General features: G+C 40.3%; 4 protein-coding genes and 1 long non-coding RNA gene across 12 annotated transcripts; 4 read left to right on the forward strand and 1 right to left on the reverse strand.

The window, feature by feature from the left end:
* The first annotated feature begins 21,739 nt into the window (after positions 1-21,739).
* On the forward strand, positions 21,740-173,300 carry zbtb20 (zinc finger and BTB domain containing 20). Of its 7 annotated transcripts, none has more exons than XM_088920149.1 (8): positions 21,770-21,942; positions 44,613-44,672; positions 93,377-93,449; positions 99,387-99,545; positions 137,757-137,874; positions 141,827-141,996; positions 147,845-149,464; positions 153,057-173,300. In XM_088920149.1, the coding sequence occupies exons 7-8, from the start codon at positions 147,865-147,867 to the stop codon at positions 153,620-153,622; spliced, it is 2,166 nt and encodes a 721-aa protein (XP_088776275.1). In that variant the 5' UTR covers positions 21,770-21,942; positions 44,613-44,672; positions 93,377-93,449; positions 99,387-99,545; positions 137,757-137,874; positions 141,827-141,996; positions 147,845-147,864; the 3' UTR covers positions 153,623-173,300. The 7 variants fall into 7 exon arrangements, with proteins under 7 accessions (XP_088776274.1, XP_088776275.1, XP_088776276.1 ...); XM_088920153.1 differs by having other exon boundaries at positions 21,804-21,831; XM_088920148.1 differs by lacking the exon at positions 44,613-44,672 and having other exon boundaries at positions 21,740-21,942.
* Positions 173,301-184,222: 10,922 nt separating this feature from the next.
* tex55 (testis expressed 55) lies at positions 184,223-194,687 on the forward strand. 2 transcript variants are annotated; one of them, XM_088921633.1, is made up of 4 exons: positions 184,223-184,327; positions 186,623-186,763; positions 188,266-188,328; positions 193,529-194,687. In XM_088921633.1, the coding sequence occupies exons 2-4, from the start codon at positions 186,623-186,625 to the stop codon at positions 193,592-193,594; spliced, it is 270 nt and encodes an 89-aa protein (XP_088777759.1). In that variant the 5' UTR covers positions 184,223-184,327; the 3' UTR covers positions 193,595-194,687. The 2 variants fall into 2 exon arrangements, with proteins under 2 accessions (XP_088777759.1, XP_088777758.1); XM_088921632.1 differs by lacking the exon at positions 184,223-184,327 and adding an exon at positions 185,202-185,673.
* Positions 194,688-196,617: 1,930 nt separating this feature from the next.
* LOC148830212 (uroplakin-1b-like) lies at positions 196,618-207,363 on the forward strand. Its single transcript, XM_088921095.1, has 8 exons — positions 196,618-196,765; positions 199,323-199,412; positions 203,244-203,444; positions 203,835-203,909; positions 204,274-204,408; positions 204,812-204,991; positions 205,447-205,530; positions 205,953-207,363. The coding sequence occupies exons 2-8, from the start codon at positions 199,341-199,343 to the stop codon at positions 206,001-206,003; spliced, it is 798 nt and encodes a 265-aa protein (XP_088777221.1). The 5' UTR covers positions 196,618-196,765; positions 199,323-199,340; the 3' UTR covers positions 206,004-207,363.
* Positions 207,364-223,766: 16,403 nt separating this feature from the next.
* arhgap31 (Rho GTPase activating protein 31) lies at positions 223,767-259,889 on the reverse strand. Its single transcript, XM_088922018.1, has 12 exons — positions 259,663-259,889; positions 240,940-241,042; positions 239,318-239,462; positions 236,343-236,425; positions 234,364-234,471; positions 233,845-233,990; positions 233,353-233,554; positions 232,511-232,635; positions 232,129-232,188; positions 231,270-231,944; positions 230,705-231,012; positions 223,767-230,294 (listed from the first exon to the last, which is right to left on the reverse strand). Exons 1-12 carry the CDS (start codon positions 259,760-259,762, stop codon positions 227,931-227,933), a joined length of 4,419 nt encoding a protein of 1,472 aa, XP_088778144.1. The 5' UTR covers positions 259,763-259,889; the 3' UTR covers positions 223,767-227,930.
* A 3,060-nt stretch (positions 259,890-262,949) lies between these two features.
* Positions 262,950-279,184, forward strand: LOC148830214 (uncharacterized). The gene is made up of 6 exons (XR_016091297.1): positions 262,950-262,987; positions 264,675-264,782; positions 272,408-272,490; positions 272,700-272,753; positions 276,102-276,172; positions 279,104-279,184. It is a non-coding gene; the product is annotated as an uncharacterized LOC148830214 (long non-coding RNA).
* The last annotated feature ends 9,174 nt before the right edge of the window (positions 279,185-288,358 follow it).

The raw sequence follows: 288,358 nt of genomic DNA on the forward strand, positions 1-288,358 counted from the left end.
TTTCTTGTGTAACAATGTCCGATCCAACCACAGAAGCCCCCTTTTAAATCTTCTTATTTCTTTTGTTTTTTTAATTATCGTCACAGTACAGTTCACGTTTCCAAGAAAGCTAAACCAGTAAATTTCCCTTAATACAATATGATATCCTCAGTGCCTGTCAGAGGAAATATCAGAGCTTCCCATGGTTCTACAAGTATGTTTTTAAACAGCATTTATACAGTAAAATACATTACTGGAAAAGCATCCAACTCCTGAAGACATTTCAGGGTGTATCTGTGTGGTGAACTACTGTAACTAACGACTAGGCATCAAAGCTACTGTATTCATCCTTCCTTCCATTGGTTCCTCTGATGTGGGCTATCAGATTGACTGTGATTCACATCACTGTATTCAAATTGTTTCATTCATGCCATATGCTCTCCTCAGGAGCTCTAAATGAACAGCTCAGAGCTGTGAGAGAGGGGGAAAGTGAAGAAAAAATCGACCGGCTCACATGCATAATATGAAATTCAAAGTGAAATGTGTGTGAGAGAGATTAGAACTCCATTTAGGCTTTGCAATCACAAGAACGGCCTACCAAGACACTATTAATTACTCCTATTCACACCTGAGAAAGACAATAATGCATTCATTTATTTCTCATCATGCTGGCCCTTAGCTCACCTTCTTCTCTCCCCTGGTGAGAGCAGACATTTTAAAAATTCTCAGATGAAGACCACAGAGAAAAAAAGCCTAATTATTTATCATGCCGTGCTCCTTTTTCGACAGCACAGGGCTTGGCACACCTCTCTCTTACCTGCTAAGGGGACACACTAGCAATCCACTGCTGCTCAGAGCTACATGCAAATCTAACCCCCACTTGTGTTCTCAAGTGCACCCAGCCTAACTTTTATCTCCCCAAACATTCATCTAGAAAAGTTTTGGAGTTCAAAAGGCAATAACTGCCTGCATAATACTTTGTAGGAGCCTCACTGAAAAGAAAAGGATTATTCAGATGAAACTGTTTCTCTCTCTCATTCTAGTGTTAATCCCGCATCAGCAGGGTCCGCTTGTCGGCACGCCCGTCTCCAATTGGTGGTTTGAACCAAATCTTTGAGCTGACGTTGCCATTAAATGCGACCGAGAAATACTCTAACCGGCGCGTCGCTCCGCCTGCCGTCGGAGTCGGGGGGGGGAGGAGAACAAAGTAATGTAGCCAATTCATAGAGGGGGATTATTAGGAGGCATAGGAAATTTGGCCAGGATGTTACACCCCTACTCTTTTCGAGAAACACCCTGGGATTTTTAATGACCACAGAGAGTCAGGACCTCGGTTTTACGTCTCATCCGAAAGACGGCGCTTGTTTACAATATAGTGTCATTCAGATGAAACCGTTTAACAGGTAGAATTGGAAAGGACAGACTTCCTCACCACACTCTTAGACTCCTAGATTGTCGTCCACATAAGGAAACTTGCAGGTTTTGTTCCTGACATCCAAAATGAGTGATAGCTTTATCGAAGTTGGAGAAGTAATGCAGAAATCCCTCCAGACACTGCTTGATAGAAGTCTAATGGCTGTCAGATTCTAAAACTTTGTCTTAACTTAAATTACTTTAGCCATGCAGGATGTGTTCATTCATGCAGTCCTCTGTGAGAACAAGAGATGTTGTGTTAAAAGGTGGTTTTTGATCTAAGAAGTACTTTTTGCACTTTTTTTTGAGACGCACAGGTCATAGAAATCTGAACACTAAGGCTTGTTAAAAATGTACATAATTCTTACCATCTGAAAATGTTGTGTTTGTGTCAGAATTGTAAATATTAATTAAAAACGAGCAAACAATAGAAGGGATACCTGTTTCAAATGCTGTTGAACAAAGCACATATTTTTTTAGATCAGCGTTTTTTTAGAACCTGTTTATGTGATTGTATCAACTATGAAAAAACACTGAATTTTAGTTTACAAACATTGAGTTTACCCCCCTGCATCTTATTTTGTAAGCACAGCTGGCTTAATAACATCTAATTACATCTTAAACGAGTGCACTGCTTTTACACATACTGTAAATCCTTAAAAGCAGAACATCTTCTGAAAGCATGTACTCTTTAATGAAAACTAATGGGAAATGGGAATGGGTTTGTAACATTTTTCAAATGAAGTGGGCTGCACAGAATTTGTTTTCACGTTTTCAGCTGAAGGAGGCAAGGAGGTTTTAAGAATGTGGCACTTGCGCCTAAAGTATCTAGTAGGCACTGGGGATCTGGGTAGATTGCAGGGTTTGGTGGCACAGGGGATTAGCTTCAGCTGTCTGAAGTCAAAGTTAAAGGAAAAGGTGCCTCTTGTGAGGCACATTCCGTATATAAGCCCATTTCAGTGGTCAAAGTTTGCTGTGTCACACTGATGAGAACAAATTCGAGTGGTCAGCTGGCTGCTTGCTTTGAATTTATATGTACAAAGCGGAATTAATGTCTCTTTAGATGGTTCTGCCCCCCAGCGCTAATAAATGTCAAGAGGTAATACTCATTCCCAAACCTGAAGAGACTGCATGCTCCTAACGTAAGCCATAATCCTGAGAGGTGTTTCCTGTAAGACATATACATACAGTATATCCTTCCCTTCCAGTGGTCACATATAGCTTTGTCACAGTAATGAGCTTTAATAAGAGCAAAACATCTGTCCATGGTTTTATATAAGCAAAAAGTCAAGGTTACACCCACAGTCCAAAAAATGCATGGTAAGGGAATTGGCTTCTGGGAAAATTGGCCATGGTGTCAGTGTGTGTCCTGCAATGGACTGGCATCCCGTCCAGGATGTACCCTGGGATTCTGAGTTGGATGAAGTGGTTAGAAAATGGCTGGATGTATTGTACTAATACTTTGCAAAACATCGCTTTTAACTAATTGTCTTTATACTGTGTTTTCCTTATTTATTGCTTCCCTACATTGTCTAGAAAAAGGTAAAGGGTTTGTCAACTATTAAGTAGCTTATACTTATGAAAACGACTTAGGTTTAAATGTTGACAAATCCTTTACAGTTTCCCGCAAGGTCAGATTCCCATTTCATATTTACAGTATATTTTATTCTTTTGCGACCTGCGCGCAACACTCAGCAGTCTATACTATCCTTAATACAAAATGAGATTCCACTGATCTCCCCTGTGGACGAACACCACACATAATCCTCAAGTAAAGGAAGGTACCTATTTGCAGAACTTGCTGCATTTGTTGTTAGAAAGACAAGAATTTTTAACCCTGAACTTCACCCCACCTTAGAGCTCATATGCTCCAAGTACAACGAGCATGTCCCTTTGCTATACCGTTGTGAGAAATAAAGCACTATTTCAGGAAAAGATAGACAGACGGTGTCAACTCAGATTATAGCCTTTCTGATTCAACAATCGCGCGGTCGATGAAGGTAAAATGCCCACTGAGAAGCATTCAGTGGAGCTGACGGACAGATGCCGTAGACTCAATAAAAATGACGCAAGTGAAAGTTGGTCTCCAAGGCAGAATGAGATAGGAAAAGCACTCTTTAGCCACACCCAGTCTCTACTGCTGGTAAGAATCCAGTCAGAAACAGCCTTCTGTTATATTCTGCAATCACAAACAAAAGGATAAAACGAGTTTCTAAGCGTAAGTGTAAAACTGAGACAGACAAAAAGAAATAAAAAATTGACGAGCACTGAGCAGTTACCAGCTTTCAGACAATCATTGCCAATACTATCTTTACGAATGATGTTCTAGTGCTCTGCTGGGGGGGAAAAAAAGGTATCTGCCTGCAAATTGAACGTTTCCTGCCTAAACAGTGAAAAGACTGTGTCTGTGTCCAGATTTGTTGGTACCAAGAACTTTTAAGAACAAGAAAACCAAAAAAAAAATCGAATTGTATAAACCAAAAATATGAACAGTATTTACACTGTAATGACGGGGGGCGTTTTTTTAAAGGGCAACTGCAATGCTATTTTTATATTTCGGGATTAGAAAGAATCGGCATTGATGAGTGTATTTCAAACCACAATGAAAGTAAAATGTACACTGTAACTTGCATCATAAAACAGAGGACATTTCCAGGTAGGCGCAGCGCCATATACCGCGATTCAGAACGAGGAGACAGAACTTCCGGTGACGTGAGGCAGCCCTCTGACCCCTGTAAAGAAGCGGGCTTATATATCGAATACATCGCTTTTAATCCAATAAATATATTGCTCTCGATTTCGAGGCGGTTTTGCCGACAAATTCTACTTACTTGTTAACTCTGCATGCAGATCACGTTGGAACATTTCTGCAGTGAAATGTCCGATGCACAAGCTGTACCCATGCGCCCGTACAGTAGATCGCTGCACACGAGTCATCACGGGGACTTGTGAGCATGAGGGGTCGCATCACCGCGCAGTTCATGGGAATGTGAGTTTGCGATATCGTGGCGATTTACAGCACTTTCACGCAGTTCACGATTTTGTGCTTAATTCAGAATTTGTAAAGCAAAAAAAATCTATAACGCCAGTGAATCTATTTCGTTGCAGCGAGACACCTTCGAGGTAAAGTTAGGACTGTGGCCAGCATTCATCCACACTTCTCTCACCTTCTCGAAAAAGATTGAAAACATTGCATGAGATTGCAAGTAAAATATGACATCAAACAACAGATGTTGTAAGGTGATCTTTTATTTTACCAGTCAAGTCACAACATTTTCTTTAACAACCAGAATGAAGCACTTCTGTGAAGGGTACGACAGCAATCAATCTGCTGGGAGGATGTGAACCTGCTACACGGGCTTTGTGCTTGTGCTTTGTTTGAAGTCTCTGGAATGAAAATGTTTCACTAAATGAAACTATATTGAGAACTCCTGAGGATGCTTTCAGATAGTCCTCCCACAGCTACTGACTTATCATAAATGTATATACTGCAATATAAACCACATGGCCTTGAATGTGGAGATGCTCTACTTGCCATTGTAAACTTTGATAATATGGCAGCACTAACAATTGTCAATGCACAGGAAGCCTTGAAATTCTTTCTGCTGGCAGATTAACATGTCCTTGTTACAAGACCCGTGTATCTCAAAAATGTCTGAAATTATTGCCGTTTTGACCTCATATTCAATGTCCTTTGTGCAATGCATTTAAAGCTGATATCATCACATCTTCTTATTTATTTATACAGCTCTTTTAGTTGTAAAAATGAAGAAATCAAAAACTTAGATAAAGAGAGCATGGACAAATCAATAGTTTTTCCATCTTAAAACATGAGAGGGGAAAATGAGCTGGTTACTTTTGGGGTTTTCAGACAAGAAACTGGCAGTGTGTGTATTTAGTGGTATCAATCCCCATCTTTAGAGCACTCATAAAGCTAGGATTCATTTTGTTTAGTCTAACTGGGAAATGGCAGGTGGAGCAGAGCATCATCATTGCAGTGATATTAGGCTAATACCACACACTGACTATGAGCCAGACAGTGAAATCTCCAGATGTCCTTTATAGTACCAAATAGGTACAGTACAGAGTACAGTTGCATTTTCATTTGTATGCAGTACTGTTTACAAATATGCGCGCAGATGTGTAAACACAAAAGAATTATCTTCATTAGTGCTAGAGTTCTGTAGATGAGATAACTGAGACATCTGTTGCTTTTTTCCCCATCGAAACGCAACATTGATGGGGTTTTTTTACCTCGATGGGGAAAGGTTAGTGGACTGTAAACAGATATCTCTCCCTGTGTAATTGATAAGTTCCTCCATGCAGCAGGGCTTTACCAGCTCCAGATGTGGGATTCTTTGGAGACGGGGCTCTGCAATCCCTGCAGCAGCATAGAGGAGATTCCTAATGATTTTCTGGTCTTTTGTTCCAATTACATGATTTTCAGAATGCCCTCTTCTTCACCCTTTCTTAATGACCTAGCACTGGCTTCGAGAGCAGAAACCTACTGTCTTTTACATGCCTTGGAGTTTATATCAACTTAATGAGGCTTTCACAAAGAGGGGAAAAGGGCAACGCCTTTTTGAAATAACAAGATTGCTTGCTTAACAAGAGCAGCTGAATGTAGCAGGAAGACTATGAGATTAAAATATGTTGCATATTTAAAGAAAGAAATAATAAGCACTGCTTATGATTGCTCTTTTTAAGATAAACTGTTTCCATTTATTAAACTATTTTTCACAATGTTGATAATATCAGTACTAACGTATTAGTAATTCAGTGACATTGAATTTCTCAGAGCTTCATTACATGAAATAAAAATGAATGTGTCTGCATCTTGATGATAATAGCACAGTTTGGCAGTACTCAAATGGCAAACCTGTGCCTTCAAATGCAGCAATGAAGGAGTCATCTTTATAAGCCTGTATTTCTGTCTTTTCTTATGTTTAATTTGACAGATCTGAGATAGTAAATGTTGTGGTTAAATAGGCTTGGGATCCTCTTGGGCTTTTCATGTTATGTTATAAAAGGAGATTTCCTTGGGTAGCTGTAAATTGGGATTGTTCTGTCTGTAGTAGAATGTGTTGTTACTGATGGTATTTTAACATGGCCCCAGCCAACCCAATGAAGCCTACTGCTGCCTTGTCATCTCAACATATCAGGATAACCAGCCTTTCTCTTCATCCTTTTCTGAAATAATACATCATGTCTGTAAACGAAGAGTATCATTAAGCTCCTTCAGTCTTAGACTGCAAACATTTCAAAGGCTGTCATGACAAAGACGCTGTGCGACATGAATCCCTTGCTCCTCAGTTTAACCGCTTGGAAGCTGCCTGTTCCCACTGTTCAAAGTGACTCTCTGTGAATTCTTGCATGTGAAATGACAAGCTTGTTTCTTTTTTAAAATATCAATTCATTTTTCTTACCAAAAGAACCATATTACTTACAAATGTAACATTTTCGCACAGTTATTATCACGAAAGAGATAAATTAATTTCCTGCTAAAATCATTGTGCTGATTACCTTTTGACATCAACAGGGTTTTTCAGTTTGGGATCTCCTGTTCCAGTCCCAAGCTACTGTAGGAATGTGTGTGACCACCCCTGAAAGTAATACAGCTTTCCAACAGGTTGCAGATGCTGTCTTGTGGGCTTCCTTTGTTTTCTTATAGAGCCTAGACAAGCATGTGCCTGCTCACTGGTCTCTGAGCCCATCATCTCAGCTTGTCCCACAAATGCAATGCAATTTAATGCTCAGGTTTGACAAGTAGGGCATCTACAGTATAACCACCATGTTTCCATCTCACAACACTCACAGACATTAAGGTGTTCCACACAACGCCCTGGTTCATCACGAAAGACAACATTGTTCCACTGCTAGTTTGTCCACTTCAGGTCCCGTAGTCCAATCTCTGACATACAGTATTGATATCTGTGATTTTTTTTTCTCAATTTTCCCTAGGCTTGACCTTCAACAGCTTACATCACCTCATTGCCTGAGCCCAATCAACTCACAAATGAGGTGCTTTAGTGTTTACTTAACAGGCGGAGGTGTTCAAGGGTATCACGGACAGTCATAAATGATCAATTGATCCAAATGAATTGAAAAACATTTAATCAATATCCAAAATTCACATACCTAATTTTTCAGAAAACAAGCACGCATGAATAGTGATAATTTTAATTTTGTGCTCAGTATATATTGAATAGAAAAGATAAGATCTTAAATAGCTCTTCAATTCAGCTTCATCAGTCTGATGTGAAAGCTAAACCCTATCACAGAACTTGGTCACAGGTTCTTCACATTTAATACCTGAAAAAAGGACACAAGAATAATATTTAATATGCATTAATTGTACAAACCTTTAAAAAATCACCTCATATGTTGTTAAAATGCTGAAAAATATTCAGTGGCCACAATAGTTTTGATTTCTATCACAAATCCTAAATGAAACTGAGAGAATTAGAATTCAATACATTCTTCTTTTCATTTTGGTTTTGACAAATTTTATTAAGAAAATCCACCATCTCATCTATCACTTACAGTAGTCAGTTTAAAACGTCTTTTTAAAAACCAAGACACATCGTATGTTGAATTAAACAATTCAAATGAGTAATAACGACAATCAGAATAATAAAAAATAAAAGGACATCAGATATTCTTGTTTAAAATAAGAAAAAAAGAATTTGTTGTTGTCAGACTGCAAAACGAAGCCTATTACCATCGTTGACTGAATGATAAATGACGACGCCATTTTTACTTACATGTGTGCTTTGAAAATTGAACTGAGAATGAAAAACCCAGAGCTGAAAAAGCTGTCACCACATTAAATATGGTGCAAGGTTATTTTCCCTCAACTGTTGAGAGGCTCTGTATGTTTTTCACTAAATATTCTGTGTTCAAGGCAGAAGTGAACGAAAGAAATGGCACAGAATTGCAGAAGAGCAATTTACCAGGGGTTCAAGAATCCAAACAAAGAAGAGACACTTCATAAATAAGGATTAGAATAAAACATTGCAGAATTATGGGATAATTAGATATCAAAAGACCCTTAGATTGAAGAAACTACTATTGGTAGCTTTTCAGAGTTGCAAAATCCCATTTTACAAACTCTTACAGTACATCCTGTAATTATCAACATGATCAAATTATCAATTAAACAAGCTTCAATAGCATGCCAATAACTTCATAGGAACATCTGGATGAATAAAAGCCAGCTAACAAATATCCTCACCTAAAATGTTTTAATAATACATAATACAAGACTAGTAGTCTTGGTTACTAGGTATTATTTGCCACCCCAAACACATACAGTACCAGCTGGTTCAATCGGTCTGTCACTTCCACTGCCGCCTCTCTTATAAAACATTTAAAGGGATGTGTGTGCAGACAGAGCAGTTAAGAGGAGCTACACTGGGATCTGGGTGACTCCCAGTGACAGTCTCCTGTGTGTGCAGACAGAGCAGTTAAGAGGAGCTACACTGGGATCTGGGTGACTCCCAGTGACAGTCTCCTGTGTGTGCAGACAGAGCAGTTAAGAGGAGCTACACTGGGATCTGGGTGACTCCCAGTGACAGTCTCCTGTGTGTGCAGACAGAACAGTTAAGAGGAGCTACACTGGGATCTGGGTGGCTCCCAGTGACAGTCTCCTGTGTGTGCTTTGTTTTCACAGACCTGTGCTGCTCTGATCACTCCCACTTCAATCAGGATTCTCAAGACGGGGAAAAAAGGATCAAGGGGGAAGAAGAAACGCCAGTCTCTTCCTGTTTTTTTACCATCTTTCTTTAGAGCCCCATTCATAATCTTGTTTCTTTTCCCCCCGGCAGTCACTGTTGCCACAGACTGTTGCCTTTTGTGTTTAAATAACTGCCCATGTACGCAGAGCCTCCTACAATTCTGTCATATTCACAGTGCCAAGAACTAATCACCATTTGCATTTTTATTAAATAAACTGCCGTGTGTTATTGAAATCTCTTTCCTGTAGATCAATAGGCAGCATAGCAAGTGGTAGTTTATGGTTTCACACATAAAAACGTCCATCTACCTCCCACGGGCCCAGACGCAGTTACTATGGCAACAACATTTCTTCAGAGTCACTGTGCACTAAATGGTTACCATGGTACCTGGCAACCTTCTATAGCAAGTGAACTGTCTGATCCCTCGAGTGAGGTCACTTTCCTCATTCTGTATTATTCCAATAATAATAACAGTACATTTTTCTGTTTATATAATCACAATATTTTGTCTGCTATAAATAATGTTTGTTTATTTATTAGAACAAACTGATTTTTGTTCTCCTGTGTTTTTTTTGTAAGCATGGATTAATTTAGTTTGTGATTTTTCCAAATAGATTATTCTGTTAGCATCATGTAATATCTAAAGATCACATTTAGAAAGAAATACGCCCTAGTTTTTGTTTTTTGTTTTTTTGAAAAGGCATTTACAACTGTGATAGATGGGAAAAATATTTTTTAAACATTGGGGAATAAATTTCACATGTAAAGTACTATTCTTTTTTATATTGCAATTATAAAGCAATTACAAACATAAAACGAAGCTTTATGTGTTTCTAGGAGGTTATTTGGTAAAACTTTACAATAAACTAAATTTTTAATGTAATTACATACCATATGAAGCATTGCACAATATTTTACAGTTAATATATAATGAATGTCATGATGTATTCATAGGACAGTCATGTGGCTTCCGCTATTCACTGAATTAAACATGCCATTGTAGAGCATTATGATTATTTAATTACAGTACCCCATTAATTTGTTAAAAATGAAAATAGCTTTTCTGGTGTGCCCCCATGCTAGAATATTTGTGATGAATAATTTAACAAATGCAAACTTGTATGCAACATCAGGGTGCTTGTCTTTTCATAGTCTCCAGTAAGATCTCTCCTTAATATAGATGCTTCTGGATATTAATGTGTCATTCAATAAGAATACAGAATTTTTTATCAGATTGCAATTTGATATAAGGTGGATATAAAACAGGGCAAAATATCTGAATGAAAGTAATGTTATTTTTCTTTTTTGAAAAAGAGAAATCTGGAAAATGTCATGTACTTAATGCCCATTTCAAATAGACAGAAGTAGTTTAAAACCTGACAAGAATACAACCTCTGCCCAAAAAGTGAGAGAGCAGCCCACTGTTTTTGCAAACATCCCCATGGGTGTGCCCTCTTAAATATTTTCAAAAAACACAACCCGGATTTGCTGAATGATGTGCTAACACTGCGCTCAAACACCCATAGAAAGGAGCGGTTTGAGGATAAAAGATTTCGCTGTGAGCTCTCCAGTCCACACACGGGAGTTAACATTACCTCTGCAAGCGCTTTTCAACGCCCAGCCCAGGGGAAATCTGCTCCCTTCTGAAAGTACCGGGCACACTGTCATCTGAACGAAATGCCAGGTCATGACCCACACTGGAGGAAAGATACTGTAGCACTCTTGGTGGCAGGATATCAATAAACATCTGTATAGAAAGGATTGTTATTAAGTCTTACAAATAAACAAGAATAGCTGTTCAATGCACAGGGTTACACAGGTGGCTTCATGGAGCTACTGTAATGTTTCCCAAAATTACAGAGACCAAATGAACTTTTACAGAGTCTCTTCCAGAACGTCATGACAAAGCTTATGTCTGTACAGCTGCTTATTCCAGTTGAATGTGTTCTAAAAAGCGTCTTGCCAGGATTCTATAAGAGCCAGAAATCAGCCACTGATGACTGTGCATTTATCGAGTAAAGTCATCTTTTGAGAGTTGGAATTTCTCATCTGGTGTTCTTTATCTCTTCTAGGTATGGCACCGGACCGCTGTGAACATTGCCCACTTGGTGCTGTACTGTATAACACTGCCCCAGAGCTAATTAAGGTGTGAGACCACTTGTCAGGGTGAATAATGCCGTCCTGGGGTGTGTCTTTCTGTACTCCTGCCGGCCCCTGTTTTCGTCCCAGAATTATGATGTTTTATCCGATGTGACAGGGCGACGGAGAGGCTCATTGAGGGGGGAGGCTTCATGATGACAAGTCAGTTTGTGACCTTTTCTTCTTCATTTGCAGATTACATGCAAGTAACGCGAAAGGCGGCAAAGCGAGCCTATCAACTGATACCCTGGAACACAGGTCGATCGGAATGAATCATTTTAGTACACCGCAAGCAGACACCGCTGTCGATGGGAAACATGAATCCTGTGGGCAGATAGACCGTGGCTCCTACCTGGACTGAGAATAATCACCAGCCTTTTAATAAAGCCATCCATATGCTGACCACTTTGTACACTTTGGAGCATAACATTTTGAGAAGTGCTGCCTGAGAAGGCTGCGATCAGGGGAAAAATAGATACACTTAAATATGTAGTTTTTATATATCCAATCGTGTTTTCCGTTTAGAAAAATCAAGGTCTCTGCCATTGCATCACACCTCTTTAATTAAGAAGGATTCTTTTAAGTCTTTAGTACAGTGTGTCAATAATGCTCATTTGGAATTCACACCAGTAAAACAGCAATTGCAACAGTTAGGCAATGGATCATTAAATAAATATGACTTGCCCTGGTCAAATGTGTTCAAACCCTGGCGGATTTAATTCAGGAAAACTGGATTTTGTTTAACAGGTCCTCCTTGGCTAGTGTGTAAAAAAGCCTAGATGAGGAGGAAGGGAGATATTGGCTTCCTTGTCATGTTGCAAACCCAGCAGGAACGATGGGCTGCAGAAGATCAGCAGAAAGATGGATATGAAATTTTGGTGTGGTCGCCTATGGCCACTCCTGCAATAACATTGTCAATCTGCGCCGCATAATGCAATTTGCAGGGCAGCCCTGGAGGGTGTAATGGAGTGTGTTTGTTATATGTATGTGTGCTTCACAGAAGTGAGTCATGCCTGATCTCTGGCCCACGTTATCATTTCCCATCAGCATGACAGGCTGCAGATGATGTCACCTCTCTTATAGTATTAGATCACTGTAATGCGCCTTACACAGGGGTCACTCCAGAGACCTGTTAGTCTACCGTCTTTCTAATGAGGCTCTTCTGTAAAATACTCCATTACCATTGACTACAATTACTTCGAGCCAGCTCTGCTCACTTTATTAGAAAATAAATAAGTTTGATCATAAAACACAATAATGCTTTAAAAATGCAGGACAAGGACTTTGTGTCCTCATCCATATTTGTTGTTGTCTTTATATTCTTATTCATTAAAGTGCATACGGTACAGCAGAATGAGAGGCTAATGAAAAATTAATACATTTGAAATGAAACAAGTATAATAGAATACGTTAAATCAGAGCATGTAAACAAATACAATTACATCTCCATTTGTTGTCCTATTGTCCCATATTCCTGTCTTTTGGTGTTGCTGCTGCAATTTTGTATCTTTACAGGAGCCTGTGATGTTTTATCACAGGTCTGACTTCAGATTTTTTTCACTGGTGATGCGAAGTGCTTCTGCGTTTAAACCTCCCTCTTCCCTTCCTCATTTATTCGCTGGGCACTGACAGGGCACTTCAGTCTTATCAAGAAAAGCAATACAATTTTAATGCCAGTCGCAGCTTTTAAAGAGGAATACAAACACGTTTAGCCGGCTTATAGATCTGCTGGAGTTCTAATTAATTTTTTTAACATTGTCTTTAGCCTTTTGCACTGCTGAGGTCCCACCCCAATTGCAACAGCAAAACCGGTGGACGTAGCACTGAGTGTTTTTTTCTTGCGAGCTCTCTAGAAATGATGTGAGTGCTTTTGGAGAAGGGACGTCATGAAAGGCATTTTACATCCATAAACATGCGCAGCCCTCTATTAGCAAGTAAAAATCTTAGAAGCCTGTTGATTTGCGTGCTCTGCCTAGCAACACTGAGTCTTGATGTCCTCTGTGGGAGTGACTGGGAGCTATTTCAGTCCGTTCTGTAATGTTAGCAGGTACTGTATTTGCCACTCTCAGCAGCACCTGAACTCTGACTGGAGGGCACACATCAGATGAGACATTGAGCAGCTTGTCATTTTAATCAGAAACAGAAAACGGTAGTGTAAGTGCCAAATAGAGCAACTGTCAAAACGAATCCGAGAAGCTGGAAAGAAGTTGCACTCCAATGGCTGTTCTGAAACAACTGTGAAGCTACAGGAATTGACTTTTTAAACAATACTTATATTCTAGGCTGCCTATGAACCTGAAGCAGCTCTGATGGCATTTACAGACATTCCCCTAGCTCTCAGCTTGTGCGGCCCTTTGTCTTAGAGTGCTCTGCTCTTTATTTGACAAAAGAAAACTTGGGGCATGAAAAAAACTCAGATTTATCTTTATTTTATAGATTTAGCATTTAATGAAATGCACGTTTGGTACTGAGCAATCAGTACATGTCTCTGAGCTATGCAAATATCATTAGATTTTACACAGGGCTGTCTGCCATCATTTATTTTTCTCTTTATAAGGTTCTTGATTGAAAGACTAGTTTGGGTTAAATGTCCTATACCAGACACAATTCACCTTTGCTCCAGATCTCACACTAATTAAAGTATTCATATTCCAGACCTGACCAGCAGAGTAGCTGTCTTTGTGAGAGGGTCATGTTCTCATTCTGCAGTGTCATCGCCCCCGTATAGTTAAGATTACTGTTGTTCCTAAGGAGCGACAATATAAAAATAGACACCTGAGTTACAGTATATAGGAGAAACGTCCTGCATGTGTGATGTGCAAGAGGAGGTGGCTGTTGAAAAACCTGACCTAGTTAGGAATTGTGTGCAAACTGGACCCAGGATGCCAGGCCACCACCCATGATAACACAGCACAGCCACGTCTGTGGTCCTGCACCTGCTTTCTGCTGCGTGTGTGAGGATGGAACATCTTTGCAGTCATGTATCCTGGAGGACATTAAGACTGACACGTTGCAATTTGCAGAGGAAAAAAAAGAAAAACCCAGAGTGCCTGTTACATTCATTTTCACGTCAGCAATTTCATGCTTTGTCTGAATTCCGGTCACGTAAGGAAACCTTCCAAGATTCTCAATTTCAAAAATAACTAACTAAATGAGGTCTCATGGGCCTTTTTTCAAAGGTCTGATCTTATTGTTTTAAACACTGAATGTCATGCAGGCCTTCCTATTCCAGTTCTATGTACAATTAATAAATATTAATGATGCAATGGGAATTCTTTTTACATATACAGTACAAACATAATGCAACACAGCGTTAAAAGCATTTTATAGTGGAAAAGACAGTAGATAGGACAGGTGCACTGCTGTTCACTGGTACTTTGAAATAAAACCTCATCACATTTTCTTGTAGGCGGTTATGATGCCTGAGCGGCCCTCTAGTTGTTCTCTGTAGCAGATATACTGCATTAATAAAGGGACTCGGAAGCCTATTTCTTCCACTGCCCTGCCTCTCCTCCTAGACAAAACGCCATTTAACACCTGCCCTTCGTTACCTACCCAGTTTCCTGTTCTCACTCCGAGCTCCAAATACTGTGACTCCCTTTCGAGATTAAAAATAAAGCGTGAGAAAATGGTGGTTATATTTAAATGATTTTTTTCTTCCCTCACCGAATTGTGCGGAACAGGAGTCCACTCCTCAGGTGTTGTGCTGCCCCCTGCTGTACAAAAAAGTGCCAGCGTTGATTTGTTGCTGCTGACGAAAACCTCCAAGGTTTTCGTGTTACAGGTTGGAGTTGATTAATAAAGACTGGCCAACACGTTTTCGGTCCTGACATTTTGGATTGCTGCATAACTACATTATTCATTGTATATTGATATTGATATAATGGACATCTGCTTGAAGGCCTTCACATTACCCTGTTGTTCGTTAAAGAATCCACTGCACTGTGTGAATATGACTATACAATGAAGACGTGTGCATTAAAAAAGTCTGTTTTATTTTTGTTTCATATTTGCACGACAGATTTCCCTGAATTAAATGTTCAGGATGGACTGTCTGCTTGCAGGTGTGCTATCTATAGTTGAAGACCTCTGCCGATCAGCAGAATGCTGAACATCGCACAATGCAGGGCTGAAATCAGAGGTGGAGATGCTACAGGACAAATTTAACTGTGACACCAGGCATTGTTTATTCACTGCTTTGCTCAACTCATATTTCATACAAACCTCCAAAGCAGATTTTGAAAGCGCCGGCTGAACTGAAATAAAAATTAAAGCCAGATCATTCACCCTGCATCTTGAATATCTCTCCTGTGCTGTGAATCCCTGACCTTTTCTGTCCAATGAAGGCTTCCTAGCCAGTAATAACTGTCTCCCTACCCCCACCCCTAATCCCTGTTCAAACACTTCACAATAGGGTTTTAATCTTTTCTTGTGGAATTGACACTTTTGGCTTGCAATCTCATGAGTCAGAGAGACATCGTGCACAGTGAAGTGTGAGCGGCCTTGAAGGTTAGAAAACAAGAAGGAAAGTCAGACCGAAGCTGGTGAGTGTGGTGCACTTTGCAGATTCCTCATAAATGGAAAATGGTTATTTTGGTCCTATAAAAACCATTCGGATGAGTAAGATACAGTCTGCAATTTAATGAAAACTAATTTACTAAATTTACTTTTGATTTACTAAATTAAGAATGCTGCTGCTGACATCCAAATGACTATATAAATATATGCAATGTTTTTCATATCCTACTGTCCAGATAATCGTTCGGTCTTTCTTTAGGGGGATGAAACAGCACAGTGTTGAAAGCCACTTGGGCAGACAAAGGGACTCACATAGAGATGTTGCTTTGAAATTCAGAAGCTGGTAATTTTTTTTTTATTATTTGACGTTTTCTTCTTGCTGCCTCGATCAGTTAAAAGACTCTTTTCTGGGCGTATTTGTCCAGTGCTGCCACCTATAGGGCAGAAAAGGAACTGCTGGTGCTTTCTATTCCCAGGTCGTAGAAGTCAGTACGGCAATAATACTCAACGCCATATGAAAGAGCTTAGCCCAGTGGATTTTACTGTTTTGCTTAGTTTCTTAACATCTTATTAATTGCAGACGTTGCCCGAGAAAATGGAATATGGACTATTTCAAATGTTTTAGGGGGAATAATAGCCAGATCTCCCGTTAGCATCCAGAGAGAAGATGTGTGTGTTATGATCTTCGAAATGAAGACAGACATGCAAGCTGTGGAGAACTGAAGAGACCCCTCTCTTACTGCAGTTTGCCAGCTTAGTCTTGGCAGAGCTGAATGTTTCCCCTCCATTTCCAAGTGGGATGTTTGTTTAAATGTAATTTAACTTGAATTATTTTCAGACAACCTCTGGTTTCTGTTTTTATTTGGGGTTTTTGTTTTCTTTTGATACCTCTGTATTGCCAGAACTATACAACATTTATTTTTTCAGTTGTAAAGTGCAGTTTTGTGTCCAAGTTCTGTACTTGTCATGATCCCAGAACACACTGAAATCAAAAAGCAACTATTTTGTATTGTCTTCCTCTCTCTGTGTAACAAATTGTGTAACAAATTAAAGAAAATGAACCCAAAAGACACATGGAAGTAATAAACATTTATGATAGAAACATATTTTTTCTTGCACCAGCTGAATTCTATTATTTTTTTCATATTGTACAACTGAGTGCATGATGCAAAGTACCTATTTTATTGCCTTATATAAGTGCCATAAATAATTGAAGAAAACTGATGGAAATTGAATGTAAAGGGCAGACAGGAACTGCTCTTTGAAGGCACTGTCACTGCATTTCATGAAGTACTTCTCTTTAAACAAGATGAAACGTTTTGTTTATTTTGGTGTTTTAAGTCCTAATTAAGAACGGAGCTGTTTTCAATTTAAAGTTAAATATATGTCAAGTGATAATTCAAAAGCTGACTGAATTAATATCATGCTAATGTAAGTCCCTCTGGACAGACCGTGATGGGAAGATCAATCTCTATTGTAATGCTAAAAGCTTTTTATTTCAATTTAAACACATTTTAGTGTGTTTTGGAGTACACAGGCTGCACTCAGTGGGAGACAGGAGAGGTGCAGCTCTGATTAAAACAGGCATCTCTGCAAAGAGGATAGGAAAGTTTCCTCTCCTACCACGTGGCTCTGAACAGCCAAACCTTCCATCCCACCCATTGTGAATCACGTTGGTCATCAATCATCTACTAACAGGTGATCAACTCAGCTCTCATGGTGCCACACCGATTTCTAGATCTAATTCTGGTGTACCTTCTACACAACAATAAATCTTAATGATTCATGTGGGCAGCTGCGTCAGGATGCATAGGCTGCAAAGGAACAAGTAATAGGTGTATTCCATGCTGAAAAAAAGAAGAAAGAAAACACAATGTTTCGGCCGTGTTTTCTTTCTTCTTTTTTTCAGCATGGAATACACCTGTTACTTGTTCCTAATAAATCTTAATGTTTCATTGACATGTCAAAGTGACCATTGCCCAGCTGTCTCGATTGAGGCTAAAACAATGATTCCCACCCGGCTTTCAGAGATGGGCCGAGCTCATAAGGGGGCAGGAGTGGGGAGGATGGTCCCTGCTAATCATCCTCACGCTCTGCTCCGTTGGTCAGAGAGGGTGTCCGCTGTCTCTCAGGTGCCTGTGTGGTGACAGTGGTCGATGCCAGGTTTGTGCTTCACATGTTTGAAGAGCAGATACTGCGGCACAGCTCAGTGCAGGCAGATGTACAGTATGTGCTGGACTCTCTATGAAGCATTATTGCAGAGAGAGTCCTCCACGTGCCTCACAATTCCCCCCAAAACCTGTAAACATGGCCAGGCACTGTAATTTACAGTATGACTCACCCCAAAAACCACACAAACCGTACACAATAAATGTCAATAGGAAACACTATTCTGTCATTTGCAAAGCTCAAAATATTATCTGAGTTTCACCATACTTATTATCTTAAAGAAAAATAAACTACTTTCGCACAGATTTTGCTCCGAAAACACTCTGTTTTAAACACTTAGCACAATTGTGTTTCGATGGAAACTGCCATTTACCTGCGCTTGAGTGACAGACGTTGGCAATTTTCTTCGCCCCACAGTCAAAGCAGTAGGTGGTAACGTGGCTGTTCTTTTAAATAACCAAGCGGTTAACATGTGCTTCGGGCATACTGAAATACTCTCGTGTTTTTACTGCACAGGGCTTCGCAGAAACTTCAGACACTGCTGGGCTCACCCTAGAGCAGAGCGCTCCCTACGCGAGCGAGCGGTTGTGCGACGAGACAATAAGAAAACGATGGTGGAACTTGTTGCTTAGTACAAGAAAGCGAGCCAAACGACAGTATACTGTAGGTGTGTTAAAGGAGTATGATGTAGTGAAGGTTATGTAACCTGTGGTATGCAACAGGTGTGATGGCAGTTTTGTGCTGTGTTTAGATCAAGTGGATGAACTTTCTGCTTGGTTCCAGAAACCCACTCGCTCCTGTGAGTGCAGATCCTCTGTCGGTTCCCCATGTTTTCCGGGGTGCCGTGTAACAGGATTTTGTTAGGGGCACCTCTTGTAACCCTCACGCCCAACCACACTTCTCTCTCTCTCTCTCTCGTGTAAACAAAGACTCCTTTCACTTTTACACTCGGGCTGTTTATGCCGAAAGGATTGCGAGCTGTCATCTGTGGGTGCAGCCAAACTTTTTCCGGTTAACCGTGTAAGACTGGCAGGACACAGAGAGTTTCTTCGGAGAGTGGACTTGCCTGATTCCACTGTTTCTCCTCTGCGTCTTTCTAAGTTTATTTTACTTTTTTTTTTAGTATTATACTACACTGTTTGCAAACACGTCAGCGGTACATAAACACACTCTTTTAAGCTCAGTAAAAAATCGTTGTAATAGTATTTTAAAATCAGCCTGTGTGGCATGGAAAGATTTTAAACCATAGCGTACGGGGTTTTTGTGCTGTTTTACATTAGACATGACTTTTCTATTCATTAAAACACTAAGGCACACAACAAGATGTTACTGGACGTTATGAGTGAAGATTGTTCGCTTTTTATCGCGTTCTAAGAAAATAAAAAATAGTGTTATAAAAAATATAATGAAGTTACAAGCGTGTACTGTGAATTGGACAATTTAGCTTCTTTTCATGTGTAAAAAGAGCTATCTTGAACGCATTTCAATAAAATACAGAAGATCTACAGCGATACACTAACTTTTATTTGCATGTAGAGGCAAAAAAAAGTAGTTTTTTAAACAGAATAAAAAAAACTTTCTGGCAGCGAATGCGGCTGTACTTTCGACTTCGGAGAAAAATGTGAATGTAAAAATGTTAATATACAGTACATGCTTAATTTTGAAAATGTATTATATTTTAAACCAAATGTCTGTATAATTTATCAATGTCATATTCAAAATTTAATAGATAAAAGTACAATTATGTTACAATATTGTCGACGTATTTCTAGGTTAAAAATATATTTTTTTTAAATACAAGGATTGTATTTAATTTGTGTCTGTGTCTGCACCGTGTTCTCATGACCCCGTATCTTCTGCTACGCCTCTTAACCTCTTGTGTTTCTAGTGTTTATTTTGTCATTTAATATTCTTATAACGTTTTGTTGCAACATTATTACACCTACTGTAAGGCGCTTTGAGATGCTACCTTAAAAGGTGCTATATAAAATAATAAAATTATTATGATTATTATGTGACCTAACTAATGCGTAGCAGCAGGTGGCGCCCCCTCACCAGCTATCGATAAAAAAAAAATCCCCAAACGGTCGTACATCAAACATTTCTCTCCAAGTGGAGGACATTTTAAATATTCGAGATTTAGAGAACAATTACTGCTAGACTACGACTAGAGTGAGTCCCATGAGACGGGGACTCTGCGCTGTGCATTTATGTGTCTGAACGTGTTTTTTTGTACTCAAAGCTTTTATTCCCACCCCCGCCCCCCACTTTCAAAAGCTTTTCTTTCACCTCCAGAAAAGAATCGGGTTGCGAGTGTACTGTTGTAGTTCTAATCACATTGGACACGACAGTTCGGGGAAGGAGCAACGGAATCACAGGATCAACAATAAATGCATTTTAAGCTTTTAGCTCAGATCAGCGTCCCGTATAATTAAAAATAATAATAATAATAATAATAATAATAATAATAATAATGATGCTAACAGACGCAATCGCATGCAATACTGCATTTGGGGAAGCGCATCAGAAAATGCGTTTTTATGCCATTGTGAACAATGACTGCCCTCCCGGCGCATCAGCCGGACCTCGCCAGCGCACGTCCTCCTCTGTCGTTCGCTTGGCTTTTCCCGTTACGACCTTTCCGCGCTTGGCAGGGCATGCAACCGGCTCGTTTCTTCCTGACCGGTGGCTGGACCTGCCAGTGCGCAGCCGGGATCGTGTGCGCCCTGCCCAAGGCGGAGACAGATATAGACCAGAGAGAGAAGAGGGTTTTTCAAAAGCGGGTGCGAGCGGCCCCGCAATCGCGCTCGCTGCCGCTTTAAGGCTGATCGTTTCGAGTCTAGACTTCAGACGGGCGCACACACCTGTCACCGTCTAGACAGAGGTACCGAGCGAAACAAAACTCGTAGCCCCAATTGCCCTACTTGTGTGCCAATCACCGGGCTCCCCATCGCCATTGGAGATCCTGGCAGCCCGGCGCGCCTGAGCGCCGTCTCATTGGCCGTGCGGGCTGTCAGTAGGTGTGTTTTTTTCCCTTTTTTTTTACTGTTGGCTTGCGGTCAACTAGGGTCGTTGTCTTTAAAAATAAATAAATGAGAAAATAGAAATGCGTAGAAAGTAAAAGGGGGACGGGAAGCAATCGAACTTGATGGCAAGGGAAAAGAAATGACGGACGGCGGAATCGCCCAATTCTCGTCAGAGCATCACCCCCGACAGCTTTACGGACAACTCGCTTACCCAATCTGAAGTCACACGACATGATAGACGTGAATAATTATCAATGAACGGTCTCCTAGTAAAATGGTTCACTGGCGCTTATTGGGAGTTTTTTTTTTGCTACCATCACTCTGATCTCGAATAAAAACTATTTGCAACTTCGGACTTGCGTTCAAAAGAAAAGACAACTGTAGTACAAATGCAAAAGTATCCATTTACTAAAGATAATGCGGGATCGACGCAGTGCTTTTTGTCCGCTGGGTAGTGTGCTTAAGGTTTGTACAGTAGTGATGGTGAAGAAACTGTGCGCCTTGGGTGTTCATTTTGGCTCCAATTTCCCGTTCTGTTTCAGGGAAATCGGTTTCGGGGGAGGAGCCCTAATGGCGCTAGTTTCAACCTTCCACAACTCTATAAACAGTGGGTGTGCGATGTTGTGATTGGCGCGCTTGGATGTTGAGTGACGTAAAACGCAGCCTTCCGCCGCCTGGATAGGAATTTCTCTGCCAATGACCGCTGGGGGGGCGTGACCCTCCCGCACCTCCAGCCAATAGGAAAAGGGAGGCGGGCACGGTGGGACGGGCTGGTGTCCTTGCAAAGGTAGGCTGCAGCGCGTGTGTTTATTGATGAGATGAAAGAAGATGGAAGTGAGAAATGAAACAAAGTAAGGAAAAATATTAAAAACACGCGAAAAAACACCCGCCGGGGCGAGAAATCGGGGAAGCTTTAAAAACGCAGGCGCCGCCGCTTCTTGAAAGCGATCTGGGAGCAGAAGGTAAGAAACGGTGAAGGAAGGGGAGGGGGTGGGTGTTGATAAAGTGTCCGTTTTATTTATAAGAACAGAAATTTCTTGTTATCCACACAAATTTTGGGGAAAAAACTTTTTTTTTAACAAGTACGTGAATTCACCAAAATACAGGGACGGGGAACCGAGTTACAGTCACCTCAAGGTGTTCTTCGGGACTAAACATCAAGAAATAATCGCAGAGAAACATATTAATAACTATTTCCTATTTCGCCACGGATAGTTTTGACATTATTTAGATTAAGTTGGATTAAGCATTGTGTGTTGCAAGTATCACTGACTTCATTTGCGCGGTGATGCAAGTAGCTGTTGAACGCGTGACAGAGCGGAGAAAGATGATGGGAATGACAGTTTTCAAATGCTCGGGAATATGCGTAGCGTTTTTTTTTAAGTGGGCACACAGATTTTGGCTGCTATAATAATTCAAAATTGGTTGAAGTACGCGGAGAGGGTCTTCGTATCGCAGGATCCGCTGTTCAGTAATTACATTGTTTGTGATGTGCGATTAAAGCCGACAGCTGAAGTGCGTTTATTTTTGCCGTGGGTGCTTGAAAAAAAGTAGAGAAAAATTGGAAAAAGCAAATATTTTACAATAAGGTGGTCAACTAAAGGGAAGCTTTTCCGAGAGAGAAGGAATAAGTAAATAAATAAACGACAGTTTAGATAAAGAGATAAAAGGTGGGAGGGGATGTTTATTAACTATTTGTAGCCTCAACATTAAGTAGCGTTTTCTAATTTTGCCCGTGGTGTGTTTTCTCAAACCAGCGTTTGTGAGAACTTTCTTACCATTTGTAAGTGAGGGATACATTTACGGATTCCCCTTTCTTCGCCTCGGTGAAGGTAGGAATGATAAGACTGGTTTCTTTTTAGCGGTTTTGATTATCAATTTTGTATCAAACTCCAAATTCTTGATCTGCCTTTTTTTTCAATGGGGGTACGAGCTCTTCTTTACCGAATTACGGGCAAACCCCTCTCTCTGTCTGTCTTCTCATGAAATACCTGCCTTCTGTAAAAAACAAATCATACAAAAAAAGCTGAAAGCCCGTCTTTAATTCTCTCCAAAGCTGATACTCGGGTTTTTAAAATTGTGTAGCGGTCACGTCTGTGTTGCAAACTCTTCAGCTGGTGTACACGGATATATTTTTTTTCGGTGATGAAAGAAAAGCTTCGCTCCTAGCACCCAACATTTTGGTGCCATGTTTTACAAAATGAATGCCCTCTTTTTATCACAGGCGAAGTGTTGTGAAATGCCAGTTTTGCCAACGCAAATGTTATTTTATATTCGCAAGCGGGGGCTCCGCTTAACATATTGCACAGCCGGGCCAACGAAACGGAAAGGGGGACAAAACGACTTTCAAGAAAAACAAAGATGAGATACTGTTCGCGTTTTGGGAGTGGGGAATATGGCAGGGTCAGGTCCTTCGGGTGATTATCCACCGGTCCTAGTGTAATACGCTCTCAAGGTGAGCCAAAATGTAGATTCATTCTCCCCGATATTTGTCCAAATAAATACATTTACTGGAAGCAGACATGGGAGCACCCCTGGCAGGAACTTACCGGCATTTTTATATATTATTTTAAGAAGCAGAAACAAGCTAAATCATGACGCGCCCTCCCTCCCTCCTCTTTTTTTTGGCAGCGATGCTCCAGATTATCACTACTCTTCATTGTTTTAACGTGGAAACGTTATTTTAACGTGTAGCTTTCACAGATACTACGTTGGTCATTAAAAAGCAAATATGTGAACTGGATACACGAATAAAGATAAAGATTATAACTGAAGCACAAGAAAGCCAAACTTTTTGTTATTATTGGTATTTTCATATTTATTATTATTATAATATTACAAGGACAGGGATTCCTATGAGGAGCGCAGTTATTTATATGAAGTTGCGACGTGGACAGCTCAATGGCTGCACTCTCTGTGAAACAGGTGTCTTTGACCTTGAAGGTATAGTGCAATACTTTATTGGAAAGGTGGTAGCGACACACGCATTCTTGCACGGCATCATAGCCATAAGGCTGTTTAACCATTTAAAGCTCTGGGTGTAAATGTGATTTTTTTTAAAAAAAAAGCCCCGGTTTCAGAGCTATGTTTACTGCTGAGTACCCTAAGCAAACGACTTATTTATTTTTAACTTTTGGAGTGTTGCATATTCAATGAAAAATAAAAATCTCGATTTTACTCTATATAACGCAGGCATTGGATATATTAAGACAACTTTCTGCCAGTCTGAAACTCTCTGGAACTGTGTGGCTCTCTCTATTTACACGCAGAGCTTGTCTACCTGTTCGTTTCTGAAGAGACGAGAACTCTTCATTGTTATCCGTCTGCGGAGCAGGTGACATCTGCGTATAGGATGTTATAATTGCACCGCCTCGTTTGGACAAGAAGCACTCATAGTTTTTTTTTTACTTGTACGCTTTTACACAATTTCAGAGTACTTTGAAATGAGTTTGATTTTTTGTTACTTTTTCTATTTTTATTGTTGTATTTACTAGATCTCTTGCCTCCCCTTTGTCTTGAGCTGTTGTCAGTATCATCCTATTATGCGGTTCTGATTCCACTGTATATTTTCCTACTATTTTACTCTGTTTTGATACAACTTTATATTACGGGTGTCTATCTCTTTTACCCTCTCGTGAGAGACGCAGTTCTTTTACACTGGTGTGAAAAGTGACTTAATGAAAAAGAACTAGTTCGTGTGTTCTTCAAAGGCTGTGTGAACTATAGCAGTGTTAGGTTATTCTGTTGAAATGGCTCAGTGCAGAAAGGTGTGCTTGTGTTTCAAACGTCGGGTTAGCCTTTAAAAACTGCCTGGGTTGATGCATTATTGCTTTTCAGTCAGGTCTGACATGAAGAGTAGCGATCACATACCTGGGGAATATCTGACGAAGGGGTTTAAAAATGAAAACGGGTAGTATTTTATTATAACAGGAGTCCAGCTGAGAGGAGCTCTAAGATTCTTGCATTTTATGACCTCTGCTGTTGTCCGTACCGCGGAAAAGTCTTGAGCACCGATTTGCTTCATGACAACGACTCAAAAGTTAAGTTACTCACGTGAAGAAAGGGAATTGGGGGAAATTACCGGCTGTGCATTTTTATGAGGGAAACTATTTTGTCAGACCCATTTGATGTTTAGCAGTATAATCAGTAAAGATTTACAGTACACGCTTTCAAGGTAAATAATGAGCAGAGATACATTACTGAAATATACATGTAATTATGCATCTAGAGTATTCTCTTTTCACGGAGTTAAAACAAAGGTTTACTATAATAATTTGTCAAGGTAATGATTTTCATCAAGAGGTTCTGAAATGACGTCCTTATATGAATTATTTTACAGCAGTAATTAAGTGTTTTAAACCCTGCACGTAGTTTTTATACAACAGAACAGTCTATAGTTGTGCACGTTCTCTTAATTAAGTAGTATACTTGATAAAATATATAAATGTGCTTCCAAATTGAGAACCTTATTTTTTATGAGAATAAAAAAGAGGATCAATTTCATTGCTGTTGCGCATAGAAAATTATTTTCTGATTGTTTCTCCAGTTTTCAATTACTTGGGAGCTCCAGTCGACTTCTGCTGTTTGTTTTTTTTATTTTCCATTATCAGTGTTTTGCATAGTTATATAAATGTTACGGTTTACATCACTAAACTAGCCAGGTTCTTTATTATTACTGCAAATTATTTCAGTCGAGATTCTGTAATGCACTGGTTATGTGCGTTTAGCTCAAATTTAAAAATGAATTTTAACTAGTTAAGCAAAGCAGCAGTCTGGCAGCTCTGTGTACTAGTTGCTTTCCAGTACGCTGTTAGAGATGGAAATCTAGTGCAATGTGGCTCAGAACCTTAATTCCAAATTCTGTGATATCTAAGGTCTAAGCATTTTTTTTTAATTTTAAAATATTTTTTGTATGAATTGTAGAGCGTTTTTTTGTCCTTGAATCATTTAGCAAAAGTGTCAAATCCTTTTTTGGACACGCAAACTATATGCAATGTTGCGAAACGTCTCTTCACATTGTTAGGGCTTATTTTAACGTTGCGTTGTATTAAAGAGTGAGTATGCCTAGTGTGGGGTTTAAAGATAAGAGTCAGGTACAGTAAGATTTCTTATGATGCAGGGATATGAAGAAATTAAAATAAATTCTGTCTCAATCCAGGACTTCAGAAAATGAGTCAAATTAATGGAATTTTTGTCTGTAAAAGTAAAATATTGAAGAATAATAACATAAGATGCAATCTTTTTAGTTTTTTGACAGTGTTTCCCAGGAATACCAGCACATTGTTTTTTTTTTTAAATTGCTGTATGATAAAATAAGTCAAATGACAATATGAAGTATGGAATTTCCATCATTATAATGTAAAAAGACACACAGTGCAGCATTTGTAAATAAAACAACTTGCATTAATTAATTTAATATGAATTCATTAGTATAATTTTAAATTTTGTAACACTGATTTGAGAAGTCTGAATTAAGGCAGCTCTGATGGACTTTCAATATTTTAAATAGTAAAACTCAAAATTTAGGAACTCAGTCTTTCTGAGTTATCCGGTTTATTTTAGATGGTTTTCAAAACATGGGCTCACACTTCCATAATGCTCTTTGTCCTCCTGTAATTCTGGGTACTTCACTGTGCTCTTCATGAGAAACCTGTAGTCTTGTATCATCACAGAACATTCGTCAAAATAACAGTTACATCATTCTTGATGTCGTAACTCTAACAATCAGTTTAGATCATTAGGTTACAAAAATGTGCCTAGGTCATTTTAAGCACAACTATACTCTTTCTTTTCATAGTCCTAGCTGGTCAGTGTCTCGCAGTTTGCCTAAAGGATAAATCAAGCCATGTAAATTTTTAATGTACATGTTCTGTGAATTAATGCATGGTATAATAAGTCCAAATTATATTAATTGAATATATCACTTGATACACGTTTAGAATGAAAGTATCACTATTCAACAAACTATTATATGCTGCTATGACTGGTAACATTGCACAGAACCAACCTTTTAAAATCTTTTTTTTTCATTATTGAAATAATTAGTGTTTCAATTAGCACTTGATATGCTGTCTTTAAATACCAGAATACCAGATTAGAATATTGTATTTTTAGTCTTTTTTACACTGTATTTTACATTCTAATATGCTGTATACGTAATCTAATTGTCTTCTTATAATGTTAGCAACTATTTTTGAAACTCATTGGTATTTTCAATGTGACTGTAAATGTTTTATGGTATATATTTGATATACTGTTTGGGTACGTGAAACTGGAAAGGAAATAATAATAGTTAATTCCAAAGTCTACTGGCTTAATGTTAATGATATATACTGTATATGGTATAGTGTTTTGACATTTTACATTCTTTTTTCATTAACATGAAAATGGAATCTAATTATCACCATTTCTAATGAATTAGAACATTAAGAACTATAAGAACCAATCTTGGATGTGGTTATCAGTGAGGTTCCTCAGGGCTCAGTGATAGGGACCATATTTTTATTCATTTATTGTTTTATAACTCTGTAACAAAAGACAGGAATGTGCAGTGCAATCTTATTTTGCCTCTAATAGTTTAATGTACTGGCAAAAACTAATTTCATATGAAATAATGTAATTGAAGCTGTAATTAACACCAGGTTATGTGTAAAAGCATTTTTTAATTTTTTTGTAGTTTATTTCTGTGGAGCCCTAAACACTCCTAGTCCAGGCTGAAACTTTTTTTTTTTGCTGCTTCTGCTTATTCACAACAGTGAATAAATCGAAAATTTTGAAGATTGCAAATTAAACTACATTGCTTATTTGAGAATTCAGAGGTAAGCCTTCATGGAATGGTACATTTTTATGTGCAAACCAAATGTCACATTGTTATTGCTTTTAAAATGTTGGTCAATGAAAGCATGCTTTTTGTTCTCTAATCACTATTGTATATTTCAATGGCAATTTAATTATGGAGGCATATTTTGCCTCTGAAGAAATGCAGTTGTTATACTGTGTGTACATAGACAAATTTGTCTATAACATTCACTGGCTACATATGTTGATGCACAAAAGAAATGCGGCTCTCAGATCTAATGGATTTAAGCAAATATTTTAAACATCTGTAATGTTGAGTTGGTGGGGGTGCTGGCTTACAGTCCCCTTTCCCCTCACACGCCAAAGGCATGTCTGTTGCTAGGACAAAACTGCTGTGGAAATGTCCTAATGCTGTAAGTCATTGGCCAGTTGTGTGGCACCAGCTTGGTACAGTATAGAAGGTGAAAGGTCAAGTCAGTCGGTCTCTCTGTTCTCTTGATCCACTTGCATCCTTTGGAAAGACAAATATTTTCCCCTGGTGAGTGAGTATTCACTGGCTTGCAGAGCCAAGAAAGCTGTTTTTCATCCTGCTTTTTGGGGACTGGAACAGTGCAGGTATTTCTGACCACATAGGAGGCCACACTAAATTTAGGGGCTGAAAGGGGGCTGTATTTCCTTTTATTGTGGAAGGCGGATTTATTTCCATTTCAATGGTTCTCAAGACTGGGCCGTTTGAGAGGTGAGACTGTCCAGTCTCTTCTCTTCTGTGGAAGCCAGCTTCATCCCCCTGAGCTGTCGTGCTTCTTTGCGAGTGTGAGGGTCGCTTTGGTCCTTAGCGGTCTTGGGCTCAGGAAATGCCACTTTTAATAACCTCTTAATACTTATTTGTGTGAGGTGTTTTCAATAAATATTTTGTATGTCACTTTAAGTTGGCTGTCTTTTTCATTACTCCGCTACCTCTGCTACAAGAAGCCATGTGTGAATGCGTGGTCCATTCATGTTGCGGACAGCAGGGGGCACATTATCTGATAATATCTTAAATTAATATCGGAGAGCAATTATATTTTTACTTTTACCTTTTAAACAAAACCTCACACCCCATATCTTATGTCAGTATCAACCAAAATTAAAGAAAATGTGAACTAAATTCATACCAAAGGATTGATATTTTTTCTCATTGTGAAATGAGACACACTGTCAGAATAAAGACATTGCATAGCTTAGTATATTTTCTTTCTTCTTTTTTCAGCATGTAATAAACCTATTACTTGTTCCATTGCATAGCTTATACTGGGTATGGCTTCCCGGAACATCAGCATAATTCCAGGCATTCCTGACTCGTAGGCCTGACCAGCCTCTGGACAGACTGCTGTGGGATGTTCAACTACGTTGGCCAGTCACAGTTTTTTCCAGTGGATGACACTGGCATTGATGGTGTTGACCCCACAGATGTTTACCAGCATTCACACCATGGCAAGACCTCAGCTGTTTTCCAGATGCCGTACCATTCTAACCCTGATATTGTGTAGTCTGGCATTGTCCGGGGCAGTCAGGAATTCCTTTTTGAGCTTTTAAGAACAAAAAACTGCTGATTTAAGGACTTTGTCAATGTATTACTGAGAAGTAAAGTTACCCTTAACCTGCACACCAGGATGTTCTTATGTTAAATGAGATTTTTCCCCAGATCATCACACTGTAGAACACACCAGCTGACTTCAGCAATACAACACACAGAACAAGGCTCACCGTGACAGTTCCACACTTCTCTGAGGTCTTGCAAGGGCAAAGCAACAGTGAATTAAAACACTACAACAGCCTCCGCTCTGTCTGTAGTCACTTATGATCTCTGACCCACCTAAGATGATGATTTCATCTTTCAGCTGTAAATCCCTTAATGGCCCAAAGCATGCATATTGTTTCCTGCCCTCAGTATCTTATCTGTCCTTACATCCCTACTTATCCTCTTCACTCCTCTTTCTTCAGGAGTTCTGTACCGTGTGTTTTCTCATTGCTAGAGTCTGTTCTCCACTCTCGCCCCTCAGTGCTGCAGTGAGCTACCAGAGAGAAACCGGAATCTCAGCTCCATCCTGCAATAACTCTTACACTGCGCTGCATTCATTTTTTAAAATTCTCGAACTGGTATTATAAGTTTCTTTGGAAAAATACATGGAGTGATATGAAAGAGGCATTCACCCCACAGACTTAACTTGCCAAAGATTACAACTCATCCTCAGCAGTCTCTCAAAGCAGATACATTTTTCACTCTGTGTGTAGGATAGTTGTTTGCAGTTATTTCCTTAGATGTTTGCTATGCTTCTGGATGATGATGGTTTTTTGCCTGTTCACCAAGTTAAGGATCACATTACACATTGTATATACAGTAGATCTTTGCATATGTAGGTGTTGTCTCTTAATTCACAATAATTATCCTTCATTCTACTAAAGAAAATAACTTCTTCCTCTTCACTTGCTAATTGCACTTACTCACTGTAAACAGGGTATACAGTATATTCTCACAGTTTTTACATCACTGCTCTGTATCCACAAATTCTGTGCACTGTTTTAATTCTTTAATTTTGTGCTTCTTATTGTCATTTGTTTAGTTTAATATATTTTACCTTATAGTGCCTGCTTGTTCCTTGTACTGTTCATGTAATGTACATTTTCTGTAATGGAACTCCCCGTGGAAAAGGGAGTCTGCTAAGCAAATTTCATGCAGACGGCCAGCTACAGCTAATTCTGCTGACGTACAGGTTATTTCTTACTGGAGATTTGCCACTACCGTCTGAAAAAGATTCTGCAGAAGGATCAGGCAGATGTGATGGTCCTGGGCCAGAGTGTGAGCCCCTGCCCTCCAGGATGTGGTTTGTCCCATAGGAGCAGGTTTCTCTGGACCAGTCTGCTTGTTGCTGAAGCAAAACGTTTCATTCTTCGGGCGAATTCGCTCACAGACAGGCAGGCTGGCTTCAGTGGTACCGATAGCATCCACTATCGGGATCTCCATTACTCCAGCAGGGCATGCTTGTATTTTTTCTTGCATTTTTGACTGGCTGTACAGATTCAAGTCAAATACCAAACACCGAGCGTCTGGAGTTTTCATGAAATCACATGACTCGAGCTCAGTGTTTTATCGCAAGGAACAGTACTATTCAAACAATCAGCTCACCTATCAGCTCACAATGTAAAATGCAAATACTGTAGCATTATGTCCGTGAACAGTGAGCTATTGATATAAAGCTTAGACTTGTATTTTCTTTGTGTATCTGTATACTTGTAGAGTGGATTTATTAAGCAGTGTCCACATTTTTAATCAACAATCAGTTGTTTATGGCTGATGGAAGATTTTTTTATTTGCTACGTTTTACAAACGAAGCACTTGATAAATGTTTTGGAGTTTAGCTTGTTTTAAATCATGGTAATGATTTTTTTTTACTTCTACACGGATAAAAGATGAGCTTTGTTATGTGAGGCTTTTAAAAGATTCTGCACACGTATCTACTGTTAAACCTATATATGTTGATCTAAGAGGAAAGCACTTTAATTTTTAAAATATTGTATAGTATAACCATATATTAATGAGTGCCTTCCACTGAAATATGGATGTTTATATGGAAAATGGTCTTTATGAGTAGTTTTAGTTTTAGGTCCTTAGACATTGTATTGTTTGCCCAGTGATGGACTGGTGTCCTGTCCAGGGTGTATCCTGCCTTTTACCTGTTGCTTGCTAGGACAGGCTCCGGCTACTCCACCACTCCAAAATGGATGGATGGGACATTTTATTTTCAATGGACTGTGTGTATTTTTTGCTTGCTGTTTCTTTTTGTTCTTAAGTTTCACATTTTCAGCCATTAAGAGGTATTACTTTGCTAATCCATTCAAAAACCTTTTTTTATATTCTCTACAATAGTTTTGTTAAAGGACCTAAGTCTTATCAAAGCATCAGTCTACATCAGTTTATCTGGGGCTTGCTATTGATTTCTGTGGGACAGAGACACACCCCTGCTTGGAAAAACAAGAAGAATTTTAAGATCAAAGTTCGGGGAAAAAAGGGGCATTATGTAACTGCATGTCAGTGAATTTGATACTGCAGATCTGGCAGCATCATGCTTCCTTTTTGTAACGTTTTCGTGTTCCAAAAGTTATTAGTACAATTTCATTACATTTAGTAGTTCACAGCTATGCTTAAAAGAATTAATCAGTGCCATACGTTTGTTCTTAACTGCTGAATGGCTAAACAGTGAAGGCAATTTTTATCTTTAAAGCAACTCTACCAGAATGTCTGCTGTGCGGCAAGTTGTTCATTATTGCAAGGTGTCGCATGTTGGAACCCTTCGATAAAGTGGCGTTTTTTATTAGTTTTTTTTTAAAAAACAAGAAGGTCGTGGTCTGAAAACCTGCTGCAGAAGCTGGTGCTTGACATGACACAGTAAACGCAGCGTTCCCAGGGGCAGGAATCATCAGAGGACAGACCTGACCACTGGCAAGTGTAGGAGCATATGTTCATTTTAATTATGCTTTTGGAGAACCTTACTGCACAGTTATTCGACATCACAGGTAGTCCTCATTTCATGTGTGCTGCTGAAACTGAACTGGAATGAAATTAAGATGGATTATTAAAGTAAAAACGTCTGTGGCCACGCTGTGATAATAACTCTGGCTTATTACTCAAATTCCAAAGGAAAACATTCAGTGTATGTCGTAAAGAGCAGGGATCTTCTAGTGAGCCAGTATTGTGTGTTGCTTTTTGTGTGCATGCATCTACAGTTTCCTGTCTTACCAAGTTCAAAAACTCAAAACAGACTAGATATAGAGACTTTTTGTATTTTTTTTCTTCCCCAAAGTACACACACACAACCAGCAGCTTTGTTTGAGCAGGCATACACCAAACAGAAACCAAATTCTTGAAAGCAGTATGTGAACTTTACTCTGTTGTTAAAGTCTGTCAAGGAAGCAATGGTGAAATAAGAAGGCTGATGGAATTTAACAGAGCTATTTATGGATACATTACGTTCACCATGAAAGAGACGGTACTGAAGCTGGGCTCACCTCCATGCAAAGGAGACAGCGAAACACACCGAGTCACACACGTGGCACACAGGCCTTCTGATGCTGTTGAGAAGAAAGATGATGATGATGATGATAATGACGATTTCTTCTTCTCATAATTATTCAATAAGTTATTATTCAGAGTAGTAAATTTTGAAAGAATAATAGACAGAGCTTGAAACTACACTGTAAACGAGTGTGTTTATTCCTGTCCTAGAAGAGTTTTAAAATACATTCTGTAATTGTCCAAGAGGAATCAATATTATTACATTCTAGTTGTGTTGTAATTACGTATGTTCAATGCTAATTATAAACACTTAGCTGCTTTTAATTAATTATAGTAACTGTAGTAATAGGTTACGCTGCCAACAATAAATAAGTTATTTAGCGCAACAGTCTCCTGTGGGGCTACAAAAAAATTGGTGATGCATCAGGGAATTAAATAATTATTGAAGCATTGTACGTAGTAATTCAAAGTGCAGAGCACAGGGTCTTGGGTACTACTTCATCTTATCAAGCAGAGGTCAGACTGAGAGGTTCAGGTTTAAAAATGAGGTAAATAGTGAAGCTTTCACTATTTTTGGATTGGCGTACTGGTCTTAAGCATTATTTAACATGCAATTAGAAAGATAGGTCAGATTTGAAAAAAATTCCCATTTATTAGAAAAGGGGCCAGATTTTTTTCTTACTTCAAAGTGACTTAGAGAATGTGAAATTATCAGATAAAAGGTGTGCAAAATTAAATTTAATGAAGCTTAGGTATTTTGTTACTGTTGTGACAAAGGTTAAATGATGTGTTCAGAATGGCATTTCCAAGGCATAACAAAGGGTGCCCCCTGTATGGGTTTGGATATTGTGTGGGCATGTGTTCTCTCTGCATTCTTTATTTTGAGTAATGGGTAGTTGGATACATTGTAAATTGCATGTTGGTGATTCGTAATTGTTAAATGGATTAATCTGCAGTCAAGAGGTTTGTATAATTTCAGCTAGGTCTGTTTATATGAAGCATGTGATTTGGAATTCAGGTAATTTAATTCTAATTATTAATTCTAATTTTATATCATTGTTCTTTAGCCAAAGTCCCTTAAAAGAACTTGTGCAGTAAATTATCACAGTTTCATAATTTACTGAAACTCACACATTGCCCAGCATGTCAAGTGATGTAATAAACTAAAGTTGCAGCATAAATGATAGCGATACTGTGCGGTGCAAGATATAGAATGAATAATACAGTAGGAGGTGAATAACATGGTAATGATTAAATGAAGAGAAGTCATTGATCATCGTAGTCAGAAACAATCAGCACCTGACAGTATACAGTAAGTGTGATAGGTATTTCTGTTATGTGTACCAAGCAGAGCAGTGCAATATTAAAAGAACTGAATCAAAAATTGTTCTTCCTTTAATTTAAGTGTTTCCAGTCGTCACAGTAATTTGAGTGTGATCATCACACTTGAGGCCACACACCCGGCTGTGCTGTTGGTGACCTGCAATGTGACAGGCACTACAAGTGTCTGTCACTGCTCACGGTGCGACATATTCTGATTAGGGGACATTCAGCAGAGCCACGTGCTCAATTCATTTCCTCCTTTAGAGCAGTGTGAGTCCATAGGCAGTGAGGATAAACCTCCATATGTGTCTCTCATAATGAGTATGATCAATAATAATACTGTTTTAAATTCAAGATGTTTTATGCGTCTTGTGCCTGATGGTGTAATAATTTTTTGTTTATTTTTTGCTGTAAGAGCAAATGCCATAAATCCAAGTAATTGAACAATGATGTTAATGAAACAGGATTTCCTTTTCAAATTACTCTGGAGGCATGTGGACTGATTTATTGTTAAGCTACTATGCTGCACACCTTAACCAAAAAAATTCTGGTGACCATTTCCTCTGTGTGACACTTGGTGGGGAAGCTCTCTGGCTGACGCAGTGGATCAGCAGTGGCGGTGCTGGCTTAATGAACATGTGTCTCAGATCTGGGGCAGACCTGTCCACACTGGAGACACTAACTGCTGTCTTCCACTGCACACCACTCCTTCATGACATCTTACATAGTCACACAGATGGACTCTCCTTATTTTATCTTAAGACTTAAAGTGAAAACATCTTTCGTGCTTTCTGTGCTTCCGAAGAAAATATTTTTAATCAAGAAATTATTTTGAACTGTTTTAAAAAAATCACATTGCTCCTCACTGCACACACTGTGATTGTGTGGTCTGGTTTCAGTGTGTGGTCGCTGAAACCAGAATTCACAGAAGAGGGCAGGTGAGATGCACTCCTGGGTAATTTGAATCAGCTGCCAGGCATCACTGTTTGCTATTTTTTATCCAGAAACACGCTTGCGTTTAAATTGCTGTGTTTGTGGGTCTCTTCATTGACTTTCTTTTTAATTTTGTTGACTATTTTAAAGTCCACTCAGATGAAACTCCATACAGGGTGAAAAAAGCCCCAAGGTCAATATTTTGTCATTTTCCTGATGGGAATGTCCCCATGCTGATATCAAACCACTCTCTCGCTCCCTCTCTGTGTCTTGTCTGGGACCTTTAAGGAGGTCTGTGTGGTTTTTTTAGGTTTGTGTGCAGCAATCACGTTTTCCTCACTTTGCACACGTAGTTACTGTTTCTCGTAAAGGTTTATGTTCATTGCATTAGCGAAATGAAAGGTGATGCAACAGAGTAGCTGGGAAATGGAATGCCATGCCAAGGAAAAAGAAACCCTGCCATTTATGCAGCAGGAAATTGAAGAAACCAAAATCTAGGGATTTTTTTTTAACACTTGTCATCTCCAGTTCAGTGCTTTGTGCAGATGACATTTGCTATTTACTCAAGCCCTTTTTGATGCTGGTAATAAATAATTCTGGTAAGATCAAAATGAATGCATGGCATTGTTGGAGCAGTGCATCAGGTGTCTCTTTCACGTGGTTCTGTCTTCCTGTTTGTCAACGATACTTGTGCTCTGGCTTGTGAGGAACAGTGCTCTGAGCAGTCTGCATTGCTGGGGGTAGGTGCTGCACATATATCCTGTTGCTCGCACAGAGAGGGAAAGGCAAGGCCGAGAGAACAGTAAGTACAATGGAATGCTGATGGTCAACATGTTGTTGGCTGATAAGGTGAAATTAAATATCTGAACATACTGATGCTTATGTTGCAGATCTGTCTGTCTAGTGTATAAATAACTATGTGCAGTATTTACTTTTTGTTACCCCAAACACCCACTCTTTTAAAATATTTTGGGTTTTGATGTTTTCATAATTATACTGAACTTTTGAAGAGAATGCTGGCAAAGAATAACTGCCTGTGCATATATAAAATAGCTTATTATTTACAGTAAATCTTGAGAAGCCTAGAATGAGAGCTTGCTCTCCATTGCAGGGTTCTGATAAACAAGGTATAATGTACAATGAAAGTAAAGGTTTTTTTTTTACTAGAGTTCTTGCTCCAATAAGCAATGTCGCCATTTTAAGCACACAGCAGTTTTCACATGAATAAATCAAAAACTGTGATCAAAGTGCTTGCATCTTTCTTATTGTGTAGTTTGAACACAACTTGTAGGGACTTGCTTTTATGCACTGGGAATAGAAGGAAATAAGAGAGTTTGGCTTGAAAGGGAAACTGTTTATTTTTTTCTTGAAGACCTGCCCTATATACTGAAAATAGTCGTCTGATATTCTGTAACAGAATCTCTGGCTTGTGTTGTCAGCCTGTAAAGCCAGCACAAGCAGCAGTGTGAGTACAATCCTTGCTCCTCACCCCCATGCTGCTCGAGTGGGCCCGAGAAGAGATTAGGCGAGGGTTTAGAGCAGTCCTGATGAAAACTCGTTTTTGGGCTGAAAATCTTGTAATTGCAACACTGAACAGCTTTCGTGTTACGCTTTTCATGCTTGTAAGGGGTTTACTTCAGGCAGCAGAGTGCGATGCAAGAGAATTATTCCATAATAACAGCCAATATTCCTGCTCTTTGAGCTGAAATATACTGTATTGTGGCTGAACTCTTTAATTACGCAAGGCTTAGTTACTGTAACTCTTTGAAGGGATGAATAGACCCCCCCATGACCATTTCTTTACTTTCTTTTTCGCAAAAATTACTTTATTTAAAAGATGGTGACTTGATCACTTTAGGCTGCTTTCCTATTTTGTTCTTAAATTCAGATCTGGGGCTTCATCTCCTGGTGACTGAGAGTCACATGTCACTTATTCGTCATCATGACCAAGCCAGGAACAGCGCATAACTGTGGCCAACATTTCAAACGTTATATAATGTATAAATATGGAATGGAATATTTTTATTATTGTCATCATCTGTTTAAGGTAACATAAGCACTCTTTTCTAGATTTCAAACAACTGGCGTGATTTTTTCATTTGGCAAGGTCTGTACTAATTAATGGAGACAGTTTTGATTAACGTAGATGAGGAAAATGGAGCCTGACAAGCTTTTAGGTCTAATTTACAGGGGGAGAGATTTTTATTCAGCACCAAAACTCTTTTTCTTCATCATATAACATAATATGGAAATCTAATTTTTTAAAGTAGGTCTTTAAAACAATGGTCTCATGTTGGGTTTTTTTCCCAAATAAACAAAATGATGCGTAAACGACAGCCTCAGTTTCTGCATTGTTAAGTTATGATTTTTGTAAAAGATACTTTAAACAGCTTGAATTATTAAGGTCGAGAACCTTTTTTTTCCCCCAGAATTGCCTATCCGACAATCTGATGATCCTTGTTCTCCCCAGGTTAATTCAGGGGGCTTTTACTGAAATACAATAAAACGTGACCATAGGAGAACCTTAGACTAGTGCTCAGATATCCAAGCCATAAGAGAAAGTCAGGGCTATGAGGCATGACAAGTTAAATCACCGACTCTCTAACTTGATGTTGAGAGCGTGGAGCCATCGAACAGTGCGTTTCGTACCACCTGGTTAACTCCATTCACGTCTCCGGGCCCGTAGAGGATGGGAATCGCAAAGACAATCATTAGGAGTTTTGTTTACCCTTCCAAATTTAGAAATGGATATTAAATTGTATGCATGTGCAGCAGATGGTGTGTGGTACAATGACGAAAGATAACAAATAAATGGCATTAAAACATTTGGTAACTAATCTAGGACTATAATTTGTCCTTTGCACAAATGTGCAAGCGTGCGTTAATATTCGAGCCATTTTTAAAAGACTTTAGAAACTTTCAGGGAAACTTCAGGCTGGAGGCCAGTGAACAAAATCAGCCTGTGGCCCCATGTTAGTTAAGCTTTGTGCTATGTTGGTATCACTAATCAGTATATAAGACAATGTCAAGGCCAGATGTTTTGACTGGACTTTTCTTAATGTGGAATTCCTTTATTTCATTTTTAGTGGGAGAGTTTTTCAATCCTGTAGCTACGATAGAGTGTAGCCAACCTATCCAGTGTAAAGCAATATAAAGGTTTTGAAGTGAGTTACAATTGTCTCTGGTGTCTGGTTTCAGAACTACTTTACTATCCTTGAGAATGAAGAAACCATTATTAGGCTGAAACCTTTTTGCAGGCTTTAAAAGAGTGAATTATTGAAGAAGTAGCATTCAGTTTGCTGTGTATCCTTCAGTTAGATAAAGAATAAAACCATATATATATAGTATCTACTCCATTTTGGATCCAAACTTCTTTGCATCTGATGATTTGATATCAGTTTTTTTTTAAAGCTTATACCCTTGAAAGATGGCAATGATAAAAAAAAACAACCACATCAGGATCTAGATAAGGTTTGTGCTGGTAGGCAGAAATCTTTCCATTTTGGGCCTTTGAAGGGTTTAAAAAATTAACCAGCCTCCCTCAACTGGGTAATGAACATTCAGCGTCCCCATGAGTGACATCGGGGAGAGCGAATCAGTCGTCTGCATCCGCAGAGTTGAGTGAGAAGGCGGGTTTCCTCTTGTGTCTTCCGCTGGTGATGAAGTCATTCTGCATCATTTAACAATTAGGTTAGAACAGAATCAGTCATCAGGATTCACTGATTTGAGAAGTAAGAATTGCATGCTGGGGAAGGATCTGAAACATAGACATGTCTTTCGCAACATTCAATCCCAGGATCGCTAGCAAAGACTCCTGCTTCCGTGCAAAACCTGTCCCAGCTAATACTCCAAAACAATGATCGAGTGAAAAGTTGTTCACGTCTCTGTTTTTGTTGTTTCTGTTCTCATACCTGTGTTATCTCTTGCCATTTTTCCACCTTTAAATTTTAACCATCTTTTTCGGCTTTGAAAATCTCCCTGAATATTTCAGAACAGGTCTGATTCTACGTGCTTCTGTCTGTCAGAAGTGCTCTCATTACTATACTACTGTGAACCCAGCTTGATTTCTGCATTTTAAACAAGTCTTGGTTTTTTTCCCTCTTTCTTTTTCCATCTAAGCTGTTTAGTTTTTGTTTTACTAATATAGTTGAAATATTCAAGTTCTTTTGCTGACCACTTGCTATGCCAATTTTATGCTTACAAACAAACTAGGCCAAAAAATGTAAGTATTGGATTTTATCTTCCAGGGGAGAATTTACAAATTCTCATAAGCGGTTTTCTTATTTTCTAGGAAGTCTTTGTTTTCTTTTTGTTAGGTCTAAAATGAATTTTCTGCAAACAGCAACAAAAAAGTAGAAAAGTGTATTTCATACAACACTGCACTGCATTTTTAAATAATACAGTCTTGCAACTAAATCTCTGCTTTTAATTTTTTAACGGAGTTCAGCTGGTGGAAGTCTTAACATTTAATATAGTTCTGCTTAACAGTGATTCATTTGATGTGACTTTGACAAGGCAGGTATCTTAGTTGGGGTTTTTTTCCACTTGAACACCACATTTAGAAACCTGGCTTTTGATTGATGAAAAAAATAGGATCTTGACGATGTATTTTTGTTATTCAAAATCTTGTGTGGTTAGTCTTTGTATTTGTTTCAACCGCATTACTCACATGCAGCCTTGAGTGATGTGAGCACCTCTGCCGACCTTTGACTATCCGTTTTGCTGTCATGTACAGTACATGCAGACAGGGATGTGTTTTAATTCTGGGACCCCACATAGCCTGTGAGACCCTGGATGTTAAGATGATTTTATTTTCTTCGCTTTGGTACGGTGGGGCTTGGGCACCCACTGCGTGAGGAGGACTACGTTCATTAGAGAGAGGTTATGTTTTTAAATCGCAAACCAGTTTGTTGAGACAGCCCTATAGAAGAGATGCTGCAGCCATAAGAGAGCGCCAATTTCCTCATTTCATCAAAAGCTTCTTAGCTCCTCTAGTACACTGTCTCTTTCACCGAATACATCAGCTCCCTGGAGTACAGCAGAGTTTGTATGCTAGTGAACTTCATCTAAACCGTACAAGAGTGGCAGGAACGAGAAGGATCAGTCTTCGGACATGCAGACAGGGGAAGGTACAGTAAGTACTGGAGCGTCCTTTCAATCCAGAAAGACCGTCACTGGCTGTGGTGGTAGCTGGCAGTTTTGCAGTGCGTTTCTCTTCATATACAAGTAAAAGAATATTATATTCTTTTTTTTTCTAAGGAGCTTAGCATATGTGTCTTAAAGTCTTTCCAAGATGGCCGGGTCTGAAAGAAATATTCATCATGGAATACAAAACCTCATGCAAATAAGGGAAGCTGAGCGTTCACAGTTTTGGAGAGACTATAGCGCACTCTTGACATTTGAGTAGACGTATTCCCGGTTTCAGACCCAGGTGCTGTGAAATATTAGGCTCATTTAAAAACACTTCACTTCTTCTCAGTTTTCTCTATGACCTGAAATCTCATTAGGAGTGAAGAGAGCTTCTTTTTTCTTCTTCTGAAAGTACTTTTCATGGTGGCCTAAATGAATACTACTCAGCACTGTATTGACAGATACATATGGATCATATGCAGTCAATCACCTGTTGACCTCACACCTTTTGATTTTAACAAAAAATCCAGAAATGTTTGCCAGTGGCAAAAACTGTTGGGTGACAGAGCTGCTCAAAGCTGACCCCTTTTGGCCTCCGGCCCTGCCATAAGATACCTTTATCCCCATCACTAATTAACACAGAAGAGTGATTTTGATATTGTGTTAAAACTTATAGGCAAGGTTGCCAAACTATTTTAAAAATTGATTTTTTAGCATTCTCACAAACTCTGAGTTTTATTTTTGTGTAATTGTAGTTCATGCCTTTGTTTACATCTCCTGTGGCTGTTGTGTTGGGCCCCTATTTAAGCTCTGTTGTTGATTTTTCTGGCATGTCTGTATCATGGCACGACAGCATTGAGCTAAGGTACAGTGTACATTTCAGATATGCTCAGAGTTTTAGTAATGTGCCCAGATTGGTGTTGAGTGAGGAGATGGAACCAAAGTTTTAACTGGGCTCACCATAGGCTTGTCCACCTTGACAGCATTGCGGCACATATACTGGTCAAAGGCCAGTTCTCCACACCAGCGTTATGTGAAGCTACTTTTCATCGAGTAAGCACAGCATGCTCGTTACTCGTAGTGTGAAAGTCAGAACATGTCCCTTATAGGAATCAGCCGGAGCTCTGGGCCTGGCACTTTCCAGATGGGACCACAGACACCTATTGTGTTTAGGCTCTATTTGTTTAGTATTTCAATTAGTTTAAACACGTTTGTGTGCCGGGTTCTTTTAACCTTTACCAGCTCATTGCCATCCAGAGAATCACAAAGGAAAGGAAGGACTGAATCTTTCACAAAAGAAGGTCAAACATTATCAGCCGCTCTCTTTAGTGTGGTAGTTTTAAAAGAGCCTGCCTTCCATTCTGTCATTTTAACTGTTTAACATAGTGGGGAATCTCTCAGATGTTCAGGAGAGTTGCTTAGGTTATATATTTGCCAATCATTTGCAAAATAATTAAACAAAAGCGATGGCTCCCTGATCCGTGAACTGGAGCAGTGAAACCTAATTGGAGTTATGGGACCCGAGGTTTAAAAGTATGCTATTGATATTTCTGAGTAGCACATTTAGGTTACCTTTCCCGAGTGTAGTGATATCCAGCAAAGGTTATTTTGCAAAACAATGCAGCAGTGCAAAGGAATTATAGCACTCGCATGTCTGATGTTTGTGATTAATGCACATTTTGAAATGTTCTTCATGAAGCTGGGATTTCTTTGTGCTGGATTATTCTTGTGCATTAAAAAAAAAAATAGCATAATTACAGGAATGGAAACACTGAATTAACATTCTAATTGCAATAATTATTAATAAGAGCAATAACTTTCACACCTTTCTACAGCCTCTCCAGCGTGTGTCAGCAGCAGCAAGCAAGGATTGAACTTTTCCCTTAACTTTAACTTATGCATGCCTTGTTCTCTTAGGAGGTGACTTCACACCAGTCAGGGGTTTCTAAGGGTTTATCTCTTGCACCGAGTTCTGTATTCCCAAGACTCATGGTAAAGTATGTATTTCTAGGCTTTTCAAAGGCTTGCTGATTAAAACAAAACACGTTCTTTAAACTGAGTCTTTGCCCACCGAAATGAAGGTCTGATGAGCAAACCAACTGGCATTCTTTGGGTATCAGGTTTTAAAAATTATAAAATCAGTAAGGTGAATGTTCACAGCATGCTTGTATGGAGATAGGTATTTCCTGCTAAAATTGTGCCAGTTTCTTCCTCTGTTAATATGAGTCAGTTTGTACTTTAGCAGAATACCAGAATTGAATTTGACTTCATTTGTGGCCATTGATTCAAAATTCCTTTCTGAAAGCTTTAGTGTCCTTCTGGATGCATTCATTAAGCTTCTTTGTCAGCTATCTTAATTAACCTTTCGGGCTTGCTTACCAGAACCACTTTGTGTACCGGCGAGCATTTGATGATGAGTGTTTGTGTAACAGTGCACACTGAGTGCACACTATTGTCATGGTGTTTCAAACACATTGCTCACCACTTCCTCAGTAGAGGTGAACAATAAACCTTCTGAACTCTGTTTTGAGAAACTTTTAATTCACTGTCTGAAAGAAATTCGGAATGTGTCCGATTGCTATAGAATCCATTTTGATCAAATCTCCTGGTACATCTAAGATGCTTTTTGACAAGTTGAGTGTCAGTGGCTTCTCAGTTCCAAACCAGCTTTTTAAACCAGGATGAAGAGCAACTCGCCTGGCTCTACACATTAGGGAGAGAAAATCCTGCACTTTTAGTGAAAGATCTAATTGAATCGAAGGATTCAATAAAGTGTAAAATTGTTCAGTGTTGAGGGAAACTGCAGTGTGAGTCTGATCAGTACGTTTAACAAAGCAATGGTGCAACACCCTTCATCCCACGAACAAAACTGCTAATGCTGTCAATATGTTTCATAAATCCAACATGAAACCTTTGCACTAAGCGCTATATTCCACTTTTTCTTTTGAATTTGTTTATCAAGCATCTTTGTTGCTGAGAATTTTGTATATGATGGGCAGATTACTGTACTGTCTGCGTAACATCAAGGCTTATTCTTCTCATGCATCCCTGCCATTTTTTAGACAACAGGTTCCTGAATTTGATTACTTTGGTTTCTGTGGAGACGAAATTCCTGTAATACTCCTCCTACTTGCAGAGCAGAAGCACTCGGAACCAGTTTTGATCATTAAAACTTAGTGCCAGGGTATCATCTGAAAACCTGGGCTTTCTGGCCTGTATTTTTATGTCTCCAAATGGACCAGTTTCTGAGTTAAAAAGTGTTGTTTATCTCATCACCTTGCCTGTGAAGTTTGTGGTTGGAATGCCCTAAGAACATCAAGGGCTGCAAGCAAAGAGCAGGTCTGTTAGGCCCATCTTGTTTGCTTGTGAGGCTGGTACTAAATCTGTCTCTGAAGGACCCCAAAGAAACGAATTCCATAATATAGCAGGGTAGCTTGCTCCAGCCACCTCCTACTTTTTGTGTAAAGAAAATGCCTCCCCTTTTCAATCCTGAATGTACACCCTGTTAGTTTCTTTCAGTAGTTTTTGTATATACGTATGTTTGCATTTGTAGGATTTTGAAACAAGACTTTAAGATCTTTATTTTGAGTAATGTAATTTGAAATATTATATGACACTTTTGTTTATTAAAAACAGTCGCATAAAAACTACTGCTTTTCAATAGCCTGTGTAATGTAGAGTCCATTTAATGCAGAAGGCTTGTAGAAATTAATTAACACAAATATCAGACTTTTATTAAATTGATAAAGCCTGGACTTTTTTAGCTGTACAGCATTGAACATGACTTTGATCATAGTAGGCAAAGAAAATAAAAACATAATACGAAATATGGTTGTGTATATTATTGTAAAAATAATTTTCTTTATATCCAGAAAACTACTTGTCTCACATTACGTCTATATAGTGTTAGTAACCAAATTTCTTCCCAAGAATATTTTATAAGCAAATTTTCTAACTACATATTTTTATGCAAATTTGCTTAAGTACCAGGTACCTCACAGTTCACTGCTATCTCCCTGCCAGCTAAATTATATTTTTTCTGGAATCAGCATTCTAGCTTTTCGGCCCTGAGCAAACTAAGGAAATATTTGATTCTGTTGGGCAGTCTTGGACTTTGCACAAGCTGGACAGTCTCATTAGTTTTCCTGTTTTCCAACCTCAGAAATATAGTTCCTTTGAAATGACCTGTTGATCTGAGGTTTGACCTTTGACCCTGTGGATCACCAAACCAGCCTAAAAACACCCTTGGAACAACGAGGTGAAAATAGCATTACTTTGATCACTATTGGTAGATCTTGGTCATTTTCTCGAATCGTCTGCATTTCTGCATGAGTGGTGATTGTCTGAGCATGTTGCTGGAACAGCTCATTTACATATTATCCCCCTTTCTCGCAGGAGGGGAGATGAAAGTGATTTAAAGTCATTTCCCATTTGTTTCCATCATCCACCAGAAAGGTAAGAAAGCAGTTTACTGTCAGGGGGAGAGGGGGTTAATTTTAGAAGGCACAGAACTTAACTCCTCACTTGTTACAATGCAATGAAATAAATAAATGGGTTTTGGAAGCGTCAATATTTTTGCTGGTGATGGTTACCTTCTTAAAAAGGTTCTGTGTGTATGTGCACACAAATAAACCATTACACCTTTAGAATTGAAAAGGCAGTTGGTTCGGTGAGTTATGAAACACTTTTTGCCTTACATAAAGTAAAATATTGTTGACCTATTTTTCTGTTTAACTTAGCTTAATTAAAAATTGACGTAGATTTAGATCTGGACCCATAATATATATATATATCTTTTATAAGTCACACAGTATATGCATTTGTATTTAGTTTGAAACCATGTATACACACAGTGTTTCTGTTCATCATATTTTTTGTTTGACTATGTTCCAAGTTTCTAATTCAAGTCTTTTTTTTCCTGCAATTTTTGAGAAAAGAACTGAAATTCTTTGCATACAAAGTGAAGAATTGTGAGAACAGTGAAATACATTGAAAAGCCAATAAGTATTAAACAGGATTATGGATTGTCTGACAGTGCATTTTAATGCAGTTAATGCAGCATTATAGTAGCTATGGGGTTGTTTTATTAGTTTTAGGTTTGTCATACCGTTTGAAATTCACTAAGAGAAACAGAATTTAATGATAGCCTGGTATCACATTATACACGTTAAAGATACACTTACACAAGAAGGAGTAAGGAACTGAAGAAAGAATTTCATAAATAATTGCCTTTTGTTCCTGTATACATTTTTTATATTCTAGTTTATCTGTAAAGCTGCCTTTTATCCCAGTGAGAACAAATCCAGTTCTTTCATAGTTGCACCCTTCACAGGAGCTGCCTGTGTGATTGTCGACCTGTGACGTTATTTGACATTATTATTTTGAATATATGACATTTTTACTTGATGTAGAAGCCTATATGTAGAAGCCCAGCAGGGCAGATGATGGGAGAGGTGGGCATTTTTCATTTTTTCGGTCCCTTTGTAGGAAGCAGGGGGTTGCAGGGTGAGGCGGTATTCATGCCCAGCATTCCAGTGTAGTGAAGACTGGGATAAACCTGGACTGGGCACTCCCCTGCACCTTTACAGTTTCACTGAATGTCAGAACTCTTATTAAAGCGCTGATCTGACCTCCGTGGCATCTTTGAAGACTGGAATCTAAGATGAGATGGCTGCCTCATAGTGTTTGGGGATTAGTTGGTAGGGAAGGGGGGGGGGGGGAGAGAGTGGGTAGTTCCTAGTATATAAGAGTAAATCATTCATAGATCAACTTCCTGATTTTAATGTAGTGACCGGCCATTTGGTTAATGTGTGAAAATAAACCAGTATCAACCTGTTTTCCCTGAGCTCTACTCCTGCTAATATCTGTGACAGAATGCAAACATTGCGTGTTTTCGTTTCCAGGGGGTTATGGTTTTGAAGCATCCAGAGTGATCATTCGCCAGATATGGGCATTGAACAAATCTCTATTTTATGATGAAAGAGTCGTGTAGGTAACTCTTGCATTTGAATAAAGATAATGAAATTTCAAAATGCTATATTTTTTTAAGTGTTGCGTTAAACACTGTGCCCTGTTATGACATGTTATTATTCAGTTTTAATTAGTCGATCTAAATGAATATTCAAATAGCTCTTTCTGTACTTTTACCAGAATATTTCATAATATTAGAATTAAGACTCTTGCTTCCAATAACGTATTGTTGTAGAAACCAAGTCCAAAAAGGGGTCAGTTACGTGCATTTGTAATTAAAAGCTTTCATAACAGTGCATGAAATTTGTTTGGAAATGCAGCATAGCCTACAGAGTGTAAATACCATTGAAATATAAAGGTCTTAAGCAAATCTGACAGCAAGTCTTCAATGCAAGGTTGAACTAAACCCTGGAAAACCAACAAGAAAAAAAAACATACCGTAATATTTGAGCAGTTGGTCTGGAGCTCTTGCAGAAGAGTGGTCTGGTCGTCAGTGCCATGCCATGTATTTCATGTACAGAGTCTGCATATTGCTTTCCTGTAGAACACCCAACAGGGCAGGCAGCATGAGCCCCTCGTTCTCTTTGCTAGTGGTGCACTCTGGGCTCACTCAGCCCTTCATGGTAGGGGGATGGAGTGCAGCAAGACTCAGCGCCTGGCTTGTTTATTTCACAGGCCATCTCGCAATACATTACAACAGAAATGCCAAGTAAAACTGGGTGTGCGTCAAATTGGCTCAGTGTTTCTGGGATGACTGGAAATCATTTGACTGGCTGCCGTGTGATGAAAAGAAATGCCGTTTTAATGTTAGGTGAAGAGCTGGGGCCTGAGGCAGGCTTGGTTGGGGCAACAACACTCCAGACTCCCTGCCTTCTGTGAAAAGCTCCTCATTGCACATTAAGCCCAGCTGACGCACAGAGGTCTTCGGTCCTGTGTTCACACTAGTTGCCATGCTTTCTCAGGTTGTCTGCACAGGGAATAGAAAGCACCTCTCCTGCAAAACTCACAGTCTACCAGGAAACTTGAGACACTGGGTTTGATTTATGATGCACCACAGCTGTGCTATTCTAACCAGTGCTGGCTGTGCCAGCAGCCATGTCACCCTGCAATTCACCACTGGCAGCCCCCTGAAGCTCAGCAGGTGTGAGCCTGGTCAGTACCTGGATGGGAGACCTCCTGGGAAAAACTAAGGTTGCTGCTGAAAGAGGTGTTAGTGGGGCCAGCAGGGGGTGCTCACCCTGCAGTCCATGTGGGTCCTAATGCCCCAGTATAGTGACGGGGACACTATACTGTAAAAAAGGCCCCGTCCTTCGGATGAGACATAAAACCCAGGTCCTGACTCTCTGTGGTCATTAAAAATCCCAGGGCGTTTCTCAAAAAGAGTACTGTAGGGGTGTAACCCCGATGTCCTGGTTGAATTTCCCATTGGCCTTTACCAATCATGGCCTCCTGATAATCCCCCACTATGAATTGGCTTCATCACTCTGTTCTCCTCCCCACCGATAGCTGCTGTGTGGGGAGAGTACTGGCACACTATGGCTGCTGTTGCATCATCCAGGTGGGGGCTGCACACTGGTGGGGGTGGAGGCGATCCCCATGACCTGTAAAGCGCTTTGAGTGGAGTGTCCAGAAAAGCGCTCTATAAGTGTAAGCAATTTATTATTATTATCACAGTTGTTTCATTAAATACTTTCAGTTTTAATGTTTTTAGTTTAGTTTTAAGTTTTCTTTCTTTCTGAGGGCTTGTAGTCTTTCTTCAAACTATTTACGGTTTTGCATTGAAAGTTGGAAGAAATTGTTTATATTGGGACCATGTATTAAAATTAAATGATTCCCTGATGAGGGATAGACACTTCAGTAGCTGATTAGAGGCTGAATTTTACAAAGACAAACTGCATGATTTGAACTTTCTCTGTTGTCTCTTAAAAAAATACAAGAAGAGGGTATCTGTGTCATTGAGAAGAAGTTGAGAAATTATGACAGGCGTTTTTTGCTCAGTATCCAAAAAAAGGAATCCAACACAAGAAATATATTTATTACTGTATCCTAAAGCAGACATTTGCTTTGTGGTGTTGTAAAAATGTATGTATTATTGCTAAATGCTTAGGATTTAAAAGGAGGTTAACTTTTTTTACTTTTTTGCATTTTATAATTTTCTTTCTAAAAATGTCTTTCTCAAAAAGACATAAAAACTAGTACTAATAAAAATAACCATGTGTGGGGACTGTGACATCACATGATCTCACTGGCTTTGTCACACCTTTCTTGACTTGCTATATTAAACAGCAAATTCAAAACAATCTGTGCTGCCTGTTCCGCTAATCTAGCTGCTCAAATTAAAGGTTTTGAGATGTAAAGTGAACACATCACATGTTGAGCTGTTCCTTCAGCCTGCCAAATCCATCCTAATGTAAATAAGGCTTACAAAGAGCTTTGCTTTGTTTATCACAATGTGGAGTGAGTGTAATCATGTTCTTAAAAATGCTAGAACTTGATCTTTTTGATAAATCGTAGGGACTTAAGAAATAACACAAAATCCTTGGCTTCAAAGGTGCTAGGAATTTTACTCAGGGAACATCACCCAAATAAAACTGAAATACTAAGTAATTAAATAAAAAGCAGTGGTATAACAGAATCTCGGATTCATTCTTCTGTTCCCACCCATGTAAATCTCCTGCACTACAATACAGTTCTGGCTTAATTCCCATAACATTCCATTGCTGTTTAGTAAGATGTAGGCCTACTACTGGATCTCTCACAACTACTGTGTGATTACTAAGCAGAACAGTGAAGGAGGAAGATGGCTTCGGGAAACAGGAAGTGAGGTCATATCCCTTGCTTCTAAACCTGAACACTGGTTGCCCTTTCCTCTGCCAAAAAAACGAAGGAGCTCTGCCAGAAAGATGTGAACTTTAGCCCTGCTGGGTGTTGAGTGACAGAAGCGACCAGTTGAAAAATGGGGATGTTAACTCTGTAACCCTGCAACACTTGAAGAATCTTGATTGCCCTGTACACAGATCCCCACAGATGAACAATTATAAACATCAAGTGCTGCGCTGCGGAGGAGAGAAGTGTAGGCCTGGTTTATTCTAGTATACTATACATTATTGTAGCATAGGAAACTTGCAATGGCACAGATACAGACAATGAAACACCAGTGTAATAATAATAGTACAAGTAAATTACCAAGCATTAAATCATTATTTCAAGCTTTGTTTCCTTGCCAGGAGTTTCATTGTCCTAAAAGACAATTGTTATGTTCATGCTTTTTTTCCCCCCAGAATACTTTGTTTTGAGCAGCAGACAGGCCATGTCAAAATGATCTAATTTTCCTCTGCAATTATGGTTTCAGAATCTTGCACATTTCGGGGTGCAGTCTCACAGATATCCTGAACGGGATGAATGCTTTCTGTCAGTTCCGATGAATCAGTGTGGCTTTGGTGTCTGTTATTTAAAGTAGTCCTTCTGCGAACTGAGACACTTGTGTAAAGATGTCAACAATGGGAACTGCTGAATTACTCCTCCTTGAAAGGCAAATCTGAACATACAAGTCCATACAGTGTGCTCTTCTTGTTAAAAATGAAAGTGGCAACGACAGAAATGTTTTCCAATTTTAGCCTTTTTATTATCTGTGGCACAGATTAAATGAGGAACAGCTTGTGCCCATGAAAATGTACTGTTGTCATCTTCATGCCTCTCATGTACCACCAACCCCCTTCCCAAAACATCTGAACTAACAACCTTACCAGTGTAATTAGGAGTAATCCATTTTCTAAGTACAAATTTGTTTAAGTATGCAGACAATTCCTCATTTGCCTGATTAGCCAAAAAGCCATAATTAATTACATCATGTATCAGCTTTCATGATGGTTCACCTTAAGGTTATTTAGCATGGGGGAAAAAAATTGTTTTGTAATGTGCGTAATTTTCCCCCCGAATAACGATTAACCTTTTGTCGCCACCCGAAAAAATAAATAATTGCAGCATGGAGTCCGTGAGAGGAGGTGGAGTAGAGGAAATGTCCTCCTTGTGCCGGATTGGAAGGCCAGTGAGTTTACTTGCTCCAGCTGTCTAAATCTTCCTCACACTTTCGCTGTATTGGTGAGGTCTGCTTTCTGATTGTTGTTTTATAACGTGTGATTGCTGAGATGCTGTCTGACACGAGACCTGTACCTTTGGATGACGTTTTGCACGCGCACGTGAACGTCGAAGGTCGAAGTTAGTGGACCACCAACGTCACATAGAAACATAGAGGTCTTGCGCTTTGGCCTTGAAAGTCTGACTCTTGTGGACAGGACCCTCTGCAGCAGATTGTAAAGACCTTTATCTGTAGAGTGAATTGGGCCAGCCCTTTTGTAGTCTATCCGTCCCGTGAGGGCTGTGTCTCATCCTGATTGGGTAACTCCTGAACCCGTCTGTGGGTGCAGGAGTCTTTGGGGGTCCTTGAGGCCTCAGCCCACATTCCCCTCAGGACCAGCACACAGTTCAGTTCCCTGATTCCGAACAAGACCGAGATCAGTCAGCACCGCTGAGAAAGTGCCGCCTGAGCATTTCGCCTTACTTTGCGCGGCACTGACGGTTTTTCAGAGAGCGAAGCATCAGTGTACTGAAATGTTTGTTGTGGATAGCAATCTCCGTTTTTTGTGTTTTGCAGAAAGGTTCGTTTATGTAATGGGTAATTTTGTTTTTAACAGCTCACACTGTTGTGACTGATAAAATGTTATTAAATCTCTAAAAGCAACCACCCCCTCAATCCCCCCGGCCTTACATCCTTTTGTAAGCGTGAAATATTTTCATCAGGCTGTTTGTACAACATTGGCCTGTGGGCTTAGATTTTTTTTTAATCTCCATCATGAAGCTGTCTCTTTTATTTGTTCCCTCTAATCTTATTATAATTATTGTTATTTGTAAAGCACAAACAGCAGAGTTAAGGTGCCAGACTCAGAAGATGCATGGCTCTTCTTGATGACACTGCAATCTTGCAGGTGCCTGGCCAGTCACAGAGGTCACTGGCCCACAGCAAGGCAAGGAAGTCTTCCACTCAGGACACATCTGAGCTCAACGGCAGTTCTGCTTTAGGACATCCCAGTCACAGTCCGTTAATACCATTTGAACCAGTGATACACAACCTATGTTCCGTCTAGGAAAGGTCTTTGCCTGTTGAGCCACTCCAGAACCACTGCTGTAAGTGTGGGACTCAGGAGTGGTTCTCATGTTTGATGGGAAATATCTTCTTGGGGGTGATAATCCAGAGCTTGAGGGCTGGAGTTGTCCAGCTCGTCTGTACTGTGTGACTCATAGGCCCAGGGGCAGGGTTGTATCCGACACATTAATATTTATTCCTATGTGCATTGCAGTCCACAATCCATCTTCTGAAGATTTGGATTCCAATGTCTCTGTGTTCCTGTTCATTTATTGTGCTTAGACTGACATTCTTGCTATTCCAGCAAAAATACTTTCTGATCAGATGTTACAGCATCCTTCCAGAAGACAAAGACTTGCTCCAGTGTCTTTTCTCCAATGAGTGCAAACATCCGCATGCTGTTACCCTCATGAAGCATCAGAAAGCACTTCGCAGGGCAGTAGTGGGGAATTGTGGAAAATATGCAGAAGAAAACACAAAACCTAGGTACTTTCTTTAAAAATTGTATTAATTTTCCTTTACAATTATACCCTAATTTTAGCTTGTACAAGGAACAAAACTGACCCCAAAATGATTCTTGTAAGCAGATCTGATGCCAGAAAGGGCAGTGCGTATTGAACATGGTCGATTAGCTCAAATTGGTATTCTCTGCTCGTGTTTCTGGAGTTAAAAAACGGCATCTTTGTAGTTCCAGTGTTTTATTTCCCAGGATGCCCAGCACAGTTTGCTCTCAAGCCTGGTGTTGAATCGTGTGAGCGGGCTGGTGAAGGAGCCCCTTGAGCAGACACTTACCGCTCTAGAGCAAGTCCAGAGCTCCTCACAGCGCAGCGCTCTGTCCTTAACCACCGGCACCGGCTCAGCGCAGTTCCCATCGCGTTGTGCTTCTGCGCAACACTCAGAGTGATTTATCCGAAAGGAATGGTTCTGCTGTCATACTGCGGGCAAAGGTTTGGTTTAATTCCATTATAGATGGTAAACAAAACAACATGGCAGCTCATCTGACACACTATGCTAGAGCACATGATGCCAAGATAATGCTAAATCATGCTTTGGATATATAAAACACAGCACCCTCTTTGACAGAAAACGCAAGTCAGCCATCCTATAAAAACAAACATAAATTACTCCATTAACTCTGTGCCCGGTCGTCTGGTTGGCCAATAATCTTACCTTTGCAAAAAGTAGAAATTTACTCCAGTCTTTTCTTGGACAAGTTTTTGTTTTCTAAGAAGCTGTTAATGTTAGATTGGACTGAAAATAACAGTCTTTTCCGAATAATAGATCTTTCGCATGCATGTCTTAGAATCAGTTTAAGAAACATACCAGCAGCTCGTTGGCTCAGGAGCTGTGACCAAGAACAGGCTTTAATTTCTCTAGCCCAACTATGCTAGCCCATAGCTGAACTAACCATCGACATTGTCAGGGACTCGGGGATCCACACCAGAAAGCCAGGGTGACGCTTGGCACCCGAGTACTGCGGCTCGTCCAGGGGATCCCTGTCTTTCCTTCAGGAAGATGATGAGTAAAACAAACAAAACGCTGTGTGTAACACTGTGTGCTTTTGTATAACTAATATTGGAATTTAGACAAATAATGGTCCAAACCCAGTTCTTTGTTTGAAATGATTTACTGTTCTAATAACCGTTCATCGAACGTGACTGTATTGGTTTTTCTTTTTGAATCATGTTGGGTTTTGTGTGGGAAAAAGTGCTTTTCAAAGATTCCTTTGTGTCTCTAAGTAGAGAGCAGAAGAAGTGATAACAGATCACTAACACAGTCTACAAAAATAGGGGAACCACAGAGATCAGAGGTTGAACTGCTTAGGAAATTGGCTTTATGTCCTTATGAAATGATTAAGACAGGAGTACAGTAGGGTTTGTCGTTTTTACACACAAGCCTTAAAGTAAGGTTTAAACTTCCTAAATTGATTTGATATTTTAAGAGACTAATCTAAAAATATTAGTGCGAAGGTCTGGTTGTGTAGGTTTGCACTTCAGTTTATGACATTTTGCAATTTTAAGGTAATTTCACCACATCAGCTGTTTCTTGTGTTTTTCTGATTGTTAACGAATAAATATACAAAATTGGTAGAAAATTAATAGATAACATTTTGAAAAGGTTTAAGGGAATTAACAAAGTAAAAGTAACAACTAATTGCAAGTTTAATTTTATTTCCTGTGTTTCTGCATTTCTTTAACCCTACACAGAGATGCTTCTTTTTAATGTAAAGAATTTCCTAGCATGACTATGCTGCATGGTGGCAGTTTTACTGTGTTGTGCTAATAGGCAGTGAATAAAGGGCACTTTGCATCTTCAATACCATAGCTGAAGTGCCTGCAGAAAAAGTACATTTACAAAAAACTATAAGTTAATCATTATGTGTAAACTTTCCTGCTTCCTCATAACTGCTAACTGGCCGGGTCAATGCTAACCACAGGCTTGTGCAGACACAAAGTTCTTTATCGTGTTGTTATGGGTAATCTGTTCATTTCACCGTAGCATTATAACAAGAATGTGCTTTTCCTCTGGTGTCCTTTAGGTTACCTTCTACAGCATCTGTTTCAGTGTGTTTCATCCGCACTCTTGACCGCTTCCCTCTCAACTGGGAGAAGGCGCAGACCTCTTTATGTTTCTTTTAAAAAAAGAGCTCACTGACTCAAACTTCATGTAGCTCCTTAGCTCCTTTCAAGCGGAGGAACCTTCTCAAAACACTGTTCTTTAAGAGCAGCAATTACCAGACGCAGAGAAAATGAACATAACAGGTAAGGAAAAAGATTAGTTAAAAACTTCAGCACGTTTTTGAAGAGAACTTGAAAAACGCATGAAGAATTGGTAAAACTGGCTAAAGAGGAAAGTGATACGGTTTTGGGTTTCCCATGTCTTGATTATTATTAAAGGGGACTATAAGGAAGGAACAAAGTAGGAACTTTGTGATTAGTTCTCTATAATTAAAAAAAACCTAAATGTGACCTGAATGATTAAAAAAAGATTAAATTAAGCTAAAAACTGTGTTTTGGAACAAACAGCTAGACCATCTGTGAAGTAAACCGTAGTTCTCTGGATATCGAGGTCATTTAGCGTGCCAGGTCAGACATTTTCCTCAGCTGACATTGTCTGAGAGATTCTGAAACCATTCAGAAATAAAGAGGAAGGCATGTTTTTTATCCTTTTTTTTCCCACTTCATCATTTGACAGCCAGGCCAGTAGCAGTCCTGTAAAACACAGGGACGCAAATGAGATACTTTGGCTCCCAAGCACTTGAACAGAAACTCTTAAGTGAATAGTAGCTTTCTGACATGCTCCAATTAGGTACTTTCACAGTCTTGGTGTGTTTTGTAGCTCTTGTCTCCATGGGGTTTGCAGGAACCCACCAGCGCATCACATGTCTCACTGAATTTGTGTTCTCTCACATCATGAGGTAATGTCGACGGAACCACCTGACATTGGTGATACTGCAAAAAAGATAAATGCCCAGATTAAAACTAAATTATTTAGAGGGTAAAGACTTTGATCTGGTTATTGTACATTTATTGTTTATTAGTTGTATCCTAGAAACGCGCAACAGCAAAGTTTGGGTGCCCTTGTGGTCCGGGCAGCAATATTACTGTCACTAAACATGTGCACGGTCATGTGCTATCAACCCGCGGATAAGAATAACCGAAATGTATATCTGCTTCTGTGGCATTTTTACTTTATGCAGTAGTGACACCGTAAACAGTGCTTTTTGGGATTTCATTTCCACTTAGCTTTAATCAGTGTGACATGCATGAGCAGTCAGAATTGATGGAGGTAAAGAATGACACAAATCTAGATAGACAGGTTAATATTAAAACCTTAAAGGATTGCTGAAAACATTCCTTAAAAATCTTTTGTACAAAGGTGGAACGTTAACATACAGTATGCATTACGTGTTGAGCAATGACTATTGTTCCTGGTTATAAAATGACAGGATTTAATTTTTTTGAGAAACAGGAATCAAAACATAGGAGGTGCATTTTTCTTCACTGTGGAAAGTGTCCGCGCGCATTCTGCAACGAGTCGTGGCACTTATGAGCGACGGCATCAGCGATAAAGCTAAGGCATACGACCGCGTGGGCCTGCCTCCCTGAAGCACTCGAGGGCGAGAGTCAAGTCAAGGGGCTTGCTGAATGGGGGCGAAATCAGTGCTCTTTTCATTCTCTTTTCGAGAGCTTTGAAGTCCTTATTCAACCTCCCAACTGTCATTCAGTGTCTGTTGTGTGGCATCCTACCAGACAACTGCCTAAAACAAAGGACTAGGTTTATTTCCGTTCTCATGGTCTTGGCTGTCGTATTATTAATCCATTAATGGGCTTCTGATCAAAGCTTTTTGCTCAATAGAACTTTCTGTACATCTGGCAGGAGAGGGTGCAGACATGGAAGAAAAACTGTTTTGGAAATTTAGCCCAAGTTTATTTGGAGTAATAAAAAAACGTAGCAAATTCTGCATAGTAGAAAGGTTAGGAAGCCATCCTATAGATGTGCAGGATTTTGTGGGTTCATTTTCACTTTGAGAGACGTGGGGAGAATGATTTTTATTTAATATATAAAAATTAAACCTAATATCACTCGGCTTGCTTGCAGAGCTGAGGTAGTTCATATTTCACATTACCACTTTTAATGTTCTGTTTTTCTCCAGGGTTCTTGCTGATGCAAAAGAGCTATCTAATGATAAAGAAAATCTCACAAATCTTTTTCAAAATCACTATTCCTGTGCTGGCGTTTGTAGCAGCATATAGTGAGAATTTCCAGTCAAGCGCGATTTTGTAGCAGTGGCGAAATAATTTCTTTATTCATTGATCACATCTGATTCTATACTTAACTTGGTTAAGCAGTCAGAAGAGTAAAGCGATAAAAAAAATGCCTAGCTCTAATCAATATTGGTAAATCATTGAAGGAGAAGCATTTGGTTAAAATTGCAGTTTCTGCAATTTATAAATCAGGGCAACAGACGCTGTGGATTGAGGGTTTTCCCTTTTTCTGCATTGACAAAAATACAGAAAGTTCCTGTAGTGCAGTGCTGTCCAGTCCTGGTCCTGTCCAGTCCTGGGCCAATGTGTCTGTAGGCTCTCTAAATATCTTAAAAGCACCAATAGCTGGGAGAAACTGACAAATTTGCCTAATTAAGCCACTAACTAGCCCATTTTCACTCATTAAGAGGCAAGTTGGAATGAAAACCTACAGTCTCACAATGGCCTTCAGGCAAGGATAGGACAGCCCTATAGTACTGCAGGAGAGCACCAATACACAATAATACATAGTACACAGCAGGTGAGGTTCAGAAGCCTGTGGAACAGGAATTTTTAGTTACCAGTTTTCAATGTTGTTTGTGTTTCAGGTTCGGATTCAGTGATTAGACAGCGAATCCGCATTTCACAAATTTTTTCTCAAGCAAAATCACAGATTAGACACGAGGGTCACAGCTCAGCTCAGGATCACAGAGTCCTGGCCCAGATTTCTCAGGCATACAGAGTATTTAATCTCGCACTCCACTTCCTTTAAAAGGTTTTGTGGCACCTCCATTGTAAGGGACCAGGATGAAGCCCATGTTGTAGAGCTTTAGAAGTGATTTACAGTATCCATTTATTTTGATGTTTTGCCTGGTATGCAGTTGTTTTTGCTTATTCTGGGTCCGTTAAATCAGCTGGAAGCACAGTAAAATGCAGGACTTCTATTTATACGTTACATGCAAGTTTCATGGGTATGGCAAAGAGCATAGGGTTTAGGCCAACAAAGTCAAGATGAGCGGTGTCACGGATGTCGGAAAGGGCAAGCCGTGGAATGACCAGGAAACCAGTAGAGACCCTATGCATAGTGGCAAAAAGGGCAACACGGAGGTTAGCCCAGGCTCAGGGGGTTGGACGATGTCGGTATAGAAACCTATGCCCTCGGGCCACGGGCGGACCTGGTATTAGGCAGATCTCAAGACATCCGTACCCTCAATGCTGAGCCAGGAGCAGAGCAGACACAGGAAGTAAATAGGCTACACAACAAGACACACCAGAAAGACATGAATAATCACAGGGAACTAGGAACAGGACAGAAGTAGAGCGCCCTCTAGGTGTACAGGGCGTGACGAGCGGGCCTAGTTAATCTAATCTCACACACACTCGCTCACACACACACATGGACAATTTACAGACGGCAAGGAACCCGGTCCAGTCGTCATGTCTGCAGAAGTTGGGAGGGAACTGGGACCTGTGGCGAGAACCCACATGAGCACACGGGCTCTACACAGAAGGACCCCTGGTCTGGAATAGAAAACGGGACCCAAGGGCAGCTGTAACCACCTCGGCCCTGTGACAGCCTTCACAAGCATGAGCTCTATTAATGTAGTTAGACCAGTAAAATAGTTCCAGATGGTGGGTGCAAATAACTGATTGTTAATAACAGTGTGTAATCTTTTTGCAGTCTTCTAGTATCTTGACAAAAGTTGCAAAAGCGCTGCATGTGGTGATTTTCTGCAATGACTATCATGCAGCAGTCTCGGCCCCTGATTCTGGAGTGCCCCAGTCCAGCCTTTATATCAGCCGTTTCTAAAGGTCTGGAGCAATTGGACTATACTGAAGTCAACAGGCGGTGCCTTTATTGAAATAATTTAGAGAAAAAAAGAAAACTCCAAAAATAATTAAAGTTGTGTAAGCATTCTCGTCACTGCCACTCAGCTTGAGCTCAGTTTATACTGGAATCCATATGACTGTATATTAACATTCCTTGGTAAGATGGGTAACATTTGTCTTGCAAAAATAGATTTCAGAACAATAGTCTTTGTTCAATAATAGTATGCCTGTGTCGTCTCAATTGAAGAAAGACTTAGATTTAATACTGAAAAAATGTAGGTTAGAGGGTGTGTGTTTGTATATGCAAGGCTGTATGAACACGGCTCTTGTCAGCCTACTTTTTAGGCTGATATTTCATTTTCAGGGAAGCACTTAAAACTTGAGCTTCCCAAATTCATTTTGTAGTGGCGAAGGCAGGACACGTTAATGCCAACCCAGTTTACAGTCTTATTTTTAAACCCCAGTGAAATCCATACACGACCATTCAGGTATTTCACGGATTCGAAAAATGCCTTTTGGATTCTAATAGGGAAATTGGACAGCTTCCAGAGTGCATCTGTGTCCTCGGTTAACCCTGTTACCCATATGGTTTCATACAACCCTGGTGAGATCACTGAAACGCTGAAGGAAAAATGTCTGGAGAAAGTTGAAAGGAAACAAAAATGGGAAAGAAAGACATGGTTTAAGAACTGATAAAAACAAGTAAGTTTGTCTTGTGCAGATCACAAGGAAGATAGCTTCAAAAGTAAGTTAAGGTTATTTCCTGCTTGTTTCTGATTAGAAGTAGGCCACATAAAATGCACTTAGTACAGGATAACAGTGCAGATGACAGGGCAAAATGGACTCCATAGTAAAAATGAAAACTAACCTCTTATAAGCAATCTTAAGTAAAGTGTTTTTTTATTTTATTATCCTTTTCAGCTGTGCTATCCACTTAACAGGGGTCTGATAACTATGCAGACAAAAAACATTATCTCTCAAATGTTATTTTGAAGGAATATTGCAATAAAAATTAATGATCTTTGTTTATTTTGCTAATGATAGACGTATTCATTATTATCGTTGATTTATTGAGAAAAAAACATTTGGATAAAAGAGGGTGATGGAAACTAAAATCGAATTTTCTTTGTGATAAAGCATCACACCAAAGGAACGTTGTTTGTTTTAAGAGTGTTTTGTTTTGTTTTGTTTTTAGGCATGACTGTTAGCTTATAGTTATAGTCCAGGCTTTTAGAAAACTGTTTTTTTAAGAAATGACGTGCCCCGATACAGCAAAGTTTAAAGTTCTGAAATCCTAAACAAAAGACAGTAGTTTAGTTTGACTAGGTAAGCCCAGCGTATGCACATTTGAGTTTGAAGCCATTTCAAGCAAGAAGCTAATGTGAGCAATACCTGCAATACTGGAAAGTTAACTTCTTTTTTTATAGACAGATGGTCTTGTTCTTATAAAGTCTGTTTTGCATTGAAACAGAAATATTTGAGATGAATAAAGACAAATGTTCCAGTAAACAGATCTTTATGTACAAATACACCCTACAGGCGTCCAGGTTTAAAGACGCATAGGAAAATTACCTAATTTGTATGTGTTCCTTGGCAGCAGTCTATAGGTGTTTTGTTTATGATTCAGAACAAAGCTGGAAAAATCTGCCCCAACCAGTTGGCAAGGACAGGGTCTGAGAGCCAGGCACTAAGCTCACCAGTGCTGTTGTAGGACGCTTCCTTAGGTATTTCACTTTCTCTTATCTGGTCCAGTATCACAGTCCTTCTCTATGAGATGTGAACAAATACAACCATAAACAATTATCATCCTTTCTATGAATCTAAACACCATGCAGTTAAAATTTAGCTGCCCCATGACTTTCTCATGGTCACAGTTGCAGTGATCCTCCTGTTCAGAAATGCTTTTGCTCTTACCTCTGATATTTAGAACGACTATTGAGTGTGACATTCTGAAAAGCGTTTTTTTTTCCCCCAGAAAGTTTTGGAAAGATTTTGACAACCTTCTTATTACAGGACAGAGAATATTGAAGGCCTGGTTTGTCCCTGTCTGACAACCCATACAATTAATTTACAGTGAATTGGGCTCTCGACAAAGTGGAGGATAAGAACCTTTTGAATCGATTTGTGCTAAACTAATAAAAAAGAGCATATGAAATGGTTATTTCTTGTGCTGTGCTGTCCTGCATATAGCAACATCTCACCTCGGGCATCAACTAGGGGTTTAAAATTAACACACAATTTGCTTATTGTGTGATAACCTTGGGAGAACAGCACAACAATCATGTGGACTGCCTGAAAGCAGCAAGTTTACAAGAAAATGTATCTGGCCACTCGGAAATGTTACACTCCATGCCTCATTTTAATTAATGTCTGATATGATCCAGTAGCCTGTACTCGAACAGGATTTGCCTTGCCGAAGGCCACATGCTTGTTTTTTCTATTGCAATGGAAGGTACACTGGGAACATGTTTTTTTTCTCTCTCTGAAGTCTCTTATTGCTGCTGCAATTCAATGAAGATCCACCAGTATTGTCACCAGTATTGCACTTGTCATGCTGGTTAAAAAGAACAGTGAGTGCATAAAATGTGAGATTACAATAGTGCAAGAGTGATCACCTTTCAGTCACTTGTTTGGCTGGAAAGAAGCTGGTTTGCTACTTTCATCAGGTTGTAACCTTTACAAGAAAAATTCCTACTGTGTCCCTTCCTGACCTTGTTTACTTTGAAAATATGTTGCATATTATCTATAGCACACAGATGTTTTCTGTAAGCTTGTTTACAGTATATGCAGTGTTTACATACAAACTTGGTATTAAGTTTATGTTTTGTATCTCAGATTTTCCATTTGTGATTGTTAGATGTAAACACTGCTCTGGATTGTTACGGTCCCACTAATTCTATAGAGATGACAAGATATTTTAATGCTGCTCCAAGATCAACTTTAAAGACTTTTTTAAAAAAAATCCATTTTTAAATGTGGCATGATACTTAAGAAATCTTTCTTCCTTATTTACGTGATGTTTGATTTCTAAGTTGTCCACCAAAAGTTGCAGTCAACAATACATGCAAGTGTGTTTGTTGTTAGGCACAGATGCAAATGTAATAATAAACCTATTTACATAATTAGGTTTTAATAAAAGCTAATTATACAGTGAAGTGCTGTATATATTGCAGCTGCTGCTCTTAACTCACATCCTAACCTACAGGAATGTTCATTTTACTAATTCTATATATAACATAAAAGTGCAGAAAGCATCCAATTGTTTGTTTTTTTTCCTTTTGAAGATTCAGCCATGGATTCCAGTTGTAATTGATTTCTGTAGCAAGGAATTTATCAGCAGTACAATAGCCAGCATAGATGAAGAGCTGACATTCTGTGGTACAGACCATTCTCATTGGGATCCATCGTAATAGTCTCATTAGGGAAGGATGTTCTGCTACTGTCCTCTGTGTGCTGAGTAATGCCATTGATGTTCAGCCACCTCAACAGGTTGCCTTCCTCAGTTCAAAGAACATGTTAAGTAGTATGTAAAGAATAGTATATGCAGTGGAAAAGGAGGTCGCTTAGTTCAGTCAAGTTTGGAACTGGGTACAGGGTGCGAGCTGATGGGGTTCATTATGATGAGCACAATCAATATTATTGTGAAATGTTAAAAAAATGAGAAGTGTAGCAGCCTAGTAAGCCTTCATTTGTATGCTTTTGTCTCTGGAGTCAGTTTCTGTTGTCTGTCTTTTGTGTTCAAGGCAATGGGAGAGGCTCGTTGTAGGTAAACAGAATACAGTAAGAGCGTTGTGAGCTCAGTACAGGGTCTCTTGGAGTCCCAGAGCTGCAGCATGTGCTTTTTATCTTTAGCCAGTTGAAGGCTCACTTCTGTGATGTACGGATGTCCTGTCACTTCATGGGTCCTTCGGTGCTCTGCTGTGAACCTCGGGCCCTAGGAGAGAACTTCCTTTGTGCGACCGGATACATTCCCAGCCTCAAAGCAATGTCCTGTTCTTGAAAAGCTACAAGAACTGACTCGTTTCTCTTGAACAGAGATGACAAAGAGGGCCTGATTCAGGCATTGGTACCAATCATATTTATTCTTTGCATTTACATAGCAATTGATATCCCACAACTTCCCAAAGATTATAGAGTACGTGCAGGTGGGGACCTACTTCATCCACCACTAATGGTGGAGAAGCATCACCAATCTAGGCAACGACTGTGCACCACCAGCCACGCTGGTACAGCAGATTGGGTGGAGAAGAGAGAAGCCACTTCACCAGTTGAATTTAGGGGGGACTTTAGCTTGGCCAGAGTGCGTCTCCCCACGGCAGAATTCAGACATCACTCCAGGGCTAACAGTCCTACTCTTATGAACAATGCCACGGGGATTTGAATGACCAAAAAGTCAGGACTGCTGTTACATGTCTTATCTGAAGAGCAGAACCTCCTACAGCAGTATCCTGGTCACCATACAGTGGCGTTACTACTAGCTCAGAGTGAAGAGTGCCACCTATTGGTCCATCACCCCCACCATTTTACTGCAGCAACCTGGTTTACCTTAGGCATCAAGAATACTAGTACCGACTAGGTGCAATCTTGATGATCTGATGAGATCAGGCTAGAAGGTGGTAAAATCATTAAGGACATTGAAAAGGTCAATCCTGTGGAAATGTTCATACGTACAAAAATAATCTGATAAAACTGAGATGTCAAGATGATACCCTGGTGTCTTTCAAAGCGTGACTGAATGAGATCCTCAGATCGGTTAGCGCCTAACAGCCAAATGAATTAGATGGGCGGATTGACCTCTTCTTATTTGCAAACTTTACGTACCTTTGAGAATGATATTGTTCCATAGTTACTGCTTTTCTGTGGATGTGTGCCTCTGATTCCATTCGTTACTGCAGTAGTTCAAGGAAAGACAGACTTCCAGATGACAAGTCAGCTTATGTACGCCAGTTGAAGGTGAAATAAAGATAATAATTTATAGATTTGAGACTTGTTTCAAGTAGGCGTGTTTTTTTTTAAAAAGTTTTTTTTCTTATTTTACTCCACTGATTACTGTCCTTTTCAATCACCTGGTCTAATTGTTTTCTCCTCCCACTCCTCCAGCAATAATTCCTAGCCCTTACTCTGCCAGCCTACCTGTGGTGGAGATCAATGAAGTCGTCAGTGACACACTGAGTAGGAGGGCACGTTGAATGTAGAACAGGACCAGGACTCCTGCCTCCTGCCCTAAAGTCTTAAAAATGGAGACAAAAGTCTTTTAAATTAGTTGCAGACTATTTTTATTTAAAAATAGATTTTGATTCATTGTGGGGTCGGTATCTCTCTGATACGTGTGTGTCGTTTTACAGACTTATTAGTAGTAGACACTAGATGGTTCTGTTTTATCTCATTATATTTTTTTGGCGTATTTTCTGCTGGGACCAGGTGGAAGTACTTCAAAGGAATACCAATGGGATTTAGTACTTTAAACCTTTTTTTCCCCTCAGAAATTGAGGAATATCCATTATTTTTTTTGTGTGAACTCAGTGGGTGTATTGAGCCTGAGTAATTGAAATCACTCTTCCTTCATGTGAATGGGGGGTATTTTGTATTCATGCTATTTAACATGTGTTCTAAGGGCGGCCTTTGATTTTCATAATTAACATGCTCCATTCCACATTTCTTGTTTTTAAGACTGTCATACCAAGACTGAGGATTGGAAAAGCTACTGAATTGGAAAAAAAATCTTATCACATTAAAGAGGTTTTTAGAATGGATTTATTGCAGGGGTTCTAGGGGATTTTAAGAAGAAGGGTTGGTGAGTTTAGTTTAATGTGCAGTGTCTCAAAGCACTGCCTCTCCAGAGGGTTGTGCTGAAATCTTAGGGGTTAGATGTCACTGTGGTACACAAATGCAGCGAACAATGCTTTAATCGCTGTGCACCACAAATTAGTCCTGAAGAGGCTCAGTGCACAAATCTTTCATCTCAAGAGACTGCATTGCTGTCTAATGGAGTTCTCTTGAGGATGGAGCCCTCTCGCTTTGCCTTAAACCTCAGCGGACAGTTTTCAGTCCCACAATACCTCTAATTTGGCAGAATATTTTCGCAGATGTTTGAGAGAAAGTCTACAAATAGACTTTGTATTTATCCTTTATCTCATTTGTGTATCTCCAGTGGTTCTCATTATTCTTTATTGTTTGTTACACAGAGTTAAGCACCTGCGCAGGTACAGTTCTCTAGGTGTTGAATGAGACCGTTATAAGATAGAACTAGAGAGAGCTGGGGGGAAGGATCTACCTAGAAGTTGGCTGGGATTAATATGAATGCCATTAAAAATAGTTTTAGTTTCTTCAAAATAAAATTTAAATGTTTCAATTTAATTAAACGCCCTGTGCATGTTAATTGGTGACTGGCTCCACAGTGAGCATGTTGGAGGGGGCTGTATGTAGTCTTCTTCCTCCTCATTTGGACTGTTGCAGTGAGTCTGGCTGGCTAACATCAGGAGGAGAACTGCATTTAGGAAACGTTAACCAGATCAACAGCTACTCAAGTTGTTTGAAGGTCGTGGTTCAGAGTTAATCGAATGTGCTACTTGTTGTTTGATGGATAGCAGATACCTAAATGAAAGCAGAAACTAGCATTTTTGAAATGAGATGGTGTTTATTCAACTGCCTGATTATTTTAAAATACAATGCTTGTTTTAAAGCTTATAAACAATATACTGTACAAGCTTTGACTCAGATTGACCTGCTATTACATCTTAATTAATTCTATTTAGTTTTGTTGCTCAAATCCCTTTTTCCTTCCTTTTCTAACAAACATTCCACGTATTTCTAGTGTAAAATTAAACATAACTTTTTTTTTTCTTTGGGCTGACAAAGACAAAAGTTAATTGCTTCTTTCTTTTTAAATGGAGTTTGAATTTGTGAAATTGGAAGGTTTATGAAAGCTAAATCACAGGGAGCTTAAATTACATTCTTGTGATTAAATATTAATAAATCAATTAAAACATAAGCTGAGTATAATATTACTTTTTTTTCACTGAAACCCTGGCCATTAATGATTCATTACCATATGTACTGGCAATTATTCTGTTCTTTTGTTATTTTTTGCTATATGTTTTGCTCTGAATTACTGAACAGAACTGCTAGATTCCACCAGTCATTTAACCCTCTAGTGGTTTGCTTGTGAGACATCGCTTAGTGTATTGACAAAGAAATTTGAGATTTTCACACATGCAATTATGTGATAAATAATATAATATAGAGGTTTATGCTAAAATCTGGTGATCCTTGTGAGAATTTTTTATAGGTTCCTCTGCATACAAATAGTGGAGTGCTACTGAAAATGTGGCTGGGTTTGAATTTTACTGTTTCTCATAAAATGGTAAATGTTTTTTTTTTAATAAAGTAAGTGATCATGCATAGTTGATCAGTGCACAGCTTGTGCCAATTTTAAAAATCATAATTTTAAAAAATAGTATTGTGTCTTATTTGTAAAGCTGTAGACTTCTGTGAAATTGTGCTCATTTAAACCTGATTTATTATTACTGAATACACACATGCAGTAAAGATTGTAGAGAGGTTGATTATTGATTGCTCTTAATTCCTTGCTGAAATGTCAATTTTTAAGTAATATCTTAGCATTTTTTTCTAAACGTCATACTACAAGATGCTTGGGTTTACTGATTTGATTAGACTCCTATCATTATACTTCTGCTGAGTTGTAAGGTTAACAGATTATTGACATTTTCTTAATCTCTGATGCTTTACAGTATAATATTTTCACGGTGGGAGAATTGTGTTTTTCTAGAGAAATGTCTGTGACTTTGTCAAGTGTTACCAGTGTGTACAGTGTTAAATCTGCACAGTAATTTTACACTGCCTTGTTTTCCATATTCTAATATTAGCTGTGGTATACTTAGAGGTTATGTGCCCAACTGTATACAAGGTGGTATTATGTGAGACTTTTATCTGCAGTTTGTTTACTGTTCCTTTCTTTTTCTTTCACTTGTCAGGATTTTGAACAGGCGCCAGCTTAAGTAGACATCAGAATTCGGAGGCTTCTTTAACATGCAGCAAGTTTTTAAAACTTGTTTTTCTAACCCTTGATTTACTTCATGTAAATCACACCAGTGCTGCCAGTGACTGCACCCATGTTGCCATTGACCTCAGAACCCTGTTTTACATGTTGGATCTATAAACAGTGAAACACAGATGGGTGATCCACTGCTTCACCTGAATGTTATTGACTATCTTGCTTATTCCAGTTTTGAGAAGAGATGTGCCACAGGCTGGGCCAGTGTTGCAGAAAAACGTTACAGGTACTGTACATTACCTACAATGTAAATACAGGTAAATACAATCATACACTCTACTAATAGTGTATTAAACAGATTAAGTATATGTGCCTACAGAAGTTACATGTAACTTTTTGATAAGGACATGTACTGTAGTTTGCCTAAGTTACATCTTCAAGTAGAATATAAAGATATATTCAATATTCAACAATTGGTGACTATGGTGACTATGCGTATATTTTATATGATACACTATATACATAAATACATATCTTTTAAAACTTTATAATTAATTCTAATGATTTACTAAAAACTGTTGAATATTGAATTGTACGTAACTGTAAAGAAAACTACATGCTGTATCAAAAATACAAGCAGTTTACAGTAAGTTTGCATTATATCTTTGGGAACAAAACGTATCCGTAACTACATGTAATTAACTTAATGTGCTATTAGTCGAGTGTAATTATACTGTACTTACTGTGTAGGTTAACACTGTAAAGTGTTGTGAGTTGAGCTACTGACATTTCCCATTCATTGCAGATCTATTTCTTACTGTGACATATAAACAGCACAACAGCAGAATTCGCCTTGCTGCCATCTGTTGAACTCGTGAGGCATTCGGAAATTGAAATGTCTCTGTTTTGATGAAGAGCGTCGATAAACAGAAAGATATAGCAGAGCCTAAGAAACAAAGAGGCAACAGCAGCACAAGGATGGATATGATCAAAAAGAAATAAAAAGAGAAGAATACAAAACACATTAGTCATAAACATGTCTTGCAAATATATTTATACATTTGGGCAAAGCAATGTTTTTAAAAAAAATGAGTTCAGTGTCTTTCCTCAAGGCTCAGCTAACATTAGGAAAAGAAAGATTTCACAGAAAGTTGTTGAAGTTAATCAAAAACATATAGATCTACTCGTGGTAGTCTTGAGTGCTGAAAAGAGATTCTCAGTCTTTATCCTATCCACTGTATTCTGCGTAGTTTAATAAGTGACAAATGGGCGATCCTTAACGCGTTAACCCCAGGACTGTTGGGAAGTTTTACCACATAACTTAGCAGAGATTTCACCTGTGGTCTCTATATAATGGATATATTAGTGTACATTGTGCATATATTCATGTGGATTTTCATCTGTCAGTTCCTCCCGTCCTTCAGCTGCTGTAACTGCAGCAGTTCTGCAGAGGTTGAGTACACCTCGCAGGCTGAGAGCAGTGCTTCTCTGCTCCAGTGAGAAAAGCATAGCGTGTCGTTGGAATGGTTTTACAGTTGTGGCCCACCATGTCCATCACTTCCTGTAGCTCTGTCCCATGCTGTAGTGATGTGGAAAGTGGTTAAAAGCAGTGTGTGGAGGCAGAACCACTATAAGAACTAATGACGAATTATGTATGATGCTGCGGAGGGTGGTTAGACTTCCACTGAATTTGATGTTCCTTAAGCAACCTCAGGAATGAGGTATCAGATTTGAATTTTACGTCATGAGTAAATAAGAACATGTGATGGTTTCTGTCCCAGATGTAAGATTATCAGAAGTAGCACAAAGTGACAGGAGCATATATTTTTGGTGTTAAAACCCATTGGGGGGGGGACTGACATCCTCTTAGGTGTTCATTCCCTTTCAAAACCTTTTTTAATGACATCCCATATACAGTATAATGGACTGTTTAGAACCTAAAAGATTATCAAGAGGAGTTTGAGAGTGATGAAGGGATAGCGCAGGGAATCAAGAATTTGACGATAAGGCTTCCTTGTGCTTTGTTTGGCGTTGGCCTGTTCTCCAATTACCCAGACGGGATTTTGCTCAGTTTATTTTCCCTGTGTGCTTGTGTGAGTGTGTGTTTGACTTGCAGTGGCTTGGTGTCTTGTCCAGTTAAGGCTCCAGGCTGCTGGTGCTTGTGCCTGGGAATAAGCAGCTTCCTAAAAAAAAGGTATGGATGGATGTTTTGTCCTTTTTCTTTTCCTCTGGTAGTAGTCTTGTCAATGTGTAGGCTCATATTTATTAATGAGATTTGAGATCATTAGTTGACAATACTCTTTAGCCTTTAGGTCAGTCATTGAGGTGATGCCAGACATTGAGTGATCTATACTGTATGTGGTCGTGTGATAAACGTCCATAAATCTGTCTCGTGAAACTGTGTTACATCAATATCTTAACTACCACTAGCAGTGTGAATCATCTCAGGGGGCAGTAAATTCTTATCTTCCTAGGAATCAGATGGAAATTGGAAAAGGGGCTTTTACTGTAGATTTTCTGTCCTATTATTTCTGGCGTCTTATACAAGGTGGTAAAACGTACTGAATGACAGTTCAGTCCTCTTTCAGAAAATAGATCAAACTTTCAGTGAATTTGCATTTTGCTGGAGCAAAAGCTTGTTTTTAAGTGTTAAACTGTAGTTGATAACCTGCTTTTATTCATCAGTTGCCATGATTATACACATTAAGGATGGAGATGGTCCACCTTTTTGATTGCAGTCTGGAACAGCTCAAAACCTTGAAATATCTGCACAGTGTGAATCACGAATGCACATGAAGTCCGTTTGAGATGTCCACTTTTTGTTTTGCTTTGCCCATCTGCCCCTGGAGCTTTCTGCTCCTTGGGGCTTGATGTTCTCTAGCGGAGCTCAATGGGCGAAGTGAACTGTCCACCAGAAACACTTCGCAGGTGGGGAAGCTCTCTGCAGTCAGAACGGGGGTGATGACAAGGTCCATATGGCCTGGATCCAAGGTGGGATCCCACCAACATCAGTTTATAACAAGGGCCACAGCCATGTGAAGTACTGGCAGAGTTGTGAGGATGCGAGAGGGGACTAGGTTGAAAATGAGTCTTCCCTAATGTGAGATCCCCAACTAAAGAACATTGTCCTTGTCTCTTGTATGGATCCTCTGGGTCATTCTTGCTTTAGTGCTTTACGTGTATGTCAGGGTCAAGAGCTATAACATTTAGTATAGGCTTCTGTCACTTGAAGTGTTGGACATGTTTCCTTTACCCTTGTGTGGAGTATAATTTATAAGGCAGCAGGAGAGAAGGGCAATGCAACGGACAAAATTTACTAAGGGTCTTCTGGAAATATTTTCTTCCCGTAGGTATGGAAACGCATTTTAAAGTTCCCGTTACAGGAACAAAAAAAAAACAAAGGGAAAACGTTTGTGCCTTTTTTTTATTCTGAAATCACTTAAAAAGCCAGGTGTTCATAATAACCTCACGCAAGTTGTTGGCAATGAAGAAAATCGAGTGCAGAGGTGCAAATATTTGACAAATTATGAGCAGCCTCAGCACAGAACCACATGATGGGCCATGATTGTGACAACACGTTGAAATAGTTAAAGTAAATGCTTTTCAGTTCTCTGAGACAGAAAATGCTGCCTGTCATCTTGCTCGTTCTTGATGTGCATGATATCGATGTTTTTCTTTTTTCTTTAGAACAGATACAAATACACTGCGTTCAGAGTTCTCATCTAAGGGGAGAAGTGATGAGCTATATATAAAAATAGGAAGAAATGCATGTCAGATTTAGAATCCATCTCTGTTGTTAAAAGACAATACAGTATATCTATATCTAGAGTCAGTTCCAAGAACTTGGGTGTTGTCTGAAATTTTACCCCTTTTTAGCTAGTTGCTTAATGTGCATAGGATACAGTGGAGGTTAACAGGGGTTGGAAACAAAAGGAAACTCCTTCAATGCTGCCTCATCCAGGAGGTTCAGACATTTCCCGGGGCTGCACAATGGGTCATCGGCTTCAATGTGACTCGGGAGCATATTCTTTACACTCAAGTCATTGTGCAAACCCACATCTTCTGTTCTGATCCCAGTCTCAGTACAAATTTGTCCTTGAGTCCTAATATCTGGGATGAGTTAGAAGAAGTTGGCTGCCTTTGAATTTTGAGACACGTCTTTAGGAGTTTATAGGTCTTAATTAAATATCCCTGAAGCCTTACTTTGTAGTTGGGTTGGTTTCTTTTTAAGCTCTTTCTCTATAAGCTGAACTCTTTTGTGACAGCTTTAGTCAGATCTGACTTTTCTGGACTCCAAGAGTGAAACTAAAGGCAGAAAACCTTCTTCCTGGTGTGTCGTTTCAGCTAAAGTTCTAGATAAGATCCTAGATTGAATTGAGAGCTCCCCTGGCCATCTTTGTGTTATGTTTTTGTATAGCACAGTGCATAGAAATTGCTGGACACCAAGGATTATCTGACCTTGAGAAAAGATTATCAAGAAATGACCAGTTTCTGCTTCATCCTCGCTGTCCTTTACCTGTCATTTCATGTTTAAATATTTAATGAAAGATATTTATATTAAGGGCTAAGTAAATGTTTATTGCACACTGAAAAATACATAGAAAAAAACATTGTTCTGACTGATGAGCCCTATTTAGGTGTGGTATTTATATTCGGCCATCTATATAAACAGTTCTAAGTATAAAATTAAGCCTTTAGGCCACTGCAGAAGCAGAAAGTAGCCTTATTTGTTTTCGTTATAAGTGGACGTGACTTCTTTCATACAGTATGTTTTTTTTTTACTCATGAGCCTTGGGTGTTGTCTTCCCTTTATCTTTCATTGTGCATACAGTGTGTACAGTACACAGCATCTACACAATTCACATGGACTCAAGTCTAATAAGAATATCAGTCCAGCTAATACGTTTTTAAGGAGCATCTGCTTATTCTGAACCCCACAAAGGGCCTGGCACACAGTGTTTGGGGTTCACAGTGTTTGGGGTTCACACTGTCCCATGGCACCACTTGTTGGGCACAAGGCAGCAGCTCGCTTACAGCATTGTGTAGATAAAACCATTAGGAGTCCTGCCCCTTCCGGGGACAGGAGGTGAGGCAGGACAGGGGAGAGTTTTGTCTGGTGTTTTTTGTGGGGGTCGGTGGAGGTCAAGTCTGGTACTGCCCTTTCCCGAGCAGCTTAAGGCAGCACTGCGAAACGGCAGCCCTGCTCATGTTCTGCCAGTGTTGTGAGCAGCTGGAAAATAAACCGGTGTCAACTTGCTTGTTACTTTAATTCACAAAATCGGAATACAGGCGTTATTGTGTAGTGAATCTTGTACCACAGAGAAAATCAGACCAACAAAATTAATGGCATCGCATTTGTCTCTTTAACATTACATGAGTACAGTATGTCTGCATATAGTATGGGCCTTTTATGTATTTATTGACAGCATTGCAATTTTATTTAATTACACACAAGAATTGATGGCCGTGTTGTTACTGCCGCATGGGCTACATTTTGTGAATGCTGCCAAGAGGCTATATTTGAGCAACACTCTTTCTGAAACCTAAACAAAATATGATTTATGATTAACGCACTTTTAAAAAAATAACCATCTGCGCTTGACTTTATTCATTACTGTTATTTGGCTGTTGAAGTGTTTTTCAGCTTTGATTGAGTGTTTGGTTTATAGAGGCAGTCAGAAATGTTTACCTGTTTCTCAGGGCTCGTGAAGCGAAGTTTCTGTCTTGTGATGACATTGGAGACCTGAAGAACAGAGCAGGAAACGAACACCAGATCAATTCTTGTAAGTAAAACAGATTGATCAATAGCACAGGCACTTTATGAAGAAATTAGAAACCTAGAAATATACAGTAATGTGATCTGCGTGAATTTCATGGAGAAAAAAGAAACCATGAAGGTAGAAGATGTTTTCTGTCTGTTCCCTTATGGAAATGTGTAAAATTACATTTTTTTTTACAAATCAAAATTCCTCTGTTGTGAAGTGCTCTTTTAACTGTGATCCAAAGATGAAAGTTTCAGTCATTGTCATGTGATGTCAAACTAATAATATATAAAGATATTTCTTCATAAAAAAGAAAATTGATTTCTATAGATGTGTCCGTTTTGTGTAGGGTAAGCTGATTTTTATTGACCGTATTTAAATTGAACTTTTCTTTTTCTTTCCATTCTTGGAGTTTTCTACATTTCAATTTCATAGATTGGTTGGGTTCGAAATATATTTTAAAAAAAGTTAATATGATTAAATTCATAAACTTCTAAATGAATGTGAACCTGAGTCCTATTAGGTAATCTTGCCTAAAATGAAAGATGTACAAAATCAGCTAAAACTGGATTTTATTAACTGCCTTAAGAACATTTATAAAGAGTATTTTATACAACCCCAGTACGAAAGCCAGTCGGGAACACTGGGACACGTGTTTCTATAATTCACTTTCCCTGTTCTAGAGCTGTATCTCTCAGGCAGGCATGTGCATCGAAATGCTGAGAGACCTGTCTGCAGGATAGAGAGCTATCAGTCTATTTTAGACAGGAGCATGAGGAGGTTGTGGTCTTGAGGCCAAAGAAGACTTTGAACCTTGACGGCCTGTCCTGTGCCACCTGGTGGCGGTGCGCCGATACTGCACCAAGCGCGCACACACACATACACAAAAAACATCAAATAAGGAGAATTGAGAAAAACAAATCCCCATGGCATCCTTTATCTGTGTTCCTGCTAGCCTGGAAGGTGAATGCAGAATTTAAGTTTTTTTTGACAAAGTGCTCAATTCACCAGAGTTCTCAGGAGGGTACTGCACTGTAAACAAGGCCCGTTCGTTGAGGCTGTAGGCTCGCAGGTGGGGTTGTCTTGGGTCCCCTGTAGTGGCTGGGAGCCGAGGTGCCGGAGCAGCCTGCGTGTTTCCTGCCAGGCCTGCTGACTGTTTCCAGCAGCGCCCGGTCATTTTGAATGCGGGTCCGCCCCCTTCGTGGTGTTGTTTTTTGTCTTCTGCGCTGGCCTCTTCCCGCCCGACCGCGGGAGTGAGCAAGAATGGTGCAGTGCGATTTCGGTTTTAAAAAGAACGTCCTTTTTTCTTTTCACAAATAAATACAGATAATCACAGAATAGAAAACTGTGCACGAGTAAGTATACGCCGCGATGCGGCCTGAGCAGGCCGAGAGAGCCTTGGCGCCTCGCCTGGCGGGCAGGTGGGGGCGGGGTGGAGGGCGCGCAGGCGTGGCACTGCGGCCCCGTCTCCGCGGGGGACCCCGCTAGTCTTGGGGATCTTCCGATCCGCTGTTTGAGAAGAGAGGGTGAGGGTATTCTCTTCTTACGAGCCCAGAAAGCTGGGTGAGAACGACACCGCCTACATAATGACGACGGGTGTCATTAACCTCGGAGAAGGAGGCTGGCTTGGTTTCTAGGACTCCCCCACCCCGCCAGGGAAACACGCAGGGCATTTTTCTAACCACTGCCCCATCACTGGTTACTGCAGTTTTTCTTCTCTCATTTCATTTCACTGCTGTTGTTTAAACTCTTAATATTTTTTTTTGTTTAATTTCAAACACGAAGCAATAATTGCTGGTTCTTCTTTGTTAATTGGTATACACGCTGTCTTGGAAGCAGTCTGCATACCACGCAGCCTGTGATGTAATAAAGGCCAGATAATGGGTCTCAAATACCGTTGTGCTATAAATCGCTATTATCTATAGCGTAAGGCAGCTTTTTTTAGTTTTTATTTTTCCTTGTTTTTGCCGAACAATTTCAATTAAATGCATATTGCAATAGAACATTTGTGTTATATTTTTAGAACAGCAAAACATTTGTCTTTAGTTTCTGACTATCCTACTGTTATTAAAGCACATCTAATTTGGAAAAAACAACGAAGATGTTTTCATTACTGTGAGCTGCAGACTGGTGTTTTTTCCTCCCTATGTCTTCTAAAGAGAAAATGCATTCGGCAGCTCAACCTGCGTACTGTATGTGTCAAAATGTTGATTTACTGACTGATCTAAACGGGATTTATTGTCCTGTAGATCTTATTAATTTTTTATGCACTACTTGTTCGATATCCTTTAATACTTTGTCTGCCACCTTCGGTCTTGCATCCTTAGTTATAGTTTTATCTTTGGTTTTACTGTAACATAGGTTTACTCTTTACATAGGTCTTTGAATACAGCAGCGTAAACATGTGTAGAGCTTTCCAGTTACAAAGTCTCAATTTCATTGCATGTAGTCCCAGAAATGGTGAACAAGTAAGGATGAACAAGTAAGGACGAAACAGCATGCAAGTGTATTTTTCAGACGACTGCTTCCATCCAGGATCTCAAGACTGGCTAATTGATCATTTGTCCTGTCATTCAGTAACATATAATGGGGAGGGACATAAAATTTCTATCACATACCCCTTTGATATGGTTTTACAATCTGTAGATTTTTTCAAACAATCTGCTTGGGAATCAGAAAAGCAATAATCGTTTTAACTAAACCCATCTATGAAAATGCTAGAAATATAAGTGACAAAGCTAAATACTCAAGAGTGTGGTGTTGTCCTACTGTATATATGAGCCTGTAGCACCATAAGAGCAATAAACAGGTTACAAACAGGAGAAGGTGCTGTGGTTCATCTAGCTCGTTTAGTTGCTAATAGTTAATTGATCTGTGGGTTTCACCCAGCTGTTTCTTGAAAGAAGCCCTGAATGTGCACTACAACAACATGATCAGGTTAGCTTGTTCCATACTTACTCAACCGTTTTTTTTAAAGAAGTGCCTCCTATTCTTACCATAAACGTCCCCTGTAGTTTCTACTTGGGTCTCCTGGTTCGTGTTTCACTGTTGATTCTGAAGAAATCCACTGAGTTGACTTTTGAGGATTTTGAATACTTGAATCAGGTTCAGTTTTTAGCTTGATAGAGTAGAACATTCCTCTGAGCCCGGAAATGTATCTGGTTGCTCTTTCTCTGGACTGATTCCAGTCTCTTTTTTTTTGTGATGTGATGATGAAAATTGCACACAATATTCTAAAAGAGGCCTTATGAATCCAATGTGCAATGATAACATCCCTTTATTTATATTCTGCACTTTTAATAACATATAAAATATAACATTTTATAACACTTTTAATAACATATTCATAACATATTTAATAACAAACTTCCTTTTTGTGTTTTATTGCTTCCCCACATGCTCTAGAAGATGTAAATGTCAGCATAAATACCTAAGTATTTTTCAGAAGTTTCTTCTTCAAGCTTCTTCCTGTTGTAATTTTCTAGTGCGACCTGCATGTAGTACTCTGCAATTACATACATACATTCAGTGTTATCTGTTAGGTTTTTACTGTGTCTATTTTGCGTAATTACTTTTGATTTTCTTTGCTGTTTACACAGTGTTTGGTAATGTTTGGCATTATCTGGGAACTTGACAATAAAATAAGCAGAGCAGTGGTAGCTAATACAGATCCCTGTGGTACTCCTCTAATTATATTAACCCATTTTGAGCATTTAACCCTTACCTGTACTCCTTTTTCTATCCATTAACCAGTTCTCTATCTAATTGTATTATTTACCCCGATTACCTGTTTTCTGCAGTTTAGGAATCGATATTCTGAGAAACCTCTATCTGAAACCTTCAAAAACTCTAAATATCATAACATATCCACTTTGTATTCATCACTCATATTACTTGCTCAAAGAAGTCTAAAGTTAAATGAGATCTATCCTTTCAAATCCATACTGATTGTCCTATTTCCGTTCAGATGGACCCTTTAGTTAAGTTCGAATTTTTTCCATAACCTTGCTTGTAATAAAAGTCGGAGTTATTGGTCTGTACTTACTTGGTTCGGTTTTATCACCCTTTTTATGGAGGGGTGCTACATTAGCAATTTTCCAGTCCATGGGTATTACCCCTGTCTTGAGAGCTGCTGAAAAAATATTGTTAACAGTCTGTGAATAACATGTTGTTGTTTACTTAAGAAAAATTGATAAAGATTTGTTTAGCTTAAGTGCTTTAAGTACATGTAACATGTCTTTATGCTAATATTATTTAATACAGAACTTTGTCCTTCCTCAGCCTGAGTCATGTTACCTGTTTTCTTCCTTGGTGGGCATTCCAGAGAAATGTGCTAAATTAATATCAGCTATTTCCCTTTTAACATCTAATCACAGTATTATCCTTGAAACAATTTTCTTCATCCTTTACAAATGTTTTACTGTTGTTATACTTTAGCTTATTTTAGATTCCATTGTATAATAGTCCTCTCTACCTTAGAATTTCGAATATCTTTTATAACCTTTGCTTGCCACTCGTGTTTCTCCTTATAAATACAGTAACTGTAGTTATATACAGTATATAGTACTAATATTTTAATTTCTTTGTAATTCATTGTTCTCTATTGATCATTGTATAATGTACTTTCCTTTCCCATGATTTTGTTAAATTGATTTATTAAACCATTTGAGCTGCAGTTTTTTTTAGCCTTGGTTTACTTGCTCCTGGGATGGATGTGTTCTGCGCTTCAAGCACAGTTTCTTTAAGGACTTGAAAGTTACAGCCCATCTGGCTGATTCGATCGTTAGTTAGCCATCTGACCAAGGATCCTCAGCCTTTTCGTGAATGAAGCCAGAACAGTGGTTTCAACAGCATAACAACATGCTCCATCTCCCAGGAGATGTCCAGTCCAGGTCCAGGACAGGTTTAAACTCATTCAGCAGGTTACCATCTTAAATTTAACCAGTTTCTGAGTTTTTTTCTAGCTCTTTGGTGTCGCTGCTTTACACAGAGCTCGAAAACCTGCAGACCCTCTGGCCCTCCGGGCCCAGGCCTGGACAGCCCAGGACAATTCCCCTTCGCTCTGGACTGATTCTGCATCCACCCAAAACACAAAATGCAAACCGCTGGGCAATGCATCCGTCATTCACAGTGGCATTTAAAGGAAAAAAACATAGTTCTTTATTAAAGGCTTAAGTTTTAATATGTCTCGGTTTAAAAGAATGACCTTATTTATGTGCAAAACGGAATTTCTTCTGCAACATAGTATCATCTTTGTTTAATCGGAATTTTGTTGTGAAGCTCTTGGCATCTCAGATTTCGCAATTAGGCGTGTATTTTTCCATAATTGCACAAGTATTGTTCAGGACGCCAGATTCCTTACTTCTCCACACATCATGGCATTGTTCCTGTCGTGGGGAGAAAGACAGGAGTGCAGCATCCCTTCATTTTTTATTTTCTGTTTCAGTCAGGTGTCGGTTTTACCTTGATGTCCCTGAGGTGTTGTTTCTAGATGTTTGTTATAAAAAGCTGTTGGCTGAGGTCAGGTTCACAACGAAATGTGACGCACATTTAACAGAATACCTTCATAAATATATTTACTTGGATGATGCCTCTATCCATAGTGACTTATATTTGCACCCATTTATTCTGCTGGGTGTTTTATGATAGCACCAGGACAATCACCAGGACAAACCCCTTGCTCAGGGGTACAACAGCAGTGTCTCACTTGGGATTTGAACCCACAACCTTCCACTTAACCCTGGCTCCACACTGCTTCCCTATATACTGTACAGTGCATCCTGACAGAACAGTAAACCACTAATGGTAATAGTGCACTTCTCACTGACTGTACTGACTGTATTGTATGTATGTATTGTATTGTTGTATTATTGTATCATTTCATTACACTGTGCTGTGTTGACTGTGCTAAGCTGCTGTTGCACTGCAATTTCCCTCACGGGATCAATGAAGTATCTATCTTAAGGCTCCTACAGCTACATTAAAGTCATTGAACATGAGGCTGTGGTGTCATGATTGCCCTAACATTTATTTAGATGTTAGATAAGGGTGATCTGATGTCATTGTATAGGCATGGTAAGTACCATGTAAAATAGTCTGGCGGCACATCTTCAGTGCAAATATTTTTGTCAGAAAAAAAATTCTGAAAATACAGAGAACAGGAGCAAACCTTTTAAAACGTTTTCATTGTTTGTGAAGAATGACATCCTACGTTTCCGAACCACAGGATTCTTAATTGATTGTGTGAACTCGCTACCATCTTGTTGCAGAAACATGGTACAGTAAACTGTGATAAAAGTCATCGGTTCTCTTGAATCACCACGGCTGTGAGAATTGACTTTATCCAACATGATATCACCTGTTCCCAAGGTGATATAACAGATAACAGACCCGTTGGCAGAGAAGACAGAGGCAGGCACCTGACAGATGTGATCCAGCTAAGGGCTGCTTTTGGAGTTTTGTTATTTTACAGTTAACTGATACTATCTGAGCTTTGCATTAGAATTTACATACCGGAGACATTAATGGTAGGATAAAGCATAATTAATTGCCTTTAAAAACACATTTGAAGCCCTACCTTTTAGAAATTGTAGCTCGTTCTGTAGTACAAAGCAAGTAATTTGCATTAACCATAAAAGGTTATTTTCATAAATGATGTTTGTGCTGCCTTTATATTTTGCTCTGTCCTTTGCTAACCTTCTCCCTTGTTTGATTCTTCTTCTCCTAATAGGTTATCCAGAACGGGCATGTGCTCTTTTCTGTCTGATATATGAGTTCAAAAACAGCTACTGTACATTGTTGGCATGGTGGCACAGTGGGTAACATTGCTGCCTCACAGCTCTGGAACCCTGCGTTCAATTAGGGGCCTCTGTCTGCATGGAGTTTGTGTGTTCTCCCTGTGTTCATGTGGGTTTCCTCCCACAGTCTAAACACATGCTGCGGGGTTGATTCGCTTTTGGTGCGAGAGTGGAGTGGTGTGTTTGTGTCTGGCTACCCCATGACTCTGGGTTGGATAAGGCGGTTAGAAAATAGATGGATCGATTGGTTTGAATTTGAGTTATAGACACTGTACTGAAGAAGCAGACCCTAAGTACAAGCTTCCACTGAAAGTAACACAAATAAGAAGCAGTGTTTGGATGAAGAGAAGGATTAATACTTCACTCGCTATTTGGTCTCCACTGTCTGGTCTTTAAGAGTGGAGAGCTTATATGCAGTGAGCATCTCTTGGCATGCGTTTAGAAACTACTGTAGTTATCTGTTTAGTTAATGATCTTTAAGTGAGGCATGAAAATATGGCACTAAGATCCAGTCAGGTGGACATGGGAGTAAAAACAATGATGATAACAGCTCCCTTAACTTTTTTATTTAATTTCCATCTGTTTTGGTATATCCTGTTTCACAAACCTTCAAGAGACATTTGTCTCAGAAATTTCAAAACTTGAATATCTAGTCATTGTTACACTTCCTGGGCAGTCATTTGTCAAGTTTTGTCTATTCTTCCTCTGGGTTTGCATTGATCTTCAGTGTTTTTAAAGACTGGAGTTTTGAAAACTATTTTTTAAAGAACGACTAACCGCACCCCGCAGTGTTTGGAACATGTACAGTAGTTTGTGCAATGTGTTGGTCCAGGAACCTTGGCTGAAAAGTACCTTGCAGGCATAGTAGACCATTATAATTATAATGTAATACTGCATGCATACCTGTTCTGAACCATCAGGTTTCCCAGATCTACACTGGGGGATCACCTACACTGGGGAGCTCTTCTTGGGCATTCAGATGATGCAGATTTCTAAATGCAATCTGTCGCATGCTTGCATGCATTTTTAGTTTCGCCTGCTTCGTGCCTCTTTCAGAATGCCTTCTGGAAACGCTGAAGTAAATGTGTTTATAACAATAAAGATAAATAAAGGAAATGAAAATCATGAGTGCATTTCTTCTCCGTTTCGCCCGAGGATGGTTAAACTCTGACGTGAGGCTATAAGCACAGCAGCCTCATGGTTGGATTGGCTGGGTGTAGTTGGCTGGCTCCCTGACCTTTCACTGCCACAGTCCTTAGGTCTCTCTCAGGTACAGTTTTATAACAAGGCCAATAGAGTTTGACCATTGGTGGCAACTGCTTTAAAGCTTCCAATGACCTGGTGCAAGAAGAAAAGAATTGTGAGATAAAAAAACTGTTCTTAACTCTATATGCAGAACAGTTAATTGCGTACCAGGACATTCTCCACATTACTTAAAACACTGAAATGCTATTTAAATTACTAACATTATCAAAGAAATGTTGAAGCACAATGACCTATTATGCATAGAAATTTCTTTTTCATCCAGTGAGAGTTGTTGTGTGTTTCCTTAATAAACCAGCAATGGGAACTGCTGATGTACTGTAAATCAATCTGAATTTCTCAGATGTCTATATGATCATCTGTAGGTCTTTCAGGCTTTTGGAATCGCACATGAAAAATCTAATATATAATATAAGCACAGCATAGGTATATTTAGGATATAGCAGGCTTTGTGTGTTGTGCCCTGGCATTCGGAGAATGCTGAGTGTGTAAGCTATGAAAGAAATCTGCAATCAGTTTTGAAATGTGGGTACATTGTATAAAAAGCAAAGGATTTGGGTTACGTTTTGTTTAAAAACTCCTGTTTCTTTACATATTTGAAATGGGTTGAATAGCAGTGCAAGACAGCTGCAAAACTGTTCATTATGTCGGTATGTTTCATTTTTAGTCTTAAACTATTTCAGCTTGGATTTTCATTGTAAGTTAGATGTTTTTGACACAGTAATTTGTAAGAGTCCATGATTAAAATGTACAGTTTTGAAAACTTTGTGCGTGAGGTATAAATCCTCATCTTATTTTCTTGTTAAGAAGCATTTGTTCAGTTCAGACATTTCAATAGGAGATGGATTCAGGCTAGAACTACAGAGCTGTTACAGAATTAAAACAAAATAATTACTGCTGCAGGAAGATTAGTCATATTGTAACAGGAAATATAAAACCTCTGACTGACCTAAATCTTTACCAAAGGAATAAAGGGTGAGTTCTTCTTGGGAAGAACAAACAAAAAAGGAAAAAAGTCAATAATGAATCCAAAGACATTTGTATCAGTTACTGTATATTAACAGAGCAATGACAATTACATGAAAATTTGAAAATAGTTTTACTTTGTGTTTTTGTTGTGCAAAAATACATATGATTGAACGGTTTAGAATTGTCTGGGGCTCTGTTTGAAGATTTAAAGCCATTAAGCCTAGATATTTGAAAAAACACAACAAAAATGAAGGGCATTAATTGATTGTCTTTATTCAAGTGATGTTGTTTGGCATATCCTTGAGCATATGTTACTGTATGAGTTAACAAACTTCTTTCTTTTATTCGTTTAGCAGTTTAGAGATTACCCAGGGAATACATTAGAATTACTGACCTGTGTGAATTGAAAGACAACAGTATGTTTACCAATGTTTGATTTTTGACATGTGTTGAATGATAAGGTGTGGCTCCCCAAAATAATTCAGTAACAACTCAGGATTTTTTTCTTCCAGTGTAGCTGTGCAGCTAAGTTATTAAGAGCCACTGAAGTCTTTCAAAATTATTTCCTCAAGGTATTATTCTCTCTGGTGAACCTACAAGAAAAATGACCTTGGCAAATTCGATGTTTCTCCAAAAATATCAGCGACACCTGAGTCCCAGAACACTGACAATTCATGTTTTTAGTGCAGAAAGTTGTGTGTGTGGGCTGATCCATATCACAATTTAAATATTCAAACTGCAGAGACAAGACGTAACAGCAGGGTTGATAGTAAGGGTGGCACATTCACAAGAGGAAGCAAAGAGACTTGTTTTTCCCAAAAAGTGAAGACCAGAGTGCGGACTGTTAACCAAGGGAGTGACAGAGTGAGGTAGGACTGACCTGTTACACTCAAGACTTTTGCATACCTGATATGTATTGTTCTACCCTTTCCTGTTAAAAAATATTGTCAATGCAAGTGATTCCACTTGAGTCTTGGGAAATCTGACGGGGCGAAAAGTTCCCAAGTTGTTTTTCCAATCCATCTTGCGCTTACAGGAACAGAGGTGTTTTTTTTTCCTGCTAATTACAGTAGGTGCTGCTGGGCCGGGGTAACCTGCTGTATGGATCACTGGCCTGCTCTGAGCGGCACCTCTCTGTGCGCCTGCTGCCGCCCTCACTGACAGTGCAGGGGAGAGGTGTGAGTGGGGAGAAGGTGAAAGGTGTTAGCTGCTCAGCGATGCAGCTGCTGGATGACACCAGGAGCTGTTTGTCAAGAGCGAATGAGAGTCTTTGATGGTGTAGCGGAGCTGGTTCGGATACGGTGACGTCATCGCCCTCCCTGCGCGTAGCAGGGACCTCAGCCTCCTGGGCCGGGGGAGGTCTCCTTTAGCTCATGCAGCTGGTTCCCTGTTGCGTTACGCCGGAGACCGGGGTTCGCACCCAGGTGTTGCGGGATGAAACAGGCGGCGGAGGGCACCCGCGCCGAACCTTGACGGTCACAGTAGGCTCCCAGAGGTTTTATATTGAAGCCTCCTGGCCACCTTCCACATCATGATGCACACCAAATCTTTGTAATGGTTCCTGCATTTATATTACTGAATACAGCTTTTGCACAAGCATGGCTGCATGCACTGTTTTGTCTTCTCTGGTTTCTCTCTTGGTTTTGTCTGTAGTGCTGGCCATACAGGAAGGTCTTTTCACAGCCCTCTGAAGGGTTCATGGTTAGTACCCATCCCAGAGTCAACAGCAAACAGGGTGAGGATGGAGGATGCTGATTACTTACATTAGGGAAGAACAAAGCCAGGTTCACATCTTGTTCCAAGCAGTTAATATGGAGTTACGGGTTTCATTGTACCTGAACAGTGCCTGGTGATATTAATGCTACTTGTATATTCATATTGTCCAAATCAGGAAAAGGAGTTTTTTTTTAAAAAAAGGAAAAAAAAAACATGTAATTCTAGAAATGGGAAGAACATAAAAAATGGTAGTTTCCTTAATCAGTCATCAGAGTGCAGATTTTAATTGCAGTTTGTTCTCTTTTACTCTTCAGCTAGCTGGAAAATGGAAGGGTATTTTGAAGATTTAAAAGCTGAGTAGTAAATGTTATGAAAAACCTTGAATTATCCTAACTGCAAAAGCTCAAAAGCCTGAGAAGTAATTAGGCTAGATCTGCTGTAAACTCCAGCTTGCCTGGGAAACTGCAGAGGTAACACTAGATTCAAATAATCCAAAACGCACAGGGACAGCCAGTACTTTTTTTCCTCTTTTTTTGGAACTGTCTCTCGACTGAAAAACAGCCAACACCATGTTCTTGATTGTTTCTCTCTATTAGAATGAAGCAATAGTGCCCAATCCATGTGCTGTTGTGCCATTCCTTCTATAAAACACAAAGCTGCACTGTTTTCAGCATGTTTGTATTTGTTTTTCTTAATGATACTTCCTATGATGAAGCACCTTACATCTTGCTCACAATTGTTTCCCACGTAGGCATTGGAGAAGGTTTAAAATCCGAGCAAGTAAACTTCCCATTATACTGTAAGTTAAATATCCTGTTCTTCAGGATATTTTTTTTAAATTAAAGGAAAGGAAATATGGGTATGTACTGTATTAATGCTGTGGATTCACTGGTGTGGCACATATTTGAAAATAAAATGTTGCCTCAAAAGGACACTGCGAAAGAGGGTGGGGAGAGCTGTTTTAGTGCTGCCCTCAGGAGCCCAGGGCTGAACATGCAGATCTGCTGCCACATCTCCGGCTGTAAGATGACTTTATTGTCACGTGCATTGGTGTTTCAATGTGCATGCATACTTCTGTCTAAAAAGCCAGTCATGTTATTAAATTGCATTGCTCTCATTTTGTTTTAGAAATACTAATGAGTTTTTGGCTCTTTTTTCATTGGTCTTGTGAAATGGCTGGCTGTCTTAACAAGTGCTCGCTGTAGTGCAGTTATTAGTCCACAGGCTGGATCTCAAAAGGGCTGTTATTTTAAGGCTGGGAGTTTGGCAAATTTCTGCTTCCTTAGGATTTACAACAAACATTAATGACTTTGTTCTTGTACAAGAACACATTTTGCTGTTTATATTTTTTAAACCCAGGAGAGAAATATATATATATTGTACATGCACTGACAAAGGATAGCATACTATTTGCAGTTAACAAGGTTTGCAAACTTTATCCTTGGCAATAAACAAAACTTCATAACAACTTTGTTACAAAACTTTAATATGTATACAATTTACATTTCATACCTTTTTGTTTTTATTAGATGTGAAAGAATGTTGCCGTTTTTTATTTAAAGAACAATGTTTTGTGATCTTTAGATTATTTGCATATACTGTACAGAAGGTAATATTTTTACCACTAACAGCACTCATTTTGATACTATGAATGACAGCCTATTTAGAATCAAACAAAAAGTGGAATACACCTTTGTTTAATCCCTCAGAAACTGAAAGTCTGCTGCCTGGCTACAGTTAAATTTTAAATCAGTTTAGCTACAGAAATTGTGTTAAAACACATCAAAAGTTAACATTTGTGTTTTGTCCAGTAAGCCTTGTGTGTTGGCGTGTTTTGTTGGAGCCGTAGAAAGCGCTTCCGAGAGTGTGGCACAAGACAGTTGATCTGCACTGTCTGCAGGATAGTTATGCTTCACATCGAAACCTGTTAATGAATTAACAATTAAAACCGCCAGACCTTGAACCATTTCCATTCTTCACTGTGCTGCTTTTCAGACAAAGCATAGAAACCAATTCAAGTTACCCCTTCTGTCTCTCCAAAATTCCACTGTATAAACATGCATTATTTCCATGCATAATGAATGCAGCGCATGTTAATGTAGCTGCATTCAGCTGGGTGAATGATTTGATTTTTCTTTCTCATGCTGAAATAACCGTCATCTTGTGCATGCCTCTCTTTGCAGAAAATGTCAGACCTTGTGAAAAAAAGGAGCCCAGGCCTCTGTTCTGAAAATATAAATAGTGCATGTGAATATATTCAAAGCTGTTTAAATTCATAAGTGGATGTAAATTAGATTGGTGTGCTGGCAAATAGCAATCGATCGGCACGTGTCATTCTGCATATGAAATCCAAGCTGTCATTAGTTATTTATTTTCGTAAGCAGTAGGTTAAGGCAAAGGACAGACATAGATAAATTGGCTGTTGTGGTATTGATTTTTTTTAAAAAACAACCTGATGTTTCAATCTGGGTGTGTGTGCGTCCGTGTGTCTACACATTCAGTGGCAAAGAAATATTACAGTGTCTTAAAAGATTAATAATCCTGCCCGTCCTCTGGAGGCCTGTCTTAATTTGCCAGCCTGCTCAGTCTTATGTACAGTAATTTATCTTGTCTGGTTTGAATAGCAAATGGCACAGATTGCCATTAGGGAAACAGGAATAATTTAATCTTTTTTTTTAGTCTATATGTGCACAGGGGAGGGGGCTGGGTTAAATGAGGGAAAGTATATTTTTAACAAATCCGTCCGTTTTGACTAAAGCCTATACTGCAATGGCCTCAGATGCACTGTATTATAAAGGTACATTATTCCTGAGATGTTTATTTCAGTTGTTTTTTATGTCGGATGGTTTGTTGCCACTCTGTTTATGAGGAAAGAAGGAAACGAAGCCAAACAGGCCAGTTCTGATCTACCACATTCTTGCTGGTATAAGTTTTACTGAATGAAAGCTGAGCATTGTAGTGGCATTCATGCTAATCATGAGTTCTCATCTGAGAAGATGAAACTCAACACAATTTTTGTCAGATAGTTTTCGTAATCCTGCGATATTTCTAGCTCGGGACAGTTGAAGCCGGTTTAGTGTGTGTTGTTGACCTGGTCAGCCAAGGTGCCAACGACAGGTGGGAAAAGTCTTTCCAGGGGGATTTAACTAAATCACATACTGGCTTGTGTGAAACCTGACTGGGAAGAGTTATCCCTGCAACCATTCCTTTCTGGAGTCACTTTATTGTTAGGTGCCTGCCAGACCAAATGGGAGTCCAATGACTGCAAAGCAGTTTCAAAAAAGTATTGATTTCAGCTGTAAAATTTATAACTACTTCATTGCACATTTTATTTTGTTTATAGCTCCAAAATTCTGACCTGCACTTCAGCCGAAGTAACAGCGCATGCATATACTGTATAGTTGATGTATTCATTGCATTATGTGACATTGCTTTACATACAGTAATATATTAAATGTTTTTCTAAATGTGAGCCTGCAGATCTGTCAGATGCCTTAGTCGTGCAAAGACGCCTGTCTGTGGATGTGAAAGACTCAGTTTCATTGTTAGTGCTGACAGAATTCTGTCAAGACCTGCGGGAATTTTGGAGTTACAAACAATGGGATGCATAGGGATAATTTACAGTTATCCTCTTTATGTGTGTGTGTACATCAGTTACATTCAATATTATATATTATATACAAAGCCTTAAAATATTTGTCTTAAAGTTTAAAAATTAAAAGCACTTGAGTGATCAGGAGATATGATATGATGTGTTGCATTCCTTACAGCTATTCTCTCTTTGCCAGTTTTATGTCCAGTGTGTGACAGAGATGCTCTAACTCATCAGACACCCACTACAGTGCCCATTTCAGGACATGATAAAACTTTGATTGTACCCATTTCTGCGCTTCAGGCTTGGGAAATTAGGAGCACTTTCACATGGTCAGTCAAATGGTATACCTTCTCATAACACTGCTTTGTCATGTGCCAGACTTTTTCTTTAAACCTCTTATTAATACAAGCATAGCTAACGACCGTGGGATTTATTAAACCATGTCAGTAATAGGATTTACTTTGTTATGGACCAAGACTTTCCTACAGAAAAAAGGGGTGACTTGAATTTGGTCCTTAGCGATTGCTTGTGTTTCGTGCACATTATCGTCTGTATGCCATGTTCCAGAGTAATATCTCCATGTGGATTTACAAGTGGCAGCTGTGTTTCACTGAATTAATAAAATGTTTAACTTTGTCACAACAAGCAGGTGAGAAAAGTAGTTTTGTGTTTTCCTTGGCTGCCTCTATAAAGAAACTTCCCAAAAGTTGAAGCTGAAGCTCCCATGTTTACTGCCAGCAACATGTTATGAAATCTGTGGCTCAATCTTTGGAAAGGTCAAATGGTTTATCATGAAAGAGCTCTTGTTGGGTTAAACAGGTGCTTATTTGAGCAGGTCACATTTTAGTAGCGCAAACGTAATGGCTAGAGAATCAGAGATAAATTTGATTTCCCATGTTTCAACACAAATGGTGGGTGGTTATTAGATAAAAATTAACATACACTCTGGGTTGCTCTGTGGGTAACAAAATTTGGAGGAGAGGCTCCAGTGTTCTGGAAAGCTGGATATGTATACACAGTGTCTTATAAAAGTATGCATACCCTTGCACAGTTTTTACTTTTTGTTGCAGTCGTTACACTCTAAAGAAGATACTACTATTTGTTATATACACATTCTACTCTATACATGCAGAGCAAAAAACACAAAGGAAGATGCAAACAGATAATATGAAGGACAAATGAAAACCCTTTCAAACCCTTTGCTGCGAAAAAGCTCAATGTAAGTTAGGTGCACACAATGATTTTAACACAGTTGAGTGGCCTTGTGGGCCACATGATTTCAGAATATATATTTAACTGTCTCTGTTAGGACCCTCAGTCAGGGAGTGAATTTCGAACAAAAGACTCAACCATGAAGATAAAGTTGTGGAACAGCACAGATCGGAAGAGTGGTATAAAAACATTTCTGTCTGTCATTTACTTGAACCTTATCCCTTGGTTAAGCACAGTATGAGCAACACCCAATCATTCAATTATTATGTGTTTTATAGAACCACGTTTGCGACATGCACTCTGTCATCAGGAGGCAAATAGAAACTGCCATCAGGAAAGACTGACCATTCCAACATCTGCTCTTATAGAAGGGCAGTGTGTCAGCTTTAGCCCTGGGGTCAGTGGGCAACACTGGCCACCTTGTGGCTAAAATGCCTAGTTTAGGTCTTCTACAACTTCCTGTTATTTTGTTTCCTACATGACACATATCCTGTTTTGTGTTCCCCCCTTACTGTTTGTTGAAATTGCTGTTGTAGATTCCAGAAAGGAGAATTAAAAAGCTTCTTAAAAGGCTTTTCTGAAGTAGTTGGGAGGAACTGTATATGCGAACTGGCCTTGAAGCCAGCCATGACGAGGGTCATATTCTGAAAACCTTTATTCAGAAGGCACCACTGCTAAAGTAAATATGCCAAGCAGACGTGGCATCAGGACATTGATGTAAACCATTTGGAAACCTAGTGGCGACACCAAAGAAAAAGCGAAAAGATCCGGGATTGCTATTCTCCATGGTTATAAAATGGCCAGTTCACAAAAAAGATTGAATTGACTGGTCTTGTTAATAGCCATATTTCATTATCATGGATGAAGGTTGGTAAAACAAACGCCTGTCATATGCTTAGAATTTTAAGATTGTTTTGTTTTGGCCTGCTTGTAAAACATTCTATTGTTCAGCAAAGTCAGAAATATCCCTGGTTGTGACATCAGTGAATGACTTATGCACCTGACCCAGGATGTGCCACATTGCAGAGAATTTTAATTTCTTGTAGCTAGCCAGCGTATGACCTCCTGTGAAAACACTGCCCTTCAAGATGTTATGGTAGGTGTTCTGATGAGCTCTTTGTCTGGGCAGCCAGGAGTCTGTGATATCTGGCTAGAAATACAGTCATGCATCCTAAACCTCCAGCTCCCAAATGCCAGATTTCACTTGGAATACAGATTTTCCCTCTGTTTTAAAATGGACAGTTTGGAGCTACATCTGCTTCCTCTCGCTGGATGTCAATGTGCTCATACCATTCAATCAAAAGCAAGTGGTTTCTGGAGCTACAAGTTGCTAAACCAATGTTCTTCTCTGTCTAAGCCAATTTTGCAGCTATAAACACTTCTTTAAAATACTGCATCTGTGCTTTTGGCTAGGTGATCAGGTACTTTTTTTTTCTCACCATATCTTAGAATATCATGGCAGCTCAAAATGTGTATTATCTTTAAAAATACAAAAAAAGTATATGCTTATTACTTTTGGGAGCCGAGCTGGATGTCTGGGATGCAGGCCACACCACTGCAAATCTTCGTTCTTCGTTGCGTGTTTTTGTAGTACAACATAACATTCAGCTCAGCATTCTGGGTTACACTCTGTACCGGCAAGGAATTTATTCTTTTGGAAAACATCTCACAGTCTAACACAGCATCCGTAATCAGACAAAACACAAACAGATGCTATATAGATTATCGTTAGGAACTGTATCATCACTCCTAAGTTTTGCTTTTTAACTCCCGCTGTCCTACTTAACCATTTGAGGTCTCGTTACACAGATGAACCTTATTTTCAACAAAAGCTTTTAGTGCCTTTCCTTTGAAGTGGAACGTATTGTCACAGAAGAAAAGCAGAAGGTTAGAGAGTTCCTGTGTAAGTACCTGCTTCGGATGTTTGTTCGCCAAAGGAGAAGGTGGAGTATTGGGAGAAAAGACAGGGATTACATTTTGGGGTTTCTCGAATAATACGTGTTTCAGTTTGTTTTACAAAGCCTCATTTACTCGATAAAATGAAAAGGTCTTTCCTGCCAACCCAGGCAAATCTATCGTAGAGAAGCAAGACACTTTGCAAAATCTTCTATACAGGATTCACAGTCGGCTGAAATGAGGATTAACTTTGGAATCAGGAATGTTATAGGTGAAGCTTCTTTCCAAAGAAACTTAATGCATAGATCCAAAGCAAAGTTTTACAAATGATGTGATCTACTTGTGTATTAAGCAAAACGTGCACACAGGATTCTGCAAAAGGGCTATCTGTAAAAGAGTGGGAAAATAAAAAAGAGTAAATTACAAAGATAGACAGTTAAAGAAAAAAAGATAGTTGGTAAGCAATGTCTGTTGTACATTTTTTATTTAATGGAATTATCTGTATTCATGTAATTCATGGAGAATGAAGCCAACAGTTAGCCTGATGTAAAGGAATTTAGAACTATCTTTAGCCTGTAGTGAAAAGTAATGATGATGTTGGTGATGATGATGAAGAACTATGAGTGCTGCAATTCACTGTAAAGCTAAATTGTAAATGTCATCCATTCGCACTATTAAACAGTTTACTGAATAGCCAGACACTTTTATTATTTTTTTATTTATTATTTTATTTTTTTATTTTTTTATTTTAAGGTGCCATTGGTGAAACCTTTCGCTGTCAGACTCTCACCAGTACAGTATGTTCAAATGTAAACTGTGAGCATGAGAAACAGAAAAACAGAAGTCTAACCCACCTGTGTAAATGGTGTTAATACTCCAACACACTTTCAACAGTGCTGAAGTGGAGTCTGCTGCTTTTATCTTCTACAACATACCAGCTGCCAGTGATGATATTTTAATAGTGGCAATAAATTCCTCACATTTATACAGTGTTTTTCATCTAGAAGGATCCCGAAGAGCTTCGCATATTCCAACCATCCCTGAAGTCCAGCTTCAGGTAGAGTAGTGGGAACTGAATTAAGAGGGGCTTTAAAATGAAGGGAGTCCAGATCATTCAAGAGAGCAATGTAGTCAGGACACTGGTGTTGATACCCCTCCTTGTGCAAACACTGCCATGGGATCTTCACTAAACAAGTCGTCAGGATCGAACGGCTCATCTAAAAAACGGTATCTCCTACGGCACAGTGTTGCCAGCCACCACAGTAGGACGTTGGTGTGGAAACTCTGGAAGAGTGACTTCTGACCTCTGCAGGTCTCCTTCACCACTCACAGCAGCAGCATGATTTTCCCTTGAAGGAAGCAGTACTGCTTAGCTTCTGAGATCTGAGCAGATCGGTCTACTACATCTTTGCTGTCAAAAACTACAATGAAGAAACCAAAAGCATGTATTTATTTATTCCTTTTTCAAATTAAATCTGTATTTATATGTATATATTTCTTTGGAAACTGAATCTAATGCAGATTTTGCTTTTTGCTGCAGACATTTCTTGTTTCTTTTTAATGGCATTTATCTTCATGTTTTGCCTTGAACCCTGCTGTTGGATTTAAATAAAGGGGAATATTCAACACTCTTTAATAAAGAGGAGTAGCGCCAAACTTATCTCGTGTTCTGCGTATCTCCTTTGCAAGCAGTGGATATCTGTGAGCCAAACGGAGAGGATCTTCAGTGTTAATGTGAACACAGAGCTCTCATTGTCATACACTGGGGCCTGGTAGACGTTTTTTCTGGCTTTCAACTTTGTTTTCAACTTTTGCGGTGCAGAAAAGAATTTTAACAGGTCTAGGGAGGACCAGTCGACAACAGGAGCCTGGGTTGTATGATTTTAAAAGGACATGAAGAAAAATATTAAAGTAGCAGGAGGTTATGGACTTGTGATTAAAAGAGCTAGAGCTAAAGAAACAATTTTTTAAGTAGGTCAGAAATATACGTATGAGAGCAGTTTTTTTTTATTCATGAAATTGCAGTCGAGGGGGAAGTGTCTCATTTAGCATGCTCATCTGTGGAAAGAGTACCTTGTACATGACTTTTTCGAGCGTGTCATTCCAGTACAGTTTTAGTCACACATGGTTTACATGTGTGACACAGCTGGCCAGTGGTGAAAAGCACAGAACGCAAATTTGAAATGCACAAAAATAGACTCCTTATACAGAGTGCTAGTAGCATTTAGGCTTTCAATATTGCATTACAGTTTTTGTAAGAAGCTGGGACTAAGTGTCTGGCGGGGCTGTCCTGGACTTGCAAAGGTTTAGCAGAAGCCTGGATGTGGCCATGAAGTCTAAGATATATTACAACTTGGTCTACCAAGGTATTCTGTTAAAAAAACACATCTGTCTTCTTTTCATTCCAATTAATCAAATCATCTTCAGTAATTGTCTAAGTATCTGCTGGTTTTGTAACTGCTATTTTGAAACCATTTGCTAAAGAACACTAAAACATAGTGATTCCCCCTGCTGTTTGCTTGCAGCAGTCCTGGGATATGGCAGGGATATGAGATTTGCAACAAGCTGTTCGTTTTAATCCCAAACGGAAATCATTAGTGAAATCTGTCTGATTCCCCAAGTCACGCACAGATCCTGTAGAGAATTACGGTATTTGTGTGCGCTTACATGCCTCCTTCTAAAATATATATTTATACAAATATGCAGTAGATTAATTGTATTTGAAGTGGATTTTTTTTTCCAACTAAGACGCTCGATTGAGTTTTTTTTCATTAATGGAAGTCTGAATCGATCCAGTGCTCTGCAGCTGGAGCTGTGACTCACATCAGAGTTGGTCACATGACCACTGCTCTGTCTGGACTCTTCTTGCTCACTCAGTCCCATAGGAAGGAACGGAGAATCGCAGTCCTGCTCACACTCAAGGCTTTTCTCAGACGGCTCTGTGATCTTGTGCAGACGTACAGTACACCCATACTTTTTCCTTTGCGTCTGCTGTTTTCTGCTCATGTTTATTTCTAATTTCCTATGAATCCTAACAGTCACCTTCAGCCCATGTGGGCGTTTCATTTTTACTTTCATTTAAAGACAAAAATAAAGTGTTTTCTGTTGACAAGATTATTTGTGTCAGCCCTGTGAAGTCCCCGTTAAAGCCTGTGTTGTTTACGATGGTATTTCATCTAGCATTAACCCTTTGGTTACTGAGCACTTTTTCAACTTTGTTTTTAAAAAACATACAGTAAGTAGGCATAACGGCTAACAAGACAAACACTTAAGTTACATAAACCTCTCTTACACTGAAGTTTAACTGCTTTATCAGAGCTGCCCTAAGGGCCTACACTGGAGAATGCTTCAATGGCAGAGTTCACACCTCCAGCAGGTGCCTCAGGGTAATAATTTATTCCTTTAAGCTGGTTTCAAGGCCTCTGTGCTACAGGTAGCTTCAGCTGGCATCACAGAAGCCAGACAGTGGATTGGTCTGGTGCCCCGTCACCTGTAGTGTCCACAGAGCCACAAGCAGTATAAAGGCTCTTTAAATGAGCTCTGTTAAAAGTGGAAAGCCTATCTTTAGCAGCAGTCAGTTTCATATTTTATTTCACCAAAACCACATCCCTTTGAGGCTTGGGGGGACATGAGGCGCTTGCTTACTCCCAAAAAATCAGTGCATCAGGAAGTAGTAATAAACTGTGCAAAAAAGGATTGCTCTCCGCTGTGCCAGCAGCTCCGGGCCGGGCTCTTCAAGCCTGTGCACACTGGCTGGCCAGCGCAGCGCAGATCTCGTGCGATAACCGTCGGCGTTGGTCTGCCAGGGCCGAGCTGGAGGAAGTGAGTCCGGCGCTCTGAGCAGGATGGCAGCTGAGCCCGTGACGCGGCCCGCGCCGCGTATCTGCGCAGGGGTGGGGGTGGGTCCGGACTGGCGTCCGGCCGGGGCAGGCCTCGCTTAGGAAGGGTGAGGGCCCACAGAATTGGGTAGGGCTCCCCCAGTATCAGGAAGGTGTAGCCCTCAAGAACTGTGAGCACCCATCAGAGATCCTGTTGGGCCTGAATGAAAACATGACCCTCTTCTGCAAACTGCGGCAAAGAAAGAAACATTTTTAATAGGCCTAGAGGGTGACTCAACCAGTATAGCATGCCTGTAATGTGTGAACTATAAAATAATAAAAGGGCACAGCATGGATGTAAAAGTGTAAGCAGAATAAAGGGTGAAGTGTTTGATGCCTTAATTTATTTCTTCTGTTTGTTTGAAGGAACTTCGAGGGCTGCGTGCGCGCACCAGGCACGGAGAAATCGAAGGGGTTTTTAAAAAGATCGTATGTGAAGGTAAGTCGTGTTTTTTGTTTTTCCCTCGCTGAGGCTGGCTGATGGAAAGTGAGAGAGAGGCCCCCTCAATCTCTGCCCCTGCAGAAGCGTGACCCCCAGCTGGTGGGGCAGAAGACTGGCAGTGGCCCGTGGTCCAGACGTCTCCTGCTCCCCTCGTCGACTCCCCTGATCTCTGGGCGTGTGGGAGGCTGGGACTGTGGGTGCTGACACATTCGTGCTGCATCAGAGAGCTTACAGTTGATCCAACTGCAACTAAAAGAGGGAAAAGAGCAACCCTGATATGAAGTGTCGTATACTGAGGCAATGATTTTACTGTATGCGAGCTTAGCTCGCAAACAAGGCTCAGAGAGGTATCCGTTCAGCTGTGTTTTCTCTTTGCATTCACTCTATTTTAAATACAGTTCGTTTTTCATATCTTAATAGGAAAAATGGTTTTGTTTAAGTTCAAAAGACTTGTATGCATTAACGCTGCCATTTCATTTTCCTGTGTATTTTTCAATGGAAAACAACACTGCATCCCAGTAGGTAGCGTAATGTACTACTGTTTTCAGATGTGCATCAGCAGTAATCGTTTTTTCCTATGCACTCATTTTTCCAACATAAAAGTAAATTCAGGATATAAAAAGAGGAAAAAAAAAATATTTTTTTTAATTGTTTGCATCCCAATAGTGTAATTTTCTGTTAAATTTTAAGTGATGAAATTAATTTAATTGTGCTGAAGGATGATCATTTGCATAAATTATGCTTGAAATTGTTGTCATAATAATTAGCCTTACTTTTAGTTGAACTGATACAATATAATGTGATTTATTGCAGATTCAATTTAATTAATTGGTGCTGTAGTGTAGAACACAAATTATATAAGCTTTTCACCTTTACTGCGACAGTATTGATGGACTGGGTACTTCTATGCGAACAGAAGTAATTTGTTTACTGTTACATGGGCACTAGAATGGTCATCTGTACCCTGGTGTACCAGCGCCCTGAATACATTTAATTCTGGAAGAGTTGAAAGAACACATGAATAATTAATTGAAGTTAAAGCAAACTAAAACTGGTGTTGGCGTTTCAATGAAGAAAAAGGTAATGACAGACTCTTTCTAGTGTTCAGAAGGCTTAGAAATAATCAGGTGGACAACAATTGTTTGTTGTAATGATGCACATCTCATTTGCTTCTGTTTTTCCTTAATTTCAAACAGTGAAAACTAGAGGTGTATCTGCTTTAAACGCCAAGTGAGGCTGCATTTATATACAGTAGCTGCTTCACTTCAGCTTGGCCAGTGTGCAGGTTGCGAGAGGGGTTACTCTGCTTCTGTATTGGTAGTGAGGAGTTGGTTCATTAGTCTGAGAGGAGCTCAGAAGTGAATGAAATAAACAAAATACCAAAATCCGGTAACAAAGATCAAGGCGTGCCATAGAGAAATGCAGACTGGATGCTGCTGAAGATGTGGCTTAGCAATGCATTTATTTCCCATGTTAATCATCTGATAGTCACACACAACTCAATTCCACCATTAATGTCCCAGACCTCCTTAACAGGATAATTTACGGTTTCATTCTTATGTATGAAGAAGTTCTTTTTTTTTTGTTTGTTTGTTTCTCTGCCTTTCTTTCCCATGAACTTGTTAGCGTTGGCTTTACAGTACTCCTCACAGAGTTTCACCACAGCTGCGAGGGCTATTTTAGGAGTCTATGCAAAAGATATGATTGAGTGAAAGATCAGTCCCTGATGGTTACCACCACAGTGAAGGTGACTGGCTGCTTAAGAATGTATGGCATAACGGGAGCTGTGACTTCAGGCTTATTCATACATTGGTATGCACTGCCTCAGATAAACTTGTGTTGAATCTCATCATCTACTCAACAGTCACAGATGGCGAATGTGCAGGCTGTTCCAATCCTTTCTTTCAAGCCCTATCTTTTCACTAGACGTTGAGCCATCCTGGGGATGACTACATTTCTAAAATTACCGGTGGAGCGCGCTCTCTTAGTACCAGTGCTCCCACGAGAACAATGTAAAGATGAAATCCATGAGACGTAGTGGGAGTCTGAGGGTTCTTTCCAGATCTGTTTCAGACCGCACTCTCACTTCCCTTTGAGTCATATCTGTTCTCGGTGAGGTAATGGTGAAGCCCGTAACCATGTGCCATGTCTTCTTATAGAGGTTACAAATTGTTAGTTAAAGAGAGGCATACAGGTACGCCATCCCTAAAGAAGAAGTCCACTGTGCCATCGAGAGATTTCCACCCATTCTGGATCTGACCCAGGGGTCATGCACATACTGTAGATGTATCCACATGGCTTCGGGTACAGATATTCTTTTGTGTTCTTGCAGTCACTTGCAGTATTGCATCCTGGTTACTGGCCCCGCCCCTTCCTGCCACGTGTATGGAAACCACACGCTTGAAGGAAAAAACAGAGCCCTGTGGACACGTGAAAGGCTTGTCTCATTAATTATTGCAATTATTACTGTCCGCCTGCACTTTCTGTATTAGTTGACCTAAACTGGCGCGGAGTAGGGAATGAAGAAGACCCCCTCCTGTCATTTTCAGGCCTGATGGAAGCTCTATCAATAGGGAGCCGAGGTTCATCTCCTCTCTGGTCTCCCGATGTGCAGTGTGTCAGTAGAAAAATGAACTGTGAAGATCCAGGATCAAAAGAGCAAGATGTGGCACTGTTAACCTTTTTAGCTGAGGAGATTCAGAGTTACATGTTGGTAGTGCACTCAGGGACTTTATTATTGAGCTGCATCATTATATCAGTAAGCTGCAGGTGTGAAGCATTACAGCTTTAGGTGTGCTCTAAAAATAATTTCACTTTGTTTTTGATCTCCATTTTAAGAATAATTAACCACCCTTTGATCTTCTAAAAGCAATAACAAATATGCAGCTAAAGTTCTTAAGTTAGCTGCGTTGTGTTTGTATACCTAATGAGAAGACAACTGGCAGGCGGTTCAGAGTAATTTAATCCCAAGAAAACTGCTCTTGACTGCATTTCGTATTTTACTGCAGCAAAATAAAACATTTGATTAGAATCAGGGACAGTTGAGAAAGGGGATCCAGTCAGATGCATTTAATATGATATCCATTCAGCTCGTTACTACACATGTAGTAAATTGTGCTACAGGTAAAAGCAGCAATTGTGTAACTCGTTGAAGAAAATTGGGTAGGTTTAGTGGAGTTCGCTGCTGCACACTAATAAAAACACATAATTAGTAGTCCTTTGTAATTATTTCTGTGTGCTGTAGTCTTACTGTGAGCTTGACTTTTTTTTGGCGAAGGTTGCATTCATTTATGTATGTTTATGGATAACTAAGACAACTTTGAAAATTCAACCCTCAGAGAAGACCTGTAGAGAATTTACTAAATGTACATCCACTAAACATTGAATTCCATCAGGGAAAGCCTGTTTCTTGCAATTTGGCAGTTGTTGGATGGCTGTACTCTATTGTTACACTGCCATTTGTATTAAGAAATCCTGGAGAAAAAAAATACTGGGAGTGTCATCTGGAGATCTCCACACAAGAGAAAGTACCTATGATCGCCTCTCAGGACGTCTGGAGTTAAGTATCAAGTAAAGTTGCTACCTCCCTGCACCTGTCCCTTGTGGTTCCAGTTTTGACTGGCTTTGTCTTTATGTAAAGGTCTATGAAATTTAAAAAAGGAATTTGGTCTTGAATTTAGAATAGCTTGAAATGTTTTATTTTTCTCTTTGCCTGCTAGAATAGCATTAGAATTGACATCTAAACATTTGCTGTTTAATGGCACCCAGATGTTTCTTGGCGAGAGGTATTCAGCAGTATAACAAGCAGAGAATCGTGGGTCAATTAAGTCAGTTGCATGAGGCTCAAGATCGAAGGTGTGTTTTACATCCACCCCCCTTGTCTGCTTTACAATTCCTTCTCACACTAACGTCTTGGTGGTCCCGTGGCAAAACATTTAATGCGTTTCTGAAATTGGTCCAGTTTTATTTTAATTTAATGTACTATGTTTATATTATGTACTATGTACTACAGTATGTTTGAGACTCGCATACAGCTCGGCTGAGAAATACAGTAATTCACAATTGCACAAAACACACTTTTAAGGGAACAAGACGGACAGCAATCGTTTCTGAGCTGCAGGAAGCTCTCATCTCAGAGCCAGAACCACAGGAGCACAACATAAGAAATGGGAAATATATATATAGCGTATCCATTGTTTGAAATGTAAGCACAGAAAATAGATTTAAAAATTATAGATTAAGATTGAGTGAACAATAACCTATTCATACAGGGGCTGACGTATGGTTTAGGAATTTATGGGAAAAAAGAACTGGGATTACTTGTCGAGTTCCTAAAGAAGCTTCATTTCCAGCTGTTGCTGACACAAAATATCAGTTAATTTGACAGTGACAGGGAGTGACAGTTGTAATTTCTTTTTGCTTTGCCACTTTTAAGCTTGAAGTTGTATGGTTTGTGTCATTGTTAATATTAGCTTTAGAGTTTTTGATGAGTGCTTACCCATTTGGTCTGGCTTTGTTTTCAGCACAGCCATGATGAAAATAACAACCTCAAAAAGAATACAGAATACCTGGGATTATTGACATATAACTTCACCATCACTGGCTGTGTGAGGATGCCCATTCTTTTCAGGCACAAAATGTTGCACTTTGGTGTTCCTTTTTGCGAGCCCACCTGCCTTTTAGCAGTAATCATCTCCCCCTTTCCTTGTTTAAGGTTTTTTAATAGAGAAAGGCACAGAGGTATTTTTGGAACAGTGTCTACAGTGTATCTTAGAAAGAAAAAAGGCTACACTCTGCGTAGTGCTAGCTCTAATAAAATGTAAAAGAGGTTGTGATTCTGCCTTGTAAAATAAAAATAAGGATTAAAACGTTTTCAAATTTGTTTTTTTTTTTAATAAAGACACAACGGCCTTTTGTGAAACCTGCTCAGATGACCTTTTCCATAGAGTGAACTCTGCAACCCCTGCTCTTCCATTTCAGTTCGGAAATCACAGCAGTTCAGTCTACTAAACGGCAACGACAAAACCAATTTTAAAAAAATAAAAACGGAGGAGGCACAGCAGCACCTTCTTCCTTCTGATTTTTGATCAGTCTGCTGGTCTTGTTTCCTGGCAGGTCAAAAATCTCAATTATTTTTGCATGCTCATGGTCCACTTTATTGTTTATGTCATTGTGGTGTATTTGTTCTGTACAATTCACTCAGAATCTGTGAAGGTTAAAATGTTTCATGTCCAGTAGATTCCCTTTTCACAGTACTTCATGGACTGTAGGAAGCCAGACTTTGTGTGAGAGAGTCTTGCAACAGGCCGACTGATAAACTTTATGTTTTGTGATGCACAGCTGCTGATTTAGTGCGAATAACAATAATGTTGCAGAAGGGAAAAGTGAAATTACTGTAAAGAAACATGAAATAAACTGATGGGCATGCATTAATACTTGAATTACACAGCATGAGTCTCAACTGTTTAAAAAACTAAAAAGATGCATTGAGATAAGAGAATATGCCCTGCATCCCATATAAATTATAAGTCACAGGAGGTTGCTGTAGTGTCTAATATTAAAATGTACCTGATCTGCAGCAGTCTAAATTTGATATTTATAGCCATTCAGAAGCCTACAAATTACAGTTATTAGAGTGATATTGATCATCCTGCCTCAGGGAAGCTGAAGAAACCAGTGCCGTGATGCAGACGGGAGTCTTGTGTCTCTCCACACACAGCCACCAAGCACACTGATAGAATCAGGAGGAGGAAATAGAAGCCCTGTGACTGCTCGCTGCCGAACAGGAAATCAAAAACACTGCTTGTAGCATCCCCTTCTAATTAAAAATATAGATAACAGGATAGAATCCCTTCTCTGTTTTTCCCCTATCGGTTGTTTTTTTAAATTGCCATTTATGCCCCTGTGTTTAAACGTGGCTTTTGCTTTATTAAGCTGCTGGAGAGGAGACCTGTCAAGATCTGTTTGTGACATTCCTCATCCACCCTGAGACTGGCCTTTTCCCCACCTCCTCAGACAAAGGACACCCTCAGAGTTTAATCTGGGAGAAATCTACCTTGGTTTCTGGTGACGCTACCAGACTGGCCCAGCTTGGTGAGTTCAAACAGCTCCGTAATGAAGTGGAAGAGGGGAAAAAAAACCTTTTAACCGAAGCTACCGATGAAGCTTACAGCTGGAAATTTTCCATAGTCCAATTTTTTAATGTTATATTATCACACCTGGGTCAACACACAATGGACATATTATTTAATGTGTCCTTTTTATAGAGCTTTAACAGTGTGACACCCATTTGGGAAATTCCAGAACAATTGCCATTCAGATGGAATTCAAACTCCTAAGGCAAGAAATACACAATGATCATTAATTATTTTAAGCTTGGAGCTGACGTTTTTATGATCAGCCAGCACATTGAGTGTATAGAGGGAAGTGTAAATCATTTAAATGCTTTTAAAGTACATCATCACTATATGCAGTCGCTTCCTAAGTCCTTATGTTAAAAAATAATTCCGATTCCATTATTTCATCTGGAATCTGTAGTATTAAGTCTGAATCGAATCCTGCAATAATTGAAGATTCAGAGTTTGTTTTTGCTACTGCAGAATTGTTGCCTTTTTTTTCCAACAGCAAACCTTAGTAGAAAGTGACAGGCAAGCTTTTCTTTTAATTAGGTGTACATGTGAGCATCATTGCAAATCTTGGCTGCTCTAGCTCAGTCGTTTTGGAAATGTAAGCAGCATTCTCGTTCTGGGAGCTATTAATAGATCTTGGACAAACAAACTTTGCATTCTGAGGTATAAAAAATAACATTGGCTGCAAATGTTTATTGTTTTAACAATGTGGAGTTTTGTACTCTTAAGTATTTGACTTTCTTTAATTAAATATTTGCTATAGTTGAAATATTTTATGCATTACCTTATAGTTGTATGTGTAGTTTTATTTTGTATATGTGACTTTTTCCACTTACCCTGTACACAACCTCTAAACAAACACAAAGTCCAGAAGAAACCAATTCACTGCCTTTTTTTTTAATTTCCTCAAGCTACAAAGTTAAAACGTGAAATATATTTCTCTCAGACGTGAAAAGAAAAGAACATTTCAAGATTAATTTCTGAAATTATTTTTGGGATGGAAAAAGACTGAAATCCTTTTACAATTTTGCCTGCACTATTTTATTAAAGCACAGCTTTAAATACAAAACGAAGTTTATCATCAATAATAATTTCCCCTATTCATACCTTCTGAAAACAGTTTTTTCCGAGCTAATAATTTATGGCAATGCATATAGTGTTGGAACTGAAATATTTTGACGTGCATCACAGTGTGACTTTAGCTCATCTGTGCGTCTCTGGTATTAAACCTCTGTAATTGACAGTACTGAATCAGAGCGATTGTAAGTGCAGCTGTCGTTTCTCAGTGCACGCTCACTTTTCACACGGCTGTTATAAATATTCTAACACCGTACAATGAAAGGGAGAAGAGTCAGAAAAAAAATCTCTTTTTGGTTCTCAGAGAACTTCTCTTTTAGTTGCCACAATTTGTTGAGTCTACACTGACTCTCCCAGAAAAGAACTAACTCTGCTGTCACTCGGTAATTTTGTTTTCTAACTCCGCGACAGCATTTATTATGCTCAACCCTTCAGTCATACCGCACTGCTGTCAGATTCCAGCATGTTAATATTTAGTCACTTTATGCAGTCCAGTCATACTTTACAGAGTAAAAATGAAATACTTGTTGTCACTCTTCCTGTCTGCAGAGAATATTTGACTTCTTTAAATTTTGTCTTGCCAGTTTCCATTTTGTCCCCCAAGAAATGAGATGAGAAGCTCTTCATTTTTCAGTTTCACTTACTGTCAGATTCTGGGGTCTGGATCTGATAATGTATTTATGTGTTATCCTTCCGTGTTGTGTATGTTTTCAAAAGCAGAGTTTTTATGACTTTTTCTTTCCAAATCCATTCTTTAGTGGTCTATTTTGGTGACTCACCATTTCAGACCTGTTTACAATTGAGAGGCTGAGAAACATGAAAGACAAAGGAATATGAAAGTCTAAGAAGGGTCAGACATGAAGGGAATTGTAGGGTGTGTATGATAAATGAATTCTTGACAAAGAGAAATCAAAAAAGAAAAAGTCAAAAACAAACCGGAATTCTAAATCATGAGATTAAGAAACTTACTAGGATTTTTGCTCACAAAAACACAAATTCCTAAGGGATAAAGCAGAAAAAAATAAATGCCGTGCACCACATGTATCTCTCATCTGGTGCAGTAGCTTATCTAAAACCTGACACTTCATAACATTAAACTAATACCTGTGATCTGTCGATCTCTGCAGTCACGGCTACGGTACCACCACAGACAGACCTATTTAGAGAAACAGGAGCTGCTTAAAAATTATTTTAAGCCGCTTCATAAAAAAACAGTGGTGCAATAAAGAAATATTGATATTAGGAAGTGCGGAGAGGAAAAATAAATGAAGCCGTTGAGTAAAACAGTTAGGAAAGAAAGAACAAACCACAGCTAAGCTCAATAGACCCGGATGGACTTTTTCTGTGCCATTAAGCCATTTCCTTAAATATTTTTTCTATGATTTCCCAGGGTCAGGATGAGTATGTCTACTTTCACCAAGGTGGTTCTTGGATTTGGTGTCGAAGCTCTGAGTAACAGGAGAACTCTTTGAATCTTTGGAAATTACAGAAAGTTCTTGAAGATATTATGCTGTGTCAGTTTACTGACTATCCAGCATTGTCCTATAGACCCCAGGAATGATAAGGATTGTCCTGGAGCTCTCAGGAATGATGAGTGCTCAACAGACCCCGGGAATGACAAGCACTCTACGGGGTTGTCTTGGAGTCCCGGGAATGAATAGGATTTTCCAGGATTATCCTGTAGAACCCAAGATGATGAGGACTCTCCCAGATTGGGCAGTGCTGGTAGCTGTTTCAGTCCTAACACCCTCAACCTCAGTAGAATCCTACTGTATCAGTCAAAGTGGGTGTACAAGTATATTAGCATACTATAAAAAGGTATTTATATAAAAACGATACTACTAGAACCTTTTAAGAAAATGGAGCCTTTTGTTGTTCTTACATTGTAGGGTAGATTTCACTAAAGTCTGCTCCCATTTCCTTCTGAAGAACGAAATAAGAATTTTTCCTGCACAAATTGTTGTCAATGTGCTGCTCTGTCAATATATTGAGTTTCTGGACATTTCTCTTTGTGGAACAATGAACTGAAAGCAGTGCTTTTTTGGAGCACTGTGTAGGCAGGCAGTGCTGTTTACTAATGCAACATGATGGATTTACTGCCAATCATTCTCATATGCATAGAGCAAAGGTAAATTAATTAAACCTGAAATTGTACGGATGTTTTCCAGCATTTCCACCAAAGGATAAATTTTTGCAGGATTAAGCATATTAGCAGGTAATTTCTGTTTATACATAATTGCCCAAAGGGCTGAAATTAAAGCACTCAATTGTAATAAGAGATCCTTTATATTATATTGCTCATTAATTTAATTATCCAACAAAATACTGTGGGATGGGTGCTGAACATCCCAACCAGTACCCAGTAGTCAATGTAATGTTTCCAGAGCAAGCACACGACATCTCTTTGTGCAATTATAATTTAAATAATGGTTTTCTCTGAGGATCTCATCCTGCTTGGGCACATTCACATGTCATCCCTGACAAATGAGTGTGTATTCCACTTCTCAGCCCCGGTATTAAGCTGCATGCGCTTGATACCTGTAGTTACAATTACATGTTTCTGTGAATGTGTGGTGTTTCAAGAAAACCTTACTGCGTGGTATCAGCCTAGCCGACTCTCGGGGGTTACTTATTAGCTGCAGCTTCCAAAAGTGCACCACGCTATAAAGACACAGCATGCCTCATCCTCCAAACCCACACCTGGCTGTCTGCTCCGCATTACTGCTGCCCTCCAGTAAACCTCAGGTTGTTAATATGTGCCCCCAAATTTCCCAGGTGAACTTCAGGGTCTTAACTATTCCCTGAAATAGCTCAGGGTGTCAGTTAGATGAGTGCCTGATCATGCAAGCCTCACAGACACAGGCGACGGACTTTCTCTGAGGTCTGTTGTCAGAATCGGGGAGTCAGGCTTCCAGTGCTGTTGTATTTCAACCCTTAACCTGACATCTGGACATGTCACTTCTTAGCGGTTCTCAAGAGCTCCACTGTCAAAAGGGTTTTTAAACGTCTGGATGATGCCTTCGCTAAATGGTAAAAATAAAGTAATGGGAGGCTTGTTTAATGATTGCTAATTACTTTGCTTCCTGTGGAGACGAAACTGATTTCCAAGCTGTATGACTAAATTACAGGCAACCGTACAACTATTGGAAAAGCCATGAAAAAAAGAACTCCAGGCTTCAAACATCGAGGTTTACAGAGCTCAGCTGCTATCACATGTGGCTTGATTTTGTACAAACAAAAAGCTTTGCATCAGCCTCCCTTAGCGAGGGTGCTGTGATTTCTGGTGATGGCAGACCCTGAGCGTGGTTGAGTGGACAGCAGCTGGAGAGCGGACCCTTGCTGGCTAGACTCTTGATGACTCTTCTGCTATTTGTAGCATTGCAAATGATGCCTTCCAACTTTCCACACTGCAGTCTGGTTCGTGGCACAGCAGTCTTGTAAAGCGAAAAACAAGCCTGTTTGTAATACTGTGTTGCTCCACTATCGTGCTGCACTTTAATCCAAGAGATGATGGCTGTACTGTAGCTGCAGTTAGCTCCGTCATACTCGGTATTCTGGAGGAAGCAATACTAGCAAAATTAGCTTTTTGTTAACCATTTATACTAATCTACCTTCCCACATACCTGGATTTAAGAGGCCTAAGTTATGTTTTGCTCCTCTTGAGATGCCAGTGTTCTGATTTTTTGTTCTGTGGTGAAGCAGCCTTTTATTTTAGTTTTGGGGAAATGTCCGTATTTGGAAAGTCTTAACTGCCAGACCAGTACTGAGTGGTGATAACGCGCAACATTATCATTGGTATAAAATGGACTAGAGGATACACTGTATTTGTCAAAGTGCTAGGGTAACAGAGAAAAACGTTTTGGATAATTTCTGTAGACTTTGCCGACTCTCGTATTGCTGTATTCCTCACAGAATAATCCGTCGTTCTCACTGTCACCGCTCAAGAGACTTCGGATACTCTTATGAGGAGGGTACATGCTACATTTCAGCAAGATCTGTGTCCTAACAAAGTCCTGGAATGGTACCAGCTAGTGTAAAATGCAAGAAGTTGGACAAGGCCATGCCTTTGGGAATAATTAGACTAGTGGGATCAGCTTTTCTCCTACGGCCATTATTACATAGAAGAAACATCTCAAGCCACGCAGCTAGAAAGAAATTGCTCGTTCATTTTTTCTTTAATGTTGAAATGCAGATTCTTTGCAAACCTTGGTAACCCATTTGAGATTAACGACATGGGTTTAATTAGTGGTGTAAGAGAGATTTATCTGAAGAAATGGAAACTACTCTCTTGAGACTTCGGCTAAATAATATTTTTGATGTTGAGCAGCATTTCCAAAACTGTCTTGCGGGGTTGGAATGAAAGGACACGTACCTAATGCTTCCTGCTAGTTGTGGGTCTGGATTCACACCCCAGTTGGGGCTTAAAAAGAGGGCAGTTTGGCCAGAAAGTGAGGGTTTATCGATATCTCCACCGAGCCCTTGGATAGCGAATAACACCTATGCAATATGTTATTGCATTGGTTGTGACTCCTTTTAACAAAACACACATTGACAGAATCATTGTACAGTGTGGTTTACTGTAGATGTTCACTGGATATTCGATGTTCAGCAGTAGGCATGCAAGTACGCAAAAAAATACAGACTGACTGATTTTTCTTTCATGCAAAGTCTTTGCGAGATTTGACTTATGGAGACTCATTTTAATACTAATAGACCTTTTCCATGGTTCAGAAATGCTGTACAGCAGTAATTAAGGTTTCTGTGTTGCATGGATTATTTTGTGTCTTGTGGCATTTATTTGAAGAAATCAAATGGAGCTGATAACTTTACATTTTTCCGATGGAACCTAGAAATAATTCGTTTCTCAGGCTCACCAGCCAAGAAATCACGATTTGTTATTGTACATAATCACAGGAATTACAGGGCATGAAGTCTTTTAAGAATAGCTTTGGCCTCTGAGGATATCTGAATGCTACGTGTGATGTTTATGATATTCTGTAAAATTAATTTCTACGTCAGTTGTTCTGTTTTCTTCTTTTTTTCTCCTAATCATGCATGAAAGCAAGCAGATTGCGAGATCTATACTTTAAGAGGGCTGTACTTCTTGTAGAGGACCTTTCTCTGCAGTCTTGTAGGGCTTGCTCATTCTGAAATTGGGAGTCATAGGTGTCATTCTGTTTTCTGTCCAGAGGGGCAGATGTTAAAGGGTCAATGGGTGATCAATGAATTCACCATTCATCTTAATATATTTATCCCTAACCTTTATTTTACCTGTTAGAAAAGACTCCTGATGTGACTCTGATGACAAATGAGTTTTGTGCACTTGGTACAGTGTGGGACACCTGCTGTGTAGCAGATTCGAATTTGACACATTTGGAATTGTGTTAAAATGTTTCTTATTCTTTATGAGCGCCTTTACCTCACACTTTTTCTCCTAACTTTCTTTCATTTTCATTTCTTAAGAATCTGACCTAAAATGCAATGGTCTAATAACAGAGCTTATTATATACGAGTGCAAGTTAGCCAGACAGCAGGATCCATCAGGGCTCGTTAAGAAAAAGGAGCATTTCTTAATTCCTGAAATGCCTGAGATTTTTGAGGTTGGTTCAGCACAGAACAGTCACAAAGTAAACATTATTGCATTGTGGGAGAGCTCGGTGATGTGTTTCAGAGAGGGAGATGCATTCAGATAAATACAATGTGTGTACAGGTTACACAGTCATACAGTATATACTGTAGGCATTTGAGGTCAGGCTTTAGGGATGGGACCTATGTGCCGATTTGGAATCCCTACAGTGTTCAGTCTAATGCTGAAGATGTAATGTTTCATTCCTATTCAGTCCTGCCCACTCAGGTTCAGAGTAAGGAGTTGAATCACCACTGAACTAGTAATTTGAAATAATTGCGTTCTGTTATGTTACCGTAGAAATCTGGGTTTGGATACCCCTTATTGTCATTTGTTTCAGGAGCTGCGATTAACGCTCTGATTCCTTTCAGTTTTTGATCTGTGCCATATCCTACAGTGAAAGGTATGTGGAAAAGGCATTTTTAACGTTGTTTGTTGGCACTTACAGCTTTATTTTGAAAGAAAAAAAGATTTATGATTCTGAATGCTAGGCACAGGTATGCTCGTTGGTGTACATAAGGCAAAGGATGTGACTGTAACTGTAACTGATTTATGTAAAATAGCTAATGAAACTGATCTTTCATTATATGTGGCAAGCATTATAACTTGGGGTCTAATTGTTAATGATTAGAGGAAATGAATCTCACCCATCTGTGCTGTAATTTTTACACAATTTGTAAATATTAGACGTGCAAGATCTCTAGTATCATGGCATGTTCACTGAATCAATTTGCACAATGCTAGGCCATTATTCAGAGAAAAATATCTGTTAACTTTGATATATGCAACAACCTAGAAAATTCACAATTCACAGAGTTTTTTGCTGAGCAAAAATAATATCTGTTGTTCTGTGAACTTAGAAAAGTGCCTCCTGAATTTATGCGATTTGAATTGAACAGCGTCTTCGATTTTGGAATCATAAGTATTGCAATTCATATAATTGTTTTTGGAACATTAGGAAGTGTTTTAGATCTGTTCTGAAAGCAAAAAAAGCTTTCTCACAGTATTCCACTTGGATTTTTTTTACACGGTGTACATCAGCATGCTTTTAAATTGCAATCAACTAAAACAATTGCAATAACACACCATTAAGTTTTAGTTTTAAGTTCTGTTCATCGTTCATAGTAAATAACAGAAGCAATATAATTCTCTTTGTGTTTTCAAGGTGTCTAACTAAAGGTTTCCAGTTTTACAGCAGTCTGCATCTTCTGGAATTTCTGACAAAGCTGTGCATACTCGGACACGTTCTCTGGAGTAAAATGTGTTCAATGTTAAGTGTTCACTTGTTATTGCTGAGCAGTTCTATTTAAACAGCTTTTCTGAGTTTTATTAACTTCAGCTTGTATTAGGTTTTGGAATTGAATTTGGTGAAGGTTTTGTACAGATTACTTGCATAATTAACTTTGTTGCAATTATAAATTGTCTTCCAGGCAGTGTTGTGCAGATTCCAAGAAAACGGTGTAATTATTTGTTTAAAGACCTTGCTATCCTTGCTCTGTGCTAAGTGAAATGCTAACAAAATTTGAATTACATTTCAAATTTTAAATGGAGGCGCATATCTGAAAGTAGTGTGTAGACGCTTTCTGTTTTGCTATTGAATTTGCTATTGTCCTTAGGGTAAACTAAAGCTGTAGTTTTGTTTTAATGTTCTTTCCCCATGAACATCTCATGTCAGTCACATTTTTTAAATGCAGCCTATACAGTAAAAGACCAAAATCTCCATGAATGGGGTTAACATATTTGAACACTTTAAAAAGCAGACACTCTGTCGAGAGGTGTAAAGGGGTATGTTTACCAGTCAGTATTAAATTGCATGGCGTTATTGCTATATAATGTGTTATAAAATATAAACAGCATGACATATGTATCTTGTTTATTGCTGAGATGTAAGTACCAGCTCTACATACCAAGCACTCCGCTTCCCAATCTTCTGTACCTCTTTGAAAACAAGGGAATTTTATCTTTAGTTCCGCAGTGAATTTGCAGATTTTTGGGGGCATTGTGTTTAAGGATAGCAAATTGAAATTTTAAATGCAGAAAGGCGAAAGCACGCAGTAAAGGATCAGATAAGAGATCAGCACCATGGCTAGGCCGGGGTAGAGGCTGTTGAAAAATCCTGTCCAGAATAAAAGCTGAACGGGGCTGCGAACGAGACCAGTCCACGACTGTAGTCACCACACAGCCTCTCTCTCACATGATCGACGCTCTCTTTAAGCCCGAGTACCATTTCACTCAAAAACATTTTGGGAAAAAGATATTTGAAAACTCCTCCCTTTCTGAGACTTATGGTCCAAATAGGACCTACAGTACGTATGTGTTTGGGGAAAAATAGATTTATGGTCACCCTAGCCTCCCACACAAAAAAAAAATCTGTTCAGTACAGAATGACTCTTTTCTCAGTCTCCTGGAAATACAAGGAACCTACAGTATGGTGTCTCCAGTCACACCACTTCTGGTGTGTTTCAGTTCTTAGTTTCATCATAGACAGTCTCTTCACATTTACCTACTGAAAGTCAATCTGAATTATCAGTATCTTCTTGAAGCTATACAGTATATATGTGTGTGTGTCCATCCTTCCACATCAACACGCTGTTTCAAAACCTTGAGCACAGAGCTCTAAAACAGATATTTCGTTTTCTTCATTAGTAGGTGAGATTGGGCAAATCAGGGCCATCTTACGTACAATAGACAGTCTAACATATTATAAAAGTGTAATATTACTGTAGGCAATACTGTATGTGGACGAAACGTGGACCAGAGTTCTGCGTATTTAAATGCCTGCTCATTAATCCTCATTTGTTCAGGGTATCTTTCTTCCTTTCTTCCTGACTGATTCACTTGTTAAAAACAAAACATGAAACTGTGTGCATTGTATGAGTGTCACATTGTTTTCACTCGGTGGTGCTGTATGTACTTAATATTGATATGTTGTTCTTATTATACTTCAAAATGGCCTTAGCCTCTAACACCTGTCCGCCTAGCGAGTATTTAAAAATATCATTGGCTTTATACCATAAATAAGGAAGAATGATCCCAGCAGTTTTATCTGTGTGTAATTATATTATTGGGGATTGCACAACTTATTTACATAGTATAATTTCATGGTCCAGTGTTCACAGTATAATATTCGGCTCATTGTGTTTAATTTCTTCAGTAAGTGAATGTGCTGTACGCATTCTGGTCTGACTGTGAAAAAAGTGTAATTACCAACCAAGTGTCAAGGGTGATTTTGAACGTTTTGTTTGTAAATCCATCAGCGGACTGTGTGGATGTCAGTGGCTCCTAAAAATCCTATCAATTGTATAACAGTGGTATTCATAGTATCAGTTACCATGATGGGTGCCTTTAGTTAAAATTTGGGAAAATGGAAATGTTCTGGTGAATGAAATAGCATGCAGCCAATCTCCAGATCTGCCTGCAACACCGTTCCCTTTCCCTCTGAAGTGAAGTTAAGAAGTCTTGGTCATATTTAAATTAAATTCTTCTTTATTTCTGAGCATGCTGGGCAGCTCATTAAGGATAATTTGAGGACTGAGCTCTGTTCTCCTCCAGATAATCATAACAGGCGTTTAAGTGGCCAGTGCTTGCAGTGGGAATCCACAGTAGTATCCAGCAGTGCCATACATCTGAACCCAGTGTTCACAAGTAGTGTGTTTCACCATCCCAATTATCCATCCCACTTACAATTAGGTTAAGAGTGCACATACAAATAATGAAAAGCTACTTTTCCTTTCTCCTATGACTTATAAGTTTAGCCTGTATTGAATCAGCAAATGAACTTTCTACGCAGGCCTAAAAACTCAAGTATTCATATAGGACTCCATGTATTAGTGTAAATATTTCATTAATGAAAGGCTGAACATTCTTTTCTATTCTGTTTTTTTTTTCCTTTGTAGCCTTACATTTGATGCCGGTTGAAAATACTTTCAATTTCTTCTGTCCGAAATTCTGCGGTAAAAAGAACAGAATAAAGGGCAGAATTTCGAGCAACCGAAATTCGTTTCCTCGGATGAGACGGAGCATTTAAAAGGAAAAAGCAATAGAAAAACTGAACCAAAAAAAACACACACACACACCCCGGAGCTTCATTCCAGAGATGCCCAACACACGTCTCATGACCGTCACCCAAGTGTGTCTGCAGAACAATGCAGGAAACACGGTCACATCTGCGACTGCTCTGCCCGTGACTGCTGATGCCAGGGAGAGAGCAGGGGAGCTTGATTAGAAAAATGAGAAAAAAAAAGCCGTTTCTCATGAATCATCCTGATGCTAAGGAAAATCATTACCTACTTCATGGAGATTAATTGACAGCTTTTGTTACAGAGGCCGTCAATGAGTGCAGATTTATTAATGCCACAGGGGAGGGAAAAGAGCCCCCACAGTCCACTTCCTCTCGGAATGAGAAGGAGCTGAAGGCTCACTGCCGCTCAGGGCTTCGCGTTATTGAGGGTGGTGGAATGGCTCTGCTTGAGAGTGGAGTCACCTTCCAAAACAAAGGGGTAAAATATGCAACTCCTCAGTGCGCGGTCCTTAATCTTTCATTTCACTGGCGGCTTTAGCTAAGACTGATGATGCAAATGCAGTAAAAAAAAAAACAGCTGGGTTCAAGACAAGGGTGCAGTGTACTTTAAACAACAGAAACTGGTGGCACTATTAGAGTGTACAGTTTCTCAAGTGTGTGCAGCCTTCCTCCCACACACCAAATCAAGTAGTGGTGCTCATGATGTGATAGAATTTGTCCTTGTAGGGGCTTTAATAGGGGCACTTCTGCAGTAAATGCTAACCTGGGCTCTCAGAATAACGTGTAAATGAGATCTACACTTTCTACACAGTATGCGTGTTATTTTTTTTTTCACTGTTTAAAAATGCAAAATATCATTCTGTTCCTAAAGGCATTTAAAGTTAAATATGAATCATTTACACTGTTCTCTCACTGGAAAGTCAATATAAGCGTGCTCAATCCACAAGCCTTATGCAAACACTGACCTTTCAGTTCCTAAGCCTGTAAAGTAATAGCCCAAAAGATTTCTTGATTTTGATATAATCCTTAAAACTGATGCAGTATTAGCATAAAAATTCATTACCTTACTGTATTAAAAAAGGAAACAAATGGTAGATGCAGCAGTACAAATAGACTGGAATATTTTTGCACTCATGTTTATAGAAATGTCTTTAGACCCCACAATAACATGAAGTCCGTCTCTGATGGATTTTAATATTTTAACCGTGTAGATTTGTGACTTAATACAAGGGTGAGATCCACACCAAACACTTTTCCACTTATTTTATTTCTACTCTTATAAATTTCTTTTGATCTACATAAATGAATGTACATATTTATGTACAAATCCACATACATATATTATTGTGGCATAGAACTATTTTGAATTATTACATTCTTGTAACATAATAGTAATGCAACTGCCAATATGGATTAGAAAATGCTGTAGCTCCAAAATTTCCAGCAACCCAAATATACTTTTATGCATGTTAAACACACTTTGAGAAAATTATACACGCTGCTTTGATGGCACACAGAGATAAAAATTAACCTGACATGTATAAAACTGCAGGCGAACAACTACAGAGTAGTGGACAAACAGAAAGATGAAAAAGCTGCTCCTGATGTTGACACACCCCTCCCCAGACAAAGAGATGTCAGAGGAGGCAGCCTGGCAGGGCACAGGGACCCAGGTAAGTCACAGGCAGCTGACATAAATCTCATTCCTGTTACTCCTAATAAAACCGAGAATCTGCTGCCACATCTGAACAGCTGAGCCCCGACCTAAGACTGTTTGTGCACTTCTGAACAGCAGGCATTTCGCACAAAATAAACCTGAAATAAAAACAAAAACAAACCTAGAGAAACTGGAGGCCATTGCGAAGGGGCTTCAGAATTCACCCGTTCTGCAGTCCTCTGTCTTGAAGGGCTTTGATTTATTGATTTTTATTAAAAATTTTTGGAGTGCTTTTATGACTGCACGCAATAGTTAAAAAATAAAAGTAAAAAGTATGTATGCTCAACAATGAATGTTGTTTTTTTAGATTTAGATGTGGCAATAACAATAGGTTACGTTGTGGTAGAATGAATAACACGTTTTAAGTATAAAAACCTTTGAATCTTTTCCAAAAAAAATACATTATGGCTAATTAGCACCGGTAGCTGAAATTATATAATGAAAATGCAATTTAGTCCGCTTTTAATGTTTTATATGAATAAGCAAGGTATAATACACTATCGGATCAACTCATTTGAAAAAGTGGCCTTTTAGAACTCACAATTTTGTAAACATGCATAATACGCTTTGTTTTTCTAAACAAGTTCCAAGTTATTTTGTAAATGAATCAGTGATAATAATTGTCTGTTATAGTGATACTTTTAGAGGGATGTCAAATGAATGCTGATCGATTTGTTATAGTGCTCTTGTGTATGTTATGTATAGTTATATATGATTTCCAAAAGGCTGTGCTTCCAGTTTTCATTGACTTCATTTATAGCCATTAGTTAAATTGGAACACCTGCGTTAAAGTTTTCTTATGGCCTTGAATCAAGTAAACTATGATCTTGACCAAGTCTTCTCTCTCGATTCCTGACCTCATCATTGCTTATAGTTTCATGAAGCTGTAGTGCAGACAGAAGTCAGACACTTAAAGAGCAGAAGAACTCTGTGTTATACTGGCACTGTGGCAAAACCAACACAGTCAGCAACAGAATGGAAAGGTCTGAGCTTCGGGCGTGAGAGGAGATAACGTAAGGAGTGTACATGAGCTGAGACTGCATGAAAAGACCTGCGTCTGCCCGTGATGCCTGGGCCCAGGGCTCTGTGAGAGAGATTCCTCCCTGGCAGGTGTGCAGAGCCTGTGCTCCAGCAGGGCAGACCTCCAGTCCCACAGAACACAAAAGCTCTTTTGACGAAGTGTCCTCAAACCCTCTTTGGGAAGGTTTGTGCGGACATGGAAATGTTAGCCGTGCTGTCAGGAGAAGAGTGGCAGCTTGTTTGCCTTTTTGTGTTCACTGTCCCAGCGTTAGGACAAGCCCCCTCACCCCCCTCCTGGACAGCAGCTCTGGCTAGAGGTTAGGATTAGCAGTTTGCTCCGATTTATTGTCCATTAACATATCCGTAATCCTAGACATTTTTACCTTACAGTGGATGATATAGGCTGTGCTCCTATTGGGGTCCAAATCTCACCACCTGTTTCAAAGGGAGTTTTCTTTGCAGATGCCCATTGTAGTTCAAAATAAACCGTGTCCTTTGTGGGAAAGGAATGGGGCTGGCACACCAACTTCAAAGACTACGCCTTGTGCAACTGCCTAAACTTCTCTCAGGGCCCTCCTGAGCCTGCCGGTGGACAGCACATAGGTTTGAAATCTTTCAGTCAGAAGGGCGAAACTAGGGAGGAGATGAAAGCAGAGAAAATCTCACTATAAACCTATTTTAATTTCAGAACTTTAAAACCAAGCGTCTTTCTGTTTTTCACATGATTTGGTAGGTCTTAATTTGTGCAAGCATGTAGGGCCATATTCGTAGAACACTTACAGCCAGATATTTAATAGTGAGGTATGTTAAAATGTGTCCTAAAATCCATCTGGGCGTCAATTTAAAAGTTACTAATTCAAGTTCATTTTAATTGAGTAACATGAGAATGCTATACATTCTATCTACTGTATGGGGGGGGGGGTTAATGTCATAAAATACCTTCTATACAATAAACCATAATTATATAGTAAATATACATATCCTTTTCTGGCTGGAAAAAGCATCTGTTGACACATCACATGTCCTTAACAGTGATGCCAAGGGATCCTACAGAAATCAAACTGTTTCATCAGCTGCCACTCAGAGTGGCTCAGTGTTTTTTAATAACACAAATATATGTAACGTCAATCACCTACAGTACTGTAAGTCTCCAAGATCATCTGCAGAATAGATAAGCAAAATAACCATTCTCCCTGGTGAATCAGGGAAAGGGGTTTAAAACGAATGTACTCTGGAGCCTGGTATCTCTTCAGATGAATGAGTGGTTATTGTGCTACTTGTGAAGATGGGGTTGGCTATTTGAGCGTCGGATGACACAGGGAGAGTCTTGTCTGCATCACTGAGTCAGGGGTTCTCACGCGGTATTGGTAGCCAATTGACTGAAGATGTGGGGGATTCAGCAGAGCTGAAAGAATGAAGCCACAAGAGAGCATCTTGTGCAAGGTACTGAGAGAGTATTACCTGTAGGGCCCCTTTAAAAGCACATGGCTTAAACTTCGTTATGACAGGGGAGGTCAGAATCGCAAGGGTACACATGAGAGTAGCAATGTGTTGTTGGGTTATATGAGCTAATAGCAGTGTCAAAATAATATTTAAGAATACTGCCGAGTTTTTTTTTTTCTTTGTTCCAGTTTAAGTGAAATCTAATCATCCCTTGTCTCAGGTGTAGCTTGGCCTACTTGAATTCCGTACAGATTCCCACTTCGCAGTGCCATTTTTCAGATATTGTGAAGTGCTTTGGGATTCTTTTGTCGTGAAGAGAGGTGCTACACTAGGTGTAAGTTGTTTTCTTACTTATAAGAATTACATTCTTCCACTTACGGGGTGACAGGTAGAAAAGAGCTGAAGACAACTGTCACATTTTCCTCCTTTGCACCTACCGGGTGCTGTTGCAACTCGACACTGGAGTCCTGAAATGTTTCTCGCGTTGCGTTCATTTGCTGTGCGTTTGCTCTTCACCCACTTCCTTGCTGGAAACTCTGACAGTGCTGTGGGTAATCTGTGTAGACCTGCTGTAATGGTCTCTTTTGTTCATTTTCTTTGTGTTTGTTGTCTCTGGAGGATTTGTTTTTCATACTTTGCTTAATTCTAAAGTACTTTGTGCAGATTCTTAGTGCGGTTCTGCAAAATGTTACAGTGAACGTAAACTCTGAAACATGCAGTCAAGCTCAGATTTGTGTACAACAGCTCCTTAAGTATTAGTTTCATGCAGTATGATAGAACTATATGCTGTATGAGTACGAGAATATATGGGAGAAAAAAAGTTGGAAAGTCCATAAATAATTCTTTACCAGTTGTATGTACTTTTTTCTATTAGCCTGCACATTTCTCTAATTAAAATATAAATATTGTAAATGTAAAATATTAACATTATTTAAAATGTATACATAATTCAGTGTTTTTTAGAAATCAGAAATCTTTCCAGCCTGTTGCATGCACCCAGTGTGAAAAACATGTGCAGCTGAATTAGCAATGATGTTACAATATTAATGTTCTAGCTACTCATCAGTTTATTAGTAGTTTAAATATATATATATATCTTACCCAAAATGAGAATAAATCTAAATTCAAAATCAGACATGTTGTTTGTAATTATATTTAGAAGTTTAAGCCGTGTGGTTTATATCATTGGGCAAAATGGGAGACCTGAGGTTAACCTGCTTTATTGTGTTACTGGCCAGATAAATCACGCAGTCAGAAAGCCAGTCGAACAGTTAACTTGTGTCTATGTCTGCTCTCTGGCCTTGAAAGAGATGGGGGGAACGCAGAGGTCCCTGTTCCTGGTTCTTTCGCTAGTTGTAAAACGTGAAATGCTCATTCGCAGGCCCTTTGATTTCATTGCATTCAGGGTCAGGCAGGACAATGAGGAGAAAGCGAAGCGAGTGCAGCCTGCTCGCTCTGCTATTGACGACAGTGATGCGCCTCCCAGCAGCCCCTGGTAGTAACCCCCCCCCATCCTTTGCCAGTTTGAGCTCTTCCCAGGCTGGCGTCACTTCGGCTTTTCCGTTGTGCTTTGGGACAGCGCTGTGATTTTTCCCATGTGTGCTGCTTCACGGATTGCGGTCATCACAAGAAAAGGCAAAAAAAAACTATTAGTATATGCTCCGTGTTTCAGGATTGTTAGAAAACTCGTGCCAAAGTCACCTCTTCTGATACGTTGTTCGTTTTGCAACATTTGTGCCCTCAGTGGTGCTCTGTAGCTCATGTAACAGAAGCATTCGATATTTTGCTGTGGCCAGAATACATGTGCATTTTGCATTTGAAAAACAAAATCAAATGATAGTAATTCTAACGACTGAGAAAGTCCTCTTTAAGTTGTCTTTCTGAGTTCAGAAAATGCTCCTGTCCCATTCCTGATCTCGTCATCCTGACTGTTTGGTATATCACATGAGCATGACTTCATACTAATGGTCATTCAGAAAGTATTTCGATATAGAAAATAAAACAAACCCGGAGAGGAGCCAGGGGTAAGAATTGCTATTTCTTAACTGCCTGTCTAATCCTCAGAATGCAAGACTGTATAAAAAGACATTAGATAGCAGAGAAGAGTTTAGGTATAAATGAAACTCTAGAATAAACATTCTGAAGCCTAGTGAAATTCAAGACAATAGCCTGTTGACTGTTCCCCAGCATGATTTATATGATTTTTTATGCAATACGAACCAGCTTGCTTGTTACTTGTTACTCCTGGATTGTTTTTCCCGTATAAAAATGGTAAATGCGTAATCTGGCTAAACCCCCCCCCCAAAAAAAAATCAAAGTGCCGTATCCAAAACTGCTGTCACATGACTTGTTTTAAAAGAAGAAAAAATAGAAATCAGTCACAGGCTGTTTACTTTTAAAATATGTGACACTGTGTAATCCCCGGGCATGTAATTCTGATGAGACCAAGGCTTGTTTTACTAGAGGAGTAGGCAGTCCGCTTGCTCAGACTTCCAGAGCAGAGGTTGCCAGCTCTCACAATGTGCTTGAGAGGCCCCCGGACCAGCCCTCGGGAATGACTTCAATCCCGAGTGACTGACAGAGTGGAAGTCATCACCCGGGGAAAGACTGAAAGGCCTTTTTTTTTTTTTTACCCTGCATCTTCCACTTGCGGATCCTACTGAGTTCACAGCTGTACAGTATGTTTATCTTCGGCGCCAGAACAGCCTTCTCGTGCTCGTGTTAGTGGGAGTCTGGGATAGCCGTGCAGGTAGGTGATCGGTGTTAAAACAAAATGCCCTGGAGCTCAGCTGCAGGTTAATGCCACGAGCTAAACGTTAACGAAATAAATGCCTTTATTGTGCCCAGAGAGAAAGGCTAGAACTGATGCAGCTTTCCTGAAAGGACACGCTTTAACAAACTTCAACCGCACAGCCAAAACCAGGTTTATTGGTAATAACGTCTCCTGTGCTCTGCCTGTGGTGAGGTATCAGCAGCCCGACAGATGGTGTAGACATGGTTATACTGAAGGCGATTTGCATGAAATCTGAGAGGTCAGTCTGAGCGACTGTCCCCTTTCCCTTCGTACTCATCTGCAGTCAAAACGGCGTTGATCAGCTGTGCTTTGTGTTTCTGTTCAATGATCTGTTGCTTTAAAACAATGAAACACACTGTGCTGTCCATTTGAGTAAAAGATAACAAAAAATGCCTTCAAATGGAACTTCAAAAAGGAACTCAAACCACAATCTGCTGTCCCACATAAGTGAGTGAAAGCTGGGGAGCACAACTTCTACAGAAGTTTTAGATGCGGACACTATTTCATTCAAAGCTGCATGAAACGGGCATCACAGAAACAAGCATCCCTTTATCCTACAATTTCAGGCAACTGAAAGTTAGAAGTCTTTCATATTTTATGATGAGTCCCAATACAGTTTGCCTAATAGGTCGCCTTGTTCTGTTGACTGGGATCATCTGTGAGTTAAAGCAAACTTATCGAACTGCAGGGCGGGGTTTCTCGGGACCAGGGTCCGAGACTCCTGCTGTGGGCTGTATAAGCAGCAGCTCAGCGCTTCCACTGCTGTACAGCTTTCAGAAAGATCGGTGAGCAGGGCTTTTGCTGTCATGCACAACATGTCCAAGACGGGCTCTCGAAAAGAGATGTGCAAAAAGAGATCGATTTACCATGTAAGAAAAATCACTCAACCCTCTGACCCCGGAGAACTGTCATTGTCACTGCTGGTGAAGAAGAGAAACCCCGAAGAGGAAGGTCTTACGCTTTGTCACGTCTACGCACGGTTGTTTGACAACATGAACAAGTGATTTATTTACATTTAAAAAAAAACGTTGTCATTGTTGTTTTTACTTATTTCTTCCCGTCGTGCAGATGTTGCTTGACGTTCGCCTCTGTCTGATCGGTCCACTTGTTGCGCTCGTCTGTTCAGGGTGCTCCGGGAGCACATCAGTATAATGTAGAGTTTGAGCTGACCTCACTGTGACCTGTCACTTCTCCCTCCTTGGCCTTAATTCATTTATATTTTTTGTCTGATATGGAGCCTGCGGATGTGCAGGGATTAAGCTACGTTTATCTTTTCTTGTGCCGGCAGAGAAATCAAAAAAAAAAACCAACAACGAAAAACCATCTTGACATTCTTAGGCACCTTTCTAAGAAGCGCGACTTTGATGTACAGATAAACTAGAGAGAAAAAAGAAACGTTTAATCAGATTGTATTTTACATTTAGGAAGGTGGGTACGTGGGGTTCAGCTTTAATTTGCGCGTCTCCACAGCTCCCAGCAGTTCTGTTTTATAGTGCGACCTGGTCCGCCGTGTTATAATTTTCAAACCCCGCACTGTTTCAGCTCTCATCCTGCCCATGACCATCACAGCCCTCTTTCACAGGGCGACCACATACGAAATTGTTCAACTTCATCTGGCTGTGCTGTCTACAGCGGCCGGCTAATTAAGGCAGCTCTGATTAACCTGCCTACTGACGGTGTCGCTCTCTCTTACAAATCAGTCCCCCTGCTTCTTCTCTTTTTTTTACGTGGACTGTGTTCTGATGGCTGAGCATGGCACTCTGAGTCTAGTGCATTGTGTCTGGTTTCAAGCAGGCGGACTGACCTGCTACCTCTGGGGACATATTGACAGAGCGCTCCAGAGAGCGAGGGAGCTTCAAAGAGAGAGAGAGAGAGAATAGAGGGGGATCGATAACAGGGGCTGGGAAGCTCTTTTGCCGGAGCAGTTTCTCTTTTTTATTTTTTTTTAGGGGGGTGGGTGGGGAGGGGGGAGAGAAAATAGTAGTATCACCATTACTTCTTGGTGGTGGTGGGGGGGGGGGGGAGAAGAAACAGCCACATCATCTTTTTTTTTTTAAAAAATAAAAAATAAAACTAAAAAAAAAAGAAAAGGCTGGCGCCGGAAAAGATCTCATATATTTTAAAGGAAAGGACTCATTTGGCTGAGGAGGGAGCTGGGAGAGAGACTGATTAGCATTCACGGCAGGTAGGAGACGGCGGCTGCTCAACCTCTGTGTCGCAGCTGAAATGGGATTGCTGTAACGAGTGTCGGTCGGGTTGTAGGAGCCGGGGATTGTTAGTCTGTGCCGTTTTCGTGCTGCTCAGCTTCACCTCACTTCACCCTGTAGCCAGGTGGATTTACTCCGGTTAGATAAGGATTTACCCCAAGTTGAGTGGGAAGCCGGGGCGCGGAGAGCAGACGGGTGGTTCTGCGTGTAACGCGCGCTTTTGTTTCACAGGCAAGGCTGTCCGACGTCCTCCTGGCTTTCTTCCAAGCTAGAAGAGGCACTAAGTATTTTAACACTTGCCGCTGGGATGCTTGTCTGTGATGTTCGAGTCTATCACCATGCCCACCGGAGCAGCGCAGCAGCGCCGTAAGCCGATAGCTGGCGTTAGCTGAGTTCTTGCTGGGGTTTGATCTGTGTTACATAGTTGCACCAGAGGAAAAAACAATAAGAAAGAAGCTCTTTGACCAAACGTACACAGGCTCTTTCTGTTCCTCGAAGCAGGCTGGTTAGCTTTTGGCTGTGTGTGGAACAGTGTCAGATATCATATGACTTTTAATTTGGAAATGCTTTGGAAAGACAAAGCGTTCCGTTTGTTTTTTCTTTTTGCCCTTTTGATTTTTTTTCTTAATTATTTTTTTTTCCATTATTGTTTTAAAAAGACCATTTTGTCGTGTTACAACGTTACGGGTTGTTAAAAAAAACATTACCGGTAGTCTATCTGAGTGCAAGCTTGTCGTCAGACGAATTCTGCTCTTAAAAACACGAGTGGACAATTATTTGGAATATTAAGACAATCAGTGGCGTTTCTTCACATATTTCAAGAGGCGGATCCAGAGCAAAGCCGTACCGTAGTTTCCATTACATGGAACTTATCAAGAGTAGCGTTATTACAGTCTGTGGAAAAAAAAATATAGAAATGTTTTTGGAATGTATTAACCATCCTCATGCGGGTTGTGTAATATTGATCAGATTGCACGTACTGGATGCCAAAGGCAAGGATAGGAATCTTGAACGTGAGACACAGCCAGTTACAGATGAGGAAATGTCACAAGCCAACCACTCTTGCTTTCTATTTAGGTTTGGCATTTTCAGACTCATTAGATCCCTCTGCTTACTTTTTCCGTGTGTATCCTTCCGGCATAGACCGTTCAAACACAAGCAGACTGCAAAGGGTCTGAAGTAGAACCCTGTCCTCAGACGCCCTGAGCGCAAACACACAGGCGCACACGCACTCGCATGACGTCAGCACTACGGCTCCGTCTTAAAGCTCCAGAGCGCCAGCCGCGCCGCGTTCTGCCCAGAGGGACAAAGTGCTTGTCCCGGACACCCATCCAAAATCTAAGCTCTGAACTTTGTATCTTAAATAAGTAGTAGATAGCCGCCTCCCCACATTGGCTTGATATAGGAGTCATTCTGAATGAAACCTTGAAGCTCCAATTTGACAAACGCTTTTTGCACATCGAATGTGTGTGAGTCGGCTGTACAGTAGTTTCAGAATCTATAACAGGTTGTTTTGGTTGTCGTTAAAACAGTGGTATAAATAAAAATACCAGATATGTTCAGTGGCTCCTAAGTGTTCTAAAAGCATATTTTACTGTTTAATTCTATTGAAAAACTATGATTTAGTTATTGTTCTATTTGAAGGCATTCTAGTGGGAAAGTTAGGCTGACATGCTGTCTTTAGGTTAAAGTAGTTCTAACTAGAAATAACTTTCAGTGGGAAAAAAACGATCTGTATAAGTGAGTACATTATGTAAATAGAGATTGAAGGCCATGTTAGTAGATTATAGTAGTTCAAAGCCAAAAGGGTTCAACTGAATGTAATGTAAAGGTAAATCAATACACTTTAAAGATATAATTGATAAGAACTGGGAGTTCATGAAAACTTAACTCTGTTGATTTTGAGAGCAACAAATAAAAAACAAGGGACATTTCCAATGTATTCTAAATATGCAGCTAATGTATATTCATATAGTGCTCTACTTACTAAATAAGACACATTTTGGTTATTTTGTTATTGAGATTATAGACTAACATGTCAAGATAGACAACAACGAAAATATTATGTTCACAAACAGTCAAGAACAATGTTTCCTTCTGTGATGAAATGCGGATCATATAAACAGAAATGGGTTATGAGGTTTTGACATTTCTTTCTTCATTTAGATGAAATCTAAGACTTTTATGTTAACATGAAAAAAACAACTTGGCAGCAACATTGTTAGCAATACTCTGACATTATAATGTGTACCACATCAAATTATTTATTTTGACTATACCCTTTTGGCCTGTCCAGAGTTATAATCTCAACCGTGCATGATATAAATGTGTCTGTGTGCTCTGTCTTTCATAAACGGGGTTTTCACTTAGTGCTTGTGTCATTTAGTGCTCTTTGTTTTCAATTCTGCTGTCACACAGCATCAAAAAGAATCACACAGACGGTGGCATTTCATTCCCTGCGTTCCTCCACAGCTGAGCTCGCTTTCCAGTCGATTTCGACACGGAATTCAAACTCCTACAGCTAAAGTGTGTCCCGATTAATTATGTTTCAATAAATGCATTATGAGAGGTTCTGGGTAGATTGTAAAGAGGAAGAGCACACCTGCCCCCAGAGAGGCTGATGGATACATCTTGTGAACTTTGCTAAATTGTTGCACTTCTGATTCCCACCACATCTTTAATATACGGAAAGGGCAGACAGGCAACATTTTAGAGACACCAGCGTGTGTTTGCAAGGCAGGAAGAAACCAGACATACAGCGTAAGTAACCCAGGGGAAAACATGCAGACTCCACAGAAACACCCCAGTCTGGACTCAAACCCAGGACCCAAGGCTCATAAAGTAGCATTCCTAACCACTGTGTCTCCTGATGTATATCAATTATCCTTACATTATATATGCAGTATGTGTTGTGTATATATATTAATAATATATTATATGAATAATATATGCTGTATTTTGTGAGAAACTACCTTCAATGGTTTAAGCCACGTTGCATCTATGTTTGGGTGCATAAACTGTACACAACCAACATTGGGAAAAAAAATCAGGTTGCAGAATTGTGTGCTTTTATTTATTCTATTGTGCAGTAGCATTTTGATGAGTATTTTTAGAAACGGGCTGAGCTATTGTAGTCTATATCCCTTATTGAAAACGGATAATTTTGTTTTTCTCATCTAAAAGTATTTTGCAATATGGACCCATAATAACAGAGTCGTAGTCCAAATTGATATCTTTAAATTGGCTCATTTTGTATTTATAGGATACTGAAGAGAGCAGCTGTACTAATTTTATAAACAACTTCCATTACAAGGCCATCAAAAGCATGTGAAATGTATATTTGTAAGACTGCACCAAAACCAAAATTTGATTATATACTATATATGTATATGTATTCATTCAAAACTATGATTGTTTTTGCTAGTTGCACAAAAACACAAAATTGCCGTTCATCTCTGGACTCAGCCAGTCAGGTTATTCCCAGGACTTGGGAATTGAACTAATGCTTTAATCAAGGAAACTGCCATTGACTAAACCTCATTTCCTGAAGAGATTAAAGAATTCAAAAGACGTTTAGTGCAGACCAAGAACTTGGGAGAAACAATGTGACAAACATTTGGGTCACTTTGAAATTCTTCATGAATAAAAAAACTACAGGCCATGCAGCCTGTGACACAATGTAATATCATTCTTAATGTCTTGTTATTTTTGTTATTCGGGTGTTCCCAGCTGCTTAGCTGGGGATGAAGTGGTGTCTGTTTCTGCCATGGCTGCGCTTTTTACTTGGACTCCTGAGATAGATGCATTCCTTTGTCTCCATGGTTACCAGGAGCTCACTGCACCTTCCTGGGGATTCTCCAAAATATCCTCCACTCTGTGCGTAAGCAGCATTTGGCGGGCCTGGCCAGAACCTCTGTGATCACAGTCCATACAGGCAGCAGGGCTGTGAAAGCCACATTCAGAGATGAGGAGCTCTCTAAAAATCTGAATAACTTCCCCTCCTGGCATGACACCAAAACAAATGGTTATCGTGACTTGAAAATTTGAACTTTTCTCAAAATCTTTTTTTATATATATACACGAGGGGTGAAAACCATGTCACAGCAAATTTTCTCGGTCCGAGCTTTCAACCAGGCGAGCCAGAGCAGATTCAGTCATCAGTGCTTTGAAGGCTTGTGTTTTTATCCCATAGCCAACTGCTTACGAAACAGCATTTTTAAACACACGACACATTAAATCACTTTATGAGCCCTCTTGATGAAGCCCTGGTGTGCAAATCTCCAGCTCATAAGAACATAAAAACATAAGAAAGGTTACCACCAGGAGGAGGCCTTCGGGCCGTCTAGCCCTTTTGATAGTTCATAGTTAATTGATCCCAGAATTTCATCCAGCTGTTTCTTGAAAGAAGCCAGGGTATCAGCTTCAGCAGCAAGGCTGGGTGGCTTGTTCCACACTCCCAGCACCCTTTGGGTAAAGGAGCGCCTCCTGCAGTATGCAGTATCCTTTAAATGCAGTTCCATACAGTTTCCACTTGTTCCCCCTGGTTCATGTTTTACTGTGTTTCGGGTGTTTATTATGAAGAACAAGGGATTTTGTAAGTGCCTAACAGGAGCAGGGGTTCATGTTGTAAACAGATATACACCAGTGTGAACAGCATTTGCATGTGAACTTTTTCTAAATCACTGATTGTCTACTTTCACACCATTCGTTATTTGTATTTGAGTTTTTGTTTTATTTATTGAGGTGCCTGAAACCCAACCAAAGGACTCAAATTCACAAGCTGATAATAAGCATATTATTTGTATGGCCAAGTCTTGCATTTGAATGGCAGAGAAGTGGCAGTGGTCACCAGCGTTACTATGTATTTAACCATTAAAACTCCAGTATGGCATTCAATGATGTGTGTATTTTTATAATACCTCTTTTGAATCAATAAGCCCTGAATAATGCATATTACAGTGGTTTATTAAAAGACCCAATGTAGCTAGCTAGTCAAGGTTAGTGTTGGGAAAAATATTTGTAGTACTTAACACCTTTACTTGTACAAAAAGAAAGTCAATTAAAGAAAACCGATTGAAGGAAATATTTTTTTCCAGACCATATTGATTGCGTCACCTATTTATTAGTTATTTTAACTGCTGCTGCAGTGGTGAAAATTGTGCAAATTGTCTGTAATTGTTCTGGATGGAGGTGTACTCATCGTGGTTTAATGTTTAGGGGGTTACTAAATTTAAACATAAACATAAGATAAAAGAATGTTGTACTCTCCGCATTAATAAATGTACATAATTTAAGCTCAGGAACTGTATTTGAAACGTTATGAACTGGAACTTAACAGAGCTGAATTGCATTGCTTGAATTATCTTGCACAGAGCGCTGCAGAGAAAGCTCATAAGGAAAAGGGCACATGCTGAAGATACATAAATTATTCTGATGACACTGTGCATGTCTGCCGCAGTGTGGATGATGTGTCTGATTGAGGAGATGGTGGCATTGAGGCTGTGCTGTCAGGAAGCTAATTGAAACAGAGGACCGCCAAACGGCTATGTAATACACTGTCCCCTCACCTTCTCAGAATTATACGTATCATTTCAGTTTTTAATCAGCACGTACAGCATTAAAAGTTCAAAGATAGTGCCTCTTGACAAAAGTATAAAAAATGAACATTCTTCAAAGGATTAGGGGTTTGTGCATTGCTACACAGACGTGTTAGATATTTTAGGCACAAGAAAGTTAAAACAAAATAAGTTACTCACCGCCTCTCAAAGTGTTTTCTAGCATTATAGCTTTGACTGTTATTAACACAGCTTAGTGCGGGTGAAAGTAAACCACGCTTGTCATTTAGCAGTATTTGACAAACAATTGACCACACATCAGGATCCAGTGCCCATGAGCGGCACATGTTAAGCACTGTGAGAGCATAAGGTCACTACAGGTGAGAAGATGCCATCGGCCTGCCTGGGTGGCTACTGTAGCTGCTGTAATTGACACCAAGGAACTCATCCTGACCCCGTGGCGGAAGCTGGACTGTTGCCTTGGTAGCTTGTTCCGGACTCCTACAACCTTTGGTGCAAAACACGGTCTCCTGGTCTCAAGTCTAAATGTTCTGTGTTGTCCACCTGTGTCCACTGTTGCATGCTTCACTGTTCATCCTGAGCTGGGCCATGAGGTTTACTTTGTAAGTGTCTTTGAGGTGCTGGGATACGTGAATCAGAATTCAAGACTCAATAGATTCCTTTACCTGTTAGTGCAAGTCAGTCCTGCGCTGTTTTTCCTTTCCAAGTTCGCTTTTGCCATCTGAATGTAATATTCCAGAAACGTGTCCCTTCAATGTTTCCTGTCAGGTGTATGCATTTGTGAATTTTGACTAAAGCCCTTTTGGAAGTCCTTTGCATGTTCTTCTCTAACTTAGCTAATCCTTGTAATTTGGTATTGTCCACTATAACTCGATGTTCATCCTGACCTAGGCAATTTACTAGGATAAGATAAGATCACTTTATTTTCCATATGCAATTTCTTGTATTAGGAATTTGTCTTTTCACATACCGCAGCTTGCTCTCCATGAGACACACAGACAGGGAGAGAAGTTTGGGGTCAGAGCACAGGGTCAGCCATTTATACGGCATTTGGGGTTAAGAGCCTTGCTCCGGGGCCCAACAGAGTAGAATTCTTCTGCCGGCCGCGGAATATGAACCAGCAACCTTCCAGCCACAGGCACAGATCCTGCGCCACAGAGCCACCGCCATAGCATGACGTAGTATGTCAGAATCTAGATAGATAAGACTTTATTGATCCCGTAGGGAAATTGATGAGATCGTTGTGGTCCTAAAACTGTTCCCGGCAGTACTCCCCTAATGACATCACCCAGTTTGAGTATTCATTCCTTATTTTGTCTGATCTGTTTTTGATTCGCTCCCCATTTCTGAATGCAAGGAAATGCATTGTCTTGAATGCCTATAGCCTGCAATTTTAGAACTGAATAGAATAGAATTGATTTTTATCGAAAGCCTTGTGAACATTTATTTACACCATATACTCTACTTCTGTCTATCCCTACTGATTCTTGTTCAAAGAACTCTAAAGTTAATTAAACAAGACCTGCCTTTTCTACATCTGTTGAATATCCCCTAGAAACCTACTGCCACTCAGATGATCCTATAGTTTAGTTCTAATTATGTTTTCCAAAACCGTCCATGTAATAGAACTAAGGCTTATTGGCCTGTTATTACTCTGTTTAGTTTTGTGGCCCTTTTTTATGGGTTGGTGCTTCATTAGCAATTTTCCAGTCAGTGGATATTGCCAGTCTCCTGAGTGACTGTTGGAAGAGTTGTGCTAGCAGTCAGTAAAAAATGTAAGAATTCTCTGTTCTATGCTAATACTGTTTATTCTCAGACTTTGCCTTTACTGGGGCTTGTTGTCATCTATATCATCTGCGTTTAATATATTCATCTATTCCCTTTCATTGTCTAAAGGTTTCCCATTCTAATTACTTCTTAAGCTTTCAATTCAGTACCTGATGAGATACAGTAAGTCCATCGAGAAAAATTCTCTGGTTTAGAATGGCGATTTGGAAAGTATCCATTTAAAAACAAGGAATTTCAGGGAAGCACATGAGATTTGAACCCACAACCCTCTCATCCACAGCCCTAAATGCTACACTTGTTGCACCTGTAAAGCTCATTTTGTACTAGCGTCTACAGATCTGTAGATGATCACAATACAATTGTGTCTGTGCTGAACAAAATAAAAAACTATGACTGAGAAGAATAGAACAAAGTAAAATGTCTAGTGTCTCCACTATAAGGCTGTGGTAATACCAAAGCTTGTATCTGATTTGGTACAGTATTTTGTACCAGTATTACTTTGCCTTTTGTTGCTGACAAAGACCTTCAAGTGTCTGAAGGCGAATACGTACAAGGAATTTGGAGGACATAAAGTTTTATTTCAAATAATAAATTACTCTTTTATTTTCACATTTGCATGATTTTTTATGCAGTCCGCACCCAGTTTTCCCTCTTTTGGTGCTTTTGCTGTGTCATGAAATGTACTCGGATTTGAAACCCAAGAGTCCATGTTACCGACTCATGAACCTTCATCAGAACATTTTTTTAAAAACAAGTAGATAGCAAAATGATTGTTGTTCCAAAACGCTGCAGGGCTCCTCTTATGTCCCTGCTTCCATGACCAAAGACAAAGGAAAGCTATGTGGAAAATGCTTAACTGGCACCTTGAAAATGAAAGTGATTAGATTGATTTGAACAGGAAACAAACGGCCAGTTGGAATACGTCTCTCTGCTGCATCTTTTGAAAACAGTACAGAAGTCCAGATGTGCTGGCAGAAGAAAAGCTTGGGGAAAAAATGTAAAGAGAAATTAACGAGCAAAGGTTACATTGTGTTCTGCTTTAATTCAAACAATAAGGTTTTGACTTCTGGAATACATTTTTAAATGGACTGTTTTCCAGTATAAGGACCTCAGAAAGCACAGGTTCATTATCATTGCTTATGTGGTGCATCCTTTCCAGTAATACATTTCGGTTTAATAAACATCATAATTTGAAGAGTACGAGACCAGTGTTCAAAAGGAACATTATATAATGAAAATGACCTTTAAAGAAAACAGTATTTCCAGTATGCAAAAGAAAAGCTACAGTACAGTGCTTTAATTTAGTTTTTCCATTATCATTACTGCTAACGTACATTGGCTGTTTATTGAAAATATCAACTATATATAATAAAAGTATAATATGAGGAATGCAATGAGAATAACTGCCCTCCAGGAGTTGTGTGACACACACAGACACGTGTAGATATTGTGGTTAATAGTCCTGCCTATTTGTGTACATAAAGTATGTATTTTTATCATACACAATATGGTTATCGATAACACTAACATGTCACGGATTGCACTGGGCTTGCACTTTCTGAGATATACCTTTAGGCTGCCATTATATAATCCACCAGCTTCCCCACAACAAATGAGATCAGGTGTAGACAGGTGAAAATGCCTCCTCATCTCAGTTAAGGAGGAATTGATTTTAGAGTGGAACTGAGCCAGGATACTGGTGTTATAACCCCTACTCTTATGTGCAGTGTGCTGGGGACTTTAATGACAAAGTACCAGAACCTCAGTTTAAAGTCTCTTGCAAAGCTGTTCCCACAGTACAGGTCACCCAGCATTGTGCTGGGCAGTATATTTAGAAACTGCGGGCTACAAAATGAAATAAGCTATATCAGAAGTATCTTTGTTTCATTTTCGCCAATTTACATGATTTAAAAAATTCCTCTTCTTCACTTAGTACAAATAGACATTAAATTATTTTGCAGTAGAAAGATATAATACTTACTCTATGTACTGTATGTAATACTTGTGCTTACAGACCAGTCATATTGCATAGTGTCAGTGAGACCAGTGCTGAATTGGTCATTGTTGCAAAAAGGGGTATAGAAATATTTTTTAAATAGATTTATTTTCTTCTTTTCTAAACTTATAAGATGTAACAGTATCCTAAGTTTCTGAAGTAACACAGCTGAGAAAATGTGACTGTAACTATACTCCATGTATATATGTATACAGGGTTTTCTTTGTTATTTTAATATTTTAAATTTCCTGATGATAACTTTGAGTTTTTTTCAGTTATAAATGATAAGCATCTGTTTGGTGCTCAGCATGTTTTGATTGGGTCATGTTCCATCGTGGAATTTGAAACAGAGGAGTTAAGATTAGAAAATAGGATTGTTTTTTAGTCATTTCAGTTGTGATTCTGGAAATTGTTTGTCATTTGGAAACATGTTAGGCTTATGCAGTGTCCAATAACATTGCAACGATATAAAGATGGGTGAAGATGGTGTTAAGATATATTCCTGACTGAAAGCTCACCTTTTGGTCTCAGTTTGAAGTTTTGTGTTATGAGGAACTGATGTTTCGTGGTGAAAGTTGTTAGGGTTTTTCAGAAGCAATTTGCTTCTCCAGAAATTTCTGTAAGTACCTGTAAAGGCTTCAAGGTGTCTGGGAAAAGTTAATATACGCAAAATAGTTTTAATGTTTTACTGAGCCTTTGCTGGAATTGAGCTGGGAGTCTGTAAAAATAAAAAATGCAACAAACTTTATATTGCTGCAAAAACCTTTGTCCTTGTTTATTTCTTCAGCCCTTTTCAATAATAGTCTTTATCTTATTCTAAATTGGATTTTTTGTTTCTATAGTTAATAATTGGTTTCTGACAGCAGTTAAAGAGAGCAGGCCAAGGCCCTGAGTCACTGAATAATTCTACCGTTGAGTAAAGCCATCCCAGTGTTCACCAACGTACATACCAGGTGGATGCTGCACATTGGTGGTGGGGGGGAGTCCCCATTACCTGTAAAGCGCTTTGAGTGGAGTGTCCAGAAAAGCGCTATATAAATGTAAGCAATTATTATTATTATTATTATTATTATACCTCTCTGTGCTGTCACCAGCCTTGTAGAACTTCATGACTCCTTCCACCTGTCAGTGGGCCTCCTGTGACCTCATACTCTCTGTCTCTTCCTCTGTGTCAGACCTGTTCCTCAAACTGATCGCCTACTTAACCATTCAATTCTAGAGTCAGTCTGAAGCTGCTGGAAGATCCCTTTGTCGAAAAAGTCCTTGTGGACACAGTGAATGACCTCAGGGATGAACCGCTATAGTATCAACATTTGAGTTGAGCTTTTAATGGAGTACGGGATATCTTATCAGTTTGGAAAATGTCATCAGTGTCCATGGTACATGTTGCATAGCAATGCAAGAGTAGGTCTTAGCAAAGAAACATCCTGTTTTTATTAGAACAGTTTTCATTGGTGGGGAAATAAAAACGATAAGTGGGAATAGAAGGTAAATTCATTTGTACCAAGTTGACAACACAGGTGTAATACAATATAATAAGTTCATGCCGTCAAAGACAACAAGGAAAGGAACAGGAACACTGGAGAGAGAGGGGCGCTATAGTTTTCGACTTGACCCTGTAGATCAGGTAACTTTGGAAAACTACATTCATGTCAAAAGGAAGTAGGAAGAGTAAACACCTCCATTCCAAAAGACAAACTGTAACATTTGTGTTCGTAATATAATGCAATTAAAGTTTTTCTAACTCTCCCTCCATGATGCGTGTGTCAGGAGACTGTGTTGTGTGAAGGCATGGGGTCACGCATGGGGTCACGCAGAAAACGTGTGTAGATGGGGCCTTGGGATGGGGGCACCCTATACGTTCAAATGGCCAGATCTCATCCTGCTTTCTGTAGGGATGAAACTCCCTTCTTGGACATACTGCATATCTCAGAGGTGATTAATTCCATGCCATCGTGCTATAGAACCTTGGCATGGACATAGTGCTCCAGTGCAGCCCAGCAAGGTCCTCCAGTGAGGAAGAGCAGCACTTTGCATGTTTCTTGAAGCAAAGCCTGCGCTTGCTCTCCCCAGACTGTCTGTCTGGGAACTGCCCGGCAGATAACTAGTTAATGAGCATTGTGCCAACGAGAGAGGCTTTCCTGTTATATTAACACCATAGTGATAAGTGTGATCATTGCAGAGTAGCTTTAGTAAGGGCTTGTTATTGTTTGGTTTTTTTCTCTTGTTCTTGGCATCAGAACAAAAATATTTTTAAAGTGGGGGTAGTTCTTAATCTTGACACCGGCTGTCTGAGTACTGCTAATTTCCACCTCCTTTAAAGATGATTGAGCTGTATGAATTCATGTTCTTATTAAAACTGTACATCAACATACCATTGCAGGTTGATAATGCTGGAGTACAATGGAGGAGTGTATGAGTGTGTAGGAGGGCTGGGAGGGGAGTGCTTTCTGTGATTTTTTTTCCCCAGTGTGTTCTGAAGTTTGAAGAGAACACTGCTCCCTGGCAGTGGTTCTGATAAAAGCACTGGGAGTGACGCATCGTCTTGCGAAAGAGCAACATGCAGACTGCACTGCTGCTGGTGTAAAATCAAATGACTCGCAAATTAAAACCAGATTAAAGCTTATTTCACAAAGATGGATTTTTACTAGTGTTTTTGCAATCACAGAAATTACCGAGTCTGATTAACTCAACAAATTTCCTATTTTTTTCTTTAACAGTTTGAAAACTCACAAAAATGAAGGCGATTTATTCAAACTTTTCTCTTAGAGGATCTGAAACACTAACTTTTTTATCTCCCCCTTTCAAATCCCAGCATCTGTATTTGTTTCCCAGCTTCCAAAGAACAACAGATTGAAAAGGTGCTGGCTTGAATCTCTGTTTTGTGCTTTTCTACAGGGTCTTCTGCATTATCTTGTTTGAAGACTCATTCTTCTGTACAGAGCTTTGCGGTAGTGTTTCTGTTTTCTATCCACTTTGAAACAGACTAAAAAAAATGCATCCTGATGAAAGTTTAACTTTTATAGATGGACTAAAGAATTCATATACTGTATAGAGCAATTTAAATATGATTTGATTAACAAAACATCGGAAATAAAAAGGACTCTGAACTTTATTATTTCGAAGGGCAGGCTTTCCAGAAGGGTTTTGCAAAGATCTGTTAAAAATCATGTTTGCATGAATGCAAACTATTTTTTTTTTGTGGGGGGAGAAGGGGTCTACGTGCATTCTCTTTCCTTTTGTGTGTTTCATCTCGCACTTGCTGCAGGAAAGGGAGGGATTTCACTCCAGCCTGTGTCAAAGCGTTGGAGCTTTAGAACTCTGTGACTTTCAGGAAAATGATTCATCAGAATGTTACCAGCAGTCATGAATACAGGCCTTTAATCAGGACTGGCTGGTTTATTGCCAGATCTCTTCTACCTGGAAATAGGAAGCTATTATTAGCCAAAAAAGCATTGGGATTACAGTAAACATACATTATATAATACAATGGCAGCACTGTATTATTCAGAGAGCTTCAGTGTCACATCCAGAATAGCTGAAAAGGGCCCATTCAGAAACTGCAGAGTGTCCTAGCTCACACCACGTTCTTTCTGTTGCACATCAGAAGCAGAGTATTGCACCATCTTTTCTTGTTCTTCACCATATTCCTGCTAACAATAGACAAAGCAAGGCTTGAAAAGCGAGGACTGGATACATACAGCACTGCATTTGGGTTTCAGTAGCTTATAGCCACTGTTCTGTGGCAGTGTCTGGAAATGGGCCACCAAGGGGCACTGGGAAAGGCAGTAAGGGAATGCTTTTGCATCCTCACCGCTGTGATCTTTGTCAGAGAGAGGGATGTGGGTCTCGATGGCTCTGCTCTCCTTTAGGCTGTAACGGCCTCCGATGCGTAATGAATCGGTGTCTGTCATTTGGCGACATTGTTCTTGCCTTATTGAAAAATGGAAAAGTTGTCAGCCTTTTATTGTGATGTCATGGGGTACCTGCCCTCTTCCAGAGCAGATCTCCACACAGCGGCTGTGCTGGTGGCCTGTTACTTCATTTACTATTCAGAGTGGGAGAGGGAGGGACTGGCAGTGGCTCTCCTGAAAGCGAACAGGCAAGAGGCAGGGGGCTTTGTGGCGTTTCGTTTTCAAAACCCTGAAATGCTGAAACGACTCTCTTCTGAGGGGTAAGAGTGGCCGCTTGTGTTTTTCTCTCACCCCTTCAGCCATGTGATTGGTTGGTAAGCTCTTCCAGGAAAACTAATATGTGCAGAAAAGAAAATACCATGTTCGAACAATCTGTAAATTATGCCTTACCATTTCAGATGTCAACTTAATGTTGCTGTTGAAAGTACAATTAGTTTTGTTACAGAGGGAGTAGAATTAAACAGTCATGTCTTTCTACTTGTATTTGGAAATGGAAGGGAAGCTTTTCTTTGGAAAAACAAAGACTCAATTGAATCACAGTCTTTCAGAAAGTAATTGTAAGTACGGAAGTACACAGCTTTCATGTAAGTTAGTATTTATTTGTTTTTGTCAAATCTGTGACTCTGTTGGGAAAACTAATTTAGTTTGTTTTGGTAAATACTAATGATCTGGATGTGTTGGCAGAATTTGACTGCTTACCAAATACAGAAATAAAATATCACTTCCATATTGCTTAATGTCACATCTTAATTTAATGCATGTCTTGTGAGTGAAATTGCTCCACAGTCTCCCTCCCACTGCGTGTTTTTCATCTATAAGAATATTATTTAACCCTCAAATATTGATCTATTTTTAACCAAATAAGTGAAAACCTGAGATCTAGATCTGTACATTGTTTTATTTTTAATCCAAGCACTTATTAATTGAACTGGACGGGCACATGTCCAGAAAAATGTAGATTAGAATAATAAAACAAAAACCGACGTGAACTGTGCAGTTGAAATAACAGTGACATTGATCACCCCTAGACTAAATGAGGTGCCGGCTGCAACCAGCCATCTTCTGAATCGCCATCTCTGCTACTTCAGCAAATTGAATAACAATCGAAAATTCACAATCATTTATTAAAGATAATCGGTTTAGGTGCAGTCATTTGGCCTGTTTGGGAGGAAAATTCATTTGAACCAGCAACTTTATGAAATCATTTGTGCATTAAAGGCAGAACAGTGAATGTTAAGCTGCTAAATGGCTGCATATTCTTTTCACCCTGCACATCGTGCCTTTTCCTCCCGGTTCACATGAGGACACACACTGGCCTACATCTTGCTTCATTTAGAAAGTAGAGCATCGTCCCTCCCTCTGGCACTTCGAGGTCTCACTGCTGACCCCCTTCTCCAGTACAGTGAGCTTGTTCCTCTTTACACATAAAAGTTAAGTGTGCGGTAAACGTGTATATGGAGAGCGTGTTTGAGTGCTTCCAACTCAACCAGACGATATTGTAATTAGAGAAAAAAAAGGGGGGAAAAGAGATGTTTGCTGGGCTACCCCATTCAGATAATGATATCTAAGTCATTTCCTTTCCAAATATTTTATTCAGCGATGATACATAACGGTGTAAAGTTATATACTGTAGTACACAGCTACCCTAATAATCTGAAAATATAGTGTCTGTGATAGCACTTATGAATACCAGACACGACAGGCCAAGTAATAGCATGAACATTAAACTGCTGATGGTTATTTCCAAGTGCTATAATTTTATTTGAAAAAAGTGATATTTGATGGGACAGTGCTAGTTCCCCCATTATTGCACATTTTAGGTGTTAAGTACAGATTGAGAGCACAGAGTTAAATCAGAGACAGCTGAACTACAGTACTGCTGTCTTTTAGGTTGGAAGGATGACGGGGTCAGAAAGACAGGTGTCGATTATTACAAATGCAGATTTATCCTTAAATGCATGAAAATGGGAGGAAATTGGGTCTTTGGAAAAATGTTATTGTGAATTTTGGAACTTCATTTCTCTTTTTATTTCCTTAAAAAAGTAATTCCAGCTGTTTTTTAATTGAAATTGACAACAATTAAGTGCATAAGAATAAGAAAGGTTACAAACGAGAGGGGGCCGTTCAGCCCCTGTGGAAATTAGTAATTATTTAATCAAAGGATCTCATCCAGTTTCTTCTTGAATGAAGCCAAAGTTTTGGTTTCAGCCACATTTAAACAGCCTTAGAACTGCATAAAATAATTCAAATAGGACAAAACTGTGTACAAAAACAAATTTGACCAAAATATAAAACGTCAGCAAAGCATCGGGCAAATATAGCAATATAAGGTAAAATGAACACACTTTTCTATAACACCGTTATCCCTTAAATTATAATAGCTCTACAGCTAGTCACCTGCACTTATCTGTTCCTGCATGGTTTTATCTTTATGCTAATATATTGCAAGCATTTGAATTTCTTTTCTTTTTTATGTTATCTGCATTGTTGGATAACTTATTGTATTGCTTGCGTGCAGCTGTATATCACTGTTAATAATATAACCAAACTCTCACAGCTTAACAGTAACAGGACGTCCATAGATGTAAGAGTCTCTTATTAAGTGAAATCATATATAATTAAAGCACTGTACAGCACGTAAGATAATTCATTCCAGCAGCAGTCAGTGATGCCATTTTAAATTAAACTTGGTACTTTCAGTACAATGTGCAAAGCATTTAAGGGACTTTATGCATAGTATGCAGGCCCCAAGCAGATCAGACCCGAATCAAGCAACCCACACTGAGAGGGTGAAAATAGGAGGTCACTTTAAATAACAAAAATTAAAAACAAAAGGAATGTAAAAGTTTAATTGGTGTTGACAATAAAAACACTTTTCCCTCTGGATGAGAATAAGCAAACCAGAGAATTCACTACACTACAGCAGGAGTGTTTCTCACGCTGTTACTGTGTTAGGAGAGAACAGCAGGGGTCACTCCAGTGTGAATGAGAGGCACAGCACATAACCCAGTGGTAGGAAGATCACACCATCTCTCTGTGTTACTGGTACAGCACTAGTACAATACAGAGCCCTTCATTATCTGGATCCTCCATTCGGGAGAAGAAATAATGGATTGGAAAAGTTTAACGAAAACCTGGACATGGGTACAGTATACAGTATGTCCACAAAGAGTCACCATTTTGATGTGTGAGGGTAAGCGTTCAGTAATGTGACCCATTTAGAGCAGAAACATGAACCCTGCTGGACAATTCAGTTAAGCAGTGTAAATCTTTCTAACATCAGGTTTGAAATGATAAAAATTAACAGCTTCTACTCCTGGCTAACACAGCAGATGTTGGGATAGAATCACTCCTGTTTTCTACAGAGCCAGACTGGAGATCTCATTAAATATGGTCTTGTGCATGTGAAAGTGGTCAGCCCAGTTTAACTCCGTACCACCTGATATCTCTCTTGTAGTGCCAGGTGAAGTGTTCTGTGTGTGTACAGTATACACAGTATATACACTTACTGGCTGGCTGGTGAGCTGCCCAAATGAAACAGATTACTTTTTGTTTTTTAAAAACGACAGGACAATTCCACTAGAAATGCCAGTCTTTGCAGGCAGCATCAGAAATAACTCCTGCATTTTTTTCTTCTTCTGCATTTCCCTTGCTCTCCTGTGCTGTTTGTACGTCTCTGTCGAGCCACGCTGGAGATATTGATGAACTATGACAGGTGTACACTTACCTATCAGGCACGCACAGTCTATCCTCAGTTCATATTAAAAAAAATGTATACGAAGTGTCTGGTCCTATTTGTCATGCATGATTTGCTTTCGCCGTATATGTTAAATAAAATATGACAATACACAGTGTTGTGTACTGTATGTGAAATTTATTTCTGCTCTTCGTGTTGGTATCTTGTGTCCATGGAATTTTGTCTGTCTCTTAAGGGTACATGTACCATAAAAGAAGGTTCAGTATATACTGTATTATCATAGACTGAACACCAGTCCTTTGTTCATGACAGAAGCTGGTGGTTGTGCTGAAATGTGTGACTTCTGATAGAAGGTCTAACCAGGCCTTCTGTCTGTCGGAGATATTTAAATACCCCCCCAGGAGATGTTTCTATGTATTATTTAATAAGCTGCCACTGCTGTACTTCAGAAAACCACATACGGTATATATTATAAATATGATTCTTTATCAATAATTCACAGCACACTCAAGGAAAATGTGATATTCTGTATACCGACGTATGGCAGGGCCAGAATGAAGTGGCACCACTACAGTTGACTACGGAGAAAACGCTTTTTGTTTAACTGACCCTCAGAGGTAGACGTGATGCAGAGAAGGAAGCTGGCGTTAGCCATGCTCTCTGCGGATTAGAAATGAAAATAGGCCCAGATGTGCCGATCAGAGTGTTTAATTGAGATGTAGCAATAATTAAAAACAGTGTTTTGCCACTTGAGATGATGCATATAGGTTCAGAAATGAATGGGTGCAGCCGACGATACGGCTGAGCAGAGTGACAGAAAAAAGTGTGCAATTTAAAAATAAAAAAAATATCAAAATAAGTATCTTTTTCAAAATACCTTAATGGATAACCATTGGGTTTGACTGTATTAATGCAATTGCCAGCAGCTTTCAAATACCATCAGGAGGATTTTGAGTTAATGGTCACACATGGCCAGTCATTTATTGATTGCGTATTGCAGAGATAGAAACCACCCCAGCTGAAAAATGCAGTTTTCTACTTTTTTTATTTTTGCTCAGTGAAAAACAACGTGTAACAGCACGTGTCCTTGCTCTGTGGCTCTTGGGTCTCCCCAGGGCAGACCTGGCTCTGTGACTGTGTTTCTGTAAAGACGGACCCGTGTGGCAGGTCTCAGCAGGGGTCCGTGCGCCAGCGCGAGTGGACAGTGCTCCGGGAACTGGACAGACAGAAGAGCAATGCACTGATCCTCCTGAAGGCTCGGCTCAGCTCCCTTTTCTCTTTCTCGTTCCTTCATTTTCAGGTTCAGTGCTGACTTTTGCAAGGTTCCTGCTCCAATGAAGATCAGCTGCCGAGCCCATGTGTGGACTGCCCTGCCCGAAGAGTGAGCTGCAGACCACAGAGGCACGCTGACGGACAACGTAAGCATTTTTATCTTACTGTGGCATTCCTGCCAGCTAACGGCAGCAGGAGAGAGACAAGCTCTGATGTCACCACTCCTGTATTCCTTTACTGACCTGCGATCTTCTCCATCAGACCAGTCCCAAAGCATTTTTTTTTCGTTTCCCTTTCTCCTAAATAATTACAGCTTCAAATGGCAAATATATATTGGAGAAAATGTACACAACTGGATTCAAAGCGGATGCCAAAAAAAAAAATCTTCTGGCTTTCATAATCTGTGCTACGGAAAAGAAATTCTCTAATTAAGGTGAATGAATATTTAACGAATGACATTCTCTCTGCCGAGCATGAATTATGAACAGTGGTTTACTCTGAAAATGTAGGGTGGAAAAATAATTTAAACAAAATCCTGTTGCATTGTAAATAATTTTAAATCTAATCTAGCTGCTGAACTGCGCAGAACTCTTAGAGACAGAAAAGTGTTCAGCATTGAAGATTTGTATTGGGTTAGAGGGTTTTTGTCCCAGCAATTACAGAAAGCACTTTGATTGTGTCATTTTGATTTCAGTCATTTTTTTTTGTCATGCATGCTCAGCTTGTACCTGTTTGAACACGGGTATCGTTAATATTTATAGATTTATTTCTAATTAATCAAGGAATGGTCTGTTTTTGTTCATCTGGAATCTTGGGGGGGTTCTTTCATTGAATGTAAATATAAGTGGAGTCATTTGGTCTTTAAAATGAAAGTATTACAGCTCAAAAGTAACAGTTTAATGAAGATGAATTCAGACTCCTTTCCTTCTGTCCCCAATTACTCTCTACTTGACTGAAGACAAGTCTCACATACATCAGTCTTTTAAAGACCCTCCTGGGTCCTTTTGATCTACAGTATGTTTGATATGTATATTTCAATATGTGTATTATTTTAAAATAAATAAGTGCTATCTGAACGCTTGAGGTCTGATCAGGTGAACTGCTCCTCCTTCACATTAACAAGAAAGATTGTTCTTTTAAACCAGAGCTAATCAATCTCTCTAGTAGCAGAGTAGCCAAATAAAAAAGGTCATGTGACCCTTACACAACAAAAGAATGGGAATCTGAATTAGAGGAATAGCTGTATAATGAGCTGTGTTGGCTGTTTGGTTCGAAATATCTCGAGATGACTCCTTCTTGCACACGACCTGCCTGTTGCTACAGTATGTAGCAAACAGGAAGCTGGAGACAGATGTTTCCAGAGAGGGTGTGGCTGTAAGGTCCGCGGTCGGGGAAGATGTCTCTCAGATAGGACAGTTTTCCTGTTGCATGATGTTGGGAACGATTATCAGTGCTGTGACAATTGTACTGCCCAGCTGTTGGGAACAACACATTATAATTGGCATTGAATGGATTTGTTCAGGGTCTTGATGGCCTGTCCTGGTTCCAGTCCTCTGGATATATTCCTAACGCACTGTTTAAAATGAAAATGCACCTCTTACAAAACAGTCCAGTGATTATATTTACTCATCAATTGTTCTTTAGATTTTTAGAATTCCTATTAGCAACTTAAACATTGTTCTTTATTTACCGTTAAAAGGTATGTTCAATTTGAGTGTCTTTGTCACCAGTGACACTGTCCTGTGCCTTAAGCATTTCCGTTCATTAGACCAGTTACAGCTAAGATCTAGACACCAGTTGGATTTGAGAATTATTGGTTCAAGTTTCTCACATGCGTATCTTGTTTCAGTGAAGTGAAATCACACAGAGTAATGTGTGTCTGTTTTTTTACACATCTATGAAGTGTATGAGTTGTGCATTCCATGATGGTGATGGTAATCACTGAGATTATTCACACGAATGTTTAAAATAAATTAAAGCTAAATTAGTAGTTTGCTTGATCTTTTCATGTGATGTAATGAAACCTGAGTCTGAACTGATGAGCCAGTTCAATAATTATTTCAGTGTTTCTGCCTTGAAGAAGCTTGAGGAGATGAGTTCCATTAGGGTCAGGTGGAAGTATTTAACTTCTAGCCATGGGAAGGGGTCAGCTGATCGAGGAGGTGGTACGATTTAGAGAGCTGCAGGCCAGATGATCACATCTTGAAAAGAGATCATTAATGGTTCCAAGGACTTCACAGAGATTCAGCAGTGGCTATGAAGGGATCTGAGCATCAGACATGCTTTACATTGTACAGTGGCTCCCAGAAATCACCACTGTGCATTTCTTCACATGTGATAAAAGCACAGTAACAACCAAAAGAAGCTGAAGTGGGGAGTATTGTCAGTGTGTGTAGGGTGACGAGGAACAAGTAAAGGTAAATTCACACACTGAAAAGTAAAAAGAAGAAACTCAGTATTTCGGCTGTTGAACCTTCCTAAGGCGGCAAATGACAAAAAGACACACCGCTGAAGAGCCCAATGTGCCAGGCAGTACTGAATAAGATGAACCAAAAAGAGACAGACATGAGCACAATGGTGAGACTGGGCACTGGTGTGCTGTATACTGGGAACCCACAAAATAATGGTTCAATGTCAAAGGTTAAAGGTTCAAAGGTCACACTCCAGCATATCTGCTAGACTGCAGCAGAATTGAACACTGTCAAATGTTTAACCATTTGAGACACTGACAAGGTTATGAAGCATTTCTGTCCCAGCTGAAGCCTGTGATTCAGTACCACCGTGATAATGGTGTGCGAATGTGCTCACGATTCAGTGCAGTGTACAGTAATGTACTAAAACAGTGAAGGTGATTAGGCTGTGTAATACACACTCAAAGACTACAAGGTAATGAAACTCACAGGACTAATGGAGACGGGCCAATAACCTTTATGACCTTATTTGCATGCCTTGCAATGCTCCACATGATAAACATGGCGGTAGCAGTGGGTTCATTTTTTCTAGAAGTAAACATTGGATTCACAAGACTTTTCTGTGATTTATGAAGTGTTCGAGAAAATTTTAGGCAGACACATATAGCAGCATTTTTAAATCTAGAAATTATGTGAAAGGTCCTCAAAATAATTCCATACAGTTGGCCACAAAACATGTTCTACTGGTTAGAGAAGCACCACTCAGCATGCATTCAGCAAGTATAGTTCATTCACAATTCTTCCTAGTCAAGCCAGTAACCATTATTTACCACTTATGTATGACTTAGATCTTATAAACAGCTGTATGAATGTAACTGCTCTTCAGCTGGTCATACTGAAGAGATTCAATGACAATTTCCCAGAAGCTAGCCGCAAATAAGCTGTCTCTTTTTTTTTTGTGATTTGGCCTCCATCATCAAATGTGAGAGTTGAGAGCTGTCATGAAGCAGGCCTGGTTGAAATCTTTCCACTAGCCCTTCAGGGCAAGCAAAATGAAGCTGCACCTCAGCGTCAAAATCAATAGAAAATCAATCTTTGTCAGATGAGCTACTGTGGCTTGGCTGGTACATACCCTCCTCTTGGAATTTCTGTGATCTAATCTATATATTCTTCCCCCCTTGTCAAGGTACAGAGCACTATACCCTTTGCTTTTGCTTTTTTTCCATTGTAGAAGGTTTTGTACGGTTGTAGGAGCTCACTAAAATGCTGTAAATTATTCAACAGAATTTGAGTTTGGAAGCCAGACAACTCGTCCTTAAATGAACCATATACACTAATGCACATTTAGTATGCATTCCACTCTTATTAGGTTGTTAATGATTTCCATTTTTCTTCCGTTTTTAGAAAAAAAAATAAAAAGTAAAAACAGCAGTTCTATATGCTGTTGACTCCAGACGTTTCTAATGGCAGTCAGGTGGCTGTATGGTCTGCTTTTCACTGAAAGCAGTCACCGAAACAGGAAGCTTAACATGCGGGTTTGAGTTAGCCTCATTACGGACCAAGCAGTACGTGTTGAAGCAGCCGTAGTCAGGCAGAGGGTAGGATTTTTTCTTTCTGTGTTTTGGAAAAGACCTGCAGAGTGGCACACAAAAGCACTGTTTTAATGAGTCCCTCTTTTGTGTTCTAGAAGAAACCACACAGCAGCTGAAAGACATTTGGTATCGGCAGAGAAGAATGACATTACTCCCTGGGGCACAGTCTGCACCGTGCTGGGCACTCTCTGCCAGAGACCTGTAGCTTGTCCAGTGTGTCCTCACCAGCTTCATAAACACATATTCAACACCACGTCATCTGACCGTAAGTAAGATGCTTTTAGAGGGACAAGGACCTGTGTTTTTTAACACAAGCATGCAAAATTATGGCAGAGTGCTAGGCCTAGCATCCTGCTCTGTGTTTATAAAGAGTGTGTCATATATAGTGTCCATGGAATTTCCATGTTTATCCATATAAAAGCCTACTCTTGTAAATGTGAACCGAAATAACTTCTTCCATGCTAAAATGTAGCTAAACTCTACTTGCTGCTCATGCACTGTAGTTCTCTTTACTATCTGTGGTTTCTGGATTATATGCACCTAAGTCCAAATTTATTCAATGTAAGTAAAGTTTGGTTTAAAAAAGAACGCAGGTATACATTTGGTATTTGTTGTATAAATCAAAACACCATTAACCATAACATTAAAAGCATAACCTGTCCAAAATAATTGCATATATTTCTAAATATTAACATTCAAATGTATTCACACCCTGAAAATATGTCAGGAATAGTGGTTATTAACAAAAAAACTGTTTTTTAATCGTTGGGTAGTTTTACAAAGCCTTGGAACCTTTACAGAGGCTTCTAATAATCACCTTGAATGATTTCAATGATTAAAGGAGAATGAAGTTCAAGATGGTTGCTACACCACCAGAAAAGGATGTAGGAAGGTTTTGTCAGAACAGCTGTCTCAGAGGCTACACATACACCCAATGACAACAATAGGGAATCTTTTAAGAAAAAAACTTAAATATACAGCGTTTCCAAGACTACTGTTTACAATTTACCTCAAGAAACTAGTGTCTGTGGCAACCACGTTCCACAACATAAAAGAAAACAAACTCAACCCCCAGTTTTTGGACAGTCTCTCTAGAGGTACGCTAAGCAGGGAAAGATGATGTTCGTGTTGAGAAAGAATGTCATCTTTTCTGTGAAACATGGAAGTGGGGTTGTCTTTGCATTATCTAGGCCTGGACCTCTTTAATTGATAGAAATAGGCCTAAGTGACAGATGGATTTCCAAGCAAATCAGATTTTATCCACAACCCAGTTTCCTGGTGTCAAATTAGCACCTGCAGGATAATGTCCTCAAGCTCCCCCTCATGTTTATAACCATATGGTTAAGGAAGCATAAGGTCCACATTTCTTATTGGCCCTAGCGATCTCCAGACCTCAACCCAATAGAACTATTGTGGTGTGAACTAAAGCGAATGACTAGAACAAGCCCATCTGGAGGAGCTAGAGTTCTGCGTGGAGTCAAAGGAGCTAAAGTCCAGACCAGATCCAGTAGCAGCTCCTGGGGCCAGAGCTCATCCTGGTTTCAGTAGCGTTAAGGAGACAAGAGAGCACGGTGCTCCCCCGTCCCAAGAATGGATGCCACTCTATCCCCTAGCAAGGCAGTGGAGGTCCCCACTTACTGTACACAGCTGGGCAGACTGGAGCAGCTGGGGTCAGGTACCTCAGGTACAACAGTAGAGTCAAAAATCCATACTGAGAAGTGCTTGAACCTATTCAAAGGTTACAGGAAGAGTCTACTCTATGTTGTCAGTGCCGGTGTTGGAATAGCAAAATACCGATTGCTGAGCTGTTGATCATTTTCAACATTGTGTATTTAGAATTATTGTGGACAGCTGTTTTTGCGGTGCTCAGTATTGACGTCGTGTTTCCGTTTATGTCGTGCCAGAAAGACTTGGTTGTTGAGCTGGAACCAACTTGGTTACATCACTTCGAGGGGTATGAATACATTAGCCAACTATAAATGTTTAATATTGTGCGATTTATTCCTTTTTCGGCTTCACTAAGAAACCAAAAGGTTTTATTTTTCATCTTCTATAAAAGATGCAGTGCACCATTTAAGCTTATTTCTTTTGCTCTTTAAAAAAATGTCAAAAACGTCGGGGGCCCTGAACCAGAAAGGATATAATGGAGCTAATTAAAGAGATTAGAGTGCGTCACCCTATTCAGATTGAAAATGCATTACCATCCCTATGTCAAACAGATGACAGGGGTGATCTGGACTAAGTAAATGTATGGTAAGGTTATGAAGAAAGTTTGGGAAATGTCTGGTATGCCACAGCTGAATAAAAATGACTCGTTTCCCCATTTACTAGCATTTACTGTAAGAAATTAGATTTCATGCCAAGGCATTCCACATTCTGCTGGCTTACAGAGCGCTGGAAAGACACAGTCAGTCAGAGCTGCGCACTGCCAGGTACACCAGACCACTGTGTGGAAATGATGTGAGAGTGTAGAGACATGGGTCAGCTCTGGGTCATGTGCTAACTGGATAACCGCTGGGGACAAGTGCGTTTCAGTATCAGCCAGCGACCCTCCCCTCCTCCTCTGTGGGATCGCTTTACACTCAACCACCTCCGCTGCCTCGTCAGCTCGGGGACGGCCCGACACTCCCAGCATTCCAGCCCCTAGGAACCCGGCCCTTTCTCGGCTGGACGCTGCCTCTCGTCGGAAAACCCCTCAGCATTTTGCAGTTAGAGCTGGGCAAGCCGCTCGCTGCTCACTCAGGTCATTCCCGAATATGCCGGCTAATTCATGGACGCCACGTGGAAGACCACTGGCTCTGTCGTCCTCAGGTCACTCACAGCAACAGCCATTTAACAACGGCCATCTCGGGGCTTGTAAATTACAAGCTGGCTTTTAACCGTGTTCAAGTTATGTTCAGGAGACGTTGCAGTTCTCCCATCATGCTCTCGACTGCCCTTTGACTGCCGTCTGGGCTCATGTCAGGAGTGCTCCTTGCGGGTGTGTCTCCAGACAAGCCGCTCTGCTTTCTCCCTTCGACACGGGGGACGGGTTCTGTGCAGCCGGGCCAAATGGTTTGAAAGATGTCCAGCTTACTCTGAGATGTTCCTGGGGACGTAGTCAGAAGAAAGCTAGAGGAAATGGATGCATAAATCCTCAAAGTAAATAATCCTCAGAACAGCAAAGCAGCAACTGGGAGGTGTAATGATCTCCACATGACCTTGCAGTTCTCCTCCTCCACCTAGAACAGGAGCACACTGGGGGGATGGAATGCATGTAATGCACAGTCATGTTTTGCTTGAGAAAGTCTTGATACTTAAGGGCGTTCATGAAATAGGGTTTTTCCCCACTTGTCTTCTTCCATTGTCTTTGCACGCCCCATATTGTCTGAACATGTGACCGGAGGGTGAAAGGTTCGGTTCCCACGTCTCACAGCAACCTGCTAATTGCCCCATCAGCCCCATCAGCCACTCTTCCTCCCCTTCTGTAGAACGGGTATGAGCAGAACTTTCCTGATTGGAAGCTGGGATTATTCCTCCATGATGTCTGGAGTTAAAAAGATATTAATGCAGCTTAATTGTTACAGTTTCTGGAATTCTAGAAATTAACCAAAAGACAAGAAAAGGTTCAATTAAAAACTGTAAGTCAATTAAAGTTGAACAAAAAATTAAACAAATTAGAAATTCACTGACCACAATTGTGACTTAACCATTACCTGGCAAATATTAATATATCTTTGAATCCTCTTACAGCAATTTCCTATGCCCCTTGCATAGATGGTTAATTAATAATTATTTGTTCATGCTTGCAAAGTGTAAGTCTTGATTCGGACTGTCATTCGATAAAAAATTAAAAGACCTCCTTTACAGTTCACACTGTCACATTAAGCACTTACCTTTGGCTTGCTGATTACAGCATTCTTTAGAGAGACAGCTCAAAGCCTTCACTTTACAGCAGATGTTGAGCTGCTGTTCCCAAATGCAAATAAAACCTCTAATTATTCAATTATCACATGTGCCTGGAGGTGGATGACGTCTAATATTTTCAGCTTATAGTTATTCCTTGTTCTAAAATACCCAGGGGATGAGAAAGCTGTATAAAGCATAAAGCTTATCAAAGCAACTGGTAGAGACAAAACAACTGGTTTTACTTGTGCACAGAGAGCTCTTGGAATCAATATCAAATGTATTGCTTTCTGTTTTTGGTTTGCCAAGAAGGATGAGCTGTAAGTTGATAGATGGCTTTGGTTTCAGAAAAGTGCACTTACAGCGTTTTGTCACCAGACTGTGTTGCCCCAGTCAGGTGGCAAACGTGGGTCTGCATTATTGATCACAGGGCAAACTGTAAGAGCCTTGGAGACATTTATTTTTATGCTGTTCTTTCAGGGTAGCCTGTTGCTACACTTTCACATGCAAGAAACTGTAGTTATTAGAATGGATCTCTAATTAACAGCCAACCAATGGTACTTAACCACATATCTTCAAGGAAATAATAGCCCTTCCTCACTTCATTATCACTTTTTATTACTTTCTTCTGTAGCCTGTGAAGTCGGCCAGTGATTGATGTCTTCAGATTAAATGGATTATAAGAGGCAGGTTCTTGTACTTCAGGAGAAGTAGCATCAAGTTTTAATGCAGAGAAAGACAAAGAAAAGATACATCTTAAGAGAGGTGATTAGTGTGTTTCTAACCTGAAACAGTCTTGCAGAGTTTTTAAAATCTATTTTTCTTCTTCTAATTAGCTTTAGTACCATTGATCTTATTACCCCTTAACGATGAAATGCCATTTAAAAAAAATAATGCAGAGATAGTTGCTTGAGTAGGGCAGCTTTGCGGTCTCTTCAGCACCTCAGAACTGTGTCTTACAAAGACATAAACTTCAACTAATCTGCACAGAAATCAGGACAAGCAAAATTCATATTCAGGAAGGTCTAAAATTGAATTCTGATTAATATGACTAAGGATTAGCTGGATAATTGTATGATTGCTTTTTCAGTGCTAAATGTGCATGTATGATAATTGTATGAAACTCACCATATTTATGCTGCACTGTACAATATGTGAGCTGCTGATCTGTGTGCATGCTATGCATATACTAACACTCATCCCTCCTTAATGATTAAAAATAGTGAAAATTACAACTATAGGAACTTTAAAACTCTGCAGAGGTTATTCAATATCGGCATGACTTAATCCTGCTTTCAATCCACATAATTCAAAATGTATCCTCACCACAGTGTGCAGAAACCGATTGTGGTGAAACGTTAGTTTATTTTCTGATTTAAAAACTACAGAAATCCTAGATAACTTTATTTGCAGCATTCATCTAAACCAGTACAACCCTGGTTAATTAGTTTTCTGTTTGATCTGTTCTTATTAGCCTAGGTCATTTTCTTTTTCACACTGCGTGGTTGTGCCCTGTATCTATTTGCACTTCACAAGTAATCAACTCCAGTCGCTACAATTACTGAGAGACTGAAACCAGATCAAAATAATTTAACAGTGGAAGGAAAGCATAATAAGAGAGTTCAAGAGATATGGAACTGTGATGTTTGAAGCAAAAAAAAAAGCCCATTAACACTATTGAGAATTTATTTAAAATGGCTAAGATATATCTCTAAAAAAACACCTGAATGTTTAAACTGCTCTACCAGCTCCTTTCAGCATTAATTTTGAGTGCCCACTGAGACGGTTTTTGACTTATTTGTTGTTTTTATGTTTGTCCTGTAGTCTCTTAATGCCAGTATCATTCTGGCATTAAGTACAAAAGGAAAACTGCCTTTCTCTTCCATCATTTATTTCTATCATGTCCATATGTATATATTTTTATTTTCCATAAGAACATAAGAGATGTTACATTTAGAGGAAGCCATTCAATCCATCTGTCCTGTTTGACAGTTAGTAGTTCATTGATCCCAGGACATCGTCCAACAGTTTTCTTGAAAGAAGCCAAGGTATTGGCTTCAACAACATGGCTGGGCAGCTTCTTTCTCCTTCCCACCACCCTTGTCACCCTTGTTCTCAGTTTTAAGTCCACACATCCACATTTTAGCTAGAAAATAAATGCAATCTGCTAGTCTGCTGTTTCCTTGTCCCTGACCTGAGTTGTTGTTTTCTGTGTGTGTGTGCGCCAGGGGACCTCAGTTGCAAGGGGATGACCGAGCGCATTCACAGCATCAACCTTCACAACTTCAGCAATTCTGTACTTGAGACCCTCAATGAGCAGCGCAACCGCGGCCACTTCTGTGACGTGACAGTTCGGATCCATGGGAGCATGCTGCGCGCCCACCGCTGTGTGCTGGCGGCTGGGAGCCCCTTCTTTCAGGACAAGCTCCTCCTGGGCTACAGCGACATCGAGATCCCCTCTGTGGTCTCAGTACAGTCCATCCAGAAGCTGATTGACTTCATGTACAGCGGGGTGCTGCGCGTGTCTCAGTCGGAGGCCTTGCAGATCCTAACGGCCGCCAGCATCCTGCAGATCAAGACTGTCATTGACGAATGCACCCGCATCGTCTCGCAGAACGTGGGCTCCAGCGGGACCCGGGGCTTTCCGCTGATCCCTGGGGACTCTGGCCAGGAGACACCCAGGGGCACCCCTGAATCTGGCACCTCGGGGCCCAGCAGCGATGCAGAGTCCGGCTACATGCAGCCCCACTCCCAGCAAAGCCTGGACCGGATCTACACATCTCTGTACACCTGCTCCGGGATCTCCTTGCAGAACGGTACAGGAGAGCGCACCTACTATGGAGGGGCTATAGTGGGCAACTATGACTCGGCTCTGTCACTCCAGAAAGATCAGCACGTGCAGGACCCGGCCTGGATCACCCGCATCCACGAGAGAACACAGCAGATGGAGAGGTTCCTCTCCACCCCCGAGACCACCCACTGCCGGAAACAGCCGCGGCCTGTCCGCATCCAGACGGGCAGCGTGCACATCAAGCAGGAGGTGGAAGACGACTACAACTGCTACGGTCAGGACCGGATGCAGGGCCTCGAGCGCAACGAGTCCGAGGAGTGCAACGAGGACACGGATCAGGCGGAGGGTACGGAGAGCGAGCCCAAGGGGGAGAGCTTCGACTCGGGGGTGAGCTCCTCCATCGGCACGGAGCCCGACTCTGTGGAGCAGCAGTACCTGGCCGGCTTCGGAAGGGAGGGCAATCCGGACGGCATGCAGGCGGAGCCGGCTGAGCTCCTGGGAGAGCAATCCCAGCACATCGAGGTGAACGACTCCTCGCCGGAGCAGATGAACGATGTGAACGGCGACGCGGCGGGCTCCCAGCCGGTGGGGGAGGTCGCCATTCTCAACGAGAAGATGGTGCTGCAATCTTCCTTGAACCCCATTATATCGCAGCCTGTGCCCAGCACCCAGCTCTACCTGCGGCAGCCGGACGCCCTCACCAGCAACCTGAGGATGCCCTTAACCCTGACTAGCAACACCCAGGTCATTGGCACCGCTGGAAACACCTACCTGCCAACCCTGTTTGCCACACAGTCGGCGGGCAGCAACAAGCCCTTCCTGTTCAGCCTGCCGCAGTCGCTGGGCGGCCAGCAGCCTCAGTTCGTGGCCGTGCCGCCTCCCAGCCTGACGCCCTTCTCCACCCCGCTGTCGGCCCAGCAGCCCTCGGCGCAGCCGCCGGCGGGGCAGGGGGCCGCGGGGGCCGGCCAGGGCGAGAAGAAGCCCTACGAGTGCACTCTCTGCAGCAAGACCTTTACTGCCAAACAGAACTACGTCAAACACATGTTTGTGCACACAGGTGAGTAGCTGCGCGCCTGTTTCAAGACATTAGCGATGCATGCACTGCATGGAGCGAGCGTAGTTTCTCTGCTGGCATAAGGATAAAACATTAGTTTCCTATAGTCTGCCGGCAGTAAAAACAAGCCTTGTTAACCTTCTCATTCTGACCGATCATTTTTATAGTCCTTCATACGCAAAGCATAGTTTTAAAGGCTACCTTTTTAAAATAATCTACATGAATGGAAAATGATCGTGTATTTGCACTGTAACACTTTATAATGAGGCGCAGTAATAAATCCTTTATTCACCTTTGATTAACTCACCATAGTTATAGGATACATAATACATTAACAATTAATATACTGGTTAGACATACAGTTATTAACATCTGCTCATGTTGTCTTCATGTAGTGTGTTGTAATATGAAAACACCGCAGGTGTGCTTTGAGAGGGATGCTCTTGAACATCAAACCCTCAGTTATGTTGTGTGATCACTGTAATATCTTGTTTTTAAAGCAGTAAAAATATTCCATCGGCTGTGCTTTATGTACAGTAGGCTCACTTTTCTCTGCAAAATGCATAAATACAAATGTAACTGGTCTATTAACAGGATACTTTGTATTCATGATCTATTAAGTAATAATAAAGTATAAGTTACCGTTTATTATTGAACCTTTAATTATGAAGTGTTACTATTTGCACATCTAGTCAACAAGACATGCATTGTTGTTTTAAAGGAAATAGGGGGAAATACCATTCAATACCAACCACAAAGAATCAGGCAGAAAAAAAACAAGTAAAATAGGACTATATTCACCTGTGCATTTAATTTTCGTCACTGTTGATATAAAACAACGATCCGAGCTCCCAGCAGTTTGTCTGTGACTGACAGTCATCACGAGATTTCATGTTCAAATCAATCGTGTTACCTGATTGTAATCTGTTCACATTATTCATCATTTCGATAGCTTCTTCAGAGAGGGTTTTTCTTTTAGCTTCTGTAACTGATAAATATTTATTCATCAGAATATGCATACCCCATCATCCGTTTGTCCACAGAAATGCCCCAGGCTACATTAATATGCCTTATCCCTGAGCCAGCAATTTATTTGCTGTTGTTTTAGCTCAGGGAGATGTAAATTTCGAACAATGGAATAGTAATTTGAGAGGAAGCTAGGGGTGCCTCAGAAGATTACAATTCAGCATGTAATACTGGGCTCAGCAAAAGGTTCATCTTCTTTTCATTTGAACAGAGCACTAAGGCACCCTTCGGCTTGGCACTGTACATCATTTTAATTATGCTGATTATTAATTAGCAAAGGTGGTTCTTAGATTTGCATTACATTCACAAAAAAGTAAAGCAGGAGAGGAAAAATATAAGCCCTTCAAGAGCAGCCACCTCTCATCATTCTGTTAGTGGCTTTGTCAAAATGGAAGCAATCCTGTACATTATCAGGGCAAGATGGCCCTGATCAGTCTTTACAGCTCCCTCGTGCATCAGCTCGTGACCTAGGGTGCTGGAAATGTATTTTTCCATTAAACATAGATTCAGTCTTTTAATGTTTTTAAAGTAGCTTGTGGAGTTTTATTAAAAACTAAATTTCCATAAGCTTGGTTCTTCCTTCTTACTCGTAGTAATTATGTTACAATAGCTGTTGTGCTGTGCCAGATTCTGTGCCCAAAATGAGTCTGATGTCTGACGTACTGGTCCTGAGTCAAAAGTACATTATGCATTATTATTCTTTGTGGACGAAATCAACTTTGCATTCTGAGTTCATTGCCATTCATTAATAAGATCTGTGCAAATGTTCCCTTCACATTTGATTCAGACCAGTCCCTTCTAATCCATATTGATGAGATTCATCCAATCTAGAACGGTCAAGAGACATCAGGCAAAGCAAGTACACACTCTTTTAGATACAGAGAAACACTGCGGTATCTGTGACCAAGTCTTTCAGTAGCAGTATCTCTTTTCCCATCTGTCAAGAGGGTTATTCGTGTAGCTAAGCAGAATCGTAGAAGGCAAGCAGAAAATAGTGTGAAGTCAGGTTTTTGCTGATGGAGGAGTGTTTTTCTTCCTGATGGGCACTAACAGGACCTAACTGTATCCTACACGCAGTTTGTCACTACGTAATTTCTAACTGTATTGCCACTGCGTGTTCTATGAGTGCCTCTGCTTGTTTCTACAAAGAAATGCCTGGCTGGGTGAAGCCAAAACCTCGATCCAGTCATCCAGGCAGTGTACAAACCTGAATTCTCTCCCCCAGAGGCTTTAACTCCTGCCCAGTGAAAACCCAGCATTTAGGGTTACAGACTCGGTTTGTAATTTGTGGTTGGAGGCTAGGTCAAACATTTGATTTAATCCCACTGAAGTGTTTCGGGAATAATCCCAGTTTATGCAAAGACTTGTGAGAGCCATGTGACAGGTACTGGCACTGTTGCTCACCACTTGCTGCAGGGAAATTCGACTCCCGTTGCATCGCAGCTTGATCCGTTTCAGGCTCTACGAGCCATGGGGTGTGTTACCATCTACTGATGATGTAGAAAAGTAAATATATAATCTTACAAGGACTACGTTTCTGATTTATGTTGGATTTTAAGAGAATGCGACGGCAGTGAATTATGCCAACAGATATTAATTAGCTCCTGCCATTTCAGAACACAGAGGGGGGTGGAACCATCTAAAGAGGCATTTATAATTCTGCTTTGTGCGTCTATAAAGTCAACGTTAGCAGCCATTGACAGCTGTTTTGAACAGAGCAAGAGTTAATTAATATTCATTCCCACAGTATATACATTGTTTTATTCTTTGGCCAGGAAAGCCAGCATTGCAATATTGAAATATGTTTGACATTTATTTCTCGAGGGAGAACATTGAAATTCAAAAGTGGACTGTCGAATGTCTGAGGAGAAAATGTTATGAAATCTGTTAAAAAACATCAACTACCCTATATAATTATATTTAGTTATGCTGCAACTCATAAAATCTGAAATGGATCAAGCGGCTGTGCAGTGGGAGTTATGTTTTCATCCCTGACCTATACAGAGACTCATCAACAAGACATTCCTGGCCTGATCTGCTTCCTCTTTGTAAACTTCCTCACCGTCGACTTTGAGAAATCCTATCAGAGTCTGTTTTTGATTAAGCATTTATTCAAGATGGAAAATATAAGTCTAAGCCAAACCTTCAGCACAGAATGGCAAAGAACATGTATAATAGGAAATGCAAACTGTAAGAAAAGGACGTGAAGTGAATGAAAGCACTTCTCTAATATATACACGATGAGTGGATCAAAAAGAATAAACATAAAATGGCACACACCTGTATTTCAGTACTTGCAGTTGAATAAAGTGATGGCAATCTGTGTCTATCAGATTGACCCTGGACTATATTCTCCAAGCTGCTGCTGTGCAAATATGAGCTCAGGGTCCAGTCAGTGAATCCGCGATGTGGGGAAGAGTGCCCGAGTCAAAGATCGCTGCGTGGCTCCTTCAGTGGATTAAGGCTCATGGAAACCGTCCGTGTTGACCAGTCACGTTTAGAGGGAGAGGCCTCCTGCCTGTGGTATGTGATTTTTTTCCTAATAAATGTGACTTTTGTGTATGTTTAGGTGAGAAACCGCACCAGTGCAGCATCTGCTGGCGTTCTTTTTCCTTGAAGGATTACCTAATAAAACACATGGTGACGCACACGGGGGTCCGGGCCTACCAGTGCAGCATCTGCAACAAGCGCTTCACCCAGAAGAGCTCCCTGAACGTCCACATGCGACTGCACCGCGGGGAGAAGTCCTATGAGTGCTACGTCTGCAAGAAAAAATTCTCCCACAAAACCCTGCTGGAGAGACACATGACCCTGCACAGCACTGGCAACGGGGGCGGGGTCACCGCCGTGGGCGGGGTCACGGGGGTGGGCGGGGCCGCAGGGGGCGGGGGCCCCGTGTCCATCCCAGTGCCTATCCCCGTGCCCGAGCCTGGAGCCGGGGTCGTGGCCGCGGCCATGCCCCTGACCGGAGGAGCCGGGGCGGGGGCCGGAGCCGGAGCCGGCGTGGGAGTGGGAGCCACCGCCGAGGTGGGCTGCCAGGAGGGGACCACCTACGTGTGCTCGGTCTGCCCAGCCAAGTTTGACCAAATCGAGCATTTCAACGACCACATGCGCATGCATGTCTCGGATGGATAAGTAAAAAAAAAAAAATTTTTTTTTTTTAAAGAAAACAAACTTAAAACTTCTATAGAATAAAAAAGAAAATGGCACTAGATTTTTTTCTTATTTTGGGGCATGAAGAGTATAGACACTGGCACATTAAGTTTCCCAGAGACGAGATACTTTTTTTTTTGGTATTCTTAAAGAAAACAAAGATGGTGGCCTTAAGGCTATGTAGTTTGCTAATGGTCCACTGGTTGGATCCTTACTACAGGCCTCTAAATGTATGCTTTCTTCTAATACTGGTTTATGTGTTGAACACTACAGAAAGGCCTACTATCTCTAAAAAGCAAACACACATGCATACAGAGAAATTTTAAAAAGTAGATGTTCCCATTAAGACCGTCTTGGACACTATGAGTGTCCATGCTAACTGTGGTATACAGGCCTCTTTTGAAAAGTACCTGGTTTGTACTTTGTTTTCATTCTGACATAATGGTGGTCACAAGTTTGCCTTTTATATATAGGATAAGAAAAGGAGAGTTATCATTATGACACTGGGTTATTATTTATTGTAACGGTTATGGAGGGATGAAAAAGCAGCTGTCGTTAGGTACAAGACAATTTCTTAATTGTGATAAAATGTTACTACTTAAGAATGGGTAAAGGAATGATATTTTTTTCTCCATGCGTTTTGATGGTTCAAGTAACGTTTACGAACCAGAGATTTGTTTTGTACAACAGTATTTGAGCAAACATTTAAGATTAAGGATTCTTTTTTCTTGTTTAATTTGCATACACTGCCACTAATACCTTAGAAGACTGTTAAGGCTGTTTGCCCTTTGACCTCTTCCAGTTAGAAAATGTGAGTTTAAAAAGAAACAGAAATGTTCTTGTTTTGGTTTATATTTTTATTATTTTGAAGTTTGTGGTTGTGACAGCATTAGACTTGTGTATGCTGCCTAGCATGCTGTCAGTTTTGATTGCTGCTCATTTTTACTTTCTTTGCTTCAGACTGTTATCAGCTGCTGTTTCCAATCAACATTTTTTTAATGATTATTATGATTTTTGAAAGGTTTACCAAGAATTGAGATCACATCTGTAGATTGGAATAGTTTAAAGATGCATAGTTTTTGGGACTTTATTTTCTCATTTGTCTCCTACCATGGCCTTGTACCTTGAAAATCTCTGTATGTTCTGTCAGCAAAATCATGAGACTGCCACTTCAGTGCCAACAGGTGGCTCAAACTGAAATGCACTACTTCTGATACTTTAGCACCACCTGGTGACTCAAACAGGAAGTCCATACTTTTTCTGACAGGAAATAACAGATGTTACACAAGACACAAGGAAAAAAAACCCAAAGTTTTCCAAGTCATTTGACTAATATTCTACGCTTGTAGAGGAATTTGAAACTATTACAGTACATTCCCAGGCCATAATAACCACACATATGGTGTGAGAAATGGATAGGGAGTAGGTAAAAGGGTTATGTTTCAGTGTCACAAGTAGCTCTGCTCTGATATTGGTGGCTGGTGTGTGTGAGAGAGACTTTGTCAGGCCAGGGAGTAGTTATACTGAGGTATACCACTGCCCGCACCTGTAGTCGAAAAGGTTTTGCTCATGATCCTTGAATCAGCTCACAGCTGTTATAGTGAATGGGGATAGAAAGACAGCAAACAGTGAGACTTGCTAGATTTAGTCTCATTTTATACAGTAATATAGTAGACTAAAAGTGATAATTTGCACATTTACTTCAAATGTCTGTGCTGAATTGTTTTACTCAAAAACCTGAAGTTCTATGGATTTTTCTAAGAGAATCTCTAAATATCTTTCTCAACACTCAAGAAGAGGACTGCATTATTTCCTTATTTCCATATACGTTGCACTGCTTAAACCAATAAGTGCACTACTGATACCAGAGTTATTGTAGTTATAGAGGACAAAAAAAGTTTTAGATGATACAAGGTTTAGGGGTCACTGTGTTAGAGAAGCCTTTTCTTTTTTCATTAATCAATGTTTTTTGCTTTTTATTAGTTCTGTTGCTATGTATTTACATGAGCAGTGTTCATGAGCAGGCATATTAATTTAAATCTGTACCGTTTTGTATATTTTTTATCTTTTAATTTATTCTTTTCAGCAGTGTATTCCCTCTAACAACAGTTGTTGCCGTGCACAGAAGAAAACAAATGTTGTATACAGTACGTAAAGAGATTTTTCATATATTCTTCACTCTGTTCTTGGAAACAAAACATCTTTATAAACAAAATTTGCTGATGCTTGTACGGTTATAACTGCTGTTTAAAACCATTCTTTCATAGTTGTATATTTTAGTACAATTTACTTTAGGCTTACAGTACTTGCTGGAAAATATTAATACATTTGTCAGAGCATGAACTTAGTGATCCTTTACGTTGTGGACAGGTTCCTCTGTACTGCTAGGCTTTTCTTCCAAAATGCAGTACAGGAGCAGAAATCCGACCCAGAACTCCACACTTTACTTCACTTTACTTTTGCCATGGGGCAGTGAGCATGTATTGTCCTAGATATTTTATTTTAAGGTTTCTGCACAGTTCTCTTATATACTCCCTGCTGAACTTTTGGTGTGGCTCTAAAGGATCAGGATAACAAAATCCCGATTGGATTAGAATCTTTTTCTTGCATGCTCAGCTGTAACTGTACTTCTTATGCAAAGGCTACCAGCCACAGTGTCAAGACATAGGAGGGTGGTGTGTTGAACATTGGTGACACTGAGTTATCGAGAAAGCAGGCAGCTTAAAATGGATATCTTAGAATGCAGAGAGAAAGCATTGACCAAGACGTTAAGCTTTGGAATCAGTTATCATTTTGAGACTTTGTGGCATTAACCCTGATTTAACCCTTTATTTGTTTTTTTTCAGTAGTGGCACTATACTGCATCACTAAACTGGAATTTTCAGTTGTCCCATGCTTGTTTTCACAAGGGTAACAAATAACTGCAAGGGCAATATAACTGTGATCCTCATTGCCTGGAGGAGCACAGAGTATCCTCTTTTCAAGAGTGGTCCAGTTTCAGAGGCAGAGGTTTTCTAGGGGACGCTCTGCTGCTCTCTTGCTACAGAGGCTGCCTTTTTCAGTACCGTACAGTAGCTGAGCTTCTGTCCAAAGTCCTACTTTGTCATGTATCATTCCTAGAGATGTGTGTTATCTCCCTGGCGCTTTATGTCATTAAGGTTGAAGCCACTGCAGTACCTGTTGAAACAGAGTGTCCATCACCACTTTCTTGGGACACCTAGGAGAGAGTAATCTTTTATGCAACCCTGACTGGAATTTATTTACCTTTCACCATATAAATCATTCGGTGCCTGCATAGTTCCAGCCTTCAGAGGTGAAGAGCTGCCACAGAACAGTAATTAATAAACAACAAGAAGGTTACAGGGTCAACAGGGAAAGACATCATATTGATTATTACTATTAGAGGTAAAAGGCCAAACTAGGCTGGAAGATACTGTATGAGGCTACAGTTTTGCGGTATGGGATTGCATTGGTGATTTTCACTTGCATAGAGAGACATATACTGTATATATTTCAAAAGCCACGCTAGGCAGGATGTTTTCAGTATTTGTCCACAATCAGCTTCTCTTTCAATTTTTTGGCTACGGTGATGACACCACACCACATAAGAGCTATCGTACCCTAACCAAAGTTGAACTACGCAGTGGTACTATTCCTCTAAGGAAACACAAAAAATAATAAAGCATATAGATGGAAAGAAAACCCTTATCAAACATGCAAAAGGTTCTCAGTGCAGTTTGAATGCAGAAACCTTTAAGAAGGGTATAAACGTGCCAAAGATATTACTTCTGCTTGGGTTTAACTTTTGATGCTGAAGAGCAGCTTCCTATGAACTGACATGATAGTTAAAGGCACATCCAGTGTCAACAATTGGAATCAAGTCAAAGCTTTTGGGGGAAATAAATCAGAATTTAACTCCAATCCAAATTTGAAAAAACGTAAATTGCACAGAAAACATCAAATGTCAGTATCCCTTTATGAAAAGCAACAAAAGAAAATTAATTTCAGCAAGTGGAACAATTTCTTAAAGGAAGACACCTTGGGGGGGGGGGGTGTAACAGCATTTTGTTTTCATTTTCACTGTTTCATCCCAATTAAATTTAAAACCGTTAAAAAGCAGGCTTAGCCGTTAAGAGAAACAAGGAGAATTCACATAACCACGTTACCCTCAGCAGCTGTTAAACTGACACTCTCGAAGTTTTGCCAATTATTTTGGGAATTAACGGGCAACATTTCTGTTTTTGTGCTCATCCTCATAAAACATAAAAAGGTTATGAAAGAGTTCTCAGAAACTACGACTGGCAGAGAGAGGATTTTGATCCATTCTTTTGTCTGAACCGGTGATAATTAACTGACACTGGACTCACTCCAGCCGTGCTTCAGCCCTGCCACAACACTCCTCTCAGTCACGTGTGCGAGACAATAGGAAGAAAAAGTAGTCAAACACTAAACATGTGTTGATTTCTGTTTGTAAGTCAACTTCCCTAATCAGAGGATTTTCACTTGCCTGCATTGCAGCCTGTAATGCCGTATCCTGAATCCTGTTTTAGAAATATTACATGTTAGTCATGTCCTTGATCCTGCAAGAGGGCTGCTAGGAACCTACAGTAAGGCCAGAAGCTCTTCACGCGTTGGTAGCACATTTGCTGTTGCATGTAGTTTTTCATGCCGAATTCCAGAGCAGGGGTCCCCAGTGATCTTCCTTTAAGCGCTGCATTTGGTTCTGGTTTTCATTCCATCTCTGCCCTTAACGACTTCATTGAAACAATTCAGAAGATAATAAGTCACCAGAGCTGTGATTCCCAGGTCTCAATCAGGTGCTAATTGCAGGATGCCTCCCGCAGGACCTGGCACTCGAGGATGAGGGTGGCCTGCTCCTGTTCGAGAACTTCCATTAGGATAACCAAAGAGAGCTTTACCTGTCTCTTTAAGCTTGGCCGAATTTAACCACTCTGAGTTTTCATACGGCATCCTTGTGCCTGTGTAGCTCATCCTGGAAAACCAATTAGTTCAAATCCCATAGAGCACAATTAATTCTTTATTTTAATTATCCCAAATCACTGTGGGCTCTGTAATAGTTTTTCTTCCCCACTTTGTGCACTTCTCCATGTTGCTAATCCTCCGTCCTAAAATCAAGATTCCAAAGGCCTTGCCAGCCACCACCAGAAACCTAGAGGGAGTGGGGGCCTTTCATTGCCTGCAGTTCACTTTACAAAGAGAGACACAAGAAAACAGTATTTAATTGCCTAATTAGAATTAATAATCACCATTGGATTACAGAATATCAAATGATAGTGGTGTACAGTATTGGCAAAATCATGTTTGTTGCACAAAATAATCTTCAACATAGAGAATTGCAAATAAAGGTGATGTAACAGCATGTAATTATATGACAGAAAGCTTAAAAGACCCATTGACATTTTTAATATTGTGTTGCATAGATAAATTGTCAGCAGGATTCCAGGCAGAGCCAATTGTGTTGTTTGCTGGATTCTGGGTCTCACCATCACAAAGTGAACTTGTACTGATTTGTTACTAATTTTGTCTTTTCATAAGAGGGTATTGATAATATTGTACCAAATTAATACCTCTTGGGGTTTTTTATGCGTGATTTGATCTTAAGGAAAATGCGAGACATTCACATAGCTTGTGCTGCAGTTTTTGGGGGGCTCTGTGGTGAGGTTTGTTTCTGTCACATCTCCATCTTAGTAGTCAGCCTTAGCAGAAGACAAGGTGCTGTCTTGCAGGTCACATGAGGGAGCTTGATCTGTGATGACAGCGGTGCAGTTGCAGTCTATATGTGCTTCTCCTTTGTGCTTTTTTTAAATAGGCATTCTCAACATAGTCACAAGCTATTTCTGAAGCTGAGTATAATCAAACACCCACAGTCTCTTCAGTACTATCCTGTATGTATAATTTATATTTCTGTTTTACCATAGCTCCAGTGTATACAAGAGCCTGTGAAGGAACAGAATTGGAGTGTAGTGATTTTTCAAAGTGAAGCACATTGTGTATTTATTGCTCTTGCTCTGAATCATTTCTCTCTAAAACTGCTTGGCATTGTTTTCATTAGCTCAGCAAAAGTTGTTTCAGTCCAATCTCATTAGTTTTTCTGTACTGTATATATTTTCCTTTCGTAAAATAGCTGCCTTATGATTTATCTGGGGTTTGCAAAACTAGATGTGTAAGTGGCACTAAACTGAGTTCCACCGGATGCAAGGGTCTTGTGCTTAAGGCTCATCTCTAACTTTCACCTGACTTTATAGGGCAGTACATAGCTCAAGACTACACGTGAAGGAGAGAGCCAGAGGAGAGCTTTGCTGAGAGGCTTGATCTTTGCAGTGACACTCTTGCAACAGTGGAGCTGTGTGGAGCTGTGCATCTTCTTTTTCACATTACCAGATCAGAGCAGAGTTCACCATGTCGCTAATGTGTCCGAAGATCAGAGCACGACCTGATCTGTGGCCATGCTGATCCTTCCTGCTGCTCTTTGCTGCAGCCCTGAGAACGGCAGGGCAGGAAGATGCATCGGATTCAATTAAATCTCCCTCGGTTTCCGTAGCCCTTGAAGCACATGCTAGAGCACAGCTTGGACACAGATACTGTTACTATAAAGCATCCAGTTTTATATCAGCAGTTGCTTCTCCTATTCCTTCAGTACTTTTGTGAATTTAGCTTGCAACCCTGTCTGCTTCTGATATTTTAACCATGACATTAACTTGGCATGCATAATTTTATTCACTTACACTATACAACTTATGTACAGACTTCAGAATTTCATTAATCACGTATGCATTTTGTGTTCTGCATTGAAGCCACTTGCTTCTGGGTTTTTATTCTGGTTTTAGTTTTTCTTACAGTTACTACAACCTTCTTTTCAGTCTGTCCAAACATTGGCGTGTAGTGAGTACGAGACATGGATGTTTTCTGAGTCTGTACAGTCCTCTTCTGGGTATGATCTGCTTTTTCTCTTCTGAGTTTCCGTATCTGAAGAACCTACAGTACCAAGAGCACTTGAGCTCTTGGTGCATCGTGGAAATAAATTCTATAAGAAGTGGAAGTGGGGTGATCCTGAACTATTCTGCGTTAAAAGAAACATAAGACTTGTCAGTACTGTTCTCGGTGCAGAAGCTAAGGGAAGACGTCAGAGGGAATAATGTGTGGTGCCTTTCAGAATGGAATGTTTCGTGTGCTGGAGACTGAAATCCTGTTTTTGGCAAAGTCAGATTCATCCTTAAATAACCAGACGGTGCTAAGTAAAATGTTAAATACAGTCACAAAGCCATAATAGGAAAATCTTGAGGCTTCTACCCAGCAGCGTGCTTAACTCTGGCACCTCAGATCAAATGGGAAAAGAGAAGAATTCTGAGTTTCAAAATAATTGTTAAAGAAATGGCCAGAGGCTAACATCTACTACAAGAATTCTATTTTATGTGCTGAAAGTACAGCACATAGTGTGATATTATAATATCCCAGACGTCTCGAAATACAAACAGAAATCACAGTTGCTTGTGCTAAGATTGTTTTGAGGCATGGCTGAGAAGCAAGCCCTAGTTAGACTTGCATTTCTGCCTAGCTTTCTGTTTCGACCGAAAGTTAATCTTTATTAAAACAGTTTTGTAATATCTTTGTCTGGTCTAGGGCCATATTCTGTACTTTTTTTTGCCTCCTCAGTACACATTTTAGCATTTTGTTTTCAATACTGCATTTAGCCTTTGCTTCAGTAATACAGGAATTCATAGTTATCCAATAAAGAATTAAAAATACAGAAAGTTTTGAGGAGAGTACAGTTTATAACAGGCAATGGTACTAGTGCTCTTTCAACCATCTCAGATTTTTTATCTAGAGAACAGAATCGGAGAGGGATTTATTTTGTTTTTTTATACTTGTATGACAATCTTTTTCTGTACTTTCAAATGCAAATCTTTTTAAATGTCTTGTATGAAGTAGATTTTGAACACAAATGCAGAAGATTGAATTTTCATTATTTTCTGAAAGGTTTTCTGTTCTCTGTAGTGAAAAAGGTGGTTGAAAGTTTCTCATTTCACACACTTAAAGTGTAGTACTGGAGGGTACTGGAGACATGCCTATTAAGTGCCTACTTCTGAACTGCATCTTTACAGAAATATGGTGATGTATGTTTATCCAGAGCAGTCATTTTGCAAAAGTATCATCATTTTTAACATGCAGTTTAAACGTGTGATGTAATGTACAGTATAACTTTAAAAAGTGTTGGCAACTTTTGATTTATTTTTTTAAATGTCATAGGGATAGGATTAACTTTGCTAATCTTCAGTTCATACAAATTTAAAACTCTTAAATACTCAAGAGGTCTCTTTTTTATATGTATACAGATTAAATAAAAATACAACAATCATAAAACTCACTTAGCTAAATCAAATAAACAATAATTAGCATGTTTAGTATCAATACATTTTTGGTATTTAAAGGTTTTCACAGTTTTAAAAGGACAATGTTTGTTTCTTTGTGTTTTATTTCATGCAGTTAGAAAAGTCACAGTTAGCTTTCCTTTCTGAAAGTCATATCTTTGAAATATTGAGCGTGAGCTTGTTTTAAAACCCTTCCCTGGTGGTTTGGAGAGTGTTTTTGCTGGGGGCCAGGGCATCCTTGTTATCTTCTAGTAATCCCACGATCCTAAAACATACCAGCGCCTCATTCCTCACAAAGCCCGCTGCCCTCTCTGTGGGTGTGTTTGCTTGCGATCCTAATGTACCATGTGCGTGTCTTACAAGTAATGTTTGAATTTAGTGTATTAAGAATTTTAGATGAATTACCCAAGACTCCCTATAAATTAAGATTCCTCTTTAGTAGTCGCTTATAGAGGCTACAGTCCATAGACAAGGTGTACAATTGGTGAGCAGGTAGCCGTTCTTTAACCCAGATAAAAGTCTAATGGCTCATTCTTTTTTAATTTCATTTTTCCTGACTAAATAGATGTTAGTCTGTAGCTGGAATTTTATCCAACAGAGGTGAATAGAGTCCATTCAGATGTGACAAACAGTGAATACAGTGTTACAGAGATTCTGAAAGCTCGTTGAGCATGGTACATAAAAAGGGTTCTGGTCTTCAGCTCATTATGGATCACAGGATTTTAAACTCTTTTCATAAGCTATCAGACACAACTGTCAGTTTGAGCATCTTTTTATCAACCGGGGATGAGTTTCCTTATTTATAGCAATCATTCATGGATCTGTGCCCCTGATGTCATTAGGCCAGATTTTAATATATTGCTTAAGGGCCATTACATGTTTAAAACATGAGCTCTTCAAACTGTGTTTCAAAAGTACACATTATTCTCTATATCTCACCCATCTACCTAATGTATTTGCATAATGACATTAAGTATTTTACCTACAGGTTCTTACAACAACACTTGCTCACATTTTCAGAGCTCTGATACCCATAATAACCCCAGTCGTCTGTAAGATGTAGGCATCTGGTTTGATAAGTTGCCAGAAAAGTGTACAATTCTTCAGCGCACTCAATCTCAATATTGAGAGGTTATGGCTCTTGGCTGTCTAATGTGGATAAGAGCACCATTTAAGTCTACAACCCAAGTTTTGACTTTAGTTTAAATCTAATTAAGTTGTAATTGTTTGGCTGTGATGTTCCTTAATTGAACTTTATAGCATGTACAAAAGATTTTGGTTTTGCAAATTGAAGCAACAGCACTGATTCAGATCAGTATTAATAGCTACTGTAGAGGCTGTGCCCAGGCAGGGAGGAAAGATGTACAAAAGATGTTATGGTGTCCTGGGACATGCGTACATAGCAGGAGCTGGACTTTAACAAAGAAATTGCTGAAAAATGCAATAGAAAAGCTTTTTTCTATTACGCTAAAAATGTATCAGCTCTTGTCTTCAACCTCTCATTCCATTTTTTCCAAAAATAAAACCAAGACAGGCATTGCTGGTTGTTAAAAGGAATATGTCTGGAATGACCTTCAATAGGAGCTGTTATAAAATAAAAGGTACAATATATTTTATTCATACACTAGAAACTGGAATTACTATTAAAATATTTCTTTCTTTTACAAAGGTAATATGACAAATATGTTAAATCATATACACCCAAAGCTTTTTCTTCTTTCAAAATGCTTTGTTACCTTGCTGTCAGTAGACCAGTGGAAGTGGTACAGGAATGTTTTGTATGGGTACACTAAAGTGAAAGCTTATTAAATATGTTACTTCCTTGGTCTGCTAGCAACAGTGTTACACCTTGAAAATACTTTATTGGCTCAATGCAGTTCCATCAACTTCATCACCACCAGATTGTTCTTCAACATTTTTAAATTTGGAAACCCACAGGAATGGGCCTGTGAAACCTTTTTTTTTCTCTAGCAAAATAAGCTCTGATCCAAACAACGGGTGAGATTGTCAGTGTTAAATTTTGGCTGGTATTAACCAACCTAAAGCTCCCAGAACATTACCCAATTCAGATAATGCTGTGCTCGGATGAATTGGATCTTTAGGCACTTAACAAGAGTTTATTTTGTGTGTGGTCTTAGCTGTCATAGAAGGAAGAGTGGAGGAGAGCATAGTACATAAACTTAAATCCAAAGAAAGAAGTTTAATCTATCTACTCGCTTATTGAAAGTGAATCTGTGTGATCAACTTTAATACGCAGTACTTTATTGCATTGTGTATAATCTGTCTTTTTAAAGCAGGCTATGGCCAGCTAAATTCAGGCATGCTGCTTAAGTTAACCTGTGTAATCCATTGGAAGGCCCTTAGACATAATTCAAACATCACTGCTACTGTATGTTGCATTGTGCTCTTCCACAAGGGCCATTATGTTTCAGGTCTCCCATAGTTATTGGCCTACTCTCTCTGTGGTAGAACTGAAGGGATGAGCACGGTTTAAAAATCTTCCATCATGATCTGAGTGCTGGAGTGATCCGTCCACCTAGGTCTCAAGCGCTAGTACATGCCACCATTTCTTAAGAAGCTGCTGATCACATGGGCAAGCTTCTTAAGTTCTGTGTTTCTCACCTTTTCATTATTTTCCAGAACATGTTCTGTGGGAATCTGAAACTAAGCTCTGCTCCTGGTTTGTGTTGTAGAGGCATGGTCTGGAATGGATGAAATAAGGACATGCTGCAGCATACTGTTGAGCTGGAGAAAGAAAGCTGTTTGGGCCAAAAAATCATTAAACATCAGATTCATAAATATTTGATATAGTTCCAGGAGCACATATTTTAACATGTGTCCTGTGTATTTTATAAATGTGCTTTTTTCCAACAAACAACATCAAACGAAATAACATGATTTTGGAATTCCCGATAAATGTTCTTTGTAGGTTTTTTTCTGGTTATCTGAATTTTCTGTCTTCACTGTGATTTTAATTTGCATAGGTTTATCACTTGTGAGTGTGTAGATACACAGTAATCATCACAGCTGTTCCCATCAGGGACATACAACTTAATTAAGCTTTAATTAGTGAAATATCCATCTAACTGTGATGCACAATAGCTATAAAACTTTCAGATAATTTTCCTGAACTCATAACTCAAACCATAAATCACAGCCACTCAATCAATAAAGCAAATAAATTGCCAAAAATAACCTTCCACTAAGTATTCTGAACTGGCATTTTGCTGTCATTTAAGAGCAGCATAATCTTTTAGAGGCCGTATCATCACAAAAATAATGTCCATTTAGTTTTTATCCATTCTCACTACGATGAGGCTCATAATGGGATTTGCAAGTCTTGCCCAGTTTGGGCTTTCCACATGCTCCAGTTCTCAGTCCCTCCCCTTGCATTTCATGGGAATATAAGTTACAGGGTTCATCTTAAACAATATCGCTTTTTTCTGCAAGAAAGTCTTTTATCTGGAGTTTCTTTCATGAAAACTGAAAACAAATTCCAGCTTACAGCAGTTAAGAGATGCGTATGATCACTTTATGAAAGGTTGGAATTTCTATAATTTTAAACTGTTAGGGTTTTGGGCTATAATATATAAATGGGCTTCTTTTTGTGGCTTCTTTTTAAACAACTTAGTGGGATCAATGTCGGCCTTAAGAAATTAGACAGCAAGGGGAGCAGGCAGAACCAGTGTCTTAATATCATAAGAACATAAGATAAGTTACAAACGTGAGGTGGCCATGTAGTTAACTGCTCATTGATCCCAGGATCTCCCCCAGCTGTTTCTCGACAGCAGCCAGGGCACCAGCTTCAACATCAGGGCTCGCAAACTTGTTCCACACACCCATCACCCTTTTTTGGGTAAAAAAGTGCCTCCAGTTCTTGGTTTGAAATTCACTTCCATGTAGTTTCCACTTGTGCCCTCCAGTTTGTGTTTCGCTGTTCACAATACATCTAAAGATAAGTACAGCAGTTGCCTTCACATCCGGCAGGATTGCCAAACCATTTGTCAATTGATTATGAAGGTCCATCACCACACTTCAGTTACTCAGCAGGTAAGCACTGTGAACAAAAAAAACCTTAACTGCAATATTAGAAATTAAATGAAATATAGATTTCATTTTAAAGACAATTTCCACAGTCCCAACTTTTTTTTTCTCCTTTCAAATCAACTGAGAGAAACTATTGTGTAGGGTCCACAGTATTGTTAAAGAACACAGACCCCTGGTCAACCAATATCTTCATGACCCTGAAAGTGTGAAACAGATCTGTAGAAAAATATGTTATTCCTGTATTTAGAACTTTTAACGGCTATACAAACTGCAGCAGTAAACCAACAGAGAATGCCAGCATGTTCAAAGGTTAGGCTGTAAGAAATTGCAATTTGTTACATGGCAAACAGCAAATGTAAGACTCAACTTTTTTATCATTTGGATGTTCGGTTTGTTTCCCTTTTAATCTAGTCTCTAACTCTTGTCCAAGGCTGTGGGAGGTGACATGACAAACAGCAAGGAGTCAGGGAAAAGAGGGGGTGGCCCTGAGTAACTGGAATTATTCGTTTCTGAAGGACATTGATGCGTCAGGAAAGAAACTAACGCTGAGCCACGTTTCGATTATTCTTTTACAGGTCAGCCTTCGGCTTCCCATCCAGATGTGTTCTGGCATTTAGAATCATGATAACTGAAATACCTAGCCTGGTCCACTCACATCCATCCTAAGAGTCAAGCTCCACAATTGATGATGATTTAAAAATTGACAGCGACAGGACAAACAAGATTGAGCAATTTGTGTCGTTTTTTCAGAATTTAATGGTGCAATCACAATTTATTAAATGCCAAAAACTATCACAAAAAGCTGTGAGTGCCTGGTAGCTTTTCAGATTTTTTAAACTGAAGTTGATTTGAAACACGTACTGGGCTATACCCATTGAGTATTAGTAAGTGGAAGTCTGTTCACATTATCTTTGTGTATCAATATTGCCTTCATTGTTTAAATTTTGAATTGAAAGGAGTTCATTCACAATAAAATTGTTTGATGGGTCAGTGTTGCAGCCTGTACAAACCACGGTGCTCTGCAACACCTTAAAAAAGCCATTATTTTCACATGAACATACTTTATATGAAAATGGACTCCATAGTAATATATTTCCCTTGTTGAGAGATACATTCCCAGGAAATTCCATTTGATGTTTTAGTATCAAATCTTTCACCTAACATATACATAAAGTACAGGTAGCATTTTTTACAGGCACAATTTATATTTGCAAATATTCAAAGGTGTATTAACAGTTTTATGTCCAAATGCTAAAATATCTCATCAGTCATTCGAGCTGAAAGATGACGATGTTCTGCTTCCTGTCATTCTGAATTCTTTAACACTGAAGCGAAGTTAAAAGTCTTGTTTTTACAGTAAGAAAATAACACCAGTCTAGGTGATCTGCTGACGTGCTGTCAAGCCTGTAATGTTATTTCAAGTTGTGATAAGTGTACCTTACCTGATTTTGTTTCTGGTGTTTTCTGTATTACAACAGAATGCCTAGAGTTTTGGTGTTCTCTTTCCTATTTTCTGTGGGGGGGTTTTTTGTCGTTGCTTTTTTCTCTGGCATTTGGTGGGTAGAATCCCTGCAATAACAAGCTGCCTAGAGGACTTCTTCTACTTTTGTACTGCACTGATAAGAGCAGGGGCACCTGCAGTGCTGCTGGTTTCGCTCACTGTGGGGAGAGAAGTGAGGGGGGCAGGGTAACGTCCAGTCTTGCGAAAAGTCAGCTTCCTGTTTCAAACAAATCTTCTTGGATTCAGTAGGAAGAGCACTCAACCTGGAGAGAAAGATGTGTTGGTGCAAAGTGAATTCACACTTGCCCGTGGTGCAACTATGGGAATTGAATGTTGCAGAAATACAGCTGTGTTCAGAAACAGTGAGGGGTCTTTGATGAAACACTAAATTTTTTCATGTTTCTTCTTCTCCTCCCTGCGGTGGAGACTTCTCCTCTCTTGAGACAAGTATGGCCATAATGAATTTTTAGCATTACAAGAGCAGCACTTACAAACTGTCTGCTGAGGAAGCACTCTGTGACCCAAAGATGAAGACATCATTTTGCCTGCTTGTCTTGGCTTTCCTTTGGCCAAATCCTCTGTCTATTGGGAACGGCTTTGTGTTGTATCTGCATGCTGTTGCCACAGTCCAGTATACAACACTGTAAATAAACTCACTGGACTATTAACACTTAAAATCCCCCTACAGAAATACAATATATGCGAATATCATCTTGTACAAAATGTATAGGTTAGGAGGCGCTTGACTAAAAAGCATAATTTATTATTTCCACTTAGTGTCAGTAATTTCAGTTTCATTAATGCTCGAAGTTGTCCAAAACAAAACCGGTTTATGTCCATAGAACCTACAGAGGCTAGAACTGCTGAAGACCCCCACATGAAGTTCTCCGCTCAACCTAAACACTATTAGAACACTGTAGTTTCATACTTGTGTTTATTCAACTACTGTAGACCAAATTACTATTTCTTTAAAAATGAAAAATATTTTTAACCATGCATATTATCAGTAAAAGAGTATAGTGTGTTATAACGTTTAGAGGATTGTAAATGTAGCAGAATTATTTGTTACTCTGCCTAAGGTTGATTTTAAATTAGTGATTCTTTGAATAACCATTTCCCCCTTTTTTTAGTTCCCAAACAAGCTTTGCACATTATGTTTACCTTTGCAGATGCTGTTGTTGTGTAAAATATGTTCTATGTGTTTTGTTTTCCTCTTTGTTTGTTTTTTTTATGGCAGTGTTTAGCGGTAGTGGTAGCTTTTCGAAGTGGTTTCTTGTTCTTCGTGCAAATGGAGCGCACTGGATAGGCAGGCCATCTCCCAAATAGACCTGCGATGTGCAATTGTTTTATCGTGCTGAATCTTGTTCTGTGTTCCCTTCCTGCCAAAAGCCCCCGTTATGAAATTCCCACAGCGTTCCCCGGGTAGTTTAATGAAGAAGGTCCAGCTCGTTATTGAACTTTGCTCGTATTCCTCGCTGTTGTTTCTCTCTGCTCCTCCTGTCTGTTGTGGTTGCACAGGCATGTCAGTTGGCTTAGGCAATGTGTTACTGTTTTGTGTTCTTTCATAGGGAGGAAGAGACAATGACAACCACACACACAAAAGTACTTTATTAACCTGGACTTTATCAATCCACGTTCAGATCCAAAATGGAGATTACATGTAGCCAAAATCCTGGCCTCACTTCAGCCACGATGCTATAGTTACGTTACTGCTAAATGATCATTTGTATTGGAAAAAAAACAGTACCCTATTTATTAATAGAATTATCAGATTTTTTCCTGATGCCTAACAAAAATGTAATCTAGCATTGCTACAGTGTTTCACTAAAAGAGCAGCTTAACATCAAAATTAATATATGTATATATTTTGGTGGCATTGCTTTGTGTCAGCATTGCAACTCTAAGGACCAAATTCCCTATTTCTAGATAGCACAAGTGTTTTCTGTAGGTAGTGTATTTTTTTTAACTTTAGGTGCTTTCATTAGAAACAAACCAGAGATTTTCCTCATATCAAAAGGCGGAATGTAACAGTATTTAAGATTTTAGATGTACAATAAAGATTATTTAGCTTTATGGTGAGGAGCAAACTTCAGCTTGCTCTGACATTTTGTCTTTTGAGCTGGCTGCTTCACAGAATATATCCGTGAAAATGTTTTATTTTGGGGGGGTTTATTTGAACAGAAATGGCTTTTAGTGTATGTCCCAAGGATATTAACTTATCTGGAATATTTAAGTGTTAATGTACGTTTGACAGTTTAAGTTCCTGTTCTCTAGAACCACTCCCTGACATTCAGTTACCTGAGAGAAAGAGACACCTTTCATTATCACCGTCTCCTACGTTTAACAGAATCAATTCCTAACATGACGAAACATATTCCAGGGTTCCTTCTACAGAATCCAATAGTAACAGAAGTTATTTTTCCATTGTTTCTTTCTAAGGATTTCTTCTTTATTTCCACATCTTCCATATTTAATGCACAAAATGCCCTTTTTTCAAGTTATTTTATATTGTTTCATTTTATTTCATGACAAAATTGATTTTGCTATCTGGTTTCAATTGGCATACGATTTTATAGATTAATACTGATAAAAATGATTGTTGGAAATTGAGTTGTTTTGGTGAAGGTATTTAAGATAAAACCAAGTTTGCCCTTATGGATATGCTGCAGTAATGTTTTCAACTCTAATTCTTCATGTGTGTTCTAAGTTGGTTTTATTGTCTTTTTTTTAATAATTATTAATGTTACAAGAGATAAAACGTTTGTAATGTAATGACTGCTGTTTTGAGATAGGTAATAAGGGGATTTTTTTATACAAGGGCGTTTTATACTCTGACTTGTCAAAGACACTGGACTGTGAGCGTGTTTCTGATATGTAGAGGTTAAGGACTATTGTAGGAGTACTAAAACCAAGCAGCGCGAAATTTGGTCTTTTATACTTATTTCTCCAAGTGGACAGTTATGAATCTCTGAGACTTGTAGTGCATCCATTTGTAAGGACAGTGCAAAGCAGTAGCACTTTAAATTGATTCATGCAATCCCTAATTCAATTTGTTAAAGAAAAAACATTAAGAATCTTTAATTGTTCAAAATCATTTTTTGTGATCTAAATGAAGGCCTCCTTCAAAATTGATGTAACTACAAGACTCTCCTTTTTACCAAAAAAAATTAAGAAACCAATTGCCATTTACACAAAGTGATTGGGTGCAAGATATTTTAATTATTGTTTTAATAAGTCTGTAAGTTTCATAAATTAGTCACAATCTTACAATGGGTAAGAGATCATTAGGCTTAAAATCTCTGCAGAATTACTTCATCACTGTCCTGAACAATAGACAGTTTTCTTTTTCTTTCATGGTATTAAATACTAAAAGGGAAACCACTCAATTGCAGTCAAATAATCAAGGAGCAGAAAAACAAGAAGAAAACTTGATATTTTGCATTACCACTATGATGACATCCTTCCTTCCAGCTGAACGTTGCCATTGAGCTCTGACATAACCTCCATTTTGTAGAGTGAAAAAAGGGGTTGTGTTCGCTCCAGAGCTGATTTCCACTTCTCAAAACAGGAAAGATATTTGCACTAATATTAACTTGGGTTTTATGGATCAATAGCAATATATACAACTTTAAAATATACACATACTTTAAAAAAAAGACACGAAACAAGAAGAAAGCTGTCTGTACTCGGTAAACGCGGTGTGAACGGGGTGTTGCGGATGGATTTCTCCTGGGAGCAAATGTGCTTTAGACTGCCACAACACCGACTCTTTAACTCGCAAGAATCGGTGGAAGATCTTTTGTCAGCTCAGGCAGGTTCCCAATCAGCCTTTGTCAGCTTGCCTGCCATTGCAAGTGAATTTGACCGAATGTGTCTGGGGTTAGTGGGTCCTGGGCTCATTCCTCAAATTGCGATCTCCTTTTTTTTTCTGTGTTTCCTCTGGTGACAACTTCAGGCTTCGAGAATCAAGACTCTTTGCGGCGCCAGGAGAACGAAAAGTTCTCCGAAACGCGGAAGACTCGATTTTTACACACAAAAATAAATTGGGCATCGAAGGAAGGACAGCTCATTCAATTACTCCCCTCTCCCACTCCTCCTACATCAATGTTTAATCACGCAAAGGATGAGCCAACCATAAATCCATACTTTTAAGGAGAGAAGGAGGTCACGGGAGTGGGGATCGCTTGGCTTTTTGCTACCATCCCTGCGGTCGCGATCATCTTCATGCAGTGCTTCTGAATTTGTCACTTCTTAGAGGAGACACGGGTTTGTGCCTTCTGATAATTTCTTGCTAAGGTTGTTGAACGGTCACAAACACACAATTCCACTGCGACGTGCGAGCCACCTCACGCAGGGGCGGGTGGCGCCGCAGCCAGGTGCCAGGTGCGGTGCGCTGCTTCCTGAGCAAAGCGCGTCCTGGCGACAGAGGGCACTTGAAAGACTTGTCGGCGTGTGCGCGCTCCCGTCCGCTCCACCCCGGCGCGTGCCGTGGATGCCCTGCCTGACCTTCTGACCTCGGCGGGGGATCCACGGGAGTCGCGCGGCTCGATTCCGCGCTGCTTTTAAGGTTTAAGGATCCTCCAATCTCTCTCACAATCCACGGGTGTGCAGTGATACGTTCCACGAAAAAACAACAACAACAACAACAAAAAAAACCCCCATCCAATTCGATTGCAAAAAAAATAATAATAAAAATACATCGATTTTCATAATTCCGCGTACCATGATGGAGCTTTTGTGGTCTAAATAAAAACACAAAAAAGGACTAGCTTATTTTCCCTTTCTTTCCTCTTTTTTGACAGTAGAAATAAAAAACTATGGAAGATGTACGAGGTCGCCTTGAGACTATTGGCCAGGTTTTTTGTTTGTTTTTTTTTCCCCATCCGTTTGTTTCTTTGTAAGTTTTTCTTTAAAGAAGACAAAGAAAACAAACTTTAAAAAAAGGCATAAAAGCTATACGTGAGACTTCAAATGCACCTTATACGTGCTGATCTGAATGGAAAGATTGGCACTCTAATCTCTTTCTCATTTAGCACCTTACGATGCGGTATGTTTTCAGTCTACTGTCTTTAAGTTGCTGTCCAACATTATGCCTGTGTTTCGCTACACTGCCTTGCATATTATTTCCGAAGAAACCTTTATCTATTTTAAAAAAATATTTAAAGGGATGTGCCAAAGTTTTTGAGGCGATCTCCGTTTTTTTTTCATTTTGTTCCTCCCCTCTGCTTTTAGTTATTACAATGGTATGTCATTTTATATGATCTATAATGTACACCTTTCTTTCAAGTGCTTTAAAAACGAAAAACAACAAAAAAAATACCAGTTTTATTTTAGCAGACAGTATCCTAACTTGCCATTCACAGTTAGCCCTGTATTTTCACGTATATTTACCTGTGCTGTGTATTTGTTATTATAAAGAAAATAGCCGTAATGCTTCATTATGTTACATATTATTGTGACTTTTTTCAAAATACTGTGAAGACTTATCTTGCATATACTTTATACAGAAGTATTAAGCCTTAATACAAAAGACTAAAAAAAAAAACTTTGTGTGGAAGAATAAACTGATTGTTGCTAAGTAAGGATGAAGATTTTTTTGTAAATGTTACCAGCACTTTTTTTTGTAAGTTTCACTTTCTGAGGTATTGTACAAGTTCACGCTGTTTGTGAAGTTTGAATATGAAGGAATAAAAACTCTAGTACTTTCCTGTACTTTACTGAATGGCACAGTTTTGTGTTTTCATTTTAATGAAGTTTTTCAAACTTTTGAGCATCTAATGAATTTTGGAGGAATTCGTCTTACTTCTGCACCTAAAACAGATTTTCCTTTTAAACGTATGGATCCATCTGCAATCCAGTTTTCTTAAACTGTTCACTAATTCTACATTACCACACGAATTATATCAAACAACCTAAAATATTTATGGCAAAACTGGCATTAAAAATTTAAAAACAGAACAGAAGAGGCAGTACACACAGTTGTATATGTGCAGATCACATAGTAATATATGTACAGTGCACACACAGTACACACAGTAGTGGAAAGAAGAGATATCAGGCAATGACAAAAACAGGCTGCAGACACTTCAGTTACCGTCAAGCCTTCTCCTTAACAGGAGATCAGATTTGGACAAATGGATATAATGTACTGTTTTACTCAAAGAGGCACAACCGTCAGTCAGCAACGCTAACCTACACAGACACTCGCCGTCCGCTCTCCTCTGATGAATATAAATAATGTGGTAGGGGGTACATGAAGCTGATGTTTTTACACTTTTACTTCTTAGTGAAATTAACTATAAAAATTGCCCCAGGGGAGCTATGGCCCTCTGGTAATCCTCCTGTAATTTATACATTTAAATACTTATAACTTCATATTGACTTCATATATCATTAAACTCTTCCCTTAAGAACTCCTTAACATTTCCTTTGATGTTTTATTGATTTTTTTGAAGCACAGTGTGCTGGAGTTATTGAAGTGGCTCCTCCATGAATCCGAAGCTGAAAGCGTTATTGATAGCCATTAAGTGCTGTGCTGAAACACAAGAGCGGTGCGCTCATTCCAGCCTAACAGCCAAAGAAATGGTGCGAAGCTGTGAGGTAATGAAAAAGGAGCTGAGAAATCTTTGAAGGCACTGACACTGACACAGCCACGAGGTCTTTCACAAAACCTGTGGCCACCTGACTCCTGTCCTCCCTCCACTCTCCACCTCGCCTGGGGTGGGTTACAGGGGGCGCTCGGACGTGATCCCACAGGTGTCGGTTTCTCACCTGGGGCTCCTCAGCCGAGCACAGGCACCCCCTGCCTGAACCTGCGGTTCCTCCTGTGCTGAGCAAGATTACTATTGTAACCACGCATCATCCGTAGGCCATGTAGAACATCCACACACTCAGTTGGGTTTGTTCATGGAAAGGTGCAGTGGGGCTATGATGTATGCATACAGGACTTGCTCAGCCACAGGAGCAACGGGCAATTCAAAGTACCAGCTGGAACCTTTCCCATTTATATAGACAAGCAATTACAAAAAAGAGCACAAAAAGGAATAGTTAACATATTTGTGCAGTAAAGCGTAAAGCAAAGATATCGCAGGACAAAGACAGCTTATTTACACCTCCAGACATCCACTCCCTACTAGTCCTTGAACATTATTTTTAGGTCCAGTGCAATTTCAGTGCCGCATAACCTTATCTATTGCTCCTGTTACTTCTCAGGCAGTTTTTCTGCCCAGACAGCTAAGAGCTACAATGTGCTCTTAACCCTTTCCTTCAGCTAAGACTAATCTGTCTCACAATGACAATGGTCTAAAGCATTGACCACCATTGAAGTGTTTTTTGGAGACACTGGATCATTGCTCACTTCTTTGTAAAAGCCTGGACTCTCAGCCCACTCTAATGAATGAATGTCTTAGAAGAAGAAAAAAAAAGATCTTTCACTGGTTCTTCAAATGCAAAGCTACCAAAGTCTAATACTGAAAAAATGCATCTCTTTCCTAAGTGAGAGTTTGTGGTAGCTTCTTCTCTTTGTTAATTTAAGAAGTCTCTAAAGCATGTTCTTTGGACTGCTCGTTGCTGAGGCCTGGTGCGATGCAGTCAGGGATGCCCAGAGCCCTGAGCGGTCTTCTGGAACAGGCTTGGACATTAGCAGTCTTGAAAGAGGCCTTCTCCCTGCTGGTGGCACTGACTAGCTTTCCAAGCCAAAACAATCTTCACAGTAGAAGTTGGCTCCGGTCCTGTGATTCCTTGCAGCAGTGTTGTAGTGTCCACAGTGTCCAACACAACTCCTCGGGTTTAAAAGGACACTTTTTTTCAGTGAGTTGGTGTGCACTACACTTCTCATCCTTTTTAAGCACTGTGTTTCGTGGGAGAGCATTTAAAGTGAACTGCCCACTGCTAAATTATCCTTCTCAGCCCAGAGAGCGGAATTATTTAGATTCAATGACATTAGTCTGCAAAAGAGTTTATTTGTCGCTTTGTCCCCTTATGCAAAGTATTGAACATGTTATAAAATAAAAGGGTATCGAGGTGCTGATCCTCCATCTCTTTCTCCATCTCCAGCTGTATATGCTCAGTATCCTGAACGCCTGTACACAGGGCCTAATGGAAGCTTATGAGTATGTTCAGTCGCATACTGCATAAAACATAAGCAGTGCTGAGGAGTGTTAACACAAGGGCCAGGTGAAGACACGAGACCCCTGTTTAGGCGATATTCATGCTGCTCTTCCACCAGAACTGCTTTGTAAACAGCTGTGTTATTCCAAGCTGGCTTGTGTGCTGTTTACTACAGTGCATTGATGTTTCAAGCACGTTTTAACACATCAGTCAAAAGTGTGCAAGCTCCTTAAAATCTGAGTTAAATTATGAATGCAAAAATCACTTATTAATGGGGATTTTGTATTGCATGAAAAATTTATCATGTCACAAGTTTTTGGAAAACTTACAAGTTTGCTAAGAACTGGAAAGTTTACAGTTTTTCCTCCCAAGAGGAGAAAAAAAAGCTTCAGTGAGAAGCACACAAGCTCAGTGGGAAAGTCTTAAGGAGGCAAAAATGAACATCAAATATGTATGTGACAGGCATCCATGATATACTGTGATAACATCTATACAAAGTTAAAACAAACTTGATTCTCAGACGAGAATCAAATTCAAAATGCAGACATGATGTACCACTGTATATTTAGTCTGCAATACATGAGCTATGTGCCAATGCTATTTCAGTACAGTATACAACAGGCTTATAAAACTAATATAAAAAATTGGATTAATATGTCCACAGCTTCAGCCACTCTGAAAACAGAGCTTGAAATATCTGTTAACGCTGAGTTTGTGTCTTCAGGGTATGTTTTCCGAGTAGCAGTCTTCTATATTAAGTTGCAGAGTAACAATCGAGGTAATGGAATTAATTAATTAAAAGATGTTACTGAAGATAACATAATAAAACAAAATGAAACTAGTTGACATTAGTGAAAATGAAATTAGTTTTTCTGCTACATACTGTAGCTTCTGTAGGCATGTCTTTATTTGTTTTTAACCAAACTCAAAAATATAATCAAATCCATTTATCTAGTAGATTTAAAAGCAAATAATAAAATTGGTGGAGATATTTATCTTTTCAAGTTTTATAGTTGATAATCAGAATTTGTCATGATAATGTATAGAAGCAAAACAGCATCTTTAAACACACCTAGGCACAGGCTGATCTGGTAATCCAGAGGGTTGATACAGGACCCTCGGCTGAAAACTGTGCTGGTTCTGCTCCTGGACAGCTGAAGACCCTGTGAATCTAGGAATTCCACACACAGCTGCTGCTTTCAAAGAAAAGTCATTGGAACTCCAGTGCATGTGTTCACGAAGCACAGGTCCAATAATCCAGGCACCACATGTTCCATCCTGGGCTACTTGACAACATCTGTGAGGAGCAGCACACAGCTGGAATAGCTCCACAAGGGCCTGGTCTTCTCCCCACAGAAACCACCAGCCTGACGCTCCAGCCCCCTCACCCCAGCGCTGAAGGCAGGTCTCTTGGTGATTGGGGATTCGAAATGGGGAGAATGAATTACAACATCAGACTGAAGAAAAGCATAAATGTAGCACCTGGCTACAGGCTTCCTTTTAGTCTTTTTATATTTGTGAAATGTGTAGCTGGGTGTGTTTTGATTTCTGTAGGAATCTGATTTAACGGCCTCAGTGACACAGGTAAGTGTTTTTTTCTCGTTTAGTGATTGGTGTCCTCTACCTGAAGGAGTCCTAGACCAGACTGCGCAGCAGTCTAAAGCTGTGTTCTGGGAGCACAGAGTCAGGCCAGATCTGAAGCTGCAGGGACCTCCAACCAGAGGTCAACATTGAATCAGGGTGAGTCAGGGAATACAAACACAGACAATTTGGGTCTTTTAGATTGTGGGGTATTAATTCTATTCAATCCTATAACTATAATTCTATAACTCCTTAATTATTTAGTTTAAAGCTTGCATTTGATTTCAGTGAGAATATAATAATAATAATAATAATAATAATAATAATAATAATAATAATAATAATAATAATAATAATGCAATTTTATTTCTGACTTTTTTTTCCCAAGAAAAATCACAGAAGTGAATTATATGTTATTACCCAGAGGACCTGTCTTGCTGCTACTGTTTGGATATACTTTGCCTTGCAAAACTATTCACCTTCTTCTAAGGACATGCCATTTTGTTAAATTACAAATGATGTACTTTTATTTTTGTATTAATGTGGATTGCATATTTTTAATCAGAACTTCAACGTGTAGGCTGAAAACCGGGTCACTGCTGTAGGTGCTGCATCTGGACCAGTAGGAGGTTCTATTACCTCTGGAGCAGAGCTTCCTAACCACAGCCCCAGCAATGTGAGCAGGGACACTGTGCTCCAGGAGCTGCTGTCCTTCAGACAGCTTGGCCACTCAAATTCCATGGAAAGCTTCCGGAATGGTAGGGGACAGTAGGGAAGCACAATCTGGCCTCCCTAAAATTCCACCGTTAATTCAGCTGGTGAAGCAATTTCTCCCTCCCTCACCTCATCTCTTGCGCACCGGGGCTGCTGGTGCGGCATGTCCACCAGGTGGCGCCGCACTACAACGGAGGGTAAAATGAGGCCCCCTTTGGGATCCTTTGGGATGACAGGATTGCCGGGCGGTAAGCAGGTCAGCGGAGGTGTGAAACGAGTTTTGATGTGCTCTGGTAAAACCATTTCCAGGGAACATACAGAAATGCACTTTCTTCTACTGCTCTGTCTGCAATCATTGTGAAAAGGGTTTTTATAAGATGAGACCAGCCCCCCATTCATCTGCAGTGTTACCAAAAATGTTGTGTTTAGGGAAGTCTTTGGATCAGCATATATTTCGATTGAACCTTTTGGTTCTGCATAGATTTCCATATGCGAGACAACAATATACACCACTTAAACGTCACATACTGTATGTTCTCTGTAAAATTGCACCAGGTGTTTTTCTCCCTGCTCGAGCACAGCATTTTATCACTTTCAGTACACAGGACAAGAAATATTATTGTTGTTGTAGTAAAATGTCACCATGAGGCGTAGGTTTTACAACATAACAAGTGTGACCTGGTCATTAATAACTACTGAGGAAGCTCTCATGCCACTCCTTGTGAGAAAGTGTTTTCTAACTTTCTAACTAACTTGCAGTTTGACCAACTCACAGGTGTCAGACTAACACAAGCATAGCTGCAACAAGGAGATGTTTGTTTGTTGTTGTTGTGTGTTGTGTTGTATAATTTATGCAGGCAGAAGTAAACAAGACTTCCTAAGTAGAACGTTCTAAGCATGTAATCCCATTCCAGCAAACTGCTCCACCGTTTTCTAACATCTACAGTAGAATATAAGACTGACAGGAAATCTTTGTCCATCTCTCAAGGGCAAGCTTGTGAAAACAAAGACGGTGTAATTATTTTTAAACCTTTCACGCTATCATTAACAATCCAGTCTCTATTATTACAAGTGTAATACAAATTCCATCAATATCACAACCAATCTGACCAATTGTACTGCCTTCATTCTTTTCATTCCAGTAAAAAAAATCTTTACTTCTCTCGCTTGTTTTATAAAACACAGAAGCTGTGTGTTTTTGAAAGGCATGTAGATTATAATATCTGGTAAAAAAGAGGATGTAAAAAAGTGAATCATTCCAAAAGAACGGAGTACTTATATTTTCTCATACTCCCACTCACTATTCTTCTGAAGACCACTGTCTGAATTTAATGAATAAAATTGTAATGCCTGATTCTGTAGAAGTGCAGAAAGAATTACCCCCCCCCCCCCTTATAGAATGTCCTCACCTCTTGTAAGTGTTGTAGCTGTAAGGCATTGTACCCTGTGTATTTGACAATTCTGTTCTAATTAATTTGCATTTTTAAAGCATGTCACAGGTTATGTGAAAAAAAACTAAAGGAAGGAAAATGCAAAAAACACAAAACATAATTTTTACTTTGAATAGAGAATTAGAGAAAAATAAAACACTGCAACCTTTGTCATCCAGCTTTGCTTGACAAAAAAAAAACTAATTTCTGAAAAATAGACATTTTGTAACATTGTAACATTTCTGATGTTTCTTGCCAGGTCGCTGTGAAATGAAAAGTTTATGCATTTCTAACAGAGCTCTGTATCACAGAATTGCATTTCTTCACTCATCTCTCTATTTTTGCTGTCAGTCTCCAAAATACTTTCTAAAAATTCAGAATTAAAGTAAAGCTTTTGAATGCTACAGTGTGATGCCGTTTTAAAATGCTTTTTCTAGATCCAGAGAAATGCAAGAATTCTCTTCATACATTTTTCCTTAGGAAGGATGTTGTGAGACAATCCATTTGTCGTGCTGTTAGTCACCCAGTACGTAAAAAACATTGTGTTGGACAATCTGTAAGATATTTTGCTGAAACAGTAACGGGAAAGAAATAATGAAGCACTATTAGTATTAAAACAACCACAATAATTATCACTTTAGCAGGGAAGGAGTTTTTATTTGTGAGTTTTTAAAAGGATAGGCGTAAAGCCCCAGACTCTGCATTTAAAATAAGCAGTGTTTGAGGAAATCGCCTGAAGCAACTGGTCCCCACAGGTATTGATAGGATCTTGTCCGACAGGCAGTGTTGTGTTTCTCTCTGATTAGAGAAGCTAATAAATCATGGTTGTTTCTGCACTGAAACCTTGGATGCTATTAAAGTTAACATACTTCACTGATTCCATCTCACATTTCTAAATCTCATGCACACAGCTATCCAAAAAGTACCTGTATCAACTATGGAGTGTTCAAAATTGTAGAAACCGCTGCTAGTCAGGGTTCAGTATTCTCAGAACAATGTGATTTTCTTTTTAGATTATTCAAATTAACTTTCTTCTTTAAATGTCCATGGGCATTTTCATGGCAACACAAAATACTAATTTGACAATCTCACGGAAAACAGAGACATACGATACACCCAGCTGGATGACCAAGAACACTGAATATCCATTAGAAAGACATTACATGTTTCTTCTGGTTAATTCGCCCTTTAATTATCATATTTAACCAACAAAAAAGGAAATGGAGCACCCTAACAAGGAAACACGAATGAACCCAATTCATTTGCATTCATGGAACTAAGATAATCTGGGATTTTACTTTATACAGTAATTAGCAAGGTCATCTTGTGTATATGATTCCTGCAGACTGGCCAAACTTTGGGGTGATTGAGGATTTAAATCCTGCCGTTTAAAAGCAGAAATGTGACCACAACCTATTTCCATTGAAGAAACAGCTTGATGAAAATAAACTCTACTGGCCAGCAGAACACATTGACCAAAGTAAAATAATCAAATCTCCCTGCACTCTCCCTGTGTACTCTCACACACATACGCATAGAAAAATGGAAAAAAAAAACATTTGAAAAGGATCTGTGCGTCATGGATTGTTCGACAGAGCATAGATGGTTTCGCAACATAAATACATTTTTTTGTTACTCTCTTGTGTGTGAAGCAGTGAATTGGATTTCTGTGGTGTCAGATCAATGGAACATTACCGGGTGATTGATGCCTGGGCGAGATGCTGTCTGAGTGGGCGGTCACTAAGTGGAGATTGCTGTTGGATGATATTAACTTTAACTAACATGGTGGTTGCAGAAGGGCAGCCAAGTGCAAAATGTTTTATGAGGGTTTACTTTTTATACGGTGTCTGAATGTACCAAGTGTTCGAGCGGAAAAAGGCATCTACCGTGCACAAGGGGATGTGTCAGGGAGGAAACAACTGGACCTCTCGCAGGCAAAAACACAGAAAGTGCAAAAAACAAAGATCAGGTTAAAAACTTTAGGATTTCTTTTTGTGAACTTTGCGCCTTAGCTGCAGGGTTTCCAGTTCGGTTCCTGGAGGCCACACACCTGCTGGGTTTCATTCCAGCTGAACTTAATTACCACATTGAAGCCTTAATGGAATTAAAAAAAGTTGCTTGATTTGAAAGTTTTTTTTTCTCTATGCAAAAACCTGGGATTTTAATTTATTTATGAAATGCAATGGTTACAAGGCAACCTCCGAAAAGTACACGTTTAAGAAACAAAACAGTCAGACAGTTAGAATTAATCCTGTTATAAAGGCAATAAAGGGTTCAGTTGCGCAACTGAGAGCTCACTTGGAATAAAAACCAGCAGGTGTGGGAGTGCTGAGGAGCAGGCTTGGAAACCGATGAGCAGTGGTCAGAATCAAGTCTGCAGCCTGGACTTAGAGAGGCCGATTCACACCCTGTCACAGGACATGTGACACACACACACTCTCTTGTTTATCGTTCAGAAACTGTTTTAAATCTACATGCAGTTTTAAAAGTCTTTCCTGCAAGAGCGAAAAAAAAAAATGACTTCACGGTCCACTCAAACCCCAAACAAAATGGTAACCAACACCTTTCTCTCATTCTCTTAGGTCAGTTGATCCAATGAGATTTCTCCTGTGCCGGCAGCCAGTCTCTGTATCACCTGGAGTTCTGCAAAGCAATAACAGGAAGATCCAAAGAGCTTTAACTTTTATGAAAAATTGGTGTGCTTTTGTAGACACATGCCACCTGTATGAATGAAACTATATTGTGCCCACTGTGTGATTTACTGCATATTCAGTTATTTCTGTGGAGTAGGTTTTATTATGTCTCATGCATTCTAATACAGAAATTGCTAATGTGGATTAAAATAATTTGAATGAATAATCAAATGTGTCCAATGGCACAGAAATACACAGAATAACACGCAGCAAAAAAAAAGCGAATTTCCAATGGTGTCAGAACGGAATTAGGAAGGTGGATATCATTCATTTGAGAAACATGGTTGTGTAGTAGCAGAGCAGAAATGCAAAATTGTGAATTACACACCATTCACCTGGATTAAAAAAAAACAAAGAATCCCGTTAACAGTGCACAACCGGCAACCTAAAATCAATACAATTGTGGTGCTAACGGATCTGAAATGACTGACTGAGTAGTACATTACCCAGTTATCATCAATTACTCTCCGGCAGTCACATCATTAAGCTGTTGAGATATTCAGAAGTTCTGATTTATCCCAATAATACAAGCACTGGAGGCAGTGAGGGACTGAATATTTAACTAATTCAATAAATGCTCCGTGCTGAGGGAGAGATGAAAGTTAATACATGGCAATTGTGAAGTGTCATGCAAGATATGGGGGACTCCCATATCCCAGGCGACTACTTAAAAACGGGAGGAGAAAGATGAGATCTGTTGCTCTGATCAGTCTGGAGACAGAGCCCGAGTAGTTTTGAAAGACACGAACACGAACACGGCTCTTCCAGCTGCCCTGTACTCTGGTGTCTGGGCGTGGGGACTGTGTATGAAAAGGATGACACTTCTCATGTCGCACACAGCACCCCCTTGTGTTCACGGCACTGTTGCACCTAAGTCTGGAGACCACTCTGTTACGGCACTTACAGTAGGTAAGTCTCTATCCGTTCCAAAACCTGCAGCAGACGTCTGCGAAACCTGTCCGTCTCAGTGCCTGGTTCAGGGTGTAACAGCACCCTCCACCCTGACCGCTCTGCGGCTAACAGCTTTCTTTCTACAGAAGCTGAAGCTGCTCACGCCACCACCTTCTCGGGCCAGTATAGCCTCCCGAAATCTTGCATTCTTCTAGTTTCCGATAAAAATGTCTATTTAGATCAATACATGTCTATTTAGACCACCTTAGCAACCTTTTCAAAGATATTCTTAGTGTAGCACTCCCAGGTTCACATGGGTATGCACCCTTGCCACTGGCACCTCAGGTCAGCCCTCCACTATCAGGGACTCAAACCCGGGCCTCCGGCGTCACTCAACAGGGACCCGGCCAGTTGAGCCAAAGGGAGATCTCCCCTCTCAGGCCAGCCGCTGCGGTCCCTGCTATTCGCAGGGAAGGGCGGTGACGTCACCGCGCTGGTAAGCCGGCTCGCACAACCTGCAATGTCCGCCGTATGCGTTACATTATTACTAACCTGAATGGCCTGGTGCCTTTATCCAAAGCAAAAATCGAAACCGTTTTTACACATGAGGGCCCGTCTGTGAAGCCACCTGACTGCGGCGCCTTGCACCCTGAACCGGAACCTACAGCCTTTCCGATCGGAGTCCGGGGCCCCGATGACAGGGATAAATTTCCGTGCCTTCTCCGTCTGACGTTTTTGCATTCAAGGCATGTCAGAAACGACTTATATTTATGTCGTATTAATGGTATTTCTCAAAACGCCATTGTAGCATACAGACCCCAGAGCCAAAGGACATTAATTTAGCTTCTTGGCATATTTTAAGACATCCTTTACAACCCTGCTGCGCCGTCCATACATCGATCGTATTCTGCTGCTACTCGCTTGACCGGCGGATGCTTAACGTGCGGACTAAATAGATTCGGAGAGACATCTTCCCACCAGAGCAGAGAAGGGCAAGAGAGCATCGATTTCATATTTAATGTTTTACTCTTGTTTCCAGAGCAACCCGCAGACCCGTCGTGTATCACCCCGAGCCTAGAAGTACCGTGTGCCCTTACGGCAGACGCCACGCTCTCAGACTGACACATGGCAGGGCTGCGCCGTGTGGCCAGGCCTCTGGGGGCTACAGTAGCTGAAGGAGAGCACACACGGTCTTTTAAGCCAGTCTAAAAATAAATCAACCGCGTCTTCCCTCCTGCTTCGGTCCGCACGTGTCTGCCGTCCTGCGGGGAGTTCTGCTCTGAACACGCAGGAAGCTGGAGCCCAGAAGTCTAGATATCAAACCCGTGTTGGTGAGTGTGTTGAGCAGACATATGGCCAGGCTGACAAGAGCGCCTTTGAAGTCTTCAGTCTAATCAAATCGCCAGCTGCTTTTGACTGTAGTTTTCCCCGTGCAATTAACCAGACAAAATAAATGTAAAGATGTCACTGTTGCTTCCCCGCGTAAAGCCATCTTGGTGACGCCGTCACATTTTGTCCGACAAAACACGGGTTAAAACCCACCTGAAGAGGCTCCACGGCCGAAACGTTGTGTTTTTTTTATCTCTTTCTGCCTTTCGCCGTGGGATTAACGCCGGCTTTCCTATAAACAAGTGAAAGCGATTTACAGTTTTTAACTGGAAGGACGGAGTTAAACTGATGGACAGGCCGACAGGGCTATACTGTCTTGTAAGGGCTTCCTTACATCTTGGTGCAAATATATACACACTGTATGAGCTGGTACATTTTTCTTATACCATTAGAAAAATCATGCTCTTGTGTGAAATCTGTGACACGCTTCACATTCTCCTCAAAATAAGCTAAAGAGCCATGTATTTTTGTATACTGTATAAAACTCGCCTTGGTTTTACAGATGAATGCCATACTTTTTACATAAAGATTAGAAACTGAGTCGACTGGTGTGTTAGTTCAGATAAATAATCCACATCGCATTCTATACCGACATGTAATCCACAGCGTTGTGAGATAATCTGGTCGAAAGACCTGTTTTTTGTAGTTTAAATTTCTTCTTCACATGCCGAGACATCCTCGAGAGTATCCAGTCGCATGATTAGAAATAGGGAAAAAATTGCTAAACGTCTTTAAACATTAGCAGTAAGAGTTCGATGTGAATAACGGAATGTAATGTACTAGGAAAATGCATATTTCATACGATCTAGCAGGAAATTAAAATCTTTTGGAGAGGCACTTCATGCATAAATTATAATTTCTGATGCTTTTTAAGTCTTATTGTACGACTGTAGCTTGGATAGACACAAAGTTGATTTTTTTTTCCGCCAAGAAACAGGTTTGCTGTTGGATTTTTTTTAGCAGTTTACGAGAAACCCCGAAAACAGTAGCATGCCTAGACCTGTGATTTATTGGACGTTTCTCCTGTGCCCCCAAAACAATGCTTTTTATTATAAATACACACTCGATTACGTCTGTCCGACACGTGACGGCACACTCACTGTTGTACTGTTGCTAGGGCAACGAACGCTTGCGTGAAGTCCGCGGGGACTGGCGTGGATACCGTGCAGTCGCACAGCGCCATATCCGTCTTTTAAAGTTACGAGTTTCTTCTTTTTTCCCCCAATCTATCTCTCTGAAAAGGACGACAGTGAAGCCTGCGTACATAAAAGAGCAGTCCCGTTGAAAGGTGCGTTGAAGTGGAGGGTATTGATCACTGCGCCTTACGCTAACGTGATCACAGTTCGCTGCAGGTGTACAGGGCAGTACGTCGGCGCTTGAAAACGTGGATTCGACGGTTCTTTCAATAATATTGTTTCTGTTCTTGATATACACTAACCTAAACATTGGAGATTCTTTGTTTTTTTTCCAGATGCCCACTTGAATCTGTACGCGAGTAGGCCGATGTCGGTAACGAAACTAATAAACCAGCCTGTTGACGTACTAGAACTACTGGAATTCTCTCCACAGAAATAAATCCACCTGCTGCTTCTTAACTTGTACGTCTTGGCCCTAATCGCTTCGCACTTTTGCTCCTCTTGAAAGGTTAAATTTGCAAATTCACATTTAAAACTTATCAGGTTAGGTTTAAATGATTGGGCCACCTACATTCCTGTTGGTCAGAAGTATTTTACTAATTACGCCTTCAATGGATATTTTTAATTTTGTATTAAAGATCTGATTTCACTCCTTAAGCAAGTGTAACATATTTGCTTGAATGTGCTAGTTTGCTCAAAATTCCATAATAACACGGAGTTATTGTTTATTCCCACAGCTACTAACCTGCTTTATTTGGACAACTGTTATATTTTACTTAATTTATTCATCATGCATTTATCTTATGGATCTATCTCACACACTGATGACCCCGCATTGTCATTTATCTTTCTTAATTGCTTCTAGCTTATGTTTTCTTCTTATGCATGTATTTGTTTTATTTGTCAAAGGTTCGTGTTGTGCTAAATCTATTGTGTATTGCATTACAGTGTGTATTTTGCCTGTCTGCAAAGCAAATTTCCCATCTGGGACAATCAAGGAAGTAGTGGGGTCAGTTTGACCTGTAGCCACTCCTGGGTTGTGATTCTCCTGGACAAAAGCTGGATGTTCCTGTATAAACTCCTTTCTGCTCTTCGACACAGATGGCACAGACAGACCCCACAGCAAAAGTCCTGATAACAGAAACGTCGGACCTGAGCACCAAAGGCATCTCAGCATACGAAGACCCTTATGAGCGTTCGGTGAAGTACATGGAGAAGCATAACATCCTCCAGATCTTTCAGGTACAGGTAAAACTCAGGCGGGGAACATAGTTCCAGCCTGGACGCCAGTGGCCATCTCACTAAACTGTCCACAAACAGAAGTTCACAAGGAAAGCAGCTGAGTGGAGGCCCAAGTTTTTGGGGGCTGTTTCTTAAGTGATTGAAGGATCTCATCCAACCATGTCTTGAAAGAGTCAGGGTGAATATGTGAGGAAAATTGAATATTTGAATCGGGGCCCCTCAGAGTTTGTATCTTTGTTCAAGACTATAAATAATGTTGTTCTGTTAGCCTGTCAGTGGCGGGGGGGGACATGTGTAGACTCGCAGATTAATTTGGTCCATCTTGCACAGTAGCGATATCTTTTTCATAACATGTTGACAGCATTTGTACACCCTTGATTTCAATTTGGCTTTTGTTCACTACATATCCCAACGTTCTGTTTGTATGTTATATTGGTCCCCCACATTATCTAGGTGATACAAATGATATGTCAAAATAAAAACGTAGGCTTAAGTGTTTTTCACAGAATACGGCTCGAAGCTCAGTGTTTTCTATATTATAGCCATCCATGCTTTTTCTCCAGGCTTTATCCAAAACGGGGTCACAGGAGAGCCGGGCTTATTCTGGCGAACAACGGGCGCAAGGCACGCACATGCACACGCACACACACACGCACACACACACGCACTCACACCAGGGCCAGTTTTCTCAGAAGCCATTTAACCTACCAGTATGCCTTTGGACCGCAGGAGGAAAATGTTCTATGCAGTCAATAAAATATAACTAAAAATAAAAAACATTTTGGACACCGATTCCCAGCATGGGGTTTGTTGTAAAATGCGCAGGTGGATTTATTTTGATGAGGCTGTGTCCACTGTTTGTTTGTTTTCTTTTACTGGGTATCCAAGGTGGAGGGGTACAGTAGGTCGGTGCTCGTGGGCGTTTGGTGATTGTGACCTCCTTGTGTCGTGTCAGAATAATTGGATTCGTCACCTGCTGGCGTGGAACAGCCCAGGGTTGCATTCCAGGGTGTGTGCCAGTACTGCACAGCACCAGCTCTCGGGTCACTGAGGCACCTGGGCCTCGTCATGCTCTTCAGAATACACTGAAGGTGTGGCGTCCATTGAGGGCACACACGCCCAGCTCTAAGCCACTGCCCCTGCTTAAGGACACCAGCTCTGATGTCATGTGGCTTTCCTCCTTTCTGGAGAGAAGCGCAAAAGGTCAAGGTCTCTGTTTAATGGGCACACCTCCCACACATAATATTATTTTTAATTGTTTTCCTAATGGGAAAAAATAAGTCTATTGCAAATGTATTTTTTTCTTAATTATATTTTATTAGCTTTACATTTTGAAAACATGGCCTATTATGTATTGGATTCCTGTCGGGAATGTATGGAAAGATTAAATATTCTGAAATTCTGTATTTGAATAACATTGTGTAAAAGGACAATAATGAGTCACAGTACAGCACATTTTGTCCCTCAATAATGCCTTGTTTTTTTCTTTCATTAATCAACAGGAGATGACAGAAAACTTGGTTTTCAAGAGGCCTGAGGATCCTCTTCAGTTTATGTTAGAACAGGTTAAGTTTGATTATTCATTTATTTTCTTTCTGAACTCAAAGGAGTTTTGCTCTCCGTGCAGTTTAATGAGCATCGGTGGTCTTTGGGAACCAACAAGCAGCTTGTTAGAAGCTCCTGTCCAGCAAAAACTCTGAATTACTGCACCTCAATTTGCATTGAAAAAAAATTATGCCAAGTTTACTTTTCTGTGTTGTAAATCTTATTTTGAAGTGCGACCGTTACTAATTATTAATTACCATCTAAAATAAAAAAAAGAACCTGTACTTCAAACAGACTTTCTTTTCATCATACCAATTGGAAGCACGCTTCGAAACTCATTAAAAGGCTCTCGGTTGTAACCTTACCTCTGATATAAGACTACTATATGTTGGATCCTAATTACATTAAACCCTATTAAGAGCACATAATTATACCAAGCACCTCATCATAATCAAACTGTTAGGTTTTCAAGGACATCTCTGTAATGAGTATGAGTAAGAAACCTACAGAGTAAATTTTGTTGCCCATAAGGCTTTTGACTTCAAAATGACTAATTGCACCACAGAAAAACAACCTGGGAAAAGTCTTGACAAAAAAATAATTATTATTTTTTTTAAAGTTGATCCTCTAAAGTTTGTTTTGACTGAAAACTCTGATGTTTTATCTTTGGGCCTGCTGGATGTTTCTGTCTTTTAAGGCTAGCTTTGACTAGCTTTCTGACACATTCATGATTTTTTTACACAAATTATCTAAAATTTTGGTTGAAGTTTTGAAGCCATGTAATATTTAGTTATATTTAACATCTTTCTCAGACTTTGGGGGAAAAGGATATAATGTCAGAATGCGTTAATTCTCCCAGTCATTTAAAACATTTAAGTAAATAATAATAATAAACAATTTTAAGATGATTTGATGATAGGTGGGTTTTCTTTGGATCTTGATCTATTTCAGCCACACAGATGGATATTCTGAATCCCCTTCTTTTCTGTCAAATCACAATTTAATGTATGTTAGGATTAGTCAAAGAGGTCAGCTATTTATTGTTAAGCATTAAAGTCTGCAGGCTCACCCTGATATTCCTCTGCCATTCTCTTAGTTTCAAAACCAATACACCTGCCCAACCCTTTAGTCAGTCTCTCCTTGTAATAATAAAATGTACAGTAATCAGACAGGTTTGTTTCTTGATGCAAGGCAGGGAACACTAATTGAGTACAAGGGAGAGTGGCCTGTAACTCACCCAGCAAAAGCAAATTCCCCAACTCAGTGCTTGATGGCAGCTTGCTATTGGATAGATTTAAGAAGCCTCTGACACACAGAGAGAGAGACTGTGACGAGGGTTCTAGCTTAATGCCAAGCCTAGTCTGCAGTACATAGTGTGGCTAACTATTGATATAACACATGAAAATACTAACTTGGGTTTGTACACTTACCCCAGCTCTTCTGCACCACAGCAATAACACCAATGATATTGTCAAGTGATGTGACCAGCTTGAATTCCTCATATGAAGTCATCAGAGTGATGGGAGTGTGAAAGATCCAATAGCACTGTACTAACTTCAAATCACATTTTCCTCTCAGATATTCACAGAGTTAATTGAACTAAGAAGACAATGTGAAGCTTTTCATTTCATATTTCTACACAGGTTAACTAAATTCCATGCTGCTGGAGCAGCAGCAGCACGTTTTGTTAAAAGCTGAATGTTCTCTGTTTTAAAGAAAAAAAGCATTCCTATTATATATCCTTTATTTATTTAATGAGCCAGGAGACAGGGGAATGTTTCCTTAAAATAGCAAATGGTAGTGGTATGTAAAGGCAGTCTTAATGCAGTGATGACATGTTCCATTATTATACGCTGAGAGGTTAAAAGTAAATGCTATGTGTATTTTCGCTTGATGCTTCTCAGGGCTCCTGTAGTGTTCACATTTAAAAAAGCACAACTTGGATGAAGAAAACTGATGTAACAAAAGTAAAAGTAATGCACTGCCTTACTGGAAACAGATATTTTTTACCCTATGAAGAAAGGGGATGCTGGGCTTTCCTAAAGAGCACACAACGTCAGAAGGACTTCACTCTGTTGGTCAGGAGGTATAAACAGTTGTGCTGTAGAACTCCAGAAAAACGACAGCCCGTTCATGACTGGTTCTTTTCTTTGCCTTGATCTTTCTCGAACTCTGTCACCTTTGATACTGAGTAATCTTAATCTCCTAATAATCTCCTGTCAGCACTCTCTGACCTTATCATTTCTTGTACAGTGGGTAAAGCTTTCTCTCTGTTCTGTCCCTGAGCCTCCCTCATCTTCTCTCTTGTGTATCAGCTTTTATGCTCATGATGCTCATATCCTCCTCTTCTTTCCTGCCATTGCATACTCATCTCATATATGTTCCTGTATCTCAGCCTTCTCCTCCAAAATGAACTCTCATCATATTAAACTCAACCTCTCAGAGTCTGGTCTCCTTTTATTTGCTTTATCTTCCTCCTCCACTGTGGACCATTCCATCTCTTTTCCTCTTAATGTCTCTACCTTTCTAGTCACTGTCCTCCTCTGCCTCACTCCTGACCCCTCCTTCTCCTGTTCCCAACATATTCCATCTCTTGAGCCTCTCGTCTCTCCTGCTGCTTCTTCTTGAGCAATATTAACAGAACCTGCCCTTTCCTTACAAACTATTCTACACTTCTCCTACTGCAGACTCTGATGTTCTCCCACCTAGACTACTGTAACTCCCTCTTTGCTGGCTTCCCAGATACTGCTATTCCCCAGGCTCCAACTCATCCAGGAGTTTGCCACACTTTTCCGATCTTACTCCATTACACCAGCTCCTCTTCTGGCTCCCATTAAAATCCAATTTAAAAACCCCCTCTCACAAGTCTTCCTCAGTCTTCAGTCTTCTATTCCTCGCTTCACCCCCTTCACGTTCTCTGCTCCTCCTCTCCCTCCAGAGTTTCTGTACCACGCTCTGCTCAGTGGAATGAGCTCGCTAGTAGATTTTGAAACTGCTAGGTCTGTGAGACCCTTTGGGAACCTGCCTAAGACTCTGAATCTATTTAGACAGCGTCTGTGACCTCTCAGCAGCCTCTGTATTGCACTAGAGTTTTTAACTCTTTGATTAAGATAATGTAGCTTGCTAATCGCATTATTCACTATGAACATTAAGTACTTATCAAAAGCATGTTCAGCATTATGTCCCTACACTATATATAATTTGAGTTTTTTTGATTATATCAACCTTCTTGTACTTAATGTGTATTTTCATATTGCAAGTTGTCCTGGATAAGCATGCCAGCTAAGACGATAAGTCCTAAAAATAACATAGGTGGATTGACTGCATGGGACTTTGTTGGGACAGGTCAAAAGCGACTAAGGATTTACAATAAGTTTCATACATTGTTATTTGATGTTTTCCTCACCCTTTTTCTGTGACGTAACTAATCTGTGAGTAATTAGACACAAAAGAAATCTGAACTTGCCTCACCTCAATGTGAGTGATGTGGCAATTTCAAGGTCTGCATTTTAAGTAGCAGTAGCATTGAGATTCGTCCGTAAAGAAAGATTATTTCTTCACAATCATTTCTCGGCAATTCATACTGGAATATAATTTTTTGATTAACACATCTTCCGGCGGAGAACGTTTTTTTTACTTGCAACAGAAACGGTGCACCAATTAAAATGTTCAGTGCCTCTGCAATGAGCCACCCTTTGAATCTCAGGTCTTTCAAACAAAAACAGGCCTGTAGATAAAGGTTACGGTCTCTCATTAATTGGAACAATTTTACCCTTTCCTCCAGTCTTAAGATGTACAGTAGCTGAATTAAAGAGAGCCAGAAAACCTGCTGCATGTCAACCCCTGAGGACTGGAATTGAGGAACCCTGCTGTTAAGCGTATTGTAAAACTCAGTTTTTTCCATACTCAGTGTCCCCTAGTTTGGTGTTTATACTGTAATGTCCCATTAAATTGTCTTTCATTTGATTCTGTTGCCCAGAAAGAAACACTAAAAATCTTCTAATTATGAAATAAAGCCAGAGCTGCCTCTTGCTGAGCATCACAACCACTAGATGTTTTGATGCTCGGTCCCCCAAAAGCAGTTTACAGGTGATGCTGATCACAAATCCCAGTTCAGTCCCGCAGTTGACCAGCTGATATGTGCTTATATGGATGTACTGTACCAATACGTTTGCCAGTTGTTGGATGAGTTGTCCCAACAAGGGAGAGGTTATGTGGTACACAATAATCATAACTGCAGTATTTAAAATAATCGTTCAGGTGGGGAGCTGCGTCAACATGCGTAGGCTGCAAAGGAACAAGTAATACTGTAGGTTAATTCCATGCTGAAAAAAAAAGAAAGAAAACACAACATTTTGGCCACATGTGAGCGGCTCCACGGCCGAAACATTGTGTTTTCTTTCTTCTTCTTTTTTCAGCATGAAATAAACCTCTTACTTGTTCATTTAAAATAATCCCCTCCATACTCAGAGGGGAATGAAAAACGTTTCCTAAACTGGGATCCAGTGAAGAAAATGTCTGCTAATTGCCTTTTAAAGGGAGGTTTGTCTTTGTAAAATTGAAAACGCTGAAAACTTACCATGCAATACATCTTATACAACTTTCAAAGAGGCACAATTTAAATTTTAGTAGACAAATTTCATGAATACAGTATATATGGTTCTTAGCCTTTTTTTTCTTGGTGGTTCACAGAGAAGTATTTTATATTCACCATGGAATCTTGCAAGAGCACCTCACTTTTGAGTACTATTAAAATATCACTTTTTAAAAAAAAAGGCAGCAGAACAAAGAGAACGGTTAATTTATATTGGTACAGGCTCCCTGAGGAAGAACTGAGAGCAAAACAGAACCAATATCAGAAATGATCTCTGCCATCTCACCCAAATGTCTTGCTCTGAAGAATGTAATCTTTATTTTGAGTCCCCCTTTGTCTGCTAACATGAACATCAGTTCTTTGTAAACTGGTTTTGAATGTCTCCAAGCCCAGTTTCAGGCAAATAAAGAACTCTTCAATGCCTGAATAAGGTGCCACCTTGAAGAGAGAGGTTGTCTTGTTTATTTAAAAAGAAAAAATACATAAAAATATACTTTTTGTTCTATTATATTTCTATCGTCATGATGCCAAGGACTATGTTTACATTTTATGATGACAAATTGAAGAAAAAGAAAAATAAGCTTAAGATGTCTCTTCTTAACCGTCCTCTTTGTTCTTTATCGTAGGTACAAATGAAGATCAGAAACAAGCAGGAATCAGAAAAAACATCCGAAGATGATGTGCAGTCATAACCATTCACTAAATCAAGAAACATAAAAAAGAGCAGTCATTTGTGATTTAATTCAGGTCTTTATTAGCTTATGCATAAGGCAGCATGAGAAATCATTATTTATTAAATACAGGACCTCTGCTCAGTTTTAATGGACTGGGAATAAAAATAAATAAATAAAAAGCACACAATCATCCTGCTCCACAGCTTACTTATTAAGACAAATTCTGAAAAAAGGCTTGCTATGAAATGGAGGGGAAGAAAAATGTTGTCACACGATGCTATTAAGGTTGTTGACTTGGTGATTCGCTTTTGTTAAAAGAATAAACATATCTTCAGGGTCAGAATGACTTTCCATTGTGAGGCACTGCTTTGGAGAACAGTCCCAAGTACACTGCTAGAAAACTCAAGTAAGGGACATGGAAGAGTTTGGATTATTGCAAAAATCTTCTGTTTTGTTTTGGAAGACCTGAGACACCAAATGATCATGGAGCTCCTTGAAATGTAGTGGGCAATTTGAGAAACTACCACTGATAAATCCAGTACTTCAAGTAGGTACAGTAGCTGCGTCAGCATGCGTAGGCTGCAAAGGAACAAGTAAAGGTTTATTCCATGTTGAAAAGAGAAGAAAGGAAACAACGTTTTGGCTGTGGAGTCTTCTTTGGGTGTAAAGAAGGGCACATGAAGAAGACTCCACAGCCAAAATGCTGTGTTTCCTTTCTTCTCTTTTCAACAAGGAATAAACCTTTATTTGTTCCAGTGATGAATCCATCCATGCTTCAAACACTATAGCATTTCAGAGGTTACACCAGACTACTTTCCCTCAAGTGTGAGGATTTATTTAAGCAGACTTTGCTGGAAAAGCTACCAGAGTTAACTGTTTTAATCTAAAGAGTGTCAGAGAATGCATATACTGGGAGTACTGTTTCAGTAGTTCCAAAAAAGTAACAGTTAAAGAACCTAATAAAAAGACTCATCCTTTATCTGTTATGAAACATTTAGTTGTGTTTAATTGATATAGATATTTTCCTATTTTCCTCATTACTTCCTTTGTTTCATTTTGAACAATTACTGTAGGTTGCTGGAAAATAAAATAAAATAGTTTAAAATCTTCACTTTTTGCATTTTATGTTCAATTATTGGATACTGAATGTTTATCAATGAGCTGAAAAATCACTTAACTGCTGAAGAAATTAATCAATATCTGAAACAACCATACAATATTCTATTGTTTGAGAACTGTATTGATCTGAAATAATGAGTAAGTGGAATATTAACATTTTAACAAGAATATATTATTTTATCATGGCAAACCAAGTGGTAAATAATTTTATGTCCCCGATTTAAAACAGAAGTTCTATGGTTTATTGGTCTGTTATGTGAAAGTGGTCACTAATTATTATCAACATAGAAGCTGCTCTAGAATACAATGATAAACCCATCCACTCAAATGACCGTTGAGAGACATTCTACAGCTACAGTACTCTTTTTTAAAACAAACATTTTACAGATCCAGACTGAAACATTCTTTCTGGCAAAGGCAGTTACAGGTGACTTACACCTGATGCACCAAATTTACTGGGTAACATGGAGTGATTCTGAGATTTGTGCTTAATATCGTAATACAATGTTTAAGGCATAAAAAAGGTAGCAGTGACATTTCCCATGATGGAAATAATTACATTTTCTGTAAAATAATGCTGTCATATTATTATTGTGGTTACTATTTTGGGTAGTTACGATCTTTTTAATTTGTGAACATGATGACTGACAGCTTTCTCTAGTTTTATTGCCAGTACGATAAATCTATATCTTCCAAATAAATCTGTTTGCATATGATGTTTTACATATTACATCTTGTTTGCTCAAGAAACGCATAGATGATTTAAAAAAAACAAACATGTCCAACAAAATACATTTTGCTGTAATGAAAAAAAGCATTACGCAACAAAATTACTTCACGGGATAAAACTTCTGTTACTTTAAAAGTATCATGTTTTTTTTTCATTAAATCTGCTTTAAAGATAGCATCCTTATAATTAAAATTTAATCTTAAATCTTTTTTTCTGAAATAAGTAGGTCACAGCTCTATCAGTTAACTTTGCCTGGCAATTGTGAGTAAGGAGTTTGCACATGTCCATATTTGATCTGACAGTGAAGAGAGCCTGAATCACATCCTCAGCTTCTAAAGGTCACAATCTGTAATTACTACCGTGGTTTGGCTACAAAATACCCAGGAACAAGCCTGAAGAGCTAAATGTTGGCTCTTGCTGTGTGCTTAATTCATAGAACACAAAAGGTGATTAGTTGATTTCACTGTAACTTGTTAGAGTACAGTAGCTCACTCCTCATTTGGTAGAATATTACAGGCAGATCATAGTACTAATTATACTGGGTTTCAACGTTAGAGAAGTTCAGCGTAGAAGTGGAAGTTATTAAGATGCTGCATGGACATTTCACTTTCAGTTAAACGCAAGAAGACTGCAGGTTACAAGACAGAATGATCACGCTTACAAATCCAAGACACCGTTTCAAGCAGCCGTGTTTATGCAGTGCATAAGATGTAACATTATTGTATCGAGACTTCAAAACATTATCTTTTTTTTTGCCGGTAGAAAACACTGAATTATAACCCCCACGTTTTAATCGTAATTATACTTAAACATGTCCTGTTGCTGTGATGTAAGTTTTTTAAGTGTTCCCAGAATGAATTAGAACCACACCCAGTCCTTCTTACAGCATTGTCGGTTTTTAGGTATAGAATCCTAATACTGTACTTGTGTAGAATCCTAATACAGGCAAAAAAAAAGGTAGTTTTTCTATGATACAATGGCAGCACATTTTATATCACTGCATTATAGAAAAAAGGCCACGGCCATTACAGTAGACAGAAGTTATAACAAAATCGAAGAAGCTTATAAATATATACATTCACCTCTCGGTGATGATGATTCTTACCTATTAGTTACGCAGGTAGCTGAAGACCCACCTGCCGTCTTCTCAAACAGGTTATTCCAGTATCACGTGTTCGGCCCTGACCAACCCGAAATCAACCCCTAGACGTCGAGGCTTGGTCGCTTAAAGTTTGTGGGTAGAAGTTTTCACCTTCTGTAAGAAAGGATATCCGAGACGCATCACTTTGGGATTTAGAGTGATATACAGTACATGTCCAGGTTTTTTGGGGGTAACAAAGGTGAGTCTGTATATATGTCGTCAAGGATTATATTTATGTATTTATTGACTTTGCTTAAAAGATACTAAGTGCCTACAGATCCTCGTTTGTGTTAACGTCGCCTTCAGCTTCCAAACAGTTTACTCTTTTTTTCCTAAAGCATTTCACTTAATTTTTTAGACGTTAACTGCCCTTTCAGATCACACTCACCGTGTTACTACACTCCGTGTCAAATACGGCAGAGCAAAACGCTGGTTTTGCCTCAAGGTGATCTTTGCCTGTATTGTATGTACTGTAGAGCTATGTGTGGAGTACCAATTATCTGTAACCTGGTTATGTGTCAACTTCTTACCAGATAACCTTCCTGTGGAGCTATAACATGATTGTTTTTGTAAAGTGTAGTAGTTTAAAAAAATAACTCGACTTTCTGTTTAAATGTTCGTCTTAAACAGAAGATTTTTTAGATAATAAGAATTATATGCAAAGAATAATTGCGGATAATGACGAATAATGCACCTGTACCATGAAATGAAACAGTTCTTGGGGGTGGTTTAAATATTTAGCAGGGCAGTCGTGTTTTCCGCTTACTTGCTGTACTGCTTAGTTAGCGAGGAGCGCAGTCAGCTGTTTCAGAGTTGAGGAAATGTCACTGGAGGGTAACTAAATTGTGCCGGGTGTCTAGGAGCGCTGCTAAATTGCAAATATACTGTACCAGGTGTAGGCAGACTCTAAACGGAATAAATCAGAATCGATGTTTTTATTGTGTATATCATTGTACACCGTTTTAAAGACGTGGTACGGCTTATTTGACAGCTTATAACAACGTTCTGCATTTTTGTAGAAGTTCTGTTTGGCGGGGTGTGGATGCTGCCTTGTTTTGGGCCAGCACCTCTCCAGTTCATATTTGGTGGGGTGAAGGCAGCCCTCCTCGCTGATCTTGCGGACGGTTTGCAGAGGCGTAGCCGTACAGTATATCGCTGGATTTCGGTACGCACCCATTCCGGGTGACGAAATTAAAGACCTCGCCTGACCGGTTTCTGTATAACTGGAGGAAGCCCAGGGAATGCTGCGTTTTGGCAGTGAGGCTGCCAAGTTTTTCCGGTGTTGTTGCGCAACGTCTTAGGCTCCTATGATCAGAGAACGGACAAAGCTGTAGTATAGCATCTCATATACTCTGAATTGCGCTGTTGAAAGCACACAGTGTGCATCTGAGTATATGGACAGTAAAGGACACCGTGAAAGGATATAGTTGAAGCCTTGGAATAAACTGTTGTTTGATTCTCTTCACCTCACCTGAAGGGCTTTTATTGTTAATCTTGAATTATTGGCGTTGGAGAATACTATTTTACAGTACTTCTAAGGGCCAGATCAATAGTCTAACATCTCGATTTACAAGGCGGGGGAGTTGTTGGCATCTCAAAGCAGGAGACCTTAATCTGTGGAGCTCCTTAGTTTAATGTAGAGAGCTGCACTGCAGAGTTGGACTTGTAAGAGTGGACAGTTATGTTAACTTTGATTTTGGTGTCTGACATTCACGGTTTTATCTTGGCTGATAATTAAAAACGATTACATGTCTAAGTCTGTGCTATGGTCAAGTCTGGAACCCAGTAACTTTGTAAACCATTTTGTTTGGCGTAGTCGCTGCAGGCCCAATGAAAACAAGAGCCTGGATTATTTGTACCAGTGCCGAACATGGCTTGTTCTGTAAGGGGATGGAACAATTGCCATTTTTTAGAAAAAAGTTTAAATATGCCCTGCTGTTTCAAAAAAGAAAATTTTGACTTATCTCATAATTGTGATTCTCTGTCTTTTAGAATGGTATTAACCTAGATCTTGCCTTCATATCCAATTTTTTTGCTGTTTTAAAAATTGAAAGATTTACTACTTTTGCGTTCTTGACATTAATCCTTCTTTGGATAAATCTTCTGGGGTCTGGCTCAATTACATGTGAGCAAGGACCATAGGCACTGGCGGGGAAAATGATTGCTATAGTCTCTTTCTGGTAGGCACCTATTAAAGTGTATGAAATTATTTTGTTCCTCAGGAAAAAAAATAGTAGTAAGATATTCAAGCTTGCTGGTATTGCCAAAATAAACTATAACAAAGCATGTAAGCCCTGTCCTGTTTAAGAAAATAATGAGTGACCAGTTCAGCATAGGTACTCCAAGAATATTATCATTGCTGAAATACAATTTTTTTAATGGTTAATTATTGTAGTTTATCTGAAACGTTCTGTTAAAAAAAACATATCAGCTTTGGTTCAATTTTAACTGCTTCAAACCATGACCGACCTCATCCCAGCAGCAGAAAAAGGTCATCAGCTCATTGTCCAGGATTCTTTGGCAGATTCTGGTGATCATTCTTCCTGCTGTACAGGAGGCCTCACAGCCCTGGTGTGGTTTGTGAAGTTGTTGCCTGTTGTGCAGCGCTCCAGAAGGCAGTGCAGGACATGTCGGGGAGGGTTAGGGTGGCCGCGTGAGTGGGCAGCGCTAGCGGAGCAGTCCGTGCAGCTGCTCGTCTCCCACCCCACCGGCTTCTCGACTTCTCTCGCTTATTTTTCTCTTCCGTCTTCACGCAGGTAGCCTGAGGTCAAGACATGGTGGCCAAATCTGATATCGGTGTTCGCTGTTTTCAAGCCTTCCTCGCATGGGGCAACTTCGTCATTGCGGTGAGTCGGCTGAAAGAGGACAAAAATGACAGACAAAGTGGAAGACTTCATCGATCTGTTGAGTCCAAACCTGCTTTGAACTGTCTATATACAGAGCACACAGTTAGCGATGCACAGCGCTGTTTGTTTAGTCATTTCTTATTGGTCAGTCTGACGGCATCTTCCTGGAAAACCTAGATGGTTTTCTACGGACTGTTTGCTAAACACCTTTACATGAGATAAAAGCAGGTTGTCCAAAATGAGGAAGCCTTGTCTGGGAAAGGAGGCAAGCAACATGTCCCTTGAGTGCAGGAAAAAATACCGATCTGGTCTAAATTTTCTTCTGCAGGTACATTACTTTTTCTCTGAAAAACCTAAGGAAGTGATTCTAGTTTTTCACACACTGTTCTTCCTGGTACTGTCACTGTACATCTCAGGTTTGTCATTTTCACATCTACGCATGTGTCTGGGAAATACCTGCTCTGCTTTTTGCAAACCTCAGATTCTTTAAAGACTGGTTCATCAAAACCAGGCTGGTCCCCAGCTGCTGCCTGTCAGCACATGATCCCCTCCTCCTCCTCAGTCCTCGTCAGTTCTTATTAACGTGCCCCATTGGGGTTTTCTGGTGTTAATATTAACCTCCGGTACATGAGTGCTGCTCCAGGAGAGATCTGTGTATGACTGATGCTTGGATAGGCCCAGACTTTGTATGGCAGCACTTTTCTGGTTTATAAGGACTTATGTCACCTTGTGGCCAGAGAGCAAAGTCTGGGCATGTGCGGATTACAGCCAAATATTAATTTCACTCAACCAGTGACAACCCCATACTTCCCACTCTGCATCTGTACACAAAATCACTTAGTAAATACTGTCCATATTCCATCTGAGAGGCAAGAGGTGACACATCTCATCAGAGTGCATGACTGCCCCCTGGAGGGATACAGATTCATTGCAGGATTGACTACTGCTGTGTTGCATTTACACAGTTGAAAAGACTGGAATAATCAGATTAAAAATGTGTGCTTAAGGATATAGCTGCATTGTCCCCAACTAGTTCCAGATTGTTAATCACTCTATGACTGAAATATTGCTCTGAAGTGTTCACTGAACAAGAAGAAACTGTTAACATTCAACAGCTAAAACAGACTGTTACACTGCAAGTGATTAAAAAAACTATGTATGCTTTTAAAAAGTCAGATTCACTGATGTGGAGTTTAAGTATTACAAATGAGTTTTCTTGAGCAGTGATTTTAATTATGACATAAAGTTAATTGCATAATTAAAGTGCTGTGTGGTCATGGGCCACAAATTGTCTGACAGTGTGTCACATAGCTGCAGGATACGGATACACCTGCTATTCACTGCGGATTGTTTGCTGTGACTGGACATTGTTTCAAAGGATAAACCATGTTGCTCTGGCTAAAGAGGTTTCTGTTTCTACAGTGAGATGTTTTATTTGCAGAAGGCAGGGATTAGGTAGAACAGCTCATCCACAAGTTCATTTTTTTTCCAGTTATTAGAATGGGGGAACAGTCAGGTTATGTGTTTAAACTTCCTTTTATATAATACTTAAAATAATTTAACCTCAGCAATAAATTAACCACACCCACTGAAGGTGGGTGGCAGGCATGGAATTTCAGACCTTATGAAATGTTTCACTGTTCATCAGGGCTGCCAAGGACAGCCCTGGGTTTCCTGTAGCGTATGCCCTACAAAAATGTGAATAATTTCCTGAGTTTCAAAGTTCAAAGCACTGTGGTCCTGGTGATGCATCTTTTTTGTTTTAGCCTAATATAATCGAATCATTAGTATGCTGCTCGTGTATGCCTTGAAAGTATCTTGAGAGTCCAGGTGTAGAGCAGGCTGGCCGAGGGGAGCTACAGTGTCTTATTAGGGGGACAAGAATAGTTTATTTGTTCGGGAACTTCTTGGGAAAATACAAACTGAAGGCTTAGTTCATAGGAGACTGTTGTTCATTTTACTGTGTGTAGTTGTTGGAGTAAAGTCTCCCTTTACGTGCACTTCTTTAATGTTCTTTATCCCTGGCTATCAGTTCCAAAGTTAAACCTCACAACAAGGGAAAATTGCATGTAGACTTTTTTTTTTACTGGAGAAACAGCCCTTCAAAAATCTTCCTGCTTTCATATGCTGTGTCATGACGATAATATCAGAAGGGAGACTGTAGAAATTACAGTAAAAAAAGGTGTTTTAGTCTCATTGGAAGATGAATCCCAACAGGAAATGAACAACTTATATTTGCTTGTGTTTAAAAAAATATACTTTCTGCTCGCTCAGTGAGTTAATACACCTGAAACTGCTGCTTGCTAGAATACAACTTGAGGACTGCAGGCGGCTTCACAGGCTCTTCCCCAGAACTGGTTCTCCTTTCTCACCCACAGCAACATTCTGTCACACTGGAGAGAAGAAGCTGGGAAAGGAAAGCTTTTTTTTTTTCTCCTCACTGAGCTCACAATGACAGTTTGTCTGAAAGATGGGTGTAACCTGAAGCACTCCCATCTGAGTAACCAATGTTATTAAAATAAAAATACACCTTGCTTGGTGCCCCAGGTGAACCTGAGACTCCCCTGAAATCAAAAGAGTCGCCCATGGGCGATGGGCTGCAGCTAGGGACCGCACACCTGGTGTCCTTGAGGCCCTGAGTAGTGTTGTTGGGGATGTACCTTGCTCTAGATCTGGGCTGCCATTAAACCTGAATCTCTTCAACATTTAGCCTTTTAGTGGGGCCAGCAGGGGGCGCTCACCCTGTAGTCTGTGTGGGTCCTAATGCCGCAGTGTAGTGACGGGGACACTATACTGTAAAAAGGCTCCATCCTTCGGATGAGATATAAAACCGAGGTCCTGACTCTCTGTGGTTATTAAAAATCCCAGAATGTTTCTCGAAAAGAGTAGGGGTGTAACCTCGGTGTCCTGGCCAAATTTCCCCCTGGCCTTTACCAATCATGGCCTCTTAATAATCTCCATCTCTGAACTGACTTCATCACTCTGCTCTGCTCCCCACTGAGAGCTGGTGTGTGGTGAGCGTTCTAGTGCACTATGGCTGCCGTCGCATCATCCAGGTGGGGCTGCATACCGGTGGTGGAGGAGGGGATCCCCATTACTGTAAAGTGCTTTGAGTGGAGTGTCCAGAAAAGTGCTATATATGTGAAAGGATTTTTTTTTTAATGGTTATCTCTTTTCTGACATTTTCATACTTCAAAGATGATATAGTTTGGTGTTTAAAAATAACTGTTCCGTGAGAAAAACACAAGAGGGTGAACTTTGTATATCTCCTTAGCTATATACTAATAAAAAATCCTTGTTGAACTCCAAGACCTGGCATTCTGCTATTTATGGACTTCATTTTAGTGGGACAAACCATGAAAATGGCATTATGACAATGCCTGTAGCATAGTTCTAATAATGAAAACAGATCTTTGGCCTTTGCAAAAACTAATTTTGAAATGATTGTTTATGTCTCCATTTAAGGGATGCCTTTTAAGTTTTGTCTCTAGTGAGGTTTAAATTACCATATGATTTAATTTCCTGCACATTTTATCTTTCCACCACGTTACTTTCAGACACCTGTGCAAGAGATGAACCGTGCGATGTGAACATTTGAGCACTTTTGTGTTTTCAACACACCTGAGATACAGCACCACTGCAGTTGTGGTTTAAGGGACAGCATATCCTGTTATATTCCTTAGCATCGCTTCCTTTGTGTTCGTAAACATCCAAAAGAACGAGTGGGAGATTCCCGATAACCGAATAAAGACGGCGTGTGTTTTCCAACTCCAGCCCAGAGAGAGTGCTGGCCCATGCTGATGTATTGATTGTGCTCATCATCTCCTTCAGTGCTGTGGCCTTGCGCTGATGGCCATGTGCATCTTCTTCATCTTTGATCGGGACCACCTGTACGTCCTGGTGTACGCTACGGGCAATGACAGCATCTGGAGAGCGGCCTGGATCGGCCTGTTCACGGGCTTCGCTCTCTTCTGCACAGCTGTGTTTGGGATGTACGCCGTCTTGAAGTCCAAAAGGGGGCTGCTGCTTGCGGTGAGTCCCAGTCCAGATTGTGTGTGATTGAAGACCCTGGTTCAGTTTAAAATGGGCTGTTACAGTTTCTCCTAGATAAATGAGCAAGAGTTTATCAAACTATATATCACTTTCTCAACTGCTATATGCTGACTTTCATTTGTTAGTGGTTTATCCCCAAGGCTAACAAAGGGCTTTAATCTGTCTGGACTAATTTAATTTTCTTCTCCCCAATTAAGGGATCCCTTGGTGTCTGCCTTGCCTGTGAACATATTTTAGATGGGTAGCAAATGTTGAATGGAATTGATGGATTAAAAACATCAGATATAGAAAATATACAAACAAATATAGAAAATAATCACAGAAATGTATATGGTTGTTCAGATGACTTTTCTTTTTCATTTTTTACAGTATATTCTACTGATGATTTTCATCTTTGCTTTTGAAGTGGCATCTGCCATCACAGCAGCGACCCACAAAGACTGGGTATATACTGTACTATATATTTTTTTCCTTCTATCATGCTTTACCCCTGGAAGTTGAGTCTGCATCTGTCTGGGTTGAGCAGGTACCGAGAACCTTGCTTGTGAGAGAACTGAGTGTGTTTCACTTCCTGCAGTCAATAACTGTCCCTTACTTTAATAGCATAGCAGTGGTCTTTAGTTGAACTTAATGAGTAAACAAGAATGTCAAGACAGAGAACATTACTTTCATTGTTCATTCTTGGAGGGTAGATTTGTCTTGTATTGAAAAAGTTGAATGGAAATATAGAATTCCAATAATAGAGAATGTTATCTTTGTCTGCGTGAAATTTAAATCACTGACTTTTTATGTTGGGTTTTTGTTATAGTTTGTTCCAAATCTCTTCCTTAAACAAATGTTGGAGAACTACAACAAGCCACTGCCCCAAGATCTGCCAAGCACTCAGGACGAAATCTACAAGAACAGTGGCATTACCAGCACGTGGAACATGATCATGACCGAGGTATTCTTTCACGTTAGACTGCAAAGGTCCAGGTTGTAACAGTGCTTGGAGCTGTGTGGTCAGGGTTAGGAAAGTTGTCAGTAAGGAGAGCTGCTTTGTTTCTTTTTCTTCTAGTAAATGTGGATGAGATGCATGTTGGATACTTCTGCTTGGCTCTAGCTATTGTGGTCTGGGCTCAGGAATAGGCGAGTTGACCAGCACACCTTCATCGCTTGGGGTCTTAAGTCTCAAAGGTTGCAGTCATATTAATGAGAATAGCAAAGTCTCAGGCAAAGGTCTGTCCATTCCGTCTTGGTCATGAAAGCTTAAAGGCTTGGTTTTAAAAGGTAGAATTCCCTCCAACACTACTGAAAATATCTTTCTTCTGCAGCTGGATCTTCTAACCAGTTTGCTCTCCTTTCAGTACCAATGCTGTGGTGTATATGGACCTCAGGACTGGCTGAAGTACAACTCCCAGTTCAGACAGAAGAACTCGGACTCTGAGTACCCCTGGCCCAGACAGTGCTGTCTGCAGGATGGAACTGGAGGCATTGTGAACGTGAATGCCTGTAAGATTGGGGTGGAGCCCTACCTCTTCACTCAGGTAAACTGCTGGTGCTACAGTACCAATACCTGCACAGTTCAAAACCATCGCTCTGATTGCAGGGAACCAGGGCATAAGTGCACAAAAATTATTTGCGAGGTGCTTGTTAATGAGTGGCATAGTTAATGGTGTGGCTGCCACCTCTTCATAAAAGAAATTAGAGGGTCCCATTATGAGCTTATCTTTGACTCATGCACACATTCTAAATTAGGGCGGGCTCAGAATTATACTTGCATACTGTATTTCTGTCACAGATGACTGTTCATCAGCAAGAGATAGCGCCATTATTGTTCAGCCCTCGGGAAGCTCAATCCACATATTTTATTCATTCTTCTACTGAGAGCTTTTGCGTAGTTTCAAAGGAAGAGAGACAGATGCACCCTCGTGTTCCGCGAATCTCCTTCATTTGCTGCTTTTTTAATGTGCAGCAAGAATGTGTTTGTGTTTGGCCACAGGGCTGCTATGATTACATTGCTGGCCCTTTGATTCGACAAGGATTGGGTGTCTCCTGGTTTGGTTTTGCCATCTTGTGTTGGACGGTAAGTATGAACTGAAGAGCTGTGTTAGCCTGTTATTTCTCTTCCCAGCAGTGTGACACAGGCGTGAGCCAAACTTTTCTTTTTGCTGAAGTCGGATTGTATTAAGGGCATGATACATGTTTGCTTATTTGTCTTAATTGAAATTAGGTTGTGGATGATCCCGTTTCCTTTCCCAGAAATGTAGATCTTTTGCCCCACCCAAGCTGCGCTGGGCTGGTGAAGGCGTGGTCATAAGGGAGGACGATGATGATTTTAAACGAATCAGTTGTCTGCTCTTATTAATATATCTGTTTCAGTATCAGTTAGAGTGTCTTATCAGATACTTTTGTAAGTTCTTTCTATGGGAAGATGCTTTGAGGACAGATGGCCATTGACGTAACTCTTTTTTCCCCCCAAAATGAACCTCTTTTATTCCTTTGCAGTTTTTTGTGGTGATAGGAGTAATGTTTTACTACACTCAGTTGGACTCCTAAAGAAGAAGGTCACTGGGAAGTATTTCAAATGGACTCTATAACCCCCCATTTCATCATGTTGGTGCCAATCCCGAGGACCCAGGACCAAAGTGAGCCGAGCCTGACGTGTTGGGCTTCTTCAGCTTTTCTAGCAAATTTGTGCCTCTTTTTTTTTTTCTTCATCCTCCATGAGAAATATAACCACATAAATTATATTATGATCTATTGAAGATCACCTGTAAAGCACTTCTCCCCAGCACAGCATTGTTGAATAATAATTATTATTCTGTATTCTCTCACTAAATCATTGCTCTTAGTTGTTTTAAGTTTTAAAAGACCAGGAAATCTTCCTCTTATCACAGTGGCGATCCTGGCTTGATCTGTTTGCCATAAGGAGTGGGACGCTGAACATGTCACGAACCTAAGCTTATTTCTAATCCCTTAAAGGGTTTATAAAAATCACTTCGCTCTAAACCTGTGGCATCTATAAAAGCATGGTCCTGAAATTGCTAATATTTGTATATTTAAAACGTAAAGTTTTGAATACTGCCCTGAATAGTGCAGTTAAGTGGCACTTGCTCCCTTAATAAGCTGATCGCATGGGTCCCCATTATTGTTGACTTCGAAGTACAGGTTGTATTCATGTCTGCGTTGCATTCCCCCATCTCTGAAGAGCATGCAACAAGTTACCCAGGTCAGACATTCCAGAAGAGCAAATTCATTTACACATGTGAATGTTCAACATTTTCAAAAGAGTTCTATGGACAGTATCTGCAAGTTCAGTTAGTGTTTATTAATGGTCTGTGTTGGGCAACAGTTATATAGATGATTGGGTTAAATATAGCATTGCTTCATTGAAAGCTTCAAAAGGGATAAATATGGTCCTGCAACATTTGTATTTGAAGTGGTCAGTTATCAAACCGTTATAGGATGTACATAACCGTGGCTGAAAATGTAGTTAATAAAAGTTTAAATGTTTATTTTGAAGTTGGCAAGGTCAGAAGTTTTATTTTTGCAACTGTTCATCTTGGAACTGTTTGCAGTTATCTGTTAAATTGACGATAGGATAAGAATAACTCTTTAAATTACATAAGTTGTTAACAGCCTATTAATATAATAACTACTGCATTTAAGTGCTCAATAAATTGATTGATTGAAGTGAATGATGTGGCAACTTGAAAACTGGATTTATTTTTTTAGCTCTATTATCAACTTCACTGTGCATACAGCAAAAGCATGTTAAATTGACCTTTTTAAGATGATGAATAATTTCTAATCCACTACACAGACAATGTTGTGGTTCTTTTCTGTAAGTTTATTTTTCCAAGCACCCCTGTATCCAGTATGTTGTCTTTATTTCTTAATAAAATGTATGCAAACACTTCCGTTAGTAGTTTTTTACAAGTGTTTGATAGTTTTGAAGTAGTTAACTTCTAATTTCAGTCAGTGTAATGAACTATATGACTGGCCAGTTTCTCTTTTCCACATTTACCTGTATATATACAGTATATGCATGAACTGCAGTCAAATGTATCAAAGGATGAGTTGTCTTCAGTTTTTTTGTTCTAAATGTGAGATGTATTTATATATTTTGGTTGTAGATGACCAACGTATAATCTGGCCAATATGTATTTTTGTGTTCTAGTTCTGACAAAGAAATGCCATGTGTTCAGGTATGAAACCTCTGTATGGTGTAAAAAACTATTTTCATTGTACCTCTTTTATGTAGCATGGGATTCAAGTGGAGCAAGATAAAAAAATGGTTTTCAGATGTCGAATAGGACAGCAAAAGAATTATTCCTCGCATAACCAGTGATCAGACTGCTGAAATCTGTTCTGATTACAATACCAGAACTACAGTTTCTGCACCAGGAGCAGTGTCGGAGCTCTTGCTGGCATTGAGCGAGGTGGGTCTGGCGTAATCTATGACAAAGGAAAGACATGAGCCGTTTTATAGCGCGGAGAATCTCAAAGCAGTTTTTATGCAGTAGAGGACGCACTTCAACCACCATTGAAGTACAACACTTTCCTGGGTGATACTTGGGTATCCGTTATGTGTCGGCTATGCACAGCAGATCGGGTGGAAAAGTGTGAAATTGCTTCACCAATCAAACTTATGCAGAAATTTACGGAGGACAGTCTGTACAAGAACAGAGAGCCAATTTAACCATGCCTGCTCTTTTAAAAAAAGTGCTTGTTTTTTCAGGGAGGGTCACAGTCGGTTCACCAACAATACTTTATAGCAGCAACCTGATTTTCCCTGGAGGTCTTTCTGCAGCCTTGCTGTGCTTCTGAGTTCTGATCAGGACAGGACAGAAAGTGGTGGTAAAGTGCGGCCTTCTGTGCGTGTTGACTTTCTTGTCCGTGTTTCAGATTAATCTTTTAAGTGTTCTTTGTAAATCTGTCTGATGTCCGTTTCGTTAGAGTAATGTGTAGGCGGGGGCACCCATTAATTGTCCTCACAAACCTCCAGGAGAAACCTAGGTTCTGAGTCTCATGGTTGTCTTCAGGACTTGACAGGCTTTTTTCCCCCCCTGCAAAGTGTGAGACGGCAAAACTTCAAGTGGAAGTACTGGCCTGGGTTGCAGCTCATGTTTTATTCGCTTTAATGGGTGAGCATGTAAAGGAATAGAGGGAGCTTTAGATGTGAGCTGGGCATGGTGGATTTTTCAGAGCCAGGACAGGCAAAGGACAGAGCCAACAAGTTCTATAAATCCAGCTCCACTAAGAATAGAAGTTGCTCCTTATGAAAAGATCTCAATTTCCTTGCTCATCTAGATAGTGTTTGAACTCTGAATAATAATGAGTGAAGGCTCCCGTCTCAAAGTGCATTTTAAATGTTCTTGTCTTCGCTGTTAAACTTTTTACAAGCTTTTATTTTATTGAAGGAATTGTGATTGAAGAAGCGAAAGATTTTCCTGAAGCCTTTCCATGAAGCTTTGGACAGGAGTAACAGGAAATCCCTTAATTGGTGAAGGCGACACTTAAAAAATGACTTCACAAAAAAACATTAAACTTATTTTGAAACTTATTATTAATAACATAATGAAGAGTGAGCAGTCATACTTTGCTTGTAATTTATGCATTTGTGTTATGGAGTGATGCATAACCAATCCTGGCAGATCTGTTCCTGTCTGTGTGATTATTCACACCTTGAGCTGTGCTGCTGTGTCCTTTGGATAATTGGCTTGATGAATATAAAACATGTTTACAAGCCATGAAACTGAATAAATAATTGTACAAGGCCCTCTGAAAGCAAGATTAAAAAAAAAACAGAAAAGATGACAAACTTCCATCCAGCACTTCTTGTACACAGTGTTCCACTTGACCATGATTCTTTGTAAATATTTCATTGAAACGAGTGATTTCCCCCAAAATGAGCCTTGATACTTTGAAATAAGGTTGAAAGTACTCAGAAATGGATTAAAGCCGTTGGGACTAGACATATTCAGTTTTCTAAAGAATTTCATTCCTACTGGCTCGGGCTATGACAAAGGGCTGAAAGTTGAAATGGAGAGCGTATGTTTTCCAGGAAATAGCAAGTCCCTTGTCATGTCATGAAAGTTGTGGGATCGTGGAACACATGGCTGCAGCTGGATAATGATTGAGCACAGCTGGCTTGAAATGAGGTCCTTGGACAAATTTATTACCAGGAAACTGAACACCGAGAACAGGCCGAGATTTCTCTTGCAATTTGTAACGCCCTCGTGCTAAGGAAGTACTGAACAACCCAGACAGGACCTCCGGGCTGTGAACGCAGGGAAGATGAGCCCACTGAACAAAACGGGACTGTCTGGAGTGGTGGGTCACATGATTGATGACCCCCTGTTTTTCATTGCAAAGAATATCGTCTCTAGATCAAGTACACATTCTATGCATGTCATGGGCTGTTTAACTTGCATCAGTCTTTTACAATCAGTGTCTTTTACAGCACTAGATAGGAATAGGCATGATGCAGAAGCCTCGTGGTCGTTTTAACGAAATTCTGGACAACTGAACACGGCACTGAAAAGATAAACAAGATGCGTGAGCAGCAAAGGTCTCAGAAAGTTGGGTAAGTGACTTTTGCGAGCGCAGATGGACTGTATGCCAAGCTGTGCCAGCACTCAATTGGTGGGTGCCAGCATTTAAAAATCAATGTGACATTTCATCTAGGGCGAAACACACCCATGAACAAAAGAGGACGATTTTCGTCACAGAAAGGTAAGAGGCGTTAGGCAGACAGGTTGCCAATGAGGAGGTGGGGCCACTTGCACCTTCCAGCTGTGTGTACTGATGTGTTTTCATCGGGGAGCAGACTTGCGAGCAAGCTGAAAAGAGCAAGCCCATTTCTGACTTCTTTAGCCTGGTTATTAAAGGTAACTTTTTACAAGTTGCCATGGAAGCGGCACTTACTGTAGTACCAGATTCTTCTCCTTCCAAGGACAGCCCAGCCTTTTTAAAGGATTTTGTCACTTGGCAAAAATCCACACACAAAATGGCAGATGGGCGAGTTCCACTACCACCTCTAGAGCAGAGGAGCAGCCACAAAAAATCTAAAGGAGCTGAAAAACAGCAGCAGAGATTTTTCTTTTTTCTTCAAAAATCCACACCCCACAGTCTCTCGTCCTTATTATTCAGCAGTACTGTCTGGTACATCCTGAATCTACTCGGAAAACAACGTGGTTTTTTATCTGTACAGTACATGTGCAAATGTTTATAATTATCTTCTCATGTATGCCTGCAAAATGCTGTTTCCCTGGCTGAAAAGACTTTTAATTTGAAAGAAACACTGCTTCAAATCTAGAAAAGTTGTACAAACACTGCTTTGGTTTTATTTCTGATGATAGAATCATGTAAAACCAGAATGCTCAGAACTTGATCTTGTAATCTCCTGGTGTTCCAATCAAATTGGAGGCTAAATATGGATCTGAGGTATTGAAGACAGTTCAATGCTATCTGTGATCGTATTGCTGGCTCTTTTGAAACACAGAATTCTGAAAGCTTATATTATTTCAATGCAGATATAGGAAAATCTTTAGGGAAAGTTAATTTGACTACATTTGCATCTAATGAGCTGGTGGTAGACATATCTTGAATTGTGTGCCATGTTTGCACTATTCTTACCAGAGCTGCCCTTCCCTCTACAAACACAGGGATGTTTCTCTTAAGGCAATTGTTCAACACTCGTCCACGTTCTTCAGAATTGTTTTCTGTGAATCCACTGTAGCATACAGCTGTGTTTGTATTTCAAGCAATTATGAATCTTCAATTTCTTTCATTCATGGCTACAGGTGTGGATAACTATCAGATTTGTGCTGTTTTCCGTCCCAGTTTTTAAAGTTGATTTCAAGTGTACTGTATGTAAAAACGATGCATTCAGAACATCAAATCAAATCCTATACACCAGCGCTGTCAGTTATAGATGTTTTCCATCGAGATGAGTTGCTGTTTTGATATTTTCGACCTATCTGGCCTGTCAGGTTTTTCCAGGGTATATGGAATTACACAATATCCACATACACTGTTGTGATGTTGAAATACACTATCCTGAGCGTCTTGCTTCTAGAATAAATACAAAGCCTGCTTTCTCTGTATTAAAGATTAACATTATTGTGGGATTTTTTAGGTTTTCGTTTTAGTAGGAAATTTCCAGTTCCACCTACTGGTCCAACAGCACCGTTTACATCCGCAAACTGGAGTTCTGCTCCTGAGATGTGTCCAGATCCGGCTGGAGCGTGAAGGCACTTCTGCTGAGAAGAAAAGAGGATCATCTGAACACACCCTGAGCTTCTGTTTTACTTACTCGGGGGATTTAAATGGCATGCGAATAACATAATCTTCTAAACCTGGAGGTGGCGGTTAGGGATGAAAAGGTGAAAAAGATGTTTCCCATATTTCTAATCATTCGCAAACTTGGTTTTAAAAAAAAAAGAGCATAAGCTAGTAAACCGGTCTCTCCTGTTTTCCAGTGAAACGATGATTTGCAACAGTCAGAACTTTTGCTGTGACTTGTCCGATTTGAGTTTCTGTCTTGTTCTCCTAAATAGTGATAAATACCTGGCTTTTTCAACCAAGTGTTATTTTGTGGGTAAATTTCAGAATCATTCCTCAGACTCTCTAGGCTCTGATGTTATATTATGGGAGGTTTTCCTGACGCTCCAGGGAACACTGTACACCAGCAAGCCTTCCTCAGCAGTAGAACTGTGACAGAGGAAGAGGAGGGTAGGCACCGGATATAATGGGAACTCCCATCGCTTTTTTATCCTGTTGGAATTCAGTTGTAAGCATTCTGTTTCTTTGGATGTTCCTCACTCTTCTTTATCTTTCCATTCCGGCATAACCGCTAAAAGATGCATTTTCACAATGTTTCTCAAGGGGCGTTCAACTACAGCTAGTTAATTATTCATCTCTGCATTTATAGCTTAGTATTAAACTTTAATCTAAACCATCTATAGCTACATTCGAAACCAGCCAGGCTGCCGGCTGCTTTTGCCTCTCATTAGAAAGAAGTAGTTCACATTCGTTCGCCATTATTAAGGTTAAGAAGCCCAATGGGCCGATAATTATTTTACAAGTCTCGGCTTCTTTTAAAATGTTTTTACAAATGCAAATGATTTTTTATGTTTGCGTCTGTTTAATTAAATGTAATAACTTTTACTACAAGCACACTTTAGGACTGCTTTTGAATCCCTTAAATCAGACAACTTCGTGTTGCAAAACACAGCACCAAAATAAACAACTGTAACCTTTTCTGTGCATTGGCATACTAATTACAAGCACTGTGCAATACCAGTAGTGGACTGAAGAACCTTGTGATCATTCCTAAAGGTTCCTTCTTCAGCATCAATATGCACAGGTCCCTGGGATTTTCTTCTCATAAAGCAAGAGCGATTGTTCGTGATACTTGTCCCGGTTATTCCCTGTTTCTTTCTGGTTTCTCAGTCTCCAGCTGAGGTCTTAATGAGAGACTGCTTCAGGGTTCTGCTCAAGGCCCTTTTGCAACTTGTTTTCAGCTCGTGAACAGCAATGTAATTGGTATACACCCTGTGCTAATTAATGAGTTTCAGGACTGCCCTCACCCAGGTGTATGAGTTGAAATGCCAGTGGGACTCAAACAGAAAGAAAAAAAACCCTTTCTTTGGCGCACTGTGGGAGTTCTCCGATAGTGTCACTCCCACCTGGGACAGTGCGCCATGGATTGATCACCTGTTAAGAGCCTTTTAAATGAAATAAGGAAGCAGATTTTTAATTAGCAAATCGTGAAGAGACTCCACAGAGCTCTAGGTGCTGAAGTTGTTGGGAAATAAGGCCCCGTAACAAAAAAAAATTAAAAAAGTCCAAACTGGCAGGCAAATCAGTTACAGGCGCCAATTAGCACCGGTGATTAAGGGCCCAGCTGGAACAAAAACCAACAGACACAGGGCTCCTCCAGGACCAGGACGCAGAGCCTGGTTGTGGAGGACAAGACAACCAAGTGGATTGTGGGAGCCAGTGGCGTTTTGACCAGTTCAGTGGTCTCTTGTGGCCACTGCTGACTTCTAAGTAGTGCATTTCTCTATTTAGATCTTCAGCCTAAATGGGCTTTGTTGATAAAGAAAGAACAACAGATAGTTTTTTTAATGATCTCACAGCATGCTGTTTCAGAGTAAGCTGTAAGGAAGATTTTCTTTCTCTATGCTGTACTTTCTCTCAATATCAGTTAAGAGGTGTAGCAGTTCAGTTCTGGAATGCATCAGAAAGCATTTATGGGGTCATTTTATTCAAAAAGCCCTAAAGGCTTTTCTGCTGCACTGAACAATTTCTGTATTACCTTCACATACAAAAACCCTGTGTTAACAGTACAAGAACAGTAACTCTACTTCCAGAAATAAAAAAACATAAGAAAGATTTCTGAGAGGAGGCCATTTGGCCTTCCAGTCTGTTTAGTAATTAGTAGCTGTAAGGGCCGAGGATATTATCAAACTATTTTGCGACAGAAGACAGTGTATCAACTTTAGCAACATTACTGGGTAGCTTGTTTCACGCTCTCACATCCTTTTATCCAAAGAGATGCCAACTGTTCTCTGATTTGGATGCATTTCCATGTAGTTTCCATTTGCAACCTGTGGTTGGTGTTTCACTCTTTATATTAAAGAAGTCCATGGAGTTGACTACGTCTGCCTTTGAAAAGCAAAATACTTTCTGGATTTCGAATCATTTGATTGGGTCCACTTGTAGATTTCTCTGTTCAAGACTAAAAAACAAACACAGAAAAGCACTTGCTGTTAAATCATGGGTAAAAATAAAAGAGCTTGCTCCAGATCTTATGACACTTGCCAAGTGATGAGACTGTGATTTTGAGGACTGGCATTAAACCTGTAGGGTGATATCACTGATCCTGCTCATTTCTTTGAATTATAGATTTGGTTCTCATACATAGTAGGCAGATAGTTGAGGATGCAATTCTAGATGTGCTGGTTTTTCAGGGCAGAAATGTGAGAAATCTAACCCTGTACTCAGTAATAAGAAACTGTTTTTCAAAGGCTGCCTTACAGCCAGGCTGTCTGACAGCTTCAGCTATTCTGAAGCACTGCACTGATTAACCCAATCTAATTCAAAGCTATTTCTCCTATCGATCAGATAAGCACCAGCCTGGCTGAGAACAGACAATGCAATGGTTGCATTTGAACCCACCCAGCCTCGTTCCTGATGAAAGGCTGGTGGTGAGAATTAGTGTAAACTAGAGCTCTGTGCAGAATCTGCCCCTTCCAGTGCTCTGCGAACCATATTCCTGCACGGGTCTGAGAACTGCGAGCATTCTCTGAAACCCGAAGAAAAAAGACTCTGCTTCCCTGCCGGGTTTGCTGCCGAAACCAGCTGTGTTTTTCGTTTGCACTTGGCACCGTGATCGGCGATGCAGCTTCGTGGCTCATGTGCCCTGGGACTGATTACGGAATGGGGTCGGCACGCTCCTCCTGCCTTCAGGTGGGCTTCATGTGGGTTCAACACGCCGGCCGGGCTGCTCCGAGGTTAATCGGCGTCTCCAAACTGTCCGCGCATGTGTCCTGCAGTGGACTGGCATTCTGTCCAGGGAGTTGTCCCACTCTATGCCCTTTGCTTCAGGAAAAAGCTCTGGGTTGCTGCGACCTTTATGAAGATGAAGTGGCTTTCCGTTAATGGATGGACGAATTAAATATTGATTTTTTTTTTGAAGATGCAGTTTCATCACTATAAATCAGAATTTTTCAACTCTGTCCTGGTTACCCTCCTTCCCACATCACCTCCTGGACAGATTTATACTTTTTTCTGATAAAGTGCTTTTTATGTATTATTAGTTTGTCATACCCTGTGCTACACACACTGTCACAGCCTCAGCTAGGAGGTGGGCTTGAGTAGACTGGTGTCTACTAAGTGATGCTGAGCAGAGAGGGCAGTTGTTTAGAAACACCACTGTAAATTATTGCATGATTTATGTTAATGTGAATCTGGTAATACGGTAAATCAATTGACAGATTAAATGCTTCATCAGACTAAGCTAGACATGCACATAATCTAAAATTCCCTGTTCATAACTCTAATTTATACTCTTTTGTTAACTGTAGTAGTTTTCTGTAAATTGTATTCTGAAGTCTGTATCTTTTGTTACGTAACCCAATATTACTCTGTTAACTAGGATAAAGGTGTCTGGCTTATTGTAAAACATTATTATTAATGTTGTGTATATTGTGAAGCTTTGATTTATTTGAGCTTCCCTTACTTCACCAAGCGCATGTCACTAGTGTGTTAACTGAGACAACTTCTGAAATAAATTCCGGAACAGAAGATTTATGTAGGAAATGTTTCAGTGCAGATCTGGGTTTCTGTATTTCTTGTGGGAACAAATAACAGATGCACAACTCCTGGTGGTCCCTCCAGCCTTGCCTCTCAAGAAGAGCAGTTTTTTCTTCTTTTAAAGTCCTTCTTGGAAGCTGCTACTAAATTGTTGTTTGAAGTGTTAGGTAACTGGGGAAACATGATCAAAGCTGGCATATCTATGCAGAATGATAAATATACCTCACAATAAAATATTAAATGGATTACAATTCAAATATTTTAAATATTTAGGCTGTACAGTATAAGGCATCTACAGTTTGCAGCACTCAAATGAGTTCTTAAGTGCAGAAAAAGTTCTCTGGCAATTCCAAAAGAGAAGGGAAAGCTGTTTTATTTGCAAAACTAGGGGAACAAAGATGGATTCCTGTTTTAATGACATTAAGTAACTGAGAGTAGAAATTGGTCTTCGTGTTGTACAGACCACAGGCTGTAGCTTCACGTCGTATATATTCCCTGAATCACAGTCTCAGGACATTGCTTCTCATCTTTTTCTTTTCTAGAAATTCAGCGTTTCATGCACCTTAACACACCTGTTTTTGAGCTCCATTTTCTCTTTCGGTCGTTTTGGAAGCCATGTGTTTGTGTCCACCGTCCTCTGCTCCCTGTGGGGGCGAACCCGCTGCACACAGGAAAGCCCCCAGGGGCTGGGGGAATTCGGGGCACGTTAATGAGGGCAGTTCACGTCCCCTAAGAGCTTGTAGCCAGGTGTCTGGCTTGTATGGGCTTTTTTATGTTTGTAAGCATGGCTGGAGAATTCTTCTTCTGCAGGACACGCAGGACACAGACAGCAACCAGGCTATCAACACTGGACATCAGCCAAAAGGACATCAGCTGTACTGGAGGGATGGCATACAGTCTGACAGCACTGCCTTCAGCACAGAGACCTCTATATATACCTGGGAACATCAAAGCAGAAGATTTATTTTAGAGGTCCGGTTGGGCTAAGAAGGTTGGTAGAATGAAATATATACAGTGTTCTTACTATTGAGGCTGACTTGAGGGCCACAGAGGTGTCTTGTGGTGGAGATCCAGATCAACCCCACTGCTTTTGCTTTTCGGTCTTTTGTCAAACTTGCACGCAAAAAAGCGATATGCTTGGAGCTGTGCTGTGTTCAGCAGGGTGATTTTATGAGTCGGATTAATTTGATTCCTAGATGTCTTCACAGCGAGCGTGAGCCGAGAGGTCAAAAGGCCCGGGAACACAAGCTCCCATACGGCACACCTCCACACCACACCCGACAAGAGGATTTAGACCACTGGGTAGTTAGTAGCTAACTGATCCAAGGATGTCATTAGTCATTAGTCTCTACATTTCAGCATTCAGTTCTTGAAAGAAGCCAGAGTATCACTTTCAACAGCATAGCTGGGTAGCTTGTTTCTTACCTCTGATAAAGTGCTGGGTGAAGAAGTGTTGTGAAATAAATTGCCATTCCATGACTTGAATGTAAAATAAGTCCAAAATGCCAAATATACTTGAGATGCTTCTTTTATATGTCATTAAATTTATATGTGAAATAGCAATGCTTGACAGACCAGTAAATGTGTCTCATAGCAATATGGAACTCCCTTCCTGTTTATTGTGAGATAAACAAATACTGTACCCACTGGCCATGATTCTGGAATGCAGAGCTATCAGAAAAGGCATTTAATTATTTTTTACATTTATTTAATCAAGGCAAGCAGCTATTGACAGCTGTAAAATGTGGCCTTATTAGAGGGCATGTGCACTGTAGATTTACCTTGGTAAATGAAACAGATATAGTGTGGTTGTTATAATACAAACTGTTCAATGATTATACAGTTGTATAGCTATAGATGGATATAATATATGCTGTACGTAGAGACACTGATACAGAATCGTTATAGGTCTGTATGGTGATATAAGTATGTCATCTCTCAAGCTGCCTGCTTAACACAATGCATTTCTTAATTGGCTTTTCTTGACCTTTGCAGTTTAAATCACCGTCTTTATCATGCCAATCATCTGTTCACGACTAAAGATGGTTCCTGCAGTGACATTCAGGGGTTAAGGACCGAGAAATAAAGTTCGCACAAGCAAGATGAAGACATCCAGTCACGGCATGTTAACCAGATGCGAAGTGTTTTGAGAATGACCTCTATCTAAAACAGAAATTTCAATTGCAAAAAAGAACATTTGTCCTAAAACGTTATGTTCTAATCTAAGCGATACCCATAAGGCAGTATGGGTTGCTGACTGTTCTGAAGAAAGGCTGTTTAGGCAGGTTTTGTAAAAGTAATATATATATATAAAGCAATTTAAATGGTTTAAAATGGTACATCTGGGAGCAATAATTAAACTGAGGTCTCCTTGCAAGACCAAGTCTTTTTTCCATTCTATAACACAAATGACCTTCTTTCTTGAAGAGTGCCAGTGACCACTCTTGATGAATGCTAATGGCAAGCACATCTACTTGTTCAGTTCAAATATTAATGAAGACAATTATGTTCTTGCCAAAGATGTGGGCAAAGGGGGAAACTGAATGACATGTGTTTCCAGCTCGGGCGTGCCACATGACTGGAATCTCATTCATCGCACTCAGAGGCAGGTACTCTGCTGCAGCCCCTGCCTCCTGCATTGAGATGTCTGCTGAGCTGACAGCAGTCTGAAACCTGAAAGCCTCTTGTTGCTCTGCCAACAGCAAACATCTCGGTGTGAAAAGCAGGTGCTAAATAAATATCAGCTGCTGTTCGGTCACCCCCAATATGCTCGAAAAAAAAAAACGTTTACTGTGAAATTGTTGCAGGCTGTGAAGGTTCAGTCTTTAGTTTATTGTGCCTTAGAGGAAACTGAGATAACCTACTGAAGCTACAAAGAGTTAATGGGTTTTAGTCACTTTGATAGTCTTGAGGACACTTAGTTGATGAACCGGTGCCCAATGGCCCGTTTAATAGATTAATCTGTAAAGGTCGATTGACTTTCTAACAACCACGTGTACATTTTCGTGTCTATTTGTTGAATCTCTCTTTGATTAAGTATTCCAACAGCCTGAGATGCATATTAATAATACAGTTCAATTTCCTCAGCTCCTTCAGCGAGAAAGTACGATCACTAAACCTACATGCGCAGGTTTCAGAAATTAAGGATCTTTGACCAAGACCGATTTATTCTTAAATAGTTTAGAAAACATGAAAAGGGCTTTAAAAAGAAGTTATTTTTCTCTCCAAGAGGAAAATCTGTTTTTTTTCCAGTGGAAGAGGCGCAGTCCTTGTCTTCTTCACAAATGATCCTCCATAAAATGTCACTATCTGCAAGATAAAAGGTGGAGTACAGCACGACAGTGCACTTCATCTGCTTCTGAACATGGTGACATTTCGGAAGATTCGGAAAGCCTGGTGTTCAACAGAAATTTAAAGGGCACCCTTATCATTCCTCATCTTTAACTTCCAAAACCCCTTTCTCTTAAATCCAGAAAGTACTGTATTCTTTCTGTTTTGGGGGGACATTGAATCACATTGCAGGGGGGTGGGGGGGCTGTTGGAGAAGGTTTCTTGTGGCAAAATCAGTCCAAACGCTTCAGCACAATTGAGCCTTTTATACAAAGTGACGCCGCACAACGGGCTCAAGGTGAGACATGTTACATGTGCAGCAAAAGCCGCCTTCACTTTGTGTATTCCCCCATCCCTCTGGCAGGGCCTGTGTAGGGATGGTGACTGACAGTGTATCGGTGTGTGGTGTCCTCCTGATGAGAGCGCTGGAGCCCTGCTCTCTCGGTGCAGCTGAAGCTCAGTCCTGCTGGCACTGTGTAAACGAAGCTCCAGGCCCAGCTTGGCGCGGTCAAGTGTGGGGGTGTGTAATGAACTCCTGCTGCTGGAGAAGTCTGGACATGTCGCAGTCTTCCCCGGGAAGAAACCCCAGAGCTAGTGTCAGGGCGCTGCCATACAGGACCTGCCAGTTTAACAGGAAAGACATTACAAACACACCTGCATGCTGCTTAGAGCTTCCCAGCTATTGTGTCAAATATCTCCTTCTCATGAGTTCTAAAAAAAAATGTTTGGGTTTTATACTAAGAATTTTAATTAGACATGAAGCCATTGAAGGAAAAAGCACTCAGTTGTCTATCATTGCACAAACTCTTTGTTTGTCACATCCTAAAGTCTTTCCAGTATATTCAAAGTCTAGTAGTACTTTTAGGACTGCAATCTTAGTCATTCATGTAAGCTCGATGAGGATGTCACATTGTTTTTCAATCTCCCCACCGAGTGAGCTGAGAAGTACAGTGTAGGTGGACAGTCGATGGGGATGATGGCAGATGCCGAGCTCTTTGCTGACCAGCATGGGGAGAGACTGGATCAGCTGTCCTGGAGCCTTTTGGGGTCGTGGAATCATTTACAGCACAGAGAGATGCTGTTCCCGTTGGTAAGGGCCAGTTCAGGTGAGGTGCTGGCATGCGATCTCGGGGGTCTCACTGCGCTGAGAAGAGCTTTGACCATAAACTCACCCGGGTGAGGCGTGCAGAAGCAGGTGACCCCTCATGTGCGCGCCGTCTCCTCTCGTCAAATTGCCTGGAAGGAAGGGGCTCAGACCTTCTGGACCTGTCGCGGTGACGCAGCTCTTGTTTGGGAGGGAGTTTCGGGGAGGTGCTGTCGTCGTTTTTTTCTTCTGCTCTCTTCTGGAGACCGCAGCAGAAAAGCCAAGTGAAATTGTGAATTCCGTGAATGGTACTCAGGACTGCTGTGAAGTGGTGAAAACCGTGTAAAAGGCCCGTTTGAATTGTATTATTCATTCTCTCATTGCTCCACTACGGTGCAACCTCAATTCACGTGCATTAATTAGGAACACGGTTATTATTTAGAAAATCTCATTGTGCATCACTGGGAACTTCGTTCATCTTCCATTTTCTTTTATCCCCTGAAATAGTTTCTCGAGTCATAAAAAGACCATTCGTTGTTCATAGTACAGAGCACTATATATACAGGTGGGTAGCTACGTCAGCATGCGTAGGCTGCAAAGGAACAAGTAATAGGTTTATTCCATGGTGAAAAAAAGAAGAAAAGAACACAACGTTTCGGCCGTGGAGCCTTCTTCAGGTCACACCTGAAGAAGGCTCCACGGCCGAAACGTTGTGCACTATATATACATACCACTATATATAACATACCATATATACATATACCATCATTACAGCTGCAAAGGAAAAAGTAAAGGTTAATTCCACGCTTCTTCTGGTGTGAAAAAGGCTCACAAGTTTCCCCCACTGAAATGATCATTGCTGATATATAATTGCTTTAAATGCATTTTATTTACCCGTGAAAATAGTACCTGCATACTTAGCAAATGAGAGTTTCCAAGGACCTGTATCAAAATTGACCTTTAAAAAAGGGAGGTAGAGTTTGTTTTTATTCTCGCAGCAAAAGTAACTCGTGTACAGGCCTGTTCAGCGCGTCGCGCACATAAATAAACCTAGTACACAGGTGACGGCCGCCTGAGGAACAGCATGTGCGGGTGCTACTTGTAGGACGAGGTGGAAGAGGCGGGGTGCGATCCGTCACAGGCAGAATGACACCACATGCGTTACCGTCTCCGGAAAGAAGTTTTGACCAAGGCTGCCCCCTAGTGTGTCTTGTCCGTCCTTACGCTCGGATTTGTTTTCCCTCCTTGTCTCGGTTTCGTGTGTCCTTACTTGACTCCCGTGAACCAGGGGCGGTGTAAATTCTGCGTCTGATATATCCTGGGGGCTGTGCTGCGGGTTTAAAGCGCTGCGCTTCGACCGACCAGCACACTGCATCCCCACATGCGCCCTGTGAGCAGTAATGAGCCCGGAAAAAGGCAGATGTTTATTTTATAAGCACAGAGGCTGCTCCCCTCAATGTCCAGGCACGAGTGCAGAACAGACATTTAATTTTCTAACCAGCAATTACATTTGTGTTATCCGCTCCGCCGTAAAGTGCGCCTGATGATGCTTTCATCCTGTAAAACTTTTTAAAATGCGCTTTGCAAAGCTGTTCCAATATATTGACTATTATTGTTATTATTATTTTCAACACAAAATATATTTTAGAGGTTAGATTTCCTGTGTATTTTAGGGCTGACAGTGAAAGAATACATATCTAAATCTAAAGTTAGGAAGTTAGGATTCTTTGTCTAAAGATGAAGCGAAGAACTCGTTGATGGATTCAGACAGTTGAACGCAACGCTCACCGCTTGTGGAAGGACAGCCTTTCGACGCACCACACTAATCCTTTCTCAGTACTGCTTATGGCCGGTAATAAAATCGCCCCCTGGTGGCGAACACACGCAACACCTGCCAGAGCTCGATGCGTGCACTAGGACTGTAAATGATTGTGCACGGAATTCAGTCGATCTCTTCTGGCCGCCAGCAACGAGAAACTGTGTCTAGCACCTTTGACTGTGCCGGCACTTTAATGAAAAAGTTGCGGAGTGAGACTCTTAACTTGATCACACGCGCTGCAGGCCTGCCCTGCCGGCAAATCGTTCAGCTGCGGTTACGTGAATTCATTTTCTCTGCCTTTACATGCGACAGCTGTAAACTCCCTTCCTAGGGATGCTCATGCCACGCTCTTCGTTTTTTGTTGTTGTTGCTTTTCTTTGTTGCTCTGACCACCTCGACTGCACGTTCTTATCATAATAAGAGGCGCTTCCAGGACTTGTCGCCCTGAACCCCCCCCCGTTTTAATTGATTTGATCTTTCGTCGCTGATATGTGTGTCTGGGATGAGTAATGCTATAGGTAATGGAGAGAGTGGCATTTCGCCAAATCTCTATGAAAGCCACGGCTGTTAAATAATTGATTTCATGCAACACTTTGTCATGAGGCAGGACGGGTGATATTGCGCCTCTCGCACCGCCTGTCTCCGGCAGAAGCTTTTCCCTGTGCCGACGTGACCGCCGCGGTGTCGGTGTCCGTGACAAACCGGGCAGCCAGACAAGTCAGCCTGGTCTTTCCCCTGACGAGGACAAGCCGATAGATTCATTTCAGCTAAAGAGGATGGTGCGATGGCAGGGGGGTGCAGTGTTTTCGAAGTTGGTGCGCATCCTAAAGTCGTCGTAAATAAAGCTCCTTTCAAGCTTCTAAAGCTCGTTGACCGACCCCGAGAGAAACCTTCAGCTCGGGAAGCGCCCGGGCCTGGCTGGTATTGCGCGTACATCACGGGCACTCGCTCCTGTGAGCCGACGCCGATTGGAAGTGGTTTTGTCCATCTCTGTTCCTAAGCACACACGGCCTCGACAAAAGGGTGTTTGAGGCGGGTAGTAAAGAGAATATTTTAAGTTGTTTGGCGTTATGGAAAATAACACTGTTCGCAGCCCCCCCCCCGACAGATTTCTTTAATGATGATTTCTTTCGGGACGCTGTTAAAGGCAACCCGTCCTACTTCCTTGTACACTCGCCATGGGGAAACTAACGGGTGACCTCGAAGCATCAGAGCGCCCCCCGAAATCTTATTTGTGCACCTGGGGTCGTGTCCCTTGCGAGCTAAGTTTTACTTGGCGCACCTAAGTACGAGAGGAAGAGGAACCGTCCAGCGCGGAGACACCACCCGCTCCCCTTTGATGAAGGGAGCCCTGCGCAAAAGGATGCTGCCATCCCCAATGAAACTTTCGGCGAGATGAGACATATTTCCTCTCCCGAAAGAACTGGGTTAATGACAGTTTCCTCCTCAATTCGTTGGCACTTGATTTAAAAAAAAGAGCCAGACAAGCCTCGACCTTCCAAACAGGATATAATTCCGAAAATATTAATATATGAAGAGGGTATGATTTATGGGAGAAAATCATACATGCATTCTGGATATAAGGGTTTTGTCAACTGCTGCGTCTGGTCGTTTTTCTTTTCATTGTAGATCGTTCACTTTGTACACTTTTATGGGCAATAAACAAATTCCAGATCTTATTAACAAGTACTCTATCAACAATGAGCGTGACATTCAGTTATGCCTGAAACACTTAAATACCTCGAAGCACAGCGCATATTATAAAAATGCAAAAAGTAACCCTTTATTTTATTTTGTAAAGGCTTACAGCAAATGCATACAGTTACTGTGAATATTCTCCAGTTTCAGGCACCAAGAACTGTTAATTAATACAAAACTAACATTTTTTACATTGTAGAAGTCTCTAGAACAAAAGTCATTACACAGCAGGTAAACCAACCTAGATGCCAACAGTAATGTACAGTTTTTTGGAAAGTGACAAAGATACGTAGGCCCCTCTATTAAAACAAAGATAAAAATATTCCTATTATTTCCTTCGACACGCGGCATATTTATTTGGGTAGTTTACAGCAGTAAGTAAATTCCCTCTGCCTTGCAGAAGATTCCACTGAAGACCTCTGGGCTTGTCACAGCTAACAGAACAACCAAGATCTTGAGAGACAGACCCAGACTTACGAAGCAGTGTCTGTTCCTGTGGCAGTGTGGCAGAATAATGTACAGTATAGCAGAGGCCACCGGAGGCTGCTCCTTACAACTCTCTGTCCTGAACCTTAATGATGGACCCTAGCCTTGACAAAGTTCCTTAAGAGTTTCAGTGACGGGACCTTATTTATAGGGGTTTGGTTAACACCTGCCTAAATCCTCACTGCATTGCTCTCCCTTCTGAAAAAAGCAAAACTCTTCACCTCTGTAGAATACACAGATTGTACCTCTCTCCAGCCCTTTTTTGTTAATTACATTCAAAGGTGTTTTTTTTTAATGATCATGTAATTAAAGTAAGCTTTGCAACACTATTCTTTAATTAAAATTGCCTGCCTCAGATATGACTAGAATAATTGGAGAATTTACATGACCTACTGAGAACACCTACATGAGACAATCAGCATAATTTCAAGCAGCTGTTCTTTAATTGAAGTGTTAAATTGCTACCTATCAGCATAATAAAGCCCCACCCTGAAAGAGAGATAATATAAAAATAATATTTTGGGCCTGGGTTTCAGCTAGGAGTCTCTTTCTCTGGCCTGTTCTTATCTTACTATGTCTTAGAAAGTTAAACTGTGGATCTTTGGGAGAGTTACACTTCATCTATCTGACTTCCTCAAACTTTTCTTCTTCTAACCACTAAGATAACAGGTCCTACAAATCTCTTCTATCTCAGATCTCTGTCCCATTTCTTCTTCTACACAAACTATGTTGTTTTGCTTTAGCTTCAGCAAGCTTTAAAGTGCTTTATCCTGAGTCTTTAATCGATCGTTTCTTATGTCATTTGTTTGTTGAATGTTACTGCATATACCAGAAATAAAAAACACCAGTCCAGCAGCTGCTGTAGATCACCATTAAATCACCAGTTTCTCAAGATACCAATTTCATTGCAATCAATTAAACAGGTGATATGTTAATTGAAGTCATTTAGAAAGAATTTATGACTAAAATGTGAGTTGTCTTTAGGGAACAGATCACTTGCTTGATTCATCAGTAGCTCACAGTTGTTGTTGATCTTTAAAATCAGGTGACCTGTCAGACTAACTGGATTGGGGCTCTCTGCAACCAGGGCTGGAAACCCCTGTTATATAAGTAACCGGTGGTCTCAGACTCTAAAACTATTTTAATTATTTAAAGGGCTGCATAGGTTTATTTGTTCAAACCAGGCTCCGTGTTATTTAACGGGTATCTGCACCTCTAAAAAGGGGAAAGTATTCTGTAATCAATTGTAAAGGGTCTTAAGAAAATCCTATATATGAGTATTTTAGAAAGGAATTGTTTAATTGTCTACCTGGCTTGGAAGAAAAACCAGAAGATGCGCCTGCTTGAAGATTCAGGACTCGTCAGGGCACTGCTGTGCTTCTGTGCAATGGTTCAGGGCACTGGCTCTGTGCTCTTAGTGTGGCTGTGATACAGCACTTCATCAGTTAAGTCTTGATTGTAAAAAAGCACTTTGTTAGTTCTCGGCTTTGTCAAAACATGGGATGACACGTGTGAACAGCTGTCAGGAGACAAACTGAAGCTTTAATTTCTCACCCTCGTTCACTTCTGAATTCTACACCTTCTTAAGACTAGTCCTGTCAGCTATATTTTCGGCTGACCTACATTGCTTACCTTTCTACTTATTCTGTGCATACCTTGTTCCCAATACACCACAGTGAAAAATGCTGCCCTAATATCTACCCACAATTTCATGATAATATATTCCCACAGCTGTTCTCTGCAATGGTCAACAGGGGGCAGTATCTACACATCAGGTAAAAACGTATTTTTTTGTATTCCATAAAGTACAGCATTAAACGCAAATTAAAAAAATATTTTAATTCCAGTTTATTTCTAAGTGTTTCCTGTTTAAAACTTAAATTATTCATGTTCTTTTTTTCATTAGCACAGGCCTTATGGGAGGTGTGGAGGTGCACTAAGCACAGCATAGGCCTTTGCATACTCTCGACCTATGACCTTTCCCTAAATGCGCTCCATACATCCGTCACTATCCTCACATCATCAGATAGGGCTGTCAGATGAGTCTACGTCTCCAGCTGCCCTGCCTCCTAACCTCTTCGCTCAAATCCACACACAGAAAACTCTAAGGTGCGTTCAACAAGACGTCCTGTTCGCCAGGGACCTGAAGGAGCTCATGGAATCGCTGCAAGCCTACAGAACCATCAGGATGGTCCAAAACATATGCCCGTTTTGGAGAGGGACAGGGTACGTGTGTTTGTTCTTTGTTTTGCCTTTTCCCAGTCATTTCCTGTATGAAGAGATCCGATGCACAAAGGAAAGCCATACACATTGCAGAACCTAAGCAGTGATTTGAATATGTATGGAATTAGTTCCATATCTAAAAAGCGCATCTTTCCAGCAGATGACACTGTATTGTAAACCTATCTTTTAAATCAAAAAACAGAAAGCTCCTATTCATATAAAGAGACATTGCCTTTAACTGGGGCCCAGCTCTGTTTATGGAAGATGAAGATCACAAAATGACACGGTGCCAGATGCACAACTGCCTGAAAGCAGATGATTATCTGCTGTGTCTCTTACCCAGTATGAGTAAACAGGCTCATACTGAACATGCTAAACAACTCACTCACGAGGTAAGTCTAAATTGTGAGAAAGTTTCAGGGTGTTTAGACCATACTGTAGGGTTAATCGTCTGACTTACACGATGCCCAGTCTTGAGGGCCACACGAGAGACTGTGTCAGACAGTATCTTCCTCAGATAACTCTGTGATATTTACCCTGTGAAATCCAGTATAGTATCTTTAACAAGCCAACAGAGCTCATGTAGACCTTTACTTATGGCTTTACAATGAAGAAAAGGTCTTTATTACCCTCACACACTTTAGCATCTAGCAAATTGCCCTTTCTTTTTTTCTCTGTTGGATAGTGAAACTAAAGAAAAGTAAGAAATAACGTAAGGTAGAAATCCTCTTAAATTGCATTACCTTGGCATTCTTGTATTTTTGGCCTGCTTAAAATATTTATAAAGAAACAAAGAGACAGTTGGGAACATCTTTGAGAAACTCTTGAAAGAAACAAGCTTCCGTAACTTGAAGTCCAGTAGATGCAGCTACAGTTCGAGAACAATGATTTTTTTCCTGTTGCTAACTTTTTCTTTGCTTGTCAAAGTTGTTTAAAACCCAGCTGTCTGATCTCACCCAGCTAAACAAATCATTAGGATAAACTGTATAAAGATTGTTTTTTTACATCCAGTTCATCTCATTACAAGTGTCGCATCTTAAAGTAGTAACACACATGACCTAAACCTGTGTGCGTGCAGCACCAGTAGCAGAGACCAACACAGCTGGTATTTCCAGTTTTGTTAGAGTTAGGCTTGTAAAGAAGAGGCTGGCTACCTTTCCTACTAAAATCATTCCTTAGGAACATATTGTTGAAATTCAGGAATCTGAAAGAAAATATCAAGGGAAATATAATTTTATAAATTCAATTTGATATATGTTTTTTTATATATATTATGTTCAGTTTTTCTGTTTTGGCACACCAACTGGTTAGTGTAACACAAAACGTAATTTTTAATGCCAGACGTGATGTTACATATATAATGTTAACATCAGAATAAAAACTTTCTCATATTTATAAACTAAAACACAAAACAGTACTATAGGATAATTTAGCATTGGCACATTTACTGGAAAACACCTCAATTTGTGGCCGGTACAAAAGGAGTCTATAAAATTTCTTTCTTAAAAAAGTTGCTTCATTCAATCTGCCTGTTACTTCTACTGTCAAATATCATGGACCTTCTCTGAGGCTGGTAGAAGCAGCTTGTGGAGGTCTCTAGCCTCTGCCCGCTTTTGGGCATAGTCATTTTATTTCTCAGGGTGACCCCTTCAGGAGTCTTCAGGTTGTCGGGAAACTCCTTGGAAAGGGCGTCCAGAGCCGCCGTCTCGGTGGGACTCTTGATGGGGGACAGCAGTGACTTGTTGCCCTCCCCAGAGGCTGGGTGATCCATGATGGGGAACGGAGGGCTGAACAATATCAGGCTTTGTGGCCTGTTCGGTCGAGCCCGGAAGGAAGGCTTCTGTAGACCCGGGCTTCTGTCCAGCCTGGAGGACAGAGGGGAGTCCAGGAAGGCTTCTCCGTTGGAACTGCGCTTGCGTCTCAGCACGGGAGGATCCGTTGGGGCTGCAGATTTCGACAAAGGCATCTCGACGGAGGCATTACCCCCGGCCTGCCTGATGGTCTTGGGAGCCGGTTCGTTGTTCTCCTTCTCATCCTTGGGATCCCCAACAAACAGGAGAGGTGGGGAGGGCTCGGGCTCCCTTTTGCTGGAGGAGTTTCCCACGGTTTTCTCGGGCTCTTTTTCCAGCTGAGACTCGGAGTTCTTGACCTGCAAAGGCTGAGGTATCTGGGTGTACTGAATCTTCGGAGGTATCACGGGGACTGCCCTGGCCTGGCACGTCTTGACCATGAAGGAGGTCCTGATGGAAGACACGCTCACAGGGGCAGAGTTTCGGCGCACTGGAGCTTGCCGGTCTGTCAGGAACATTTCTAGCTCCAAAGATGAAGAGCTGTACTTTGCTTTCCCCTTATTCTCGCTTGCACAGAGGGGCTCGGATGGAGTTATCGAGCCTCTGAAGGTAAAAGCTGCAGAGGACAAGTCTGTGTTTTGCTGATGGGGATTGCCCAAAGTTTCTTTCAAGTAAGGGTGGGTGAACTGTTTCCCGAGATCTAAGTTGAGGGAGGATGGCCTGTGTTTCTGAACTGTATTATCCTTGTGTGTGTCCAATTCCAAGACCTCCTGGGATGTAAGGCTGCGAATCTCATTCACGGCACATTTTTGAGAAGTGGCGTCCATTTCCTTTTCTGAACGTGCATGATTCCTTGTTTGAGCTTTTGCAGGCCCTATGTGGCTTAATGAGTCTCTGGGAGCTGCAGTTTGGATATTCCCAGGGGGCGTTCCTGTTTTTTTATCGATTTCAACCTGATTTGCAGAATTGTTAAGAGGCAGCAAAGGCTTCTGTGATTGTAGATCTGTGTTTTTTTTGGAAGACATTTCCCCTTGTGCCTGGAACGCACATCCTAGAGATATCAGCTCGAAACTCAAATCGGGGTTGGTCTGTTTGATTCCATCCGCCTGCAGTTCTTTCTTACCCTGTCTGGTATCAGCAGAGACTGTTGGGTTTGGTTTGTTGAAGAAGATGTTCTCTGTGGTCGCACATGAAGGCACTCCCTCAGGCCTTTCAAAGAAATCATTTGCTTTCGGTGAATGGAGGGGGCTAGTTACCCACTGTGTGGTGGTGCTATAATCCTCCCAGGGCTCCACCAACTCTAAAGCCCCTGTGTCCTCCTCATCCCTCTCACTCAAGTCAAGGGATTGTGGTCGGTCTTCCATGTGCTTCGAAAGCCTCACAATACTTCTCCTGAGCTCCACAGGGAAATCTTTATCACCCACTTGCACAGGTCTGGGACCCTCGGCCGCTTTTTCACATCTTCCAGCTACATCTATCAGACCTGCAGGATTGACTGATACGCGAACTTCCTTGGTCTTGGAACCATCTTCTGGATCAGATTCTAAATCTCTTCTTATGGCCACTGGGCCTCCCCAGGTCAAGTCCGAAACAGACTCTGAGATTTTAGTCGGGAAGGTTTGTGTTTCCACAGCAGGGCAGAGCCTTCGGTCTTTGTCCTTGGACTGCAACAATGGGGGAAGATGTGGTCTGCTTCCTGAGCCACTCGTCTGTTTGTGTAAAGGTTTCTGTTCAGTTTCTTTTCTCCCAATTTCTGTCTTTGGATTAAACTCAAAACTAGTATCAAATGAAAGCCTTCTTTCTGAGTTGCCCTTGAAATCTGTCTGGGGTGTGTGTTCGTCCTGGGGGCTTGTCTTGAGTGTCTTGTGGTCTACTGCAGACTGTCCAAAACTTAGCAGAGGGTATGTAGGGAAACTGCTTCTTCTCTTTGTATGTACATTTGGCATTGGCAGTGCATCGTCGCTGGTATTGAAAGTAAAACCTGGGCTTGGTTCAAATTTGTCTTCTATAAGATCAACATCTGGCTCAATGATTTTAAGCTCAAGTTGAATTTCAGGCCACAGCTCATCCATTGAATTTGATGCCCCATCCTGCAGAAAAAGAAGAGTATATGAATCACTGTTCCAGGATAATATATAATCACTTAAGTGCTTTCTGATGCCTTAAAGTTATTTGCAAAATGACATTGTAATGCCTGTGCATCAGCAGTAAGGTGTAGGTGTATTGTAACAATGAATGTCAGATCTTTAAGATGGATTTTGAAACAAAATACGACAGAATTTAGCTAGCCCTTAATTTACCCTTTCAAAGTGTATAGAAAAAAATTGCTGGGGAAGAGGGCTTTTAACAAAAGAAAATGCTCATTCCTGAAAGATCTAAGGATTCAGTTTGGAATATCAGAATCTGTGACAAATGCATGTGAGATAATGGGAAGGACACCTTCTGGTTCACAGATGGAAGGATCAAGTGAACGCACTGGCAATAAGATGAGTTGCCCTACCAGCTCGGATAACGTGCTCATTCCCTGATGCTGCTCCTGCAGAATGTCCAGTTGCTCCTCAGGTGTTACAGAGTCAGCTGGCCGCAGATCACTGGGCTTGATTGTTTGTGCACAATGCGTTTGAGTAGCAGCATCAAGGCCCAGTGAGAAGGCATGCCTTCCAGGCTCAGAAGGAGGTTCTTGAGCTTTGGCGGTCTGTGAGTGTGCTTCATCCTCTCCTGACACAGGTCCAGAAAGCTGGGGAGGTTCAGAAATCTCAATCACCTGCCCGTGGCCTTCCCTCAGGTCAGTTTTTTGTCCTTTGTGTCCTTAAAGGAAGGAGAATTTAAACAGGAATCACAAGGCTGCGCATCTGGAATAATTGAAAAAATAGCAGCAATAAGGAGGAACGTTAAGCAAACTAGTATTCTGAAGCCACTGGTGGAGTCACATTTACTGTCCTTGCACAGCTCACCAGGAGTCATAATGAAGAACGGAGTTGAATTCACCTTTACTGCCCCTAAGGAAATACAGACGATAAAGACGGTGATGCAAGCGTGCTCAAGAGCGATTGCTCTGGTCTTACCGTCCGTGACGTCCATGCTGATGATGACGGCTTCCCCGCCGCTCACCACAGTCACGTGCTTCTCATTCTTCTTCGGGGACACGGAGGTGCCGCTGCAGACGCCGCGCTCCAGGAGGGGGCCTTCGCCGCTCGGCTTGGCGCAGGGCTCCTCGCTGACACACAGGGGGCTCTGCTTGTCCTTGCCCGCCGCCCTGCAGGGCGTGCTGTTGGAGCTGATGACCGCGGACACCCGGAGGGGCACGGAGACGGCGAAGGGCTCCGAGATGTTGAGGGCCTTGCGCTGGTGCCGCGGGGAGGACTCCAGCGGGAAGAGGCTGCCGGGGAAGGCGGGCTTGGAGGTGCCGTCGCTGGCGCTGGTGGAGTAGAACATCCTCCTGGTCTTTGGGGAGGTGGGCTCGCACCTGCTCAGGTCTTCTCCTTTGAACACCTTGAGCTGCTCTGGTACGGTGTTCCGCGGGGGCGGCGTGGTCTTTGCCGCCGGCTTGGTGTCCCGGGGGGGCCCTGGCGACCCCCCTCCCGCTGCCCCCGGAAGCTGTCCCGGCTCGTAGTCCCAGTCGTGGTCTGTCTTGCTCAGGTCGTAAGAGCTGCCAGAGCCCAGCGTTCGGGATTTGAAGGCCGGCAGGAAGAGCCCGCTTGAGCCAGGGGACCGTTTGAACTCGCTGTCCTTGTCGTCATCTACGAGAGACAAACAGGAGCCCTCAAAACTTCCCACAGCGCCAGGCCTTTCTGTGAGGATGTCTGGTCTGCTAACTGGATTTTGATTTAAAATAGATTGGGCTTAAAATACGCGTGTACCAACCAGTGTGTGCAGTGTGCTTGGCTGTGTAATTCAGGGTTAAGTGTTATAATTCTGCGTTACCTTCCGTGGGCAGAGAGCACAGGGAGTCCATGCTCTTGGCTGGTCGAATAGCGGCCTTCTCTGTTAACAAGAAGAAGATATCAGAGTCCACCAGAACGATAAAGTTAATTTAAAGGAGACAGAAATAACTGTGATGGGTTAAAGCGTTTACTAAGGAATTCATTTTTATTGATTGCACATACAGTATGTATTTCATTATGTAGCGTTGGAGCACTCCCTGCACTAAAATCTCTGTATAATAATATGCAGTTTAGTCCTGGCTATTATGCCATTTCTGATCCTTTGACAGCTCCCTAAAAGAAAAGGTGTCAGCCCCGGTGACTCCGTTTTGACTCCCTAAATTCCCCCTTCATGACTTGAAATGAAAAGGGCATTCTCTCACCTGAGAGTTTCTGGCCTCTTACAAACACACTGCCATTCCTGCTCAGCTTCCCCTTGGACTCCGTTATAGACCTTCCCAAGTTAAATATGGACTTCCACTTCTTCGACTTTCCAGAAAACTTCCTTCTGGAACAAGAAGGCGAATAATTACCCGCATGCATCAAACTGCAACAATGGATCATTTCAAAACCGAGAATTACTGTACCCGAACTGTTTTCATTTTCAAGCACAAGGGTACATTTACGTGTTACGGAGGTGGATGAAACTTTCTAATCAAGCACTTTTCTTCTTCTGTGGCCCTGTATGCTGGTGACAGACTACTTGATGTTACGTCACGCCCCCAGAGAACTCACCGCCCTTAATTAACTCCTTCACATTCCAGTGCAGTTTCCAATGAACTAATCAGACACACCTTCTTCCACCTGCCTACTTAAACCAGCCTGACACACCACTCCTTTCCAGTATTGGGTTTTACCCAGCTAGAGCTGCATTGTTTCCAGTTCCCTCTCTGCAAGGTATCTAGGTTTTTGGCTCTGACCCCTGGCTTGTTTCTGACTTTGTCTTCTTTCTCTCGACTTGGTTATTGTGGATCTCTCTGGTTTGGACTTTGCTTCCTTTGTCAACTTATATTTTTTTGTCTCTCTCCCCTGAACCTTCTTTGTGGATTTACTAGATTTGACCCCGGCCTGACCTCCTGACCCAAGTTTCTGGATAAACTTCTACTTGTACTTTCGAGTTCTGAGGATTCTGCATAGGGTCCTTCTTCTGGATCGTAACTCTTGGTCACACACCCTCTGACTGCACAGTACGTGTGTCTACGCGGGGGGCAGGCGGAGGCCGTACTTGCTGTCAGGCAGGTCAATGACGGTGTGGTAGAGGGTGGCGGTGCTGGCGTCCGGAAGGCTGTTCTCTCTCTGCCTCTCTCTCCGCGCTGGGTGGTTTGGCCCCAGCGAGCGCGCCTGGGCCTCCTCCAGACTCACCAGCTTCATGGGTGGACACTGGCCACTGGCCGGGAGGGCTGCACACCTCGTCTCTGTACTGCACTCTATGGAAAATAAAAGCCAGTGCTTTCAGATGTGCTCAAGTTTTCATATCTATTTTAGAGAGGGTTCCACTTTAATGCATTTTTTTTAACAAGACCTCTTTGAGCCCCATAGACACTAGAAGTGCTAATTGAAACTCTTCTTTTCTTGTGATGATGGAGGAATTTCAGAGAGAAGGGAATAAGAGAATGGGGGGCTACTTCCAGGCAGCAAATTGTTTTTGTACACCCAAATGCCTGGTGGAGAGATCGCTTCTCAGTTTGTGCCAGACAGCATGTCTTGACTGGTTTACCTTCTTTCTTTGCTGCTGGAGGGCTGGTGCTGTTGTTGAAGATCTGATCCCTGTGGATCAGGATGAACTCCACCACAGTCTGCTGCACTCTCACCTCCAGGAAGGCTGCGTCCCCATTGCACGCTGACACTTCAATCTCCTTGGACCTGAAGGGATGCTGGTCTTTAACAATGGAAGACTGGGATCTTAACTTTGAGCAGTATTCGGATACTAACACATGGAAGAAATGAAGGCCAGGGATCAGGAAGTCTCCCTAATGTATTGAAGGCTGCTTCAGTTTGGGTTTGGGTAAGATAAATGTATTACTTTGTTGGTCAAGTGCAAGAGAAGTTCTAAATCTACTGAAAAAGTTCAGAAGATTTAAATGTTGGGCGCGTTAATGCTGGCCATCTTTCTGTTAGTAGGAACAGCACAAAGCACAGCTTGGTTGGGTTGGGCTCTTTGAGTGGCCTTCACTACCCTTACGAAACCTCACATAGATCTGGCAGAGGTGCTGGGTGTCTTGGAGGCTTTGCTCACCTGAGGAGGTTTGGTGCCCACACCAGGGCCAGGTTCCTGGCATGCATGTTGGTCTGAGTGCTGAAGGAGGCCAGGTGTGTCAGGTGTTTGACCAGATATTCCAAAGTTCTGAAGGGAGAAGAAAATACACTGACTTTGTAGAAGCTAAACACAAGTGGTTAATGTACTCCTTTGACTTCTGTATTTTCAGTGTTCTGTATCAATCAGTTTAAAACTTCATTGTTTCAGGGGTCAAAGTTTAGCTGCAGTTTTAAATGTGTTCTTAAAAATTGCTTTTTGCACTACTAGATTTGAACCAGAGATAAAATTAGCAATACAAAAATTGGTATTGTGCTTCATACAGTCAAAGAGATGTGAGAAGCTTTTGGAAACTACAAAACCCAGAATTCTTAGTGCCTGAAAGAGGAAATGATCCTTGGCTGAATGGACACTTGGACCACAAGCCTCCAGCACAGATACAATAGGCCAACTTACAAGGTTTCCTTTTTCAGCTTTAAGTAACTTAAGAGAGATGGAGTGAGGGAACCTGATTGGAAAGATTTTGGATAATTGGTTGGTTTCTTGGGAGGAGAAACCTGAGCAGGGCATTGACCCAGCGGAAAAGACTGTGATTTTTGGAAAAGCCCTCCTGTTTGTATTCTTGGAATTTATGTACACTGGTTAACAGCCCAGCTCTCCAGCCTCAGCTGAGAAATGCAACATAGTCAGAGCTCTGAAGATGGAGCCGGGTCTTACCTTTAGGTTTTGGTTAGTTTGGAGAACTTTTTAACTTTTCACTGGCTCTGAGGTTCTGTGTGTTTTGTGTACCCCCTAAAATCCACCCCACCTTCACATAGCCACCCACACAGTGTGATGTAACTATTGTTATATACAGTGTATTTAAAAGGCATTCTCATTTTTACATTCCTTGAAAAAGTGAAATTTCAAAGATTAAAACTGAGCTGCAAGAAAGGGGCAGAGCACAAAGGCACCAGATGACTTGTAAGTCAATGAAACTGCAGAGCAAATGGCCATACATTTTATTTTCAAGGCGACAGCAGTGAACATTTGCAGGATGCAAATTCTTGGTTAATGTGCTCCTCCAGATGGAGAGAATAAATTATTTACTAACACCAAAACTGCTCCTGTACTGCAGTGGCTTAGAGGGAAAGCTCAGTATCCTTGTAATTCATGAACTTTGAGAGAACCACTGTTACAAAGCATTTTGACAGAGTTGCCCACATATTTGCTCTTAGCTCTCTTAGCATGGAATGCAAATTTATTTCATAATGTGAAATATTTATGCACCTATTTATGACCGGATGTGATTTAAATAGTTTTGGATAAAAGCATCTGTTAAATAAATAAATGTAAATGTATTCATAGCAAATCTGGGTGTGATGACCAAGAATTTGAATTAACTATATAGTGTTAGCTCTGAGCTATGGTAATTAGGAATGGCATGCTGACAGTGTGGCTCCTGATTGAAAGTATAAAGTCATCAGGCCCCTTAGTCACACCACTCATAGGGGTTTTGTTTAGTGGCTTGCTTTGCAGACTCTTGGCCAGCAGAATTCTTAATCCTCTTGCTTTTTAATCCACTTCTCCAGAACTCCTTGTGTTGCATATGCATAAAGCTTTTGATAATTAAAAAAAAACACTGGACGTAGAATATTGTTGTCATACTGCAAGTGTAAGTCTTGCTGTTAGATAAGATGTGCCAAGGAGAAGCACTGGCAAACCCTAATTTCAGAAAAAATAAGGGGTTGTAAACAATATTTCCTCTGTGACATAGGATGTATTTTGTGTGCATTGTTAACATGCAGGGATTCAATACTCCCAGTGCAGGAATATTATTAATAATATATCATACATTGCATATATATATACACAGCAGGTAAAAGGTGTGCTATATTGTTTGTCCTACAAACTTTATGGCAGTGTTAACCTGTTACCTGAGATGGCGCTAGCAAGGTGCAGACTGGGGAGCTCTGTCTTACCGGTAGTGAGAAGCGGGAAGCTCTTTGATGACATTCTGAATGCAGGCCAGTTGTTCCTGTTCATCCTTTGCTGCCACTGCATCCTGGGAGAAAACATTCCATGAGGGAAGCATGCTAAGTCAGCAATATTAAGATATGGAGCTCCTGGACAGATTGATTGATTGGGGATTACACCCTCCTTCTTTCTTTGGGGAATAAGGACCAGGTTTTAAACATTATCGTTACAAGCTTTGGTTTTTGCCTATGGTTTAAAACCATTTGAGTTATTTTTTGTATGGAAATGTAGTATCCTTGTTTGAATATCCCTTAATAAGAAACTCAGGATCCCTTAAGAGTCCAGTGCTGCATTTTCAGGTTAGCCACTAGGGGTCCTTACAGTCTTGTGATATTGCTCAGGCTGAAAAAAACAGCCGGCAGCTTTTTCAACAAGTCAGGATTTAAGTTAAACTCTTGTTGGATTGTGAAGAGACTGAATTAGCAGTGATCTGTTAAAAGGTGGAATACTGAAAATGAATTGAATAGTTTAAAAAACAATGTATGGCCAAGTCTGTAATTCACATACTTCCGTCTGAAGTCTTTCCTGATACTTACTGGTACATGTTTTTTTGCAGGTAGTTAGTGCATTGATCATATATTTCCAAACCCAGCCTTTTCGATGTTCTTCCCGAGTATGAGTTTGATAATGGCAACTTTTCAAAGTTAGCAATATTCACAAACATTCGGACTTCGAGTCCATATCTTCCAAATCACTACAAATAAAATGAGCCCTTGCACCCTTTTTTATCTCTTTTAGATCTTGTCACTGGGGTCTAATACTTCTTGCTCTTAAGAATAAGCCTGAAAGATACTAGCTTGACTTTAGCAGCTCATCAGAGGTAAAAAAACATTCTTTAAAATCTTGTATTTATCTAACAGGAAAAAAAACTTGTTTCGACTAAATCAACTGATGGAAGGTGAGAGGTGGAGAGAGTCCATTTCACTTTCCGCAGAGGAAACATTTACTGGAACTGTGGCTTTGACTGTATGGGCGAATGTTGCTTATTAAAATAGTCTGAAGATGCTAAAAGAAGCACTTTATGGTTCTCCTTAAGATCCTCAGGCAGCCCAATAGTGTGTGTTACTGTGGAGGAACTGAGTCACACAGCAGAGGGCTGGCACTCTGCTCACTGGAGAAAGGCAGAGCCTGCAGGCTGCCTGACCATCGCCAGGCCACAGTGCCCCAGCGACGCCCGCCTTCCCCGAGCGCAGGCACAGCGTTAACGGGCTTCAAGGGAACAGGCCCAGGTTTAGTCCAGGCCGACAGGAGGAGGAAAGAGACGCATCGTTTCAGCTGTGGAGCCAGGTGACATCTGAAGAGACGTTGTGGTGCTTTTCTTTTCCTTTCCGCATGGAATAAACCTTTTCCTGTTGCTTTGCAGCCTAAAGTCCGGTATTCCCGCATCTGATCCGAACTCTTTTGAACGTTTGTTACAGCACCACTCCCCCCATATTGCTGCCTTTTATGTATTTAATTAGCTGTGAAAGTCTTGGTGCTGATACTATTGTAAACCAGGCTCCCAGAGTGAGGTGGATCAATGGATTTTATGGGATTTCATTTAATCAAATTAAGGTTTTATTTAACCACACTAATCTTCCTCATTCACATTTCTACAGTGCCCCCTTAAGAAAACGGATAAAAATTAGAAAAATGTTTGGCTTTGTATTCAATTCCTAGGTGATATTAGCTTTTAAAGTAATCTATCATCCAGGTCCTGAAAGCAATTCATTTAGGTTAAATACATATTAAGTTTAATGTTGAAAGCTTTGGGTAAAAAATATAGAGGTTGTCAAAAACAGGTTAAAAATCTTCTTTGGTCAAATAAACCATCTTGCTTTCAGGAAATAATTGATGTATTTTTTCATATCTGAATGCCTGAAGCAAATCCCCACTCCTGTCCAAGTGTGTGTTATGAAAAAAGACAGAGCTTAATATGTATATTTGCTCTGCTAAAAAAATGAGACTTTAATTTAAGTGGTTCGTGTTCCTTTAACCACTTGCATGTGGTTCCCATTAGTTCTATCCCTTTCTATAGGGATGTCTGGAAAAGAGGGAAGTGATGATGGAATCTGACTAATGCTTAGCATTGCATTTCCAGCTAAAACCGAAAGCCGTGGCTTCTTGTAAAGTCGTTAATACCAATGTTTTGCATACTAGTTGATCAAGAAGACATTGAGTCTGTTATAATTGTTACTTTTGTGGTCTGCATCAATGGCCACAATCCCTTTTCTAGCAAAAAGGACTTCCTGTATGATAATGAAATTTGTAGAGTTGTTGAACTTGTGAATGTTTTCCCCTCCGAAACCAGCACTTTTATGTCCCCTACCTTTTTGTTCTGTGTTTTCTTCTCCCTCTGTGTAACAAAGCACAAGCGGAAGAATATTTTCCACCCTGTGACAGCCCTGCAAAGGCTATTCTGTGGTTTTGTAAAGTCATTGTTTCCTAAGCGACCATCACAGCATATTCTTTTTTTTTTTTCCCCAAAGACAAACCCGTCATGTTCTTTGAATTCATTTCCGTTTTCCCTGAATAACAAAAGGCAGTTTTCTTATTACGGTTCTTTTTCATCACTGGCCTCTGGTATGTTGTCTATAGGGAAGCAGACATGTTCCCTTCGCCCTCGTGCTGCTTCAGAAGGGATTGTCCTCAAACACCATTTTTAATTTGTCAGCACCCTGTTGGGTCCTCTGGGGAGTCTTGCCATATCCTCCTCCCCTCTGACGTGGTGATCCTCAGGTGAGAATCGGATGGCTGTTTGCCATTGTGAGGCTGCCATCTCTTCTCCTGCCACCGCCAGCTGGGTGAGTGTGCCCCCTGCTGGACAGGGAGAAGCTTCCCCAGCAGGCTGAGAGGCCGCCTGCGGATCGTGGCTCCTTATGGCACAGTACTGAGGCCGTGCCCAGTCCCCAGCCAGCTTTGACAAACGGCAGTGCCTTACCGTGAATTTCTTATACAGGTCATAGGTGAGCAGAGGGTTGGGCAGCTCCCTGAAGTAGAGCTTGCAGAGTGAGCCCACGCAGTGAATGTCCTGGAGGTACACCTCTCTCGTCAGGTCTGGGCTCTGGTCAGAGCCAAACTCCTGTCTGCAAATAAACGTGCCAGTGGTCAGCAGCAAGGCCAGTGGAAGTGGTATAAGCCAAGGAAGCCTACGCAACAGGTATCTAGATTATTTCGGGACACAGCTGTCCTCACTTTTTCAGCAGTCAGGGCAGGTGTTGTCATAAAATGGCTGAAATATTGTTTGTTTTCTGATCTGCCTTTGGGTTTGTAGCAACAAAAACAACACCCACATTTCTGGTTTTGGAAAGCACTCTGACCTCTTTTTATTTTGAGATCACAAACCCTTTGCTGATGCAGCTGGATAAATACATTTTTGTGCTGGGACTTCATACTCCACAGTGCATATTTATTCCTTTAAAATAATGTGGGGCTCATGGGGGAGAATGAACAGGATACATTATGAAAGACTGGAGAAACTGCTGTGAAGAAAACGCACTCCTGGATATTGCTGAGTAAGGGGGAGATAACCTATTGTATCTGAGTTTAAGAAACAAGTGCATGGAATTCCAGGTAAAGAAGCCAAGTTTACATATATTGTTACTGTATAGTGTAGAGACTGCAAGGATATTGTTTGCCAAGACAGTTTTTCTCTGGTTCAATCCAACTAGTTATTATTGAATAGCAGCCGAGTTAGGTGTTAATACTTTAGCTAAGACTTTATGAATATTTGTTTAGTTACTGCAGCATGGAGTCATGGTACTGTGTGTGTACTGAATACTGTATCTTTCCTGGGCTCTGAGGTGACCAATCTAAGGTGAATATCAGCGTGACATCAAAGTCTATGTTATAAGCTTGGAGTCTGAAGTAATGAAACCCACCACTTGTTCATATTATATGCAGACCCTGATATTTCCGCTCATGAAAACCAAGAACACATCAAGGGTTACAGTACCACCGAGAAGCAGTTTTATTTGAACTCGTATAAGGAGTATCCTTATTCATGCTCCTTAGCAGTAAGTACCGTAAGACCACTTTGTGGACCTCAAAGGAAGGACCATGTGCTTCAGCACAGTGCTCTCCACTGACCCGGTCCTGTTCTGCATGAAGGAACAACTAAGATATCTGAAGAAATTAGCTCTAGAAAGGCCTTAGTATACTTCCTCACAGATAAAAAAAAATCAATAGAAAGTCATGCCTTGTTTAGTTACTGTTGGATTTGTTTTAGTGCCTGTCAAATACTTTCAGTAAGAAGTCTTATGGAGATGTTATAACATTAGGAGGCACAGTGACTCTAGACATTGTTAATACCTGTGGGTTATATTTAGGAATTATAAACAAGTGGGCTAGTGGAGCATTTATGGCATCCTGCTTGTTAGGCACGATATCGATTCCGAGATCCCAACCAGCCTTCATTTGAAACATCCCAGGAAATCCTCTTTAACAATCTAGACAGGTAGCTGGTTCAAGGCACACAAAAACCTTTGAGAAGAGAAGAGCCTCTTGTTTTCAGGTCTGGATACATAGCCTTTTAATTTCCACTTGGAGGGTTTATTTTTTTACCTGAGTCTTTGGATGTTGGAAGTGATCCCTGAGAGCCTGTAGATCCCATCCACAATGCCATGCTCTTCAATGAACTCTGCACAGCTCTTAAGAACCTGAGGAACTTGGAAAAGAAAGAAAGAGGAATTAGCAGAACACTGTACGGTGTGAAAAAACTGCCTACTACTAACCTCTTCAGTACCATTGTAAATTTCTGCACTTTGAGACTGTCAGTATTAAGGGATTAAGTTTTGTTGCATGTTTAAATGCTTTGCTAACTGTTCATAATCTCTGCCCATGTAAGCTTTAATCCATCTGATTAACATTCAGCAACTATAGAATTAAAATTTTCAATATGCTGTGCAAGTAGACAAACTACTGATTCCTGCAGTAACCAGAACAGGCCCTCACAATCTGCTCTGTGGTTCTGTTTTTCTGTTTTCCTCCATGCAGTTGAATATATTGTCTTTAATTTTTATGGAAGAATTTAAGTGCTGGTGTTGATTGCCCATCTGTATGTAATTTGGGTTTATTTTATTACATTTAAAACAGAAATTCAGGAGGAGGTCAAACCCTAATCTCTCTCGCTTCTGCCTACTCACACAAATATTGCAATTCTTGCTTGCGATTTTTTTTAATTCACATCAGGTTCTGGTTAAAGTTAATTATTTGAATCATGACTTTTCTTCGTTTTAACCAGTTTGTCCAACAACAGCAGTAGTTTTCTTTCATGAGAAATTGTGAGCAGATTTGGTTGTCTACACTATAATGCTGACATACTGTGCCTGAGCTCTAAATAAAATGAGATATGAAGTCTTCTAAAACAAATTAGAATTGTGTAAATCTGGGCATTGAGGCATTAACTGTGAAAAACAAATGCTTCTTTTGTTTTAAAAAAGAAGCAAAGTCCTTCCCTTTTCTAACTCCTGGGATTTTCTGAAGCATGGACTACAATAACCTTAACTGTGCAGCCACATTTAGGAACTCCTGCTTTGTTGATACTGTAACTCTTTTAGGCTCAGAAGGATTAATGCTGTGTGAAGTTCTCACGATTGCTGAACAACAAAGACGTCACAACTTTTACAGCTGCTTTGTCTTGTCAGTCCTCTCAGATGTTATCCAGTTGCACGTTCGGTTGAAGGGATATCTCCAGTAGAGCAGGGAGAGAAGGTTTCTACTGTTCGTGGTTTTGTGTAACTGTAAAGTGAAGATGGATCTGATTGACTCAATTGGATGAAAATTTTGATCGTCCACACATTTATTAAAACCTCTTTTGAAAGTCAAAAGGGCTGGGAAGTAGACGCTATCAGGATCTCTTGCAATTTGATTTTGTCTTAGAATGATTGTTTTAGTACAGTGTTCATGCCCAGTGAAGTAATCCAGATCAATTAGTTCTTTACCTAATAACAGAACTGGATGGGTGTTATTCATTATAGAATGGATGGACTTGGAACTTTTTCCATCTATTCATTTTCAATATTACTGCCACCTGTCTGATATTTCAGCAAGAAACAAATAAATACACTGAAATGCATAATTTAAGTGTTGTGCTTTTTTAAATTTAAATGTAAGTGATTTGTGGGCATTATTTATACAGTAATATGCATTCCTGAGGGGGCCATGTTTCCAGCATGCATCACACACAAAGTACAGTAAATTGCAAACTTTGCTCTGGAATCATAACGAGGAACTTGTCTTTGGAGGATAATCAATGTGGTAGCAGCTGTGCGTAGGCCAGGAGACAGACGACTGGGAGATGTACAGGAAGCAGAGTCATTGTTAACCCGTTCCTTTCTGGAATGGAGTTTGCCCTGAAACAGTTTGCTACTAGTTTTCAAGTAGGGACAAGTGAAATAACACTATAGATATGGACTACATCATATAGAATCAATTGTGATCTGGTACATTTGTCACAAAAAATAAGTCATTTTTTTACATTTCTATGTGAATATGACTGGATCAACAATACAGTGCTGATACTGTATGTACAGTATCCTTTTTACAATTCATGGCCTAATGTATTAAAAATTGAGTAAACGTGTTTCCTTTATAACATTAATAATTCATGTAGACTGGAGTATTGTGACTAGATATGCTTGTTTTTCTTTAAAAATAGCTTTTTGCAAGATTAATATTATAAAAGGTGTGCTGTTGTAGTTCCAATGTGCTCATTTCCAAGTTTCTGCTGAATCAACTAATGGAGATATAATATAAACCAATTTCTGCTCTTGAAGCCTATTCGTGTGTGGCTTCTGCCTTACAGGAAGTCTTCATCTGTTGTTCTGTTTATTTGATCCTAAGCTGGATGACACATGGTGAGTGAATTGTGCTTTGAGGAGCTCCAGCCCACAGAGAGCCGTAATGGCCTTAACCCCTGCAGAATCTCTTGCCCTTTCTGCTCCATTTCCAAAGTAAAGATGCCGGAGGACAGACGTTCTCACAGAGTCCAGATGCAAGGAAAGTCATATGGGACTTTCAAAAGGCTCTCCTATTTTCCTTCTGCTGTATCCTCCTTCACAAAATGGACAGATACACAAATTGCAATTCGCCTAGTTTGACTTGTGTATAATAACACCAGTTGTAGACGATGATAATTTGTTAATACTGTGTTGGAAATATTATAGCATTGAATGTAACTTTTAATATAAGAAGTTCTCTCCTCTTTTAATTTCAGTATTTTTAAGGTAAAAAAGTTTTTAAAAAAAGACCACCACAACTTTCTAGCAGAAAGACATTTGGATTAAAGTTTAGATTTGTATGCAGACCTAGCATAAAGTCATTTTGTCACTAAATATTTTTAAGTGCTTAATTCCCCCTTTCACTGAACCACACCCATTTACAAAATGCTAGAAAAGCACTAGTGAAAATACTTGTTTTAATTTTGATGCAAAAAGGCTGTAATTATAGACCACCTAAGGCCATTGCATTAAACATGCTTTACAAATTACAGCTGACCTGGTCAGAATTCTGTTTAGAAGGAGACATGGAACACAGCCCCATCTCGATTAAAGTAACGTGCAGCACTGACTTTTTTATTTAAGCAGGCTGTGGGCAGGGCTAGGCAGATTTAGATCACATTTGAAAACAGTATTTCAATTCACTCATAATAAAATACAGTACCGGCTAGTTTTCAACACAGTCTGCCTGACCTTGACTATTTCTACCCATCCTGTACAGAGCCTCTCCATGTCCATAAGGACTTCTGTTCTGTTCAATTGTTTCCCCACAGATGGCTTTATCTTGAGATTTCACTGTAAAAATACTCAGACATCTATAGCCCCACAGTAACAGTACATTTTGTTCACATTTACACAGCCTCCACAAAACCCTGTTCCAGGTTACTCACTCAGCTGAGACCCTAGGGTGCTATCATTGCCAGCATCTCGGAGAGCTTTTACTGCTTTTGAACTTTCTTTGACCAGCAACCAGGCTCCCTGAGTGTTTGTGGCATTATAGGGAAAATGTCCCCTGTGCCATTTTAAACCCATTATAAAGACTTTGAGACTTCAGTTCTGTGCAGACTGCTATGTTGGCTTGCACCCAGATGTCTTCTCCTAGTCACTGCGTGGATGCCTTACCTGTACTTATGTAACCTGAAGGTTTGTTTTCTTATATATTTTATTTAAGAGGAAAACCACAGTTCTCTGTAGGTGTCAGCATTTTTTCCTCTTAAATGCACGAGGTGTTGTCACTGAAAATGTACTCGATAGGACACATCTAGTTGCAGGCCATAACGGCACGAATGTCGGTCCATTGAGCAGTCATCTAGGAAGCTGTGTGTCTTGTGCCATCAGTCTGTTCTGTCTCTCACCTGTGCAGGTGCTGACCTCTGCACATGCTCAGCGGCTCACAGTCCAATATTTGGAGGCACATTCCATCATAATGCTTCCTTTATTCATCTCCATCCCATTGCTAATCCTCCTTACCATGTGTTTCATGATTGTGGCCACCATCCAAAAAATACATTTTATCTTCTCTAAGCTGTTTTTCAGACTGTTGGTAAAAACATGGCTTTAACTGTATTTTTCTTTGCAAGACCTGTTAAATTTGACAGAGTTGCAATTCCATACTGAGACATCAGGCTAAAAGAAGCAAAAGGTGCCAAATGAGTTGACTACGCTAGAGATCGCTCTATGTGATCTAACCATTTCCCATGTGTAAATCAGTTTCCTCCAATTATGGTTTTTGAAGGGCATTATGCTCAATTGCAAACATTAAATGAGTTTTTAAGAAACTTGCAATCCGTACTGCAGCCTGTGAAAAATACTCCTTTAGCGGGTGGGGGCTACTGAGGCTCATCTGAGCCCTGCGACGCAGTCATCGCCGGTCTGTGTCTGGGTTGTGTCATGAACCAGCTGTGATGGGGATTCCTCAAGCCCTGGCTCACGGCTGGCAGAGTGCCCTGTGGGATGCTTGAGCTATGGTCAGTCAGGGTATCCTTAGCCCTGCTGTGAGACCGCAGCCCCATGAGCTCGCTGGCCAGCTGCAAGCTGCAGCACTGCTCCAGCTGACGCCGGGCTGGCGCTGGTCAAGCGGCAGACGCCCCCCTGCCTGTCGCAGAGCCAGTGCGCGAACAGGCCTGCCGGGCCTGAGCGACGCAAGGCCATCCGAATCTGGGCAGGAGTGGGGAGAGCACTAGCTACGGAGTCGAAAAATTCAAAATGTTGATTTTTTTTTTTTGCTTAATTTTCCTGATCTCGGGGTCTGGGGCGTGCATGCGCACGTGTTTAAAGGGGGGCTTGCGAAGGTGACTTGGTGTTGCTGCGGGATGAGAAGGCCGTGTGAGGAAAGCGAGCTCGGTCAGCAGTCATCGACGGTAGCGTAGGGAAACGTCGGCCCCTCCGAGGCGGCCGAAGTTGTGTCGGCGCGTTCTCCGCTGTGTGTCCAGACAGGAGGCCATTCTTACTGCCGGAGGCTGGCTGCGAACTCTGTGCTTTGGGAAGGTAGAAGTTCACAGGAAGTTAAAAACGGTTTGTTTGTTCCAGGGGAAGGTCGACACACCCATTCCTTGCAGCTGGTATTACTTAGAGACTCTCCCGCACCAACACTTCCTCTTATAGAAAATGGCTTTCGGGAGGTTACCACCCTGTGTTTTATCACTTTCTAAACATACACTGGAAAACAGGCCCGCCGTCCCTGCCTTTAATTTAGACATTTTGAGGTTTGAGGTGCAGTGTGAATGAACAAAAAAGAAAGGCGAAATCCTCACTCCAGCGCAATAATTATATACTTCTGATCCTAAAAAATGTTTTATTTTTAATCCTCGTTTCTTCTTGGGGGGGGGGGGAAAAAGAGGTTTAGAAGGAAACGTCCAGATCCAGCAGTCCAACCAGCCTTTTCATGATAATTAAATACGTCGTCAGTTTTAGATTTTTAAAAACATAAAAGGACTTTGTGTGTTGTTGCACAAACCCTGTCTTAGTATTTTATTTTTTCAAATAAGCTGTGTCACTAATTTATAAAACATAATTGTAAACCAGAACAAGGCTTTCGGGGTATGTGAAGAGTTTGGAAGTGTTAGGTTAACATAATGTTTCTTTAGGTTTGTTCAATTGTCTTCAATGTATTTAACTTATCTTAAAATGGAAAGCAGTCTTGGTTTGGTATCATTCTGATCTCTCTGAGTCTGTAGCTTTTAGTGATATTATTTGTGCTGCATGATTTTATCAGTAGATTGCATTTAGATGTAAGCATGCATGGGATTTCTTTCTAGTCAAAGAAATGTCTCAAGGCTAAATAAGTATAAAAGCACTTAATTTATGTAGAATTGCTACATCTTATGATAAGACATATGTTCATGATATACTTTTGATTTCTGTGCGGGAAAGTCTCATTCAGATGTTATCATTGTTCCTACTGCCTAGCTATGGTTAGTAATGCTCATTGAGATTCCTTAACTCTTGCAGTATCTTCTTAGCAGTTGTGCATAGCTTTGCTCCACACCTACTGTACCAATTGCATGGCGTTTATAGTCAAGAATCTACAGATCATCCTGTTTTTTTGTAGAATGATACCTCAGGTGACCACTTTTCGATGTATCAATCACTCTAAATTTCTACCATTGAAAGTAACACAAAATCTATTTTAAAAATTGCAGTAAAAATGTATTTAATGTAATTCACTCAGAGATTCCATTGAAATGCACAACCTCACATGATGAATGTCTAAACTACACACTAACAGAATTATAGTTCATGTACTTGAATTATAAAGTGATGCTCAATTCTCTAACAAACGTTTAGGAAGAGAGATAAAATAATGATTCCAGTCCTGTGACATCTTTCTCATAACACAGGGCTGTAAAAGAGCCAAGAGTGGTCGTAACACAGTACATCCTGTTGATGTCGGCACTCACTTCCTGCAAAACTGTTGGACTTCCTGCTTGCAGCCTTTTTCCATTAGGCTGAAGCACACTGATACACAATGTGGAAGACCACTGTGTTCTGTCGATGTGGGGGTTGTATGCGTGTTAAAATCACTGAGGAATACTGTAAAAACAATGTCTTTTTAATGGAATTCTATGAAAACATTTAATATTATTGTATCAGTCCTTCAGGGGAGAGCTGCTAGCAACACAAAGAATAAGGTGGACTGAATGGCTTCCTCTCTTCTGCCTTTTTGTGGTCTTATAACAATTAAGTTGCTTTAATACAATTAATATTAGTTGGAACAGATGAAGCTCCTCATTCTGCATCACTGCCCTGAAGGCTGTGAACTAATTTGTTCTCTTCAATCCATGAGTGTTTTGTAGCCCTCTGCTACACTCAATACAGTTTAAACCTGTTCATACACACAAATGCATACTTTATATACTGTATGATCATCAATTTATTTTTCAAAGCAAGATGAGGAAGTTATTAAAAATATTCTATACAATGATGCTTGGCTATGTATTTAAAGCCTATAGAACATATAAAAATGGACGTGGGTTTGGGTTTAAAAATGAAATTTAATATCGGAAGAATATGTAGAAATGAGAGACTTCCTCTGAGAGGTTTGGAATTGCTATATGAGTACCTGATAAGATAAAGTCAAATCCACATTTATAGCCGGCTATGGAATGGAGATCTTCAGTCTGCTGTTTGATCTAGCCTTCTACTCTCTTTACAATGAAGGGCTTCCTGTTTTGATCATCTGGGAACTTGCTGCAGCTCCGTTGCCTTGAATTGTCAGCGTGCATTGTGCAGTAAGCGCTGGTGGGCTGTGTGCTCGGTCTGACCACTTGCAAACCCCTCCAGAAAAGTACATAACACATACAGTGTGCCAAGCGACTTCAGAATGGCTACTCAAGGGAGTGTGGAGAATTACAATTTTACAAATTTCCCTGGGCACTCTTAATACTCAGCCCCCTTTAAACCACAATGGTTTACCACCAATTAAGATCCACCTTTTGTTTGCTAATCTGCTCGCTTTAAAAAAACAATCCCTGTATGGTAAGGGTTCAAACACAGGCACTGGTAAACACGGGCTCTTCTGTAACGATCTACCAATTCACACATCTTTGCCCCGTCGTCTGTGAAAGACTAAAATGATAGTCTCTTTATTGAAATATACCTCAAACTCTCTGCACTACATTTAGCTCAGTCTAACTCTTTTCTGGTACAGTCCTCTGGAAAACCACATTCTGCAGTTAGAGAGCCTCTCCTTGGGGAGGTGAATGTATCCGTATAGACTCCACTAAATGCAGTTTGCTTGCTTATCTGGTCACAGCAGAACCCAAGAGGCCACATCCCCTGTCCTGTGCAATCACAGAAAAGTCCTCCCATGACCACATGTCTGAGCTGATCTCTCTCGCAAGAAAAAAACAGCTTTCTTGTCTGTAAGGAAGTGTCTGACTTCATATAAACCAGAATCCTTCTTTCCACGCATTCCTAAACTGCTGGTTGCTTGGACTGGTCACTGACAATCTGTTTGGTTTATAAGTTGTTGTGCCTTTACCTCTGTTGCCTTGAATTGCCAGTGAGCCTTGTGCAGTCGCTAAAACAAAAGAAGACATGCATAAAAGAAGTTTGTGACTGGGTGCAAGCTCTTAAATGTTGAAAAGATGAATTCTGTTCTTCTGTACACTGTTTTGAACTGCAAAGTGCTTCACAAAATTGGAAGGGACCCACTTCACCCACCGTGAAGTCCAAATGTATACGGAAAGCATGTCCAATTCAAAGTCACAAATTCATGAAAAAATGTACAGATTAGTGACTGCCCTATAAGAAATTACAGGATAACGTTAACTTAAAATGGACTCTCCCAGCAGCGCTGCTTCTATTGTCTATTTTATTTTGCTGTACTTGAGAACAGACTTTAGGTCTAAATGTGAGCATAACATTCTCTTTCACACTGAATCCACAAATATACTCAAAGAAGCATTTGATTTCTGCTTGATTAATAAAAGTAAAACATCTGTCCCTTTACCCTGTACTAATGATGTTTGTACATCCTGAGAGGAACTGAAGAATAAACTAAGCATCATGTGACATTTCAGTTTATTATATACACGCAACATTGCTTTAAACTCCTATCCCCCAAAAGGCAGAAATGTTTGGGAACTGAGCATTTCTGAAACATAAGCACTTCCTTTATCTTGCCTGCTGGTCCCCTGTAGAGTGTGGTTAGCTTCTAAATTCATGGTGGGGGGGATGAATTCATGCTTAACCACATACATAAATTTGGTTTGTGCTCACCCAGATATTTTGTGTCTTGTGCGATGGGGCCAGTATTTGCAGTTCCACGTGACCAGCTGAAGTCACCCCAACAACAGGCTTGCATGAAGCGGCTCTGCACTGAAACCCGACACCTGAGGCTGGCTGAGGTGAAGCATGCCGTGGAAAAACATGCAGAGGAAATGCAGCCCTTATTCCACTTTTACGATCTGTTTTTTCCAGAACCTTTAGAATTACGATGCTTAGAAACTTAGAAACATTGACTCATGATGACTTGTTTTGTAGCAGCAACAAAACAATCACACAAATATGCCATCATAAACTTTTTTTCTAAGTCACATGCTATAGTAGTAAATGATCTCTGGTGATGTTTGTATAATAATTCTCTTTGTAGGAAGAGCTATATGTGACTCATACAAGGGTAGGTTTTGTAATTAATCTCAATATTCATAACATATACAGTATCTTCAGTTCTGTATATTGTGAACATGTAAAGCTTGTCCTTGCAATATTGCCTACCCACTGCCAGTATTACATTTTGATTCATACAGTATGTAACCATCTGACAGAAAACTGTTACATGAGAAAGAGCTTTAATGTCAGCAAAACTTGCAAAGAAGATACACAAAGTGAAACTAACTGATTCCATAGGTATTCAAATCATTAGGTCAGTACATGGCAGAAGCAATTTTCTCAGAAAATACATTGCTAGGTAGGTTCTCTATGTGCCTTCCACCTCTGACTGGGTACAGTTGAACAGCAATTGTCGATCCTCTCCATTCAGTTTATATCTAATCCAAGGCAGGACTGTGGGCTAATCAAGGACACCCACTCTCCTCTTGCCAGAAGAACTCAGTGTGGCTTCGGCCTTGTGCTGCACGTCACTGTCCTGCTGAACTGCAAGCATCCACTCCAGTTTTAGCTTCTTGGGTAATTCAAACAGGTTCTCCTCTAGGATTCAATTCCGACAAGCTTCCCAAATCATGCGGCTGATGATGAAGCACCCCCATAACATGGTACTTCCAGCTCCATCCTTGACAACGGGCATTGCTCAGGACTGGGAGATGTGCTGTGGTGGGTGTGCGCCGAACGGAACACTTTGCACGTAGACCAAAAAGTTTAGTTTTTGTCTCCTATAACCATAAAGCCTTGAGTCATGTGCCTGTGGTATATCTGGTATCTTGTGTGAAAATTAAGATGAAGTTTTAGCTTTGTGCAGGCCGCTCGTATTGCCAATGCAGGAAGGGTGAGTCCCATCTCAGACGTAGGACTTTGCAAAGTGCTTTGCAGTGCTTTAGAAAGTCCCTCTTGGCTGCAGAGTGGCAGCACTAACTAGTTTCCATCTTGCCCGGCCGGACAGTTTGGAAGGGTGGCCAGATCTGAGAATTTGTCTGGGTGCCATGATCCACATTCCACTTCATGGTGATGGATGTCACTGTACTCATGGGTATAATGAACCTTCTCCTGATCTGTGCCTCTCTGCCACCTTCTCCCTGATTTGTTTTGAAAGCTTCTTGGTCTTCATGGTCGATTTGTCACTATGTGAGCTGTGGCTTAAAATTCGAAATCTCTCTGAGGGGACTTACAGAGGCGTATGCATTTACTCTGAACTCAGTTTAAACAGCTTTGATTAGACACATGCAGAGACCATTACACTAATTTTGTGGCCTTTCAGACACTTTGTTTCTGCCTGAAGTGATTTAGATTTATACATGCTATACAATTAAACCCAGTGCCTCTGAGCAGTGAATGACAGTTTTAGTCATGTATTGTAAAAAAACGCAAAACTTCAAACTGAAAAAAAAAAATCTCCATGTATAACTAAAAATTCATATTTGTTTATAAGAAACAGACACTTAATCTTCCATTGTCTGCTGCATTTCCTACTGCAGCTATAAATAATAAAACATTCTATTTGCCATGAGATATGACTTCTTCCATGTTACTCTGACACACTGTGCACAAAGCCAAGGAAGTCGTTTCTGTCTTGTTGAATGTAGTATAAATATTTAAGCCGAGTGAAGAATGCAGCGGTACAGAGATCGGCAGTTACACATTGTCTGGCTGGAGGGCCTGCTGAGCAGAGCTCCCCACCTTGAGATGATGCAGCTGGGGGAAGGAGGAAGCCTCTCAGACACTGAGACCCAGAAAAAACACTGCTTCCAGATCGCCACTGGTTCTGCGGCACAGCGCTGCTTTACGGTCAGAATGTCTGAGAGGAAGAGTACACACATCTCTGTGCCTCTAAGGCTGTCAAGCACAGCTGGTGAAAGAGAGGAGGTCTATTCGATTGACTTGGGAAAGTTTTTGGTTGGGTTGTGTAATAGTTTGTGATCATCCCGGCCGCTGTCCTGCGACAGGAGAGAGCCTGCTCACGGGAAGTGAACTGGAGCTGGAGCTGTGTCACGCACACACTGTGGGCTTTAATCTGTGTCTGGTTCTTCTCACTGCTTTCTGCAGCTGTACTATGGGTTGTAGGCAAGGAACCGCACTTGAGATGGATAAAAGCAGTCACCCAAAAGCCAAGGCATGACAAGAGACAAAGCTGGCATCCTCTGTTCGCAATACGTGCTCATAACTGGGCTGAGCTCATAAATCAGTTGTCTACCATAATAGTGATGATCATCAGTTTAACAGTCCTGTTTGGCCAAAGGAAACTAAGAGACGTGTGGGATGCAGAGGTCTTGTCTTGAGCACATGCCAAGCTAATTACAATGACTGCTGTGTGTTTTGTCTCTGGGGCTAAACAGAAAAGGAGCAATGGACAATATCAGTCCGAGACACTTCCTATTCCTGTGCTTCTCTGCTTGCTCTTTGCATAGGTAAGAGTTGGGGAGTCCAAGAATAGCTGTCTGAAGACACCCAGTAACTTTCAAAGGAAACCCCATAATCTCTGGTTCCTCAGGATATCTTAAATTTGGACACCAGCTCTTTCAGGTGTCCCTGCGCAATAAAATAACTTAATAAGCTGGTACACAATCTGAATTGGTGTAGACCTGTTCATCCGTTTATGCAGCTGTTTTCATTTTCCTTCTCAACCGGCGCATGAACCGTTACAGGACAACACGAGCTGACGAACCCAGTCAAAAGCAACGTAAACAGGGGCCTCCTGGGTGGCTCCAGGTGCACAGGCGCTCGCCGAAGTGCAGGGCGAGCTCTGTGACCCAGGCCAGAGACCTGTCGCTGGCTGACCGCGAGCGGAAGTGATTCCAAAATTGTGTGGGCTTAACAAAAAAAATGGGAGATTCTACTTTTTTTAGAAAAAAAAATAGACAAATGGCGTGAGGAGCTGGTATACTGTGCTTCCACTCAGCACTGACCGTCACAGCACGTTCTGTGAAGTTTAGTCTAAATCTTCTAAGCCGGTAATGCTGTGTGGCACAGGCCGGCCCTGCCTCTCAGTGGGGCACGGACCTAGGGCTGGGCCTTGTCAAAACACGCGCAGGCAGGCCTCCGGTCTACCACTCCTCGGGACGGCCTGCTGTCAGCGCCAGGCTGTGGCTCGGGCACAGCTGGCGACAGCAGCCAGGGAGGTCAGCAGCTGGTATGACTCCGCCCACACGTCACGGGCCTGCCACCCTCACCCTCCGCACTGCCAGCTGGCACGCCTTTGGCAGCATGAAAAGTGAACGGGGTCTTGAGCTGCCACACTGCTGTAAACCCTTCTGCATATACAGTATGTGGGAGACTTCTGCAGCACTGCTGATCAAGAACTGATCAAGCTGAGCTGACAACAGAAGCAGTTTTAGTGTTTGTTTTCCCAGCAAACATTTTGAAAGTATCGTTACTTCTCTTCACATTTCACATATCGTTTTTATGTAAAGATATGCAAGTTAATAAGACTTAAAGATTGACGCCTAATCCAAATATTAAGTATACTGTAAGTATACAATTTCAAACTAAAAACAGTTTTAATTTTTATACTAAAAACGTAATTTTTACATTACGTCCTCCAACTTTTTTTTAGATTTTTGATGTACTTGTGTATGGATTGTGAGCAGAAACATGATTTATTTTTCAATTGGCATTCAAAATGGACTCTATTGTGACTTCCTTTGCATATTTTGTACAAGAGATTGGTGTATAGCCATACATAATGAGATCTGAAGGCCTTGGCTGTTCTTTGTCTTGCTTCATTTTCAGTTGACTCGTTTAATACCGCAAGGAATTCTTTCAAAGGCTTATTCTGACTCTTCAGTTTTTTGTCAAGCCGGGTGAGTCAGCTTCCTGTTTGGTTTGGTTACAAAGGACAATGAATACTCAACACGGCAACACCCACAATAGTGTAGGTGCAACAGGACCTATGACATCACTTCCTCCTCCACTGATGATGCAGGGGGTGTGGAATGGCGTAGTTCTGGCGTTGGCAGGTTGACGGATTTACGTCTAATCTGAACAGACGTGTGCCCAACAGACTGGAGCCCTGATGGCGCCAAGTTCTTTGAAGAAAACATGCGGAAAATCGTTATTCTTGTGGGATTCGCTTGCAGTTTTCCCATTTTTAAAATAATGGCCAATCCAAAAACATGCCAAAGGACGCTTTTTTTCAACCCCTGTTAAATATCAGACTGATTATTGTTGTGCAAGCAAGACTTCAATAGCCTGATCAAAAATAAGGGCGTTTTAAATTCCATTCTTCAGCTTGTTTTAGACCGCATTTCTGTTTTTTTTATCCATTCTTGGTGTAAATTGATTTAGAACTGCTTTGAGGGATGTTTTATTTCTGGCCTCTGCAGCGCTGTTGGGGCACAGCTTTGTGAATGACTAAAAATGGGCCACAGACAAAATTACAAATCTGTGGAATGCAGTGTCAAAACTTCCCAAAAGTCAACTGCTCCCTCGCTCCCTCCCACTGTCGCTGTCTGTCCCACGAACCCTATGGTGACATTACTGTATGTCACGGGGCCGAACCCAGTGAAAAGAACGGTCTGGCCCTGAACACACATGCTCTCTGCCAAACCCATAATATCTCCAGGGCATGAAGAAGCAGCAGAGCCGGGTAGAATAAATGAACACTGTTCAGACAATGAATTGGCTCTCTGTTGAGCAACAATACACGATTATGTCAATGGGTTTAACTGCCCCGACCCTGGGACAAACATAATTTCACTTTCTTGTGAAAGGCATGGGGGCTCTGTCACCCGGCTGAGTGACATCACTACACATACTTACGCCTGTCAGGGGAGGCGAGAGCAGATGCCAAGTAACTTTTTTTTATATAAAGATGCCAGCCAAAGTGAAATAAAGTGAGCGTGCACCATGCTTTCCACTGCAGTGTGTAACTCACTCTTAAATACACAGATTTTACTTTAATGCTTCTGCTAGAGCTAGCGTTTTTTCCTCCCACACGGCACTTGTGATATGCAGGTTCAATACTTTGGAACTGGGTGACCTCATATCTGCTGAGTGAAGACGTGAAGGAAGTGAATATAAAATTAGCATTCAGCAGCGCACAGAAAGGACATACTGTACAAGAAATATCAGATAAAAACTGAGGTGCCCAAAACAAGGATGCTGTGATGGATCCAGACTTATCATAACGTACTGAATGAGTACAACGTCTTCAGATTTTACTTGGCTGAAGAATGGACCATGGAGTATTTGGAGAATTCTGACACCATCGTATCAAGACTGCTCTTTTCTATTTAATGCGTACATTAAAGCATGAATTAACTATGATGAAAAAAAACGAATACAGTTCCCTTTCATATCCCATTGAATTTTATTTCTTACTTATTTTTTCAAAGTAAAAGAAAAGGCTTCACTTGAATGTGATGATTCCCCAGCGCTGTAAGGTCCTCCCCAAAGTAAGAGACCACCGAGATTAATAAATAAACGAACAATCAAAATCTATCCACACACGCCAATCAGACCGCTAGGAAAAGTAAAGTTCTGATTGCTTTTTGTTTGTGAAGTCATGCTGTGAGAACCCAGACTAAGGTGTTTAGCAGCACTGATGAGCTAAAGAGCATGGCAGGGACCCCTACAGTATCTCTCTATAAGCTCCGTCAGTCGCTAAACGGTGGAATAGTGTTGAGGACTGCTCAGTGAAGAGGCTTTTTCAAAAAGGAAAGTCCAGGGCAAAAGGAAAACATTACACAAGGCCTTTGAACAAAAAGAAATTCTATCCATGGTGAATTAATAAACACCTTCTCTCTCTCTCCACTGTACTCTGAACTTCACATCAGCGGGGATGCAGAGCTACAAAGCGAACTTCCACATCTGGTAAACAGGTTGAACGTGTTTTATTTTCTTTGTTTCCAGCATTAGGAAACCCTCGGTTCGCTCCTTTCTTCGTGCCAAATGCCGTTCGGCAAACAGCACCGGCCACCCACAGGCATGTCTAAGCAAATGTGCCATCCATGGGCTTTTTTTATTCCTTCATTTTGCCCAGTAAATTGATTAAAAACTGTTTCTCATTTGCAGTGATGAGCTGGAGAGCCATTCATACGGCTGGAAAATTCCCGCAGCGCCTTGCTCAAAGTGCCCACAGCAGCGCCCTGCACGGGATTCAAACCCACAGCCCTCGATTTCGGGGCTTTGGCCACTACTCCCGCCTTTTATAGTGTGGCCTCGCAGCTCGCGGGTCGTGTTCAAGGAGATCCCACATGAGCCATGGTAAGGATCACTGTTTACACAGCTCCGTCACCCTCACTCTAAGGTGAAAGGGTGCTATTGAAACAGCAGAATAATCTTATAACCCTCCGGGAAAACAGGATGTCATTTCAATCTAATTACATTACAGCTCCAACAAAATGGGAAAGAGGAGGGGAGGTCTTCTGTTTTGATTACAATGGTGATCTTGGATGTATTTTGTTGTTAAAGTGAGTCATATGCCCCTTCCTTGCATTCTTCTGAACTTAAAAACCTAAAATAAGGACGTCACAGGGTAATTATACACTAAATATCATGCACTCATTCCATGAGGCTGTGATACACAGTAGGTGTTGAAATTTCAGTGAAATATGGTTATCACAGATACAAAGGATGGAGCGATATTTTGTTCCCTCTTTCACAGTGCTTCGCTGGTTAGAATGAATAACCTACAAGCCTCCACAGGACAGACAGCAGATGTTTCAGAAGTTAGGGATTTGCCACTGGTTAGTGAAGAGGTTAACAGACCGAGTGGGCTTACAGCAATGTCACAGCTGAATTGACAAGACGGTGTTACTACACAGCCTGGATTGCATGAATTCATTAGGAGCGAGTATTAAGCTGCACGTTCTGTACTACGTTTGGTTAAGTTCTCAGACAAACGCCAGCAGACATGACCTCCACCAGACAGCTGGTGTTTATCAACGGATCACAGCCGTACCAGCTGAGACGGAGGGGAGCTAGGAGGCATTCTCATGTAAGTGCCATTTCAGCCTCTTTCCTCGGTCTTTGAATTCCAAGATCTTTCAAGTGAACTCAACTCCCATTCCCAAGATTGAAATGCTCCTATTAATTGCAAAAACCAGCTCTGCCAAAGCCATTCAAACTCCTGATTCATGAACAGAAACAGTTAGGAACACCACACAAGTTCAAGAAATATTCCTGGAGAATAGCAGAAGCTACTGACATGCTGGAGAGATATTGGATCAAGCCTTGGAAAAAAATGTATTTTGACTTTGCTTTAGCCAAGCATGTAAACCAGGTACCGTGCATCAGACAGATTAGTCCTGATTAATCAGGTTAACAGTGCACATTTTAGGATGCATTACCAACTATTGCAGAACCATTTCACTTTCATTCTGGCTCTTATTATTCCAACCCAGGATCAGCCCGAAGGCTGAAAAGAATTGACTAAAGCCCATGTGTTTCAGGTTACCTCCTGCCACACTGCTGAAGAGCTCTACTGCTATCAAAGGGTCAGCATGCCACACAGGCTCCCCAAGGGCCTGGAGCACTACAGGAGTGCAAGGCCAAACTGCTGCTGACAAATTTGTGCACTTGGTTTCACAGACATGCTGAGAGGGAGGTCCAAGGTGTGTAGCTCTTCCGGGACCTTAGAGCAGCCCTGAAAGCCGGAGGGACTTCTTCCCAAACCTAATATAGCATCCGCTTCCTGGCGATAAAATCGGAAGAGGTGGATATGAGTGTGCATCTCTGAGTGTTTCACTTTTTAAATCATTTCAGCGGCAGCACTGAAGAGTGCAAAAACATCACTGCACAGCTGGCAGTCTGCAGAGGCAGAAAATAACGGGGTTTTACTGTGAATCTCTGTTTTGTTTAATCAGATCTTCTTCTTCTGCTTTAATACTCGCTAGTGTTCTGTACCTTCAACTGTACCATAGTTCTTTCCTCATGATTTTCATTTATTTTCCCTACAGCCATTACAAACTTTAATTACTGTACTGCTACCTGTAAAATCTACATACTTCACCGCATCCTCCAGATCTTTTTCTAGGTCATCTGAACAAGTTCATGATTTACAATACAAATTCCTGCTAAGGCGGACTGTTTGGTTCCAGTAACCTAGAGAGACATTAGCAGGAGCTGTTTTATTATTTTCCCATGACCACGCGCATGATAACTTAAAACGCAAAGCTCTCTTTTTCACACGAGGCCTGAAGCTAATCTGGAATATCCATTCTTCCTATAATCACGACGCCGATTCAGGAAAAAAAAGAAACTGGGAAAATGTGGAAACCTTCTGCGAGTCAGTCTTCTCTAGGGGGGCATCACGTGTCTTGTTTGCAGATGCACGGCCTGTGTGACTCCCCGATTTGACAGGGAGCCCTGGGGAACGGGCAACGTCAAGCTTCAGGAGAGGAGCTGACAGCCGTGTGCGTCACTCAAGCTGCCCTTTGCTGGACTTCATTCCGACAACAAAGCTGCACTGTCAGCCTCCAGCCGCCTCTGACATGTGACTGGAGAGAAGCGAGCTGGAAGACTGCAAACAGAACTCCAGCGAGTCTGTTTGCTTGAAGGAGATCTGAAAGAGACCCCGTATCAAACGCAATAAACGAGGGAACTCTCCTCCCTCGAGCAGCCCTTTCGGCCGCTGAAGAACTCCATTGTTCTCGGCGAGCGGTGGACACTGGCAGAAATTGTATTGTAAGAAGGCGTATTATCCTAACTTCCTCGTGCTGTGGATGAAGTCAGGCCCAGTTCCTCTTTACAAATGAGCATGAAGTGGAAAAAAAGACTTGGCAGTCCAGTATATTCAAACTGCTAAATTACAGTGATTCAGTATCCTCGACTGCCTTTCAATATTTCACACATAGTCATATCGTTGGTCTTTTCATCGCCTGTTTGGATGTGTTCTACAGTATGTACTGTACTTTATATTAACAGGGAGGGCTGGCTCCTGACATTGCTCATTTCATTTCTGTCCCAACAACCCATGCCCTGTGATTTATTTCAGTGCTCATTATCTATTACAGCTCACTTAATACATTTGATATTGTCAAATTCATTTCAAATAACACAGTGGTGCATTCATTTGAAGTCCCCAGATCTGATTAACAGAGATGTGTGATAAATGCATTTCTATTTAGAGATGTCAGTTTTTTACCTCTAAGCCTGGCAATGGAATGATTTGCTTTTAAATTACTCCAGCCACCAAGAGCCTATTTCAAAACAGCAGTGATGTTCAGTGATAGCACTCTACAGGCTGTTAGACACATTAGATACACCATCTAGGAACCTTAAAGCAAATGTTCCATACTGCAAAACTGCATGACAGTAGAACCACCCAGTGGAGATGAGTTTATCAGGAAAGATCACCTTAGAGAAGCAAGGAAGTGAAGAATTATCAGCCAACAGTAAAATAGTATTTAAACAGCTCAAGACCCACCTTAGTTTGACTGTACAATTGTTAGATTCCAATTATGTTCCTATTTATCAAAAAAGACCCTTGATAATAAAGCTTTCTTGTTTTTTCTGTCTTTGTTGGGACTCTTTTTAATTTAAATAGAAATGACGACTACTTTGAAAGATAATGAGAAAGCTGTAACTCTGATAAGACCCACTCCGAATTCCACAAAGGGAAATGTGAAAGTTGACAAAAAAAAGAGTTCATGCCTGTAGAACTGATATCTTAAAGTGGCACAACAAAATCGCAAAGCACACAAGAAAGAAGGAAGTTTTAAAAAGTATTTACCATCTTGTCCTGAGCTCTGTAGGTATTCCGTCAGATCACATCCAAAAGCACTCACACTCCCTTTCCTTTTGGATTTCTGCTTTGCCGCCTTGTTCTTCATTAGGGAACCCTGAAATCTCCAGATAGTAACACTTCAGTTCAAAATGACTTGAGCCCCAGATCCACAACCATTGGTCTCCACAATGTCCTCGGGGGGCTGGCACAGAGGAAGTTCGCTGAACAAACTACACTCCGTGCTAAGATCAGAAAACCCACTTCATCTCCAGAAGGAGAACGAGATTTTACATCCTGACAGAAACATGCTGCAGCCAACAGGAGTGAGAGGATTTTAAAGGAGCCTGGGTGAAGTATCCTGACATGGTCGTTGTCTGTGCCTCCTTATTTTCTTCTCTCCTCTGGTCTTCGCAGGTGTGTAAGCCAGCGGTAGTTGACAGACCGTCCCGTCACTCTCTGGAGCTCTCTGCTGTGCGGTTGTGAACTTCGCAATCCCAGAAAGATTTATGTCCGTCTCTTTGCTAAAGCAGCAGCAGAATGTGTTTGTTTCCTGTTCTTTTTTCACTCGCTCTGCCTTTCCTTTTTCTCTGCCCCCCGTCCTCCTCTCTTCGGCATCTCCCTGGTCTCCAGGCTTGTGCCTCAGGAAATGTGGGAAGTGAGGCTAGGAGGTGGGATTTTTTTTGTCCTTCTTGTTGTTGTTTCCACGGCGAGCCAGTCCTGTCGGAGGGCAGCTGGCTGTGGTGGCACGAGCTGGCTGGTGGTGAGGTCTGAGATGTCAGGACTGTGAAGGGGAGGAAAAACAGGGGAGGGGGTGGCTGGTTGCTGTTACTCTCTCTGGTATGGAGATAACTGGCCCTGCTTTTTCTTAGCAGTGGCCCTGACAGGAAATCTGCTCTCAGCCTACCCCAGTGCTCCCGAAGTACACAATTTCCTCCGCTACAAAGAGCCTTGTTTCAGAGAGGACTGGGCCGATTGGAGAAAACCAGGGAGGAGACTTGTGAAGGGTGGGGGAGTTAGGAGGGGGGAAAAATTAAAACGTATGGTTCTTGTTAACTTTTTTCTCGCTGACTTTTTTTTTCTGTTCAGCAAGGCAGGCTGACCAGAGATTCAAGGTTACTTAGGCTCTCCCAAAAGAGCTAAAACTTTTCCTGGCATTTTTTTTTTTACATCCAGGGATTAGGCAGGCAACAAAGAAATCTTTCCTGTTGTATTTACACAAACTATTCTGTGAGCTGATTTGAGTGAGACAATAAGGCTTTGTTGAAGTTGATGCATGAAAAGGAACTCACACGCATGTACACATATTGCCACCTCTTACACCTACAGTAGGTGTTCTACAGTGTCATGTACACAGCTAAACTGATTCAGTTAGACTGCATCACATCAGTGTCCCACTGCTGACGTTAATCGTGTTTTAATCATTTTTTTGTTTATATCAGGGTGTCTGAAGAGAACTTCCTTGCTTTATTTTTCAGTTCTGGGAGACCCTTTTTCCTGATGGACCAGTCCGTCCCTACATTGTTTCCAACTTTACTGCGTCGTCTTCATTCGTTCATCAGCACACAGTGAAATGCCAGGCTGATTTACACCCATTTGCTGCTTCACAGACATTAGAGACATTCAAGGGTCACTCAGGGAATGCACTCATTTTGATGTTACTCTTACATTTAGAAATACGTTCGAGAGCAGGAAGAAGTGCTTTGTTCTTCACACAGGTTCTGGTAGGGTGAAGACATGTGCCGCAGTGCCCGGCTGCTGGTCCAGTGTTCTTCCAGGCCAATGTCCTGTTTGCCAGGCAGTCTGACTGCTCTGTCATGGCTTCTCTCTGATTAGCCACCCGCAAGATGCACTGGAGAAAATCTTTCAAGTTGCGCGATTTGAACAAAGGAAAAAAGAAGCCTTCCCACTCTGACCTCTGTGATAGGAAAATAATTTAAAACAGCCTCGTTTCTGTTCTCCCTGAGAAGTTCAAGAGGAGGTCCTGGTTTCTAAGAAGTGCACAATGCTTTGCTCCTCTAGTTCCAACTGGAATTTAACATCTATATATCAGAAAGATTAGAATATGCCCAGCCGTTGCCTTCTGTAGCATTATATTGCGTTGAGCAATTTATGGGCCTTATCTAGAAACCTGAAGGAAATTTACTTTGTACAGTTGAATTTGATTTGTGTAGCATGGTTTCCATCATCGGAATTGCAAACTAGTTTGCTTGTCTTCATGTAAGACTGTCATTTCATGAGGATCAGCATTGTAAATATGCTACATGTGCTACACGACAAAGACAATTGGTGCTTCATTCCTGTACACTTCCTTGATTCTCTCACTGTTACTGCTGAAGGGCACTGTGATATCCCAGGTGCTGGCTGGGCAAGGCAGCAATTTCTGACAAGTCTTTCTTTTGTTTCTTAAAGGCCATCAGATTAGTACTGAAGCAGTATGCATGTTCAATGGTTCAGTCACTTTCTTGAAACAAAGCGTTATATGCCACACATTTTTGTGTTCTTGATGCTTTCATTAAAATCCCATACAGCTGCATTCCACTGAAGTAACTGTCATGTGTAAAGATAAGACTACATGAACATGCCAAGATAATTCCAGTAATCCCCAGTTTTTCCTCAGTCTTATAGTCAGATTAGCTTGTTGGTAGAAAACAAACAACAAAAAAACAGATTTTTTTACTATTAAAACATGGTGTATCAGTAAATGTTACAACCTGGAAATTAAATATTTTTTTCTTAATCTAGAATATTGTAAAGAGGAAATACAGGAACACTTTTGCTGTTGTTTTGGGGGTATCAGAAGCTTACAAATCAGAACAGATTTCATGAAACAGGGTTTTAAATAATCCTTCTTGCTCAGATCTTTTTTTTCTCTCTGAACTGTATACTCATGTGCCAAGGAAACCATTTTTTTTTGTACATTCCTTCCATCAGAGGGGTGATGCACAAACAGGCTGATAAACTTCAGCTTCACAGGTCAGAGCTGTGTCCAGTCTTATCTCAGAGCCTATTTACAAGGAGCTACAGCTCCAAACGCAGCCTAGAGCAGCTATTTTTGGAAGAACCCCTCCCCAGCCCTGCTCATTGTTTTTATGGCTTCCTCTCCGATATTGTTTTCATAATTAACTTTCTGGAAACAGACTAGCTGCCAGGCGCCTACCCCAGCACACAAAGAGTACTCGCTGTAATATCTGGGCCCTAAAAATAGAAAACTGCTCTTTTTTTTTCGTTTCTTTCATTTTTTTTATTAAGGATAAGGACGCTTTAAGAACGGTGACTGAGTTAGAGGCGACAAAGACCCTTCCAGAAGCAGACCACCTTTCCTCTGAAAATGGTTAAGTCCCACTACTGCTGCGTATCGCTAGCTGGTTTAAAAGAAACACATTGCTAGCTGGTTTAAAAGAAACACAGTTACACATGAGGAAACGTTTTAAAAATACCACCTAAATGGCTGAAAGAATATGGAGAAGTTGTTAAAATTGCACGCAAGGCCCTCAAGCAAAAACTAATTTGTAAACAAATGTTTGAGCTGGTGGGAGATTAGTGCATGTGTTCTCTTAATGCCAAAATCGGGAATGTAATAATCGTAAAACTGTGAATCTGTACAGCACTTTTCCATCCAAAGGATCCCAGAGCGCTTCGTATAGAAGAGGGACCCAATTTATCCACCTCTGAAGTGCAGCCCCACCTGGGTGACACACAGCACCCAACATGAACCAGCAGCCCCACCTGGGTGACACACAGCACCCAACATGAACCAGCAGCCCCACATGGGCGACACAGAGTACCCAACATGAACCAGCAGCCCCCATGGGAGACATACAGCAGCCCCACTGCCCAGAGATAAGAACCTGGTTTGCCCATTGAACTAAGAATTACAAATTACAATACAAGTTTGAATTACAAAAGCCCAAAGTCAAACGTGCCCAGGAAAACTAGAACAAGTAGTCAGGATCTTGTTTCAAAGTCTCTTAAGAAGAATGGAAATTCCAGCCCATTGATAATACTTCTTTTTCTCATTTTGATTAAAACAATTAAAACAAATCTTATTTTGGTTCTATGAGCATGGCTTGGCTGTCTAATTTGCATAGGATTGTACAAAAGGGGGTATTTCTGTGGACAGTGATTTGAAGTCATTGCACAAATGCAGGTTAATTAATGAACGTAGCCAAAAAACCGATAATGATCTTTTGAACATTATTGAGATTTAATCCTATCCTGTTTGACAAATAATATTACTACAGATGTGAAACCATTTCACAAAAATCTGCAGATCTATATAAATTTCAGCCCTGTTTATTTTGCTTACCAGATGGATGAGATTGGTTGCTTCAGGTAAGGTATTCTGAGATGTAAAAACATGACTAAATAAGGGCATCATTAACATCATACTGGTGGTTTATAATTCTGGGGTATTTACAATAACGAGCCCTTAACAGGTTATGAGCCCGTAAAGCTAAATTAACTCACTTTCTGAAGAGGATATCAGTAAAACTGGCACAATAAAGCTGTGTGCTTTTAGTTTTACAGACACTCCTCACTGTTCTTCTTTGCAAGATGGTTGTTTTACACATACCACTGAGACGCACAGTGGCGGACACCAAAGACTTACTCAGCTTCTCCCCTACATATTCCACATCCTAATCACGTTTATGAATCCCTCTTGATAGACCTTGACTGCCTTTTCTGAGGCATTCACATGAAGAAGAGCCTTATGCAATATCTGCATTCCAGGGTGTTTTGACACATCCTGTCTTTTTAAGTTTGTTTCTTCCCTCAAAGCCACTTTCAGATCTCCACAAATACAGATTTGTCTCACTGAAGTTTAACGTTGAAAAAGGCGGAACCAGATCAGACAATTAGAACTATCGAACTAATAGAATTAAAACACCAAATGCTGGCCCTTGCAGACATGACTTCAGCTGCAGCATGACTTTACTGTGTCTGCGGTGATAGGGGCCAGAGAGTTACTTCTGATCCACACTTGCTGTTAATCCTGCTCTCTGTTATTCACTTTACAGGCCCTGGCAAAGAGGCATGTTGCAGAGGACTCAATAAACCTCCTACAGCCTTCCCATCACGCTCATTCTTTTACATCTGTTTTACATGAAATTGAGAAGCGAGTGCAGGTAAGCCTCGCTATACTCTTTAACGCAATCACCAAACTTGTGCGCTCATTCGGTTCTAATGTTTTAATATGAGTGCGAAAAACATCTTGTCTTAGCATTTAATTAAATCTCTGTATTATAGATGATAAAAAATACATTTGATCATCCTGTAATGTAAAAAGTACTTTCAAAAGCCATTTAGTTCATGGTTTTCACATAATTGAAAAGCAATATAGCTACTGAGTCAGAAACATCAAGGGAGAGAGGATTGTTCTCATGCTCCGTGTTAACAATATTGCATTTGTGTGACAGCCACAATCTTGTGACTGTCAGCAACTGAAAGAACATGCTGTTCTGCATTGCTCTTTAACTGTTCCCCATCATGCCACTTATCCCAGCTTCATCTCAATCTCAATTTACTGCTGTTCTTACTGGACAAAAGCAATATTGCGCTGAATCCCAAAGAAACCTCTTAGCAATGCTGGGGAAAAAAAGTTTTTTTTTTTAGAGCTCAGTGTTATGCACAGCAATTTTTTCAGATAAATTAAGTTTTCTGTGTTGATTAGATGTGGAGTTGAGAGCTACACGGCTTGATTAGAACCCTGGATGGTAATATTATGATATAACTAGGGAGGAAAGGTGTCTGTGTCAGTAACACATGCTGCTAAAATTCACAACCATTACAAAATGTTACATTTAGCCAGGAATCTTAATGCCAGTTTTAGCTCTAGTCTGGTGTAAGAGAAAGGTGACATGCTTACTGATAGTACAGTGGAAGTGACTCCAAGCTAAGTAAAGTGGCTCAAGGAATCTGAACACAATACAAACTTAAATGACATAAGAAGTACAGTGAGCAGGTCTATTGCAAAGACTCTGAAAACCATCCACACACCTTCTGCTAGAAACACAGCCACAGCTAGAGCTGTGCACACCCTTGATAAAACAAGCAGTCCCTTAATTAACTCCATGTGGGGATTTGCAATTCTCACCTACATCAGTTATCCAATTAACTAATCTCCCAGTGTGTCTACTGACAGTAATAGAGGCCTTTAGTGGCCCCAGGTGTCAGGTCTGCTGCAATTGAAAACTTCATTTCCCGGCCTGTCACTTACAGTTAATGCTGATAATCTCACAATAGATCGATCTATATAAAAATACAATTAACAGTAATGCTAAAATACAGTAGATACAATGCAAAAGGGGTCATATGAGAAATAATTGAATATTGCTTTTGGCTAGTGTACAATGGGTACACGCTGCATATTAAGGCACAAACAGGACTCCATAAATGGTACTTCAGGTTTGGAAAAATATGCTCCCTTTTTAACTATTGGCATGGAAACCAGCACACAAGGGCAGGAGCCCGGACTGTAGCTGTAAGTTGGCAGATGAAATGGATGTGTTCACACGTGGAGCTGCGAGTGGACAGTCTTGGATTTCTGGTCTGTAGCCTTCTTGCTCATGGCAGAAACAGACATCTGATCCTCATGCAGAGCTTCTGAAACTTCCTGTCCTGTAAATATCAGCCTGGAAAGGACAAACAAAACAAGGCAAGAAACCTCAAGCAACCTCCGTGTCTGTCACACAAGCAGAGATGCCTGAAAACCTCCCAAAGTAAATTTAATTCCTTGGGCACTTTCAAAATACCCCTTTTAACACCATTAAAAGTATAATATTGGACACTTTTCTACATGGGTAACAGATAATTAAAGGCAATCTGGTGTGTACTTGAGAAGATAGCTCAGCCATGCCCTGATTAATTAGAGGACAGCCCACAGGTACCCGATTTGCCACATTATCATGTTGAATTTCAGTTCGGATAAACTAATGAGTAGTTCTCCACTAGCTTGACACCTTGGCTGCCTGTTTCACTTGAACATCTCTGGACTGGTTTTCTAGCTAAGAAAAAGAGTTTCAGCTCGTGGCAATTTAGAAAGAGAGAATCAGTAATTGATTCAATGAAGCCATTAAGAGCTGAGGGTGAGGGGAAAATCGCAGGGCAGTGTCCAGTGAGAATAATTTAAATTAAGCATTATATGAAAATCAGACTTTTACCATGTTGATACATTTCCTATTGCAGAGCAGATATTTGGTAATAAATCTTCTGCAAGCTCAAATAAACCAGAATCTATTCACAATTCTAACTTAACTGCATTTTGCACACAACAGGAAATCCATACTTACTAACTGTTAGTGTTAGGGCATCACAGCTGTACACTCAAATCTTTCCTTACTACCCGCACATGTATGAAACATCTGAAATGCCCTTGTGGTATTTAGATAACATTCTGCTCAAGCTTTTTATTTACTGATGTTTCAATACATAAGAGCTTTGCTAACTGGGTTCCCATGTGATACAGACTATATTTATCTGTGATTTTGCAGTCCAAATCCTGGCTTATCAAAGTTTTTTTTATTTTCTTGTGTTTTGGATTAATTTCTCATTTCAGAATGGTTGTTTGTGTTTATTATCGAAGTGCCCAAGCGTGCACAGAATCGCATTGTGTTGCAGTCGGAATTTCCCACTGAGAGGTGTATTGTAGTTTTAGCGCCCAGTAGAGTCAAAGTCCTGCATTGTGTAATTCGCTGCCCTTAATGTGAGTCAGAAATAAACTGGCCCAGAACTTTCTGTGACAGCAAAAAGCGAAAAGGTGTCTCACTGACAGTGAGACAGCATGTTTCTAACTAAGTGAGGAAACCTGATGATGTCTGCTGGCATTTGGAAAGAAACTCTAGTTGATAAAACTGTTTTGGTGATGTAAGCGTTTAGTGACTGGTCCTGCGTGCACATGGCACCCTAGAGGACGAACTGGAGGAACCTAACAGCCCCATCAGTAACTGGCTGCTTTGTCCAACGCAAGTGAAACAGAAGCATTCCGATAGTGAAGGTATTTAAAGGTCTGGTGGGGATGATTGTGTTTTGAAACTTGCTTGCTCGTGTTAATATACTTTCTGTGCAAATTGTTACAATTAATGTTTGCATGGATGTTACTCCTTACTGAAGCAAACACGCATTTATTATTCATTAGAAACATTTCGAAGGTTACAAAAGCATGCGATTGGTGGGATGGAAGTCACAAAAAGGCTTGGTAAGGTGGGAAAAATACCCACACCTATCAAATCAAAGACAAAATTGTTTCTCACAAGAAGACAAAATTGAGGAAAGATGATGACACTGCTTTCATTCAGTACTATGCTTCCCCAACTATTCCCCAAGACCTTCTCTTTTAATTAGTGTTTGTTCAGGCTGACAAGAAATGGATTGGCCTTTTTGTCAAGATAATGCCTTCCAAGTTTGATTAAAGCCCAATAAAATGAGCCCCAGTGGGCCTCATTTAGACATTACACCGCAATGTGTGAAACTAATCAATATTCCTCTTGAGCCCAAAATGCTGTAATCAGCTGAACGTCAAAGAGAGGGTCCTTTTTCAATTAGACCAACTCGGCTGTAAATATTCATCCGCGAACAAAGAGAAAGAGTGAACACTGGGATACTGGAAAAAGCCAACCGAACAATGCATGATCCCTGCCCCCTCCTTCCTGGACAGTCTCCGTTTATTTTAAAAGGCTACATGGTGGCGGAGTCAGATGTAGCCAAGCCTTGACATTCTCTACACACGCTGGCCTTCCTCTGAGCCACCCAGTTTCTATGCTTCTAAAGGAAGAGGTTTGTTTTCTTCCGAGTAATTAGTTACTGAATGCACAGCGGTGCGTAATATATTTTTTTTACTGAATGCGTATTTTTTTACTGAATGCGTAATCATGTGAGATCAGTGCATTTCTAAGCAAGCATCATTAATGTTGTTGTTTTCATTTGGAGTTTTTCATCTGGGTTCTCTGACTGGCTTGGAGATGTTGTTCTGTACATCATTTTACTTTTAGGCTAATTACATGTTTGTCTTCAAGGTGCCACAGCTGTGCTCCTTCCCCTCACTTTATACACACACACACCACCCTGTGCAGATAGTTATAAATGCAGATGCCGGCTACAAGGAAAAACTGTATCTGTTGAACAGCTGTCGTGTCTTCATGGGGGTGCTGCTAAAGTCATACGTTAGGCAAAAGCACTGACTTTGCATAAATCTCCAGTATTTAAAAATAAGTAACTGCAATACATTGCCGACATCTTTCTATATAAATTATGACCTGCAGCTTTGTTTGATTTAGTGCCTGAAATAGTGGGATGCATCCAAAATAACAGATCCAACTACACGAAATCTTTTCCAAAAACCTACTCAAGTAGGATTAACATTGACAAGACTCCTGGTAGATTAATTGCCAAGGTAATATTAAACAGAATGGCCAAAATCACAAGTTTCCTCATATACTGTAATTACACATTAAATGTGAAGTCATGGTTTCCTAGCAGATTTTGAATCTGCAGCATGATTTTTAGATGCAAAACCAGTTACTATTAAAACAGATTTATTTATTTTTTTCAGTTTTATTTCCTCGATTAAATCAAATTCTCATCGATTGAGATGCTCTCTTAATTGGTGCACTTGAAGCACCAATTTTGTCACAAAATGACTTAGAAAGTTTTTGGTTCATGCATTATCTGTTTTGCAACATATTGTAACGCTTACGGCCGACAGGCACTGTGTAAGAGCCGGCTTACCAGAGCAGTGACGTCACCGCCCTTCCCTGTGATAGCAGGATTACAGCTACTGGGCTGTGGGGAGATCTCTCTTTAGCTCACCGGGCTGGGTCCCTGTTGAGTGACGCGGGAGTCCCGGGTTTGAGCCCCCGACGGTGCGGGGCCGACCTAATGTGGCAAGGGCGCCCGCCTGAGCACCCGTTGTGTTACATTGGTGTCAGAAGTGGGGTGGGATAGCCCTTCGCCGGGGACGGCGAGTTAAGCAGGGGAGGGTTTAACGCTTACGGCCGACAGACACTGTGTAAGAGCCGGCTTACCAGAGCGGTGACGTCACCGCCCTTCCCTGTGATAGCAGGACCACAGCCCGTGGGCTGTAGAGAGATCTCTCCTTAGCTCACCGGGCTGGGTCCGGGTCCCTGTTGAGTGACGCGGGAGTCCCGGGTTCGAGCCCCCGACGGTGCGGGCCGACCTAATGCGGCAAGGGCGCCCGCCTGAGCCCCCGTTGCGTTACAATATGAATGTAAGATCTGACTTACAACAGTTTTTGAAAGCACACACTGAATATGTCATATCAGGAAAGGAACATTTCAACCATCTGAAATTTAAATTTGAAGTTGGTTTACATTCTATATTCGCAACTGCTTCAAATACCCATTGAAGTAAAGGTTTGTCTTGAAATTGTGAGCCCAAAGTGATCAAAAATGCTAAAGAAGAAGCAGTCAGCAGACTGTGAAGAATTTAAACAGAGTTTGCAATGGTTACAAAGTGTACATAAGCCCAGAGTCAAGAGAAAATTCTACCTATCAAAAGTCACATTATATATACTTGAAGGATATATTATGTTGACTTGTTTTCATACTGCAGGAAGAAATTCTGTGTTGAAAGAGAAAGTGTGTGTGAGAATCAGACTGCTAATACATTATGAGGTATTTGGCTTGAGATTTAGATTTCTGTGGCTTGGACTTCTTGAGTCTTGATTTTTCTACAGATGTTCAGAAATTGATGTTCATTCAAGCTCACTTCCATTGAGAAACAGAATTTAAATAAATACATATGCAGAAATGAAAGACTGTTTATGTTGTAGGTTGAGAAACTGGTGCTATTTTCAGTACTTGAAAGATAAATGTCTTGGCCTATATAGTAATTCATTCCAGCTATGCCTAAGTGATCTCCCTGAAGAACTCATGTGAAATTTGGATTTATGTCTTATAATTGTTCTAACACTTTATAGTATTTATTTTAAGACAGCATTTATATATATATATTTGAACTGTTGTGTTCAGAACCACAAGCTAACTATATTTTTAAATTTTTACAAATGCCAAGATACACATTAAATACATTTTATCGTCTACCCTACTTATTGGATCAGATCCTGCACTAGTACTGATCAAATGAGGTTTCTACGTGGGCAACATAAATATCCCCTATCTCTCTGAGAGGAAGACATGAGAGTTTAAGATTGCAGAATCAGCACTGATTCTCTCAGGTAGTATCAGTGGCTCACCACAGCTTTCACCCATTATCTGCATGGTAATAGCCTATTAATTACCTTGAAAAATGAAACTGAGTCTGTGGCAAAAGTATCCGTAATCTATATTTGTGTGCAGAGGCAATGGTCACGGTTTTTATATAAGAGACGTGACCACAATCTGCTCAGCAAATGTATCCAATGAACAGACAGCAGCATTTTCTCACATTAAATGTAACATTTTACAATTTGCTTATGATACAGTGAAATATGCTTTATAGGAAGCAATAGCACACCACTGCAAATGATATTATACATTGTTTGATGTTTACAAAAACTAAAGTCAACAATGAAAACAAAGGAAAGAATTTGGTGACTTCGATGTATTCAAGATCATGTATACCAACAGCAAGACTTTATATTCCACTACTGTACATGCAAAATTTCAGTTTCTGGTCATTTTATAGCTGTTGTGATAACAGTGTATTTGCATGCCCTAATAGTGGTACCAAAGCTCACATCTGTAGATGTATGAATGAGTGCAAGGTTATTATACTTTATGAAAAATCATTCCCAGAAGAATTAGGTAAATTGCTGCCGCTGTCTAAAAAGAAGAATGAGTCATGCTACATTATTCAGACATTAGCATTTGAGAGGAAGGTTGTACTATGTATAGTATGGTTGGCTTTGCACTTTGTTAGCCTTTGGCTTTAAGATTCAACCCAAGCTCTGCTCTACCTTCATTTACATCACATACACATCTATACAGTATACAGTCTGTAGCTGTAAATGTGTATCTGTGTACTGTATGTACATGTACCTTCAAATATACTGTATGTATATAAGCACCTCAGACATGCATATCCAGGTACAAGCCAGTGTGCTTCACTGGGAAATTTGGCCAGTGTGCTTCACTAGGGGATCTGCACCAGTGTGCTTCAGTGGGATATCTGGCCAGTGTGCTTCACTAGGTGATCTGCACCAGTGTGCTTCATTGAGGGAGATCTGCACCAGTGTGCTTCACTGGGAGATCTGGGGGAAGTTATAGCACTCTGTAACACAATAAGAAATATGAGCTCCATTCCTTCAGCAGTGATTGGTGTCTCAGATCCTGACAATGTCTCTTGATATTCACCAAATTCATTTTTTTCACTTTTGTTAAATTGTTTGCCTTACCTTGACTTCTTCTCCCATTTATACTGTATGTCAGTATCACAAGAAGCTCTTCTACAACATCTGCGGTATTATTGCATATTTCTAACACTAATTTGTCTTTTCCAACAAATTAATAAAAAAAGCTCCAGCACACTCCAGTGGCTTCGCATATATGAATGTATCAGAAGGTGGTAAATTGAATGTGTAAATTATTCATTGGATCACATAAAAATTCAGTGAAGCATTGTTGGTTTTGTTGCTGAATTTGTCAGCATTGCAGCTTGCTATGGATTATGTTGGAGCATCAGATACAGATGTGGGTCTGTTATTATTTCATGGCATCATGTTACCTTGGATCACAGGTATGGGCATCTAAAACGGGCACTGTTCCAGTAATTTTCCATTCTCTGCTGTTTATTCTAGAGGTTGGGCTCCCAGCGAACCTGTTTACCAGTCAGCATCCCGAGCAGTGAGAACAGTGAGTTATACAGTTCAGGAAAGAAAGAGTGAGTTTTCATCATTGGTTCTGGGGAACTGCAGGGTTCTGCTGTGTCCCAACTCTGTTCATGACAGTCCAGTTACTGACTTAACTAGTGATGATTAACATTCTCTTTAGCCGTTGACTGAGGATGCCTATTAAAAATGACAGACTGTGAATAAACAGGGACCTTAATAAATTGTTAGAATGAAATTGTAAAGCCTTCTTCTGTCACAGGTTGACCTGCTACAGGAGTTCCCACTCAGAAGGGCCACAGAGCTTACAGAGGAGGTGAGAGCAGAGCTCCTGTCGGTTTGAAACCTCCTGCTGCACGTGCAGAGAGGGCAATTCTGTTCGTGTCAGGCTGGAGACTAAGGCTTCCCTGTGGTGGCTGATGACTCCCCTCTGGTGGCCGTTGACTGTCATGGTCCGAATCCACTGCTGAGTACCTCTGTTGTTTCGCAAACAGAAGAGAGACCAAGTAAGCTCTGTGTATGTTATTTACATATCCCATGATTCATAGCAACCTCTGCTCTTAAGAGCAACAGATCCATGAAGGATTGCATTTAAATGGCTGTTCTTTTTAGGTTTTTTTTTGTCCCATTCTCCTTTTTTCCCTAAATTTGACAGGTTTAATTACATTTAATGTTTTCCAAAAACAGAACAAAACAACACACTTCCACCTCATGTCTACCTAACCACCCAGAATATAATAAGGTATAGAATCCAAGCAGTGGTACTCAATTTCCAAGCTTCTGCTGAAGAACCCCTCAAATAGTCAGATAGTTCATAGAGAAAAGGGCTGTCCATGCTGCAAAGCCAGGGTGTCTGCAGGTTTTCTAGGTCTTTTTAAAGAAGCAGCAGCATCTAAAAATCTTGGGAAGCTGTTAAATTGGTCCAAATAAGCTAATAATAAATTGAACAGGGATGAAAATCTATTGACATATTGACGCATATGTTCAGGACTGGACATACCCCAGACTTTCATATCAGACAATCAGGATCGTGCCTGTCAGCACCCAAGTCTGGGTCATGGTTCCAAGCAGCAGAGAGACTGTCATGAGTTTTAATTACATGCGTACATGAACTGGGACTGTTCACTTCCTGTTGAAGGAATTCTGACCAGCTGGGTCCAGAGGCATAAAGGCTAAAATTCCCAATTCAATTAAAGACAGAGCTTGTGTCATTCAGATATAACACTATTAATGCTAGAAGCTGTTTTGGTCTAGCTTTAAACTGTCTCGTATAAGTCTTTGTAACAGCACACGGAAGCTTAGTTTTTCGTGTCTATAAGTGTGACTAAAGACTTCTAAAAAATAATATTCTAATTGTGTCGAGGATGGAATTTTCTTAAGACTTCTCTCTTATCAAGCAATTTCCTTCCTCCTTTGTTTGCTGGTCACGAATGGATTCAATTAATTAGACTTTCAGTTAAGCTTGTTGAAAACGTGAGCCAGTAGAGTATTCAAGGCACAATTAAGATCAATCAGTCTTAAGTACAGGATTTGTAAATTCTCAGCTGTTAAGCCTGATGGTATTTTTACTTTTACGTTCTTCTTGTTCAGAAAGGATTGGCATGCTCCTGTACTCACTTAATCAATATATTCTGGACACTGATGTTAATTCCAACTATGTAAAATGTTAAATGTGATTCCAGAAGTCCCGTTTTTTTTCACTAAATGACATGGAATGGCCGAGTCACCTTACTATAAACCGTTTTAACCTATTCTATCCATACAGCTACACATAACACGCCCTTTTTAAATCAGGTAAATTAATTTGAGTTAATATGGGTTAAGCAAGTAAGCTGTGTCAGATTTTGTAAGCATTTCAACATAATAGGGTAATGTTTTCATGCTGAAAATGTATTCTACTGCCTACATGCATTAAAAGGAGACACAGCAGAGTGCAGAAGAGGAAAATAGGCTTATAGCACGAGACTGTAGCATACAGCATGGAGCACACGAGATTCTTTTGCACAATAGAGATGATCAAATAAATGATCCAGATCTCAATTTCCAAACCTGTTGGACAGGAAGGCACACAGCTTGTGTGGTTTTCTCTGCGTAAATGTCCACATGAACAGGGGGCGTTTGAATGGAATTTCACAGCACATTTTGCTTTTTAAGATACTCTGTCATTTAGCGAGTTTGGGTCAGACCAGAGACCTAGGACCGTTTGGATTTTATGCGGCTATATTGATTGTTCTGTTAAGATAAGGTCCCACAATCCCCGATAATTAACATAGATAAGGGCAAGCTGATAGTTAAGGCTCTGAAATGTGTGTGTGGGTGTCAGATGTAGTTTTTATTGACTTTGCCAAACAAAATTTTCTATAATGAAATCGATGTTGCTGTTTTCTTTTTCAAAAATGATGTTTGTTTTTTACAGACTTTATAAACTCAATGATTTAGCCATACCCAGATGAAATAAAAATATATAGAATATGCAGAATTCATATGCAGAATACATAGCAGGTATGATCTATATTAAAGCAAAATTTTATGAGGCATTTTTTTCTGTGAAACAAGAGCCATTTAGTATTAATTCCCATCCATGCATATTTATAATCTATATCACAAATGCATATTATTAAATAAATGTTGCTCTAATCTATCAGAAAAATCATACAGATACAAAGTATTCTATTAAAAGACTTAAGGCTTTCTTCCAAAATTACTTAATAAATATGGGTTTTGCAAATGTGTTTTAATTTTCTCATATTTTTATGACTCCGATTGATATGTGCATCTGTAATTGAAAACACAATTTGGGTATTCTTGTACTGTAGTTCATTCTGATGTAGCTCCTTGCATATCTTAGAAAAAACAATATGATTCATTTCTGAGTCTAGGCTGAAAGAAAAATGTGCAGTATATTTCTCCAAAATAATTAGTTGAAGGGGACAATGACATTTGACCAGATCCCACTTAGATTGCTGCACACTCCCAGACTATATTCAATAATGTTGATCCTCTTGCATAACTATCTCATAACTATGCTACCCAGCCATGTTTCAGATTGAAATTTGATCAAGTGGAATCTGGCGTTGATGATATTAACAACCTGTATGCTGTTCTCCCATTTATTTCTAATAGTGTTATATTTTATGCAAGACTAGAGTTAGAATGTACACATTTTAATTGTACTTGGTTTGTGATTGACATAGTTTGCAGGCTTCATATGATTTTGTATTGTCCAGGTGGTTACTGGCCAGGATCCTAGGCTGGTGCTGGCCGCTCAGGTGGGTCAGGTCCTGGTGACCGATGCTGGTGAACTAACAGGGGGTACTCTTCCCTCTCGTCCAGGCCCTTCATACCCAGTGCCCCTTTTTAGATAAGACTTAAAACTGAGGTCCTGGACATTGATGGTGGTGTGCCACTTTTATAATGAAAAGGCCTGTTAATACCAGCACCAGGAGGAAATTAAACTTATGACATAAGTCATTCAGAAGATTGCTTTAGACTACCCTTCAATCACTATATTTTTGAGTTTGTATATTTAACTATAGTGGGTGTCTATAAAGTAACAGTTTTGCTAGGATATTTGTTTTTGCCTAAACGTCGTCTGACTAATGTGTTTCATTTGCTGCAGGTCAAGAGTCCATAGAATTTCATGCTCATTCTACTTTCTTTACAGTATTTAGTTTGCACTGCTGTGAAATGCAACACCAACCTAATAAATGGAAATCTACCAGCTTTTTCTCTAGGGTGAGTCATCTGATAGGGCCTAAACTGCAGCGTTTCAATGTGAATTAATGCACATGAGACTTGGTGCTCATTTCATTCTTTCTATGTGGGGGAGGCTAAACAGTCTAGGGCATTTTCTGGCCTGGATGTTTTTTTTTTCTTTCTGAACACACTTCTCTGGTGGATATAGTTAGCAGCCTTGATCTGTATTGGAATATTTGTCTTTTTTCATCATGTAGCTGTCTCATTTTAACAGCTCATACCATTGCTTTGAATATTGCCCATGTTTTTCCCTGTGGCCATCAGTACAGCTTTTCTGATCCACAGAGAACAGTGCCACCTATTGGTCTATCAATAACGTCTTGAACAAATTACACTTTCTTTAGGTTTTAAAGCTTCTCTAAAAAAAACTATAGTCATCCCATAGATATCAGGCATATGACTCTGATTTACCCATCCACAATAGGACCATCATCTGTTAATTGACACTAATTAGCTACTTTTCTGCAAAATGTAAACCACTAATGTCTGCAAGATTTATCCTGCAGACAACTGAACTCACTGTTCCCATCTGTGCTCTCTCATAATGAGAGAAATATTAATTAAAAAGTTAATTAGTTTTAAGAATGAAAAGTTTTTTTTTTTACAGTTTAAAGTTAGGACTTTCCCTTCATCAGGGAAGTATTTTTGACACTTTACCTATTTGTATACAAATTCCATGTAGAGATTTGTTTAGTTCTGTAATATTTCCCACCCAAAATGTATTACTTACACATTGACCTGTATAGGTAAGGAAGGGCTTCACCTCTAGATCAGTCTTACTTTTAAATCCAGAGAAGAACAAGAAGGCTTAACTGTGAGAATTTAAGAGCCTGGATCCAATTTTATAAACATATCTATAATCAAGACTGTACAATATGTGCTGTTTGGAATCATCTGCTTGTTTATTTAATTAGAACCAAGAGTTGAAGCAGAAAAACCACTACAAGAATCTCAGTGTGGCAGACAAGGGGGCTGAAGACATACAGTATCACCCAGCATGACCACAGGACTCCCTGGGGAAACGGTGATTTCTAGAATGCCCTCCACAATTGGCTTCTCCCACACTCTGTTCACGCTACCGACGGAGACACCACGCACATGTTAATTAAACAGCTCCCGCATCGACAAGAGCAAACTGGAGTATCAAAAGCCTTGCCTTAATCTGTGCACAGTTCATTTTAATAATCAGAGACATTAAATCAGGTCTGATCAGATTAAAGTCTTACTAGATGTGTCTATTACAGCCATAGCTGTAACAGCTGATGTAATATTTATCCTGCAGTCTCCCGTAAGGAACATGTTGCTCTCTTTCTCAACACCTTCTCTTTAAATCAGACTTGTAAAAACCTCCAATTTGCACCACAATAGCTGAACTTTCCAGGTCTACACAGAGCCATATTCTGCAATTCAAAGCCAAATTCAATTCAAATTCACTTCTGGCGACGTGATGCGGCCCTATGACATTGTAAACAAGCAGGCTTGTGAATACACCTCTTTTAATCCAATAGAAACATAGACTGTTTCACAGATAAATACTACTCGTTAACTCTGCACACAGGCATGCAGATCATGTTTAATTTGAAATTTGTAAAAAAAAATATTGACAATTTTATTATAATTAATTAATGTCAATTCATTTATTTTGTTATCGAGATTTAATAACTGGTCTGAGAAACTGGGACTGCATGTCTCCATTAAACCCGACATGACTTTTAATTTCACCAAAGAGAGCCAGACCCTGTTTCGGCCAGAGTGTGGAGATGTTTCCTTCGTGTGTGGTGTCTCCAGGGCAGGTCACAGATGTGGCAGTTTGGCCCAGCTGGTCTGGCAGCCGTAGGGTCAGTGACAGGTCAGCGACAGTATAGGGCTTGCTGGGAGCTCCAGACTTCAGGAGATGTACATGAGAACCTGGAGACAGGGCCAGCCGTCTCCAACAGTGCCCATCAGGAACAAATCAATTCTCATAGTTTATTCAAGAGCCTTTCCTTATTAAACACCCCTATCCCCCAGATTAAAGAAATGAATTATGAAAATAAGCATTCACAGAACTGTAGAACATAAGGATTTGAGCGATTATGGTATTGCTGTGCTCAGTTTTCCCCTGTCCAATGACCTCTCTTGTCCTTAATCATCTGGAAACATCAGAATAAACATCTGGCCGAAGCATCCTTCCCAAGCTGCCATGTTGGCAGTGAACATACTGCCATTGGTCCTGGAGAGCCCCAGGCCAGTTAGTCATCAAAGTCACCTTTCATGGCAACACCTGTAGGCTACTGAGGAATCAAGGAAGCACTGTGTTCAGATAAGAGAACTCTGGTCCTCGAAAAATGTCTTAAACTTAAACTTAAACTTAAACAAATCACCCATATAATTGATCACAGTGGAACTGTGAACTTCTTTAGAAATTGGTGATTGTATGGTGGTCTACAAAACCCGAGGGAAGAGGCTCTCTGGCACCAGGGTTAGAAACCCCTGCAGCAAAGAAATAGGCAAGGATGGGTCATCAGCCCTGAGAAAGACAGCTATCAAAAAGCTCAGGCTGTTTATACAACACCAGATTGAATATAAAGTCCTTTTTAAGCATGACTCAAACAAGGGATTCTCTAATGCCCCTGCCCAATAGAGAATCAAATGGAGAGACTAGACCTTTTGAGAAAAACAACAGCAGTATCAAGGGTACTGCAAACCATGTCCTCCCTATCACTGAAAACCACTGGATGTTCCCTCACAGACAAAACCTCTCACATACACGTGAGGAATATTATAATAAGATCACCTTCCATCCGGCTCCAGTCTTCATGCCCAATAGAAGATTAGATCTCGAGAAGCTAAAAAGCAGCACTGCTTCATGTAACACACAGATTGAATTTTGGAACTCTCTCATTATTTTCGATTGACCTTTCTCAGCAGAACATGCCAGGCGGTTTCCTCTTTTCTGACCTCCCTCGTGGAGCAGGGTGGAGGTCTGCAGGTACACCTGGGAGGCTGGGGGCTCGGCTCCGGGGAGGGGCACCTCTGCTGTACCCTTGAGCAAGGTGCTACGCCTGCAGTGGTGGAAATGGATGCCAGGGTAAGTCACGCGGAGATAAAAGCATCAGCCCAATAAATCGGGAAATGAAATGTCTTTATGTGCCCACCCCGCTCCTCCAGCTGACTGTGATAATGAGAAGAAAGCGTAGCAACCATATGAGGGCCATTCTAGCGCCAGATCCGCTCCCTGTTATCACTCTTCAATAAAATAAAACACCTTGAAGAGTCCTACAAAATAATATGTATACGGGCACGAAGATCCATGTACCGTCTGCAGCTGTAGTTCGTCTTATTTAATGGCGTAACGGAGCGCAAGACAGAGAGGTGTGAAATAACGAAAGAAAAAAATCGTCAAAAAAGATCGTTAATAAAGCTTTCGAAGAGCTCTGCACGCATGCATGCCGTGCAAACAAGAACAACGCATTGTTTTTCGTTGTATGGGTAATAACAAAAAAAATCCTTATTTCTTCAGGGTGACTCATTAAATGCGGTGCAGAGAAAGGTAGGGGTTTCTCGCTCCTATGCTGAGATCCCTGCCTCACAACTAGAAACTCGAGCGTGAGTTATCACACTCCGATGACACCAACAGGCATTCGTCTAGCTCCACTGACACACCCCCTCCCCTCTCCTGTCTGCTGTCTAGTTGCACAAAACGCCATTAGCATTTTAAAAAGCTTTGCAAATTAAAGGGGGAAAGAAACAAATCATTTCCAGTCATTATGTTCAAATTGTGAGGTGGTGATTTAAAAATGCTGTTGTAAAAGCTTGAATTTTCTTCACCTCTCAAGAATTTTCTCCTGGGTGCTTCCTGAGGCTTTGGAGCCTGATTGATTCATGCATTATAATTAGTTTCTTTTTGAGAGAACTGCAAGCCGGATTACTTATCCACTTTTGTTTAAAAATCACCTTTTTTGTCGAGTTACTAAATTAGCATTTTTTTAATTTGAGAAAACAATGAAAGGTTCGAAATGCATAAATCTTTAGGCTGGAATGAAGATCGTGAATGGAAAGCGACATCCAGAATTCTGTCAATACAGCTTGTCAGCCCTTTAATTGACAAAGAGAACAGACAGGAGACTTCAATCGAAATAAAAAGGTCTTTAGAGACGGATCACAGAGGAATCAAAGTAAAAGAGTGAAGCTGAATAAGTTACAGACTGATCAATTGATTAAGATATTGTAAGAACAACAGCACTCAGCTGCAGTTATTGAACAATATCTGCTACCTCAGTTGCTCATTTACAGTGTACATAACAGCTTAAGAGTGCTTATCTCACAACTATTTCTCTTAGAAGCCCAAACCATTAAAATGCCTTCTACAATCATCCTGAGACAGAGCAAAACACCATAGTTATTTATCAAGATGTTATCCAGATTGCAAGAGGTCCCTCAGCTTCTTATTATTAGTTTCTTGCCTTTTCATCATTTGTTCTGTAAAGACCAGCCATCCTTACGACACAGACCTGCACACAGTTGTACTTTATGACTGGTTGCAGCCAGCTTAAACTTCACTTCACTTTGTGTGTGAACTGGGTCCCTTCCCATGTGTAAAACCCTTTGGGATTCTTACAGAAGAAAAGCACCATTAGATATGAACTATTGATGTTGTTAATTTTTCTTTTTCTCGACTATACTGTGTTCCCTTACCTTTAAAAATGAGTCACTGAGAGTGTCTGTCAAAAGTAAATGTGATTGAAAAGAGTTTAATAACTTCTTAGGCCTATAGTTCTGGGAAGCAAGTGTCACTCAGAAGCTTGTACAGTAACAAGTGTCTTGGGATGTTGTTTTCTGGAGTATGTGTACTGCAGAGTATAAAGCTCTTCATCTTACCTGGACTTAAAGTTTACTGGATTAAAATCAAACACCTGTCTAGTAATACAAATTGAGATACCTATTTAAGTAGCACAGCTGGATTCATGCCTCATGAGTTAAACAGTGAAACATTTCATTCTCATTTTACTCCAATATAGATCATGCAGTGTTATAAGAACAAAACTGCCAACTAAAATAGATTGAAAAAGGAGTCTGCCTAAATTAAACTGCTGCATTGTGAAATAGAGTGACTGATATGAGAGCAATAATACTGTATTATGATCTTATTAATCTATTAGGAAAGTGAAAAAAAAACAATAAGTGAATGTGTTTTCTTCTACTGCATCATTGAATTAACTGCTTGAAGAAGAATGGATTCTTTCTTTAAGCATGTGAATGTCACCTTTATTTCAGTTCCGTTAACACAGACCTAATGTATGTTCTTTACCTACAGACACCCACAGAACGTTTGCAAGCCCTGTACATTAGTGCCGGCTTTAATGATTATTAAAATCACATGAAAATGCATGTTTATAGATCTTGATCTTTTTCTAGAGTAAGAAATTGACGTGCACACCAACAGATCCCTGCAGAGGAACCGTACAGCATGAGCCTTTTTTAGCCCGTGATCATTTTAAATGTGATTTTTCTGCCTCGGATCTGTGTGCGTTTTTGTTATGTAAAACTGTCTGAACTCTCAAGGTGCGCTCGCAGTTGTTATTTGGAAAAGGCTCTCTGTGTGTGGGCAGTTAAGACTCACAGCCTGTATGGTAATGGAAGGAGAGGTGTTGCAGTGCGTTTTATAACAGTCAGAGGTAAACTCATCCAATTTTACTGCGTGTTCTTCTGAGTGAGTCAGACTGTTCTTACACCATTTTTAGCAAAGGTATTCTTACATGAATGCCCTGTGGAGTGCAGTGACAGAAATCACGGTCTAGCATCCATGCCATTTTGAATGCTAAAACAATAGACACACAGGAGTTTTTTGTGAACAAGAAATCTTGTTAATTTTTGGTCCAACTCAAATGTTCTTGCAGAAAGTAAAGGACAATAAACTCATTCTTCAGTGCATATTTTAGACCAGGCCCAATGTATTACATAAGGAGTCACCTTTTATACATATTGTTTTAATTAGCACATCAGATTTGCTCGTGTTGGCAACCACAAAGCCTGGTTTTGGGAGGAGAGACTTCACAGTGAGTAAATCCATTGTGTTATCTGACAGAAGTAAACACTTGAGTGGCAACTTTGGAGTCATTTGTTTCAAAGGCTGCCAGATTAGCTATGTAGCAAAGCAGGAATATACTGAATTCATTTGCATTAATCTTGGTCTTTGGTCTCTTCAAGGAAAATAGGAAGCAAAGCTAGAAACATGCTTAGATCTTGCTCTGTTATTAAACAGCAGTGACCAGTACAGCATGAGTATAACTTTACAATAGAAAGGGGTTGTTTTGTGGCAGGTTGTCTCCTTACAGTGATGCTCTTCTCAGTGTCCCCTGTCTTTCCAGGACATCCGTGGATCGATTTGGACTGGCTCCAGCCCCAGAAAGGAGGCTGCCCCAGCTGCAGGGAGGTGGTAGATGTGGCACTGGCCACTTGAATTTAAAGTCCTCAGCAGATTTCAATTAAATTGGTCATTTCCACCACAGTAGCGTCAATTGTCCTTAAACATTTGACACAACATATTTTAAAACGTGTTCAGCAGGTATGGTTAAAAAAAGCATTCGGCTAACATTTTTCTTCATAAGAAATCTTGTTCTTGGTACATGACACCACAGTTATTAATACTCCTGTATTAAGACTTTTTGAAAGTTTGGGCATTGTTACACACAAGACACAGAATAGAAGGTTCTGCCCTTACTGCAGTAATGGTGTCTATTATTTATCATTAGTCTCAGAGCAAAGAAAGGGCAATATTCTCTAACTAATAACCAAATTGAATATTCTAAAACGTCTTGAAAAAAGAACACTGTGATATGTCACTGTCAAAAGAGTTCATGAAAGCAGGAAGTGTGGTGTATTTAAGCATTAATGACATTCTGAATTACCAAGCCACCTGCAGATCTCTGAGTCACAGGTGTTGCAGTTTGAGCCCATAGGAAAAGCAGCTGTGTCTCTGACTCCTGCACATCTGGGCTCTGAGCTCCTGAGCTCCACACTCACATCAAGCACACGGGCATCTGACTGTTACGGTTCCCTGTAGGGGACCCAAACAAAGCTTTCCATTCTGAAAGGCAGGAACAATAACTGTCCTCTTTTAAGACAATTGAACACAACAAAATTATGTACTGCAATACAGGAAACACTTTTTTTTTCCTTTAAGGAGTTTTTATTATTTACTGATGTATACTGAAAACTCAACAGACTGTTTTACATCAATAGCAAATTGTAGGCATACTTATGAGCTCTTTAAATATAGGCTGTATATGTTTGTTAATTGTTTAAATAGTTAAATATTGACCTCAAGTCATGCAATCTAATAAAAAATGCTATGTATCCAGTGTTTGGTATGTTTGGAAAAACTTATTTGAGAAAAAAATATACATGTATACAGACATTCAGAAAGACACAAGTCCAATTATTGCAAGAATAGTGAAAGCTACTTGTATAGTCTTGCTCTGTATGAGTAATGAAGATCACTTGGTTGCAATCAGCATGACTGAAGTTTGGGAGAGCAGACTATTCCATTGAAACAAGGAGGAAGCAGCCACATGCTAGAAAGCAGAAGGTCACCACTCCAGTCCGGTCCCCACATGCATTTGATCCTTCTGTGTAATGGCTTTCAGACTGCAACACCTGCAACATGGGAAACTATGGGAAGACATAACCTGCACATCAGCAGGTTGACTGTAGTTGTGCAGTATGTAATCATCTGCATGCCCAGAGGTCATGGGTAGTGTTGCCAGCTGAAAAAAAAATATGGGTTAACAGTGGACAGGGTGGTTGTGTTTTTTATTCACCATCCAGTGCTGTTTTGCCCCTGACCGACCTGACAGAAGACAACATGTGTGGAAACATAATGGTGAGTGTTAGGGTTTCTGTTGAGTCATTCAAAACATCTAGAGGAGAATCTCCTTCAGGGCAACCTTACCACTGAGTGAACTATAGGACAATGTGAGACCACACAGAGCTAGGATTACAATGGCACAACTTCCAGAAGACCATGTGAAGGTCTTGCCATGGCCCATTTTTTTCTATGCACCTGAGAACAGCAGAACATCCACTGGCAGGAGAACATCCACAGACAGGAGACCGGATGCTCTCACTGAAGCTGTGCAGGACATCCCACTGTTCATCCGGGTGATCAGGTCTCTGCATCCACAGTGCCATCATTGTGCTCATGCTCAGGGAGCTCATACCTGATGAAACTTTTGTAATGTTTTTACTTTGACAGAGTATTGGAGTTCACATAGAAAACTAATCGTGATTATTTGATCTGTAATTTTGCCCACGTGTTTTGTAAATTAACATTTTTCGTCCAGTAGAAAGAAAGTGATGTGGGCACCTGCTTCAAGTCAAAAAAATCCTCAAGGGCACTGACAAAGTCAACCCAGTGAGCTACTTCAGAATCAGTTAAACACAAGCCAGGGTTTTTGTGAAACCATTTGTAACCTTTCAAGATCTTCTGTGACTTTTATGATTTATTTGTAAAGAATTTGTTTCAATCCAGTAGACCTGGATTTATTAAGCATTTTAATGTGAAAAGTCTGAATCTGCTTTGGTATGATGCTCATCATTCCATATGTTGATATGTCTATGTTTTAACCACAAGACAGTGGGAACTTGTAGTCCATTAGAAGCAAAGCAGTGCTCATCAAAAGTATTGTGAAACACTGAAAATGTTGCTTTAAAAACAGTGTTGTCTTCCTTTAATGAATAAATTCAGGAGCTGAAGAAAAATCGAGGCTTTAATGTTGTTCAAAACAACAGTTGGAATGACACCTGTATGGAGTCCCCTGAGTCCTATTATCATGCAGGACCTTTCACTGGAATCAATAATTAAGCACAGAGGCAGGTTACTGTGTAGGCTTTAATACAGAGAGCATAAGGACTGAAACAAGAGGGTGAGAGGGAGAAAAAAAGTTCCATTACAGATAATTAGAGAACTCTTTTCTAATATTAATGAAGTTGTTGAGCAGATTGAGTCTGGAACAGCATTTTTGCTTTTTTAATGAGGTACAGGGAGAAAAACAGTCACAGAAATTTGTCAGTTGCACAATGAAGCAAACCTCTTCAGTTTCCTTTCTTTGTTTTTTATTTCAGTTACAAGAACCCAAAAGAGAAAAGAAAAGTGTGAAAAGTAACAGGTTTCGCCAGTGGAAAGATAAGTAAGACATTTAATTCTATATTTTTAGGGAACTGTGAATAGCTAGGTCAATATGAGGGGAGAATATTGTAATGTTCTATTTGAATTACAAAATAATTACTGCAGTGGGTGTCAGGTATGAAGTTATACTCATGTCCAGACAACAAGAGTCAGAGCTTGTTGTGCATGATATGTTATTAGCTTGACACATGATTTGAAATCATCTGGAGCATTTCAATGTGTGTGTGCACATGCCAAAGCTAAAATAGCATCCAAATTACTGTGTGATTATTAAGTTCAATGGAAAGAACATTCTGTCTCACCTTGTGTAAAAGCTTGGTTTCATCTGCAAGTTATTATTCACATTAAGCTTTTCCAGAGCTCAGTGCCAAAGGCATTGCTCTACCAGAACCCAGTGATGTCTCCTCCACAGCGCAGCTCCAGCAGAGATCCTGCTGACACCCCGAGACTCATCCCAGTGGCTCACACCTCCTACTCTTGTGCCAGCCAGGAAGACAATAGGGAGCGTATTGAGAAACAAGTGGGCTGTAGATTCATAAGGCTGGCGGTGAGAGCACTGAGAAGGAAAAGAGAGGAAATGGGGGAGGTTTGTCAAGGTTCTTGCTCAGAAATAAAGGATATTACAGTACCCCACAACATTTTTTGTCATAAGCTCCAGATTTAGAACTGCATAAGACAGCAGAAGTTGTCTGTTTTTTGAAAGCTACAGTAAAGTGGATACACTTACATTAACCATTTTGCATCCTGAATTTCTTTCAGTTTGTGCCACATTTAGAGCACGTATACTATTTCTACCTCTTCACCTTTGTCATTAATATTCTAGCATAAGTTTAGACACTGGAGCCTTTCAAAAAACTGTAAACTTTGTGGTTTTACATAATATCCTGAGAGTAATTTCTACGTTTGTCAGAATAACGCATCAGGTTTCCTCTCTTAGAAGCTTAGCTTAATTATTATTTACTAAAATACACAGAGGGAATACAGCAGCTATTAATCCAAAGACAATTTCTTACTCAAAGCCGAAAAACAGGATGTGAAAAATACAGAACCAGTACAGCACTCAACAGCACCCTGAGCCAAATCATGAGTCTGTAGCTTTCAACCAGGAATTCAGATCCAGGGGTTTTGTCTCAGTGAGCTCATGAGCTGGGCCTCAGGTGCTACTGGCCTTGTTTGTGGGTGAAGAAGACAGTAATTCTGTGTGCGAAAAGAGTTAATTCTTTCTTCATGCAGAAAATGAATCACGAGGCAATTTTGACCAAAGCCATGAATCCAGTGAAAAGAGGAATGACTGTATGATTTTAATCCATTTCAATGGCTTTGCTGACCTCACTTGGGATGAGGACTTAAGCAGTTGCTGTGTGGATAGCATTCTGAGCTTCTATCAGTGCCTCAGACACTTTCTAACTCTTATCGACTTATAATTTCCCATCACCTTTGCTCCCTTGCAAGCTACAATGCAATTGTATTATGCAGAGGACTGTTTTGTGATCCTGGTCTACAATGCACAAGATGTTGAGACACATGATGTATTTAAAAAAACTCATTTAGAAACTGATCCAAATCCCACTGATATTCTTCTATGACAGTATATTCTTCCACTTATATTCTGTGCCTTTCTTATACTCAGATTATTCTCTTGGTAAGTGGAGCACACTGATTCCTTTCTGTGTTGTTCTGTTGTAGATTTTCACTTAATATTCAACAGATTAAATCACCTGATCAGTGAACAACTCTCTCACTAATGGGTTGGTTCAGGCAAAGTCACTTGATAGTGTAGTGGTCAGCCATGAATGATCAATTTATCAAATAGGCATAAAAAATATTCAATCAATATTTCCAATCCTTATATTTTTTCTCTACAAACAGCATATGTAGAGTGATATATTTCTTTTGGCGCTTGATCTAGGAATCTTTCCTTAGTTTTTGTTGCAGAATCACTTTGAAGTTAAAGTCCTGTCTGTTTCCTCTCACTCCTGTCTAGGGTTTTAAGTGCTGCTGAGCACAACACAATTATTTGGGGTTTTACTGCTGTTGTCAGCAAGGATTAAAGGTGTTGATTTGGGTTAATTAAACATCTCAGTTTAACAGGTGACTGCTTAAATTATTCATTTAAAATGTTGCAGTTGCTGATCCAGTGCTCTAAGGAGGTTAGAAGTACAGTTGTGGGAGTCTTGTGGTGAATATTATTCCCCAGGTATTATTGTGTCCTCATTTTTTTTTCCAAAAAGACAGCAGCAAATGACAAAGACATTTATGTGTTCCCTTTTAGTCTGAATTATCATGTGATGTTCTATAATGTAGAGCATTGCTCACTCTATGCACTTGTTTCTTTTCAGATTTCTCCTCTGTAAGGTGTGGATCAAAGCCAATAATAAGTACTACCAAAAAAAGAAACCATACTTCACTGTTTTCTTTAAGATACAGATGTCCAGAATTGGATATCTGATGAAAACATGCAGTGATTAGGAATTCTGTGGAGCTGGTTGGAGCAATCATCATTCTAACTGGAATGAGATAGGGTTGACTGAATGTGATATTTAAGAGTTGAGAGATTCTTCGATCGGATTGGTATTGTTCACAGGGATTCAATTATACAGCTGAGACTTTTTGGTTTAACCTCATTTTTGTACTGTATCGAAAAACATCTAATCACTTTTCTTTTGAAGGACTGAGTCTGGAAATGCATTTTAGGTTTTTTTTTTTATTCTTTAAGCTGGCAAATTCACAGATCAGGTGTTCAGAGAAACCGGTAAAGAAAAGATCTGAGTGTTTGCATTTGCCTGTTGGTACTGACCTCCTTAATTATCTGGAAGTGTGTTTATGAATGATCACAGCCCAGACACTTCAATCTTCCTCTTATAATTTCATAATCCATCACAGATACCTAACAAAACAGGCTTTTGACATTTAAACAGAACTTAACATGGTTGTTTGACATTAATTTAAGACAGAGACAGTCACCGCATCTGTCAAACACTCCATTTAACTGACAG

The sequence above is a fragment of the Atractosteus spatula genome, chromosome 7, assembly GCF_055471065.1.
Source record: "Atractosteus spatula isolate fAtrSpa1 chromosome 7, fAtrSpa1.hap1, whole genome shotgun sequence".
Taxonomy (NCBI): Eukaryota; Metazoa; Chordata; class Actinopteri; order Semionotiformes; family Lepisosteidae; genus Atractosteus; species Atractosteus spatula.

Bases quoted from the DNA above. Each gene is read 5' to 3' on its own strand.
- zbtb20 (XM_088920148.1), top strand. From the start codon at position 147,865: ATGACCGAGCGCATTCACAGCATCAACCTTCACAACTTCAGCAATTCT. The intron at 149,465-153,056 runs GTGAGTAGCTGC...GTGTATGTTTAG, and splicing joins ACACATGTTTGTGCACACAG to GTGAGAAACCGCACCAGTGC.
- tex55 (XM_088921633.1), top strand. From the start codon at position 186,623: ATGGCACAGACAGACCCCACAGCAAAAGTCCTGATAACAGAAACGTCG. The intron at 186,764-188,265 runs GTACAGGTAAAA...ATTAATCAACAG, and splicing joins ACATCCTCCAGATCTTTCAG to GAGATGACAGAAAACTTGGT. The intron at 188,329-193,528 runs GTTAAGTTTGAT...TCTTTATCGTAG, and splicing joins TTCAGTTTATGTTAGAACAG to GTACAAATGAAGATCAGAAA.
- LOC148830212 (XM_088921095.1), top strand. From the start codon at position 199,341: ATGGTGGCCAAATCTGATATCGGTGTTCGCTGTTTTCAAGCCTTCCTC. The intron at 199,413-203,243 runs GTGAGTCGGCTG...CATCTCCTTCAG, and splicing joins GGGGCAACTTCGTCATTGCG to TGCTGTGGCCTTGCGCTGAT. The intron at 203,445-203,834 runs GTGAGTCCCAGT...CATTTTTTACAG, and splicing joins AAAGGGGGCTGCTGCTTGCG to TATATTCTACTGATGATTTT.
- arhgap31 (XM_088922018.1), bottom strand. From the start codon at position 259,762: ATGAAGAACAAGGCGGCAAAGCAGAAATCCAAAAGGAAAGGGAGTGTG. The intron at 233,555-233,844 runs GTAAACCAGTCA...TATTTTCCATAG, and splicing joins TCCAGCAGCAAAGAAAGAAG to AGTGCAGTACAGAGACGAGG. The intron at 232,189-232,510 runs GTGAGAGAATGC...TCTTGTTAACAG, and splicing joins AAGAGGCCAGAAACTCTCAG to AGAAGGCCGCTATTCGACCA.